Source organism: Natator depressus, chromosome 6, assembly GCF_965152275.1.
Source record: "Natator depressus isolate rNatDep1 chromosome 6, rNatDep2.hap1, whole genome shotgun sequence".
Taxonomy (NCBI): domain Eukaryota; kingdom Metazoa; phylum Chordata; order Testudines; family Cheloniidae; genus Natator; species Natator depressus.
Window position 1 is genome coordinate 12,312,957 of NC_134239.1, and position 234,559 is coordinate 12,547,515.

Sequence of the window (234,559 nt, forward strand, 5' to 3'; positions counted from 1 at the left end):
GACGGGATTATCACTTGGAAGAAAATGATCTCAACTGCTCATGGCCCAGTGCCCTACCCGGTAGAGCAAAGAGGGGTATTGGCGAGTGTCTGCTGCAGCCACCAAACCACACTAGCGAATGGGATGGCTGCTCCTTACGCACTTGTCTACTGTGTGCGTGGGGGGGGGCGGGGAGCTGTGATCGTGGGGGGGACTTCAGTTTGAATGTCATGTGCTGTGGGTAGGGTTGCCAACTTTCTGATTGCAGAAAACTGAACATCCTGGCCCTGCCCCCTAGGCCCCGCCCCCTTCCCTGAGGCCCTGCCCCTGCTCACTCCAGCCCCAGTCCCTCTGTCACTTGCTGTCCCCCACCCCCACTCACTTGCTCATTTTCACCAGGCAGGGGGAGGGGGTGAGGACTCCAGCTGGGGGGTCCGGGCTCTGGGGTGGCACTGAGAATGAGGGGTTTGGAGTGTGGAAGGGCTGGGGCTCTGGGCTGAGGCCAAGGGGTTTGGAGGGTGGGATGGGGCTCAGGGTTGAGGCAGGGGGTTGAGGTGCGAGCTCTGGGAGGGAGTTAGGGTGTGGGAGGGGGCTCAGGGCCAGAGGTTGGGGTGCAGGAGGGGATGCAGGGTGCAGGCTCCAGGCAGTGCTTACCTCCGGCAGCTCCCAGAAGCAGCGGCATGTCCCTGCAGCCCCTAGGTGGAGGCACAGGCAGGGGGCTCTGCGTGCTGCCCATGCCCACAGGCTCCACCCCCGCAGCTCCCATTGGCCACGGTTCTCAGTAAATTGGTCCAATGGTTAATTACTCTCATTTTTAAAATGTGCATCTTATTTCCTGTTGGCCTTTAGCTGTCTGCAACTTCCACCCAGTGGCTTGTGTTAGCCCTTTCTCCACTAGACTGACAAGCCCATTGGTACAGGTCTGGTCCCATGCAGAGAATGTAATCAAGTCACCACCTAACCTTGAGGCTAGGGCCACCGAAGCTACTCGTCAGAGACCCAGCCCTGCGCTCTGGGTGTCCCTAAGCCTCTGGCTGCAGAAGCTGGGACTGGCTGATAGGGGCTGGCTCGCTCGACAACTGCCCTGTTCTGGTCAGTCCCGCTGACGCATCTGCAGGGCGCGAGGCGGGCACTGAACCCACCTTGCAGCCAGCCCCAGGGGCTGCGCCGGGTCCTGGCTCATGCTGTGCAAGGCTGTTGGGCCGCTCCCAGGGTGGGCTGCAGTTCAGGCGTGAGTACAGCACAACTCCAGCCAGGCTGTACCCTTCGGGGCACCTCAGACCCACAGCGGCTCAGGATGCCCCAGACGGGACCGGGAGGGTCACCATTCAACCATGCCTGTCCCAGTCCTTCCATTGGGCCATGCACTGAGCCCCACACCCCAATCCCAGCGCTGTGTGCCTGGGCCCTGCCCTGAGCCTCCCCCACGCCCACCCATCCCAGCCGTTCCCGGGGAATGGGAGCTGTGGAGCTGGCACTCAGGGTGGGGGCAGCATGCAGAGCCTCCCTGATCGTATCTGCGCCTCGGGGCTGCAGGGACACGCCAGCCACTTCAGGGAGCCACACGGATCCAGGGCAGGCAGGGAACCTGCCTCAGCCCCACTGCACCGCCCACCAGGAGGCGCCCGAGGTAAGTGCCGCCTGGCTGGAGCCCACACACCAAACCCCCTCCCGCACCCAAACACCCTCCCAGAGCCTGCATCCCGCACCCCAACCCCCTGCCCCAGCCCTGCTCCCCTCCGGGAGCCTGCACCCCTTCCACTTTCCCAGTCCTGAGCCTGTTCCCGCACTCCAAACCCCTTGGCCCCAGCCCAAAGACCCCTCCTACACCCCAAACCCCTCATCCCAAGCCCCATCCCAGCGCCCTCACACACACACCCTGCCCCAGCTCGGACACCGCTTCCACACCCTGAACCCCTCATTTCTGGCCCCATCCCAGTGAGCCCAGAGTGAGGGTGGGAGAGAGCAAGCGAGGGGGACGGGGGATGGAGTGAGTGGCCTCAGAGAAAGGGAGTGGCAGGGGCAGGGCTAGGGGGTTCGGTTTTGTACGATTAGGAAGTTGGCAATGCTAACCATGCACTGAGCCTGCCTGCCCGCCCTTGCCATCCCACCGCTGTGCGCCTGCGCTGAGCCTGCCCCTGCTGCACTGCTACGGTTGCCAACTTTCTATTCACACACAATCAAACACCCTTGCCCCTCCCCGCCTCGTCTCCAAAGCCCCCTCCCCCGCTCACTTCATCCACCCCCCTCCCCCCCCCGGCTTGCTCTCCCCAACCTCACTCACTTGCTCATTTTCACCAGGCTGACCCAGGGGGCTGGGGTGCAGGAGGGGGTGAAGGCTCTGGCTGGGGGTGCAGGCTCCAGGGTGGGGCCATAACTAAGTGCCTGGCTGGTAGGGCATGTTTGGGGTCAGGAAGGAATTCTCCCCCTGGTCAGATTGGCAGAGTCCCTGGGGTTTTTTGTCTTTCTCTGCCACATCGGGGCATGGGTCACTTGCTGGTTTGAACCAGACAGAGTCAGTGGTGGATTCTCTTGACTGGAGGACTTTGGTAACTCAGCCAGAGGCCCTGGGTCTATTGCAGGAGCGGGTGGGGGAGGTCATGTGGCCTGCAACGTGCAGGTCAGACTAGATCGTCTCAATGGTCCCTTCTGGCCTTAAAATCTAGGAGGCATCTGGCCAGGATACAAGCCGCTCAGTGGGGAGGGCTGGATTCACACCCTGCACCTGCCCGGTCCCTGCTGGGGGGCAGCACTTTGGCAGCCCAGCTCACTGCACACAGGGGTTTGATGGCACTTGGAGAATCAGCCCTTAAGCAGAAAGGCCCACTTAGCCGTCACTGGGGGAGCCACGGCTCTTGCTGAGCTCCCTGGCCCTGGGCACACCGGGCCTGACTAACCCCGCTCAGGCCTTGAATGCACAGCCCTTGGCAGTCAACTTCAGGGCCTCTTGCCTGCTCCCCCAGCCCCCTCGTGGCCAGACTGGGCACCCCCCAGCACCAGCGCTCCCAAGCGGAGTGAAGCAGCCCTGCTGAGAGTGAGGGCACGACGCCCCCCAGGGCAGCAGATGCCAGCCCCCAGCTCAGGCTGGCACCTTGGGGGAGGTCAGCCTGGTGGAACAGTGCCAGGGCCTGAGCCTGCAGCACCCACCGGTCCCCACCGCCCTGTCGACACAGCAATTCCAGACGCTCGCAGGTTGCAGGGGACTTTAGAGACTTGGGACACATCGGCTGGTAACAGGCAGCCCTGCTCCCCCCCCCCGCCCCCCTCAACCCTCTCTGCAGCCCACCTGGGGGTAGCTGCCTCCACCCCCAGGCCCTGCCTTGGGAGCTTCCCCCACCTCACACAGGTAGCAGGAGACTTCTCCGGTCACTTGTCCCCAGCCAGGGCAGCCTGGGGCCAGAGCTTAGGGCCAGCCCCTTCCCCTTAAGTCAGCACAATTAGAGGGTGTGGGGCCCAGGGCCCCTTTCTTGTGCTGTGAAGGGCTCAACTCGGCACCAAGTGCCCAGGCAGGCGACAGCACTGCAGCCAGCATGGGCCCTGAGCCCAGGCACCAATCTCGCCCCTTGCCCCCCCGGGCAGCCACGGTCCGGGGGCAGTGCCAGGCTGAGAACTGCTTGCTGGGCATTAGGAGAGCGGGGGTAACCCTGGGGTGGATCAGCAGCAAGCTGCGGATAAACCAGCTACAAGGCACCAAACCCAGCTCACAAACCCATGTAACAGGGGCTGTAGGGTGCCCAGGGCAGTGGGGTACCGGGGCCACACTGATGTGGAAGCGGTGGAGGGGGGCATGGCAGTGGTTCTGGGCTCCTTGGCCTGGCTCAGGCAGGGAGGGCAGAGCCCATGGATAAATATCAGTTTATTGGCTACAGAGCATGGGGAGCGAGGAATAGGAGCACAGGGGGACCAAGCACAGACGGACAGACAGACGGGAGCTGCCAGCTCACTCCAGCCCGGGCCTTGCGGGGCTGGCACAGCCCCTCACCCTGCACAGCCCCTGCTGCTCTCCGGGCCGCGGGGCTGGCACAGCCGCTACTGGGAGAAGATGCCCTTGAAGCGGATCTTGTCCTCATTGTCCTTCTGGCGCAGGCGCGTCTCCATGCTGCGCAGCTCCTTGGCCACCACGGGGGCCAGCGACGGGTCCAGCGCCAGCACCTTGGCGAAGTCGGCCTGGGCCTCGGCCGTATTCCAGACGGCAGCATGCGCCTTCCCCCGCTTGAAATAGGCCTTGACGTTGTCTGTGGGGAGAGAGCACGGGGCAGTGCCCCTCAGACCCGACTCACAACCCCTGCTAGCCCAACCCTGGGCTCCCCCGCCCCACAGTCCTGCCAATGCCCCTCAGACCTGCCTCACAACTCCTGCTAGCCCAGCCCTGGGCTTCCCCACACAGAACCCTGCCAGTGCCCTTCAGACCTGACCCACAACCCCCTGCTATCCCACCCCTGGGCTTCCCCCACACAGCCCTGCCAGTGCCCCTCAGACCTGACCCACAACCCCACAACCCCCTGCTAGCCCAGCCCGGGCTCCCCCCCACAACCCTGCCAGTGCCCCTCAGACCCGACTCACAACCCCCTGTAGCCCGCCCCTGGGCTCCCCCCACAGCTCTGCCAGTGCCCCTCAGTCCCTGCTGTCCCAGCTGTCCCCCACACAGCTCCTCACCTTCATACTTATTGAGGATGGAGGAGCAGTGGTCCAGCACCTCGTAGTACTCACAGCACAGCAGCTTGCACTGGCAGTAGTTCAGCAGCAAGGGGGTGATCTTCAGGTCCAGCTGCATCCAGTCTGGGGAGCCCAGCTGCTCCTGCGAGGGGGGAGGGGAATGAGGCGTAGGCACTGGGGGGAGGGGGGAAGGAAGGGGAGACCTGGGGCTGGATCCTGGCAAGACAGTCGGCTTGGTGCTGGCACTAAGGCAGAGGCGCCCGCGGTTGGGGATTGTGGAAATATTGTCATGAATCATGTGCATGACTCAGTTTCCCCACCCACTCCACAATGGGAGTGAAGGAGTTAATTCCTCCATTGGGACAAGGATGGCTGGGAGTCACGTGGCCAGCGGTAGGCCTCAGCCAGAGCCCCTGCATTACCAACTGCAGAGCCGAGGGCCAGCCCAGAGGGGACAGACCCAGCAGGAGGCTGGGCTAGGAACCAGGGCAGAGAGCACCCGACGGACACCAGGCAGGCCCTTGACAGAGGGGCAGCAGTTTCTGCCCATCTGGATGTGATATAGCCTGGCTGCCCCGAGCCGTCCCCACGTGGATGCTGCCGTGTTCTGACCGGGGGGCCCCAGCTGCAGATGCGCCCTGGGGCGTGGCTCCCTGGAGGCAGAGCAGGCTGATTTCAGCAGGACTCGCTGTCGGAGCTCACGGGGAAATGGGAAGCTGGAGCCGAAAGCCCCATCCCTGAGCTGCGGAGCTGCAGAGGGCTCAGAGCTAATGGGGGCTCTCCCAGGAGAGCGTGTGGACGGAGGCACGCCAGGCCCCTCGGGGACAGCAGGTGGGTGGGAGTGGCCTGGAGCAGCCACCGAGCCAGCTCCCTGCCCCACCCTGTGGTCAGGGTCAGTGTCTAGGGACGTAGTGCCCAGGTGGGGCATTGCTCACCTTCATCTGCAGGTTCTTCAGGCAGGCGATGGCATCGTAGTACTTGGCGGCCGCCTCAGTCACCTTGCCCTGGCGATAGAGCTCGTTGCCCTCCTCGTGGATCAGCGGAACAGCCTGCATCTTCTCCTCGTCCGTCATGGCCCACGGGTCCTGCCGGTACGAGCCGGGCGCCTCCACCTGCAGTACTATGTCAGTGGGGGAGAGCCCGGACCGCACCCCACCCCAGTCCATCCGGAGAGAGCCCAGCCCCGCCCCAGCCACGGGGCACCACGCCCATCCGGAGAGAGCCCAGCCCCGCCCCAGCCACGGGGCACCACGCCCATCCGGAGAGAGCCCAGCCCCGCCCCAGCCACGGGGCACCACGCCCATCCGGAGAGAGCCCAGCCCCGGAGTACCACACCCATCCAGAGAGAACCCATCCCCGCCCCAGCCCTGGGGTACCACGCCCATCCCGAGAGGGCCCGGGCACCTTATCCATCACCCCACCTCCATCCCGTGGACCCATCCCCAGGCACCACACCTGGCAAGGGGAGAGCCCCAGCCCAGTCCAGCCCCTGGCACCACTCCCCAGTCCCACTACCCCCTCTCCACAGCTTCCCCACCCCTCGGGGACCCCCTTTCCAGCTGGGGTCCCCCCCCTCAGAGCCTCCCCATCCTCAGGTCAAGGTCCCCAGGTCCTCGTCACCTTCAGCATGTCGATGGCGAAGATCAGGGGCTGGGGGTTCTGCTGCAGGTCGTCCAGGTCAGGGTAGCCGAGAGAGTGGTGCTCATGCATCTGGGCGATGCCGCAGCAGTGCCTCTGCCCCTCCAGGGGGTCCTTCCCCGCAGCAATGTTCCGCAGGCTCTTGGCCACCAGCGGGTACAGCACCACGTGCTGGGGGGACAGGGTGTCAGCACCGGGCAGCGGGGGAAAGGGGTGTCACACAGGATCCTGGGGCGCAGGCTGAATGCAGGAATTGGTGGTACTGACCCTGGGCACCTGCCCACTCTGCGTGGCCCCCTGGGGTGTGGGGGGAGGGAGGGATCACTGCGCCAGTTGGGTTGGAACCAGACCCCTTAATAAGGATGGGCTGGAATCAAACACCCACAAATGGAGAAGACCCGGCAGAGACATGGGAGCGCTGTAACTCCTAACCACCAGCCCAGGAAGGCGTCTGGCTAGGGCTGGGCACAGACGGGAGGAGTGGGAGCTGCGGGGAGGCAGGCCTGGTCTGCATTGCAAGGCTCTGCCAGCTATGAGAGCGAGAAAATCAGCCCCCCAACCAGCAGAGCTGCGCTGGCAGAACCCCCGGCGCAGACGCAGCTGCTGTCAGCAGAGCATGTGGTGTTTGGGAAGGTGGGGTCGGTGTGGTGGCAGATCTTCTCCTGCTGCCTTTCATCTGGAGTAGCGGCTCTGCCGACACTGCTAGACGTGTGCTCTACGCAGTACAGTACAGAGCCCTGGCCGGTCCAGCTAGAATCGCTGAGTGCTTGGCTCCTCACAGGGCTAAAAGCCTCCAGCAGATCTCAGCTGGACTAGCTCCTGGTGAGTCTGAAGGCTCAGAACCATTGTGGCCGTATGGCCTGCCCTTGTGGATGGCTCTGCCCAGAGCCTGGTGAAATCGAAGGCTGCTCCCCAGATAGACTGTCTCAAGGCTCAGGTTACAGCACAGAAATACCTGATGTTGGGGTCCTGGTGTCACACAGGAACTTTGCCTGCATCCCACCCCCCAGGGACAGTGCTTGGAGGGGGGATGCAGGGAGCTGTGGGGCCGGCAGGAGTGGGAGGATACCTTGGTGTCACACAGGAACTCAGCCTGCTCCCCGTCCCGCATGGTGCTCAGGATGGTCTCCCACACTGGCAGCTTGAATTTCTTGCCAATAATGAGCTCCATGGGCTTCCCACGGGCACGGCTGTCATCCAGCACATGGTGCTCCCCGTCGGACAGCATGGTGCGGTAGTGGAAAGTGGCCTGGGTAGGAGATCAAACACGGCTGAGGCTGTTCCACACCCCACCCCACCCAGCACAACAGGGCTCCACGGGCCAGTGACTGCTCGCCAGGACCCAGTGGCCGTGACAGGGCAGGGAGGCTTGCGTTGGAAGGTGTGGGCACTAGTACTGGGATTCTCAGCTCTTGCTGACAAGCCCCAGTGACAGAGCCATGCCCCTACTAGCCCATTAGATAGGAAATGGGCCCTACCAGGAACAGGGTCACCCAGAGCACCCCTGTGTGCCCAGCTTGGGGATGTGTGCTCCTGGCAGGCCCCTGCTACATACCATGCCCACCCTCATAAGCGCTGACTCTGTGGGTGCTCCGGGGCTGGAGCACCCATGGGGAAAAATTAGTGGGTGCTCCACCCCCCCCGGCCCCACCTCCTCCTCTCCTGAGCGCGCCACGTCCCTGCTCCTCCACCTACCTCCCAGTGCACGGGGGTGGCCGGGCGGGAACGTGGTGTGCTCAGGGGAGGAGGCGGAGCCGGGGCGGGGCCTTTGGGGAAGGGGTTGGAATGGGGGCAGGGCCTCATGGAAGGGGTGGAGTGGGGGTGGGGCAGAGGGGAGCTTGAGCACCCAGGGGAAAGAGGGGAAGTCGGCGCCTATGCCCAGCCCACCCACTGGACTGGGGCGCGCTGCGCGGCCCTGGCCTCCTGGACTAGCAGGACACGGGGGCGTCGGCCTGAGCTCTGCCAGCCCTAACGGGCTCCCCTTCCCTGGGCTACTGTGTCTCCACGGGCCCTGGGCACCGTGCCAGCCCTGCCAGGCCCATGCTGCCCCCAGGGCTCCAGCTACCGTCCACCCTCCCGCTGCCAGGCCCCGGAGACTGTCAAGACGGAGCGACCCTACCAAAATATCCCACCCCCCCCGGCCCCGCGCGTCACTGCCCCACCCCCAACCATAGAAGGCGGGGCCTGTCACTGCGGGCGGCTCGGGCCACGCCCCCTCTCTGGGACAGAGCGTCACAGCCCCATCACGTTCTGCGTGCTCCGCCTACATTAGCGTGGCTGGCCAATCAGCAAGCAGGAGCGGTTGTACGTCGCTGAACACAGTACCAATAGAAACACGGCGCTGGAAAGCGGGGCAAGCCACCATAGTACCGGCTCATTGCCGCATGCGCAGTCATCACCCCCGCCCCTGTCAGCGCCGACGGACTCCGGCAGGCAGGCGCCGCTAGGCCCCTTCTAACGGTCTGTCCCTGCCGCGCATGCGCGCCAGAACCCGGCCCCGCTCTGTCCCGAGGCGTGGGGCGGCTGGTTACCTTGGTGCCGTCGCGGTAGTCGGGCATCGGGCCCCGGCCCTCCTGCACCAGCCGCTTCGCGATCCCGTCGGCCTGCAGCTGCGCGACCTGGTCCACCATGATGGCTCCTGCACAGCGGCTTCTGCCTACGCCGCCGACTCGGACCGCTCCGGGGCTTTCCGGAAGGGCTCGGGTACTTCCGGACCTGATCGGCCGTTTCCGGAACCGCTCGGCTATAGCCGGCTGGCGCTCGGTTATTTCCGGAATGGCTCTCTGGGCGTCTGGCAGTGGGAGGTCCGCGCTACAGCGAATGGAAGAACGGGCTGGAAGCGCTTAGCGTTGTTCACTCTGAATCCTACTGACGGAGGGACTCTGCCTAGTGCCCCTGATCTCTGCCAGCCCTCCCCACCCAGCTCACCCTACCGAGCCTGCTGTCTTGCACCCGGCCCACCCTGGGTCTGTGGGGTTAGGAGTCCCACCTGGGGCATTTTGCAAGATAGAAGCTTGCTCCTCGTGCTCCCAGCTAGAGGAGCTGGTAGTTTGGGAGCGAGGCCATGGGTTTGCTCCCTGGGCAGGGCTCTGTTGTGCATAGTGGGAGGGGAGATTGTGCCCACGGCTTTGTGCAGGATGGCAGAAGTCACTACAGAACCACCTCTAAACTGTGACAAACAGCCCACAGGGTGTCCATGGGCTCCCCAGCACTGAGGCAACGCTGCTGCTTTGCTTTGTCTCTGCAAACCACAATTGGAGGATGTGACTGGGGTCTCAGGGGGGCCAGGCTGAGATTGCTCAATCAGGCCAAACTGCCAAGAATGGGGCAGACGAGCCCCCAAACTGCTGGTTATTCTAATAATTAGATTCACCAATCCAGCAACAAAACAGCTTCTACAATGCCTTATTGGTTACCCAGAAGCCAAAAACACAGTTCCCTTAAAGCAACCCAGCCTTGAGCACCCACCCAGACAGACAAGTCAAATATGCTGAGGATTACTAATAATCTTGTTCGTCATATAAAAAGTTATATCAATCCCAAAGCATCGGACACATCACCCACCAGGTCAACAAATATTCCAGATCTTTCCCAAATACGTGCATACAGCCAAATCTTATTAAATAAACTAAGATTTATTAAAAAAGAAAAGAGAGAACTGGTTAAAAGCTCATTATACATACAGGTATGAATAGAGTTCTTATATCAGTTTCATAGTAGAGATGGAGAGCTTTAGAGCTGTAAAAAGTTCTTTCAGAATTAGTCCGTAGATTACAGTCCAATAACAGGGCAATCCAGGTGTTAGGGGGCTTATTCCTTCATTCACTTACTTCCCTGGTCCTTCTCGCCTGAACAGAGAGCAACAATACCCAAAGTCCAAAGGTGCAAACAATTCAATGTTTATTGGGGTGAACTTCCAGCAAGCATGATTCCAGTTTCCTTCCTCAGTGTCCCCCTTCCCAGCTCTGACACCACAGAGCCTTACACCTGTGACCCTGTTCCCATTCCTGCCCTTAGCCAAACATGATTCCAATTTCCCCAGCCCCATTCCCTGTTCCCCCTTTAGCAAAACATGATTCCAATTTCCACACCCCCATTCCCTGTTCCTATTCCCACCCACACCTACACACCCACCCACTCACTTCCTGATTGACTGCAGACTATATAGTAAAACTTGAGTTCTGCTTAGCTATACCTTAACCAATCATTTTCCTGAAATTTAACTAACCAATCCTAACATATTGTAACATGATTATGTAACGAATTATATCCCACCACCTTAATTAGTTTACACCCAGCAAAATTAATTATACAGCAGACAGAAACAATCATAGAACCAGACAGAGATTATACAGACAAACAATAGGAAAATGGGGACTACAGTGATAGAACAAACACAGAAATGAGGATTTCACATCCCAGCTATTGATAAGTGAGTTCTTGCCAGACAGGATGCTACCAAACTAAGTTTCCTTTTACATCTTCTAGGCACTTCCCTTTCTCTGGAGGTGACAGGCACTATCAGGACAGGATTGTATTCCTAACAGCCCAATAGCACCTTCTTTCAATGTGACTAGTTTGGAATGGGGGGATGTGACTGGTCGCTTCCCAGCTTATGGCTGCCTCTGTTGCTTAGCCAAAGGCCTTAGCCTAAGAACAGGGCCTCAGACTGTCACAGTAAGAGAAGGCCCTTACGCTGGCAGACAGTGATTTTGATTCTTTCTTTTATACCTCTAACTAGCCAAGTGATAAGAATACACCTAAATTCTTAAAGTACAGGCCTTTGCAGACAGGCCTGAATATCTATATCCTAATACCAGGTAGGACTGGAGACCTCAGTCTTGTGACTCCAAATTCCACTGATGAAACTTAAGCAGATCTGAGATAACAGGATCAGGGTCCTAGGTGTTCTTTTATAGTTGCCTGGCAGCCTCCTGACAGCGTGCAGTCCTTGGGTGAAGAATAGTGTCTTTGAACTAACCTATTTTCTAGTACCGCCAATAATTAGCTACATGGATTAGTATAAGGCAACTTTCAGAGTAGCATCCGTGTTAGTCTGTATTCGCAAAAAGAAAAGGAGGACTTGTGGCACCTTAGAGACTAACAAATTTATTTGAGCATAAGCTTTCGTGAGCTACAGCTCACCTCATCGGATGCAACTGTCCATCTCCTACTATTTACAGGTAGCTTACTGCATACTTCAAAGAGAAATGAAGGCAGTGATCTAAATGTTAACATCTCCTTTTGATCTCTCAATTAACAGAATACCGTGATAGGAACCGTTTGGTTACATTGTCAACCTCTAACAATATATATGTAAACACACAAAAAACACAAATCGTTATCTACTAATATGTCTCTAAAGGTTGAATCTGGGTCATTGAGCCTGCTATGGCCCTGTGTCAGAGGACTTTTGAAATCTTAATAAGCAGTTGTGTGAGGGGCAGGGGCTGCATCTCAGGAGCAGAGCCAGGTTCTGGGCACCCCAACAAGCACAGCTGGCCGGGAGCAGGCTGCCTGAGTGGCTACACGCCTCGTTGGTGGGAAGAGTCAGCTGACCGTCTCTTAACCCCAGCAGCAGCTGCAGTCTGGCTGGGGTAGCTCCTGCACCTGCTTGTTTCCAGCGGTGCACTGCCCCCCACCCCCACCCCTTGCCCCACTCCAGGTAACCCAGCCCTGACTCTGGCTCTGCCCCTGAGCATCAATTCCTGGCAACCAATTCCTGCTCTGACCACCTGGCACAACTAACTACCCACATCCCAGGCTCTGACACGCCCTGCTCAAATATGCTCCAGTTTGCCCCTCAGACCATTGTCACAATTTAGGGTGCAATCCAGACCGGGGTGCCTTGGATGCTCTGCTGCTGTGCCTCCGGGCCTGGACACCAACGGCCAGCAGACAATCACACAGTCCCCTGAGTGTCTGTCTGCTGTGCAGCCCTAGGTCAGCTCTCTGACCCCAGCAGCCTGCCTACCACACAGCAGCCCCCGGCCCCATCTCAGCCAGCCTTAGTCTCTACTAGTGGGGTGACCCCTCCCAGTCATGTGACTACAGACATTTCACAATGACACTCATCACCAGTGTGTCCCAGGCTTTCATGAAAGGCCTCGCTCTTTCTGCTTTTCTAATACACTAATATTGTAGACAAGCCCTTGAGTAAATTGCCTATCGCTTGAAGCTCAGCTGCCTGCGAAAGGCCATCTCCCCCCTCTCCCCCGCCTGCAGTTTGATGGCTTTGTTTCACTCTTGTGGAATTGTACCTTCATTGTCTCTGCATGACGAGCAGGCTGGTGAGACAAACAAATACACTTCTTTGTCTAGGGTATAGCGGGCTTAATCATTGCTTACCAAACACATTTGAAGAACATAATTCTAGCACGTGTCCATAACTTGGAACACTCCTTGTACATACCTCACACAAGGATGCTAATGGTCAGTGCGGTATTTGCTTTCCAACAGTCTCTCATGTGACACCTTTTAGATGCAGATTATGCCAGCAATGTGTTAGGTGCAGTCAGTATGTCGGGTCTGACAAGAGCTGCTGACACTCATGAACCACCCAGGGGTCCCATGAGTCAAACCCAACCCCTCTACTCTGAAGTGCCCTCCAAGCAGATCTGACCTTGTTTGTACAATTCAGAGAGGCAGCAGAATCTTGCCTCCTGCCTGGTGACAGCTCCTGCATGATGCCCGTCCCTGCCTGGTGACAGCTCCTCTATGGCCCAAGGTTGGGAGGGGTGGTACAAGCCCAGCCCCTACTAAGCAAACCCACATCCCAGTTCCCTGAGCAGCCAAATGCTGCAGAACCCATGGACCCGGGTCCCCCACTCCTTGGTCATGTATCGAGGGGCTGACAAGTGGAAACTGTAATAAATAGTTTAATGAACTCAGTATGACTCAGTACTTACCAGTTTGGTGCCCCTCCCCAGTGGGTGCAGAAGGGTTCAAATGCTGCTCCTGGGGCAGAGCAGGAGACATGAGCTGTGTGTGTCATGGACCTGTCTGGGGTAGTGCGCGTGGGCGTTACCGGACTGGTGGAAACCAACCCACGTCAATGGAGGAGCCGAGAGGACAATGGGAAGCCCCAGGACTGACCAATTAAGGCATAGTGGAAGCACCAGCTGGCTGACCGTGTGAACCCAGCGTGCTTTGCTTGGGGAGGACGACGGACCGAGAGGAGACAGGAGGGGTGATAAAACCTCGGCTCACAGAGACGCAGAAGCTCTGCCCTGGGACTGACAGATGGAGACAGCAGCTTGGCTGGGTAGACCCCTCACACTGAGTGGACTGAATGCTGGCTGAGACCCTGTATCTCTGCACTGACCTAAGGACGCTCACCTCCTGCCACCAGGTGACTCATCCTCGTTTTGCACAGGCTGCCTGCTGTCGCTGCAAATCCTCACTGGGAGCATCACGTCCTGAAGGTGCCCAGTACAAGTCTCCTGCAGGAGTCTGGCTTTGGCTGGATTTGCTGCAGGGAGACAGGGATCACTGGTGCCGAAGGCCCACTTTCAGAGTTGTGGAGGCCATAGACCTGCCCCTGTGGAACTGTGTGCGTCCCTGAGGCTCAGCACACACACTAAAGGGGTTGCTCCCAGAAGACTGGTTACAGGCTGGAGCATAGACCAAACCCTGTAGGTCCGTGACAAGGAGTACCCTTGCCAGAGACCCTGAATCATAGTGCAGGAGGAGGTGGGTTCTGACAGAGACCCGAGCATCCTGGATTTAGCAAAGAGATACTGGCACATCACCTTAGAACAGTGATACGCAGAAAAAAAAATATCTACCTAACCAATTTGGGACTTTCTGAGCTTAAAGTGTTACCATTTGGGTTAATGAATGCAGGAGCCACCTTTCAAAGGCTTGCGAATCAAGTGCCTGGGTGACAGGACTTTGCTCATGCCTACATCGAGGATATTGCAATCTTCAGCAATTCCTTGCCAGAGCATAAGGATCGCATGGGAATGGTGCTGAAGAGACTCAAAGGTGCAGGTCTAAGTGTAAAGGTGTCAAAGTGCAAGATGGGGCATTGAAGATGTAAAACAAATTCTGTCAGGAAAGGTGAAGCCAGACTCTGGCCAGGTGTTTGAATTGTGCACTGACGCATCCAACACAGGCTTGGGAGCACGGCTGATGCAAGCAGGGGAGGGTACCGAGCAGCATCCCATTGCCTTTCTGAGCAGAAAACGGACTCCATGATGCCGTTATAGAACATGAATGCTCGGCAACTGTAGGATGTCCGACAGCTAAGACCCTACCTGTTCAACCGGAGGTGCTGGCTACTGACTGCCTGCCCCCCTTTAGCATGGCTACACAGAACCAAAGGCACCAACTCTTGGTTGGTACACTGGAGTATTGCCCTCCAAGGGTATGAGATGGAGACTCAGCATGTCATGGGGGCAGACACGCTATCCAGACAAGAGGGCCCAGAGCAGATGTGTTCGGCATAGCCAGTGGCTAGGCCTAGGGCATCAATGTCAGGGGGCAACGAGACACAGATGTGCCCAAACACACCCAGACAGGTATGTTACATGTCCAACAACCATTTTCTCACTATTACACTGATGGAGTCGTGTGCGATTGTGACATTCCTCAGGGTACAATCTGGACCGATGGACAGCTGTGTGTCCTCAGCTCTCCAATCTAGAGAGCCTTTTACACTACTTTACTCTGAGAACAACCACTCCTGGTCTGTTCACATATGACCTCTAGCATGCAAAATCAATCCCAGCTGATACATGAGGGCTTTGAACCAGCCACTCCTGAATTATGTTGCAGAGCGACACTAGCAAACTCCCAGTCCTAGACTTGTCTCCAGAAATATGCATCTTGTACTGCCCAGCTCTCTCCTTCTGGACAATACAAGCTCATAGAAATCCATCATTTAATTAATAGAAAATGATATGCACAGATCTTGTTATCTCAAGTGGAGGGTCCCAAACACTTCAATCCAAACACACTGGCTTAGATAAAACAACAAAACAAGTTTATTAAATACAGAGAGAGAGAGAGAGATTTTAAGTGATTACAAGTAATGAGGCATAAAAGTCAGAATCGGTTACAAAGAAATAAAAGGTAAAATGCAAACTAATACTTAACTTTACAAGCTAAGTGAACTTAAAGCAAATGGATTTCTCTCACCATGTATTCACAACTGTCTAGCTGGATTCTTTCAGCCAGGACCATTCCCCCAGTTCAATGATGCTTCCTTTGTCTTTCGAACGTTGTTGATGCCGTGAGTAGAGATGAGGAGAGAGAGAGGTGATTTGGGGCCTCTGTTCCTCATTTTTATGCCTTTAGCTCCTCTTTGAGGAATCACCTCCAGCTGGGGTTCAGGCAACAATGAGTCTGTTTGCCAAGATGTAAATTTCTCGCTCACATCCTTCTTCCGGTCAAAGAATGGCCACTTAACTAAGTGATAGTCCAGCTGATTTTGTTGACACCTGACTGACATGTCAGTTTCCCTGTTTTCTCTGAGGAACTGGTTTGGGCTGCTTCCCCAGATTTGAAATATTCCTTAAGAACATTGTAACCATGCCTTCATGGCACACAACTGAGAATACCAAACTCAGGACTAACTGCTGAGAAATAGGGCATACACGCCCCAAAGCTGGCGGCTATTCTCTCATGAGATATAGCAAACCAGCGACAAAAGTAAATTTCTGTTTCACCACACTGGCTAACAAGAAGTCAGAACAGCATTTTCCTTAAGCATTCCAGTCCTTGTATCGTCACCAAAAACACTAGAGACTTATAGATGAGTGGTTCTTTAAAACCAATTTAATCAAATAACAGGTTCTTCTGATCCAAAGGACCGGCCAGATGCCCAGGTCAATATATAACTCAGATCTTACCCAAATAATCACGCTGTTGCCAATCCTTTAGTATCTAAAATCTAAATGTTTATTCATAGAAAGAAAGAAGGAAGTTAAAATTGGTTAAAGGAATCAAATACATACAATAATTGCAAAGTTCTTGTTTCAGGCTTGTAGCAGTGATGGAATAAACTGCTGGCTTGATACGTCTCTGGTTGCTTCCAAATCATTGGAAGGCCCTCAGTTAGAATGCTCCCATTAGTATAAATCCATAATCCAGAGGTCTGAGCTGGAAAGAGGCAAAATGGAGGTGTTTCCGGGGCCTTTTCTAGCTTCTGCCATGTGGAGGGAAACCCATTGTTTCAAACAAAGCCCCCAGCACAGCTAGTAGAAAATTACAGGTAAAAGATGGGGTTTGGAATCACATGGGCAAGTCACATGTCCATGCATAATTGTGCTTAGTCACAGCAGGAAATCATTACTTATCTCAGACAATGTGTTTGCAGGACAGTCCATTCAGTGTAGATGGTCTCCCATGGTCCATTGTCAGTTAAGTGTTTTTTGATGAACGACTTAATTTGAATAGTCCCTCCAAGATGTGCAGGCTAAATATCTTGTGGGTGTTACCCCAGGAGCAAACAGTTGAAATCCAGGTATAGAGCCAATACTCATAACTTCAAATACAAAAATGATACGTGCATACAGATAGCATAATTCAATTCAGCAAATCTTAACCTTTTCATAGACATCTTACATGACACATTTTGTACAAGATTTGTTGCAAATATATAACAGTGGTTGCAACAATGATCATATTTTAATCAAATAACATCACAAACATGATACATGAGAATCTTATAACTTTACCTACAATGTTGCCACACATATTTTACTATGGCAATAATTATCAGCAAATTATGAGTTTTCATATGATACCTCACAAGGCACACTTTGTACAAAATTTATTATAGACTTGTAAAAGTGGTGAACATGGCGGTACAGTGTGTCACAATGGTCTGCCAAGAGCCAAGAACTAGCTGTCAAGCGAGCTGACCATCGTGGTTATTGCAAGATGTTTGTACGGGAAACAGTTTACAAGCTATGTAGAATACTGGGTTGCACAACTGTTGAAGGGAGACGTGTCACTTGAGGCGGGCTGGGTCTCAGAGCTCACTCAATCAACACTGAAAATCCTGAACATCCCTGGAGTCAGCACTTTGTTTACTGTCTGGGCCAAGAGGAGACTTGAGTTTTCACAAAGAGAAATGAACTCCTGAAGAGGGGAGCGCCCTGAGCTAAGACAATAGCTTGAAACTGTGTCAGAGCAGAAGAAATGGGCCAAGTTGTGATCCATTACAGAAGAAACTCTGTCTGGCAGCATGCACATCTCATGAAAAGTGGATCCCAGTTCTTTGTCGTGAACAAGCACTGCAAGGAATGAGCTTTGGGTGCGCAATACAAGAAACCCATTAATAAGTACAGGCTATCGATAGCATCTTATGTTTTTCTTTTGCCCATAATCTTATGTTTCCAAACCCTTCTACTTGCTTTTATTTGAATCTTTATCTCAACCTTTGTTAAATAAACTTCAGCTTGGTTTCCCGGTAAACCTGCCCAAATGCCTGGTGCGAAGGCTGGTGCAGAACAGCGGTAAGGCCAGTGAACGGGCATGCACTGCTTCCACAGAGGCAGCAGACGGGTGCACACTGTGGGTGACCAGAAGATAAAGGACGGGCACCTGCACGTACCACAGCGGGTGTGTAAATTGCCAGCGACAGTGGAGCATTTGTGTTGCCAACAGCTGGCAGCAGTGGAGAGTTTCCCCTGGAAGGCAGAGGCAAGGCTCCTCCCTGCTGCAAACAGTTGGCAGCTATTCACCCCAGACCCCTTGCTCGGGTAACCCCAGAAAGGGTCACAGGGGCCGAGAGGGGCTCTGTCCTGGGGGTGAGGGCAACAGGTTAGCCCCGAGAAGGAAAATGGGTTCCTGGCACATGCATAGCCCTGGGGCGGAGACACAACTTCAGAGGGGAGCTGCCAGTTTGGGGGAGCCCCCTGCATCCCTGCCTCACCAGACCCTGGCACACCAGTGCCCCAGAGATATGGCTGGGTGAAGACCTGCCTTGCAGGGGGACAAATCTACACTGATCCCCCAAATGCTCAAGGGGTCACTCCTTACCCCAGGGGAGGGGGTCAGGGCACCCCAGGGTGTAGCCAAGATGGTGATACATGGAGGAAGGTGAGGGGGTCACTGCCCTCCTCACTGCCTGGCGGACGAGGGGAGGGGGGATGCAGGGGCTGGATCTCATCCCACTTTCAAACCCAAAGGTTTTGGGGTGGCAAAAGGGCACTGAGGCTGCCTGAAAACTCCCTGTGTGCCCCCTGCCAGTGTCGGCGAACAGACCTGCCCTGAGGGCAGATGTGAGACTGCTCTGAGCTGTGTATTGGAAAGAGCGAGGCTGACTCGAAATTGTGTTGCAAGCATCATCTCTACTGGCCTTTGGCACCCCTATCCCCTGCTTAGCGAGTACAGTTCAGTTAAGGGCGAACCCCTCAATCAGGGCATGCCAAGCACAGTTCTGCTGTCCTTGATTCACATGAGGATAACAACCCTTTATTACCCCTGCACCCAATACCAAAGAGAGTTGCAATCCAACACCAGCCAAAAGTGATGTTTGGCAAAGTAGCTCCATCATTCTGCGCACCTAGGCAGAGTGGGTGTGTCCATGCACACAAGGTTGGCTCCTGAAGTCCTCTTCCCCAGCTCATCACTAGATGTCAGGGGAGAGCTCATTCAGACCCAGTTTACATTAGGTTGGGCTGGGGCCCAGGCCCCCTTGGAGGTGGAGGGCTCAAGGCCGAGCCCCGTGGGGGGGTTGGGCCCAAACTCCACTGTTTTAAGTGTGGATGCAGATTAAGCCTCCCCCGACCCACCGACTCAGGTCCTGAAAATGCACCAGTGCTATCCCACAATCCAGTGAGACAGCGTCCTTTGTTCTTGCTATCCCAAGACTGGCCAAGCGACTCCCAGAAAATGGAAGTAACGCCCCAGTGCAAGTGCAGCTGCTCAGCGTTTAACCCTTCCATGTTGTTCTGAACCACTGAGCTGCAAGCGGAACAAACTGGCTCCTGCATTAGTGATGGCCCCCCGAGATGGAGGCGTTCTTTGCCAAGCATGCTGTGAGCTGGTCACGAGAGCACACAGAGTCTGGTTAATCTCCAGGGCCAGGTGAGCAAACACTTCGAGGTCAGCCAGAGTCCCAGAAATGCCCACACATACCCGCTGATAGCAAAGCAGCTGGCAGCGCTGGGGATTCACTGGACCGGTGATCAGCGCAGAGAGCAGATACCAGAAAGCCAGGGATGGGAACCGCCCCTCTGGGAACTTGCCCCTTTTTACGAGGAGTTTGACCAGCTGCTGGGTGCTGCACTGCACCCCCAGCGCTTCACAACAGCCGCAGCAGCCTGGATAGTGATCTTCTCACCCCTGAACCCAGCACGGGGCCAGCGGGGAGCCAGCAAGCACGGGATGAGGTGGCCAAAGTGATTCTCGGGCTCACTGTGGTCTCCAAGGCAGCTTTGCTGCCAGAGCAGCTGCAGCACATCCTGGGTCCCTACTTGGAGGGGCTTTCTGATGCCCCCCAAGAGGGGCTGCCCACTGCAGAACCAGCATCAGAAACACAAGAGGCAGAGGTAGCCCCTGAGCCTGGTCAGTTTCTGGCTGCATGTCTGTTATTAATCTAGGAATGGGAGGGATTTCCAATTTATTACCCAAAGCAGAATGTATTGTAAGCCGCAGGCAGCCGCATGTAGCCAGTAATGGCAAATTGCTGGCACGAACCGGAGTTCAAAATGGAGATTGGGAGCGCAAACAAAACTGAAGCAAGCATTTAACATTAAACTTGGACTGGAAACTCGCACATTATTACAGAGCTGTGCCTAGGGTTGCCAGTTTTGGTTGGATGTATTCCTGAAAGTTTCATCACATGACATAAAAGATTAACCTTTAATTCCTAGAGGGTTGGCAACCCTAAATGAACAGTGACGGGTTCGGTCACAGAGACCCCATTGAGACTGTCACCTGATGTGCTGAGACAACTCTGAACCCATTTGCCCTGCCAGCTTGGGAACTCCAAAACCCTGTCTTGTTGAGTCAGACACGCCAGTCTGCTCCAACACAGACCCAGGGTCTGAACCGCATGTCCCAAAGCTGCAGACTTAACTGAAAACAGCTTAAGAAATGTTCCTGTCTCTAGCACCCAGACATCCAGTTCCCAATGGGTTCCAAACCCCAAATGAATCTGTTTTACTCTGTATAAAGCGTACACGGGGTAAACTCATAAAATTGTCCACCCTCTATAACACTGATAGAGAGATATGCACAGCTGTTTGCTCCCCCAGGTATTAATATTGCTACCTAAGTTAATTAATAAGCAAAAAGTGATTTTATTAAGTATAAAAAGTAGGATTGAACTGGTTCCAAGTAATAACAGACAGAACAAAGTAAGTTACCAAGCAAAATAAAACAAAAACACGCAAGTCTAAGCCTAACACATTAAGAAACTGATTACAGATAAAATCTCACCCTCAGAGATGTTCCAATAAGCTTCTTTCACAGACTGAACTCCTTCCTAGTCTGGGCCTAATCCTTTTCCCTGGTACAGTCCTTGTTCCAGCTCAGGTGGTAGCTAGGAGATTTTTCATGACTGACCACTTTGTTCTGTTCCACCCCTTATCTAGCTTTGGCACAAGGCAGGAATCTTTTGTCTCTCTGGGTGCCCACCCCTCTTTCTAATGGAAAAGCACCAGGTTTAAGATGGATTCCAGTACCAGGTGACATGGTCACATGTCCTGGGAGACCCCAAGCTTTCATTCTTCCTGGCCTGACTCACAGGAAGGCTTGCAAGTAAACAGAGCCATTTACAACCAATTGTCCTAGTTGATGGGAGCCATCAAGATTCCAAACCACCATTAATGGCCCACACTTTGCATAATTACAATAGGACCTCAGAGTTATATTTCATATTTCTAGTGTCAGATACAAGAATGATACATTTATACAAATTCGAGACCACACTCAGTAGATTATAAGCTTTGTAATGATACCTTACAAGAGACCTTTTGCATGAAGCATATTCCAGTTACATTATATTCACACTCATAAGCATATTTTCATAAAATAATATGGAGTGCAACATCACAAACTGGGGTGTTTGAAGTAAGAACCTTACCTTACCTTCCCTTTTAGCATGCTGTGTCATACAAATTGGTCACGCCACAGCAGAACCAGCCACCTGTAAATGAAAACGATCAATGGAGAGGTTAAATGTAGTCCATAGGTGACAAAATCAATGTCCAGAGCACAGCCAAGCAGTTGCGTGCAGTCCAGAAATGTGCCGGAGGGAGGTAGTTCTTTGGGAGTCCATATTATCATGTCTGTTTGCTTGTAGTCCCTGGATAGATGCGTTCAAAGCAGCCTATGTCGGGTGTCATACGGCTCTGTAGGGAGGCAGTCATCCATGTCAATGCTAATGCAACCATCCAGTAGGTTTCTCCCATGAATTCTGACCCAGTCCCAGGCACAGATAGAGGCCAACTTCTCCCATAGCAGGAACTCCAGACAGGCAGTCACATTTCAGGGAAGGGCAAATTTCCCAGGCCCTGCTCTGTAGGTCACCAGCCCATGTGGCCGCTCATAGACGTGAAAACCTCTGAGTCGGCTTGGCACCAGCATCTTGGAATAAAATCTGCCATTGCCATTCTGGAACCTCTAGGATTGTTATGTCGCCAAGAATATGGAATGCCTGAAAGTATGGAGAAGGCTTATGTAGTAAGCCACAGCTAGCCCCCCAGAGACAGACCAAGGAGCGCTGCAATTTTTATGCCAAAAAATTGTGAATTGTAACTCACCATGGTCTATGTACATTTCACTGTAGCTTTTGGAAGCCGAGGTGTTCCTCTCCTGAGATACTGACGCTCAGCTTTACAAAGTATCAGTGTCGGTCTTGAGATCCCACAAGGCACGCTGGCCTGGGGATGCACTGACCCCGCTGTGAAGCACCAAAACAACAACGCACTGCTTGGTGTCTGCTTTCTTCTGCGGTGACCCGGCTGGGCTAACTGGGAGGAGAGGCAGAGGCAAACCAAGACAAAAGGGAGCCTTTTACATTTTTAGAACTTTATAAGGGAAAATATCAAATTGTACCAGGAGCTTAAATACTCTAGAACATTACCAAAGACTTACTACCTATACTAATAAACCATAGGTTACCAACTCATTAACCTTTGTGAGCTTGTACGTGCTGGGCAGTTAGTACCAAATGCATTGTTATGAACAAGAACAAGAGTTGACTCTCCGATATACTGTGTCACTTCGGAGAAGAATCAACTTTTCCTCTCCTTGGCGGCAGGTCCAGCTCCACTCTTGCTGTCCTGTTCTTTGCTTCTCTTCAGCCTGAAGTGCTCCGTGGAGTCGATGTTCCTGTGGCTGTACGTCTCTGCACCGAGTTTATCCACAAGCGGGGTTTCTTCACCTAGTGGGCCCTCACTTCTCCATTAGGCACCTCTGAACTGTATTCCGTCAATAGATGTTCACACCGCCATTCTCTCTGCTCGTGTAAGGCTTCTCGTTTACCCTTTTCAGGATCTGTTTGCATTAAACACAGCTTTGTGGTCAATTCCCTTTTCCCCCAGTTCTATTTCCCTCCAGTTTTTTCTGCCCCCTTGATATTCTCTCTCTGGTAAGTCTGTAGATTTTATTTCTCTCCACTTTGCTTCTCCAATAGCTTTTTGATCAATTCCCTTTTTCCCCAGTTGTATTTTCTTCCAGTTTTTCCCTTGATCCTCTCTTTCTGAGAAAGTCTGTAGAGTTTATTTCCCTCCACTTCCCTTCTCGCATAGTGCCTGCTTGTGTACCCAGCTCTGTTTTTTTTCTGCTTCTCCTGACCCCAAACCTTTCCTATTTTTCTACTTTCTTCCTTCTAATTTCCCAGTCCCCTGCTTTTATTCTCCTCTTCTTCTTTTATTTTATCACCTTCCTTCCTACCCCAGCTCCAGTTCCTCCACTCGCTCCGCATCTCGATTCTTTTCCTTCTTCTCTAAGAGCTCTTTCCAGCTGCCCCTTTGGGCGGATTCCCAGCCCCCTCCCCAGCTAGAGCTGCCCCCGCCCTCACTGGCCGGCTCTCTCCCCAGGACAGTGGTGTCACAGCTGCAGCAGGTGCAAGTCCAGGGCCAGGGTTACTAGAGTGGGATAGTATTTCCATTTATGACACTGTCGTGTGGTGGGAACAGTGTCCCAGCCTGTCCACTCCTGATCGGCAGGAAACCCCAGTGTCTTGTTCCCGTACCAGCTATGGACTGGCTACAGAGCTTGCACAGACACACACAACATGTTCATCATTAGACCCTCTGCTACTCCACCAGGTCTGGCTGAGGTTCCTTTAAATAAGGTAGGTTTCAGAGTGGTAGCCATGTTAATCTGTATCAGCAAAAACAACGAGGGGACCTTGTGGCACCTTAGAGACTAACAAATTTATTTGGGCATAAGAACCCACTTCATAAGATGCATGGAGTGGAAAATACAGTAGCAAGTATAAATATATAGCACATGAAAAGATGGGAGTTGCCTTAGCCAGTGGGAGGTCAGTCTAATGAGACAATTCAATTAACAGTAGGATACCAAGGGAGGAAAAATCACTTTTGTAGTGGTAATGAGAGTTGCTCATTTCAAACAGTTGGCAAGAAGGTGAGAATAACAGTAGGGGGAAATTAGTATGGGGGAAAATTAGGTTTTGTAGTGACCCAACCACTCCCAGTCTTTATTCAGGCCTAATTTGATGCTGTCCAGTTTGCAAATTAATTCCAGTTCTTCAGTTTCATGTTGGAGTCTGTTTTTGAAGTTTTTTTTGTTGAAGAATTGCCACTTTTAGGTCTGTTATTGAGTGACCAGGGAGATTGAAGTGTTCTCCTACTGGTTTTTGAATGTTATAATTCCTGATGTCAGATTTGTGTCCACTTATTCTTTTGCATAGAGACTGCCTGGTTTGGCCAATGTACATGGCACATGATGGCATATATCACATTGGTAGATGTGCAGGTGGTTGAGCCCCTGATGGTGTGGCTGATGTGGTTAGGTCCTATGTTGGTGTCCCTTGAATAAATATTCTGACAGAGTTGGCACTGGGGTTTGTTGCAGGATTTGGTTCCTGGGTTGGTGTTTTTGTTGTGTGGTGTGTAGTTGCTGGTGAGTATTTGCTTCAGGTTGGGGGGGCTGTCTGTAAGCGAGGACACAGGAGTGATGCCTAACTTGTTTGTATTGGTGTATAAAGATGTATCTCAGAGGGAGCGTCTTTATCTGGCCTAGGGGATAGTGGAAAGTCCCACCACTAACTGAGCTGGTCCATTGTCACAGGCATACATGTGCTATCATAACTGTAGACATTGATCCAGGGAGCTAGGACCATGCTGTGATGTTGCACTCCATAATGCTTTATAGAAATATGCTTATGAGTGTAAATATGACATAACTGGAATATGTTTTATGCTAGATACGCCATGTAACATATCTTTGCAAACGTTATGATCTACTGAATATATTCATCCTGTTTGTATGCATGGATCATTTTTACACCTGAAGTTATGAGCATTGGCTCTATGCATGTATTTAAAGTGTTTGCTGTAGGAAGCACATAAGGCAGATTTGGTCAACACATGTGAAGGGGGTAGTGAAATAATTGGGAGTACTTAACTAACAATGGACTTTGAGAGACGCCAATCCACAGCTGAGCTTTCCTGGGAACGTTCAAACTAACATGTAAACAATGGCGTTGGCCTGCAAAAAGCTGAATCATTCATAGACATGTGACTTGCCCAGGTGGCTAGAGACCCCATCTTGTGGCTGTGATGTGGCACAAGAGAAACACTATATAAGGCCCTGGAAGCCCCTCCATTTTGTCTTCAGTTGGCTCAAGAGATAGCCTCTCCACCCCAAAGAGATACCTGAAAGAAACTGGAACAAAGGACAGTAACTACGGGGGTGTGAATGTTTGCTGGACCCAGACTAGGAAGGAGTCTAGTCTGTCAAAGAAGCTTATTAGAACATCTCTGAGGGTGAGATTTATCTGCATTTAGTTTCCTACTGTATTAGGCTTAGACTTGCGTGTTTTATTTTATTTTGCTTGGTAACTTACTTTGTTCTGTCTGTTATTGCTTGGAACCACTTAAATCCTACTTTTTATATTTAATAAAATCACTTTTTACTTATTAATTAACCCAGAGCAAGTAATTAATTCCTGGGGGAGCAAGCAGCTGTGCATATTTCTCTATCAGTGTTATAGAGGGCGAACAATTCATGAGTTTACCCTGTATAAGTTTTATACAGAGTAAAATGGATTTATTTGGGGCTTGGATCCCATTGGGAACTGGGTATCTGGGTGCTGGAGACAGGAGCACTTCTTAAGCTGTTTTCAGTTAAGCCTGCAGCTTTTGCAGGATGTAGTTCAGACCTGGGTCTGTGTTTGTAGCAGGCTACAACAAGGCAGGATACTGAAGTCTCAAGCTGCCAGGGAAAATGGACTTCGAAGTAGTCTCAGCACATCAGGTGGCAGTCCCAAGGGGGTTTCTGTGACCCAACATGCTTTGCTGACAATAAACCTGACCAAGTGCCTTCGTATCTTGACGGATCTTGTGGTCATTGGGCAGTTCACTTGAGGTCCGCTGTGCCAGCTGTCTGCTCAGAGCTGGGATGGCACACGGGGAGAACACTCACACCCAGCCAAACATCCATCAACATCTAACGACACTGACAACATCTGGGGTGTTTGTCCCTCCTTTTTATAGTGTCAGTCCCCAACTTAGAATCATAGAATATCAGGGTTGGAAGGGACCTCGGGAGGTCCAACCCCCTGCTCAAAGCAGGACCAATCCCCAACTAAATCATCCCAGCCAGGGCTTTGTCAAGCTGAACTTAAAAACCTCTAAGGAAGGAGATTCCACCACCTCCCTAGGTAACCCATTCCAGTGCTTCACCACCCTCCTAGTGAAATAGTTTTTCCTAATATCCAATCTAAACCTCCCCCACTGCAACTTGAGACCATTACTCCTTGTTCTGTCATCTGCTACCACTGAGAAGAGTCTAGATCCATCCTCTTTGGAACCCCCTTTCAGGTAGTTGAAAGCAGCTATCAAATCCCCCCTCATTCTTCTCTTCTGCAGACTAAATAATCCCAGTTCCCTCAGCCTCTCCTCATAAGTCATGTGCTCCAGCCGCCTAATCATTTTTGTTGCGCTCCGCTGGACTCTTTCCAATTTTTCCACATCCTTCTTGTAGTGTGGGGCCCAAAACTGGACACAGTACTCCAGATGGGGCCTCACCAATGCCGCATAGCGGGGAATGATCACATCCCTCGATCTGCTGGCAATGCTCCTACTTATACAGCCCAAAATGCCATTGGCCTTCTTGGCAACAAGGGCACACTGTTGACTCATATCCAGCTTCTCGTCCACTGTAATCCCTAGGTCCTTTTCTGCAGAACTGCTCCCTAGCCACTTGGTCCCTATTCTGTAGCAGCGCATGGGATTCTTCCATCCTAAGTGCAGGACTCTGCACTTGTCCTTGTTGAACCTCATCAGATTTCTTTTGGCCCAATCCTCCAATTTGTATAGGGTCCTCTGTATCCTATCCCTACCCTCCAGCGTATCTACCTCTCCTCCCAGTTTAGTGTCATCTGCAAAATTGCTGAGGGTGCAATCCACACCATCCCCCAGATCATTAATGAAGATATTGAACAAAAACGGCCCGAGGACCGACCCTTGGGGCACTCCACTTGATACCGCCTGCCAACTAGACATGGAGCCATTGATCACTACCCGTTGAGCCCCATGATCTCGCCAGATTTCTATCCTCCTTATAGTCCATTCATCCAACCTATACTTCTTTATCTTGCTGGCAAGAATACTGTGGGAGACCGTATCAAAAGCTTTGCTAAAGTCAAGGAACAACACGTCCACCACTGTCCCCACAGAGCCAGTTAGCTCGTCATAGAAGGCCATTAGATTAGTCAGGCATGACTTGCCCTTGGTGAATCCATGCTGACTGTTCCTGATCACTTTCCTCTCCTCTAAGTGCATCAGAATTGATTTCCTGAGGACCTGCTCCATGATTTTTCCAGGGGCTGAGATGAGGCTGACTGGCCTGTAATTCCCCAGATCCTCCTTCTTCTCTTTTTTAAAGATGGGCACTACATTAGCCTTTTTCCAGTCATCCGGGACCTCCCCCGAGCGCCATGAGTTTTCAAAGATAATGGCCAATGGCTCTGCAATCACATCCGCCAACTCCTTTAGCACCCTCGGATGCAGTGTAATGGACTTGTGCTTGTCCAGCCTTTCTAAATAGTCCTGAACCACTTCTTTCTCCACAGAGGGCTGGAAACACTTGGAAAACATTTGCAGCTGAGATTCAGGAGAGAAAGTCTGTAGGGAAGGATGCTCCCTGCTGCTTTTTCCTCCCCAGTTGGAGTTTCTTTTGTTTCCCTTCCTGCTTGATGACTCTGTTTGTTGCTTAAATGCAAATTAAGCAGAGCACCCATTCCTTTGTTGAGACAGGCCTGTTTGCCAATCTCAGGTTCGAGCATGTGTTAACACCATAAAGAGGAATCTTATCACTTCACGTACAATGTTGCCACACACATATTTTATCAGGGCAATACTGACCGGCAAATTATATGTTTACAAATGATACCTTGCAAGGTTGTACAAAGATTATTACAACAGTAGGTAGGGTGTGGCCATTCTGTCACAATCCCCTACCTTCCCCCTCTCAGTCCTTTGTTCTCGAGGTGGGGGTCTTTGCTCAGCTTCCCTGCTGAGAGATGGGGAAATCCATAAACCATGGGGGCTTGCGTTGTCTCTCTGGCCAGTTTGTTGATGTGGGTCAATTTCAACTAGTTCCTTAATGACTCCCTCCTCCACCCAGACAGGGAGGTGACACCCACCTATGTATCGTAGCCTGCCCTGAGAGCAAACTTGCTCCCTTTTCTCCCCACAGGGTAACAATGCAACACATAGGGGAAACTGAGGCACATATAGGGGTCATAAAATACTACACTTTGTCACAGGGACCAGTCCCCTGGTTTTGTTGTTTTTTTCCCCCCACCTGGCTGATCTGACCCAAAGTGGCTCTATTCTCCATGGCACTGTCTTCCAAGAGGCTGGGGCTTTCCAATTTGATGAGAAGGCCCAAGCTGAATCCTGGCATGTTATAGGAAATGCATTTCCTGATGTGGGGCGCTCACACTCAGGGTCATTGGGTCCCCTTGTGCTGGGTGCGGCGCGGACACACAGTGACCAAGACCAGGCTAGGATAGCAGGGGGCTGCAGATCAAGATTGAGGGGTATTGGTGAACAAGGAGGGCAGGCAGCCCCTGCTCTCATTGTGCCCCTGGCCCTGGTGCATTGTGGGTACATTTGCATTTCCCTGGAGGCCCCTCCGCCTCTGCCCAGAGCAAAATCCCAATCAACTGTGCCATGCGGCTGCAGGGATGTCACTGGCTCTGGGCTCCAGGACTGGCACAGACTCTGTTAATGGTTCATTCGCTCGGGGATAAGAGGCTGGAGCAGCCCCTGAAGGAGAGACAGGCAGGGACCTCGCAGCTCCACAGACATCCAGGAACTGCTCCTTCCCCTAGCAGGGAGTCACCCCAGGTGAGTGGGAGCACTAGGGCCACCTTAACCCTGAACGGACAGTCCTGGCAGCACATGGCCTTACAGCAGCCTTCTTTTTGTGGGGTCTCTGGGGAGCACAGGGGCTGCGCACAGACTGGTGAGTTATTGTAGGGTCTCTGATGAGCACGGGGGGCTGCACACAGACTGGTGAGTTATTGTAGGGTCTCTGATGAGCACGGGGGGCTGCACACAGACTGGTGAGTTATTGTAGGGTCTCTGATGAGCACGGGGGGCTGGGCACAGACCGGTGAGTTATTGTAGGGTCTCTGATGAGCACAGGGGGCTGCACACAGACTGGTGAGTTATTGTAGGGTCTCTGATGAGCACGGGGGGCTGGGCACAGACCGGTGAGTTATTGTAAGGTCTCTGGTGAACACACAGGAGGCCGCGCACAGACGGGTGAGCTATTGTGGGGTCTACACATAGTGTTTGCTATTTTGGCAAGGCTGGGAGCTGGCAGCTTGTCTCTGGGGTTGAGAGACAGTCACAGGGAACTGATGGGTCTCCTGCCCTGCAGGTGCCCCTCGCACTGTCCTGCTGGAAGCTCCGAAGATCCATCCCGGCCAGTGATGCTGATCTTGAGCTGTTCCTCCAAGCTGCGGCTGCTGGAGGGGATGCTACGGCAGGGCCTGCCTGACACGCTACCGGTGACCAGGACTCGCCCACCCCCACAGGGCCGAACTCTCCCACTCTCGGGCTGGGCAGAGAGCAGGGGAAAGTCCTTCAGAGTCCCCTGGGTGATGGGGCACATATTGGGCTGGGGTGCAATCCCCTGGGTCAGGGGGTATATGGAGGGCTAATCCCTCCACCTGGTCAGGGGGTAGCAGTATGTGGGGAAGACCCTTTCTCCAGGTCAGGGGGCAGCATTCAGGCACCAGGCACGCTCTCATGGATCCACAGGGGCTGTGCCATACCCCAGCCTGTCATCAGTTCCCTGGGAGCGACCCCTGTAGTGGGCCGGGGCCCGAGGCTGCACACAGCTCCACAGGGGCAGGCCCGTGACCTCCACCACTGGGCCTTTGACACCAGGCCTCCCGTCGCTCTCCGTGGCTCCCTGCAGCGAATGCAGCCGAGCCAGAAGCCCGCGGGAGGCTTGGGCCGGGTCCCTACCAGCGCAATGCCCCTAGTGTGTGTTGGCAGAGACCCCCCGCAGCCTTTGCAAAACACGGGAGCAGTTCATTAGTCACCTGGCTACAGACTCCTCAGGTTAGCACAGGGAATCAAAGGTTAAGCCACAGCCCAGCCTGGCCAAGCCAGGGCAATGAGCCAGCCAAGCTGTCATGGGCCCCATGGCTGGCTCTGGCTCTGTCCCTTTGTTCTTAGGCCAAGGCCAAGACCCTCCAAAAGCCGGCTGTTAGCCCCGTATCCTGACCCCTCGCGGCCGCTGTTCTTCAGCTGGGGGCCTCTCCGCTGCAGAGCCATGAGGGGGGAATCTCACTCGCTCGCTGTGAACGTCCACCCCAGCCATTGGCATTTCCATGGTCTCTCCAGACCCTCCTTGCATGTATGGAGACTTTATTCCCTTGGTTAATGATGCTGGTCTCCAGCTGGGCTGCTACGTGACTCGCAACCCCGTCCCTTCCCTTCACATGTTGTGCAGAGCAGTACAGGACGCAGAGGGAAACTGAGGCACACATCGGCATCAGAAAGATACTATGGAAAGTTTCTACTTCATTACTCAGGCCCCCCACCCTGGGTTAGGGGTAGCAGCAGGAGGGCACACCCCTCCCACAGGTTAGAGGTAGCGGGGTGGGGAGGGCAGGCCCATCCCACAGGTTAGCGGTAGCGGCGGGGGCAGGCCCGTCCCCCAGGTTAAAGGTAGCAGTGGGGGGGGGGGAAAGCCCCTCCCCTAGGTTAGAGGTAGTGGGGGGGGGGCCTCCCCCTGGGCCTCCTCCTCACTCGCCCCCCTGCCTCCCAAAGTCCAAACCCAGCACCAATGCCTGCTGCTCACCCAGCGTAGCCGCCAGGACCTGCCCATCCAATCAGAGCACAAGCGAGCTCTGTGCCAGCCAACCTCAGTATGGGCAGGCTTTGCGTAAGCCAATGAACATGTGGGCGGCTCCATGGCAGCCAATCACAGTGTGGGACAGCTGGGTGCCAGCCAAGTATGGCTCTGACTACCCCCACCCCCCACCCCTGAATTGCCTCCTGGTCCTCACCATGGCTCTGACCACCCGCCACCCCCCCCGCCCCCGTCCAGCTACACCCTTGACAAAATGGGCTTTTATAATATTTTTATGAACCCTATGTGTGCCTCAGTTTCCCCTGGCTACCCAGTGGGGGAAGCGACTTAAGTTTGCTCTCCGTGCTAAGTGACACAGGCAGTTTGCTTTCAGTTCGTGGCAGGGGTGAGACACTGGATGCGCCCGTAGCAAAACACACTCCGTCGAAGGAAACAGCGAGAACCCGGGGTATAACCACCACCCTCGGAAGCACATCGCAAACCTGTGCAAGGAGAGAGAGGGAAGTGTTGGGAAGTTCAACAAGGCGCAGCTGACTGCGGGCTGGAGAAGGGTGACGGGACTCAGCAGCAGGTTCCAGACCCCGGCGGGGTTTGATGCGGGGCCGAGCGTGACAGACGCAGCAGCAGGGCGTCCTCACGGCCCGGTTCCCCGCCAATAGATTTGAAGCGGTGGGAGTTAGCGTGGAAAGCAAAGGTGCTGGCAGATGATGAGGGGGAACCAGATGGCTGTGAGAAGCAGCAAAAACGTGAAGAAACGCAAAAAAGCATGATCTGGAGATGTGGAGGGGCAAGAGAACCCACCAAGGGGTAAGTGGGCAAAGGCTCCAGGGATGCCCATTCTGCAGGGAGCTGGATACCAAACTGTCCCAGTTTGAGGAGGAGGAGGAGGGGCTGTAGACACCAACCTCACTGCCTTTGAGAAGGGTTGCGGTTTGAACCTGGCTGGCCCTGCGGACTGGTGCTGCTGTCTCACCCCCATACGCGGTCCCCCAAAGCCGTACAGCCGGATGGACGGCCTTAATACTGGGGGCTGGGAACTGTTTGAAAAGGATCCACTGCTTATGTTTGACCTGACACCTGAGGCTTACAGGAAAGGGTTTGGAGGTGTGCAGAAGACCCAGGGTGTGACCTAAATGGAAGCCACCCGCCTGCTGGGAGAAGCCCTACCGACAGCTCGGATCCCAGCACAGACACAGGACTTGGAGGGGCCTGGCAGTCAGGGTTGTCCTGGACATCGGCTTTGACCTCCTTTTGAGACTTTCTGTATCACCTGAGGACAAAATCCAGTCCCTGATCCTGCCCCAGCCAAGAGTTTGAACCCCAGGAGGCAGAGGCTCACACTGGAGGTGTCAGTGAAAAGGCAAATAGCTCGACCCGGGGGGAGCAGCAGTTTCCCCCCTTGCCTGTAACACTAAGGAAAGGCTGTTAAGCCCAGGACACCTGTCTGTCTGTCAGCAGACCCCTGTATTTGAGTGGGGCAGAGGAACATCCCCCCCGCCCCAATTTCCACAAGGACGTGAGTCACACGGGCTCCAGCAGAACTTCCCTGAGACTGTGGCCAAGGGAGCCAGCTCACAGCCTGCTCTCCCTGGGGAAACCGAGTCAGAGCTGAACCTGGGGGGAACTGAAGCCCCAGCTGAGCATGGGCAGACATGGGCAGGGCATGGCCAAGGTTAAGACCTGGAATCGCAGCCCGCCAACAGGGGGGCTCTGGCCTGGGGTGAGGGCAACAGGTTAGCCCCAGAAGGGGAAATTGATTCCTGGCATACACACAGCCCTGGGGTTGGGACACAACCAGCATAGAGGAGCCCGCTCCATCACCAGACCCTCAGACACCAGTGCCCCAGAGACATGGGGAACAAACCTACACCCATCTCCCAAATGCTCAATGGGTCCCTACCTACCTCAGCCTAGGGGTCATGGCACCCCAGGATGCAGCCAAGATAGCCGACACATGGAGGAAGGGGGGGTCACGACCCTCCTCACTCCCTAGCAGATGTGGGGGGGGGGGGGAATGTAGTGGCTGGAGCCCATCCCAGTTTCAAACCCAAAGGTTTTGGGCTGGCAAAAGGGTGCTGAGGCTGCATAAAAACTCCCCACTGCCCCCTGCTAGTGTCGGCGAACAGACCCGCTCTGAGCTGTGTATTGGAAAGGGGGAGTTTGATTAGAGCCAGCTGTCAGCATGCTGACAGGGCCTGGTAGGACAGGGGTGGGGAAGATGCTGTGGCTTCTATGGATAGCATTTGTGTGTTCAAACTTCACCAGGACAGTCACTGGTTAAAGTGACCCTGCCCAGTTTGGCTTCAAAGAGGGAAGAGATGTAATAAAGTAGGATTTTTCTGTAATATTTTTACAACACTATGTGTGCCCCAGTTTCCCCCATGTGTTGCATGGCTACCTAGTTGCAGAAGTGATGGGGAAGATTTAGTTTACTCTCAGGGCAGGCTAAGAGACATAGGGGTGGGTGTCACCTCCCTGTGTGGGTGGAATGAAGAGTCCTTAAGGAACTCGTTAAAATCAACCCAGATCATCAAGGGGGCCAGAGAAACAAGGCAAGTGCCGCTGACTCCTGGATTTTCCTGCCTCTCAGCTGGGAGGCTGAGCAGAGACCCCAGCTCGAGAGCACAGGACTGGGAGGTGGGGGGGTGCTGGACAAAGATGGAGGCTCTCACCTGGAGCTGGCCAAGGAGGTCAGACAGAGACAGAGACAGCCTAGAAAGGGTCTTTCACCCCAGCTTGGCTGGGCGCTGGCTGACCGCAATGGACACTGCTTTACCCTCAGTTCTCTCTGCTGACCTCAGGCTGCTCCGTGACTCATAAACCTGCCTGGCTTGACAATGCTGCCGCGTGTCACAGCAAACACAGGCTGGGGTGTCGGAGCCCCCGAAGAGCGGCCAGGTCTCTCCAGGGGTCTGGCTCAGTGGGTGGCACCGGGAGGGCTGGAGTCCAGAGGCTCCATCTGAGAGGCGGTGACCAGCTCTGCAGGAAGAGTGGGGCCCCCTGGGGGGCTGGCACTTTGAGGGCTCCTCCAAGGGGCAGAGTAAAAGCTGGGGCCTAGCACCGATCCTGGGGATCCAGGACATCCCCGGACTCTGACCCTGTGTCTTGGCAGGTCTACGGCACTGTGATGCATGTGAACCGTGGGAACCCGGCCGGCCAGGAGGTGCTGGTGGATTCATGGCCAGAGTTCAAAATCGTCCTCACCCGGCCAAACAGAGAAGTGCGGCCTTTGCTGGGCCCCTCCCATCTGCCCCGCTTCCCTCCCCTGCCTGACGCCATCCCTGCCCCACTCCCCTCCCCCCCAACGCCATCCCTGCCCCGCTCCCCTCCCCCGCCTGATGCCATCACTGCCCCGCTCCCCTCCCCAACTTCCTTGCCCCTTTCCCTGCTTGGTGTAACCTCCCCCTTCTGTCTGCCCCACCTCCCCACAGCCTGTCTCCCCTTCCTGCTGCCCAGACCCCCCCAGGCCCATTCTGCCCTAAGCCCCCTGGCTCTGTTCACAGGGCTCCTTCCCCCCTCCTCAATCTCTGCCTTGGGGCTTGCTGTGCCCTGCTCCCCCATTGCCATCCCTGAGGGTCATGGGGGGGGGGCAGAGGCTGCGCTCACACCCAGGCAGTGTCCCCCTGCAGGTGGCATGGGACCCAAGTGATTTCAGCACCAACTTGTACACGGCCTTCTACCGGGACGAGGGTGCCTGCCGGGCCCTGCTGGGGAACAGCCGTGCCGTGGACTGGGGCCAGGCCTTCCAGATACAGGGTGAGCCCCTCCAGCCCTGCTCCATCCAGCACCTGCCACACGGGGGGCAGGAACACTACCCCCCCATGGGCCAATAGCCCTGAGGAGCCAGCCCAGGCCCCTCTCCCCACACAGGCCAATAGCCCTGAGGGGTCCACCTGAGTCCCCCCCCCCATGTGCTAATAGCCCCAAGGAATTCACCTAGACCCCTCCCCCCCACAGGCCAACAACTCAGAGGAGCTGGCCTGGACCCCTCCCCCCACATGGGCCAATAGCCACGAGGAGCTCGCCTGCTCCCCCTCCCCCCCAAGCCAGTAGCCCCAAGGAGCTCATCTGGACCCCTCCCCACATACGGGCCAATAGCCCCAAGGCACCTGACTGGGCCTCTTCTCCATCCAGACCCGGAATCCTGAATGAGCCAAGTCTGGGAACCCCCAATTGGGTCATACCGGCTCACAGTGGCCCTTGGCCCCTCCCTGCTGCTCTCTCCCACCGGGCTTGGCCCCCCACGTCCATGGGCACCTTTCAGGGGGACCCTGCTGACAGTGCACGGGTGTCCCTGCAGGGCTGCAGGATGGGGTATACGAGACCATCAGGGACATTGCCAGGGCCAGGGGGCTTGAAATGGAGATGTATCCGTACCTGCCGCTGCTGCACCCAGACCCACCTGCCATGCCCCAGTACCGGTAGGTGCCCCCCAAGATATGGGGTGTGTGTGAGAGAATGGGGCAACGTACACAACCAGCCTGGGCTAGATGGAGGGGGGAGCGGGGCTGGGGGAAGGGAAGGACCCTGGGGTGCCAGGCCAGAGGCCTCCATTGCACCCTAGAGATGGTGGCAACGAGTTCCCCAGGCTAACAGCGCACCAAGCACAGACCCCCTGGTCCCCCCTTCCCTGTCAGTGGGCAGGTCCCCAGGCAGGGGGTTCGCTGCCCGCTGAGCCCTGGTGCTTTCATCTCAGGGAACTGAGCTTAGCCGAGGCCCATCAGCAGTGATGACTCTGCTGGGGCTGGACTGGGCCTTGTCAGACAGCCCCTGTGCGAGGCCTCCGGTGTGCGTTGATCCCCTCCCGCCATGTGCCAGGGCCTGGCTCAATCCCCTCCCCCCAGGGCTCCTCTTCAGAGCTGGGTGGCACACCCCTCCCCCACAGAATACATTCCATGCCCCCCCAGTTTGACATTCGGCAACACCCCCACCCCCAATTTTCTGTCCAGCCCATCTCAGCCCCAAAACTGGGAAGATGGTGCCGCTGGACCCTGCTTCCCTCCTGTGCCATGTCATACCAGCTCAATTTCTGCTCCCTGGGCTCACTCACCCTTGTACCAGGTCAACCCCCCAGCCCCCTGCACTCCACCCCCCAAACTGGGTCAATCTCCCCCTATGCTCACACCTCCCATGTTCAGTTGCGCCCCACTCCCCACCCCTAGATTTACCCCTTCCCCTGCCCAGGCTGGTTCTATTCTGCCCCCTCCCCTTGCCAGGTCAATCTCCTTTGTGCTCACCCCACCCCGTGTCTCTCTCCCCCCTGCCCTGTGTTGCAGGCCTAACAAGGAGCTCAGGCTGGCCCCCGTGTCCCCCGCCCACGCCATGCTACTCAGCGACACCTGGATGTTTGGGTGGAACAGCTGGAGCCTGCGCTATTTGTGTCTCCTGATCCGCCACTTCCCCAACGCCTGCCTGCTGGCCCCTGAGGGGCCCCCCATCGCCTGGACCCTCGTCGACCCGCTGGCTGCCCTGATGCACGGTTACACGCTCCCGGAGCGGCGCGGCCAGCGCTACATGGCGCCCGTGGTGGGGACGCTGGCGGCTCAGTTGCACGCCCGCGGCTTCCCTGTGTACACCCGGGTGCTGCCCCACAACGAGCCTTCCCTGCGCCACCTGCAACACCTCGGCTTCCGCATCCTGCCGGGGGTGTTCCACCAGCTGGTGGTGAGGCCTGGGTTCGCCCAGTCCCAGCCAGCCCGTGCCCTGGACTCGGCCCAGGACGCCGCGCCCAGCGCTGGGGAACGGCCGTGCGCCCAGTAGCACATAGCACAGGGAGAGGCGGAGAAGGGGACACAGCCCAGGGCCCTGCACCCAGCTCTGGGGGACGGCCATGCTCTGACCGCCCGTAGCGCTGGGGGAGCGGACGGGGACACGGCCCAGCCACTTATAGAATCATAGAATATCAGGGTTGGAAGGGACCTCAGGAGGTCATCTAGTCCAACCCCCTGCTCAGAGCAGGACCAATCCCCAATCAAATCATCCCAGCCAGGGCTTTGTCAAGCCCTTCCAGGGACCTTCAAGCACTTCCAGGGACCTACTGCTCTGCCGCCCCCACGAAGGGGACACACTGACCAGCCACCAGGGGAGTCAGCTGGCAGCCCTTGGGAAGCCAGGGCCTGGCAGAGGAGACTAGCTCATGGGCCATTATCCCCTGGAGCAGGGCAGAGGCTCAGTAGGGGGCGGTCTCCCCCAGCAGTCAGTGCTGGCTCCAAAGAGAGCAGGGTGAGGGCTCAGCAGGGGGCGCTCTCCGCTCACAGGCCTGCACCAATGCCCTGTGCTGTGGGCTCAGCAGGGGGTGCTCTCCTGCTCCCTTCCCCAGGAAGTTTGTTGCTTGGCTAGGGCTGGGGGTCCCCTTTCCAGGAGCTGTGCCTGGTCTTGCCAAAGCTTTGGTGCAAGCTCCCTTGGGCTGCGACCACATGTCCCAGCTGTGGGCTACCCCTTACCTCCCCCGTGGTGATAGGGTGCAGTTGCTGGCCTCGGACGGTTGATCCGGGGCCAGCAGGAAAGCCAGGCCAGGGCTTGTGTTTATGATGGCGCACTACACGTGGGAGGGGAGCGGCTGTAGGACCCCATCAAAGAGCCCTGCTGGGCCCGAACACAGGGAGGAGCATCCGCTCTTCTCCCTTTCCCCCAGAATAGATGCCCTTGGCAGGCGACGTGGGACTGACCTGCCCTCTGCTAGTCCCAGTGCACAGGCTGCTCCTCCCTGTGTGGCTGGGCCCAGCTCCAGCCCCAGCCCCAGTGAGCTGTGGGGTCAGGGGGAGGGGACCACCCCCACCCCAGCAGACATGGTAGGCTCTCCTCTCCCTTGCTGGTAGGTCAGTAGCAGTGTGGAGAGGGGGTGGGGCACTCCAGCTCCTTGCAGACCCCAGGGACATACATCCCCTTCCTCTCAGGGGGTGGGACAAAGAATTTTCTGTAATAGTTTTGATGTCTGTATGCCTCAGTTTCCCTCTGTACTTTGCAGCTCAGGGACAGGAAGGGGTGTGTCGCATGGCTGGGGGGCAAGAAGTGGGCATTCAGGATCAAAACCAACCCAGATCAACGGAGGCTCCACAAAGAAGAAGAGTTGGCTTTTGCTGGGACGCAGGAGCTCCCAGCTAGGACTAAAAGAGATAGAAACAGGATCCATTTTTGGGTCTTCAGCAGCTTGGCTGGATGGGGCCCTGGTCTTCACCTTTACTTCTCTGTGCTGCCCTAGGGACCTCCCAGGCCAGGATCCAGGGGACCAATAAAACTTGTGCTGTGTGGAAAAGGCTTTGGGATGTCACTGCAAACACTGGCTGGGGGACACTGGTCCCCAAAGAGCAGCCAGGCCTTTCCAGGGGTCTTGCTCAGTGGGACGTACTGGGCAGAGGTTGTGGGGTGAAGCAGGAGGGCTGGAGCCATGTGGTCGGCCCTGGAGGAAGAGAGAATCCCCTTGGGGGGATGGCACGTCACAGGGTTCCTCCAAGAAGTGGTTTAAAAGCTGGGGCGTAGTACTGATCCTGGGGAGCCATGACAGGGAGCAGCGCTGTGGGTCCCAGCCGGGGGCACCAGGCCAGTGTGGGGTGTGTCCTTCACAGCCAGAACCGACAGCAGAGGGTGGGCGGGCACATCTGCAGGCAGACCCAGGGGTAGAGCCAGCCTCGCCCCCGTCCTACCAGGGCACAGCGCCCCCACCAGGGAGCTATCCCACCAGAGCAGTGCCCCCACCCCCAGCCAGGCAAACGACCCCCCCAGCCAGCCTGCACTGCCCCATGACTGACTCTCAGACTTGCGCACAGTCTCCATTTCCCAAGATTGAATCATTATTTAAAAAACTGTATAGAAATCACCACTCTCCCATCATTCAGTGCATCCGGCCCAGCCCCGGGCCCCTCGCCCAGCTCCGGCCTCAGCGGAACCGCTTCTCCTCCCACACGTACAGCTTCCCCGCAGGCACCTTCCGGAAAAACAGGCTGTTGCCTCGGCTCATGTTCCCCTGCACGGAGAGGAGAGGAGAGGGCTGTCAGGGTGGCCTGCCCTGCTTCCCTCTGCCTGCCACCCAGGCAGGGCACCCAGGCCCCAGTCTGCCAGCCCTCCTACCCACGCCGCAGGGCCAGCACGCCCCAGCCCTTTTATAACCCCCACCCCATGATGAGTGCCAGGCACGGCTTCCCCACACATGCCGTCCCCACGCTAGGGGGCTGGGGTGAGGCTGGGACGTACCTCCTTGAGCAGCTGGCTCCAGCAGTCTAACCAGGAGGAGTAGTTGGGTGCGTAGGGGGGGAGGCCACCAGCCAGCCTGCAAGAGAGGAGAGGGGGGAGGGAGTGGCAGTGAGAGACAGCCCTGCTCCGAGCCTGCAAACGGCCCCGCCAAGGCCTCTGCAGCAGCCAGTCGCCCCGGGGGCAGCAGCTGGGTCGCCCCCTGCCGGCCACCCCACCGCAGCCTGTTCCCAGAGCCCTCCCTGGCCTCCCCAGCACCACTTCCTGTCTGAGCCCTTCTGAGCTACGTAGCTTTAACAGGGCCCCGAGCCAGGCAGCTCAGCCAGGCCCTAAGACCCCCAGTTGCCCCCCATCCATTCCCCCATGGCCAGAGCTTCCTGCCCCCAACACTACAGAGGGGCAGACGGGCACCAGGAGAGCAGCCTTTCTCCTGGGGCCAGAGCCGATGCTCCCTAGTGAGATGGCCAAGGGCCGCAGCAGCAACGCTCCCCGGGGTGGGGGGTTGGGGGGGGGTGGCAGCTGATTCAGGAGTGCAGACCTCCCCCACCCCACCAAGTCCCAGCTGCTCCTGCAGGGCGGACAGGGACAGGTTGTCGCACCCGAACAGGCCCAGGTCTATTCTGGGAGGCTGCAACCTGCGATTTCGCTCCTGGCAAGCAGCCGAGGGTGACACGGGAGGGGAGGCGCTGCAGGGCCATGGCCAGGGAGCCCAAGAGCCTGCCAAGCATCTGGGGAAGAGGGGAGCCACAGGAGCCTGTGTGACAGACAGGGAGTGAGCTGTGAGCGCAGCCAGAACTAGCTCCACGTCAGGCTGGGGTGGGGGGAGGGACAGACGGATGACACACACCACAGATGGGGCCGGAGCCCAGGATTGCGGCTCTGCCAGCTGCAGCAGGGAGGGGATGATCTGTCCCCCCGTCCCACTCTGCCGTCGAGTCGCTAGGCCCAGAGGTGTTTCGCGGGGGGGTGACTCTGCAGGTGGGGGGTGATCTGTTCCCAGCACCAGCCCCAGCAGGGCTGCAGGCTACCCTGGGAGAAGGTGCCTCTTCCTGGCACGGCTCCTTTCCCTTCCCAGACCCGTGGATGCGCCGTTACCCCGGTCTGACAGTGGACACACAGGGGCTTTTGCCACTTTCACTCACTGCTCCAGCTCAGCTTCCCTGGGGGATGAGCTCCAGCTCAAAGCAGGAGGTTCAGCACCCTTCAACTCTGGCTAGCTGTGTTCTCCCTCAAACGGTCCAGTCCCTCTTTGAACCTCCCTCAGCTCCCTCCAGTGGCAGTGAGTTCCACAGGCCCCTCACACATTGGAGGAAAAGCCAACTCCTTGTATCTGAACGTCGCAGCCTTCAGCGTCCCCAGCCACCCACCCGGTGCCATGTCTGGGCTGGGCAGAGCCCTCTCGCCTGCCGGTGCCAGCTGTTCACATTCCACACCAGCAGCCACTGACAGCGACTCCGCTCCCCCCGAAGGGTTTCTCCCCAGCCCCCGAGGGGCTGGAACATCGTCATGGGAGCTCAGTTGGGAAGCCTGGTTCCGGATTCCCAGAGCAAACCCTATAGGATGTGTGGGGGGAGATGCTGCGTTTCCCTGCCTCCTGTACAGGAGCCACTGCGTCCCCTGCTCCTCAGGGCTGGAGCAGGCGCCCTCGCGTTGCAGGGGGAGGGTGCAGCTGGCTCAGGACGGTGTGCAGGGCACTCACCCACAGTTGTTAATGGCCATCAGGTTGGAGACGAGCACGAAGGGGTACGTCAGCATACTGGCGAAGAACTGCAGGCACGAGAGATGGACCGCAATTAGCAGGGCAGGGTGCTGGCTTCGCAGCCCCGCCTGGAGCCCCCCAGCCCCAGGAGCACAAGGAATGGAGAGGGAGGGTATCTCAGCAGGGCCCTGGCCCAGAGAGGGAGCTCGCTGGCACTCACTGACTCACTCCTGGGAGAGGAGGTCTTTGTCCTTCCCTTCCCAGGTCACCAGAGAGCACATGGTCTGAGCCAGGCAGCAGTGCCTGCTCGGGACAGACATGGGCTGGACGGGTAGGGCAGTGGGCACAACATGCCCAAGGGGAGGGGGCCGGCTGGGCAGAGCCCCGGGGGCGGGGCCAGGCCAAGATGCACTAGCGGGTGGAGAGTTCACCCACCATGAAGCACCAGCTAGTGATTTAGACTCACATGAGGGCACCAACCTCACCCCCCCATGGTTCCCTCCCACCCCAGGGCAGCTCTGTGGGGCTACCCTTGCCCCCCACCCCCAAGAGGAGAGTAGGGGTTACACACGCACTCCAGTGACAGCCTGTGAGTAGCTCTTCATCTCGCTCATGGTGGAGACCTAGAGAGGGAAGGAACTGCATTGAACAAGGAGACCCTGCGCCCTGCCACAGCCCGGCCCCTCCATCCCCAGACACAGGGGACTGCCTCTGCCCCGATTCCCCGCACCGAGTCTGCACGCTGGGCTCAGTCAGGGCCTGAAACCCAAACCAACCCCATGTGGGTCGCGGCCACTGCTAGGACAGGCTCCCCGGCCCGGTGCTGGGAGGGCCGCACACAAAGGGGAGCGCAGGCCAGGCCCAGCAGAGATGGGACCTTCCCATGCTGAGCGGGTCACCTCCCAGTGCCCCCCGAACTCCGTTTGCCTCCAGGCCCCACACCCTGGGCAGCCACCAGGGCGATGCTGCAGGGGCCTACCCCGTTCTCCAGTGCATAGGTATTGATGAGGTAGGCCAGCATGTTACAGAGCCACAGCGACAGCACGTCGCCCAGCAGCCGGGGAACGAGCCCCCTGAAAGAAACACAGCAGGTGAGTGAGCAGAGGGTGCCCCCCGGGCCGAGGCTGGCAGGAGCCTCCTCCAGCACAAGGGGCAGCCCCTCTCTTGCAGGGATAAGCTGGGCCCCACCCGACAATCCTGGGCGAGTCTCCCCACGGACAGCATGTGGGGCCTGCGGCACAGCGAGATTCAGGGACTTGCCCTAACTTCCTCGCCAGCAGGGGGAGACTGGGAGACCCCTGGGCTGTGACGCAGGGCCCAGAAACAGCAGTGGCCAGAGGAGGAGCTGGGATGAGAATTCATGGCCCCTTCCTCTGAGCCACAGGGTGGAGCCTGGCCAGCAGAGTCCCTGCTGCTTTCCCTGACAAGCTGGATGGGCCCCCGCCTCCCAAGGGCGCCCTCCCCCCGTTCCCACCCCCGCAGGGCGCACACCCCCGCCTCCCAAGGGCGCCCTCCCCCCGTTCTCACCCCCGCAGGGCACACACACCCGCCTCCCAAGGGCGCCCTCCCCCCGTTCCCGCCCCCGCAGGGCACACACACCCGCCTCCCAGGGGCTCCCACTGCCTCCTGGCTGCAGGACTCACGCAAAGAAGCCCAGGATGCCCTCTTCCCGGTAGATGGTGACGAAGGGGCTGAAGATGCCGCTGGGCCGACGGGAGACAGAGGAGAGAGATGCTGTCACATGTGGCTCCCGAGGGAAGGGACTGCGGGTTACCATGTCCTCAACTGCCCCTTGCCAGCCACCCATGTGCCAACCCCTCCTCCCCCCCCCAGACCACACCAGCTACCCACTCCCCTGGCAGCGCCTGCAGGACCCCTGGTCCCAACCCCTCTCACCGGGCCCTTACCTGTACTTGGTCTCCCTGCCAATGAACTGCACCATGCATCTCAGCGTGATCACTGCAGGCAGAGCCAGACACAGCAGGGTCAGCATGGGGGAGCCGGGCTGCACCCCCGCCACCCCAGTCCTGTGGGGTCCGACACGGCACACCGGGAACCTTGGCCCTCTGAACTCAGGGCATCAGCACGGGGTCACAGGCCCCAGCACCAAGGGTTCACAGGCTCACTCAGCCGGGAGCTCTGCTGAGGATCGGCTGGGTCCTGAATTGTACCCAGCCCATTACCCCAGCACTGGTCTCCATGGGTGGATACCACGGAGCAGGGCTGGGCGTGAGCCCCACCCAACCACCCCCACAGCGCTGGGTACCTACCGTGGAAGGGATGGGTGACTAGCGTTGCAGCAGAACGGGCAACCATCTCTCGGGAAGTCTGCAACAGACACAGGCCATTAGGGCTCAGCCAGGACACGTGCGCAGCGGAGAGCAACCAAGGAGGGGAAGGGCCGCGGCAGAGGTGGCCCTGGGGTGGTGGGAGAGGGGCGGCGGCAGAAGGCAGGGCAGTGGGGGGCTGGTGGAAATGCTGCGGGGGAGCCGCTTGGGGGCAGCTGAGTCTCAGCACTCCCAGGCTGCCTGCTATGGGAGGTGCCAGGAGCCAACTCTCCACAGCACACATGCCACTGGCACATGGCCAAATCCAACACAGCCCATCGGCGACTGGACGCCCAGCTCTAGGAGCAAGCCTGGGTCTCTGCCCCACACAGCCAGATGCGCCTGGAGTGCAGCAGGAGGCAGTACATTTTTTCATGGTTTGTGTGTATAAAAACATCTTCTGTATTTTCCACTGAATGCATCCGATGAAGTGAGCTGTAGCTCACGAAAGCTTATGCTCAAATTGGTTAGTCTCTAAGGTGCCACAAGTCCTCCTGTTCTTTTTGTCTGGTAGTTGTGCTCAAGATAGGGATTAGCCTTATAAAAAGGCTTATGTAGAATCTTAGGACTGGAAGAGACCTCGAGAGGTCATCTAGTCCAGTCCCCTGCACTCAAGGCAGGACTAAGTATTATCTAGACCGTCCCTGACAGGTGTTTGTCTAACCTGCTCTTAAAAATCTCCAATGATGGAGATTCCACAGCCTCCCTAGGCAATTTATTCCAGTGCTTAACCAGTTAGGAAGTTTTTCCTAATGTCCAACCTAAGCCTCCCTTGCTGCAATTTAAGCCCATTGCTTTGTGTCCTGTCTTCAGCGGTTAAGAACAATTTTCTCCCTCCTCCTTGTAACAACCTTTTATGTACTTGAAAACAGTTATGTCCTCCCTCAGTCTTCTCTTTTCCAGAATGAAAAAGTTGGATTTGTTTAATCTTCCCTCATAGGTCATGTTTTCTAGACCTTTCATCATTTTCATCTGGACTTTCTCCAATTTGTCCACATCCTTCCTGAAATGTGGTGCCCAGAATTAGACAATACTCCAGTTGAGGCCTAATCAGCACAGAGTAGAGTGTAAGAATTGCTTCTCATGTCTTGCTTACAACACTCCTGTTAATACATCCCAGACTGATGCCTGCTTTTTTTGCAACAGTGTTACCACAGTTGACCTATATTTAGTTTGTGATCCACTATGACCCCCAGATCCATTTCTGCAGTACTCCTTCCTAGGCCATCATTTCCTATTCTGTATGTGTGCAACTGATTGTTCCTTCCTAAGTGGAGTACTTTGCATTTGTCCTTATTGAATTTCATCCTGTTTACCTCAGACCATTTCTCCAGTTTGTCCAGATCATTTTGAATTATAATCCTATCCTCCAAAGCATTTGGAACCCCTCCCAGCTTGGTATCATCTGCAAACTTTATAAGTGTCCTCTCTATGCCATTATCTAAATCATTGATGAAGATACTGAATAGAACCAGACCTAGAACTGATCCCTGAAAAACCCCACTTGTTATGCCTTTCCAGCATGACTGTGACTGATAACTACTCTCTGGGAACGGTTTTCCAACCAGTTATTCACCCACCTTATAGTAAGTAGCTCCATCTAGGTTGCATTTCCCTAGTTTGTTTATGAGAAGGTCATGGGAGACAGTATCAAAAACTTTACTAACAGTGAGATAGACCATTTTGACCACTTCCCGCCATCCACAAGGTTTGTTACGCTGTCAAAGAAAGCTATCAGGTTGGTTTGACATGATTTGCTCTTGACAAATCCATGCTGACTGTTACTTATCACCTTATTTTCTTCTAGATGTTTGCAAACTGATTACTTAATTATTTGCTCCATTATCTTTCCAGGTACAAAAGTTAAACTGACTGGTCTGTAATTCCCTGGGTTTTCCTTATTTCTCTTTTTATAGATGGGCACTATAATTGCCCTTTTCCAGTCTTCCATGACTTTTCAAAGATAATCGCTAACGGCTCAGATAGCTCCTCAGTCAGCTCCTTGAGTATTCTAAGATGCATTTCATCAGGTCCTGGTGACTTGAAGACATCTAACTTGTCTAAGTAAGTTTTAACTAGTTCTTTCCCGATTTTAGCTTCTGATCCTACCTCATTTTCACTGGCATTCACTACGTTAGACGTCCAATCACCACCAGCCTTCTTGGTGAAACCCAAAACAAAGAAGTCATTAAGCACCTCTGCCATTTCTACATTTTCTGTTATTGTTCCCCCCCGCCCCAACTGAGTAATGGGCCTACTCTGTCCTTGGTCTTCCTCTTGCTTCTAATGTATTTGTAGAAGGTTTTCTTGTTACCCTTTATGTCTCTAGCTAGTTTGATTTCGTTTTATGCCTTGGCCTTTCTAATAGTGCCCCAACTTTCTTGTGTTATTTGTTTATTTTCATCCTTTGTATTTGACCTAGTTTCCACTTTTTGTAGGACTCTTTTTGAGTTTCAGATCATTGAAGATCTCCTGGTTAAGCCAGGGTGGTCTCTTGCCATACTTCCTGTCTTTCCTACGCAGTGGGATAGTTTGCTCTTGTGCCCTTAATAACATCTCTTTGAAAAACTGCCAACTGTTTTCAGTTGTTTTTCCTCTTAGACTTGCTTCCCATAGGTTTGCTAAAGTCTGCCTTCGTGAAATCCATTGTCTTTATTTTGCTGTTCTCCCTCCTACCATTCCTTATCATTTCATGACCACTTTCACAAAAGCTGCCTTCCACTTTCAATTTGTCAACCAGTTTCTCCCTATTTGTCAAAATCAAATCTAGAACAGCCTCCCCCAGTAGCTTTCTCCATCTTCTGAGATAAAAAATTATCTCCAATACATTCCAAGAACTTGTTGGATAATCTGTGTCATTTTCCCAACAGATGTCGGAGTAGTTGAGGTCCCCTATCACCACCAAGTCCTGGGCTTTGGATGATTTTGTTAAGTTTTAAAAAAGCCTCAACCATCTCTTCTTCCTCGTTAGGTGGTCTGCAGTAGACCCCTACCATGACATCACCCTTGTTTTTCACCCCTTTTATCCTTACCCAGAGACTTTCAACAAGTCTGTCTATTTCCATCTCAACCTCAGTCCAAATGTATACTTTTTAATATATAAGGCAACTCCTCCTCCCTTTTTTCCCTGCCTGTCCTTCCTGAGCAAGCTGTATCCTTCTATACCAATATTCCAGCCATGCGTATTATCCCACCAAGTCTCTGTGATACCAACTATGTCACAGTTGTGTTTATTTACTAGCATTTCAAGTTCTTCCTGATTATTCCCCATACTTCTCGCATTAATATACAGACCTCTAAGATACTGATTTGACACTTCCCCCCAGTTCTGTCTTGCCTCTCTCTTATCCCTGCTATAACACTTGCTCCTCCCAAATTCCAAAATGTAGTGTTTAGACTCTATGAAACGCTTATACAATGCTGCCTATGTTCGTCTCACTTGTAGTGTCTGTATTCCAGGTGGCAAGAAAATAGGTACGTTTTGCTTTAGAACTCTGAAAACGTTCACCCTGAACTTGTGAACTCAAGCCCGGGAATTGTCCCCTGCCCAACCACAAGGACTAGCAAAATCAGATGGGCCATCAAGGATTCATAGGACTGGTTAATGGCCCTATTGCACCTGGGAAACGCCAGGTGCAAGGAAGCTCGTCCTGTGGGCTTGGGAGCTGAATGAAGGAAATAAGACAAAGCCACAGGAAAATTTCCCCCCTTTTTTGGCTGTTTGAACTCTAAAGGGCCAGGGACTCTAAACTAAAGCCAGAGATCCCCAGGGGCTGACCGGAAAGACACTTTGAATTGTTGCTCATTTCAGCTCTGTCATTCTTGGGATTCAGATGGTAACTCAATGGTGTGTACGTTTGCTTGCTTTAACCTGTACAAAACTCTCATTCCTTTTTCCTAGTTAATAAACCTTTAGATAGATTATTACAGGACTGGCTACAGGCATTGTCTTTGACGTAAGACCCAGGGTGCCAACTGATCTAGGATAAGTGACTGGTCCCTTGGGACTGGAAGCAACGTGAATGTGGTGTGATTTTTGGAGTAAGTGACCATGTATCACTAAGTCCAGTTTGCCTGCATGGCAAGACAGGCTGGAGAGTCTAATGGGACTGTCTGTGACTCCACAGTCAGACAGTTACAGGGATCCAGGAGCTCAGATGTGATGAAATCTAATTCTAGCACACACTCCCAGCCTGGGGTGGCTGCCCCACTTCTGACAGTCTGCCTTGAGGTAGGCACTCATGGACGTGAACCCTCCAGACAGCGCGACACACACTTCACCCCAGAGGGATCCAGCTCCAGCAACGGAGGATCCGCGAGCCCCACATGCTGCCCTGGCCACTAAGTTCCCTTGGGCATGGGCCTTCGCTCACCTCCTTGATGACCTGCTCCCACGAGGACACGGGCTCCTTAAGGCTGGCCCCAGGTTCCTGCGGAGAGGGCATGAGAGAGGTTGAGGTAGGAGAGCTCCCCCCGACCCACCCCCCAAATGACATTGCCCCCTCCCACAGAGCCAGCATGGAGAGCAGCAGGCCCTGCCTTGGTCCCCTTTGTTATTCGATATTCCCAGTGCAGTAGCATCTAAAAGCCATTCAGTCCAGGCCCACCCTGCAGCTCGCTGGGCCCATCCACCCAGCCCCCCACCTCCCTGACCACACCAGGCTTTGTATGAGTGGACATCTCCCAACCCCCTGTGCTCCTGACAGGACACATTCCTACCATCTCCCCTTTCCCCAGGGCAGGGCAGAGCTTGGAGAGGTGCCTACAAGGGAAAGGACCCAGAAACCAGCTCCAACATACCTCCTCCTGGTCAGCTTCCTGGTACCGCTAGGGAGCAAGGGGACAGAGTTAGCACAGCAACGGCCACTGGGATATGGAGGTGTTGTTGGGCCCAGGCAGCCAGGGAGGGGCGCACAAGCACCAGGGCTTCACTGCCCCTCGGCTGCCTGGGTAGGCCGGGCTGAGTCAGAATGTTATGGGGACTGACAGCAAGTGGCCTCCAACACTCCCATAGGGGAAGACAGCCCCGGGACCCACTAGAAACCACAGCGAGCCCTGAGAGAGGAGCCGACACCCTGCTGGGCCAGAACTCAGCCCCCCGGACGCCTCGTCTGTGTGGAGCAAGAACACAAGGGACCCCCTTTGGACCTGGACAATTACCCAACCCCCTCATGGTGGGGCCAGTTGCAGCCGTGCAGACAGCCTGGGGCAGCAGCCACTCGCAAGGGGCTTGCTACGGCCTTCCAGCCCCGCCCGGCGTACCTGTAACACCTGGCCGTGCACGATGGTGCCGATGGCGCCTGAGCAGAGTCTGGGAGTCAACCCTTTGAAGAGTCCGGCTCTTCCGTCTATCTTCATAATGTGCTTAGCTGTGAAACACCACAAGTATGAGGGGCGCCGACCCCACTGCCCCAGCCGATTTTAAAGGACATTTCCTTGCTGTGCGATTAAAGGAACAGGAGTTGTTCCTTCACATGTAACTACCAGGCCCTGGCCCTCCCCGTGAGCCCTCAGAGAGGCAGGCTTCCAGCACGGGGGCTACAGGGGTCATGGGGACATCCTCTGTGGGCCAGCCACAAAGGGGACTTGACACATGCTTTGCCAGCAGGGCACACAGCAGCAGAACGTGGTGGGGAGGCGGGTGGCATATGACTTCGCGATAGGCTAACCAAGGCACATATGTTTGGGACATTCATTCTGATAGGCAGTGGGTCTGCAATGTTAGAGACCAGGACTCTAGTCCCAGCCCTTCATGAAATGACTTTGTGCAGCTTTGTGACCAATGCCTTTGTTAGAGAGAGGGCTAATGCTTGTCTGCCTGCTAGGGACAGGGTACGAGATCATGGTCAGTGAGATAAGGGCTGTGAAGTGCATAGAAATACAGACAGCTGTGAGTAGAAGTGAGATTTGAACTCCTGTCCCCTGGTTCCCGGCTCAGTGCACTCTCTGCAGGGCAACAGGGTATCTGGAGGTGAAATCAGACTCCTTCTCTCAGAACACATTAGCCTTGGTGGCACAGCCCAAGGGTGGCATCCCCCCAGGAAATCCAGAACAGAGAGGTCTGCCTCACTCCCCAGGCACAGAGGGCTCCCCCATATTTACACCAGTAACTACAACCCTCACCCTTTGGGGCTTCCTTTCCTGCCCTATCCCCAAATCCACATACATGCCAGAGACAGGGACTCACCATATGCAAAGAGTCCCGGTAGCTGGTAAACCTGTCGCCCAAATATATTTCTGCCCAGGGTCGGAGGAAGCGGCTCATATCCCACCTTCAAAACAAACAGACAGTCTGCGGCAATCTGCCCATGGGCCGTATCAAAGCCTGGTGATTTTCTGGTGCCTCCTTCCGGCCCGGGACTGTCAGTGCCCTGCAGCTAATTGAAGGGTTCAGAAGCCAAAGACGCTATATTTAGTGGTGGACCCAAATGCCTCCACAGTCTGCCAGTGGGAGGGATTCAGCTCGGCCTCGGAGTTAACCCCTTGGCAGCGACACACTGGGAGACCGCGAGCCCCGGTGTCTGCCCTTTAGAATTGTACAGGAGAGTCACAAATACATTCAATTATTTTCCCCCAAAGAAAATTAAGGACCAAACCAGAATTAAATCATCTCCCATCTCTGGGCAATACCCTTCCCCAACACCCCCACTCCCTGGCCCGCTTCCTCCAGCGCACAGCATACCACCCTCGTTCATTCCATCTTCCCAGAGTAGGTGGCAAGTCCCTCTGGCCAGGGACCCGGTATCTGTGAAGGGCCCTGCACACTTCTGGAGCTCTCACTTATCATCCTTGGTACCCAGACACTGGATTAGATACAACGCTGCTGAGGGTGGGGCGCCTGCCAGACACAGAACGAGCTGGTGCATGACCCTGACAAGCGTGGGTCATGCCCAGCAATCTGGCTTGCAGGCAGCTCTGCTGACCTCCCAGCTGCTCCTTGGGTTACAAATGGGTTTCGCTCTACAACGATTTCAAGGGGTTTCTCCACTGGCACTCACATGCCCTGCAGACCTAGAGTAAGATACTTCCATCAGGCCACTGTCTGGGAATACAGGGGACCGCCCTGGGGGCTCAAGGGTTAAATGCTCTCCTGCCGCTGGAATGTCGCCTCTTTCCAGCCAATGGTGGCCCAAGACGGCTCCTACCCTGGGCTGAGACCTGACAGCCAGCCAGTGTCACCAGGTAAAGCAGAAGGGAGCTGGGCAGCTCTACGGAGCACAGGACCAGAGGAGAGAGCGGCAGAAAGTGACCCAGCCACTCTGGGCAGCCGACCGTTCAGGATCCCCCAAGGCAGATGCCCACGGACCCAATGAAATTCGCTATGTGGCTAGTGCTGGTGACCTTGTTGTCACAGTCTGCCCATGAGGCTCAACGCAGCAGGCGAGGGAGACGCAGCCTTCTGGAGCTGGGTCTCACTCTGTGGTGTTACCGGCAGAGACTGCGGACCCCGCTGTTCGCTCTCAACCTGTATGGGTGCTACTGTGGAACCGGGGGCTCCGGGACACCCCGAGACGCAGTGGACCAGTGTTGCTTCCTCCATGACTGCTGCTACCGCCACGCCAGGGTCTCCTTAGAGTGCTGGGGGAGAGTGAAGTGGCAGCCCTATGAGTTTGCGTGTAGCCCATCGGGAACGGAGTGCCGCTCTCAGAGCGTCTGCGGCAGGATGGCCTGCGAGTGCGACAGGCAGTTTGCTGAGTGTCTGACGGCAGCAAAGCCCAGAAAGAGGCATTTCTTCTACAATAGGAGAGAGCTATGTACCGGTCCCAAGGGCTCCTGCCCGGCCACCTTCCCCAGCAACGCCAATATCCTGCACTGGAGAAAGACGCCTTCCCCGCCCCCTCCTGGCAGTGGCTCCCCAAGCAAGGACTCTGCCTTGGGAGCCAGGGACAGAAACCCCTCCCTGTGACTGAGTGGATTCTGCTTCATGGGGCTGTGCGGAGCTCTCCTGGTCCCTGGGTTTCTGTGCCGCGGTTTCCCCCTCTCTAGGAGTAAATGGTTTCAGCAACTGCTGGATGCTCTCACTGTGACCTGAGCAAACCGGGGATCATGGACGGGTGGAGGTGGGGGGCAGGAGAGAGTCGTGGTAGCTTCAAAGGGGGGGCAGTTATGGACTCTGCCTGGGTACTCTGGGATCAGTGGCTCTGGCATTCTCAAGGCTCCGTATGGGAGGCAGCTGCGGGGAGCTGAGTCCTGGGTCTGGATAATTTCTGTCGCAGCCCGCGCCCCCCGGCCGTGCTAGGCGCTGCACAGACATGCGGGCTGGCAGGGAGAGCAGAGAACGCGGCTCCTCCCCGGGCTGTGAGTGGGCACCGGGGCCTGCACAGCCGGCAGGGAGCTGCCGCACGGATCGGCCCGGGGCTGCTCGGCAGGGCAGCGTCCCTCCCGGCCCCGACTGGCTGCTCGGACTTTGAACCCCCGGGGCTGGGCGGAGGCTTCGCGGCGCCGCTGGTGGCCGGCCACGGACCGTGCAGCCCCGGGGGCTGGGGCGCCGGCCCGGGGAGCGGCGGAGCAGAGGCTGGGGCGGGCCAAGCGCCCCGCGGAGTCACCGCCCGGCGCGGACCGGGGGAGGGGGGCCTGCGCGCGGCGGGGGGAGGGGGGAGAGGGGGCTGCGCGCGGCGGCGGCGGCGGGGGGAGGGGGGCTGCGCGCGGCGGGGGGAGGGGGGAGAGGGGGCTGCGCGCGGCGGCGGCGGCGGGGGGAGGGGGGCTGCGCGCGGCGGGGGGAGGGGGGGAGTCGCTGCGCGCGGGGGGGCGGGGGGCAGCCCGGGGGGCGGGGTCCCGGCCCGCTCTCACCTGCACCAGCACCTTGACGTACATGAGCGGCTGGGAGAGCGCGGTGAGGCCGGAGCCCAGCAGCACCTGCGAGGCCGTGTCCGCCATGCCGAGCCGAGCCGGGTACGTCACCGCGCCGTTCCCACGTGACCGGCACCGAAAAGGGCAAAAGGGTGGACGGCCACTTCCGGGTACCGTTTCTTCTACTTCCGGTCCCCCCGCCCCATCGGCTATCGTCATTTCCTGCTTTCTTAAATGCTCCAATCGGGGCTTTCGGAGGCGGGGCGGACACCTCAGAATGACGTGCGGGGGGGCGGGGCTCCTAGCGCGGTCGACCGGCGGAAGAGGGGCCTGGCGGCTCCGGTCTGCCGCGCAGCGGGGCTAAGCCGGGCTCCTTGCCCGCCCTGGCTCCGCGCGGCTCCCGGGAGCAGCGGCACGTCCCCGCTCCGGCTCCCAGGTGTAGGGGCGGCCAGGGGGCTCCGCGCGCTGCCCCCGCCCAAGCGCCGGCGCTGCAGCTCCCATTGGTCGGGAACCGCGGCCAATGGGAGCTGCGGGGGCGGCGCCTGCAGGCGGGGCAGCGCACAGAGCCGCCTGGACCTACCTCCACATTATAGAGCGGGAGGCTAAGCGCTGACCAGAGCCTACCCCCCCGACCCCCTCCCGTGCCGTAACCCCTGCCCCAGCCTTGATCCCTCTCCCGTCCTCTGAACCCCTTGCCCCAGCCTGGAGCACCGCCCTGCACCCCAAATTCCTCATCCCCAGCCCCACACCAGAGCCAGCACCCCAAGCTGGAGCCTTTACCCCCCCCCCGCACTCCAATCCCCAGCCTGGAGCCCTCTCCTGCACCCCAAACCCCTCATTCCCGGCCCCACCCGGGAGCCAGCACCCCCAGTCAGAGCCTTCATCCCCTCAGAGAAGGGGTGGGGCAGGGCAGGGGGTGGGGCAAGGGTGTTCGTTTTGTGCAAGTAGAAAGTTGGCAGTCCTACTCGCTGTGTTAGAACAATGGACGGGCGCCACCCAATGACACCAGGAGTCCTGTCTCCCAGGCCCCTGCTCTAGCCACTAGTCCCCACTCCCCTCCCAGAGCTAAGGATAGAGCCAAAACTTCCTGATCCCCAACTTTCTACTGCCCTCTTGGTAACACTTATATGAACAAAGCCTGTGTCACATCCCTCTCTGGTGGCCTGGCCACATAACCACTAACAGTGTCTCCTTCAGCGGGGGGGAGGGTCCCTGCGGGGGCATTAGAAGGTCCCTGCTTCCTTCTTGACTGGTGACCCATTGGGAGCATGGGATGGAATTTCTCTTGCTCCAATTTTCTTTTGAATCTAGCTGATTTAATTCACACACTGAGAAAAGATCCTTGTAACCAGGCATTTTCGTGCAAAGCCGTCCTCACCATTCAGCTATGGCATAAGGGGCAGCAAACCCAGGCGTTCCCCATCATGCCTTCTCCTCCCACAGTGCCACGGTTCGTGTAACATGTGGGCAGGTTTGTAGGCTGAGAGAGAAGGCTGCAGAGTCAAACCCTCTGGAATCAGCAATTGTCACAGTTCTAGTTTCCTGAACAACCTTAACTCTGCGCACTTGGCCAAGTGCATTACAACACCATCCTTTAATTGCATGATCATGTGCTAATTTTACCTACATGAGTCACCAGCCGGGTTTGAACTCAGAATGTAAGTGAAGAAGGGAGGGGGACTCTGCATGGAAATAGCAGTCAGTTGAAGATTGAAGACCAGACGCCGTGGTGGCTCCCACCCCAGTGCACCTTCCCCAATGCTGCAGGGTATACTGACAGTGACCTGTCCCCTCCCCACAAAGACATGGACAAGTTGGGAGTTGCATGTGTGATGAGGTGGGTTTTTCCCCTTGTTACGTTGTACATGAGCCTCTCTAAATCACCAATGTCTAAGTGGTGGGAATAAGGGTGTGAGACTTTTGCTGAGACCCTTGGGGCGGGTGAAGCTGCTCCAGCTGCCTGCAGGAAAGCAATGGCCAATGCCCTTCCTAACCTGAGAACTAGGGTGACCAGATGTCCCAATTTTATAGGGACAGTCCCAATTTTTGGGTCTTTTTCTTACATAGGATCCTATTACCCTCCACCCCCGTCCCAATTTTTCACACTTGTTGTCTGGTCACCCTACTGAGAACCAGGAGGGAGATGCAACCAGTTGTCACAGAGTCACAGCCCCGATGCTCTGGAACTGCCCTGTATGAAGTCAGTCAGGACTAGTGTGACTCCCCTCAGGGCAGGCAGTCCAGGGCCAGAAACCTCCTCGGCTACGGCCTTCCTGGGTCTGACCTCGGAGCATTCAGCCTCCCGGTCCATGCACTTCCTGCAGCGGGTCCAGCTGGACTGGACCCCTGGGCTGGACCCCCACTTCGCACTCTCAGCCAGCTGGTAAAACAGAAGGCTTATTAGTTGACAGGAACACAGTGTGGAACAGAACTTGTTAGCACGGAAATCAGTGACTTTCAGCCAAGTCCATCTTGGGGCAGTCCTGGGCCTGGGGCCGCCAAGTCGCAAAACATAACAAAGCTGCTCTGCTTTTCACAGCAAGCCTGGAATGCGCCAATCGCATTTCACAGGCACCGCCCCTCCGCCAACAGCCGAGCCCGGAACGCGCCAATCCCATTTCACAGCACCACGCCCCGCCAACAGCCGAGCCCGGAACGCGCCAATCCCATTTCACAGCACCGCCCCTCCGCCAACAGCCTAGCCCGGATCATGCCAATCCCATTTCACAGCACCGCGCCCCGCCAACAGCCGAGCCTGGAACGCGCCAATCGCATTTCACAGGCACCGCCCCCCGCCAACAGCCGAGCCCGGAACACGCCAATCCCATTTCACAGCACCGCGCCCCGCCAACAGCCTAGCCCGGAACGCGCCAATCCCATTTCACAGCACCACCCCTCCGCCAACAGCCAAGCCCGGAACGCGCCAATCCCATTTCAGAGTCACTGCCCCCCGCCAACAGCTGAGCCTGGAACGCGCCAATCCCATTTCAGAGTCACCGCCCCCCGCCAACAGCCGAGCCTGGAACGCGCCAATCGCATTTCACAGGCACCGCACCTCCACCAACACCGAGCCCGGAACGCGCCAATCCCATTTCACAGCACCGCCCCCCGCCAACAGCCGAACCTGGAACGCGCCAATCCCATTTCACAGCACCGCCCCTCCGCCAACAGCCGAGCCCGGAACGCGCCAATCCCATTTCAGAGTCACCGCCCCCCGCCAACAGCCAAGCCCGGAACATGCCAATCCCATTTCACAGCACCGCCCCCTGCCAACAGCTGAGCCTGGAACACGCCAATCCCATTACACAGGCACCGCCCCCCGCCAACAGCCGAGCCCGGAACACGCCAATCCCATTTCACAGGCACTGCCCCCCACCAACAGCCAAGCCCGGATCATGCCAATCCCGTTTCACAGGCACTGCCCCTCCGCCAACAGCTGAGCTCGGAACACGCCAATCCCGTTTCACAGGCACCGCCCCCCGCCAACAGCCGAGCTCGGAACGCGCCAATCCCATTTCACAGGCACCGCCCCCCGCCAACAGCCGAGCCTGGAACGCGCCAATCCCATTTCAGAGGCACCGTCCCCCCGCCGACAGCCGAGCCCGGAACGCACCAATCCCATTTCACAGGCACCGCCCCCCGCCGACAGCCAAGCTCGGAACACGCCAATCCCGTTTCACAGGCACCGCCCCCCACCAACAGCCAAGCCCGGAACGCGCCAATCCCATTTCACAGGCACCGCGCCCCGCCAACAGCCGAGCCCAGAATGCACCAATCCCATTTCACAGGCACCGCCCCCCACCAACAGCCGAGCCCGGAACGCGCCAATCCCATTTCACAGGCACCGCCCCCCGCCAACAGCCGAGCTCGGAACACGCCAATCCCGTTTCACAGGCACTGCCCCCCCGCCAACAGCCGAGCCCGGAACACGCCAATCCCATTTCACAGCACCGCCCCCCACCAACAGCCGAGCCCGGAACGCGCCAATCCCATTTCACAGCACCGCCCCCCACCAACAGCCGAGCCCGGAACGCGCCAATCCCATTTCACAGGCACCGCCCCCCGCCAACAGCCGAGCCCGGAACATGCCAATCCCATTTCACAGGCACCGCCCCCCGCCAACAGCCGAGCCCGGAACGCGCCAATCCCGTTTCACAGGCTCCGCCCCCCGCCTACAGCCGAGCCCGGAACGCGCCAATCCCATTTCACAGGCACAGCCCCCTGCCAACAGCCGAGCCCGGAACACGCCAATCCCATTTCAGAGGCACTGCCCCCCCACCGACAGCCGAGCCCGGAACGCACCAATTCCATTTCACAGGCACTGCCCCTCCGCCAACAGCCAAGCCCGGAACGCGCCAATCCCATTACACAGGCACCGCCCCCCGCCAACAGCCGAGCTCGGAACACGCCAATCCCGTTTCACAGGCACCGCCCCCCGCCAACAGCCGAGCCCGGAACACGCCAATCCCATTACACAGGCACCGCCCCCCGCCAACAGCCGAGCTCGGAACGCGCCAATCCCGTTTCACAGGCACCACGCCCCGCCAACAGCCGAGCTCGGAACACGCCAATCCCGTTTCACAGGCTCCGCCCCTCCGCCAACAGCCGAGCCCGGAACACGCCAATCCCGTTTCACAGGCACCGCCCCCCGCCAACAGCCGAGCCTGGAACACGCCAATCCCATTTCACAGGCACCGCCCCCCGCCAACAGCCGAGCCCGGAACGCGCCAATCCCATTTCACAGCACCGCGCCCCGCCAACAGCCTAGCCCGGAACGCGCCAATCCCATTTCACAGGCACCGCCCCCCGCCAACAGCCGAGCCTGGAACACGCCAATCCCGTTTCACAGGCACTGCCCCCCGCCAACAGCCGAGCCCGGAACGCGCCAATCCCATTTCACAGGCACCACCCCCCGCCAACAGCCAAGCCCGGAACACACCAATCCCATTTCAGAGGGGGTTTTGTATAAAAATTCCATTATTTAGTAGTAACCTAAGTACACCTCTACCCCGATATAACGCGACCCGATATAACGCGGGTTTGCAGACAAAGCGGTAAAGCTCCGACACGCTGCTCTAAGCAGCCTGTTAAGGGGGCCGGGTCGTGGCATTGGAGAAGGGTCAGAGGGTCTCGGGGGCGGTCAGGGGCACCCCCCCCCAGGGTTTGTGAGGCAGGAGCTGGGGGGGCACCTTTGGGGACCTTGCAGTCCCAGAGTGGCTGGGAGATTAGCAGGGGGCCGGGAGCAGCCAGCTCCGTTTCCCTTGGCCCGGCCCCAGCCGTGTCGCTCGGGGCTGGGGCAAGGAAAGTGGAGCGGGCTGGGGCCACGTCACTCTGCTTCCCGCCACCGGTGAGTGCGGAGGGCGTCCTTTCCCCAACCTCCCTGCACTCACCGGCGGTGGGAAGCGGAGCGCCGCAGCTGGGAGGTGGCGGAGTGGAGCGGGCTGGGGCCACGTTGCTCCGCTTCCCGCCGCTGCTGGTGAGGGCCTGTCAGGGGGCGGGCGGTGTGGATAGGGGTCGGAGCAGTCAGGGGACAGGGAGCAGGGGGGTGGGGTTGGGTAGGGGGAGGGGTCCTGGAGGTGATTAGGGACGAGGGTCTCTGGAGGGGGTGGTCAGGGAACAAGGAACGGAGGGGCCAAAGCAAGTTCGATATAACACGGTCTCACTATATAACACTGCTCCCCCCCCCCCGCCCCGGTAACCTGTTTTCTGCAATTCTTCTGTTACATGGAACATTGATTTTTTTTCCCCTCCCATCTCTTTTAGTTTATTTTTTTCCCCAGTTCCTGTATAGATTTTCAGTGGATTTGAAGTATTTAAGAGAGACAGAGAGAAACCCAACTCTGTTAAGAGTCTGGCGTATGTTACAGATTACTGTGGCTTTTTCACAACCCCCCCCTCCCACACACACACACACCCCTTTCCTCCCCTATAATGTAACTGTATCCCTGTGATTTCAGGCTGCTTGTGTTTGCTGCCTGGACTGGGATCCCGTGTTCATCATGGTTTGCAGAGGACATGCTTGGTTTTTAGCCAGGGCGGGGAACCTTCCTCGCGTCCCGCATGTTCAGGACCAAACGACGGCGAGCGGAGGAGCCAGGCATCCAGCTGGGAAGAGGAGGAGGCTGAAGGAGAAGCAGCTGGAGGTGCTCTTGCAAGCGGTGAAGAGTCCAAAGGGGGCACCTGCTTCCTCCTGCCCGGCAAGGTGGACTCCAGGCTGGGTCAGCACTGGTAGGTCTGCAAAAAGGGAACCGTGGAACCGCTCAGGTGCCTTGCGCCCTTCGGTAAACGGTATTCAGAAGATAATTTTGCCTTGTGCAGGGCTGATAGTTTGCAGAGAGGTCCCGGTGAACAGTCCTACCTGCCATTCGAGAGCTGCCTTGCTTCGGAAAATAGGCCACCCCCCCCGCCTGCCATCGCCGTGCCTCTGGCCCCCCACCAGCCATCACTACCCCTCTGGCCGCCCCTCCAGCCATCACCCCCCCTCTGGCCCCCCACCAGCCATCGCTGCGCCTCTGGCCCCCCCACCAGCCATCACTATCCCTCTGGCCACCTCTCCAGCCATCACCGCCCCTCTGGACACTCACCAGCCATCACCATCACCGCCCCTCTGGCCCCTCCGCCAGCCATCACCGCCCCTCTGGCCCCTCCGCCAGCCATCACCGCTCCTCTGGCCCCCCACCAGCCATCGCTGCCCCTCTGGCCCCCCACCAGCCATCACCATCGCCACCCCTCTGGCCCCCCCGCCAGCCATCACCATCACCCCCCCTCTGGCCGCCCCACCAGCCATCACCCCCCCTCTGGCCGCCCCACCAGCCATCACCCCCCCTCTGGCCCCCCACCAGCCATCGCTGCGCCTCTGGCCCCCCCACCAGCCATCACTATCCCTCTGGCCACCTCTCCAGCCATCACCGCCCCTCTGGACACTCACCAGCCATCACCATCACCGCCCCTCTGGCCCCCCACCAGCCATCACCGCCCCTCTGGCCCCTCCGCCAGCCATCGCTGCCCCTCTAGCCCCCCACCAGCCATCACCATCGCCACCCCTCTGGCCCCCCCGCCAGCCATCACCATCACCACCCCTTTGGCCCCCCCACCAGCCATCACCGCCCCTCTGGCCCCCCACCAGCCATCGCTATTGCCACCCCTCTGGCCCCCTGCCAGCCATCGCCGTGCCTCTGGCCCCCCACCAGCCATCACTACCCCTCTGGCCGCCCCTCCAGCCATCACTACCCCTCTGGCCCCCCCGCCAGCCATCACCGCTCCTCTGGCCCCCCACCAGCCATCGTCGCTCCTCTGGCCCCCCACCAGCCATCGCTGCCCCTCTGGCCCCCCACCAGCCATCACCATTGCCATCCCTATGGCCCCCCCGCCAGCCATCGCCATCGCCACGCCTCTGGCCCCCCCACCAGCCATCACCATCACCACCCCTTTGGCCCCCCCACCAGCCATCACCGACCCTCTGGCCCCCCACCAGCCATCGCCATCCCTCTGGCCACCCCACCAGCTGTTGCTGCCCCTCTGGCCACCCCCCCCAGCCTCTGTCACCACCCCTCTGGCCCCCCACCAGCTGTCACCCCTCTGGCCGCCTTGCCAGTGGCAGGACCTTAATGTCCAAGTCATGCACCTCTCCAGCGCCTCGGCTATGGAGCACCTGGCCGCCTGCAGGACTTGTTCCCCACACTGGGATCTGCAGGAACTGCTTTGGCCTGGTGGATCACAAAGAGCTGAGCCAGGAACTGAAGAGCAAACTGCAGGAGATCAACGAGGATGAGCAGAGGTGGGGGACCTCCGACATGCCCATTGCCACTCCTCCGGTGTTTGTCTTGCTTCCCGAGCAAAGTGTTGCATCTCACTCCTGATTCTCAGGTTAGGAAGGGCATTGGCCATCACTTACGTGCAGGTGCAGGCAGCTGGAGCAGCCTCACCTGCCCCTGAGGGTCTCAGCAAAAGTCACATGCCCTTATTCCCACCACCTGGGCATTGGTGAACTGAGGGTAAACACAGTGTTCCTGCAAAACAGTAACACTCACATAGGCTCACGTACAACGTAACAAGGGGAAACACCCAGATCATCACAGCATGACATTTGGCCAGGGTCCCAGGTCCCAGAGTTTTCTGCATGTTGCAGGGACCTCTGCATACTTTGGCCATGCTAGATTGGCCCTGCATATTAGAGACAATATGTGAGAGACGCAGGAAGAAATGAGGTATCATCGGCTTCCTGTAGGTGCAGACCCTGGCTCAGGGCTTTATTCGGGGCTGGGTGGAGCTGGGCAATGGGGTGTTGGTGGCAGTGCTGTGGGGCCCCTTGCTGCCGCATCATGGCATCTGCTCTCACCGTCCTCTTCCTCACTGAGTATTGGAGACAGCCAGGGCGTGTGTCCGGAGGGGTGGGGAGTGGATCTGAGACTGGGGAATGTGCCCATGGAGGGAATCTGATGCCAGGGCTTGTGTCCAAGGGGGTGTGACGTTGCACTCCATCTGTTTATGGAAATATGCTTGTGAGTGTGAATATGATGTAACTGGAATATGCTTCATGCAAGAGGTCTCTTGTAAGGTATCATTATTATTATTAACTATAACTCTGAGGCCCTATTGTAATTATTCAAAGTGTGGGCCATTAATGGTGGCTTAGAATCTTGATGGCTCCCATTGACTAGGACAACTGGTTGTAAATGGTTTATTTACCTGCAAGCCTTCCTGTGTACCTGTGGGCCAACCCGTGGGTAATGAAGAATGAGATCTCACAGGACAAAGCCCTGGCTGGGATGATTTAATTGGGGATTGGTCCTGCTTTGAGCAGAGGGTTGGACTAGATGACCTCCTGAGGTCCCTTCCAACCCTGATATTCTATGAGACAATGTAATATGATACTGGAATCTACCTTAAAGCTGGTACTTTTCCATTTAGAAGGAGGGGTGGGGACCCAGAGAGACAAAAGATTCCCGCCTTGTGCCAAAGCTATAAAAGGGGGGTGAAGCAGGACAGAGAGGGCAGCCTGTCATGTGAAAACCCCTAGTTAACACCTAAGATGTCTGCTGGAACTAACAAAGGACTGTATCAGGGGAAAGGATTGGGCTCAGACTAGGAAGGAGTCTAGTCTGTGAAAGAAGCTTATTGGAACATCTCTGAGAGTGAGATTTTACCTGTAATCAGTTTCATTTCATTGCAGTCAGAGGTGACTCCGGATTGATCCCAGGGGGTGGGATCAGAACCCAGCCCACAGGTTCCCTGGACATGCAGTGATGTGTCTGTTAGCCCTGGGGCTGGGCACTAACGGCAGGTTATAGACACACGGGGTGGGGTTTGTGGCTCCCCATCTCATTCCTGTTTGTGTGTGAACACAGCTCCCTGCACCCAGACGCTTAAGGATTTCTCCATTAAAATGAGTTTTAGTCGGAGATCCTGATCTCTCTTTGCCCTGTCCTTCAGATTGCTGCAGTTAGCGCACTTCTGTGGTATGTGCGACTCTCCCAGCATCGGACACAAAGGGAGTGCCCGTCAGATACTGGCATTGCAGACTTGCAAGATGCACACCTTTTAAAACCTGGGGATCCAGGCATATTTAAGGCGTCCCTATTGGGAAATTCAGGACGCAAAAGGGTTTTGTTTTTTTTTTAAACGTAACTAACGCTAACTAAACTAAGAACTGTGAATGAAGAGGGTTAAAGTAGCCATCTAACAACTCGATATTAATGTTCATAGTGACACCGCTAATGGACTCCATCTCAAGCTGGGGCCGTTGAGAAGGAACTGCAGGGGTTGGGGTGTGTGCGTGCTAGAAGAGGCACTGGCGGTGCCGCGAGACTGCTATTGTGCTAGCAAAAATCTCCGCTTGATGGCGCCGGAAGTGGAGTACCCACAGGGACAGCGCTCGAAGAGGAATCTAGGGTTCCTACTGAATTGGCATCTTAGGGTCCTTCCCCACTTACCCCACAGCAGGTCCTCTTGGCCTGCCTCTCTTCTAACTGCAGCTCATGTTTTCACTGCTCCAAGCGGTCAGCTAGCCTCCACTCCTCCGGCTCCAGCTCCTTCACTCTACACATCCACTGGGGGGAACCCAGGTGGGAAGCCCCCTCCTGGCTGGGGAGCTGGGTCCAGTGGACCCCTGCCACTACCCCAAGCGTCCCCTGCTACTCCCAGACTCTCCGGGCATCCCGGGAGCCCCGCTGGGATCTGGAACCTGCTCCTAGGACTGGTCATTCTCTACCATCCAGGCAATCAGCAGGTCCTGGGTGAGCCTCCCAATGCTCAGCCCTCTCTCCCTGGACAGACGTGCAAGACCCCTTGTAGGGAGCTGGTTGTAGGCCCTTTCCTTGCTGGTTCCTTCAATTCCCTTGTTCTATCGCTGGCAGACACTCACTGCAAAGCGCCTGCGCTGGCAGCCAGATGTCTACAGGGTGCGACCACCAACCATCTGCTGCTACCAGGTTGTCACGGACTCACAGGACTCGTGCTTTCTCCCAGCGCCGTACGGTGCCTGGGGGGAACCCCCTTCAGTGCGACAGCCCTTCTCAGGCGTCCACTCTTTCTCGGGGGTTAAGCCGTAGGCCCCACCACCTCCTAGAACCGCACCTCTCTGAGCCTGTCTCTGCCGTGGGCCCCCTCAGGGAGTCCACTCACTCTGGACCCTCGTGACCTCCACTCCCAGAGGCAATAATGCCCCCTGTTCTCTAGTCTGGAGCGACTCTCAGCCAGTGTAAAACAGGAGGGCTTATTGAGCCTGCTCCTGCACCCTGAACCCCTCATTTCTGGCCCCACACCGGAGTCTGCACTCCCTCCTGCACCCCAACCTCCTGTCCCAGTCCAGTGAATTTGAGTGAGGGTGGGATAGAATGAGCGAGGGGCGGGGCCTCAGAGAAGGGGTGGGGCGGGACCTCAGGCAAGGGAGTTTGGTTTTGTGTAATTAGAAAGTTGGCAAACCCAGTGGGGGGCAGAGTCATGTGGGGGGGCCTGGCTCCCCTGTAGCCCTGGCTGGGGAGGGGCAGAGTGACAGGGCGGGGCTGGCTCCCTGATAGCACTAGCTGGGGTTGGCTGAGTGGTAGGGTGGGGCTGGCTCCCCTGTAGCCCTGGCTGGGTGTGGGGGGGCAGAGTGATATGGGGTGGGGGGCTGGCTCCCCTGTAGCCCTGGTTGGATACGTGGGGGAGGGGAGGCCTTTCCCTGCAGCCAGTCCCCCTGCCCCTGAAGCTTTGTGCACATCAGCCCCTGTTGCGGTTCAGAGCAGGAGGATCCATCACACCTGGCCAGATCCCCTGGCTGCTCTGCCCTGAGGTGGCTGCTTCCACTTCAGCGTCCCAGTTCCCTGCCCTCCCTGCCCCCAGCGTCTGGGGTGATGGCATTGCCTGGCTCCCATATGTCTCCAGCCGCTCGAGGGGAGGGGCAGGGCCTGGAAGCCCTCGCCTTCCTTGGGGGCACAGACAGCCCTACCCCAGGCACTGACAGCACAGGAGCACGTGCGGTCCCTTTGCTGCCCCTGCAGATTGCCCCAGCCTGAGCCCCGCCACACCGCCCAGCTCTGCCCTGGCCACGCCCAGCAACAGGGGCCCGAGCTGCCAGAGGCCGGCTCTGTTCATTTCCGTCGCGCCGTGTCAGCGGCGCCTCTGCTGGGAGACGCCTCCCAGCTACTGCCCTGCCTGCACCTCGCACGTTTGTCTAGGACGTTCCTTGCTTTTTGAAGAGCTCGAACTTGGACGCTCCTGCTCCTCAAGGTCTGTGGGAGGGGAGAGCCCAGTTCCTGGGCATTTGCCACCACTGCAGGTGGGCAGCCCCTCACGGACCTTAGGGGTATCTTCCTGGGCCACCTCCCTTTCCTCCACCCGAGGGGGGCACAGTCCCACACCTTGTGAGCCCTGCAATGCCTCCCATGCAGCCAGCAGGGGAGTGCAGAGCCCCCATCTCGGCACCTCAGAGAGGCTTTGGAGGCCAATCGCCCCTTCTCCCCCCAGCCCTGAGAAGAGCCCAGCTTGCGGCCGTCTGCAAGAAATGACCAGCCTGCAGTGACCTCCGGACTCTTTAATGAAGGTACGTGACCAGGTTACTGCTGGCAACCAGGCATGCCCTGGCCCTGCTGAAATAACACCCCGCGCCCGGTTTCTCCGGGGAGGTTTTCTCTTTGACCCGGGCTGCCCCTGGCTTCATCATCGCTTTGAGAAAGCATAGGAGATATTTTCACAATCAGGACGGCCCGATGGCACCATGCCACGTGCCCCCCGGCCGCCTGGAGCTGTTCGGGAGCGGAGAGGGAGAACTGTGCTTCGGAAGCCTGGCCCTGGTGGACCCAGGATACGGGCAGAACAGGGAAGGGCGGGCCCAAGGCCATAGTGCTGATGGGCTGGGCCAGATGGAGCCAACACCCCGCAGAAGACGGGGACAGTGCAACGAGAGACGAACACAGCCAGTTGGCGCTGGGGCCGTGGGCTGACAGCTGCTCTCCCAGCCTGTGGGCTGTTAACAGCCATGTGTGCATGGTACCTGCCGCAAGCCGGCCGGCCGGGGTTCTGTGCCAGCACAAGGAAAGGCCACGGTGCAACGCTCATGGCGCAGTCGGCTGGCACTCTGAACAGCCAGGCCCGCACTGGAGCCCTGAGCAGCCTGTGGGGCTCCTCTGCCCACCGCCGGCAGCTCTCAGAGCCAGTCATCGGGGGGGTCCTGCCCCACGCCGATCCTCACAGCCCCTTGCAGGGAGGGAGCCCGGATGACTGTTCCAAAGCCCTTTAATGAGCCTGCCAATGCAGGCGGGAGGGGGCTCTGGCAGGGAGAGGCCCAGCCCTGCAGCCCCTTACTGGGGCCAGGAGGGGCTCTTGCGTCTCTCTGGCTCCGTGCAGGGGGGCTGGAGCTCCAGCAGGCTCCATGTGACTCGTCTGGGAGGCAGAAGGTGCTGCGATTGGCTCCGCTTCAGCTTGTGGGATCCAACGGGCACACTCTGGCCAGGGACCTGGGGTGTCGGTAAGAGGTTTCTGCTCAGCAGTAGAGTGACAGTGGGCTGCTCGGGGCCCCACCACACAGACCTAAGGGACAGACACAGCCGGGCTCACTCAGGCCTTGGGGCTGCTGGGTCTGAGCCCTTCCTCTCTGCCATATCCCCCACCTCTGTCCCAACCCATCAACCTCTTACCTTCAAGCTCCTTTCTCCTCCCATCGTAAGCTGCTCTCTCTCCAGTCCCTTGTGCCCCCTCCCCTCTGGGCCTTTCCCCAGCTCCATCATGGCCCTACTTCGTTCCCCCAAGAAGTGCTGTCCCCATTCCCTCGGGCCTCCCACAAGCTCCCTTGCCACCCCATCCCCTGCCCCCATTTCCCAGACCACTCCAGGGGCTCTGCCCATCCCTGCCCCATTCCCTTGACACCCTGGGTTGCCATCTCTCCATCATGTCCCCTCCCCTGTGTGCCCGCTCTTCCCACAGACCCCATGGCCAATGCCCCCCCAACACTCCCCCTGCTTCCAGGAAGACTCTGAGGTGTCAGCGTCACTGTTACATGCCCCAGCTCAGCAGGGATCCAGTCCTTGGCCTCAGGTCAGGCTCTGGCCCTTCCCAGCCCTGTCCAGCTGTTAACCTGGCAATGCCGCTGAGCTGGAGGGAAGGGGCTCCTGTGGGGAGAGCCCCATCCCTCTCGAGATAGAGGGGGGGGGAGCGGGCAGAGAGTGAGCACCCCCTGGAGCAGGAAGCTGAGGCTCAGAGTGGAAGTGTAATAAGCTGTTCTGTGCTCATACCACTGAACGCTGCCTCTCTGCTCCCCCCTTACACTGGTGCATCAGGGGGCATCTCTGATCCCAGGAACAAGGCCCCCCCATTCCCACTGTGCACTGCAGAGGGAGGAGGCAGATTAGAGCCAAAAGTCACAGCGGCAGGGCTCAGCACCCCCTTCCCAGAAAACTCCCCAGGGAGAAGGCTCCCTAGCCTAACCCAGGGCGGCCTCAGGCAGGGCTCCCCCAGATTTCACCCATTAGAGCGCAGCTCAGTAGGTGGTGCTGCAAGCTCACCCTCACCACCATGACAGCCTGGACTAGGAGTCGCTGGGACCCCTACAGCTACAGCTGGTCAGTTAAAAGCCCTGGTCCATTTATTCTACAATCCACACACATGCTCAGATTGTCTTGAAAGCTGCCATGCCCACTGAGGAGCTGGGGTAGAGTTTGTGCTGCAAATTTGGTGTCATTTGGCTAAGCAGCTCCCAGGATCCAGCTGCTGCAAATGACCTCATTTTCTAGTCAGTTGGTTCTTAGGGTTTTGCAAGTGGCCAGGGGAAACCGAAGCCCAGTATCCACGGCACTCGATCCATCTCCCGGCTCCCGCTGGCTTCTGACTGGCTTACAGGGAAAACCGTTCCTTACCTGCACTCCGACCATGGTTCTGCGAGGGGTGGGGGCAGACACGCATTCCACTCAGGTGGGCACGCCCAGTGCCCCAAAGCCAGAGAACTCTGTGTAGCAAAGCCCCTTGGGGTACCGCACGCACCCCCAGGACCCCAGCCCAGCCCCCGTCAGTTCCTTCACACTGGCAGCCATTTGTCTGGAGACTCCGATGCAGAGGGACCCGAGAGCAGGCCGGGGAGTGCACCCACCTCTCAAAGAACAACAGTTACTGTAACCATGAGTAACCATTTCTTCTCCCAGTGGTTGCAGATGTGTAGACCACTTGGGTGACTTGCAAGCAGTAGTGGCTCGGCGTCTATTTAAATAGTGACTGCAGAACTGCTCTTCCACAGCTCACTTCCGCCCTAGAAGCCGTCCTGACCCCATGTAGTTTGGTAAAGTTGGATACGGAAGACTCAGTAGCAGCCCTGAATATATCTAATATGGGAACAACCCTGAGAAATGCCACTAAGGCGGTCTGGTGTTTGCTACACCCTATTGTAATGCAGGAAGTAATCTGTCTGGAAACTGTCTGCGCCGAAACCACTTGACCGCTCATCTGGTCTGCACAGGAAACATCACGCCGCGGTGATAATAAAACTGGCTTGGTCCCATCCAGACAGAAAGCCAGGTTCATCTTACATCCAACATAGGAAGGTGCTGGTCATCTGCACTGGAGTGCAGCTTAGGAAAAATACAGGCAACTGTATAGTTTGGTTAAGGTGACGTGGTGAAACTTTAGACAAACATTTTGGATGTGGCCTTAAGGCTCCTCTGTCTTTCACTAGCTGAATGTCTGGAGGTCCTGTCATTAGGGCCTGAGTTCACTTGCCCTCCTTGCTGACGTTATAGCAATAAGAAAGGCTATCTTTTGGCAAAGGAAGGACAGAGTACAGGTTGCTAGAGGCTCAAATAGAGGCCCTGTAAGGGCAGCAAGCACAATGTTAAGTTCCAACAGGGGAACCCCTTCTTTATAGGTGGGAAGAGGCAAACAACACCTTGCAGACATCTAACAACCATGGGGCTGGAAAATACCGACTTCCCGTGGATCAGGGAATGAAACAATGAGATTGGTGCCAAGTAGACCCTCAATGGCTGAGAGCAGGCCCCATGGTTTACGATGTAACCGGTAATCTAAAATGTCCTGAATCCGGACTAGTACCAATCGAATTCCCCAAGTCAATGACAAGCCCAAAAAGCATTTCCACTTGGCCGAAGAGGTTGATCTAGTAGATAGCTTCGTACTATTAGCAGAACCTGTTGGACTGCCTCTGAACAGTTCTTTTCCACTTAATCTGAGCACGCAGCATTCATACCATGAGATGCAAACTGCCGCCATGGTGCGGAGACAGTAGGTCCAGGAAGAGCGCAAGAGGCACAGGACATTGGACCAACTGGCTGTGAAGGCTGGAGAACCAACATTGTCTTGGCCAGGCTAGTTCAATGAGTATCTGTTTGGCCTGATCCAGCTTCATTTTGAGAATGACCTGAGGGACAAGCAGAATTGGAGGAAGGCTGATCCCCAATTCAGTTGAGGGCATTGGTCAGAGAGCCTGGACTGTGACCTGCTCTAGAGCAAAACTGACAGCACTTCTTGTCTTTTGTTGCAAATAGGTTGACGGATGGAAAGCCCCAGTCCCTGAAGATGAACCTTCACAGAGCATTCATGATTCTTGGAGAAATTCCTGCTGAGCTGATTGGACAATTGATTCTGGGCACCTGGAATGTAGGCAGCTGTGGTAAAGTCTTTCTTGACGCAAAAGTGCCAAAAAGTTATCACTTCCCAACAGAACTGATTGAAGTCATTTGTTGAACTGGTTTGTTCACACACTACATTGCAGTGGTATTGTCAGGATTTATATAAACAGACGTGCCCCTGATGTGAGAGAGAAAAAACTTGGCACATTGTAAATCACTCAAAGTTTACTTGTTGAGACCTTGGAGGTCGAGTATAGGTGTCAGCCCTCCCTTGGACGTGGGGATCAGAAGTAATCTGAGTAGAACCCCTTTCCCCCAGTGTTGGAGGGGAACTTCTTCTATGGCCCTTGAAGCGCATAGAGTCTGAAGCTCTTGAAGAAAGGCTGTAGTCATCCTCCTTAAGGAGTGTTGGTGAGACTTAAAGTCTTCTGGTGGAATCGTCTGGTGAGGAGGATGACAGGAAGTGGAACAGATGGGCTCCCCTATGGTAAGGCTTGTGCCTGTGATAAGGGGTCACTCTGCTGTAGTAGACTCAGTGGGAGCTGTATCAGTTTGTGTCTCCAGTCTCGGTGGTCCAGGAAGTGAGACAACAGAAGGACAACAGCTCCAGAGTGAGCTGATGATTGAGATCTTGAAGAGCGGTGGGCACTCCAAGGAGGCCAGAGAGGAAATTAATGTGGAACAGGAAGCCAGTATGTACCGGCCCAAGAACTCATGTCCCTGCTGAGGGAACGCTGTTGTCTTGGTAATGATCTTCTGGAGGAAGGGGATGGAAGAAAGAGAGAAGGATTCTGAGCCTGATTGCAAGGAACACCCCAAATAGTGAACAGATGAGCTAAACCTGCCAAGCCCATTAAGTACCCCCATCTGTTTGAGGTCCGGTGAGGAGACTGGACTGGTACCAAGGATGGTACAGTAGTCAGTGCCATGAGTACTGCTTGGGAAGTTGAGGCTGCACTAAAATGCAGTACGGGAAAGGCTGTCAGTCCTGTGCAGAGATCGGTACCCTAGCCGAAGAATGGCTTGGTACTGAAGGTTTGGAGACTGGGACTAGTGCTATCATCAGAGCCGAAAACGGTATTGGTACCCAAGCAGAATGTGGTGCTGATGATGGGACCAGATCCACCTCTTTGGTGGGCTTCTTAACCGGTAACAAGGGAAAGCCAGTAACTGTCCATAGTCGAAAGCAACTGACCCACACTGGCCCAGGACTGCAGGGGGCTTCCCCACAGATGAGGACTCCTGTGTCAGAGGTGAATCTGGGAGAGAGAGGCAGAGTAAATCAGCTGCTGCCTGAAAAGCCTGTGGTCAGTACTGTCAGTGCCAATGTGCTGGCACCGGACTCAACAGATGTCCTGCAGATATTGCCAGAATTGACGGTACGGTACTGGTCAGTTTGCTTCTCAGTACTGGGGAGCGGGTAGATGGTCCTCGTCCTGCTCTATTTTGGACACTCAAGGAGACTTGCTAATGCCCCCCACACTCCTCCTAGAAGAGAAGGAAGAGTCTCTGAGCCCCAGAATGGCTCTGATTAGTTTTGTGAGCCCTCTTCCTTGGGGGACTACAGGAAGGAGAATGGTCCTTTCTCCATGGAGAAGAACCTGAGTCTGGCTGTCTATCAGAAATTGGCACTAGCTCCAACACAGTTTGTGAGGCCGGGTGAGCTATGCAAGCTCCCAGATCCTCCTGGGGTTGCTCCTGGAGGTGTTACTTCAGGCGTAGGTGTCCAGCAACAAACATTTTCCTTTCCTGTGCCCCTCTCCCAGGCACAACGAGCATCAAATGTGGTGGTCACTAGACGGGACAGCCACATGAAGGACAGTGCTTAAAATTTGGTGAAGGCATAGCGCCAGGCTTACTAACTAACCAACCACTCATGGAACTACTAACCCTCACTAACTAGCTAGCTAATGGGGCTAAAACTATTTACAAGGCACACAGAGTGATCTTGCTGTGGTGCAATAACCGTGAGAAACTGCAAATCAGGCTGTGGGTGGTGAGAAGGAACTGAGTGCGGGGGGTGGGCACTGCCCTTATATTGCCTCAGGAGGGGCCCTGAGGAGGGACAGGGCGCATGTGCTGCCCCAGCGGGTACTGCTACACAAAGTTCTCCAGCTTCGGTGTGCTGGGCACTCACGCGCCTGAGTGGAAACACGTCTGTAGCCACTCAAAGGAGGACTGCCTCTTGGGAGCTTTTATGCCCTCAGCTATCTACTGCTCAGCCCCCCAAGAGCTAAGTTCCCCTTTGCATGTTGCTGGCTGAGGTTCGCTGGCTTTGCTCGGCCTGGATTTCCGGTTCCTGAAGGATCTCTGGCTGGACCGACCCCTCGACCCTGCCACTTATCTGCCCCTCCCACATTTGCGCTCAAAGGGATGTATGCCCACAGAAACCCCTGGGCTGTTTCTTTATGGAGCCCCCATGCCAGTCGAAGGCTCAGAGTGCCCCATTCCCTGATCAATGACTGCTCTGGTCCTGCCTCCTCAGCTGCGGAGCCAAAGGAGCCCCGCTGGCGCTGGGTCCCTGCAGAGTGAAGCAGGCAGGGGTGCTCCCTAGGGCTGGGAAAGCTGGGGGCAGGAGTGCGGCCACTGCGTGTGCTGAGCGGTCAGACCCCCTCAGGCCCACAGCTGGTCTCCGCCTCGGGTACCCCCTCCCCTCCATTCTGCACACCTACCCTGCCAGGGTAGAGAGCCCTGGCTGGGGCAGGGGGCGTGGGCCCCAGCACGGTACCTGCATGGGCTGGCTCCAACCGTGGATGCAGAGTGCGCCAACGTTGAGCGGCCTAGAGACAGAGGAGAGGCAAAGGTCAGAGCATTAAGAAGCCACAGGATCCAGCAACACCTGCTCTGGCTCTAGGTGCGGCTCCACGGGAGCAGGGCCTGAGGGGCCATGATGTGGGGGAGGTGAGCGAGAGGAGACCCCAGTGCCCCTCCAGGGTACAGCCATGACTGGAGAGATTCCTCTCCCTTCCCCAGCAGCGTATTAACGCCTAGGTCGACAAGGCCTAGGCCTAGGGCGGCAAATTTATAATAGCAGCCAGAAGCTGCTTCCCCCGGTGCCAGTTTGTGCCCTCCGCCCCCGCCCCAACTCCACCCCTTCCCCGCCCCCTCCCTGCCCCTGTTGGCCCCCTTCCCCAAATCCCCGCCCCGGCCCCGCCTCCTCTCCTGGGCGCGCCGCGTTCCCCCCCTTCGCGAAGCTGTTTTGCACACAAGCACTGGCAGGGAGCAGGGAGAAGCAGGACCCGTCGACGCGCTCAGGGGAGGAGTCGGAGTTGGAGCGGAGGTGAGCTGCGATGGGGGGGCCGGGAGCTGCTCGGGCGGGCGGCAATTATTTCAGGGCCTGGGGCGGCAAAATCATTAATCCGCCACTGCCCTTCCCCCACCACAGATCGTCAGCTCCCTCTCTGACAGGGGAGAGAGAGTCCTCTCGCACACTTTGCACCCACTGGCTACCCCTAGTGGGACCCACGCGGATCCCATGGGGGTGAGGTCACCGTGTTTACCTTGCAGTAGGGATGGGGCCAGGGGTGCTGAGAGCCATTGAACCAAACTGTAAACTCTGTGCGTGATGGAAACCACTTCAAGCCAGGGGTGCGGTCACCCCCCACATACACACACACCCCTTGTTTCAGCACCTATGAATAGGACCCAAATACCACCATCCTCATGGGGGGGGGGGAAGGAATTTCCCCGGAACAGCCCAGCTCTGCCAGGCTCTGGTGGGGTGGGGGGGAGGAATTTTCCAGGAACAGCCCAGCTCTGCCAGGCATTGGTGGCTCGGGGGGTGGGGGGAGAAATTTCCCAGGAACAGCCCAGATCTGCCAGGCTCTGGAATGTGGGACTGGGGGGGCCACTCTGGACCATGGCAGGTGCCTGGCCTGTCTCTTTGACCTGAGTGCGCATTCCCCCTGCAGGAGGGCACTCCCCCACTGTGGCGCCAGCTCGCTCCCCGCCCTCACCTGCATGCTGGCTGCCGTGTGGCTCTCCGTCCAGCTGGGCATGGAAGGGCGGGGGGTGCTCTCTGATGGGTGACACGCCGGCGGGTCTCTGGGGCTGCGGCAGGGTCAGCATGGTGATAAGCAGGGGCTGGGGCTGCCGGGCCTTCCATAAGCGCTCAGGCCCAGGGCTGTGCTGGTGACACAGCTTACTCTCCCATAGACGCTCTTCTGGGAGCAGACAAACTGTGGGGGCAGAGGGTTTGAGCCTAGGGACACAGCCCAGTGCCTTGGAGCTGTGGCAGGTCTGCTCTGACAGGGGGATCCACCCATTCCTTCACACACACACACCCCACCCATGCCCTTAGCAAGCCACAACTGGGAACTGGCCTACAGAGAGCTTCATCGGGATCTGCCCGGTTCCAAGGGGTGGGTTCATGAGGGACACTGTAGACCCTATGCAAGCGGGCGATGGGGGGCACATGCCTTGCACCAGTGTGGGAGTGGGGGACAGGGCAAGTGTCCTGACGATGGGGGCCATCTTGGGTGGCCTGCAGGGGGCTCAGAGAGTCTCAGAGAGTCTGCTGCTCCCCCCTCACCAGTCTCTCCCCCCCCCCCCCGCTGCCTCCCAGCTCCCCTTCTGCACTGCCCTCCTAAGAACTCCTGGGAGCAGGGAGGGGAGGTCTGAGACTAGCAAGAGACTCCAAGGCAGCAGAGCAGAGGCATGCCCCCTCTCCCCCAGTTCTCCAGCCAGGGCCTGGCCACGCCACACTAGACACGCCAGACATCCCCTCTTAGTACACAGGCTCTCTCTCGAGATGGGGCCATCTGACGGACTTGGGTGGGCCCTGTTCCTTCATGCAGGGAGGGCCTCGCAGCGAGTGGCTGTATGGAGCGCTGCTGGCAAAGAGACAGGCTTAGCTCTTACCCTTGTCAAAGGGAAGCATGTTCTCTTCATCTCAGGTTCATCCATGCCGCCACCCCCACCCCTTGGTGTTTGGGGCTGGCTTGATCTCCACTGAAAAGTTGGATCAAGACAGCAACGCTGGTCAGGGGAGTGAAGAAACCACAGCCCTGACCAGTGTAGCGCTCCTGACAAAACCTCCAGTGCAAACACAGCTATGGCAAGGCAGCTTCCATGGACATAGCTACCATCATTCGGGGGGAAAAACGGTTACTCACCTTCTTGTAACTGTTGTTTTTTGAGATGTGTTGTTCACGTCCATTCCAATCAGGTGTGCGCGCACTGCGTGCACAGTTGTCGGAAAGTTTTTCCTTAGCAGCTCCCGTCGGGTTGGCTGTGGAGCCCCCCTGGAGTGGCACCTTCATGGCGCTCAATATATGACCCTGCCGACCCGGCGCCCCCTCAGTGCCTTCTTGCTGACTACTCCAACAGCGGAAGGAGGGTGGGTATTGGAATGGATGTGAACAACACATCTTGAAGAACAGTTACGAGAAGGTGAGTAACCGTTTTTTCTACTTCGAGTGCTTGTTCACATCGATTCCAATCAGGTGACTCCCAAGTTCGCCCCTGGAGGTGGGGTCAGAGTTAAGGAATTGCTGATTGGAGCACCACTCTGCCGAATGCTGCATCATCTCTGGCATGTTGGGTGATAGCACAGTGAGAGGTAAATATGCACCGAGGACCATGTTGCTGCCCTGCAAATTTCTTGTATTGGGACCTGGGCCAGGAACGCCGCTGACAAGGCCTGTGCCCTCGTGTGCCGTAAGAGCTGGGGCTGGGGCCTTGGCCAGCTCGTAGCACGTGCGGATGCAGGACATGATCCAGGAAGATATTCTTTGAGATGAGAGCAGGAGTGCTTTCATCCGGTCTGCTACCACCATGTACAGCTGGTTCGACTTCCTGAACAGCTAAGACCACCGGACCAGGGGGATGAGGTGGATGAGGCTTTCTTCCGGCAACTCGCAGAAGCTACTAGATCGCACGCCCTGGGTCTCATGGGTGACTTTAATTTTCCTGATATCTGCTGGGAGAGCAATACAGCGGTGCATAGACAATCCAGGAAGTTTTTGGAACGCGTAGGGGACAATTTCCTGGTGCAAGTGCTAGAGGAGCCAACTAGGCGGGGAGCTTTTCTTGACCTGCTGCTCACAAACCGGGAAGAATTAGTGGGGGAAGCAAAAGTGGATGGGAATCTGGGGGGCAGTGACCATGAGTTGGTTGAGTTCAGGATCCTGACGCAGGGAAGAAAGGTAAGCAGCAGGATACAGACCCTGGACTTCAGGAAAGCAGACTTCGACTCCCTCAGGGAACGGATGGGTAGGATCCTCTGGGGGACTAACATGAAGGGGAAAGGAGTCCAGGAGAGCTGGCTGTATTTCAAGGAATCCCTGTTGAGGTTACAGGGACAAACCATCCCGATGAGTCGAAAGAATAGTAAATATGGCAGGCGACCAGCTTGGCTTAACGGTGAAATCCTAGCGGATCTTAAACATAAAAAAGAAGCTTACAAGAAGTGGAAGGTTGGACATATGACCAGGGATGAGTATAAAAATATTGCTCGGGCATGTAGGAATGAAATCAGGAGGGCCAAATCGCACCTGGAGCTGCAGCTAGCAAGAGATGTCAAGAGTAACAAGAAGGGTTTCTTCAGGTATGTTGGCAACAAGAAGAAAGCCAAGGAAAGTGTGGGCCCCTTACTGAATGAGGGAGGCAACCTAGTGACAGAGGATGTGGAAAAAGCTAATGTACTCAATGCTTTTTTTGCCTCTGTCTTCACGAACAAGGTCAGCTCCCAGACTGCTGCGCTGGGCATCACAGCATGGGGAGTAGATGGCCAGCCCTCAGTGGAGAAAGAGGTGGTTAGGGACTATTTAGAAAAGTTGGAAGTGCACAAGTCCATGGGGCCGGACGAGTTGCATCCGAAAGTGCTAAAGGAATTGGCGGCTGTGATTGCAGAGCCACTGGCCATTATCTTTGAAAACTCGTGGCGAACGGGGGAAGTCCCGGATGACTGGAAAAAGGCTAATGTAGTGCCAATCTTTAAAAAAGGGAAGAAGGAGGATCCTGGGAACTACAGGCCAGTCAGTCTCACCTCAGTCCCCGGAAAAATCATGGAGCAGGTCCTCAAAGAATCAATCCTGAAGCACTTACATGAGAGGAAAGTGATCAGGAACAGTCAGCATGGATTCACCAAGGGAAGGTCATGCCTGACTAATCTAATCGCCTTCTATGATGAGATTACTGGTTCTGTGGATGAAGGGAAAGCAGTGGATGTATTGTTTCTTGACTTTAGCAAAGCTTTTGACACGGTCTCCCACAGTATTCTTGTCAGCAAGTTAAAGAAGTATGGGCTGGATGAATGCACTATAAGGTGGGTAGAAAGTTGGCTAGATTGTCAGGCTCAGCGGGTAGTGATCAATGGCTCCATGTCTAGTTGGCAGCCGGTGTCAAGTGGAGTGCCCCAGGGGTCGGTCCTGGGGCCGGTTTTGTTCAATATCTTCATAAATGATCTGGAGGATGGTGTGGATTGCACCCTCAGCAAATTTGCAGATGATACTAAACTAGGAGGAGTGGTAGATACGCTGGAGGGCAGGGATAGGATACAGAGGGACCTAGACAAATTGGAGGATTGGGCCAAAAGAAACCTGATGAGGTTCAATAAGGATAAGTGCAGGGTCCTGCACTTAGGACGGAAGAACCCAATGCACCGCTACAGACTAGGGACCGAATGGCTAGGCAGCAGTTCTGCGGAAAAGGACCTAGGGGTGACAGTGGACGAGAAGCTGGATATGAGTCAGCAGTGTGCCCTTGTTGCCAAGAAGGCCAATGGCATTTTGGGATGTATAAGTAGGGGCATAGCGAGCAGATCGAGGGACGTGATCGTTCCCCTCTATTCGACATTGGTGAGGCCTCATCTGGAGTACTGTGTCCAGTTTTGGGCCCCACACTACAAGAGGGATGTGGATAAATTGGAGAGAGTCCAGCGAAGGGCAACAAAAATGATTAGGGGTCTGGAACACATGACTTATGAGGAGAGGCTGAGGGAACTGGGATTGTTTAGTCTGCAGAAGAGAAGAATGAGGGGGGATTTGATAGCTACTTTCAACTACCTGAGAGGTGGTTCCAGAGAGGATGGTTCTAGACTATTCTCAGTGGTAGAAGAGGACAGGACAAGGAGTAATGGTCTCAAGTTGCAGTGGGGGAGGTTTAGGTTGGATATTAGGAAAAACTTTTTCACCAAGAGGGTGGTGAAACACTGGAATGTGTTACCTAGGGAGGTGGTAGAATCTCCTTCCTTAGAGGTTTTTAAGGTCAGGCTTGACAAAGCCCTGGCTGGGATGATTTAATTGGGGATTGGTCCTGCTTTGAGCAGGGGGTTGGACTAGATGACCTCCTGAGGTCCCTTCCAACCCTGATATTCTATGATTCTATGATTCTATGATAAGTGTGCTCAATGTAGAATGTTAGCACTCGCTGAACATCCAATGAGTGTAGCCTCTGCTCTCGACTACTGGCATAAGGCTTAGGCTAGAAGATAGGTAGAAAAATGTCTTAGCTAGTATGAAAGAGTGACACTACCTTGGGAAGAAAGGCTGGGTGAGGCCTGAGTTGCATCTTATGCTTGTGGAAGACCGTGTAGGGTGGATCGGAGATAAGGGCCGTTAGCTCTGACACCCTCCTAGCTGATGTGATGGCCACCAGGAAGGCTACCTTCCATGATAGAGAAGGCAACAAGTTGCTATTGACTCAAAAGGGGCCCCATTAATTTGGAGAGGACAAGATTGAGGTCCCATGCTGGGACAGGCTGTCTGGTCTGAAGATGTAGGTATTCCAAACCCTTGAGGAAACAGCTTACCATGGGGTTAGCAAATACGGATTGGCCAGATGCTCCTGAGTGGAAGGCTGAGATAACAGCAAGATGTACTTTGATGAATGACACTGCCAGGCCTTGTTGTTTCAGGTACAGAAGGTGCTCTAGAATGAGTGGTACTGATGCCTGGAGTGGAGGTGTACGCTGCTGGGCACACCAGCAAGTGGACCTTTTCCACTGAGCTAGATATGTGGTCCTAGTAGATGGTTTCCTACTGCCAAGTAGGACCTCCCTTCCTGGTTCTGAGCACAGAAGCTCCATGGGGTTTAACCATGAAGCTTCCAGGCTGTGAGATGGAGGGACAGACTTTGACTCCCTCAGGGAACTGATGGGCAGGATCCCCTGGGAGAATAACATGAGGGGGAAAGGAGTCCAGGAGAGCTGGCTGTATTTTAAAGAATCCTTATTGAGGTTACAGGGACAAACCATGCCGATGTGTAGAAAGAATAGTAAATATGGCAGGCGACCAGCTTGGCTTAACAGTGAAATCCTTGCTGATCTTAAACACAAAAAAGAAGCTTACAAGAAGTGGAAGACTGGACAAATGACCAGGGAGGAGTATATAAATATTGCTCAGGCATGCAGGAGTGAAATCAGGAAGGCCAATCACACTTGGAGTTGCAGCTGGCAAGGGATGTTAAGAGTAACAAGAAGGGTTTCTACGGGTATGTTAGCAACAAGAAGGTCAAGGAAAGTGTGGGAGGCAATCTAGTGGCAGAGGCATAGGCGCCGACTCTGTGGGTGCTCCGGGGCTGGAGCACCCACGGGGAAAAATTGGTGGGTGCTCTGCACCCACCGGCAGCTACTCGCCCAGCTCACCTCCGCCTCCGCTTCCTCCCCTGATCATGCCTTCCCCGCTTCTCCCCCTAGCTCCCAGTGCTTGGCACCGCAAAACAGCTGTTTAGCGGCAGTAAGTGCTGGGAGGGAGGGGGGAGGAGGAGGAATGCAGTGCGCTCGGGGAAGAGGCGGGGCCAGGGCGAGGATTTGGGAAAGAAGTCCAATAGGGGCAGGGAGGGAGCGGAGTTGGGCTGGGAGAAGGCAGGGCAGGGGTGGAGTCGAGGTGGGACCAGGGGCGGAGGGGGGGGTCGAGCACCCACTGGCGCCAGGAAAAGTTGGCGCCTATGGACAGAGGATGTGGAAAAAGCTAATGTATTCAATGATTTTTTTGCCTCTGTCTTCACAAACAAGGTCAGCTCCCAGACTACTGCACTGGGCAGCACAGCATGGGGAGGAGGTGACCAGCCCTCTGTGGAGAAAGAAGTGGTTAGGGACTATTTAGAAAAGATGGACGAGCACAAGTCCATGGGGCCAGATGCGCTGCATCCGAGAGTGCTAAAGGAGCTGGCGGATGTGATTGCAGAGCCATTGGCCATTATCTTTGAAAACTCATGGCGAATGGGGGAAGTCCCGGATGACTGGAAAAAGGCTAATGTAGTGCCCATCTTTAAAAAAGGGAAGGAGGATGATCCGGGGAACTACAGGCGACTGAGCCTCACCTCAGTCCCCGGAAAAATCATGGAGCAGGTCCTCAAGGAATCAATTCTGAAGCACTTAGAGGAGAGGAAATTGATCAGGAACAGTCAGCATGGATTCACCAAGGGCAAGTCATGCCTGACTAACCTAATTGTCTTCTGTGCTGAGATAACTGGCTCTCTGGATGATGGGAAAGCAGTGGACGTGTTATTCCTTAACTTTAGCAAAGCTTTTGATACCGTCTCCCACAGTATTCTTGCCAGCAAGTTAAAGAAGTATGGGCTGGATGAATGGACTATAAGGTGGATAGAAAGCTGGCTAGATCGTTGGGCTCAACGGCCAGTGATCAAATGGCTCCATGTCCAGTTGGCAGCCGGTATCAAGCAGAGTGCCCCAAGGGTCAGTCCTGGGGCCAGTTTTGTTCAATATCTTCATTAATGATCTGGAGGATGACGTGGACTGCACTCTCAGCAAGTTTGCAGATGACACTAAACTGGGAAAAAGAAAAGGAGTACTTGTGGCACCTTAGAGACTAACCAATTTATTTGAGCATAAGCTTTCGTGAGCTACAGCTCACTTCATCGGATGCAGTTGATAGATTTCCACTCCATACGGCTAAATGCAGTGCCTTGCATAATGACAGGTTTCAGAGTAACAGCCGTGTTAGTCTGTATTCGCAAAAAGAAAAGGAGTACTTGTGGCACCTTAGAGACTAACAAATTTATTTGAGCATGAGCTTTCATGAGCTACAGCATCTGATGAAGTGAGCTGTAGCTCACGAAAGCTCATGCTCAAATAAATTGGTTAGTCTCTAAGGTGCCACAAGTACTCCTTTTCTTTTTGCGAATACAGACTAACATGGCTGTTACTCTGAAACTAAACTGGGAGAGGTGGTAGGTACGCTAGAGGATACGGATAGGATACAAAGGGACTTAGACAAATTAGAGGATTGGGCCAAAAGAAATCCGATGAGGTTCAACAAAGACAAGTGCAGAGTCCTGCACTTAGGGCGGAAGAATCCCATTCACTGCTACAGACTACGGACCGAGTGGCTAGGCAGCAGTTCTGCAGAAAAGGACCTAGGGGTTACAGTGGACAAGAAGCTGGATATGAGTCAACAGTGTGCCCTTGTTGCCAAGAAGGCTAACCGCATTTTGGGCTGTATAAGTAAGAGCATTGCCAGCAGATCGAGGGAAGTAATCATTCCCCTCTATTCGGCATTGCTGAGGCCTGATCTGGAGTACTGTGTCCAATTTTGGGCCCCACACTACAAGAAGGATGTGGAAAAATTGGAAAGAGTCCAGCGGAGGGCAACAAAAATTATTAGAAGGCTGGAGCACATGCCTTATGAGGAGAGGCTGAGGGAACTGGGATTATTTAGTCTGCAGAAGAGAAGAATGAGGGGGGATTTGATAGCTGCTTTCAACTACCTGAAAGGGGGTTCCAAAGAGGATGGATCTAGACTGTTCTCAGTGGTAGCAGATGACAGAACAAGGAGTAATGGTCTCAAGTTGCAGTGGGGAAGATTTAAGTTGGATATTAGGAAAAACTTTTTCACTAGGAGGGTGATGAAGCACTGGAATGGGTTACCTAGGGAGGTGGTGCAATCTCCTTCCTTAGAGGTTTTTAAGTTCAGCTTGACAAAGCCCTGGCTGGGATGATTTAGTTGGGGATTGGTCCTGCTTTGAGCAGGGGGTTGGACTAGATGACTTCCTGAGATCCCTTCCAACCCTGATATTCTATGATTCTATGACTGGAGGTCCAGGTGGTGAAGGTGACCATGGTCCTGAGTAATCAGATCAGAATGCAGTGGTAACTCGATTGGAGTGTCCACTGACAGCTCCAGGAGCATGGTGTACCACTGTTGTCGGGGCTATGCTCGGGCCACCAGAATTACCTCCATTCTGCCTCTGCAGATCTTGAGAAGTGGCTTGTGCACAAGAGGAATCGGGAGAAAGGCATCCAACAGGGTTGCCAGGGTATGCATACCTAATGACTTCATAGTCACCCGGGAGTCTTTTAAACTGTGCAGCTTGGAGTCTGTTTGCTCCAAAAATAACCCTGTGCCCTCAAATGGTAGGTCCTGCAGAGTTTGCTGCAGCTCTGGGGCAACCCGGATGCCTGTAGCCATGAGCTTCTCCTCATGGCTACTCCTGAGGAAAGGGTGCGGGAAGCTGAGTCCGCCAAGTCCAATGAAGCCTGGAGGGAGGTTCGCACCACTGCCTTCCCTTCATCAATGATAGCCGAGAACTTGGCTCTGGAGTCTGGCGGAATCAGCTACTTAAACTTCAACATGGAGGCCCACGAGTTGCGTATATTTTCCTGCCAAAAAGGTCCATCCTTTTAGACTCCTTGGATTTAGGGGCCAGCCCTTGCTGCCCCCGTCTCTCTTTCTCATTCACTGCCGATATTATGAGGGAGCATGGCTGTGAGTGAGAGAACAGGTACTCGTACCTCTTGGAGGGAACGAAGTACTTGCGCTCTAGGGCCCTGGCGGTGGGCGGGATTGAGGCAGGAGTCTGCCATAGAGTCTTAATATTGCTCTGGATAGTTTTTATCAGTGGCAGAGCTACCCTGGACGTCCTTTGGCGCAAGGATGTCAACCATGGGGTCTTCAGGTTCCATCACCTCCTCCACCTGTAACCCCATATTACGGGCAATCCTTCGTAGAAGGTCCTGGTGGCCCTGTGGTCAATTGTGGGGGGCCCCGAGGTTGAAGCTCCTACCACTGCTTCGTCCGGGGACAAAGATGAGGAGGCCAAAGGTTGTACGAGGTCCTTCTGACCCTCCAGCTCCCTGACCTCCTCCTGTTCAGCATCTGGGACCTCTATGGTGACCATAGCTGAGGTGACAGTAGCCTGGCCTTGCAATGAGTCATGCCTCGGAGTTGCCTCGGTGGCGACCTGAGCCGGCTGTGGGGCTTGCGCCACGGTCGCCTCAGAACCATGGGGCATAGGCCGGTCCTGGGCTGTCTGGGTGGTCAGTGCTCCGAGGCCACCAAACGGGAGCCCAAAAAGGCCATTGCGCCAGAGGCTGCCACTGGGATTGCCATGCCATTGGTGCCTTCCTCCATGGCTTGTCGGATCTATGCCTGCTGTGACGGGAATAGTACGAGTCACCATCCGAGTCCAAAGACACGGATCTCGACCGAGATGATCACAGTGGCGCCGCATGGTGCTGCGCCGGGGACCTGTGCCAAGTTGATGATGCAGGGGACCAGTGTGGAGACACCTGGGTCGGGGACTGAAATCGGGAATCCAATATCGTGGATCCGATGCCAGGAACTGGTTCTGAGAGTATGATACTGAGGGTCAGTGCCAATCTTCTCTCAGAGCTGGGGATCACTGCCGCTCCCTCATTGGTGCTGGGGAGCATCGTGCCACTGGTGCCAGGGAACCCCTTGCAGAGTCCGGTGCCAGACAGCAGTGCCTTGAGGGTGGCGATCTGGAGAGGTGTCAAGGCGAATGGTGCCAGGCAGGAGAGGGTGACCGCTGCATCATGGCCAGCTTGCCTCTAGATGGTGCAGGTCGTGGCAGCACCAGGGGGCTTATCTCTGATCACGGGGGGCTGAGGAGCTGTCATCGCTATTAAGTCCTGGGGTGGAGGGTAACTCCAACTCCTCCACGTGGCACTGCCCATCCTGGGAGTCGTGCACCAGACTTGACAGTCCCCCGTGGGAACCGAAGTTGACGGCGCTGACTCTTGCTGCCTGGACGCTGAGGGCTCCTTCACGGAACGCCCCAGTACTGCGCCTGCAGGTGCCACTGTTTTCTGCACCAGGGAGCGCCCCCTGTCGGCTTTTCTATGCCGCTTGTACGGCACCAGTGAGTGCGAGTGGTGCCGGGTTGTCTGTGCACGCTGCGGTGCCAGAGAGCGCCAGTGCCGGGTCTCTTAGACTAGCGTGCTTCCTCAGCACCGTGTCACCGTGGGCGACGAGTTCCATGGGCCTGCGGTGCCCAGGCACCACGGGCCCGGCTCCTGCACTGTCTGAGGCCGGGTCTCTCCCTCGGCCCCACCTTCTGCCATGGGCGCCCCCCCCACGCATCCCCAGAGCCATTTAAAACAGCCCAGGGCCCCCACTCACCACCAGCAGCGCTGCAGAGATGAGCGGCTTCCTGCCTGCTCGCTCCACCTGCCTGCCGGCCCCTCCCTGCAGCCCCTGGGCAGGGTGGGTCTGTGTCCCACCCCAAGCGCCCCTGAGGCCAATGGGAAGCTGTGGGGGCAGTGTCTGGGGGTAGCAGCACATGGAGACTCCCGGCCTACCCTAGAAGCCCCAGGTAAGCACCGCACACCGCCACCCCCTCCCAGGGCCTGCACCCCCAGCCCGGAGCCTGCACACAGAACCCAAACTCCATCCCAGAGCCTGCACCCCTACCCCCTTCCCACACCTGGCCCCAAACTCCCTCCCAGAGCTTGCACCCCTCACCTCCTCCTACACTCCCACCTCTTGCCCCAGCCCAGAGCCTACACCCAAACTCTGTTCCAGAGCCTGCACCCCCTCCCTCTGCACCCCCTCCTGTCCCCAAACTCCCTCCCTGAGCCTGCATCCCCACTCCCAGCCCAGAACCAGCACCCAAACTCTGTCCCAGAACCTGCACCCTCACCCCCACCTGCACATCCACCCCCTGCCCTAGCCCGGAGCCTGCACCCAGCACCCAAACTCCGTCCCAGAGCCTGCACCCCCACCCCCTTCCCACACACCCTCTCCTGCCCCCAAACTCCCTCTCAGAGCCTGAACCCCAACCCTCTGCACTCCCTCCCAGAGCCTGCACCCAAACTCCATCCCAGAGCCTGCACCCCAGATTCCCTCCCCCACCCAAACTCCCTCCCAGAGCGCAACCTCTCACCCCTTCTGCACCCCAATCCCCTGCCCCAGCCCAACCTACACCCCAGACCTCCTCCCCCCCCCCAAACTCCCTCCCAGAGCCTTAGGCAGGTGGGGGGCGGGTTCTGGGCACCACCAACATTTCTACAAACCTGCCGCCCCTGCGTGTCACCTACCGATGCCAGGGCACTCCCTACAGACGCGCTCGGTGTGGGGTCTTGGCGGTCCGCAGCAGACTGGGGATGAAGGGCAGATTCCATGAGCAACTGCTTCAATCAGAAATCTCGCTCCTTTTTAGTTCTGGGGCGGAAAGCCCTGAAGTTCTTTTACCTTTCTGTCTGGTGCATCTCCCCCAGACACGAGTTGTGGGGGTCACTCGCTGGCATAGGCTTGCTGCAGGTTCCACAGGGTTTAAAGCCTTGGGCTCGCGGCATGTCCCGGAGGCTAGAGGAAACCCCGCTCCCAAAACTCACTATAGACAATATAAACACTAACAACTAAGACTAACTACAACTAAACTAGGCTAAGCTAACTATATGAAAGAATGCTAAGGGAAGCACTTGCAAACCAAGAGAGCGCAGTTCCAACGATTGTCACTGGCGGTAAAAAGGAACTGAGGAAGGGCTGGTCATCAGGATCATAGAATCATAGACTATCAGGGTTGGAAGAGACCTCAGGAGGTCATCTAGTCCAACCCGCTACTCAAAGCAGGACCAACCCCAACGAAGTCATCCCAGCCAGGGCTTTGTAAAGCCGAGCCTTAAAAACCTCTAAGAAGGCAGGTCCGATGGTAGTGGGTTATGGCTGGTCCGATGGTAGTGGGTTATCAGAAATTATTACTGTTAGTTTAACTAACCTTTCGGGGGGGGAGGGATAGCTCAGTGGTTTGAGCATTGGCCTGCTAAGCCCAGGGTTGGGAGTTCAATCCTTGAGGGGGCCATTTAGGGGCCATTTAGGGATCTTGGGCAAAAATTGGGATTGGTCCTGCTTTGAGCAGGGGGTTGGACTAGATGACCTCCTGAGTTCCCTTCTAATCCTGATATTCTATGATTCTATGAGGGAGATTCCGCCACCTACCTAGGTAACCCATTCCAGTGCTTCACCACCCTCCTAGTGAAATAGTGTTTCCTAATATCCAACCCAGATCTCCCCCACTGCAACTTGAGACCATTGCGCCTTGTTCTATCATCTGCCACCGCTGAGAACAGCCGAGCTCCATCCTCTTTGGAACCCCCTTCAGGTAGTTGAAGGCTGCTATCAAAACCCCCCTCACTCTTCTCTTCTGCAGACTAAATAACCCCAGTTCCCTCAGCCTCTCCTCATAAGTCATGTGCCGCAGCCCCCTAATCATTTTTGTTGCCCACTGCTGGACTCTCTCCAACTTGTCCACAAATATATTTGTGAGTCATTGAACGCCATGAAGGTGCCACTCCTGGGGCTCCACAGCCGACCCGATGGGAGCTGCTAAGGGAAAACTTTCTGACAACTGTGCATGTGGCACGCACACACCTGATTGGAATTGACATGAACAAGCGCTCGAAGAACAACTGGAGTTCCTACAGTGACTGGAAAACCCCTTCCATTGGCATAGGCTGCATCTACAAGAGGGGGCTATGCCAATATAGTCTGCATAGTGTAGACATACCCTGGGATCTTAAGGTCTCCAGCAGGCATCTGGTGCCCTCCAAGACAATGGGAGTTGGATCAGGGGACTGGACGGAATGACCCTGGAGCTGGGCACTGCATCTCAGCCCGGGCAAGGTAGCTACATTTTATCTTACTCCTGCTCTCAGGGCTTGGTTGCTATGGAGGGCAAACCAGCGTTTGAAGCTTTTTGGGGCTGTGAAGAACACTATTTTGGAGCATCTATAGCTAAGGAGCAGGTTGGGCAATTCATTTCCAGTGTGGCAGAGAAATTCGACCTCTGCCCCAGAACTAGTCTCCCAATTCTGAGCCTGCAATTCCTTTGGTTTGTGAGTTTTAGGTGGAGTGACAAAACTGAGTTTATAATGGAAACTTGGTAGCAGCTTTAATTATGGACCAGCTCATGTTACTCCCTAATTACACACACCCATGTACACACACACCCTTTCTAGCACACGACGTGTGCCAAGACCACTTTGCACCCAGACCTGGTAGCTTCTCCTGGCGGGCATTAGGTTTTCTCCTCTGCAGATCTGAAATGAGACCAGCTTCTGGAGTCCTGCCCTGTGTGGGGAAACATGGACACCGTAAGCCTGTCTCCACGCCTCCTGCCACGGCTCCGGCTCGGGAAACGAGGCATGGGCCTGTGCACACGGCAGCCATGTCACTGCTTGTAGTGAAGCTGCTTGGGCCACACCTGGAAGGGCTCTGCCTCTCCCACGTGACGCAGATGGCCAGGTTTCCAGAGAGCTCAGGGCCGGCACACACCAGAGTATGCAGCTCTTCTGAAAGTCCAGCCCCATTTTCTAGCAAGAATGGGGTGCTCTGACAGCTGCTTTCTGGCCAGTGTAAAATCCCCATCTGCCATGAGAATCTAGCGGGTAAGTTGGCTCTTGCCCTGGGCCTCCCACCTGATCCCTGTGGACTTTACTGTATGAGCTGGAACACACCGATTCTGTAGGAGCGATTCTCCTTCAGTAGCGCCCTGATCTGCAGTGCCGCAGGTCTGCTCCAGCCCTTTAGCTACGCACAGGAGACCTGTCGTGCTCAGGGGGGGCACATACTCCTCCCTCTGCCCACCCTATCAGAATGGAAATAGGGACCCTGCAGTGACGGGAGCTGGGAAGGAGCTGCTCTACCTCTGCGCCCCCCTCATTCACCATGGCCCCTGGCACTGGGGTCAAACCTTGCTACCTCAGCCGCGGCTGGAGGTCTCAGCCCTCACCGTGCTGGGAGCTGTACGAACATGGGGTCCCAGAGCAGACCTAACAGGTTATTGAGACAAACAAGCAGGTTGCATGGGGGAGTCGGGGTTATGGCAGCGGATGCCCGGCTCTCAGACAGGCAGGGCACAGGCAGTTGGCGAAGGGACGTTAAAGGAAGAAGGAGTAAAAATTGAACCACCCTGCACCAGATCTGGGTGCGTGGGGTGGCGGGCAGCGGAGAATAATTAAGAGAGTGTCAGTGTTTTTTCAGTGTGTGTGTGTGTGTGTGTGTGTCTGCTTCCTCCTGCTGGCATGGATGAGCCTTCTGCTGCCCCGCCCCTGCTGCCAGGGAAGAGCCCTACGTGTGTATGTCCATCCCCGCTGCAAGAGTGGGTTACAGTGTCTCGAACCCAGAGCCCTTTCAGACTCCATCCTCTGCCAGGGGTCAGGGAGACAGACGATCTCCAACGCCCCCAACTTGGTGTCGCAGGCGCAGACCCCATTGCAGTCCCTGGGAGCCCAGCACCAGCAGCACCCTCTGGCCCTAGCTATGCAGTGGGGCCAAGCAGATGGTACTGTGGCTGTGAGCGGAGGGAGAGGGGAACTGCACTGCACCTGTTTGCCAGAGTTGTCCTCCACCGCGCTGACAGGCTGGTGGGTCCGGCAGGTGGGGCTCCCCAACCTTCTCTCCCCAGCCACCTGCAAGAAGACCCAGAGGGGCATTTCCGAAAGAAAGCAAAGCAACCCTCTCCTCCCACACACCCTCTGCCAGCTGCTGGCAGAGCGAGCACTAGCCAGGGCGCTCCCCCAGGGGAGGAACTACACGCACTGGGAAGGGCCCCAGGTCACGGAGCCCACCAATGTGGCCAGGGCGTGAGTCGCTCTGCGACGTGTGTATGTGGCCAAGGCCTCAGTCTCCCTGCAGGCTGCTCCTCCCTCCCCGCAGGGCAGGAAGCTGAACAAGGGCACATGCAGAACTGCACCCACAATACCCTTCAACCAGCCAGAGAGCTACCCAAGGCCGGCCCGTCATGGAGGACTCGTCCATTGGGAGGCCTTTGCAGGCCCCTGCCACACTGTCCCAGGGAGGAGGCAGCTCCGTGGTGTGCCCCATCTGGCGTGCTCCTTACCGGGGTCTTGTCTTGGCACGTCTGCCCCTGGCTCAAGGCGTACTTCTGACGCAGCTCGTTCCTCTCCTTCCTCGTCCGCAGCCGCTTCTTCTTCTTCTGATGGAACTGGTGGGGTGAGCAAGGACCCCGCGCTCAGCACAGCTCCACCAGGGGACAGCCCTGCTCCCCAGGAAACACACCATTCCCGACCACCCACAGCCGTCAATCGAGCCAAAGAAACCCATGCCGAGGCCAAGGGATGGTAACACGTCACCTGCAAAACTGGCCTCCATCCGGCCCATCCCGCTACCCTCGTCCGCAGGAGGCCTGGCCCTGGGGTGCTCAGCTCGCCTACGGTGCTTCAGCAACACACACCCCTCCAGCATTGGCCAACAGCAGCAGACCCCAGCCCTGACGGACCCAGCCCCAGCCCTCCCTGGGCTGCTCCCACTGCGGCAATCGCTGGGACCAGCTCAGCCCCGGGCGCTGCAGCTGGTTTCCTAACACCCAAAGCTCTTACTGCGGAGGGTGAAGGGTGAGTCGGGCAGCCCGGATCGCCAGTGAATCAGGGAGCCCAGCCAGACTGTGCTGCCCCGCCATTTCCAGCGTGCTGCAAACATTTGTATTCACACCCCACGTGCTCCTGGCCCCCTCCCATGAGAGAGCGTCACCCTGTCTGCCTCCAGGCGCCACGCAGCCCCTAAGCAGCCCCTTCCTAGAATGGCAGGTGGGCAGCCGAGGAGCCGGGAGCTAGCAGGAGAATGGCCACCCCATGTGGAGTGTAACGGCCTCACTTCCGGGGGCTGGGCATGGGGCATCGCACAGGGGTCTATTAGCCCTCATTCACATTGCCCCCTGGGCACTGCCCATAGTTACATCCCTCCGCAGCCGCGTGGCTCTCACCTTCTCTGCCATGCTGAGTAAATGAGCAGGTAGGCCGTCGGACTGCGAGCTGTTGGAGCCGCTGGTGCTGCGCCAGGCAAAGAGAGCCCCTTAGCTGTTTGCACAGATTCCTGGCTTCCAAGGCCACAAGGGCCCATTCGGACCACCCTGCAGAAAAGACAGGCCCCCCCCAGCCATCCCTGCAGCCAGCCCAGAACCCCCAGCTGAGCCCCCAGCCACCCCGATCCAGTCTGGATTTACGGATGTCAAGTGGCGGAGACTCGCCCAGGCCAGCTGTTCCGATGGTCATTCCCCTCCTTGCTGAACCCAGCCCCTTCTCTCTCCTCTGGACTTGTCACTTCAGCTCCCAGCCGCTGGATCTCGCTCTGCCGGTATCTGTGGCGTTCAGAGCCCCCTGCTAGCAGAAATCTCCTCCCTGCCGTGAGCCAGGAGGCTCCTGCTGAACTCACACTGCCTGGCAGGTCCCGAGTGCTGGGCGCAGCCAAGGCCTGGGGCTTTAGGGACAGAATGAGCTGGGGGCAGCTGTCGCTTGGGGGTTCCCCAACGCGGGCCAGGAGCACAGCCCCGCAGCTCTGGGGTCTCTAGGATCAGAGAAGTGGGTTTTATGGGGCCAGCCAGCCTTCCCCCAGTCAGGCACAGCACACCCTCTGCCAGGAGTGCAAAGGGCTCAGCCCACCCTCCTCCCTCCAAGGCTCCTCCGGAGATGGGCCTGGCCAGCCATGGACCAGGGGTCCCTGGGGCAGCAGAGCTCAGGAGGGTTCTCCTTGGAGGGTGACAGGGCGGCGGTACCTGGACTCAATGTCTGACAGGGAGATGTCGCTCCAGGCACCGTCTGAGTCCTGCCCACGGCCCAGATCCTTGAGCTTTTGATGGATTTGATGCTGAAGCAGCTCCTGGAGCTCGGACAGACACTGCAGGAACTGAGAGTAGAGAGGCAAGAGCTCACACACACCTCCAATGGAAGGAGTTTCACTTTTGGGAGCACTCCATGAGTCTCTGCTTGGCCAAACCCATCCCCTGCAGCACACACAGTCTAAAGGGAAGGAGCAATTAAGCCCCTTTATGGAGAGAGACAAATACAATAGAAGCTACTGCCCAAGGCACTCAGCCACATGGCAGAGTTAAACTGTGTGGTCTGAGGGCAACCCAGGGCTGGCTGCGAACACATGGGCTAGGGGATGGCATGGCAAGCTGTGTGTAAGAGAAAGAAAAGCCACAGACAGCAAGACAAGCAGTCGAGAGCATGGCTCTGGTAGGAAGCAGAGACACAGCTCTTTGGGCACAGACCTGGGGGATTTCTGAGCAAGAACACTGCCTGCTGCTGTTTGTTCCTTCTGTGCTCAGTGGAACAGAACTCTGCTTGCATACTTTTCAGCTGAACGGGATTATACCTAGAATATCCCCAACTCGAAGTATCTGTTTCTCCTCCTAACAGAAACAAACCTGCAAGGCCCTGAGTACTGACAAACTGCTTGGGCCAGAGGGGCAACCTGGCTCCCACGTGCAGTGACTCTGGAACATGGCAGCCAGGGCTCAGACACTTGGATGAGCTGACAAAGATTCCATGACTGGGATGTCCAGTACAGAGAGTCATAGAATCATAGAATAACAGAGTTGGAAGGGACCTCTGGAGGCCATCTAGTCCAACCCCCTGCCCAGAGCAGGACCAATCCCAACTAAATCATCCCAGCCAGGGCTTTGTCAAGCCTGACCTTAAAAACTTCTAAGGAAGGGGATTCCACCACCTCCCTAGGTAACGCATTCCAGTGTTTCACCACCCTCCTAGTGAAAAAGTTTTTCCTAATATCCAACCTAAACCTCCCCCACTGCAACTTGAGACCATTACTCCTTGTCCTGTCATCTGCTATCACTGAGAATAGTCTAGATCCATCCTCTTTGGATCCACCTTTCAGGTAGTTAAAAGCAGCTATCAAATCCCCCCTCATTCTTCTCTTCCGTAGACTAAACAATCCCAGTTCCCTCAGCCGTTCCTCATAAGTCATGTGTTCCAGTCCCCTAATCATTTTTGTTGCCCTCCGCTGGACGGACATCCTTCTTGTAGTGTGGGGCCCAAAACTGGACACAGTACTCCAGATGAGGCCTCACCAATGTCGAATAGAGGGGAACGATCACGTCCCTCGATCTGCTGGCAATGCCCCTACTTATACACCCCAAAATGCCATTGGCCTTCTTGGCAACAAGGGCACACTGTTGAGTCAACAACACAGAGATCCTTGGCAGGGGCTGGCAAATGGCCAGGGCACTGCAGGAAGAGCGCTAGCATCCCTGGAATGCAGAGTAATTCCAGAGTGCACAAAGGAACACAGTGATTGCAAACACATATGTTAAGGTGCCATCTCTCCTGAGTCCCTACGCCCCTGGTGTGCCCACGGCTAGTATAATACTGCTCCTCTGCCTGCCTCCCTACACCCTGGTGTGCCCATGGCTGGTATAACACAGCTCCTCCACCTCTATCCCTACACCCCTGGTGTGCCCACGGCTGGTATAACACTGCTCCTACCCCTGCGTCCCTACCCCCCCGGTGTGCCCATGGCTGGTATAACACTGCTCCTCCCTCTGCGTCCCTACGCCCCTGGTGTGCCCACAGCTGGTATAACCCTGCTCCTCTGCCTGGGTCCCTATCCCCCAGTGTGGCCACGCATGGTATAACACTGTTCCTCCCCTGCGTCCCACACCCCTGGTGTGGCCACGGCTGGTGTAGGTCCTGGTATCTCCATGTGTCCCTCAGTCTGCACTGTGCCTGGACCTAATGTCTGACACTCCCTCTGCCCCGCTTGCCTTTTCTCAGTGTGTTTCCACCCCGGTCTGTGTTCTCCCATGCCCTGAGCACATCCCCAGGCTTGCAGCAAGCCCAGACCTGGGCAACTGTGGAGCCTAGCACTCATCACTATAGTCACAAGATGCCCAGGGTGGACCCCTCCATGTATGTTTGTGTGGCTCAGCCTGCAGGCACAAGGCAGGGAAGAGGCTGGCAGCTCTGGAAAGCTGAGGAGGGGTTGGGGCTTCAGCAGGCTCCTAGGCTGGGTGACCGAGATGCCAAAGAGGTGGCTGAGATGAGGGACGGAGCCCAGGGAGGAGCAGCAGGACCGGTGGGTGTAAATTCCCTGGGCGCAGCACTCGGGCCTTTCGACACCATTTCCCACTGATGGGAAACTTGGAATCCAGCGAGTGCTCGGACCCACAGACAGCAGCCCAGGGCTTAATTTGTAATGAAAGAGGTGCTGGGGCTATGAACTGCTAGGCCCAGGGGTGCTGGGGCTATGAACTGCCAGGCCCGGAGGTGCCAGGCCCGGAGGTGCCAGGGCTCAGCCCTGGCACAAATTAAGCCCCGAGCAGCCCCTGTTCACTCCCACCCCTGTCCCACCCCTAGCCCCTGCAGCAGGGCTGCGTGGAGCCAGCTCTCACCTTGGTGCGGTCAGGGTCACAGAAATCCAGCAGCGTGTCGCAAATGTGATAGCCCAGAGATTTGAGATCCTCTGAGGTGAAGTGGGAGTCGCTCTTCCTGCCTGAAAGAGGGGCAGAGACACAGGGTGAGGGCCCTGGATTCACAGTACACCAGTCTGGTCCTGGCGCCCGCCTTTCCACCCCACCACATTCTTGGGGTTTGCCCAGCAGAGAGCACACACAGCAGCACAACCCACCTTCCCCAGGCTGCTCTCCCTGCTATTGGGGCCCTTTGGCTCCATGGCACTTTAGATCTCAATGCAGCTGTGTGACAAAGTGGGGATTTTCTGTGTTTTGTATGAATACCGTGTGTGCCTCAGTTTCCCCTCTATGCTGCATGGTTAACTAGGGGTGGGAAAAGGCTGTTGACTCTCGGGCAGGCTATGAGAAAGGTGTGGCTGGTGCTTGCTGTCTCAGGTTTGGGGCCCAGGCCATTGGAGAGTCCATGGAGGCAATGTCAAATGGCAGGACATTTGGTACCTAGCAACGACAATGGATGGCCCAGTCCTCCACAGGCAGCCAGCCGTGTGAGACCAGCTGGTTAACAAAGGACTGAGGAGGGGCCAGGTTGGGAATTGGGACACAGGGGCACATAGGGACAGAAGGGGAGCCAAGGGGGTCATGCCATGTGGCTGAGGCTCTGGGGATCCAGAATGGACCAAGCCATAACTTTCTTTTCTCTGTGCTAACCAAGGACTTGCCACGCCTTGGTCCATACGCTACTGACCCTGCTGCTTTTACAGCCCTGGCTGAATCTCTGCACATGCTAAGCTGGGGGGTGCCCTGCTCCCTCAGGTGCCCAGCTCAGGCGAACTCGCTGAAGGGAGCTTGCGGCGTGAAACGAGTGTTTGAGGCTTAGAGCTTCAGTCCTGGGAGGCGGTAACAGAGTAAGACCTGAAGGGGGTCTGGCGCCCTGAAGGGGTCCTCCCAAACTGTCCCAGAGCTGCTCCAGAGCACTGGACCTGTGGCTCCATGCCATGCAGCAAGGCCGACGGGGCACTGAAAGGGTAGGGCTGTCCTGAGCAATGTGCCTAGCTGGCACCATGCAGCACTGGGATTTAGCTCTGCCTTCAGGCCACAGTTTGCTGCCGGACCTCTCCCCTGCTGTCTGCATGCAAGTCAGCCCCCGCACTCACCTCCTGCTCCCACTTCTTGGGAGGAATTGGGGCCACACAGCCCTAGAGCCTCAGGGCTTGTCTGTGCATGCAGCAATGTGCACTGTGGGCTGTGGATGCCGAGGTGCCCTGAGGTGTTGGGCACAAGTAGGGTCCACACCAGTCAGTGAGTGCATGAGTGGGGTTGGGAATTCACACCACATGCGCCCTGCTGCACCATGTAGACAAGCCCCTAGACTCCAAGGCCAGAAGGGACCATTGTGATCATCTCATCTGAACTCCTGTATAGCACAGGCCAGAGAACCGCCCTGGAATAACTCCTGGTTGAACCAGAGCAGAGCTTTTAGAAACACATCCAGTCTGGATCTGAAAATTGCCTGGGGTGGAGAATCCACCAGGACCCTTGGGAAGTTGTCTCATTGGTTAATTACACTGTTGAAAATGTGCCCCTTATTTCAGTCGGAATTGGTCTCGCTTCAACTTCCAGCCATTGGAACGTCCAGCCTCCTCCTCTCCACATCCCTTCTCTCCCTCCTCGGTGCTGTCACCTTCCTCACCGCCTGCACCCCCTCCCCACAACCCCACCGCTGACCTACACCCTTCGGCTCTCCCCACCTGCCCCCCACTCTGGGCAGGATCTCGCCAGCTTTCCGAGTGAAGATGGACACACCCCGCTGAGGCCTGCCCCTGCCCCTTCTCCATCTCCTTGCTCATTGGCACAGAGGCTTCTCACGGGCTCTCCATCCCTAGCCCCACCGCCCCCTCGACCCCATCCCCTCCCCTGCTAACCTCCCTGTGCCCCACTTTCATCCCTCCCCGCATCCTCCCCTCCCAGCTCAAGCACACTGCTCCCCCAGGCTCAGAAAGCCAGCCCTCACCTCTCAGCCCTGCAACCCTCTTCTCCCACTCCCCCCTGGACCCCCCACTAGCCCTCTCCACTCCGCTCCCACCAGTCTCTGGGCTGCTACGGCCCCATCCCCCTTCGTCTCCAAGGCATTTCCTCTGGTGCCTCCCCACCTTGCCCCGCCAGGTGTTCCAGGCTCTGCCCTCCCCAGTTCTCCTCCCACCTCTCTGGCAGCCTCACCTGGAGCGAGCAGAGGGGCCGGGCCTCCCTCCAGTGCCAAGGGGGTTAATTCCCTGGGGAGGCGCAGCTGAGCCCGCCCCGCCCCCTTGAAGGAAGTGTAGGGGGGCGGAAGAATAAGAGCAGCAGGGCCCTGCCTGCAGCGTTGCAGCGGATGGGAAGGAGGCAGACAGCGATGCAGGGAGCCCAGCCCAGCCCAGCCCAGCCCTGCCCTGCCCTGCCCTGCCCTGCCCTGCCCTGCATTGCCCGAGGAGGCTGGAGGAAGGGTCGCCCGGTTGCAAGCCACAGAGTGACACATTGCTCCGGTCGTGCACAAGGTAGCAACTGCTTGTTTCCCCACTGACCCCGTGGGCCCCGGGGTAGGACCCGGTGCAGCAGCGTGGACCTGGGGTCCCCAGTCTCGGGGGCTGGCCAGGCGCAAAACCTTAGGCCGGGACGCCTAGCCAGTGACTGGCTTGTTGCTCAGCCCGCATCCCTGCCCCAGCCAGGAGAGTGAGGCCATAGCCCGTTTCAGTGCTCAGCCCCCACACCCCAAGAGGCCAGAGTCCTAGCGTGTTTGGGGTGCCCCCAACCAGGGACCGGGGATTCCCGCTGACTGGCAGTGTATGTTGGGTCCTCTAGTGGAGACCAGACCAGAAGAAGAGCTCAATGGGCTGATGCGTGGCCACAGGTCAGGCCGCCTGATGAATTTCTGGCTAGCCTGCTGACTCCTTTTTGACCCCAGAAGGGGGCGCCCTTACCCCAAGAGGGAGGAACCCTACAACTTGGTGGAGAACACAGACCTTACACACATCCCCCCGCCCCCCCGAGTCGAGGGGACGAGCTAAGGGTGAACTACAATGCTCCCCATGGAAATGGGATTGAAGGAAGGAGTACTCAACCATGACATGGTGGATATGGAGATGCTGATAAAGTGGCTCACAGAGAGCCGGCAGCAGCAGCTTCTTCAGCAGCTGGGCAGTCAGCAACAACAATTAATCCGAGAGCTGGGGGCCCAGCACCAAAAGCAGCAGCAGCAGTGTTTGCAGCAGCTTGCTGCTCTGCTCCCGATCCTTGCAGGCCCCAGTTCTGATGGAGAAGCGACCCCCCAACCAGCTCTGTGGTACCCTTTCACCTAGCTAAGATGGGGCCCGATGATGATCCAGAGGCCTTTCTGGTCACATTCGAGCGGGTTGCCTCAGCAGCTAAGTGGCCCCCCGAGCAATGGGCCACCCTTTTGGCTCCATACCTAACGGGTCCAGCTCAGGCCGTGTACTGCAGGCTCTCGGTGGCTGACGCCCAAGACTATGGGTGCCTGAAAAGCGCCATCCTCGATGCCCTCGACATCACGCCTGAGACCTTCTGGCAACGACTGAGGGGAAGGACATATCCACCAGGGGCCAGACCTAGGATGGTGGCTTAGCAGCTAAAGGATGCATGCTGGAGGTGGCTACAGCCCAAGCAGCGTAAAGGAGCTGAGGTTGCTGAGCAGGTGGTTCTCGAGCAATTTGTACACATCCTTCCATCCCAAGGAAGGTCATGGGCAGGTCTGGATCGACAAAGCTCGAGCCCAAAAACAACCCTCTGGTATGCTGATGATCCCAGTGAAAGTTGATGGGGTACGGGTTTCCGCACTCGTAGACTCAGGGTGTGGGCAGACACTCATCTGCCAGGACCTCATTAAGACTCCAGGCCTGCCAGAGGGGATGATTCATGTTCAGTGCATTCATGGTGATGTGAAGCCCTATCACAGTAACTTGGGCACTGTGATGGTGAATGGTGAGACTAGAACCCTGAATGTAGGCCTGGCTTCAAAACTAGCATACCCCATTATCCTGGGCCATGACAGGAGGGGATTTGCGAAGGTCCTACACACTGCAAGTCCTGAGTCCAACTGTCCGGAGTCAGCCATTGAACGAGACCTCCTTGAAGGGGAAGGGAAGACACCCACTGACCCTGGCACCAGCAGTGGGGAACACCAAGATAGAGACACCCTGGATGAGGAGGCCACCCCAAGGCAACCCAGCAGTGAAGAGATGTGGAATTTGGGGGCCAGCTTTGCCCAAGATCAATGGGAAGACCCCACACTCAGTCAAACCTACAAACAGGTAACCAGCATCAACGGGGAAAGTCATGGAACCTCACCGGGCAGGAAAGTACCCCCAGTTCGAGTTGATGGGTGACCACCTGTACATATTGACCATGACCCACAGACCCAAGAAATCTGGGCTCAGTTGGTGGTGTCATCCTGTGACTCACCCGTGATGTCCCTGCCACAGGACATCTGGGCCATGAGAAAACAATGGCCCAAGTTCTGGCCCAGTTTTTCTGGCTGGGGGTGCACCAAGAAGTTAGAGACTTCTGTAATTCCTGTCCAGAGTGCCAGCTCGGCACCCCGCAAGGAGTACCAAAGGCCTGCCTCGTCCCACTCCCATTAATGGGGAACCCCCTTTGAGAGGGTTGCCATGACTTGGTGGGCACCCCTCACAAAAAGCATCACTAAGTTCAAGTACATCTTGGTGGTCCTGCACTACGCCACCTGATTCCCAGAGACAGTTTCCCCTCAAGAACACTAAAATGCAAACCATCGCCTTGGAGTTGCTCAAGATCGTTGTCTGAGTAGGCCTTCCTGGGGAAATCTTGACAGACCACGCAAAGAACTTTACATTATAGCTGCTCCACCAGGTCTGCGATTTACTAAGGAGTTAAAAAACTTGGGCCCTCTGGCTATCCTCTGCAGACTGATGGCTTAGCGGAGTGCTTCACAGGACCCTCAAGGCTATGTTGTGTAAATTTTCCCCAAAGGAGCTCTGCTTTTGGGACCAACTCATCCCGCCACTACTACTTGCTATCTGGGAGGATCCCCGGTCATCAACACAGTTCTCCCCCTTTGAACTATTGTAGCAGCTGCGGGGACTCCTGGACCTCATGCAGGAGAGTGGGGAACAGGTACTATCCCCATAGCAGGGCCTCCTACAATATGTCTTGGAGTAAGAAGGGGCCCTAGTGAGGGAAAATCCATGCAGCGTGCAGAAGGCCCAGGAGCAGACATACAACAAGGGAGCCCATAGAGAACTTTCTAACCCAGCGAGAGGGTCCTGCTCTTGCTTGCCTCAGTGGAATCAAATCTACTGGCGCAGCAGCAGGGGCCCTCTGAGATTATCTGCTGGGTAGGGCCAGTCACCTATAAAGTCTAGCAGCCCAACAGCAAAAGAAACAGCAAGTCTACCATGTAAATCTCCTCAAGCTGTGGAGGGAGCAAGAGGGGCTGCAGGCTGGTACCACCCCAGAGGCGCTGGTGGTGCCCGCCCAACTGAGCTCTGTCCCAGCTTGATGAGGGGAATCAGGCAGAACTCCTGAAGGGCAGGGGACAGCCTTGTTCCAACAAAACTCTTATTTCCCAGCGCCCAAGCTCCCTCCCAGCCCAGCTACATGTTAGGTTAGTGTTGCCCTTACCCAGAGTTGAGCCGCTGAAGGTGGACTCCATGGTGTAGCTGTTGGGGATTCCCATCCTCCACATCACAATCCGTCCCGTCCCTTCTTTACTCTTCTGGACCTTAAACTTACAGCTGTGGAAAGAAAACTACAATGCCCCGGGTAGGTCAGTGCGGGGGTGGGGCAGAAAGAGATCCTGGCTCTACCCCAAGGTGGGATTGCTCCTGACAGACAACCCCTTTTCCAGGGGTCCCCGTGTCCCAGCTGGGGGGCTTTCCTCATTTCCCTTGGGGACACTATTCCACAGTCAACAGCCCCCTCAGCATTAGGAAGCTTTTCCTGATACTCAGCCCACTCATTCCTTACACAGCCCCATCCTGTTTCTCCTAATTCCCGTGCCTTTTGGCCACCCAACACTAGCAAGCTGGCGTAGCGACACGGCATTAAGATTTACTGTAACTTCCCTGCCAGCACTAGCCTCTTAGCACAACTTTGTCCCTAACCTCATTCTTGGAAACTGCTGAATAATTTTTGCTGAAACAATCCAAAAAATTCCACCCAAGACAGAAAGCTGCTAGGACAAGTTCCTGCCCCAATGGCTAAAACCCAGAAAAATTATACCCAGCTGAAAACCAGGGCTTGGAATGGGACGGGTTTGGGAACCTCCCCTTAGCGTATGTTGCAAACACGCTTCCTACAGAAACACTAGGGAGAGGATCCTACCCCTGCAAAGCCAAGGGGAGCTTTGCCACTGATGTCAGTGGGGCCAGGGCATTCTGTGTTGCAAAGAGAACAAGTCTAAAGGTAGGAGATGCCAGATTGAAGGTTGCCTGTGCACCCTTCACCCCGCTGCCAGTGCAGATTCAGTCCCTGGCTGTACATACATGGTACCTGGGGGATTGCACACTGCTTTCTCCACAGGGGCCCTGGCCCTAGGTCCCTTCAGCCCTGAATCACCCTTGTGCTCTTGGGGAGCCTGCGCTCTGCACTACAGGGGCAGCTCTGTTGTGCCCCTGAACAGCACCGAAGCCTTCCTGGCTCCGTGATGTGATTTTTTTTTTAAATTCCCCCCCGCGCACCCCCCACCCCCCAACAGTTGGCACATGAGCAGCTGGCTCCAAGAGACTCCAGGCAAAACTGGGACTCCTATGCGGAGATGCCCAGGCCTCGCAGCCAGGCCCCCACCCAGCCCATGGTGGCCAGTGAGGGGGCTCCAAGAGCAGAGATGATCCTTCTCCTCCGGGCTGGATGCATGTAGAGAAGGGCTGTGGGGAACTCCTTCCCTTCCTGTGGGCTGCTCCCACACCCACCTTGTCAGGGGCGTTCTTGCTGAGCATGAGTGGGAAGATGCGCTCATGGAGCCACTGGGAAGGAGCGCTCTTGTTGTTGCAGCCGTACATGAAGACATTGTTCTTGCGGCTGTGCCCATGGAAGTCACAGTACAGCAGAACCTCCCGCTCCTCCAGGACTCTGCACAAAGGAAGAAATCCCGAGCCAATTACACACATGTACGGATGCATGTATGTAACCACCTGTGGGCCACAGATGGTATCACACACTCCTCAATTCAGGAGGAAATTAACACTCCATCCCCAATGCCGCAGAGAGCCACATAAAATCTGTCCCAGAGGGATGATGCTTCTCAGGCCTGGGCTCTGCCCAGAGACAGATTATTCTGGCAAAATTTGTACAGAGCCAGTTTTGAGCTGCAAAAATGTGCAGATGGGAGAGTTCTGCTTGAGAAGTCATTCAGGGTATGTCTACACTGCACTTAGACACCCGTGACTGGCCTGTTCCAGCTCACTCAGGCTCACAGGGCTTGGGCTAAGGGGCTGCTTAATTGCAGCATAGACGTTATATAGTGCATGCTAATGACTCTCCAGTAGAGACTCGCATTGATAGACAGTTGCAAACTACTTGCCCCAACTACTGCAGGAGCGGCTACCTCATTGTATGAAGCTGGTCTAGTGGCCCCTTGCTATGATTTATCCTGCATAAGAAACATTAATCCTGTTCTTCAGATTAGAAATAACAGATGTTAAAAGCCAATATACTGAAAATCAAAGCCTGCTTTATATCTGTTCAATCCTGCTTGTTTTAGAGAACCCTAGTTGATTCAGGAAACACCCGCTAAATTCCATCGTTCGGGGCTGTGGTTACAAAGACGTATTTCATTTTTTGAAGTAAATTAGTGAAGGTGATACTTGTACCGGGATCTGTTAATAAAACCAAATGAATGGTTGCAAAAGGGAACATAACACCTGACTGTGAATTCAGGGCTAAAGGGAAATTTTAGCAGTTATCACATTTGATGCAAAAGTGAAGTGGTATCATTTGAGAATCATCACAGAATAACTGGGGAGTGGAAGAGAGAAGCTTCTGGGTTAGAGGGGACCCTGGGACACACGATAATTAATAATAAAACCTAGCTTTTATCCAGCACTTTTCATCAGTAAATTTCAAATGCTTTGCAGAGCAGGTCAGTCTCATTATCCCCATTGTCCCAGGTGGGGAAACTGAGGCACAGAGAGGGGACGTGCCGTGCCGAAGGTCACCCGTCAGGCCAGTGGCAGAGCCAGGAATAGACCCCCCCAGATCTCCTGAATCTCAGACGAGTGCTCTAGCTGCGAGGCAGCACTGCCTCTGTAAAAGTAGAATTCAGTTGAAAATTGGCAGACCTGCCTAGCAGCACTACTGACATCCGTGACAGTTTACACCAGCAGACCACCTGGCCCCGAGCTCTCACACAGCTGAGCAGCCATGGGTAGGTTTTCTACAGTTGCACATTATAAAATTTCTATTATTCTTTTTTTTTTTTTAAATGAGGGAACCCAAAAAATTTTAAATTCAAAGAACATTACTAAGGCTTCAAAGTCAAGTGGAGAACAGTTAGGAAATGCCAGAATTAAACCTGCCTGTGCAACCTTAACTCTGCCCCCCTTGTGCATCTATAATTACCTGATCGCATGCTGTTTTTTCCACAGGACTCCTGCCTCATTCAGTGCACAGGACAGACTGCATTCAGGTCTGTGCAGCGAATGAGGCTGTTGTCTGTAGCACCTTACCCCATTTGCTGCAGATGTAGGAGTGTGTGTCCGGAACGAGGCAGGGGACTGCATGAAGAAAATGGAGAATCCAGCTCCTTTGCAAGATTCTCCCTGGCTGGGCAAGCCACTTTCACCAACATGTCTGCCGGTGATCATTAATTGCGTGTTCTCCATTTTATGGTTGTCCGGACAGGGACACCTCAGGGCTAGTTTTTGAGAGAGCTGAGCACTTGCACTGCAACAGTTTGTCATAGGGAGCTGTGGGGGCTCAGCACTTCTGACAAATCAGCCTCAAGAGAGCTCAAGTTTGGCACCCAAACCTAACCACCAGTTTTGCCCATATTGGCCGACATCTCTGTGTGCCTCCATTTCCCCATTTGTAGAATGAGGATCACAGTACCACTCACCAGAGAGATGTGAAGGTAAATACATTACAGTTTGCAACGCCCAGTGATGAGCATCACAGAACACGGATATGCAAGGGCAACCTTAGTAGTGTGCCCCTTTGTGAGTTTGCATTTTTGATCACCTTAATTGAGGCATTTCCTTGTTTGAGACTGAATGACTTTGCAGCATTAATAATTGTCTCTTAACTTGGTTGGTTATGTATGCGCTCTCTCTCTCTCTCTCTCTGTATATATATTTATAGTAATCTCTCTTGCACTTTCCATCTGTAAATCTCAAAGCATTTTCAAAGGGGGTCATTCTCCCCATTTTACAGAGGGGAGAACTGAGGCACAGAGCGAGGAAATGACTTTGCCCAAGGATATTCAGCAGGCTAGCAACAGAACCAGGAATAGAGCCCCGCTCTCAAGTTCCAATCCAGTGCTCTACCACTAGGCCACACTGCCTCTAATCAACAGTGTTCTCTTTACCGTGCTAAGTTATGGTGCCCTAGCTGCTCTGTGCTACACACCGAGGTCAATGAGCCCTGCTCCTCACCTCTGGATCATGCTCCGGGTGTGCCAGATGCAGGGGAAGGACTCCTTCAGGATGGTCTGATAGTTGCGGTTGAGATCTCTCCCGGCCAGCGAGCAGCGGTAGTTCCCCACAATCACCCCGTCTGGATTGAGCATGGGCACCACCTTAAATATGAAGAGCTCGCGGAGGAGCTGGGCGTCGGGGGAGTCGCTCAGGATGAAGTCCAGGAAACCCCTCATCACCCATGAGCCGTTGGTCTCCCCAGGGTGCACCCTGGCGCTCAGCACCACGGCCTTCTTGGCGGCAGTGGCAGCGGGGTTTTGGGATGGGCTGGTGATGGTGAGAAGGTAGACGGTGTTGCCAGCCAGACTGCTGCACAGGACCCGCAGCTTGCAGTACTGGGAGCGGACCGGGTCGCTGACCACTGCCAGCAGGTAGCGCTGCAGGTCCGAGAAGGTGTAGGGGTAAAAGTGGGCAAAGTAGCAGGTGTCATGGTCATGGGGGAAGCATGCCGTCCACGTGAGACAATACATCGCCTGTCCCTCCTCGGAGCTGCACTGATAGTACCGGATGTTGCCCCCCTCTCTCCGCCAGCCCACGCCGTGTGTCTGCGCATCCCTCTGAGAGTACAGGAGTGGCTTCATCCCCATGCTGTACAGGCTCTTGGGCTTCATAAGGTTGACAATGGAGAAGCGATAGGTGATGCCTTTCCTGGTGTTCCTGACCTGGAAGTAGAACCACTGGGTGTGCTTGTTGGTGTACAGGTCCATGCGCAGCGTCAACTCGTACTCGTAAGGGCCTCTGCAAGGAGGAAAGAGAAAATGACACCTGGAGCAGCTTCTCCCTGTACACACATCTGTGTGAAGGACAGGAAAGGCCACAGGCAGACCTGCTCTGTGCACATCAGCAGCCGGGCTATTGGGCTCTGCTGGAGGGGTGTTAGATACTTTGATTCAAACAGCATTCCCTAGTTACACCTGTGGCATTGTGAAAACTGAGTTAAAATTATAAGCTACCACTCTAAATTTCAGGGAGTTTCCTGGCCCTGCTTGCAAGCTAGGGGATGACTATAGGGAAGTCTGCTGAAATACCAGATTGCACAGATCCAGCCTAGAGTAAGGAGGGAGGAGTTGGACCTCTCTGCCTTAGAGAGCAGCCTGCTTTGTCTCACTCTGCTTTTGTGTGGTACCTTTCTGGATTCTAAGCAATAAAGTCATGTTACGTTGCAACTGTCCAGCAAGAGGATTGAGGTTTCTAACTTCTCTTTGTGTAGGCTATGAACAAAGACTGAGATTCCCCCTATCTCTCAACAGCGTGCTGCTCTGTGCTTTGTTAGGGAGCTTTGTTCCTAGCATTCATTACATGCAATGATATGCAAAAAGCTTAGTTAAAAGGATATTCTTTAAATGGCAACTCCAGCTCTAGATCATTAGGAAATACCAGCTTCACACGTGTCCGAGCAATCTGACCTCTGCCCCCTTGTGTGTCCGTATTATGGTACAGCCTGTAAAGACACGAGCACCTCCTATTTTCCCCACAGGATGACCCATCTCAGTCAGTGCATAGGATGGCTCCTAAGCTTCCCTTCCCATAGACCCTGGTGCACAGGACACGGGGGCAGAGGTATTGGGACCGTTGCTGGCTGGCACAAAGTAGAGCAACTCCCAGGCTGCTCTAACCTGGGCCGGGACAGAGAATCCTCCTTCCCTGCTCATGGGGGCTGTGGGGAAGGGGAGCCTCTAGGCTCAGACCTGGCCCGTCAAGCCCAGTTCCTGTTCCCCCAGCCTGGCAGAGGGGCTGGTGATGGGGCAGCCAAATCTCCTCCCCTGTGATGCAGCAGGCAACCATTGGGGGAGCTGCAGCAGAGAAGGGACAGCTACAGCTCAGTGTGCTTCCTAAAGCTGGGGGAGACAACGCCCGCTCCCTGGGATGGGGCTGATCCAAACACTTTGGAGACACCGTCCCAGTGAGGCACATCTTCAGTTCCTCTCCTAATGCCCCTGTCCTAATTAATACAGCCACCCCCCAGGGCCATCCCAGCTTTCCCTTCGCCTGCCATCCACAGAGAGCCTGGACCGGGCACCCTGGCTTAGCTGGAAAGCTCCCTCTCCCCTGCCTGTCATGGACAGTCCCACGTCCTCTGCCCTCTCACTCACACTCGGACGGCCTTCTGGAGGTTCCCGCTCTCGAATCTGGATTCAAAGAGCAGGGTGGTGTCCTCTGGACCTTCCAAGCTGATGGCGGGTGACGTGATGGGCCCTCGCGCGCCTCCAACGCGGGAGCAGGTAAAATAGGAGCCTTTGGCCACTGCCGGGAGAGGAGATGCCCTTGTCACACCTGCAGCCTGTGCTAGACCCAGCTCCCTGCGGCATGGCCCTTGTTCAGAATCCCACTCCCCTCCGATGCAGGGCGGGGAATTTGCTCACACTGCGACTCAGGCTCTGCCCCAGTACAAGGCAGGGAACCTCTGTGCTGCAAGTGCCCAAAGCACCCCCCACTACTGAGCAAACACCCCACTGCAGCTAAACCCCTCGCTTCCCCTGCTTCATGTCCCTAGCCCTCAGGCATTTTTCCCCTGACACACACGAGACAGCCCCCTCACTGCCTTCTCTGGGCTCCATAGAGGGCAGCCTGGAATCCCCAAGCCATGATTAGGGAGTGCCAATAATAATGACCCCTAGCTTTCCATCCATAGATCTCAGAGCTCCTCACAAAGCAGGTCAGTATCACTGTCCCCATTTCACGGAGTGGGAAACCGTCACAGGGAGGTGACGTGACTTGCCCAAGGTCACTCAGCAGGCTAGGGAACAGAACCCAGGTCTCCTGAGTCCCAGCCCAGTGCTCTATCTGCTATGAGACACTGCCTCTCCTGCTGATGCTTGCTGCCAGGATGAGAGTGGATGGTGGTGTGCCAGTATCACATTGGCCCCCCGCTCTCAGGATTGGAGAGAGCGCAGAGGGATGGAGACAGAGCATGGACCTGCTCCTGCGCCCACCTCCACGGCTTGGCCTGCAAGAGTAGTAGGGCCGGATCGCGATCCTGGTCTGAGCATCTGCCCCATGGGCTGCAGGAAATGGGACTTACGTACCAGGCACAGACACATCCTTGTTACGATGCATCTGCATCTACACAGCAAAAATACCCATGGCGGCGAATCTCAGAGCCCGGGTCAAGTGATTTGGGTTTGTGCCATGGAGCAGTGTAGATGTTCCCACGTGGGCTGGAGACGAGCTCCAAGACCTTCCCACCTCGCCAGGTTTCACAGTCCAGCTCCAGCCCAAGTGGGAACATCTACACTGCTGTTTTTAGTCCTGAAGTGTGAGCCCCACAAGCCCAAGTCAGGTGACCCAGGTTCTGAGATTCACTGCTGTGGGGCTTCTTCTTGCTGTGTCAACACAGTAAGAGCCCCAGAGGCAGCACTGCTCCAGGATGGGCTATGTGTGGACACGAGTCACTGGAGCCAGCCCCCAAAGATGGCCACACTTAGGCTTGGTCCACATTTTAAAGTTACATGGGCGTAGTTACAGCCATCAGCAATATGAGAAAACCACAGCCCTGCCCGACATAGCTGTGCCGACAACACCCCTGTGTGGACGCAACAACGCCGAGGGAAGACGGCTTCTGCTGACGCAGCTAACATTGTTTGTGGAGTGGGTATTCCTGCACCGACAGAAAAAATCCTTTGTTGGGAGAGGTTACACCTCCGCTCGGGGGCTACACTGGCATAGCTGCGCCGGCATAGGCGCCAGTGTAGATATAGCCAAAGGGTATGTCCATACTGGAACTGGAGATGTAATTTCAACCCCGGATCACACCTCCAGCTCCAGGGTAGATGTACCCCAAGTTTCCACTGTTAGAGCAGGCATGTCACGCAAGGCAGCTCTAAGCTGGGCACAAAAGGGTTAAGGAGAGTTCACTGGGAGGGCAGGGCTGGTTCACTGGAACTGGATGTCAAGAGTTGTGCTTGCTGAAGGAGCAGAGGGGGTAAAGAACACCCTACATGCCCTTGGGAGCTATTGTGAGTACCCTCGGGGACACCTGGCTGCTGCCCAATCTCAGCCTCTCTCCTAGGGGATGGTTAGAAAACCAGTAAGAGACTTGGGCCCTGCTAACTGGAGGCTGCTGAGCAGTGACTGGTGGCCATTTCCCATCTCACAGAGCCAGCAAGCCGCTTATGAGCTGAGATCTCCAGAATCTGCCTCCTGCTGCAGGACAACAGATCAGACAGGATTCAACTCCTCAACAGAGAGACACATCAGGCTGTGGGATTGCTCCTGTAGGGAAGGGGTGGGAGCCACATTGCCAGGAACATTTGCCACTAGAAAACATAGCACAGGGAACAGTCCTGTATTGGGACCTCTGGGTCTTTCCCACCCCAGCGGTGATCTGGGGATGAGGCGAGCTCTAGAAAAGCCAGCATTCAGTCATTTATAGAGGCCTCAGCCACTGAGATCCAGCCCATTCAAGTTTTATGGTTTGACCAATGATTTCCCAATTAATGCCTGAGCAGGTCAACATTGGCTTCATTGGGGTTTGGATCTGGCCCTGGGTTAGTTTCATGTCTCATGCGCTGGAGATGAGAATTGTGTAGATCTGTCACCCGAAGTGTAGAGCAAGACTTCCTGTGTGCAGCCAGAACCCCCGAGTGTTTCACATGAAAACAGGGAGCTCTCGTCCCACGCTGTGTCGGAACCGGAGAGGAAACGACACCTTACAGCCAGTGTTCTCAGAGACCAGCCAGGCGCGGCTCAGCCCTGCCCCAGAGCAGGTCTGAAAGGGGCTTTACAGACTCCTGGATTCCACGCCCAGGTTATCAGTGTTGTTAGTGTATGAGCCCATACCTGGCTTTATGTGATAGACCACGGTTCCTTTCTCCTTCCCCACAATTAGTGGGGCTGGCTCATTTCCTGTGGGCTGATAGAATGGCTCTGGTTCAGATGGCACCCACTCTGAGGAGACAGGGGGAATGGTTCCAGTTATTATTGCAGGGGTTTCAGATGGTAACCTACCCCACAGGGTAAAGAAACGTGCTCTCCTGAAAAGAGCACTGAAGCCCCTGTGCCATGTAGTAATAGAGTGAAAGGCATGACCCTCCCCACATGTTCATTCTCAGCTAGTGTCCTCTCTTCCACACCGACAAACCTGTGATTGTGACGACCCTGTGATTTTTAATAGTCCAGCGGGGGTCTGTGTTGGGAAGGAGGCCAACTGGGTAGAGTAAATCTGCTCTGAAGGGGAAGCACCTGGGCAGTGACAGAACAGCTTGGTTTCAGACCCAGCTAGTCCCCTTTTGAAGATGTGACAGTCAATCGTCCTCCACAGAGTTTTAATGCAAATGCATGGAGTTAAGGGGGCAGACGCACGGCCCTGTCTGCTCGCACCTTTCCTGGGTTTCATCCCCCAGACTCACCTGTGGGAAAAGCAGGAAATGCCCATTTCAGGTCCCCCACAAGAACGGGAGACCCCAAGGGCCAACAAATACTGGCTGGAAAGTTCTGCGCAAAGAGCACCAATTTGACTGCTGCGGAGGCAGAGAATTCTGGGTAATGCTGGGCCTTAGCCACGTCTTTCCCAAGGGCTGACCAGCCTCCCCGTGCCACAGAGCCCAGCTTAACCCAACACTAAACGATTCATCACACAGAGGGAGAAGTAGTCTGGTTTCTAGTGCTACGATTACTCCGCTAGGCCCCACTGGCTGGCTGGGAGGCAGACACAGCACTCTGACCTCTGGGCACCACATTCCCTGGCAGGGACTGAAAAACAAAGTGGAGCCAGAGGAGAGAAGCAAGAAAAAGATGAGCCGGCAAGGGGAGCTAAGCAATGCCAAAGTCAGGGGAGCGTTCGCTGGGTGGATCCATCCCGGAAAGAGGGGGATTCCGGAGAACAGGGAAGATTGAGGAGCCAGGGGGCAAATGGCAGGAAGGGACGTGCTAGACTGAATGTTGGGGTGATGACAGTGCTATGCACTAGGCCATGGAACAGTCTGTCCAGAGAACTGGGGGAGTCTCAGTGCTGGGGACTCTAACTAGACCCAGCAACAAGAGAGAGAAATGAATGGCTCTCTTGGCCAAAGCGCACCTGAACAGGTACAGGGTTTCAGCGAGGCTCTAGGGGGTGGAATTTTATTCTTCCCAAAGGAATTGAAGGCTTGTGTGGGTGCCTTGTGAAATGAAGCCTGACAGGTCTGTGCAATTTGCTGGGCAGGGTTTCATGGGTTAATGTTACCTGGTTAGCCATTAACAATTGACCAGGCTCCTGTGGGCTCACCATTCAAGTGTGAAACCTCACTGCAGCCTTTACCCTATTGGGGACCTTATAATTGCCCCAGGAGCTCCCAGACCTCCCTGAGAGCCCCGATCCACACGCTTATGCAACAGGTGCAATACCACTTGCTCATCCCAAGTCAGACCCCCAAAATCATGAGATTGGCTTAAAAATCATGACATTTGACAACCTCCTCCACTTGGGGCTCTTGTTCTCTAACATCTGGTGTCAGCGCTGTCCAGGGTCACAGTCTAAAGCTTTTCTCTGCGGCCATGAGGGCTATAAGCATCCTTTATTAAAATGGATGCTGAGCTTCTCATGCAATCATGTGATTCCAGGATCTGGAGCTTTAGGAAACACACCATCCATTGCAGGAGCTGGCAACATTGCTAGCGCCAGAGACCTGACGGGCTGGGGAGCTCCCGGTAGCCCCACATGGGACGGGGCAGTGACACACATAGGGCTCCGGTTACTGAAGTCCTGACAGGCTGGGGAGCTCCCGGCACCCCACACAGGACAGGGGCAGTGACACACATAGGGCTCCGGTTACTGAAGTCCTGACGGGCTGGGGAGCTCCCGGCAGCCCCACATGGGATGGGGCAGTGACACACATAGGGCTCCGGTTACTGAAGTCCTGATGGGCTGGGGAGCTCCCGGCACCCCACACGGGACAGGGGCAGTGACACACATAGGGCTCCGGTTACCGAAGTCCTGACGGGCTGGGGAGCTCCTGGCACCCCACACGGGACGGGGCAGTGACACACACAGGGCTCTAGTTACCGATGCCCTGACGAGCTGGGGAGCTCCCAGCAGCCCCACACGGGACAGGGGCAGTGACACACATAGGGTTCCGGTTACCGATGTGTTGGATTTGCTCCTTGATGACTTCGCACTCCACTGGCCAGCGTGGTGCCTGCAGGGGGCCTCTCGAGGTAGGCACAGCAAAGAGACCCCGAGGCTCCCGCAGGCGTGGGACCCCAGGGCCCTCAAGGTGATTGAACAGAAGCTGTTTGCTCTTGAGAAGTGCAGCCTCCAGCATGAGAGAACCTGCAAAGAGAAGAGGAGCAGGCACTAGGGACTCCGCAGCGCAGTGCATGGCCGGACGCCCCGATTTCATGGTGCACACACACAGCAGAGCCTCGGCTTTGGCACTGCTAGGAAAAGGCTTGTGCAGCAGGACACAAACACACCTGGCACCCGTGTCTCAGCAGCAGCAGACTCTGCCAACCAGGTGGAGGTACAGTACCTGCCATGGCCAGCGGGCTATAGGAATAAGCACTGCTCAGCAGTCCTGGTGACTCACTGCCTAGGGCAACGTAACCAGTGGACTAGGAGAACTGGTATCAGCTGCTCTTCAGTGGACACAGTGGAGAGGGCCTGCCTGTGGCTCTGTGATTCAGGGCCACCCAGCCACAGCACACACCAGAGTTGCATGGGGGCAGCCCTAGCTTGGCTACTTGCGGAAGGTCCCTCAGGGAGTGTATCCCAATGGAGGATCAAGCCCACTGGAGCATCCCTCTGCCTGCCCAGGGGACGCCCTTCTCCCTTCCTAGGGCTTGTGAGAGGCGGCTGGCCTGAGTCTGCAGAGCTGCCTGCACCCGCGGAGCGCCCCGGCATACACTCAAGGCGGCAGGATTTGGCTTGCTCAGGAAACCTTAATTCTGACTCTCCTAGATGGGAAGGGCTGCACTTTGCCACTGGACATTGTGTGTTCATTGATAAATGTATTATCTTCAACTGGCTCACAAAGGGTTCCCCCCCCGTAAAGCCATTGTGCTTTCTGCTTTGGGTGGCAGTAGCTCCCAGGGGCCCAGCCACGGCCCAGCACCCCATTGTGCTGGATGCTGTGCAGACACAGAACAGTCCCATGCCACAGAGCTGCGTCGGCACAGTACCACACTGCAGGCCTGTGGCCGACTCCCAAGCCCAGCGCTGGGCATATTAGTAGTGTCGCCACCCAGTATCAGCTTTACTCTATTGTATTTTTAATGAAATTTCTATTAACAGGATCTTCAAAGCAGCTTTGCCTTTGGGGCATTAAGCCAGACGGCCCTCCCTGCCCCCAGTCCAGCCAAAAGGTGACAGCCCGGCCAGTTCCCACTGTGGTTGCGAGGCCCTCACTGACAGGGAGGGAGTGTGAGCACGAGATGTGGGAATGATCAGGGGACAAGGACACTGTTATCAGCCCAAAGGCAATGGGCTCAAGGCATGCCAGGGGGAGTGGCGAGGCCTTCCTGGCCAGAGAGCCATCTGCAACCCACTGGCCGTTGCCCTAGGGTAGGGCTGGAGGGAGGCTGCTTTTGTGGGAGCAAGTGGACTTGCAGTTTAAGACAGAGATGGTGATAAACTTGCCCGCTGGAAGGAGGCTCCCAGAAGTGAACCCAAGGCTAAGCCTGGCCACACTCACCCAGGACCAGAACATGCAGCTGGGGTGGATACTGCTACGTGCAAACCATCTCTGGGAGGGACAGCGGGGCATTGCTGGCTCCAATGGCAACCCGAACAAGCCAGGTGAGTGAGGAAGTGGGCTCCTGGCTGGGTCATCCTGACAACAACTAAACCGCTGATTCCCCCCTTTCCCTGGGCCAGTCCTGGAGAGGGCAGACAGGCAGCACAGAGCAGCCAGCTGAGCAGGGGACGACACCCACTAGCACAAGCTACAGAACCCAAGAACAGTGTCTGTCTGCTCAGACTGCACTTCCTGGCGGACTGCGAAGCTCCACAGGGCAAACCGGCCGCAGAACAGAGCCTTTTTCCAAGGGGGTTTCTTTTTACTTTTGGAGTCTTTTCTAGGAGGATGCCTGCAACTAACTGTTTTTACCTAACCTTCCCGCATGTGTGTATCTGTGTGTGAAGTAATCGCACCGTGCTGCTAAGTCCATATTAGAAACTCATCACACCTGGATTTACCTAACTCCTAAGTAAGCTGCCCCAGATTGCTCTATGCCGCCCTGGCTCTGTGCAGGTGTTAGCGAAAACCACTCTGCCTGAGAGGGGAACTTGGGGGCTGGCCCCATTGCACTGACAGGAAGTGGAGAGATTAGCTGGGGGGGAGAAAGTTGAGCAAACCATTGCATTGTTAGTGCTTCAAAGAGAGGCAGCAGAATTTCTAGGGCTAAGAAGAAGGCTGCTCTACCTCGGAGAGTCAGTCTGTGTATAAGGGTTTGTGGATAAGGCTGTGTTCGGCTGGTTGCATGATGTTACTGACGGTGATCATGCAAGGATTTGATCGATTGTTGATCTCAATCTATTTTCGTGTCACAGTTATTCATTCCCACTTATGCTATTGGTAGTTCCTTGATGAAGTGTTGTAGTAGCCAGGCAAGGTACTAACAAACTTCAACAGGACTTTATTTTTTAAAGTGGAAACCTCTTTTCCAAGCTCCTGCTACACCCTCAGTAGCTCTCCATCCGCCTCTTTTAACTCCTCCCCCTCCTTCCTGTTTCCTGTCCTTTCAGACTCCCAACAGCCACTGCTCCTAATAATATTCTAATAATTAGAAGCAACATCTAAACACCACATGAAGCCATCAGATCTCCACTGGAACCCCCATTCGATTGCTGCATTGATGAGCGTTGCAGGGAAGTACAGCAAATTTGTTAGCTTTATGTTTGCTAGTTTGTGTTCTCAGTAAAATTCATAAAAAGGACAGCGGATTGGTTTTCTCTCACTGAATGACTCAAAGGCCCAAACAACCTATAAAAGTATCTGAGAGTCACTAACCTGCACCAGAATTAAACCCCATTACCACTACACAAGTGCTCTGGGATATACAGTAGTCATTCCTTGCCAAACCTCCTCAATAGGGTAGACAAGATTTCACAGCCTTGATCAATCTACAGGGAAAAGACAGGCAGAAAACACTGGGTCTTCTTTATGCCCTGCCCAAGGAAGGGTCCCTGCCACTGCCCCCACCTTTGCAGATCCCCTTTATAAAGAAACCCTCACTAGAAAAGGGGACAGTGCAATACTGGGGTGAGATCTTGACCTCCCCAACTCTGGATTTTATACAATTTATTCTCCACTCTCCTGGGGCAACCATTCACCTCCCCAGCAGCCCACTAACAGGCCATTCCCCCTTAGCTCGGATAGACTCTGTGTTGCAACAACTTCCGTATCTGGGGAGGTTTCTCCCTGCTCTTCAGGGGTCACCAATTGCTCTTCCCCAGATGCATGGTCTTGCAAAGCTTTCAAACAGTGCTAGCTCACTTGGATGTCATCTGTTCCTTTACTTAGCCAAGATGCAATCCCCAGCCAGCAGTGTGTTCTATGAAGTGATGTTCATACCTCTGGGTGAGGGTTGCCCCATGGTTCCCCAGCTAGCCCACTAACGTGGGTGTTTATGGACCCGTTTGCTATGGACCCAATCCTTCCCCTACGCCCCGCCCCTGCTGTCTGTTTCCAATCTAACGCAGCCCCTGAGTTGCAGACAGCGGCTGAACTGAGCCACTGGCTGTCATGGCCAGAGGAAACCCAGCTCCTCACGCTGAGTAGCTCACTCACAGATCAGCTTCTTCCTGTTATCCTGAAGGGAATTGCGGTCTGATCCTCCGCTCTCCTGCTCCAGCAGAGAGTATGAGCTCTTTGGCCTGCGCTCTCGTGACGGGAGGGAGCTGCTTTCAGCAGTTTTCTCCTCATCTAGGAAGGGATGTTGCTGTTAGTGCTGGGGAACCTCCATTTCTTGGGACATTTAAAGCTAGCCTGGCCACCGTGCTGTAGGGAACGATCCAGCACTGCTCCTGGGGGGTGGGCCAGATTGCACCCAGCAGGTCTTCCAGCCTACAGCTACTCTGCTTCTGAGCACTAGGGAGAGAAGGGCTAGTGGCTGTAGGATCCTCTCAGGGGATCTCAGTCATTTAACATGAAAAGACTAGCCAGCCACCAGGTGCCGGAGGAGGTACTCTGCCCCGTGGCTCCCTATAGGCACAGAAAGAGCCTGCAGTTACTAGATGCTTGAATACTAGCCAAGGCTTCTTCTGGCAATACGGGAAGCTATGTGATCAGAGACTCAGTCTTGTCTCAGGAGCAGAGGACCGGGTTCGGATCCTGCCAGGGTGCAGACTTCGCTCCAGGGCTGCCAGCCTTCAAGCAAGACACAGTAGGGACACAGCCCACTCCACAATCACACAGGTCTGCCTGCTCCAGCACCAGCCTACCAGAGACATTAAAGGCAAAAAGGACATGCTGCACTGATCCCCTTCTAACAGCACTCTGCCTAGCCAGTATCACGCACTGCGGCCCTGGGCACTCAGTGAGCGGCCTGTTCTCCTTTGGGGGGGTCTCCATACAGCAATGGGGGAGGGAAAACATTTTAAAATACAGGGAAATATCACTGTAAAGGCACCTTTGTAAACTGCCTAGCTCTTCAGTTGACAGTGTCCCCTTCCCACAGCTGTCCCAGCATGCGGTGCCCAGTGCAGGATGGCAGTTCTAGAGGGGAGGGGGGTGAAACCCAGGGGCATCCAGTGGGCTCTGAGTCACTGTTTGCTGACCAGTGAAACGTCCTGGGCTAGTGAACAGCAAGCTACCCAACTGCTCTTACCTCTGAAGTAGCCATAGTACTGGAGATGGTGATGCATGAAGCTCTCATAGGGGTCTGCGAGCAGCTGGGGAAGGAAAGGGAAGGGTAAGTGAGAGCCAGGCCCCCACACCCACAGATGCCAGCACACAGGAATTTAATGAACAAACAGGTCAGAGTCCACGTGGCCAATCCCTTGTAGGCACAGCCCCCCAGTGCCCGCCCCTTTCACGTGTGCCCACCCACCCTGATGCCCCTTTTGCCCTGGGGCCCCCACTGCTCCCCTCTCCTTGCTGCAGTCCCCAATGGCATGGCCCCATAGGCTGAAAGGATCCCACTCTCCCCCCTAGGCCCAGTTCAGCAGGGCTGGGCTCTGCACTAACCTCAGGGGTTGGCTCCTGGACCGGACTCATGACAGGCAGTGGTGACAGCTCTGACAGACACTAGGGGGAAGCACGGAAACTAGTGACCAAGGGGCCTGGAAGGGACCTGAAAGCCCCCAGTCCCTGACCAGATACACACCAGGCCTCCCATTCTACCCCTCTCTCCCTCACTCTATGAGGTGAAACCCAGCTCTGCATCCTCCCCTGCCTCTCACCAGCTCTCTAGACCCTGAGACACCATCCCAAACCAGGATCCAGGGCAGAATCCTCAGAGTGGATGGCTGGTTCCCAGAGATGGGGCGCATCTGTCAGGTTATCAAGAAACTCTCCAACCACATCACACCCCCCACACTGCTCATCACAGCCATCGCCTGCCCCACGAGGCTCTGTGCTCCAGGGGCCCCAGCCCCTCTGCTCTGCACCCCCAGCACCACTCATCATGGCCATCACCAGCCCTGTAGGGCTGTGTGAACCCAGTGCCCGCTCTGTACAGGGCTGCTCCCCCAGGCAGCTGACGGCCTGGAGCCAGGGCTGCACTGGAATCACAGGCCAGGGGTCCTGAGGCAGCCAGATGCATATGGAAAACAGCACAAACGGCTGTAGGGACACCCCCCTCATGCCTTGCAGCCCAGACTGCCCCCGAGCTCCCCCCGCTGTAGAGCCGAGACTGCCCAGAGCTCCCACTGCTCTAGAGCCCAGCCTGACCCCCAAACGCCCCCCGCTCTAGAGCCCAGCCTGACCCCCAAACGCCCCCTGCTCTCAAGCCGAGACTGCCCCAGAGCTCACCCCGCTCTAGAGCCCAGCCTGACCCCCAAACGCCCCCTGCTCTCGAGCCGAGACTGCCCCAGAGCTCCCCCTGCTCTAGAGCCCAGCCTGACCCCCAAACGCCCCCCGCTCTAGAGCCCAGCCTGACCCCCAAACGCCCCCTGCTCTCGAGCCGAGACTGCCCCAGAGCTCACCCCGCTCTAGAGCCCAGCCTGACCCCCAAACGCCCCCCGCTCTAGAGCCGACACCACCCCAGAGCTCCCCCTGCTCTCGAGCCGAGACCGCCCCAGAGCTCCCCCTGTTCTAGAGCCCAGACCCCCCGAGCTCCTGCTGCTCTAGAGCCAGTACCCCCCCCCCCGATCTAGAACACGGACTCCCCAGAGTTTCCCCGGCTCTAGAGCCCAACCCCCTCCGCGCCCCTCACCGCAGCCTCCCGCCCTGCTCCGGGCCCCTCCTCATGCCGGGACGCGGTAACCCAGCAACAGGCAGTGGGCGTGGCGCCAAGGAAAAGCTCTCTGCTTATTGGTCCATCCGTGTGGCCCGGTAGGAGCCAATGGTGGAGCCGGGTGAAATCGAAGCCTCCCCTCCGCGCTCCTGGGCTCGCTCAGCGCCAGCGCCGGCCCCGCCCCCGGCCTGGGGAGACCTCGCCCCCGCCCCCTCCCGCTCCATACCCGCTGGGCGGGGCCTGCGCCGCGGCTGCGTCTGTATGGACCGAGTCCCACAGCCCCGCACCTGTGCGCGTGTAGAGACTGGGCCCCTCCGCCCCCAGCGCCCTGGGGACCTGCCCATTTGTATACAGACCCGGTCCCATAGCCCCATAGCCCCGCACCTGTGTGCGTGTAGAGACTGGGCCCCACCGCCCCCGGCGCCCTGGGGACCTGCCCATTTGTATACAGACCTGGTCCCATAGCCCCGCACCTGTGTGCGTGTAGAGACTGGGCCCCACCGCCCCCGGCGCCCTGGGGACCTGCCCATTTGTATACAGACCTGGTCCCACAGCCCCGCACCTGTGTGCGTGTAGAGACTGGGCCCCACCGCCCCCAGCGCCCTGGGGACCTGCCCATTTGTATACAGACCTGGTCCCACAGCCCCGCACCTGTGTGCGTGTAGAGACTGGGCCCCTCCGCCCCCAGCGCCCTGGGGACCTGCCCATTTGTATACAGACCTGGTCCCACAGCCCCGCAGCCCTCCACCTGTGTGCGTGTAGAGACTGGGCCCCACCACCCCCATCACCCTGGGGACCTGCCCATTTGTATACAGACCTGGTCCCACAGCCCCATAGCCCCGCACCTGTGCGCGTGTAGAGACTGGGCCCCACCACCCCCATCGCCCTGGGGACCTGCCCATTTGTATACAGACCTGGTCCCACAGCCCCGCACCTGTGTGCGTGTAGAGACTGGGCCCCACCACCCCCATCGCCCTGGGGACCTGCCCATTTGTATACAGACCTGGTCCCACAGCCCCGCAGCCCTGCACCTGTGTGCGTGTAGAGACTGGACCCCACCACCCCCATCGCCCTGGGGACCTGCCCATTTGTATACAGACCTGGTCCCACAGCCCCATAGCCCCGCACCTGTGCGCGTGTAGAGACTGGGCCCCACCACCCCCATCGCCCTGGGGACCTGCCCATTTGTATACAGACCTGGTCCCACAGCCCCACACCTGTGTGCGTGTAGAGACTGGGCCCCACCACCCCCATCGCCCTGGGGACCTGCCCATTTGTATACAGACCTGGTCCCATAGCCCCGCACCTGTGTGCGTGTAGGGACTGGGCTCCACCGCCCCCATCGCCCTGGGGACCTGCCCATTTGTATACAGACCTGGTCCCACAGCCCCGCACCTGTGTGCGTGTAGAGACTGGGCCCCACTGCCCCCATCGCCCTGGGGACCTGCCCATTTGTATACAGACCTGGTCCCATAGCCCCGCACCTGTGTGCGTGTAGAGACTGGGCTCCACCGCCCCCATCGCCCTGGGGACCTGCCCATTTGTATACAGACCTGGTCCCACAGCCCCACAGCCCTGCACCTGTGTGCGTGTAGAGACTGGGCCCCACCGCCCCCATCGCCCTGGGGACCTGCCCATTTGTATACAGACCTGGTCCCACAGCCCCGCACCTGTGTGCGTGTAGAGACTGGGCCCCACCGCCCCCATCGCCCTGGGGACCTGCCCATTTGTATACAGACCTGGTCCCACAGCCCCACACCTGTGTGCGTGTAGAGACTGGGCCCCACCGCCCCCATCGCCCTGGGGACCTGCCCATTTGTATACAGACCTGGTCCTACAGCCCCATAACCCTGCATGTGTAGAGACTGGGCCCTACTGCTCCCGTCACCTCAGGGACCTGCAGGTGTGATTCTGTGTGGCCTGGGCTGCTGGTATTAATTTAGATGGAATATAGGGGCTAAAGGTGTTAACATAATTGAGTCCACGATCATCGTTAAACAACACGCAAAGCTTGGGATACGGCGACTTCAGCCTGCTTAGCACCGTGGTTGATTGTATTAAAAATCCTTTAAACTTCAATAAAAACGACAGAAAAGGAAATTCACTTAAAGCCTTTACAATGTGAAGTGTTAAATAAGACTTTTATTTTCACCAGCCTTGCCCCCTTCCCCTTGAGCTGCAGAGTTTTTCAGAAGGAAAAAGCCCTTGTTCGATGTATTAAAGACAGCCATACCTGTCATTTTGGGGAAAAGGGAAGAAGTTTGTTGAGGGGCTAGAGCTGCGAGCACTGCTGGTGCTAAAGTCCAGCTTCAGAAGGCAAAGCCCCCTCACTTGACAGTCTCTTAGATTGAAACAAAGGTGGTAAAAAACTGTCATGCCAGGTGGTGTTTGGGATTCAGCTGGAGCTGGTACAGATGGCGATAGCATCTGGGCCCCTCTCTCTGGCTGGGTCTGGTCAGGGCATCTCTCCGCTTTAGGGTGATAAAGGTCCATGCTGCGGGCAGGGGGAGCCATGATGGTGAAGCTCACTCCAGGAGACTTTTTTTTTTTGGTTCATTTCCCACAAAATCTTTCAGGACCCAACAAGGCAGTGATGGGTTGACTACCCCATCCCCTCATTATTTTGTCCACCAATTAAGCTTAATATCCAACATACCAATTTGGGTTCATTAACTTCCGGCTCCCTTCTGCCCTGCCCACATTATACAATGGGTGTTAGACACCATACCCCACCGCCTAGAGAGGATTTGCCAGGTCAATTTAGTCTTTAGGATTCACTAGAACAGTGGTGCTCCCCTTTTCCTCACTGATTGGCATGGAAGTGGGGGCATTCCTCTGCACCCCCTGCCCCGTGGCTGAGAACGCCTGCACTAGGATTACATAGGTGTGACTCAGTAAAAACCTACAATCCTTTCACCCTGCCGAGAACCTTTTGGCACATAAGGACATGGCTTTATGAGCAGCAAGTGGCTGGCAGAACAGGGGACAAGGCCAGGACTGAAAGGCAAATGCAATGAATGATGCTGAAAAAAATCTCATGACATGGATTTTTACCACAATCAGCACCCAGGGTGTTATGGGTAAGGCTACCTTTTAGTCACGGGTATTTTTAGTAAAAGTCATGGACACGTCACAGGCAGTAAACAAACAGTCACAGCCCATGACTTGTACCAGATACCCCTGACTAAAATGGGGCCAGGGGTGCTCTGGGGGGGTGGCCTGGAACCCTCACTGGTGCTGGAGGGTGCGGGCAGAGGCATGCAGCCCAGGGCGGGGGGTAGGGGTGTGTGTGTGTGTGTGGGTGTGTGTGAGAGAGAGAGAGAGAGAGAGAGAGAGCTGACAGGCTCCCTATCCTCCAACTCTGCGCAGCTCCCTGGAAGCGGACTGCATGTCCCTGAAGCTCCTAGGGGGAGGGAAGGCGGGGGGGGGGGGGGGGGCTCCGAACACTGCCCCCACCACGAGCTCCAGCTCCACAGCTCCCATTGGCTAGAAACCCCCCTGGCCTCTCTGCCTAGGAGCTGCAGGGACCTGCCATCTGCTTCCTAGGAGTCCCTCCAAGGTAAGCACTGCCCGGCACCCCAAACCCCTGCCCCTGGCCCTCCTCCCACACCTAAACTGCTGCTGCTGATGGCTCAGGGGCTGCCCGAACACTCGGGCAGCCCCTGAGCCAGCTGCACCATCCGCTGCAAAAGTCACGAAGGCACGAAATCCGTGACAGACACACTGCCTTAGTTATGGGCCCTACTGTACAGGCAGGAGGGTGTCCGAGGTGGCATCCAGCCTCCCTGATGAGATTCCCTGGCATAGCTGAGCCTGCATCAACAACTGCTTTAGTGCACCCGTGGACCAAGAGCGCCTGCCTGTTCAAGTCAGACAGATCCTCCTTTGCTGGTGAGTTGGCAGGGGCAGTGTCTGGAGAAGCCTGAGTCACCCAGAACGTAGCTTCACCATATCCCCCCAGCCTGATTTGCAGGCGCTGCCCTATGCCCAAGTGCACTGTCCATCCCGCACCGCAGTACAAGAACACGCAGGTTCTGAAGTATAAAAAGGGATTTTATTCATATCTATGTACAAATTTACAAAGCCAAAAACTGGAGAAATACAAACGGCTGGAAACCCGAGTGGCCTTCCCTTCTGTGGGAAGAAAGTGACTTTTACCTGATTCTAAGCCAAACAAAGAGAGGGAGGGAGGCTTAACATGGACAAAAGCTACTTTCACTGAAATCAGGGGACTGATGGGGAGCGAAAGGAGGTGGGGCCTAGAACAGGGGAGAACTAGCGAGCAAACAGCAATGCTTTTCCGTGAGTGGCTCCTGACACATGGCCTCCTACCACCTCCCAGGTAGCCCGCAAACGTGTCCAAGGGCTGACCAAAGGTTTTATGGCCCAGGCAAAGTGGACTTGTCTAGTCTCTGCACTAGGCCCTGCAGACAACCCTGGATTCAAGTGAAGGGCTCGTCGAGCTCTCAGGGACATTCAGGCCACTGGCTGGCTCTGACGGAGGAAGTGCACGCACGAGTTCCTACTCGGCGCGGGACAGAGCTGCAGCACCTTCGGGCCAGAGATGCTGGGAATGGCAAAGCCAGGAGGCGTCCGAGAGAGCTAGGTCTGAAAGCCAAGGAAGAGCCGCTTTCTCCTTAAACTCCAAGGGGAAGGGAGAGGGTTCTGAGCTCGACTCGGCTCTACCAGCTGGGCCAAGCGTTGTGCGGGAGGCAGGCCCACCCGGTGCAGTCGCTGCCAGAGCCCAACCCCAAAATGGACTATTCATGCCCAGCACCCCCGCTGTGCCAGGAGGAGCTGAACAGTGAGCAGAAGGCTGGTCAAGATCACCCCATTACCTAACAGGCCTTTCACATCCCAGCTCCCACCCTGGAGAGGTCCCAGTCTAGGGGATGGCTGCATCAGCCCATTCAACTGAAACGGGATGCCCCAAACAGTTACAATTTATTGTCAACAGTCGTATCGGTAAGAGGCTCTAAACTGTACATGTGTAAAAAAAAAAAAAAAAAAAAAAAACCAAAAAACAAAAAACCAGTGCTGATGCCTCATGTGCTCGAAGTGGTTTTCCTCCGCTTGAGCCGCGCTCGCCAGTCCTCCGGCAGGGCCTCGAAATTGGCGTTCCTCTCCGCCATGCCACTGTGGGGACAAAGAGCCACTCAGGTGCTGCAAAGGAGTCCGGGCAGAGCTCGTGCAGCCCACCCTCAGGGGCCTTATCTGCCCTTGGCAGGGGAGTGGGAGTAGGGGGGGCACAGAGGGGACATGCACACGATGCAAAGTTCACAGAGTTGCCTCTGATGCAGAATGGCCAAATCAACCCTCCGGAGAGCATCAGGAGCATGTCAGCGGGAAACTGGCCCTTTGCCTAAGATCTCCTGGGGCGCTAGAAGGTGCTGTGTCAGGGAGCAGTTCTGGGGGCTGGGAAGGATTCAGTCAAGTGTTGTCCCCTTGTTGCTGGGAATCCCCACCCAATGCACGACAGCTCAGTGGTCAGGCTTCCCCAGCTGCAGAGCTGATGGGAGGGTCCAGCTATCCCCCCCACACCAACCCACACACACCTGCTCCCCTCACCGGAATGGGCAGAGGGGAGAAGTTTCTTATACACATCTGCAGAGTGGGGCGTTCAGGCTCAGGCAGCCACTGGAAGGACCCCAGGGGAGAAGCTGGAGTGGCCACGAAACTCGATCATGGGAGTTTTGTAAATACAGCGGCGGGAAGGACCTAGCCCGTGCCACCCAGCTCACTGCAGGGGGGTAGCAAGCTGAACATCCAGCAGGGGTCTTCTCCCTCCCCATGCCCTCTCGCCTTGCCTTCGCACTCCCCAGGCCCCATTGCTTTGTGCTGCGAGCCCAAAGATGCTGGCCAAGGACCCTGCCCAGCTCGGAGCTATGGGACAGCTGGCCCTACACACACTGGAAGGGGAGCTAAGGGCTGTAGTTAAGCAGGTGACGTACTGAGTCAGCCGCCGCGCTGTGACTGGCGGAGAACTCCAGTTCGGCACAACGAGGGGTAAGTGGCCCAGCAAGGCAGTGCTGCCCCCGAGAGGAGGCACCCAGGGCAGTGGGCTCTCTGCTGGCCTGGCCTGGGAAAGGGGGATCTGCTAGAGGAGCCGGATTTCCAACAAACGGGGAAACCACCCAGGCTGAGAGCACTGCTCGCATGGGCAGGCTGGAGAGGGCTGATCCGAGGGGGAGTGCTCTAGGGTGCCCTGGAGATAGGTGAAGGGCGCCAGGAAGTGCCTCGCTAAAGCACGAGCAATAACCGGTCACAGATGTGGTGATATCCACAGGAAAAGAACTGCCCCCCCAATAACAGCAACGGATACAGCCAGCATCTGAGGGGCCAGGCCAGCGAGAGGGTCTCCTGGGGACTGTGGCACAGAGAAAGGGGGTGAGGACCCCAGCAGCAGCACAGCCCAGCCACGCTGCCCTGTCAGAGGGAAGCTGGCTCTGAGGGGAGGAACGCTCCCTCCTGGGACCCCTCTGCTGACACTGCCACCTGGGGGGGCTGGCTGGTGCCCTGGCTGGGGGTGTAGCAGGAACTGGATTACAAGCAGGTGCAGAGGACTCCCGAGGAGCAGGCTCCAGGCCCACCGGGCCCCTCTCGATCCCCCACCAGTCCCCCCGCCCATACCTCACTAGCTGCTGCTGCTTCCACTCCTCGATGCGCTTCTGAGAGGTGAGCTCCCGGTCCTCCTCGCTGGAGCTGGAGTTCTCTTCCTCGTCCAGCTCCCGCTGGATACTCTGCCACTTCTTCACCAGCGACGGCATCTTCGCTTTCCCCTTCTTGCCCTGCACACAAAGAAGGGGAAGGGTTGGGATCATGCAGGTGGCACCATGGGCACGGAGGAGCGCCCCTCCCACACAGGGCCAGGACAGGAGGGAGAGGAAGGCAACACAGACCCAGCCAAAGGAACGGAGGCAGAGTGTGTGTGTGGGAAAAACGGCCGATGCTTCCAGGCGGGCACTACGTTCTGCTCCAGTGGCTGGCTGGGAGAGACCGGCGGGGGATGAGATGGGCTGATCGTTGAGAGTCGGGGCGGGCACAAGCCCTGCCACACACTGCTATATTACCATAGTGGCTGCAAGCCACAGGTCAGGGCCCCGCTGTGCTAGGGGCTGTACATTATTTATTAGATGTATTACGGTAGCGCCTACATGCCCAGTCAGGGACGGGGACACAGCCCCCCTCTTAATGCTGGAGGAGCCCCAAGAACTCCAGGGAAGCGGTGTGTCTAGCTACTGCCAGGAAGAGAACAGGCTTTCCTCCCAGCCACTTCAATGCTGACTAGCAGCAAGCCCTGCTAGCCCAGCGCTGGCCCCACGCACCCCTGGGGGCTGACCTGCCCCACACTAGGGGAGCCACTGCCCACGAGCGGAAGCAAGCTGCCTGAAGCATCAGCCCTTCTCTCAGGGACCCCAAGGTGCTCCACACATCAGCCAGCCTCCCCTTTACAGACAATCAGAAGGAAGCGACTTGTCTCCCAAGGCCACAAAGTCCTGACTCTTCTCTCACTGCTCGTGCCCACCCTGCAGGCACAGCCGGGATCTGCCAGTGACTCCCCCACAGGCCTGGGCAGTGGTGAGCCCGCCCCTACCTTGTCCCTTCTCCCCTTGCGAGGTTTCTCGGGAGGCGGTGCTTTGGTGGTTGGGGGAGGCGGCGGCGGCGGCTGCGGTGGAGGCGGGGGAGGCGGCTGCTCCATGGCCCCCTTGGCAGGGAGGGCTCCTCGTATGGGGGCTGGCTGCGCCATGGTGGCCGCGAGACCAGTGGGCACGGCACATTCCGAATAGCTCATGATGGCTGGTGCGGTCACGCCCAGGTAACTCGGCTGGAGACTCAGCCCCATGGGCTGAGGGCCTGGGGATACAGCAGAGAGATGGAGGTTGGTAAGTCCCTGGCAGCCCCCGCTGCAGATGCCGCTCTGGCCTCAGGTAGGCCACTCCGGGGCTGGTACTCACTGGCTGCCATGACGGGCTGGCTGTAGAGAACGGGACAGCTGCCGATGGTTGCTGCTCGCTGAACCAGCCCCGTGCTCATCTCACCGGCTTTCCTCTTCTGTGGTTTAGCGGTGAGGGCAGTGGAGGTGCTGCCTTCGGAGTTACTCTGCAGGAAGAGGGGGTGGGCAGTCAGGGGGCTGGACTGAGTCATAGATTCATAGATATTAAGGTCAGAAGGGACCACTATGATCATCTAGTCTGACCTCCTGCACAACGCAGGCCACAGAATCTCACCCACCCACTCCTGCAATAAACCTCTCACCTATGTCTGAGCTATCGAAGTCCTCAAATCGTGGTTTAAAGACTTCAAGGAGCAGAGAATCCTCCAGCAAGTGACCCGTGCCCCATGCTACAGAGGAAGGCGAAAAACCTCCAGGGCCTCTTCCAATCTGCCCTGGAGGAAAATTCCTTCCCGACCCCAAATATGGCCATCAGCTAAACCCTGAGTATATGGGCAAGATTCACCAGCCAGATACCCAGGAAAGAGTTCTCTGTAGTAACTCAGATCCCACCCCATCTAACATCCCATCACAGGCCATTGGGCCTATTTACCATGAATAGTTAAAGATCAATTAATTACCAAAATCATGTTATCCCACCATACCATCTCCTCCATAAACTTATCAAGTTTAAGCTTAAAGCCAGATAGGTCTTTTGCCCCCACTGCTTCCCTTGGAAGGCTATTCCAGAACTTCACTCCTCTGATGGTTAGAAACCTTCATCTAATTTCAAGTCTAAACTTCCTGATGACCAGTTTATATCCATTTGTTCTTGTGTCCACATTGGTACTGAGCTTAAATAATTCCTCTCCCTCTCTGGTATTTATCCCTCTGATATATTTACAGAGAGCAATCATATCTCCCCTCAACCTTCTTTTAGTTAGGCTAAACAAGCCAAGCTCCTTGAGTCTCCTTTCATAAGACAGGTTTTCCATTCCTCGGATCATCCTAGTAGCCCTTCTCTGTACCTGTTCCAGTTTGAGTTCATCCTGCTTAAACATGGGAGACCAGAACTGCACACAGTATTCCAGGTGAGTTCTCACCAGTGCCTTGTATAACGGTACTTAAAACCTCCTTATCCCTACTGAAAATACCTCGCCTGATGCATCCCAAGACCGCATTAGCTTTTTTCACAGCCATATCACATTGGCAGCTCAGTCATCCTATGATCAACCAATACTCCAAGGTCCTTCTCCTCCGTTACTTCTAATTGATGCATTCCCAGCTTATAACTAAAATTCTTGTTATTAATCCCTTTAAATGCATGACCTTACACTTCTCACTATTAAATTTCATCCTATTGCTATTACTCCAGTTTACAAGGTCATCCAAATCTTCCTGTATGATTTCCCGGTCTCTCTCTAAATTGGCAATACCTCCCAGCTTTGTATCATCCGCAAACTTTATTAGCACACTCCCACTTTTTGTGCCGAGGTCAGTAACAAAAAGATTAAATAAGATTGGTCCCAAAACTGATCCCTGAGGAACTCCACTGGTAACCTCCCTCCAGCCTGACAGTTCACCTTTCAGTAGGACCCGCTGTAGTCTCCCTGTTAACCAATTCCTTATCCACCTTTCAATTTTCATATTGATCCCCATCTTTTCCAATTTAACTAATAATTCCCCATGTGGCACGGTATCGAACGCCTTACTGAAATCTACGTAAATTAGATCCACTGCGTTTCCTTTGTCTAAATAATCTGTTACTTTCTCAAAGAAGGAGATCAGGTTGGTTTGGCACGATCTACCTTTTGTAAAACCATGTTGTATTTTGTCCCATTTACCATTGACCTCAATGTCCTTAACTACTTTCTCCTTCAAAATTTTTTCCAAGACCTTGCATACTACAGATGTCACACTAACAGGCCTGTAGTTACCCAGATCACGTTTTTTTCCTCTCTTAAAAATAGGAACTCTGTTAGCAATTCTCCAATCATACGGTAAGACATCTCCAAGGCCCCTCTGCTGAGCCAGCTAAACCCAGTGCCCCTCGGACGGGGGCTCTCTCTGGCAAGGGGCTGTGCTTACTCAAGACAGCCCCAGGCAGCGCTGAACCTAGGCCTGGGTGACCCAGTGATGGAGGGAGCCCATCACTGTGTTGGCCTGCCGCACTGCCCGTCCTCTCCTACAGCTCTGGCCTGGCTCGGGGACCGCACTGCCCCCTGTGGCTCACCCTCCCAATCACCCTGGTGCAGCTGGCACCCACTGCCCCCACCAAATTCCTAGCCGTCGGCAGCTCCTGCACAGCCAGGTCTTGCTCTGGCTGCTGCCCCTACCTGTCCCTTGCACAGCCGCTCCTGAGCACAGCCAAGCGAACTGCTAGCACAGCGGGGCCTTGGGTCTTGTGCGCCTTTGGTCTGCCGTTTAACATGACCCCGCCCCAGGAGACAAATGGATTCTCCGCCTCTTGTGGGGGAAACACTTTGCACTCCTGGCAGAGGAACCCTTTCACGAGGGTGAAATCCTCCCGCAGAGGATAAGCGGTTTAAGGCTGTTCCAGAGCAGCACGGCCTCAGGCGGGAGCCGGGCAGCTCACTAAGGAACGCTTTGCCCCTTATCCATTGCGCCTCCACTGATCCCCCAGGCTCCTCTTCGCCGGTTCACAGCGCAGAACCATGGCACGCCCAATGACCTCTCTGCCCATTAAAACTCACCTTTGCTCCCCCCAAGAGCCAGGGCTGAGCAACGTCCCAGGACCACCTCCTTTCCACCGCCTCTTGGGAGGGGCCCTGGCAATGGCTTTTGGAGAGGGTATATCATTCATGAAAACCTTCTCTCCCAGGACTGGGAGTGGGGGGAAGACAGAGCTGCTAGGCAGCCAGCCCTCACCTATGAGGTGACAGGGGTTTGCCGCAGGAGGATACAAAGCAGAGCCACTGGGAAACACGCCCAGCCAAGTGATGCCGAGCTGCCTGTTTCACACAGCACACCTGATCCGGGGCCCGCCCCGGGCAGCGGTCACTCCCCGCCCTCACCTGGCTGCTGGTGACGGCTGGGCGGAGAAGCGGTTTCAGAGGAGCATCTTCCTCTGTTCCTGGGGCTGGTGGTTCCTCGCTTTCCTCATCCTCCATCTCTACCTCCTGGATCTCTCCGTCCTCCCCAGGAGGCGGTGGTGGTGGCGGCGGTGGCGGGGGTGACTCTGGCGGAGGGGGAGGAGGTGGGGGCACCTCCAAGGGCAGAGGGGGCTGGAGCACGGGGACAGAAGACTGAAGCATAGTCCAAAACGGAGTGAGCGGCACAAGGGACGTGGCAGGAACTTGGCCGGAGAAGGGCTCTTTGCTGAGAGGACCTGAGGAGACATGTTGGTGCATGCCTGACAACCCGCCCTGGAACTGTTCGTGCCACAACCCATCCATTCCTCCGCACAGCTGTGTTGATCCCCTCCCCCAAGCAGTGGCAGGGGTGCGCAGTGCCCATGTACGGTGCACCACAGGCTCACTGCCCGAGCTGTAGGGCGAGGAGCTGCGTGCCCATTGCGCACGAGGGCTCTTGGGGAAGCGTGTGGCAGTGCGACTCCAGCTGCCCGGAGCACAGAGCCTCCCTTCTGGGTTAACCCCGTCCACGGCTCAGCCGCTGTCCATGGCTAACCAAAACCTGATGGCGTGTTAAGCCACGGCTCACTGGTGGCAGAGGGACCCTCTTCTCTTTCTCTGGCTCAGAGGAGCTTGTTCTGGCCCTATCTCCCATCATCGGGGCCCCGCACCAGCTCCCAGATTGGCCCTGTTACAGATGGGAACTCTGACAACAAGGGACCGGCCCATGGTCAGACAGCGAATCCACGGCAGAGCAGGGAACTGAAGCCAGATCTTGCTAGTGGTAGTGCTCTAACCATTGCACCATCCTTGGTACCAGCAGCTCTCCAGCATCTGTAGCCACACACAGCCTCCCTGTAGCCAGACCACACTGCCTCCTGCTCCCCCATCTCACAGCCTGGGCCCCCCAGTACCTGTGGAGTTCTCCACCGTGGATTCACCACCGGACTCAGCTTTCTCCTTCGGAGCTGGTTTGGGAACAGCCTCAGCTTTACTGTCCGGGGCCTGCCCGTCCTCTTCCTCCTCACCATCCGGGAACTCCCACTGGGACTCTCCTGTCTGCTCGTTAACATAGAAATAGCGCCTATGGTCCCTAGATCACAAGAAAGAACAGGCGGCTTTACATTCCCTCCCCTGCAGCGACACGCAGACATGGGCCTTTCCCGCGACAGCGCTGGGCTCTCACCGGGAAGCCCCTCTTCTACCAGGGCTGCCATTCACAAAGGCAACAAACAACTTTGAGGAGGGAGGCGGGAGGTCAGAGCTAGCTCGCTCAAAGCTGTTTGCATTGCTGGCTTTGTGAATCCAGCCCCGAGCCCTCCCCTCCAAGAGAGAAGGGCTGGGAAAGCAGGCTAATGTTCACCGGGAGGAAGGAGAGGGGGGCGAGCTCTCTCTAGGAACAGGACTGTTAGGAACTGCCTCCGGAGTACAAACAGGGAGCAGCCCAATTTAAGCAAGGTGGCTGCTCCCCCCATGGGCTGTCGAGGTCCCATGCATGATACTCTTGGTGTCAAACATACAGTGAACGCTAGAGAGAGGGAGAGGCTCTGGGAGCTGAAAAACAAAAGAGCAAACATTTCAAACAATGAACAAACAATCCAGAAAAGCCAAATAGAAAAAGAAATGTTTGGGTCTGACCTGCCGGTAGGAGACAGTAATCTTGCGCTTGGTTCCCATCCGCAGCCAGGGGGGCTCTCCTGAGGGTCAGTGCTGTTAGCCGGAGTAGAGATCCAGAGGTCCTGCAAAGTGCACAGAGCTCTCGCATGCGCGACCCCCCGAGCCCGCCCTCCTCAGCGCAGCTACACTCGGGAGAGTAAAAACCAGCTCTGTCCAATCACCGACCCAAAGCCATTCCAAACACTTTTTTAACAGGGATTTTTTAGGTCTCCAATTTGGTGGCTGGCCCAAACTCTGTGAGTGCCGGAGGTTCTCTGCCTGCCCAGCACCGCTAACTGCAGCTGCTCTCAGTCTCCGTACAGATGTCGCCAACGTCGTCAGGTGGTGATGGTCACAAATCATGTCTGAGAGGTCAAAGGTCAAAGGTGAAAAGGGGAGAAGAGTGCGTACCTGTCCCAGTGGCAGGACCAGCCTTTAGGGGTGGCGTTTATTTCATACTGTTTTAGCTGTTCGGCTGCATCTTGCAGTTTGCGTTTGAGGTAGTTTCCATTGAGAGCTCCTTCGCGCCAGTCTGCAATCCGGGTCTAGGGCCAGCAAGCAGAGAAGCTGTCACACTTCGGCATTAAAGAGAGGGTGCAGCAATAGTAAAACCAGCAGGAGGGCAGCATGGGGATATGGGGGGGGGGGGGTTTGCGGGGAGAGGAGAAGACATGAGCTGCTGCACTCTGCTGGCAAAGGGGCAGTTCATGGTCCATTTTGGTCAATTTCAGAGTCACAGGATTTTAAAAATAGTAAATTTCATGATTTAAGATATTTAAATCTGAAATTTCACAGCGTTGCAACTGTAGGAGTCTTGACCCAGCTCTGAAGGCAGCAGCGCAGAAGTGAGGGTGGCCTGGTATGGCATTACCACCCTTACTTCTGCATTGCTGCTGGCGGCAGTGCTGCCCTCAGAGCTGGGCGCCTGGCCAGCAGCCTCCGCTCTCTGGCCACACAGCTCTGAAAGCAGCGCAGACAATACCACGACCCCCCTACAATAACCTTACGATCCCCCCCCCCCCAAAACCCTCTTTTGGTTCGGGACCCCCCAGTTTGAGAAACGCTGGCCTCCCCCATGAAATCTGTATAGTATAGGGTAAAAGTACACAAAAGTCCATATTTCACAGGGGGAGACTAGATTTCATGGTCCATGATGCGTTTTTCATGGCCGAGAATTTGGTAGGACCCTACCTATGGGTGGTGTTGCACAAGGACATGGACCTGTCCTGTCTGGGGGAAGGACTCAGACGATGAAGGGGGACAGTGGTTAGCTGCCTAGAGCTAGAGCAGTGGGCCCAGCTTGGCTTCCAGCACTCAGGAAATAGAAGGATGTTTGATTCCCGGGGACACACACAGGCCACCAAGAGGGTCGAAGGCTTCCGTTACCTCAGTCTGCAACAGCAGCATGTGGAAGTTGGACATGGATTGTCTGTTGATGCCCAGGAACTCCAGCTTACTAGTCAGGGTATTTGCCAGCTCTCCGATCTGAAACTGCCAAGAGACAAGGCACGCAAGGGGTGAGGATCGGCTTGCAGACGGCCCGCAGGCCCTGGGGGAGGACTGCCAGTGCTCACGCAGCTATGCCCCAGCTCCCCCGGGTAGCTAAGAGCAGGTGGGGGAGGCAGTGAGACAGTGCCCATGGGCTGTGTGGAGTGCCTGACTCAGAACCCGCCTCCCCTGATCCCAGCACTCCGCAAGCAGAGCCATTTCATGCTACCCAGCAGGGAACAAGCCTGCCCTGTGATGAGCTAAGAAGCCTCCTCCATCTCTGACTTGGAGGAGTTACACTTGAGTGGTAGGCACCCCTCCCCTCCCCCCCCCCCCCCGCACCACACAGCCACTGCCTTTTCCACGCGCTACACTGCTTCTCAGGAGCAGAGAGACGAGAAACACTCACATACCCCAAACCCAGCTCCACTGCTGTCCCCAACCCTCCAAATTCCCACCTTCACTTGGGGCTGAGGCCAGAGGGCCACCCAACGGAGCGCTCCAGGGCTCCAAGGCCATGCTCCAACCCCCACATGGCTCCCTCAAGAGAGGATGGGAGGGAATCCGGGGACACCCCCCGGACAGAGACGCAGTTGAGACCCAAACACTAGTCAATACCAAATTCTTCCTTTCCCTGCCGCTCACCCACCTTCAGGTCCTGCTCCTCATCATCTGCTTTGGGCGCTCCCTGCGCTTTCACTTTGTCCTGGACCGCCTCTGGCTCCAGCTCTTTGTCTGACGTCTCCTCAACTGCTTCTGCACTCGCTGCTGGGGGAGAGAAAACACATGAGACTTTCCTAACTGTTCCCACAGGGCAGCGCAATCACCACCCACTGCACGGCCCCCCATTGGCAGGCAGCTGTGGGAGGGAGTCAATTCAAAAAGCTTGGCCCTATTCTGTCCTATTTTAAAAAGTTCAGGTTTGGCCTGGGCCTCCCGGGCAGACTCTGTGGCCTCAGAAGGGAATGGGAGCAGGCAGAAATTTAAACAGGGCATCTGAAGAGGAGCAGTAGACAGCATCTTCTTCTGTTCCTTTATTGTTTGCAAATTAGGGCTTTTTGCCCATTAAGAATCCAGGCCCTGGTTAGGCCAGAAGACTAAGGCCATGTCTACACTACAAACTACATCGACCTAACTTACACTGGCACGTAGCCACGGCTGTTAAATTGCTCGTGAGTGCACACTTGGCTCCTTCTGTTGGCGGTGCCCATCCTCACCAGGAGTGCTTGTATCGATGGTGGTGCTGGTGTGGGGCATCGTGGGACAGCTCCTGAAGGCCAGTTACAGTCAACGTAAGCAACGCAGCATCTACACTGACGCTGCGTCGACCTAATCACATTGACCATGACTCTACGCCGCTTGGGGAGGTGGTGTTACTAAATCGGCATAGAGAGGCACTGATGTCGGTGGGAGACAAATTTAAGTGAAGACACTCCCACAACTAGGTCGATACAAGGCAGGTTACATCGACCTAACCCTGTAGTGTAGGCCTGGCCTAAGACAGCCAGCAAGCTAGTTCACACCTATTTCACTGCAGTCACTGATTAATGTCAGGAATAAAGGACGGCTTTACAGGAGTCATACAGAGCTGAGCTCCCGATACACATCCCACCTACAGCAGCCAGGCAGACAAAGCTCCCAAAATCCCTAAGGGTGCGTCAACCCAACAAGCAAACCCCTGGCAGCAGCGAGCCTCAGACTCTGGGCCGATGACTTGGGCTCAGGCTACCGGGCTAAGAACAGCTGTGTAGATGTTCCCACAGAGGCTGAAGGCCAGCCTCCGGGACCCTCCCCTGTGGCCGGGTTTCAGCCTGAGCAGGAACGTCTACACAGCTGTTTTTAGCCACATAGTGAGAGCCTGAGTCATTGACTCGGGATGAGACTCGCAGAGCGTGGTTTTTTGTTGGACAGACATACCATGTTCACTAAGCCACAAGGCAAACCTCACGCAGCCCTTCCAGTTCGCCAACAGGTATTTAACTCCAGTGACTAATGAATGGGGAAAGGACATTGCCGTTAAAGATTCAACCCCAAGCTCCTTCCTTCAGAGCATGAGACCTGCCCCCGAGCAGCCCTCCAGCCCAGCCAGCGAAGACCTGCGAGAGTGCAGGACACATACCCAAAGGAAGAATGAAATCTCAGGCAAATCACCTCTAATCTGTCTCTTACTCTGTGCAGCAGCGGTCACGAGGCCGGATACTGGCTGGAGCTTTTGGGTGTTAGTGCAATAGACACCAGACACCTTTTAGGATGGCACGGCTGGCACCTGCTGTTCTCACCCAAGGACGGCTCTACAGCACCGCACACAGACCCAGCCCTCCCCACCAGCAGGGCCAGGCAGCTAGGGGAGAGGCCACTCCCCTTAGGGAGGGAGGAGGGCTGTTACTGGGGCTGGACAATCAGCTATTGCACAATCTCAGTTCGCACTATGACCCCTCCCCCGGCCTGAGCTGTTCATCAACTCTCAGGCCTCTGCAGGGCTGTTTCCATTTAGAGGAGAAATCGAGAACACCAACCAGGTCTGTGCTTTGGTGCAATCCTGTTTACCTACAAAGAATGGGCAGGGAGTCCTGTCCGCTGAACACACCAGGAACAAACAGCTTGCAGCTTCCTTGCTGCCCAAGGAGCCGTCTCTGCTCCTGCCCAGGGCCTTAGTCTCTAGGCTACTAGGTGGGTTTTTCCAGCTATGACCACCACGACCACTGTAAGAGTTGAGGGTCTGGGTGCTGGGATCCGGGCATCCTCTGGGTGCTCTCAAGCCAAGGCAAAGAGCAGAGGCCTGGCAAGGACTGCTCTAGTGCACGCATGCACAGTCAGCCACAAACTCGCCTCTTTCCGCCCATCTCATTCCACCATGAGCCTGAGACCCTCCTACCCCAATCCCCTCCCGCCCCACTCCATGTGAAGGCCCTACACCAGCCAATGGCTCTGCTTTCCTCCACTGGCTCATGTACCTAGACCCAGCCAATAGGACATTTATCTGCATGGTTTTCTCTATTCTAGAAGAAGGTCCCCAGACCCTTCAGAACAGCTCCCCACCCTTCCATGGCTCGGGAGGCAGAGTCAACTTTTGGGGTGGGGGGAGGGGGGGGAGAAGAGGCCCAGCCAGTCAGTGAGAGAATGCACAGGGGTCCTTCATTTAGCTCTGGAGCTGCTGAGGCCTTCAGATCCTCTAGTACCATGAGTTACTGCAGAGCAGCCTGCCAGGAGGCAGCCACCAAGATATAGCTCAACATAGGAATGTTTTCCTGGGGTGAGGGTGTGGGGAGGTGTGTGTGTCTGGCACCTGCTGACTCCTCCTGGCTTCCTCCTTTCAGGAGGCCTCCCTGTGACCTTTGAAAGAGGCACTCACAGACCAAGGGAACCACACATGCTGCTCTGCCACAGGATAGAAGGACAACCCTGGAAAGGGCTTGTACTTTCATTAGTCATTATGGTAGGGCCTAGGAACCAGCTGAGATCATGAGACCCCTGCACTAGGCACTGTACATTCAGGGTAACAGACTGTCCCTGTCACAAAGACCTTGTCAGCTACATTGAGAGAATCTGTAAAGGCGCTCTGGACCTGAAGCAAGAAGTCCTTAGGGGCATGGCAGGGAATTGGTGGCCCAGTCAGTGGGGCATAGAAACCAGAGGCTTGATCCATGGGGCACAGCTGCCCATGACAGGCGCCGGAGGGGCCGATCCATGGGGCACAGCTGCCTATGGTAGGGACCCAGGCGGGGAGCGATCCATGGGGTGTAGCTGTCCGTGGCAGTGGCCAATCCGTGGGGCACAGCTGCCCAGGATGCTGGGAGCTGTGAAGCCAGCCGTCTTTGTGGCAGAAGAGGGGCTCTGGAGAACTCAAGGCCAAACTGCCCAAGAAGAAGTTGGAATCCAGAAAGCCAAGCAGCAGCGGCAGAGACAGCCTGGCTTGGTTTATACAATACCCTGTAACACAGAATGCAGAAGCCGGGACAAACCTCCAGCCCTCTTGAGGTGTGCTGGGTTAATGGGGGCCTGGCAGGTCTGGCTTGGCCTCTTGTGCCATGGAGGGCTCAAGACTCTGTCACAGATCCATGCATCAGCCCATGCAGACAAGCGCCCCTAACAAGTCAGACCGTTATACCAGCCTAACGAGTCAGCCCTCGCTAGTCCTCACGCTATATTAGAGGAAGGCAGGACTTCTACTCCACCCCAGGTCTGGAATGCCCACCAGTCCAGATGGGTGTATCCATAATCCACACCCCAACTAACCACTGGGCAAGAAACTGAGCCTCATCTGGCAGTCCCTGGGCACATGCACAAAGTACCACATACAGGGCACTGTGAGGACCAGGGATTCAAATACAGCAGTGGACTGGACCAATATAACACCTGCCCAGCCAGCCCTGCCCCCTGCAACCACAAGTCTACAACGGATTCTGCCTCCAGCCCTAGCAGTCAATATGTGTGGGCTGGGTCAGTGGTCTCTGAGCATTTGATGCTGACCAGGAGGTCCCAGGGAAAGTGGAGTCTCGGACTGCCAGGCCATTTAGAGCAGGGGTTCTCAAGCTAGGGGGTCGGGACACCTTAGGGGGTCACGAGCTGCCAGCCTCCACCCCACTTTGCATCCAGCACTTATAATGGTGTTAAATATATAAAAGAGTGTTTGTAATGTATGGGGGGGGGGTGTCACACTCAGAGGCTTGCTGTGTGAAAGGGGTCACCAGTAGAAAAGTTTGAGAACTACTGATTTAGAGCCTCGCAGACGGGCTCCCGTGCTGCAAGCCAACAGGAAGCAGGGACAGCAGAGCAAGGACTGGTGTGACCTGCTCCCTGCTGCCGACCCCACCGACTAGGTGGGCAGGCCCATGCAGAGCTCCCCAGGCACTGCTCAGTGTGCACTTCTGCTTTGCAGGAGAGGCTGGCCTAGCTCGTGGCAGCAAAGGCCAGACCAGAAAGGAGTGGCACCCCCTGACCCACAGAAATGGGGGCATTTGGCCAATACACCCAAGACCCCAGCAGCAAGCGCAGTCTATGAGCACCCCCAAACATCCACACCGCAGCTTCAAGTCCAGCGGTGGGCAACCTGCGGCCCATTACGGTAATCCGCTGGTGGGCCTGAGACAGGTTGTTTACACTGACCGTCCGTAGGCACGGCTCCCAGCAGCTCCCTGTGCACGGTTAGCCATTCCCGGTCAATGGGAGCAGTGGCCAGCACTTCCCTGCAGCCCGTGCTGCTTCCTGCAGCTCGCATTGACCGGGAATGGTGAACAGTGGCCACTGCCCGCCACTGCTCAAGTCCCTTCCCCACAAGCATCACCTCTGCCTCACCCACCCACCGTGCTCTCAACCCAAACCCTATCCCAGCCAGACAACAGGAAAGCAGCCTGCCCCATTCAGAGGTGAGACAGACAGCAGGTTTGATACATACGCTGATGACCCCATAGCCCCCAGATCTTCTCCAGGGCCCTTGGACCTGTCACACAGGACAGAGCCTTGAACCACCCCACAGGACTGCTGGAGGAAGATGGTACGTACCCCCAAGCACCCTGTCAGGAACGGAGCCGCTCGGTGGCAATGCTGTCCACAGCTGCAAGGCTCTGCAGTGCAGTGCAAACCCTGTATGGCTAGTGCTGATCAGAGACTCAGCGCAGACCCTCCACAACCACCCAGCTCTACGAACTGATACAGTGAAGCCAACCTCTGTCCCACAAGCCAGCTCGGAACTGCTCCCATCGCTCTGCGTGCTCCCCGAGAGCAGAGCCCTGGGCAGATACAAAATTTGTATCCGCACCTGATCCGCAGGCCGCAAAAATGGTCCACGAATATCCGCATCTATAGATATAAAACAGTTCTCTGCAGATTTGCAGGGCTCTGGGCTCCAAGTGCCAGGGGTGCTCCTCCCTGTAGAGGGCATACATAGAGCCCCGCAAGAAGACATTCATTGCTAATAATCCAGGCATTACCACTGCTAGGCTGCAGAGAGAGGAAAGAGATCAGCATGGCAGTAACATGGCCGGTGCCCTGCCCCTCCAGACAAACCCTCAAGCTGCCAACCCCTGCGATGTAAAGGAAGAGACCTTGCTGAAAACTGCGATTTGGTGCATGAGGGTGCGGCTCTCCCTGCAGTCACTGGCTGGGAAGCGAAGGCCTTGGCTCAGGAGGCGTGTCTCAAATTACCTGCTTCCTTGATTTCTGGAGTCTCTCGGCCAGTCTTGCTAGAGCCACGGCTGGTGGACTCTGGGCTGGCAACCCCGACAAAAAGCTTCCACTTTCCTTGCATGGAGGGCAGCTTGGGTGCTGTGTCAAGAGATGCTGACTGGCTCCCATCGGAGAGCGGGCTTGAACCCGAGACACTGCCATCTCCCTCCTCCAAGGCTCGCAGCTCCGCCTGCCACGAGACCAGAGGGTGAGTGCCGCCTTGGGGAGTAGCCCCCAGCACTCACAGAAGGGGAGGGGAGGAGGGCAAAGCCTCAGGAGGAGCTGCACCCCTGCTGATATGCAAGGAGGTGACCTCACAACAGAGGGTGGCTAGGCCAAACCTGAGTGGGGCTGCGACCCCCTGCGCCAGGTCGCCATGCCCAGCCCTGTGGAGTGAGTGCAGAGGTGCATACATGTAACGGTGGGTCACAAAAAAAACCAGACAAGGTATAGTCAGTGGGTTGCCCTGGCGAAAAGTCTAGGAACCACTAGCCTAGGTTGTCACGAGCCCCTCTGGCCTAGAAATCTGGGAATCCACTGGCGGATGTCACATCAGCCTGGCACAAGTGTGCCTGTGGTGAAGGGGGGTGGTAATAATGGGAACCCTGATATTGGCCCCCGGGGCTGGGGAGCAGTCCCTTTTCCCAGAGGAGAGAGACTCTTTTCAGAGCTTTCCATCCACTGGCAATTCTCTCCAACTGGGGAACTGAAACAGTGTCAGCTACAGGGGGCTCAGAAAACACCTCCCCCCGCCCGGATTTCTACATGTAATGCTCCAGCCAATGCTGCTCTCCTGCTCCAGCCCTGCTTCCTACCGCAGGGGAGCACAGTGCTGCTTCAGCCTGGTCTACACTTCAAATTGAGATCGACCTAGCTACGGCGGCCAGGGGTGTGAAAAGCACCTGCCTCCTAAGGGCTGTGGGTATGCTGACCTACTCCCGGTGTAGATGCGACAAGGGCAGCAGAAGAACACTTCTGATGACCTAGCTACCACCGCTCAGGGGTGTAGGTGGGGGAGGGATGTTCCTCCAGCAATGGAAAAACCCCTTCCATTGCCGTACAATGCGTCCACTCTACAGTGGCACAGCTGCAGCACCACAGCGCCTGTAGTGTAGACACGGCCATGGGGTCATTCTGCCGGAGGAAGGAGCGTGCTGTGTGGTGTCTCCCTGGGCACTCTGCCCCATAGGTGATGGGGGCAGCCCCTGAACCCCCACTTAGTCCCTGGCACAGACCACACAGGGGCTGGGTGGCAATTGTGACTAGGTTTTCTCTTGGCCCACCAGGACTGTTAATGCACAGGGGTTCCCTCCAACAGGAGCCCGGCAGCACCCGCCCCCTTTTCCCCCAGCTGCCACTTACCTTCTTCCTCTCCAACACCATCTCCAACTCCAGCGTGTCCTGCTCCTCCTCCTCCTCGCTGCTCTCCCCTGACTGCACTACACTGCACAGACCCTCCTGGGAAGGGTCTTCCAGAGCATCCCTGCAAGGGTCCTGCTTGTCAGCAGCCACCGCCACTTCCCCCGCAGCCATCTCCTCCGCTAGCACTGGCTCCACCTCCTCCTTACAGATCACTTTCCTCCTCCAGCGCTCCTCTTCCTCCTTCACCACCTCAGGGACCAGCGGAGCCAGCAGGGATGCCGCCACCCCCTTCTTCTCCTCTTCACTGCTCGAGAGGGCCTGGACGCCTTCATTCACCTCCTGTGGGAGAGACAAGAGTCACGGGCTCTCTCCCACTCCAGAATCGCCACTGCCCGACAGCCCAAGGGCTTCTCAGACAGCAGCAGAGGGAGGAACAAGAGATCCCTGCAATGAGGGCCTTTTCCCAGCCAGTGATTTGCAGCAATCCAGGAACAGCCATCCTCCAGCCTCCGATACCAACCAGGCTTAGGAGGAAGGTGCAAGAACCCTGTAGTGGACAATTCTGGAGTAATGAGCCTCTAGGGAAAGTACCTTCCTAGCCCTGTCCGTGAGAGGTTCAGTACTTAACCTGCTGCATCCCACCCAGCAAACACCCAGAGTTATGGCCGATCCCTTCTGGGACCCTCGGGGCTGCTGGGGTCTGGGGTGTGTTGAAGGCCTGCAAGACTCAAACATCAATGGGGCATGGTGTACGGGGACGACTTCTTAGCAAGGGACTCCTGAGTGCGGCCTGGGAGAAGTGGCTACTGGGAGCGTCTGGCCCTCCTCCCCTCCCTCACCCCCACAATGTCCTCTCTAAGCTGGACAGCTGCAGCCTTTGCAGACCCTTCCCATGGATATTTTTCCAGCCTCTGACCCGTCTCCTTCACGAGGTGGGGGATCCAGAACTGAACACAGGTCTGCTGGGGAACATATCTGTTTGCTTCGGGGGGGGTGGGCCACTAGAAGATGGCCAGTAGTTTTTATTCTGTTACCATGCAGCTGGATACTCCATGTGGCCCCCTATGCACGGCATGCCCTCTCTGAACTCCTCCACAAGCCTGTCCTCCTTCAAACTCCACCTCACCCCCCCGCTCCCACCAGGGATGTTACACACGGGGACAGTGCAGACGGAACACTTCCCAGCCACAAGGTCAGCGAGTCCCTCGGGCAGCGCATTCAGAAAGAGAATACATGCTTCTCTACATGATCAGCCTGGGAAACTCAGTGCCACAAACTGTCAGTCAGGCCAAGAGTCTGGAAGGGCTGGAAAGAGGAGCAGGAGTTTCTATGGAGGGCAACAGCCAGCCTCCAGTTATTGGAGGGCGCGGTCTCTGGGGGCAGATTGGCCCATCACTGCCTTGTGAAGGGCTCCTTACACCTTCATCAAAACAGAGGCTCCTGGCCTTTGTCCTTCTGATCCGGCACAGCAAACCCTGAGCTCCTCCCCTCAATGTGATGCCTTGGCCTGGCATCGTCTTCGTCACCGGGGCAGCTCTCAGGGTGTGTGCAGAGCAAAGGCCGCCCACATCGCTCCTGTTAGCCTCGCTGAGTCGACGCAGCTCCAGCAGAGGAAGCAGGAGTCTCTCTGCGCTGCTAGCCAGGTGCCACGTACTGCCGACTGCTGCACTGTGCCAGCCCCACAGAGGGAATCAGATGCCCAGGAGTAGCAAAAGCTCCCAGTGCTGGCAACGTGCTCAGTACTGCAGGATCCACCCAGCAAGGCAGCCCTTGCTTCGGAGCCTGCACAGCCCCTCCACGCAATCCAATTTTCATTCCTACACCCCCAGACTCCTCCTGCAGGTGACCAGACCAGACCAGAGAACGCCCAGCTGCCGTGCTGAGCTGCCCTTCTACAGGGGTAAGAAGAGCGCCAAGTGAACACAGGACCCATTGGAGCCATTTCTCGAGCAGAATGGCACTTGGAGCATGCATCCCACCACTAGGGCAGGATTTTCCACCTGGGGAGCTGGGGATGGGGAGCCTGGCCTCAGAGACGCCCAGCTGTCCAAACTCAATGGCTAGCTTAGGCTCCTCTGAGCTCTCTAGCTCCTTCCTGGCCCCTCTGTTCCCTGGGAGCCCAGGAGTGAGGCTGGCCTGCAGCGTGATAGAGCGTCTCATTGAGATATTCTGCAGGAACGAGGAAAGGGGTGACTCCCACTGACCTTCTTCACCTCTCGCTTGGGTAGGACAGTCCCACGGCTAATGCTGGCAACAGTGACCCCTTTCTCCTGAGGGTACAGGTCTGCAGCCACCAGGAAACTCCCATCGACACCTGCCACAGAACTGGGGAGGGAAAGCAGAGGCTGTGACGGGCACATACCAACAGGCAGTGCCACCACCCCCTCTGTGCCCCAAGGATGGCCCGGCCCCGCCCTGCTGGCCTCACCTGGGCCGATAGCGCTGCAGCCCCTGGACCTGGGTGGCGAGGTACTGCGGCAGCTCCCAGGTCACCTCGTTGGTCCGCGTGTTCCAGTAATAGTAGCAGCCAGTGTTCTCATCCCAGACCTCCTGCCAGTCTCCCATCTCCACGCCCACTGAGGGAAGAAAACCAAAGGCCGTGAGTGAGCAGGATGCTCCTAAGCCCGCAGCCCGGCGCTAGGCACCATGGTCCTCTCCACGTGCCTCAGGAGACAGGGACCCCACCATCTGTCCCTGCACTCACCCCACGCGCCAGCCACTCACCAATAGCCCTTGGAAGACACAAACCTGTGTGTGTCGGCCACTAAGTGTTTCATTCTTGGGGCTACAGCACAACATTCATCTTCTGACATCACAGCTAGAGAGAACGCGGCTGTTTCCAGGCAATGAAAGGGACACGGGGGCTGGCGTGCTGCCAGGGACGGAGGCCCCCCCAGCGCCCCGGCTGGAATGGCTGCCTGCACGCCCTGGGGCAGATGAACCCGGCAACAGAGCTCACCTCCTGCCAACGAGCACTGCGTGTCATACTGCCACTCCGCCGGCTGGGCAGAGCCCGTCCCGTTCGCCGTAGCCGAGGGATGGCTCGAGGCAGACTCCTTCGGCTCTGGGCGCGGCGGAGTCGGCGGGGGCGCAGAGGAGGCACCCGTCGATTCAGCAGGCTGGGGCGGAGCTGTAATGGCATCAATCTCCTTTGAAAACACAAAATGTTTACAAATGAATTGAAGCCCCAGATTTGGGGCAATCAGCATATTCCCCTACACGGAGAGAGCAGCTGCTACCCCAGGTGAGTCCTCCAAACTCAGCAGCCCTGGAACCCTGCCCACCAGCTTCATCCTCCACCCCGTCTTCCACCCCAGCAAAAGCCCGTTCGCCCACTTTTCTCCATAAGCACGCTCAGGTCGGCCAGAAGGTGGTGACCCTGGAGCCCTGCCTGTCGTCCCTTGACTGAGACCCAGGGCAGGATTTCTACTCACCGCCAGAAAGTTTGCCAGCGTGCTGTCAATGTCTGTCGAATTGCTGCCGTTTGCATCTGTGGACGGCACTGATTTCTCAGGTGCCTCTCCCTCCTCATCATCACTGTCTGCGTAAGCACCGAGCAAACGTAAGCCACCTAGGCAGAGGAGAGTTACCAGTGAGAGTTTCCCTCCACCCTCGGCTGCCTGGGTTTAGAGGCAGCTCCTCTGAGATGATCATTACTCATATTGTGGTACAGACTTGGGGTCTCGTGGCACTGAACTGACACACCGAAGACATGGTCCCTGCCTCAAAGGGCTTACAATCTCATTTAAAACAAGATGCAACTTTGTAACCATGGAGGCTAGAAGCTTGCTATGCTGAATGTGCCATGTGGGCCCCACACATCCCTACCAGACATCTGCTTTGGAGATGGCAAGGTCACAGGGTACTCCCTCCTAAGTACTTATTCAGGGCAGTCCGGAATGTGCCAACGCTGTGTGATTTAAAGCTTATCGAGGTAATTGTTGTGGGCAGCACTACAAATCAGGAAAGCCAGTTGCCTATCCCAGAGTTGTAGGCATTTCAATTGTTTAACTACTGACTAAATCTGAACAAGTAACAAAACAGATTTAATCATCCACAGGTTGCTGGAGCTCAGTGAGCTAAATCAGGCCATGAGCATGGAACTGCTGTAAATGAAAAAAGCCCTCTGCCAGCAACCTTTCCACTGAGATGGAGCCATTCCCTCCAGGGGCCAACAGAGCACTCAGCTCCGGATTCTAGCCTGGGGTGGTTAGCTCAGTGGTACGCACAAATTCCAAAAGACGGCTCCCTGATGGGCCCTAAAGGTGAGGACAGAGGGGAAAAAACAATCGTATCTGCTCCTTGTTTTATTTCATAATGGTCACTAACAAGGGGCCTGAAGAGTTTCTTCCACTCACTCTTCATGTTACAAATCCAGGTACCTGGAAAAAACAGCTAGACAGAAGAGTCTGTGGAGGACTAGAGGGTTTGACACTTGAACCTGAGGCTTGGTCTGCACTCGGATTCTATATCAATATAGCTTGCATCTCAGGGGTGTGAAAAATTCACACTCAAGAGACTTATCGATACTGACCTAATTCCTGGTGTACACAGAGCTAAGTCGATGGAAGAATTCTTCCATTGACCTAGCTACCACTTCTCGGGGAGGTGGATTAACTATGGAGATGCCATTTTAAGCACAGACATACCCTGACTGAGGTGGGAAGGGATTTTTTTTCAAACTGCATGAGACTGAGCGACCAAAACAAAGCCAAAGGGTTGGAATAAATAGCTAACTAAAGACTCAACACCACCTCATCATCAATTAGAGGAAGATCGCAATCCGCGGAGTCATCTGTGAAATCCTTCAGTGAAACAGGAAAACAAGACCGACATCCCTGAGCCTTCCAAGGCAAAGCACAAGCAAGAGGAGCTTGCTTTGAAGGATCCGTTAAAGCCTCCTTCACACACACACAGACCAGGGCCCAAACACCATGTCTGCCTTTGCTAGCTGCCTTCCAACGACAGCACTTTGTGCCTAGAGCGTCCAGCACCAGACAGACACAGACTTGGCTGCTTGCCCTTAGTAACTGCAGACTGCGCTAAAGCCTAGGGAGAGCAAAGGAGGAGAAATGCCCCACCTACCTGTTGGCTTGACAGCTGCCGGTCCAGCAGGTGCAGTCATTTGGGGCGGATTTGGAGCTGTTCTGGGAACCTCCCCAGTCACCTCGGGTTCATCTGGGTGAAGGAAGGAAAAGTGACAGGCACTTCAGTGGCCCACATCCAGGGAAGAGCCTCTGCCACCAAAGGAAGCCGGGGAGGGGAACTCCCTGCTCCCGTTTCCCAGTAAGCACCGTGTGGGGTAACATCTTCCGCTCCACACGCTCCCCTGGGATGGTCACTGCAACTTGTCCTGGGGAGGCACTCACAGGCTCTGCTCCCAGCCCTGGGGCACCATCCAGACAGCATAGCCCCAGCCCCCAAACGGTTACAACCGAACCTCAAACATGACTCAAGTGACTGTACCAAGCAGAGGAGAGGGAGGAGGAGGGTAATGAAAAAAACCAGCGGCTACGCATGGCAGCAACGGGCCGTGTGCACAACTGGGCAGCTCGGACTCACTGCCAAGTTTTCTCTTTCATAAATAAATAAAATCAGCTCTCGCCAAGAGTCGTGGGCTGGCTGATTGCTTGTAGGCAGCATGTCTTAAGGAGGGAAGTGGAAGCAGAGAAGTGCATGACGTGATCAGCTGCAGGCTTGACCCAAAGCAGGAAAAGGGACAGCTGTGCCCCTGCTGTTGCCCAGGTGGAGCCAAGCAGCTGCAGGCCATTCTGGGGGCAGACAGCACAGCAACCTCCCTATCCTGTGCCCCTGAGTGGCTCCAGCACTACCACTGCCCAGCTGCTAATCTCTCCAAGGAAATTCCCCAGAGACCATACTGCTTAGTCACCTACTGTACAGGTTTAGCTGAGGTGCAGATCCCTGCTGTGCAGGAGCCCTGAGCACCACCCCCACCATGGAAACTCCCAGAATGCTATGCCACTGATTCCTGGCTCCTGCCCAGAACAGGCAGGAAGCCCAGGCCTCAAGCTCTGCACTCGGTCCCTTATTGTCACTGCGCTGAACGTGTGGAGACCACTGGCACAGAATGTGTTTTAACAACTGTATTTTGAGATCTTTATTTTCCGCTCAAAGCTTCTTTTAGAACAGGGGTGGGCAAACTATGGCCCATGAGCCACATCCAGCCCATCAGACCATTTACTGTGGCCCTCAGCTCCCGCGAGGGCTGGGGGTTTGCCCCGCTCCAGCTGGGGAGAAGGGTCAGGGACCCCGCTCCGGCTCCTACATAGTACAAGGAGGCATGGCCAGGCAGCTCTGAGTGCTGCCCCGTCCAAAGGCACCACCCCCGCAGCTCCACTGGCCGTGAACCGGGGCAGCACATAGAGCCACCTAGCCACGCCTCAGAGCCAGAGGGGGGACATGCTTCTGGGAGCTGCTTGTGGTAAACACCACCCGAAGCCTGAACCCCTGAGCCCCCGCCCCAATCCCCTGCCACAGCCCTGATCCCCCTCCCGCCCCTTGATCCCAGCCCAGAGACTGTACCCCAAGCCCCTCATCCCCAGCCCCACCCCAGAGCCTGCACCCCCAGCCAGAGCCCTCACCCCGGCATGCCCCAACTCCCTCTCCCAGCCCTGATCCCCCTCCCTCCATCAAAACCCCTCAGTCCCAGCCTGGAGCCCGCTCCTGCACCCTGAACTCTTCATTTCTGGCCCCACTCCAGAGCCCGCACCCCCAGCCAGAGCCCTTACTCCCTCCTGCACCCCTACCCCCAATTTTGTGAGCATTCATGGCCTGCCATACAATTTTCATACCCTGATGTGGCCCTCAGGCCAAAAAGTTTGCCCACCCATGTTTTAGAACCTGAAATTCAGGCAACTGGCAGGGTGGCCCACTGCACAGCTGGACAAGGATCTATGCCTCCCTTCTGCCAGATACTGATTGGCATTCCAGCGAGGCACTAACTTGGCACTGACGTGACTAGGAGCTGGGGGCTGCCACTGGTGAAATTATCACATCATTAAGGCAAACAGGGCAAAGGGCTTTTCATTGGGCTAGGTCAGGGAAGCCATAGGTTCTGTGGGGAGGGAGGCCGGGAAGTGCAAGAGAAGACATTAACTTCCACCATGGGAATGGCAGAATGGTCTTTTGGGAGCAGTGGATGGGACGAGATACTGTTTTGCCAGTGATTGGGGGGGTTTGGTCCAGCTGTTCACGTGTGTCCAATTCTCCAAGACCTGCTACATCCACTGAGAGCAACTGAGTCAATCTGTTACCCAAGACTGAGCCTTCTGCTCCAAAGTAGAACATGCTGTAATTAAGTCTGTGCAGGGCTGCATCCAAGGTCAGATGCCAGTAACGCACCAAGCAAAAAAAGGGAATAAACCCCAGAGTATAACATCAGTGCTACCCTTTCCAGCACCTACCTCCACAATCTACAGACCCTTTGCTCCCGAACTATGACTGCCACTACACAACTCCGCGATGCCATGTCTGCGATAGGTAGAGAATCCAGCCACTCACAGCAGGAGCAAAGGACACAGGGGCTGAGCAGACAACTCTGGAGAGATGAACAGAACCAACCACCACAACAGCTTCCACTCCTACTTTGGAAAGGCAGACACACCCCATACTGACCAGGCAGCCACAGGCCAGACAATAAACAAAAGCATCAGAGAGCTGTGAGGACCTAAGGAAAAGCCCTGCAGGCCTGCAATCCAATAAAGAAACCCCTAAATAAATGTGATGCACCAACATGCTACCAGAGATAACCTGACCCATTAGACCAGTGGTTCTCAAACTTTTGTACTGGTGACCCCTTTCACATAGCAAGCCCCTGAGTGCAACCCCCCCCGACCATATAAATTAAAAAAACATATATATATATATATATATGACACCATTATAAACGCTGGAGGCAAAGTGGACTTTGGGGTGGAGGCTGACAGCTCACGACCCCCCATGTAATAACCTCATGACCCCGAGGGGTCCCGACCTCCAGTTTGAGAACCCCTCCATTAGACTGTACGGCAGCACCCAGCTATTCAGGCTGAGATCAGCAGCCCTGTGTTCATCACCTTGCCAGTGAGGGTTACAATACACATGTAGACACCCACCTAGTAACCCCATACCTACCGCCCTGCCAGTGACAGTTACAACACACAGAAAGGCACCACACAACCCCGCACTCTGCCAGTGAGGGCTACAACACACACTTAGAAAACCGCTGACTGGCCCTGTACCCACCACTGTGCCAGCTAGGGCTACAACATACACATAGCAAACTGCTCAGAGACACTGCATCCCTGCCAGCAAGGGATACAATACACATGTAGAAATCCAGCCAGCAGCTCTGTGTCCACTGCCCTGCCAGCGAGAGCTAGAATGCAATATAGAAACTTGCCCGACCATGGAGCAGGGGCGATTAACAATCATCTTCTGGGGCCATTCCTACCAGCAGTGTAACAGACAGCAAACCTTATTAGCTCACTGCTCTTTGGGGGAGAATGGACTTCAGTTTCAGTTAGTTTCCCCAAACCTTTTTTTTACCATTACAGCATTGACTTAACCAAACACCCATTGCGCCCCCCCCCCCCCCCCCGCAATGCCACGAAGCACTCAGGACTAAACCACACACTCCTCATGTAACCCCTGGTGCTGGCTAGACAGATCGAGCTTCCAGCATGTAAGGCCAAACTGACAGTCTGAGGCAACTTGGGGTTATCTCTGCCAATTCCCACACCCTGAGCCCTGCTGGCAGGGCGGGTGCTGCCCCTCCATTGCCAGCCATCCCCGAGTAGTCAGGACAGATATGGCATCAGGTAGGGCCCGGGCCCAGCCTACACTGCACAGCGCTGGCACCAGGGATGGACAGGCCCTGCCGGGGAGGGGACAACAGGCTGGAAGGGACAAACACACCACCCAGGGCATCACCCCCCCGCCTCTCTGGGACCCCCATTCCTCTCAGACACCCCATCACAGCCCTGCCTCCCTTCCCCGGGCACCCACATCTGCCCCTATCTCCCTATATGCCTCCTAGCCCTCACCCCCCCAGGAGACCCCCTCCCAGCCCTAGCCCGCTCGGATACCGCCCCGCCCCCCCCCCAGATCCTGCCTCCCTATACAGCCCCGGCCCTCCCCCCCGCCCCTGCCTCCCTTCCCCGGGCACCCACCTCTACCCCTACCTCCCGATACACCTCCTGGCCCTCGCCTCCCCCAGGACACCCCCCCCCCCGGCCCTAGCCCGCTCGGATACACCCCCCCCCCCGATCCTGCCTCCCTATACAGCCCCGGCCCTCGCCCCCGCCCCTGCCTCCCTTCCCCGGGCACCCACCTCTACCCCTACCTCCCTATACACCTCCTAGCCCTCACCCCCCCAGGAGACCCCCTCCCAGCCCTAGCCCGCTCGGATACCCTCCCCCCCAGATCCTGCCTCCCTATACAGCCCCGGCCCTCGCCCCCGCCCCTGCCTCCCTTCCCCGGGCACCCACCTCTACCCCTACCTCCCGATACACCTCCTGGCCCTCGCCCCCCCCCCAGGACACCCCCCCGGCCCTAGCCCGCTCGGATACACCCCCCCCCGATCCTGCCTCCCTATACAGCCCCGGCCCCCGGCCCTCGCCCCTGCCTCCCTTCCCCGGGCACCCACCTCTACCCCTACCTCCCGATACACCTCCTGGCCCTCGCCTCCCCCAGGACACCCCCCCCCCCCCGGCCCTAGCCCGCTCGGATACACCCCCCCCCCCGATCCTGCCTCCCTATACAGCCCCGGCCCTCGCCCCCGCCCCTGCCTCCCTTCCCCGGGCACCCACCTCTACCCCTACCTCCCTATACACCTCCTAGCCCTCACCCCCCCAGGAGACCCCCTCCCAGCCCTAGCCCGCTCGGATACCGCCCCGCCCCCCCCCAGATCCTGCCTCCCTATACAGCCCCGGCCCTCCCCCCCGCCCCTGCCTCCCTTCCCCGGGCACCCACCTCTACCCCTACCTCCCGATACACCTCCTGGCCCTCGCCTCCCCCAGGACACCCCCCCCCCGGCCCTAGCCCGCTCGGATACACCCCCCCCCGATCCTGCCTCCCTATACAGCCCCGGCCCCCGGCCCTCGCCCCTGCCTCCCTTCCCCGGGCACCCACCTCTACCCCTACCTCCCGATACACCTCCTAGCCCTCACCCCCCCCGGACACCCCCCCCCGGCCCAGCCCTACACGCCCCGCGCCCGGCCCGCGCCCCGCGCCGGCCAGGCCGCAGGCCCCAGGCTCCCGTCGCAGGCGCCGCCCCCGTGGCCCGCCCGGTCCCTACCCGCTTCCGAGCCCGAGCTGACGTCGGGCGGGGCCGGCCCGTCGCGGGCGGCGCGGGGCCCGGGCGGGGAGAGCTGCAGGATGGGCCGGCGGCCCGGCGCCGCGCGACCCTTCTTCCCCATGGAGCGCGGTGCGGCCTGGGCCGGGGGCGGGGCGCGAGATGGCGCGCGGGGCGTGTGACGACACACCGGGGCGGGGCCGCGCCAGGGGGCTGTGACGTCACAGCAGGGCGGGGCTTGGCCAGAGCCGGGTGGCCATTTGCCGGGGCCGGGGAGCTTCTGCCTCCGCCTGAGCCCCTCGTTGGGGGGGGCGGGGCTGGCCCGGGGGCGACCGACTGCCTGACCCCTCGCTGGGGGACTGGTCCGGGGGCGACCGAGCGCCTGAGCCCCTCGCTGGGGGCGGCTGGCCCGGGGGTGATGGACTGCCTGAGTCTGCAGGGAGCCTGAGCCCCATGGCTCAGAGCAGGGAGCTGCTGAGCAATGCAGGCTGAGACAGTGGCTTTGGGGGCAGGCTTCTAGGACCATGCAATACAGCCCAGGGCATTCACCAGGTTGCTGCCGGCAAGCCCCAGGCAGATTGTTCGGTCTCATGCCTCTCCCTGTGGCAGGTTAACAGGATTCCAGTTTACGCTGTCCAGCCCTGTTGCAAGGACCCAGGTAGCAGCAGGACTGGAAGCCAGAGCTGGAATCTGGCTTGGAACCAGGGAGTAGGGGAAGCCAGAAGCCTAGGCAGGTAAGCTGGGCTGCCTAAAGAAAAGCCCAGGGACATGAAATGATGAAGCTAGGTACAAGCTGTCACACATCCACAGGTCCGGTGCTCTGGTACAGCTCTGTAACGGTTCCTAGGAGGAGCCCTTCAGTGCATCAGCCCCCATAAGGTCACACACTCAATAGGATAAGCCCCTGGGCTTCACTGCCTCCTGGGACCAAACCTCTAAGCCTGCAGCACCCCTGCTTCACACCCTGAGTTCCCTTCAGTGAGTCCACCTGAGATGGGCCTTTGGGGGAAGACTTGCACACCCAAAGGGAGCAAATGCACCCCCACCTTCCTTAAATTAGAGTGACTCTCAGCCAGTGCTGTAAAAGCAGAAGGGTTTATTAGATGTCTGGAATACAGCATAGAAATATAGAATATTTAACAGAACGGAAAGTTACAGCAAAGTCCATCTGGGTCAGTCTAGAGACCTCCGACCCTGAACTGGCCTGAAGGAAGCTTCCCTCTGCCTCTAGCAGCCCACACTTAACCTCACTTGGCCCCTCCTCAGTCATTTGTCCTCCAGCAGGTCACACCTGGCTAGCTTCCTAAGGAGAGTGGGCTGTCCATGGTCATTTGTTGCTAGGTGCCAAATATCCAATTGAAGTGACCATTGTCTTCTGGGACTCTCCTTGGGCATGGGGGGCACAGGCAGTTAAGCATCAGTCACACCTGTATCTCTGGGCTTCTGCAACAAGCATACAACCCTTTCCCACCCCCTAACCATGTATCACCATAGGGGAAACTGAGGCACAATATTAATCCAAAATATTATAAAAAATTCTCACTCTGGCTTGTAACAAAGTTTCATTTTATTAAAGATCATTCAAAAACGCCACAATAAATAAAGATGACAAACCCTTTCATTCCCATTTATAATACAGGCTAAGAACGACAGGACATCCCGGCCAAAGGCATTCAGTAAAAACAGAAATGGAGGGAACTTGGGGTTTATGGAGTGTGGGAATTACAGCTTAATAAACTAACCCACCGTCTTCTTGATTGAAAGTGGTTACATCAAAGCAATACAGAATGGGTCTCCAACACATTAAAAATAGAAGCTCTCCAATCCCCTGACTTGGGCAGGGAATACTGTTTTTGGACCATTATGGAAAAATAGACTTTGTATTATAGCACCACCAGCCGCACATGGGGCAGGCATGTGACCCTGACCTTCCCACTCATGGTGACAGCCCGATGCAGAGATTGAGTCTCATGCATGAGGCCTGGTCACTGCAGAACATTGCAAGCTCTCCCTGCGGCTGGGTCTCCAGCCCCGTCAGGCCACCCAGACTGCTAGTTCCGGCGATATAAGAGATCTCGGGTTGCCGTGTCAACCTTTTGTTGGTAGTCCTCCAGTTTGTCCTGCACCTTCTGGTACAGCTAGGAGAGAAGAGTGAGGGCAGCCATCAGAGGAGACAGAGCGGCTCCGGGGACAGAATAGGACAATTGCTTCTCCCCCCTCAAGTCCCCACTTAGACCATCATTATCGCACTGTCCCTTCACAGGACCTGACTCCTGCTGGTGCGAGAGCTGCTCTTCTGCTGCACCTGCTGTCAGCTCTGCTTTAGCCACCTCCACCCCTTTTCCTCCATTTCCCCTCCCCCTGGCCCCCATCACTGGAAGCGTTTTAGGACACATATTACACAAGACACACCATGCAGGGTGGAATGACTGTACCCGTGGCTTGTGAGAAGCTGGGTGGGTTAGCGAATGGGGCAGTCTGGCTGTAGCCTCTGCGGAGAGGTCCTCTCAGCCCTGGAGGATGCAGAGAGCCTGTAGCAGGGTGGTAGGGCACAGCGCTCCCTCATCTCTGCCCGGCCATATCCACCTTGCTCCTGCAGCCCGCTTCCTGGGAGCCCCCTTTGGGCAAGGAGGTGCCCAGAACTGAATACTGGCATGCCAGAGTGCAGGACCTTCACCTCCCTGCTCCTCACACGTTGCCTCTGCAAATGCAGCCCAGAACTGCAGGCTCCTTTGGCTGTCACCCCAGCTAACTGCTGCTCTGCTGGCCGCTATCACCCGGTCTCGCAGCACTGCTGGTTTCCAGATTTCTCCCTGCTCTGGATTCCATAGCCACTAGCTGTGCTTCGCCAAGCTAGAGCCTCTTTGCTGCCCAGGTCTCTCTGCCTTTACTGGGGGAAACAACCTCATCTGGCTAGCGGGGACCCTGCCCCCTCACATACTGTTTACTCCCCTTTTCAGCTCAGTCAGGAAGACTTCTAATCACTCCACTCCCTGCATTAGCCCTCTGGGTATCCGCCCTCAGCCCACTGCCTCGCCATTCAGAATCACACTATTGGCAGCCCTCCGCCCTCTTGGCCAAAAGGATTTATAGACTAGAAATTCATTCAAGTAGATGTGTAAGGTTCTGCGAGGCACAGATGCTTGACAGCACAGACCTACAGGGTCTGGCCACAGCCCTTCCTGCACCCGCTGAGCTCCCAAAACCAATCCCCTTTCCTCCCAAGACACATTCTTTGCCAAGTTCCAGTCTGGTGAGTTGCTCCTCATTTCATTATCCTCTAAGACCACATACACCGTCTGTGGAGTTTCCCCACTCGCAAGGGATTGTTTTCCGTTCCCCGTCCTGCTCACTGCGTGGGACAGAAGTAGGGTTGCTAACTGTCCAATCGCTCCGGCAGTGCCTACCTCAGGCAGCTCCTGAAAGCAACTGGCACATCCCTCTGGCAGCGGCTCCTAGGCGGGAGGGGTGGGGGCAGGGCAGGGCAGGGGGTCTCCGCAGCTGCCCCTGCCCACAGGCACCAGCACCGCAGCTTCTACTGACCACAGTTTCCAGCCAATGGGAGCTGCAGAGTCGGCACTCGGGCAGCACGCGGAGGCCCCCTGCCCCCCTTAGGGGCCGCAGGGACATGCCAGCTGCTTCCAGGAGCAGCACGGAGCCAGGGAGCCTGACTGTACCCTGCTGGACTTTTAGTGACTAAAATCTCCCGGTTTGGCTTCAGTAGCCTCCGGGAGACTCTGGCAAAACCGGGAGGGTTTGCAACCCTAGCCAGGAGGAAGCTCATGGCACAATGCTGCACCAGGCAGGATGCCACTGGTTTGTGCAAACTGGCTTTTTTCCACACAGCTAAAGAGTTGTGGAGGAAGGGGGAGGTCTTTGCAGCAAGTCGCAGTGGCCTGGGGATTGTCTCTCACTCCCCTGCTAGAAGGCACAGATGAGCAGTTCAGGCAAGATTTCCAGATGCTCATCCCTACTCTGCCAATGATTTTAAGCGCCTTCTATTCCTCTTAGTGGCTCTTTTTCTGTTAAAGGCAGATCAGACTGAGCCTTGGCAGCCATTCATTTCAGAACCTATTTATCAGCGGGCTCCCACCTGTTCCCTTCCTCCCCAGTGCACCTTGGTATTACTCCCATCCCCTCAGGCAGAGCCACCTGGCTCGGGACTTTGGGTGGCAGCACCATGGAGATGTACTCACCGCAAAGCTGTGATGGTTTGTCGTGTTCTCCCCCAAGGCCTGAAGCAGCTGGTCAATAGCAGAGTATGGCAGCCACACCATTGGTGCTATAGCAGACAACGGACGCTAAAGGGAAGAGTAGCCTTAGTACTAACTACAGCACTAAGCACTTATCTACCATTTTTAATCGATAGACCTCAATTATCCCCATTGTACAAACAGGGAAGCTGAGACACAGGGGAGAAGTGACTTGCCCATGGTCACCCAACAGGCCAGTAGCAGAGCCAGAAGCAGAACCCACATCTGCAGAGTCCCCGTCCAGTGCTCTAGCCACTGGGACACATTGCCTCTCCTTTAAACTGGTTTATGGTCATTGCAGAAATGCTTAGCACTGTTACGGGCAAGGAGGAAGTCACATGGCAGCCAGATCTTGGATTCGGAGGAGCTAGGAATCCGGTTATGTTCCCCAGGAGGCACACTGTGTCACATTAACCCAGTCAGGAAGGTGCCATGGGTTAGTTCTTTGAAAAGCCTCACCCTTCTTCCAGGAGTGTTACACAGACCCAGGATCAGTAACAGCCCAGACAAACTGCCCCACCAACACACGCTTGAGCAGCAAAGCAGAATGGGCTGGGCAGGGCTTCTCCGCATAGGCCTCACTCATGCTTCAGCCGGCAGCTGCACACCTCCCATGGGCACCTGCTGGGGTGGGCAATGGGGCCACCACTTGCCCTTCCGCCACCCTTCATCTGAGTGGGAGAGGGGAGGCGATGCCCTAGAGGCCCAGCCAGAAGAGCTCTGCAGTGTGTAGCTGAGAGTCCCTCTTCACAGGCAGGGAACTCTGGAGGAGCTGTCCTGAACCTTGGCTCAGAGCTGGCTGCCACCAGTCGCTAAGGCAATGGGGAATGGTCGCAGGAGTGGGACCGGAGGGCGTGTTTCAACCCTCACCTACCTCAATCCCAAAGTGCTCATGGCCCTTCCCCAGTAAGGCGTCCACGTACTCCAACACCAAGTCCACAGCTTCCTCCAGGAGGGCATAATTCAAGTAGAGGCGAAGGAGCTCAGCAGCATCCACCTTCTGCGAGAAACAGTTAGTGACAGCCTGGGCCTAGGCTGTGAGGGGCGTAGAGATCACTCATGCCCTAGCAGCCACTGCCCAGAGCCTGGGTCCAGAGCCTCTGGATCAGCCACACAAAGTCCCTGGGTCCAAGTCCCTTTCCATCCCTGATCCGGATGGGCCTCTGGTCCTGGCATAGCTGTTCCAAGCTATGTGGTCCCCCAGTGGCCAGGGGTTCTGGGCATGCTAAGTGGTCTGACCACACGCCTGCAACCAGGGCCAGGCTCTGCTGCCTGAGCCACTCAAAGCCACCAGACAGGCTGGGGATCTGCCCTCAGGACGGGGCAGGGTTTCACCTAAACCAGAGTAATCACACTCACGGTTACATTTCCCACGGCGCCAGCCCCTCACAGGTATGCACAGGGCCACACAATAGCCTAGGATTTGTTCTGGCCAAAGAACAAAAGCTACCCTCCTCGCTGCTGTTGGCTCCTGCCCCTGCGTTCTTCGCCCAGGCTCACCCCAAAAGCACATGATTCTATTGTTACTCTCCTTTTTAACAGCCCTTGGGATCTTGCACAAGCACCTGCTGGCTCTTGCCTCTCCAGGCTTCTGAATCTTCCAGCAATCACCCCCCAAAAGCAGCCCCCTTTGCAGCTCACTTGCCCCCAGTGAAACCGTCCCAATACACTCACCCCACAAGCACCCTGCTCTAGTACAGCCGCACCCTCTAGTGCTCCCTAATACCTCTTAGCCCTTAGAATACACCCAATTTACAGGCACAGATAGTGGCTCATTCTCAGTTACACAACTTGCCTTACAATCTCACTGGATGAGCCAGTACAGAAAGCAGCACTGTTCCTCTCCATTATACCGTGCTGGGCAAGGAACAACTACGTGCCCAGCACTTTACAGATGGGTCTGTGACTCAGACTGTATATGGCACACACGAGAATAACGTTACGTCTGCATTGGAAAGGTTTTCTGGTTCCTGAGTGTAGTTTCAGAAGTTTCTTTGCATTTCCTTTCCAAAGGACCAAAAATTTAGATGACACTACAGTGGCTTCACTAGAGACGGACTAGTACAAGATTTCTGCGGAGAATACGGCTGCTTTTTGAAAATGGGGTTAGCCACACTTCAAAGCTGACTAGAGTCATCTCCCCAGGAGCCAGAGAAATCCAAGTTTCAGACTTCCTGGTTTCAGACAGTGACACTGCAACTGCTACAGAAGGTTAAAGCCAGTCAGTCCATTGTCAACCCTTTTCACTACCTCAAATATCTTCCTTTTGGGCTGAAATTCAAACCAAAGACACAAACAAGTCTCCTCAGCGGAGACTTTTTTGCCCCATGATAAAAAATTTCTCCAACTCTTTTACAGACAAGTTCTAGCGCCTCTGTACTTTGGACCAGGAGCTTGAAATTTGCCAGAGTGGGGGGGGCCACCATGGTGTCATGGATGTGCCTTTTGCTCTCCCACAAACATCTGCCCAAATCCTCAGAAAGTCTCCGTTTCCACCTGCTCAGTAGAAGCTTATTAAAAGTTTAACAGCTAAACTATTCAAAGATTCCATTTGCACTGAGCATGCTCCATCCCTGGGCAGTTTGACATTCCCTGCAATTGCTAGTCCAGGCAACCAGGCGCTGCAGCACTGTCTCTGCTGTCACAGTGCTCCCCCTGCTGGTGCCTAGGCCCCCAGTGAAGGGGAGAAGGAGGAAGCTACCCATCTAGAATGTAGAGGTGTGAAGATCTGGAGAGAAGAGGCATGAGATTGGGACAAGGACAGCTGTGAAACTCACTGGCAAAATGTGGACCTCATCCCCCTTTAGTGTCTGGCCCACACAAAGGATGACAACCTACTACTGCTACCAGGTCAGCATGATCCAACATGATGGAATAGCTGAATTTTCAGTTTGCTTTTACAAAACTTAGAAAGCTACATAAAAATTATGTTAAAAGAATAGTAAAACTGCAAAACAGAGCATGTGAGAGTTTCCAGAGGCCTGAGCAAACTTAATTCGGCCTCCTTGTAATTACGGGATCACATACTATTTTCCTGACAGCCCCTGCCTCATTCAGTGCACCCTCCACCCCTGAAGAGCCCTATCCTCTCCAGGAGACCCCTGGCCCCCCAACATGCTCTCCCCCCTCAAAAGAATCCTCAAGAGCCATTGACAATCCACCCTCCTACAACCCTCTGCACTTCAACCCCATACAAGAGTCCTGGTATCCACGCCCACCCCGCCCCAGCAACCATCTAAGTTCCTTATTCAGAAGCTCCATCCCCACCCAGCAGCCTCCCCTCCCCATGCTGACCTCCTGCCCTTCCACACCCCCAAACACAGAAGCCTTCTCAACAAGGAAAGTTACTCCTCCTTGATCCTAACTTCTGATGCCCCCCCCCCCACCCTCTGCAGCCTGACCAAACCCAGGATGTAGCCAAGCTGCCGTGTTCACCTGGCTTTGTAGCAGCTAAGAAAGTTGCCTGTTTCCAAGGCTGGGGAAGGGGAAGTCTAGTTTGGAGATCAGACTCTTTGGCCCTTGAAGTTGTTTTAGCTTTGGTTTGGCTTCTGAACTACAATGGGTGCACAATAAGCTGCATGAGCACTAAATTCCTGACCAGCAGATGTACAGGAAGCAATCACGCGGCCATGCAGTTGTCTCTCCCCCTTCTCCTTCCTTCGCTGTAGACACAGAAACATTTACCTTGTAACTGTTGATAAGCCAGTTGGGCAGTGGCACTCCATGAGAGAGGAGCTTGTTGATTACACAGTGATGATACAGATGGTTCTGGGATTTGTATCTGTCCAGGTAGGAAGATAACAGCCGCCAGGCTTCATCTGTTGCACTAGAAGACAATAGAGAATGTAATTTGCTATTCCTGTGCTTAGACTGCAATGGGGTAGCTTGTGTGTTACCAGCTGTGCGTTAGTCCGTAATAGATACGTAGATGGGTGGGATCCACATGGAAAACAGTAATCACAGAGACCTGCAGCGGAGAGGGGGCGGCCAATTGGAGAAGAGCGTGTAGCAAGATTTAGAAGAAAGGCAATGCAATGTTGTCAAGTACCAGCGGTCCTGGTGCTGGTTTTACCTGGGAGGTGACCGGGCTAACAGCATGTCCTTAATGCCTGCATTTAAAACACTGCATTTACAAGTACACCTAAGCGAGGTATAGAGGAAAGGCGAACACACGCTTTGCTGCTGCTTGTGTGTGGCTGGAGCCTTGGGGAAACAGGGTGGCCGTGTTTGTATTACACTGCCAGAGTGCCATCTTCTTCCCCATAAGCTCCGATGCTACAGCGTCCCCTCCAAAGCAGCTGCAATCCTGGGATTTTTATGAACCCGAGAATCTTGGTTTTGGTAAGAGATTTTTACCACAAGAAGCTGCAGCAACGCCTGCCTTTGAAGAGCAGCTCTGAACAGTCTCCTCCAGGAGGAACAAGCACCCTTACCTGGACTCCTTGGTGGTAATGACAGAGGAGAGCTGGTTTGCTGCTAGCCAATCCCAGGCTTCTGCCTGAGCTGCTTCCCCACCGAACTGGAGTTTGATGCATCTGGAAAATACAACATCCAGCATTGTACACTGCATGCTGCACACAAAGCTGGGGTCCCCATGCCCTCCCCTCCCACACTATGGGACTACACTATGAACTGTTCAGTCAGGTTGGTCCTCCCCGATGCAGTTATATTCCCAGCAGTTCCTGGCTTAGCTGGTTTAAACAGGAGATGCAGCGGGTACCACTTGGTTGGTGGTTTTCAGATAGGTCAATTTAAAAACAATCACACCCTAGCTCCTAAGTCACAAGAGCCCCTCAAAAATCAACCTGACCCAAACAAATGTGACCCTTTGTGTGGGCACTAGGAAAAGCCAGGACACTAAGCATGGGAGTGTAGTCTGCATGTGCCAACAAGCAGAAATGGCCTCTCAAGCACTCCTAGCACGGCCCCCTTGTGATTCCAATACACCCCTGTGGAGTCACAGCATTTGCTGGTGTGAAAAGAAACGCTGCAGAAGTACTCCAGGTGTATTCCAGTAGCTCTCTCTAATGTGAGGCAGCATCTGAAAAAGGGAAGCCAGCCCACATGTGCTCCAGCAGGCACAGTTTGAGAACAGCTGAGCTACACAGTGAGGAAAGTCTCTTTGCACTCAGTGAACATCAATGCTGTCAGCCCCAGAGCCCAGATACCCCGTGTCAGAGCCAAGATGCCAGGAAGGATTTAAAACACTCCTGTTTTGATGTTTTCTGATTTTTAGATCTTAGGGGGCAGCCAATCACTCCTGATGTGTGTCGAAGATCATTTTAGGTTGAAAATTCAAGTTTAGATGCACACACAAGTGTGGGACTCCCCCACAGAGGCTTGAGGGGGTGGCTCTTAGCTCTCCCCACCCCAGGAGCGAGGAGAGGGTATCACTAACCATCTCATTCCCTTTTGCTGATCCCTGTCCTCCTCAGTTAAACCCAGCTGTTTCCAACAGCACAACTAACTTTAACACCTACATTTGCAGGCTTCTGAGACAGCCGAGAGCGTTGACAGGCCAGGAATGGTCCTAATTCCACAGAGCTTATGCAATACAAGTTCTTCAGCATTTGTGTTATATAACCTTAAAAGCATGATAATGTATCACATACTTGAAAGCCAGTCCCTCAAAGACAGGTGTCAGGGGGAGTTTGAAGGTCTGGCAGAGCGAGACAGCTGTGTCAAAGAGGCCAGCCTGAACCAAGAGAGTGACCATTTCCTCTGGCGAAGAGCTTCCTGTGCAAACAGAATACCCAGTCAGCGCATGCCGCAAACTGACCATTCACACCTACCTTCTTAAAATGCAACACTGCAGCATGGGACAATGCCCTACTGAGGGATTCACTGAAAGCTACACTGGGGTAATACCTTAGAAGTCAGGAAATTCTCCACAAGGCAACAGACTGTGCAAAGTGGCAGAGTTATAAACAGTGTAAATAAAGAAGTGTTAGGAGACTCGCAAGCATGGAAAGCCTCAGCCTAAAATGGTTAAAGTTTGGCAAAATTATAACTGCTCGAAACAGATCACCAAAAAGTATTTGGCAAATTTAGCCATAGGCGTCATTCGGCTGTAAACCAAAACCCTGCTTGCCTCTTGGTAGCAGGGAAGAAGATCGATGGGGATATTCTTACTCGCAGGCTGACAGCCATCAATATTACAAGCTAAAGAGTGATCCTGCCTCTGGGGTGGATCACAGCAGTGTTTAACAACACATACCCTTTGAACGTCTCACTATAAAGCAAATTTTCTAATCCTATAACCATTCTCCTGACTCTTCTCTGAATCGTCTCCCATTTAGAAACACCCCTTGTAGGCTTCCCATTCCAGTATAGCCAGGTCCATCCCTGGTTGGCTTGTGAGATCTGACGAGGTGCAAAACAGTTTCACATCACCACTCCATGCATATGAACTACACCCCATCTCTCTAAAAGCAGCTCTGAGCTGCTGCTCTGAGCCCTGTGGGCCACTATCCCATCCCTACCTGCAACAGCAGCTGTCGACGGCTCATGCTGCGCAAGAGTTAGTCGGAGGCGAGCCAACAGGCATTCCTTCTCCAAATCCTCCAGCTCCAGGATTTCTATCTGGCGTGCTGCTATACGGAACAGATGTTTGTTTAGAGAGTGCCCAGTGCGGGCCAGATGCTTTACAGACAAAGGGGATGGGAAAGGCCGTGCTTTACAGAGCTTATGGTCTAAACAGTCAATAGATAGAGGAAGACTGGGATGCAATGACAAGTGATTGGAGAGAGCACATATGTGGTCATTTAGGATATACGTCTACACTGTAATCTGGTGGGGTGATTACAGCACGAGACTCGATTATCTAGTTAAATCAAAACTATCTTGGGATAGTTGGTCTCCTCAGGACTGCAGCATAGGCCTACCCTAAGTTAACACTTCCACAAGAGGATGACTAGCCTTTAGGGGACTCGGGGAAACCCATTTTTTACGGAAGGACTTGCAGGAGAGAGTGTGGAGGCATGGCAGATGAGGCCAGAAAGGGAGCTCCAACCACAGAGCACACTAGGAAAGAAGCTGCAGCATCTGCAATTACATATAAAACAAACCAAGTTTAAAACACCCTCAGCCATGGTGACTAATGGAACCCTCTATCCCATCAAGATGTGCACATTAGGTACTTGAGTAGTCACCTGACCTTTGACTGTAGCCCTTGCCCCTACCTCCCCCAGTGCTCACATCACGGCTGAAGTACATTGCAGGATATTCACAGCCGGGGCCACGTCTTCTACGGCTGGATGGCACCCAGTACACACCGCAGCACTCAATGAACATGCAAGTTACACACATGCTCAGTCGGTGAAGCTAAGGGTGAAGAAGCCCTGGGGAATGGCCCCTCCCGGCTTTATGAAGATTGCAGAAAAACTGATCTTCTGGAGATGCCATGTGCAGTGCTCTCCCTTAGTCAAGGATGTATCTGGGGCACACAATAAAGCAGATGTGGACTCACCTATGACTCCAGAACACTCACGCTCTCATTTTAGCTGGCAACAGCTAGAATTTGCTCTCAATGTTTTAAACAAGTGAAGGACTTTTAGATTATAGGTCTTCAAAATGGCTCCTCTGGATATTATGCAGAGGGGCTAGCATGCCTATGTGTGTCTCTTATCAACCTATGGAGTCATATTACAACACACAATTGAACAGAATTCACCTTGACTGACCTCTCCTTGCTAGTTTTTAACTCCTATGCGGCATTTAGACAGATCCAGTTAAGAATATTATAAATGCCAGGCTCTGGTTAACGCAACAGGTAGGTTTTTTTATTATTATTCCTGTCTTTTGAAATGTTAAAAAAAACTAGACACGGTGCCCCAGGCAGACCCTCTGTGGTGCCCATTTCCCACTAAATGACATGCTTTCGGAAAATATGTAGATACTGAAATGAAGATAAATACACATGCAAAACAAGGCAGGGGTCAGAGCTAAGTTTGTTGTGCTGGAACATGCCCTTCCCTGAACTGGATAGGAATATGTTTGTTATGCAGACAGTGCAATACAAGAGGAAAGGCCATTGTTGTCATAACTCTGATATTTTTGTATTTTTTACAAATCAGTCTGCTGGAATTTTAAGAATGTGAACACGAAGGCCATGAGGGGGATTAGAGAAAGGCAGCACACTTTTCAAGTGCTACTTCAAGTGGTACAGAGGCTGTGGAAGGAGGGGAGCCCCCTCCCAGGTTACTAGCAAGCAGCACAACTTCTGAGTCAAAAGCAAAGAGTGCTGGATACAAGAATTATGGGAGGCGCCAGTGACTTACTTGGGACAGCTGTGCACTCCCCATCATGGCTTCTCTTTGGGGACGCTCCCGGGCGTTCATACTGCCAGGAAGAAAAAGGTTTAGTTGAAGTTGGATTTCAAAGTGTAGGCCGCTTCCCAGTCCCCATCTAATGCTCCATTTCAGACGCTGTCACACTGGGAGAACTGTAAGGCTATATAGCAATGCCAAAGGCTACATCTGTATGGGTCTGGCTGCAGAAAGCAGCGCAAGTCTCACATAGTCTCTGCCACCCCGAACCAAACTTCTGCAGTAAGATCTCAGAAGCTGGATGCAAAACGAAGCATTCGCAGTTATGTAAGAAACAAAACCTACCAAAGTTCAGGAGAACCAAGGAAACAAGGCACCGAATTTGTAGCTTGGTCCTTGATTATAGCTATCTCCCCTGCTTTGTGAAATGAAGTGGATGGACAGCCTTTTGGAGGACTACACCCAATAAGAACAGCGCACAGCTGAAACAAGCACAGCACACCCTGAATGGGAGGTGAACTTCAAGGCAGTTACCATGGCTACAGGGTTCTGACAATTACAGCATTTGCAGGTTACACGATGGCTTCTGTTCTAAACCAGATTTACACATGTGCTCAGAAAGTTCTCCTTTGGGGCTACAATGCTGCCTCTCTGGTCTCAGCCAAAAATGGTTCTCTCTTTTTTCCCCACCCTCACGTACAAAGAAAATCCATCCATCTGTATGTGTTATAAGGCCGGGGGGAAAAGGATGCGTAAATATATTTTTCACTTTTTGCTTCCCAAACAGCTGACTAAAAAAAGCAACTGGGTCGTGTCTAGGCCTCAGCCAAGATGGAGAAAACTGGGAAAGTTTAGAGTTTTGAAGTTTTCGGCTGAACGTGGTTAGCAAGTATCTGAACATTTTAACCAGCTGGAAGTAGTTCTCCTTGCCCCTTGCGCAACATGGACCTTGTCTAGACAAATGGCTTTGCTGGCATAGACATTTGTTAGACCTATACCAGCCAAAGAGCTCTTTTGCCCGTACAGCTTAGCCCAGTTCCCCGAATGGTATCAGTACTGGTGTAAGGACTCTTTGGCTGCAGAACTGTCTCCACACTGGGGCTTTGGCAGCAGGGCTAGGTTGGTCAGCTTGCAATTCTTTCAGCCTGCCCACACTGACAAAGCTATATGCCGATCAATTTTTCTAGTGTAGACCACATCCTAGTGATGTTATGAAACACAAAAGTTGCCAGCTTAATCCCAGCTGAGTATGATCAAAAGGGGCTGAGAGCAGCCGGCTAGACCGCCCCCTCAGTTGGAGCCCTGGTGCTAGCTCCTTCCTCCAGTCTCCAAATACACAGGGTCAGTCCTGTTTGGGGAGAGCAGCAATAGTAGGCATTTGAGATTAGAGGCTGGTGGCTGCCAATGACTATGCTAAGGCCCTACCAAATTCACCATTCATTTTGGTCAATTTCATGGCCAGAGGGTTTTTTAATTGGTCAATTTCACATTTTCAGATATTTACATCTAAAATTTCAGGGTGTTGTAACCATGGGGTCCCAACACAAAAAGGTACCTGGAGGTGGGTCTGATCTCTTCCCCCACCCTCCCAAAGGAGCTGTGCAGGTGAAGAGGAAGTCCTGTTCCTCCCCAGCCCAGCTGGGACACACAGCTAGGAGCCTCCACCTGGGGCACCCCAGCAGCACAAGGGAGATCAAACCCACCTCCACAAGCCTCCTCCAGCTGCAGAAACCTCCGGGGCTGCTGCCCAGCCACAGAGCTTCCTACAGCAGGGGGAGGCACATGGAGGTGGATCTGATCTCCCCCCGAGAGTGGCTGTGCAGGGGAAAGACAAGTCCTGTCTCTCTCCCCAGCCCAGCCAGGACTCACAACTAGGAGCCCCCAGCTGGGGTGCTCCCAGCAGAACAGGAGATATCAGATTTCATGGGGAAGGGCTTATTTCACAGTTCATGACATGTTTTTCACGGCCACGAAATTGGTAAGGCCCTACCTATGGCCGACCTCATGTACTCTATGGTAGCAGGAATGGTAGGTGAACCCCATTGGTGACATCAGAACGGCCTTACAGCCGAAGCACCTTCACAACAAGAGGGGTCGCTGCTACAAAACCAGGCCCATAGCCAACACTTTGACGGACAGCTTTAAAGCAAGCCGAAGGTTCAAGATATCATACCACTGCTCCGGAAGCCGGCTGCACTATCCATGCGTATTCTGGGCGGATGAGCCGTAAGCAGTTAATGGCAGCAAGATAGCAGTTCCCTTGTTTCTGAAGTCCACGGAGCGTCCGCACCTCCCTGCCCAGGCGCATGCCATATTCAAACATCACCGTCCCAGCTGGGGAAGAAGACGTGAACGTTTCAGCACACAGCAGAATTCTCTTTCCATTGAACTGACTCCTCTGGGAATTTGGCACTGGCTAGGCCAGAGAGACGGGCAACAGTGCTATACCTAGGAGAGCCCATGGCATCTGGACAGATAAACAGCATACATCATGGGGAGAACCACATAACAGACTGTGCGTGGACACGATCTACTAGTACAGCTATTCCAGGCAAGGAGAGCACAGTGCCACGATACAAGGGACTAGCGATGTCTGGCAGCCTTACCCTTGCGATAGTTGTGACGGTAGATATGGAAAGCGTAGAGCAGCTCATAGTAATTATGAGTTATCAGGTCTACGGCGCGAGCTCGAGACTCAATTATCCCCACAACCTAAGACACAGGAGACACAGGAGCTTTTCAGCCAGCTTCCACTACACCAGTACTCCCCCCTGGTCCGCGGTCGGTGAATTACCTCATTATGGAGGTTCACATAGGGGAACTCCACCAGGTCCTGCAGCTGGGAGCGCTCACAGAGAACCACCACCAGCTGGCGCAAACAGTCCAGCTGCCTAGGAAGAGACAAAGGCAAAGCTATTCTAATGAACTTGGATAGGCAGGCAGGCAAGATGCACATCTGCCAGCAGAGAGTTCACAAGCCACGAGAGGTTCAGACTCGTGATGGGGGGGTGAGGACTCCCCATCCCATTTGGGCCCCAGGAGGAAGGCTTGTGTTTGGTTTCAGGCCAAGCTTTTGGGAGGCAAAAGGGGGTGGTGGAGGAGATATTTGCAGGAGGCTTGGCTGGAAGCAGGGAGCCTGGACAGGGGAGCTGTTCTCTTCAAGCATCCTAGGGAACAGAGCTCCTCCTTCCTTCCTCGCCAGAAGGTGAGTGATTCAGGCAGAACCCCCACACTACTGAGTCCCGTACATATACTCCCCCCTCAGGCTTATGAATCTGAATGGGGTGGGAAAGCCTCCCACTGACTGGCTGTCCAGTCTCTGTCCCTCTTGGTCCTGTGTTCTTCTCCTGCCAGGAAGGGGCTTCTCGGACAATGGACAGCCTGTTCGGACCTATTTAGTGTGGGCTTATTGGGAGTGTGGGGGGGGTGTTCTCAAACTATTTTTCCTGGGAACCCCTTTGAAAATATTTCAGATTGTGATGACCAGCCCCACGCCCCCCCCCCCCCCAATCCCATGCCACCCAGCTCTGAAGGCAGCACCACCGTCAGCAACAGCACAGATGTAAGGGTGGTCATACCATGCCATGCCCACCCTTACTTCTGCACAGCTGCTGGTGGTGGCTCTGCCTTCAGAGCTGGGTGCCTGGCCAGCAGCTGCTGCTCTCCAGCCACCCAGCTCTGAAGACAACGCAGATGTAAGGGTGGCAATACCACAATCCCTCTATAATAGGCTTGCAACCCTCTTTTGGGCTGGGACCCCCAGTCTGAGAAACACTGGCTTATAGCATACCCAGGAATAAACCAGGTTTTGGCTTTCAGGGTGAGAAGGGGGTGTGGCAGCCAGACAGACCCTCGGGTTAACCACAGCCAGGGCACACATTTTTAAACACAACAGTGTCTACATTAAGTGCTAGGTGGGGTTTAACTGTGTTAGGCAACCTGTTCACATGATTTAACTAACACTTTACTCACTCAGTGCAGGCAGTGACTTTGCTTGGGAACCCTGGGGATGTGATGGCCTGCAGCTGGGCAACGAGCCCCAGAGCAGGGGCATTTCCCACTGCAGGGGCTCTCCAAGGGCTCTATAAAAGCTGCTAGCTCCTGCATACGCTTGCCACAGGTCTAGTGCTCGCTCCATGACACTCGTTGCTGCATACCTGGACATCATCTTACTGGGTACAAGCAGTACCTAAAAAGCAGCTGGATGGATGGATGGATGAACAGGGGCTATGGTTTCATTGGGGTATACAGACAAGCCTGGCTCCATAAAGCCCGTATTCAGGGTTCACAGTCTAGTTCCCATCTAGCACAGTGCCATGGTGAAAGGATCCAGATTTGAATCCGACAGGCATGAAGCATCCCAATCAGTTTCTTACACTGCACTGAACTAAGCACAAATATCACATCAGAGGGATGGTAATGTTCTGTACTAACAGCTTTCCAAATGGGTGAGAGGTTGCAAGACAGACGCTAAGTGCAGCCCACAGCTCAAACAGCAGAGCAGCAGAGTTGAAGGGGACAAGGATGTTACCTGCTGGAATCTGGATTCTGGGTTAAGGCCTCATACGCTTGGCTATTGTGCCCTAAATCCAAGTGATGTTTGAAAATGCACGTCCTCAAAGTAGCCTAAAACACCAGAGAGCGTAACTCAGTTCAGTCAATATTATTTGTACCAATGAAGATAAATTCTTGGTGCCAGCAATAGCTGCTGCATGGAAAAAACCCAATGTCTCAGCACAAAACAATTAATGCCTACCTGGCTTCTCCAGTCATCAGCTGCTTCTGTGATTGCTAGCGTTGCTAACTGGATGACCAGTTCAGGTAAACCAATAATGTCCAGCAATCGCAGGACCTAGAGAGAAGACACACTCTGGTTTGGGATGTAGCGGTGTCTAAGAATGTGGAAAATTTTGTTTTCTTTACCATGAGAAAGTTCTTTCCACACTCACTGAATTCAGAAACAGCCAAAAAGATTTTACTGATGTTTTCAGAAAACACGTTCGTTTTCCAGCAGATGCCAAGAACGAAAGATTTCAAACCCAAAGAGGGATGCTTTGGTATGTTATAAACAGGGGGATTGAATCAAGGCACCGGTGTGTTTCACAGATAGGGACTTTTCTGCAGAATCCAATCCACTAACTGATCTACAACTAAAACTTCTCTCTCTCTCTCTGTTTACAAGCCCTTATGGTTTCAAAAATTCCCGAAGAACAAACCTGTAAATGCTCTCATTAAGGTGTGCAAACTGGAACAGCAGCAACGAAAGACGCAGATTCCTCTATTCATCTCTATGGGCATTTGATAATTCAAATGTTAGCACAGCTAACCATTTGATGGCTGATGATTCTAAAAGAGATGTAGCTAACACACTCACCAATCAATCCTGAGCTCCTGCTTACACCTCTCCAGATGCCAAAAGCACCAACTGTCCCCTACTCAGCTGCCACAACCTCCAACCTCCCTCCCACCCCATGGATAACTTATTTGTTCTGTGGTAGCACCCAGGAGCCTGAATCATGGAACAGGCCCCGCAAGGCACTGAAAAGACAAAACAAAGTCTCTGACCCACAACCACAATTTAAGTAGCTACCACAATGCAGTTAGGCACTCTCAACAGAATTCACAGATTAAGGCCACAGACTCTCACCTAGCGATTTCTGCATCAAGTCCACAACTGTTTGAGCTAGAGTATATCATTCAGAAAGATACACCGAGTCTTGACAAAAGACAACAAGTGATAGAGAATCTATCACATCCCTAGGTCAGTTACTCCAAGAGTTAATCACCATCATTGTTAAACACTGGCATCTTACCCCTAGCCTGCATTTGTCTGGGTTCAGTTTCCACCCAATGGCTCCCATCCTGCTTCCGTCGGATGGACTAGAGCCCTCTGCCAGCAGAAGTCTCTTCCCCACGCAGATCAGCCTCCAAGAACCAAATCACCTCTCAGCCTTTCCTTGGATAATCTAAGCAGGCTGAGCTTCTGAAGTCTTCCTATAAGGCAGTTTCTCCAGGCCTCAAACCATTCTTGCAGTTTACTGAAAGTTGAGGGCAGACTAATAAATTGCATTTAACATGAGACACACTACAAGAGAAACTGTGCTGACTTCTTCACTTCCAGGTTTTAGCCAATAAAATCCCCATTTTGTATTTACCTAGCAGCAGTCAGAGATTGCCAGGTGGCACAAACCTGAGGGCCTTGCGGCAAAACCGACGTCTACCCTGTTGAGAGGCGAAACATGGCTCCAGTTCTAATGTTGTAGCCTTAATCGGAGAAGTTAGCTTAAATCCAAGTCTTTAGCATGGCTAAGAAAAGGTCTGCCACAAGACGACAGGTTGCCTTGGCAGCGTCCGCAACCAAACTTTCACAGCAAGTGCCAAGCTGTTGTACTGTCATGGCAGCAATACCTTGTCATAATACTGCAGGCGAGGGGTGGAAGCCATCTCGCCATCCTCAGCTCGGATCAGCCTGTCCAAAAACTCCTCTTTTCCAACTTCGGATGCAGCCTGACAGAAACAGTCCAGAGCCTGGAAGAAAAATTAAACTGCTAAGTACGCCCTTTCTCAGGCAACTGACTCAATCCAGAATACAGGTGAACACGACAGCTTGGTTGTGTGCCAGGCTACGCAGGGTCACCACAGGCCAGTCCATTAAGCCCTAGCTAGCTATGTGTTTCCATAGGTGTCTCAAAGCCTCCCAGGTATTTAAAAACAATTTTCCCCTGCCCCTTCCCAGTCTGAAGGAGGAATAGCTCAACCCGGTTTGTATACACTTGCTTGCTCATTTACACTTGTGTATATGAGTGAGTGGGTGTGAGAAAATCAGAGGGAAAGCTACGCTAAAGAAAAGAGTTTTGCATTTCTTTCTGAGCAACACATCATCTAGCCCTAGGAACAGCATGTAACCGGAGGTCAGGTAAGCGTGACAGTGCAGATCCACACAGCCACCACTGAACCCCGTACGTGAAGCAATGCTCCACTCTGGGAAGCAGTGAAGCTGTTGTGTACCTTGTGTCCCTCGCCCATAACAAGGTAACATCTTCCCATCAAGAAGCGACAGGAGCCCACGTTCACATGACACCAGGGCTGCAGCAGGCGAATGTATTCCTAAGAGACAAAGGGCATCCTTTGATCAGACACACAAAAGATTTAACATTCCCTTAACAGTGATTACGAACAAACACACCCCTGTATTCCGGCAAGGGAGTCCCTGTTTTACCAGAGAAAAACTGAGGATTTCAGCTTTGGATTCCTGCAATGCTACTTTAGTGGCATGCTGTAACTATAGTACTAAGGGCACCAGGGTGACTCCATGTTCTGCTGATCCTACTTCCAGATGTCATTTGCAAACAAGGAATCTTAATGGCAAGTGTGAGGTGTGTTACAAACAGAGTGTGTAGCGAGAACTCTAGTTAACGGCACCTAAGTGTTTCTGTTCCGAAGGGCCTTTTTCAGGTGCTTGTAACAGTCACACACCTTTTGGACAGATCTTCCGGGTTGGGAATCTCCACAGGAAAAATCCACGGGAACAAAAGTGGTTCCGTGACTTTCAGCACAAAGGTGATGGGGGAAACACACACACTTGCCATCAGTAAATGACCTAATCTGAACAGCTCCAGCTTCTCAGTGGGAAGTGACAGGAATTGGAAATTTAGCATTTGAACATGCCCCACATCAGATGGGTGCCTCTGGAGTGCGGGATGAAAAGCCATTTTGATTTGGCTGAGTTAAAAGGGGTCAACAAATATTTGATGCAAGCTCACTCCTAATAAGGGTTTAACAATCTCCCTCTGCCCCACCAGCACCATGTATGTCTATAGAACAACCCCTTGTCACACTCACTGTGCAGAAGGGCTTAGAATGAGGTATCTGGCACACAGCACACAGGTGGGTCAGAAGGAGCCCTACTTCAATGCACCCAGCACATGGCCAGCTGTCTAGCACAGTATTCCCTACCCTTTTCAGGCTGGCGAGCCTTTCAGTCACAAATTTTCGCGTTACATTTATTATAAAAGAGTAAAAAAACACATCAGCGATAGCGACAGGTCTATGTAATGTAATGTATTGGCGTGCATGTTTCAAGAGGTCGGCAGAGGACATTTGACCTTGAGGGGTCAGGGTGTGCAGCAAGTGAGGGAACCAGATTGTATAACAATCTAAAGCAAAGACTAAGTCTCATGGCCTTCCCCCCACAACTTGCTTTGTGGGTCCCCTGGGGCTCACGATCCACAAGTTGAGAAACACTCTTTTAGCAAACAGTGCTAAGTCTCTCTCTCTTTCCTATTTCTCCTTTTCACAAGACAAGATTACATTTTAAAACTGTGCTGAAAGAACGTACATTTGAGGCAAAGGTAAGGTGGTGCTGGGAAACTTCTCTCTGAACCCTTGTGCATAAGCATCGAAAGAATGTAGCTACATTGTCACCTATGTTCTACCTACCTATGGTACTTACCCGGCCCCCACTATTCTAGTATCAGACTGTCCCACATCTAATGTTCCAGATGGGAACAGAGGCAAAGACACACTAAGGGTCCCACAGCACCCATCCCTCATTCAGTGGAGCCAGGGAATCTGTCTCTTATTTTGGGTAACATTCTATTTGTGATCACCAGGATGTAAATCTGGAGTAAATTCATTGAGATTGTTCCAAATTTACATCCATATAAACCAAGATTACATGTAGGCCTTCGGTGGATGGAGCAGAAGGTTGCAGGGTGGGAGGGACAGTCCACTTAAACAGTGGACAAAAATAAAAGTTGAACATCTTCCTGCTGCCCTTCCTGGGACATGAATAAGGTAGCAGCCCTGCAGGAAAAGAGTGTGTGTGATCATGCAATCAAAGACCGTACCATAACACAAATACAAGGAGGCAGAAATCAGGTGGCACAAAGAACCTTGCCATTTCCTGAACTGAATGCTTTGGAATTCTGACATTCTTTTAGAAAGGTTGAATATATGGGTTTTTGTACATAAACTGCAGCAGACCAATCCCTGCCCCAGGTGCAATCCATTTTGTAAACACACTGCAACACGCTGATCCCCGTCCCCAGAAATAATCCATTCGGGGACAAAGAGCCTGTTTATGTCCTACTAAAATGTACAAGAGAAAATGTGTGGCATGAATAATTCAGTAGCAATTGGCCTTCAAACTCACTACACTAACATTTTCCATCAGTGTGCAGTGAAAGAAACATGCTGTTTTTCAGCGTAGAAGAGTAAAAAAATTCAGAGTTATAGCACCAAAAACTGAAAAGAAAAAAAATCCCTTTGGCTAAAGAGCATGAAGTTATAGTTCAGAAGATAAATCTGAGAACTGAGTAATGCACAGAAACACGCCTGGAAATAGTAGCTCATATTGAAATGGGTGTGCTCAGTACATCGCTCCCTGACTGAAATTGCAGTTCTCCAAATGGGCTCACAGAAGTAGTCTATGTCTGCTCTTGAAGTTAACCTGTTTACATTGTTGCATTACAGACAATAGTGAGCCTCATGATGTAATACCTAACAGGTGCCTGGAGATTCAGATTCCTGAGTTTTAGTCACACCGCTGCACAGTCACTTGATCAGGCTCCAGAAAAGGGAAAATGCTACACACCTACAGCACCTCACCTTAGAATGGGACCTGAGACGCAGAACTCCCCACCAACAAACTCTACAAATACAGCCTAAGGCCTCTTTTCTGGGCTTTGCTGAAAATAACTAAAGTATTAAACTTTTGTGCACATCAACTTCAAATACTTCCTGCACAGTCTGTGCTGTATAATACAATTTATTGACATTTATCAAGGAACTACTCCCAAATGTCACTAAATTCTTAACCTCTGGCTGTCTCTTTTATGAGTGGTGGAAGAATGTGGAAGATGTTTAATTTTTTTTAATATTATATGTGCTATCTGTTTGATTGTTACTGTGTTTCCCCCATGGTTACCAGGTGTTAATTCCAGCAGGAGCGGACAAACATTTTTCAGAGCCCTCAAAAAAGAACAATGCGGGTATCAACCCCTTTGACTTACTTCTGTGGTTGGTCCTAGAGGGGACATCCCAGCCAGGATTTCATCCCAGGGCAGGTGAAGGCAAGAAGCCTGTAAGCTGAAAGGGGTGAAAGGTGCTAGCCCTGAACTGTGACACCTTGGTCTTCAGATGCAAGAGGGGCTGAGAGAACATCCATGTGAAACCATCCTTAATATACTTTCATATTAGGTTTTCTCAACCCCCATTAAGCCTGTCAGGTTTTCTTACCCTATCTGGTTACAAAGAGGCTCTGTGATATGCAAGCCAGTTTCTGGTATCCAGTTGTTCTCTTCCCCCACAGGATCTTTGCTGGTTGCAAGAATAAGCGGATCAGACACCTTGTTAGAGAGAGAAAACCATTCGCCATGTGTTGAGAACGCTTACCTGTAGCTGGGTGTACTGACAACTGCCCATCAAACATTCTGGGAAGAGGAAGCCAGGATTACTGGGCCATCTGAATATTAGATAAGGAACGGGGCAATTCGTCCATTGTCGGGGAAGAACTTCAAGAACAGGCTTGAAATGTGAAAGCCTCTGGTGCTCAGAGTTCACACAAGTCATTGTTCTGTAACAGGGTTTTCCCATCTTAGACAAAACGGGTAGTCCAGCTAAGTCCATCATCTCAGAGAACACCCCCACACCTCCATCATGCATCTAAGCCAAATGTTTCAAACCTGGGGGCCTAAGGCTAAGGGTTTAGAACCCATGTGTGAGCACCGAAAAGGTGGCCTGATTTTGAGAAGTTCTGAACACTCACAAATCCTACTGAAGAGGACTGGAATCAGGTCACTCTTACTAAGGGGTCTAAATATGGATTCAAGAGCCCAAAATTGACAGCTTTGGCCTCATTAATTGTGAGACACTAGACAGGCTCTCCAAGGAGACGTGTGCCTATTTCCAGCTTCAGGGTACTGAGCAACATTTAGTTACAGACACACCTTCACTCTGGCTTAATAATTCAAGGATACAAGAGTGGCAGGAGATCAGCAGCAACTGCAGTAATCAGATGAGGCCAGTTCAAACTAGTTTCACTCAGAGAGGTATTAGGCTGGGAGAAGAGGTGAGATATTATGTGTTTTCTGGCCACTTCCTGAAAAAATAATTCCACAATCGTCTGAGGGCTGGACACTAAAAAGACAAATGAAAAAAGGGTTGACAAACTACATACACACAGCTTAGTAGACATAACCTCTTCCTAGCCAAATCTGTATACTGTGCTCATCACAAGGGGTCCACAGGCTACTTATACACCCAGCGTTTAATACTCTAACACAGTGGTTCTCAACCAGTGGTACGTGTAACTCTGTGGGTACACAGAGGTCTTCCAGGGAGTACATCAACTTATCTTGATATCTGCCTAGTTTTAGCACAGGCTACATAAAAGCACTAGCAAAATCAGTGCAAACTAAAATTTCACACAGACAATGACTTGTTTATACTGCTCTATATGCTATACACTGAAATATAAGTACAATATTTATATTCCAATCAGTTTATTTTATAATTATATGGTAAAAATGAGAAAGTGGGCAATTTGTCAGTAATAGTGTGGCTAAGACACTTTTGTATTTTTATGTCAGATTTTGTAAGCAAGTATTTAGATGAAACCTGGGGATACACAAGACAAACCAGACTCCTGAAAGGGGTACAATAGTCTGGAAAGGCTGAGAACCACTGCTCTAACACACTGAACCAATGTTTCTGGATTACTCTTTAATATCTCATGGATTCAGACTTCAAGGTGAGATGGGACCATCATGATCATCTAGTCTGACCTACTACACATCACAGGCCACAGAACCTCCTTACCCTCTCCCGTAATAGTCCCATAACCTCTGGCTGAGCTGTTGAAGTCCTCAAATCATGATTTAAAGACTTCAAGTTACGGAAAATCCACCATTTACTCTAGTTCAAACCAAACAAGAGAGCTCCTCCTCCTGTTGCTGGGATCCAGGAGTCCATAAGCTCAAGTTTCATTTCTACTGTCTGGCAATTCTGTGCCCTCCAACTGAGCAAGGCTTCCCTTTCTACTTAAAGGTTATACCAGCTGGAAATAGAACCCAGGTTTCCAATATGGCAGACCCAAAGCTTAGCCATTTGTGTGTTAGGCTCCTTCTGATGGACAGTGTGGCTAATACAGAGCTATGCTGTATGCAAAATGGGGTTATTCAAGCACAGTGTTATGCATCTTCCTCTAGACAAGAGGCTAGACCACATGTATGATGGGATAACATGATTTTGGCAATTAATTGATCTTTAACCATTCATGTTAAATAGGCCCAATGGCCTGTGATGGGATGTTAGATGGGGTGGGAACTGAGTTACTACAGAGAATTCTTTCCTGGGTATCTGGCTGGTGAATCTTGCCCACATGCTCAGGGTTTAGCTGATGGCCATATTTGGGGTCGGGAAGGAATTTTTCCTCCCGGGCAGATTGGAAGAGGCCCTGGGGGTTTTTTGCCTTCCTCTGTAGCATTGGGCACGGGTCACTTGCTGGCGGATTCTGTGCACCTTGACGTCTTTAAACCATGATTTGAGGACTTCAATAGCTCAGACATAGGTGAGAGGTTTTTAGCAGGAGTGGGTGGGTGAGATTCTGTGGCCTGCGTTGTGCAGAAGGTCAGACTAGATGATCATAATGGTCCCTTCTGACTTTAATATCTATGAATCTACTCCTGCTGCTAGTTATTGTAGTTAACCATGTGGCTTGAGTGGCAGAGGTAGAATGGTTGAACCCTCCCGATATGGAAGGGGCTTTACAAACACACAAACCATTTCTCATTTTCTAAAAATGTAGGAAATTACATACAAAAAATACATTAAAAGAGCCTTATCTAGGTCACAAAGTCACAGGAAATGCTTGAGTGGAGGCTGGCTTTACTTTAGCCACACAATTTTTGTGGACCACAAGAGAGTGGGTGATGAACATATCGAAAGATGGGTCCCAAGAACTTGGCCCCCCCAAAAATCACTAGTCATGTCTGAAAGTATGGGCTTAAAGTCAGAATTAAGAGCTGAAGACCTTGTAGCACATCTCTTACCTAGTTTATGTGGTGTTAAGGCTGAGGTGTCTGTTAACTCCAGTACAGATAAGTGCTGCAGGTTGGATTCCCTAGAGGAGAAAAATCTAGCTATAAAGAGAGACAAGCACATCCTGTGTTACACATTCCAACACTGTCCACATGGAACCCAACTGGTCACTGAAATGTCCGGGGTGTGAAACCCTGCCACTGCACAGCAAAGACAGGCTCAGTACACCCAAGGGAAAGTCAGAAATCCAAAATGCTTTGGATATTTTCAGTGTCCATTCACAATGCAGCTGGAAAGAGAAACGATCATTTACAGTTGTCAAAGCTACTCTGCGTCAGTCCAGATTCTCAAATATGACTGCTCCAGACCAACAGATGGAAAGAGCAACTCACTTTTCAATGAGTTTTTACTGAACAGTAAAAACCCAGTCACTGACCATTATACCAAAATTACAGTACAAAAATATAACAAGTTGGGAATCGGGACAGGAAGAGAACAAATCAAAGGTGGGAGGGAAAAATCAAACTGTATTTTGTCCGTGTTTCATATGTATCTAGACACTTGGTATTTCACAAAGTTTTACTGAGCAAACCTAATATAGCTGCCTAAAAGCAGCTTCCAATAAGTCTCACAGGACTTGTCTGTACAGTGTCGGGAGGGGATGGGAGGAGGGAAGCTTTTGTTTGTGTCTTTGTAGAATTCCTAAAAAAGCTTCCAGTCCATCCACCCAGGAAGAACCATCTCTGACATAACATGGAAGCACTTCAGCTGCGGGGCACGAATCTTTCAGGGAGAACAGAATAACGGAACATTAACAATGAAGTGACCCTCCTCCTCCCCGCAAGAAGAAAGTTAGACCAAGGATCTGAGTTGACCATAGTCTTACAAGCACTTACAACGTGTCGACTGGAACATCCGATGCCAAGCACTGACTCGCCCATCTGATCAGGTAATAAGACAACAGCAAAGGAGAGGTGCGATGCAGCAGGTCCTGCTGAGACTGGAACAGCTGGCCCCCTCCCAGAATCATCTGTAAGGAGACCAAAGCAGCTAGCATTGTAACTGAGGCCAGGGACAGCCAACTGCTTCAGCTGAGACAAGACAAAAGTGACATTACAAAGAGTGTCAAAGGTCAGCATGGGTCCCAGCCTTGCTAGCCATTAGTGGTCACAGAGTGTATGCTAAACGGAAACAGGACATTTGCATTCCAAAGCATTAAACAGACCGGCACCAAAACAACAAAAGCTGCATATTCATTTTGTTTCACTACTTCGGTGCAAGCTGGTATGCAGCTCAGTCCTTACCCAGGGCCTGGGCCACACAGTGAAAGCTTAACACAGAGGTAAGGCTACAAAGATCTGAAGGGCATGAAGTGCAAAGAGGGGAGAGGAGCTGTTCCAAGTTCCACAAGGGGACAGATAATAAAATTTTCTGTTAATTATGAAAGGGAAATTTGAGGCTGAAATTGGTCTTGTTACAGAGGCAGCACCTCTCAGGCTCTCAATAAAACTACATGCAAGTTTTTATTGGTATATTTCAGTGGGGGGGGGGGGTTAAAATAGTTACATCTGTAAGAGCCCTAGAGTAGGCAGTGTGAAGGTGCCTTATATGGATATAGTTATTCCCATTCCTATATGTGCATAGCTATACCAGTGTAATGCTCCTTTATACTGACATGAGATAGACAGTTTTCTTCATCAAATCGTCACTGAACCAATTTTAGACTTGGTTTTAATAAGTCTGGTAAGCTGGTCACAGGAATCAATCTTGGACTAAGCGTTCACAAGTTCATTCAGGTTAAATTAAATGGAATGATGATCAAAACCAGGTTGTCAACCCTGGCTTTTGATTTCAAAAGGGCAGACTTTGGGAAATTAAGGGAATTAGTTAAAGAAGTCAGCTGGACTGGATAGATCAAAGACTTACATGTGGAGGAGGTTTGGAATTTCTTTAAATGAACTATACAAAAATTATCTGCAATTTGCATCACAAGCAAGGGGCAAAAACTTGTAGTGAAAGCCTCCAGACCCAGCTGGATGAATAACCACCTTAAAGGTTTTTAAGAGTAGGCCAACAGCCTACAGGGAATGGAAAACGAGACTGATCAGCAAAGAAAGCTACATCGTAGAGGTTAGAAAATGTAGAAATAAAGGTACGAATTGCTACCAATCAAGCTAAATTAGCTCTTGCAAGGAAATTAAGATACATAAGATGTCTTTTAATTATATAAAAAGAATAAGGAAGGATAAATTTTGGCCACTGTGCAGTGTGGATGAGGAGATTAAAGGTAATCTAGGTATGGCCCAAAATCTACAATGAATACTTTGCCTTGGTTTTTAGTAAGGGGGATAATGTGAAACATGGGCATGAAGGCAGGGTGGCTGATAGAGATGGCCACAGTTGAGGTGGAAGAAAAATGTAAAGACCTTAATGTGCTCAAATAAGGGCAACTGGATAATTTCCATCCCAGAATACTAGAAGAACGGCACAAAAAAGAAGCTTACAAGAAGTGGAAGATTGGACAAATGACCAGGGAAGAGTATAAAAATGTTGCTCGGGCATGTAGGAATGAAATCAGGAGGGCCAAATCGCACCTGGAGCTGCAGCTAGCAAGAGATGTTAAGAGTAACAAGAAGGGTTTCTTCAGGTATGTTGGCAACAAGAAGAAAGTCAAGGAAAGTGTGGGCCCCTTACTGAATGAGGGAGGCAATCTACTGACAGAGGATGTGGAAAAAGCTAATGTACTCAATGCTTTTTTTGCCTCTGTCTTCACAAACAAGGTCAGCTCCCAGACTGCTGCGCTGGGCAACACAGCATGGGGAATAGGTGGCCAGCCCTCTGTGGAGAAAGAAGTGGTTAGGGACTATTTAGAAAAGATGGACGTGCACAAGTCCATGGGGCCGGATGCGTTGCATCCGAGAGCGCTAAAGGAGTTGGCTGCTGTGATTGCAGAGCCATTGGCCATTATCTTTGAAAACTCATGGCGATCGGGGGAAGTCCCGGACGACTGGAAAAAGGCTAATGTAGTGCCCATCTTTAAAAAAGGGAAGGAGGAGGATCCTGGGAACTACAGGCCAGTCAGCCTCATCTCAGTCCCTGGAAAAATCATGGAGCAGGTCCTCAAGGAATCAATCCTGAAGCACTTAGACGAGAGGAAAGTGATCAGGAACAGTCAGCATGGATTCACCAACGGAAGGTCATGTCTGACTAATCTAATCGCCTTCTATGATGAGATTACTGGTTCTGTGGATGAAGGGAAAAGCAGTGGATGTATTGTTTCTTGACTTTAGCAAAGCTTTTGACACGGTCTCCCACAGTATTCTTGTCAGCAAGTTAAAGAAGTATGGGCTGGATGAATGCACTATAAGGTGGGTAGAAAGTTGGCTAGATTGTCGGGCTCAACAGGTAGTGATCAATGGCTCCATGTCTAGATGGCAGCCGGTATCAAGTGGAGTGCCCCAAGGGTTGGTCCTGGGGCAGGTTTTGTTCAATATCTTCATAAATGATCTGGAGGATAGTGTGGATTGCATTCTCAGCAAATTTGCGGATGATACTAAACTAGGAGGAGTGGTAGATACAGTGGCAGGTAGGGATAGGATACAGAGGGACCTAGACAAATTGGAGGATTGGGCCAAAAGAAATCTGATGAGGTTCAACAAGGATAAGTGCAGGGTCCTGCACTTAGGACGGAAGAATCCAATGCACCGCTACAGACTAGGGACCGAATGGCTAGGCAGCAGTTCTGCGGAAAAGGACCTAGGGGTGACAGTGGACGAGAAGCTGGATATGAGTCAACAGTGTGCCCTAGTTGCCAAGAAGGCCAATGGCATTTTGGGATGAATAAGTAGGGGCATAGCCAGCAGATCGAGGGATGTGATCGTTCCCCTCTATTCGACATTGGTGAGGCCTCATCTGGAGTACTGTGTCCAGTTTTGGGCCCCACACTACAAGAAGGATGTGGAAAAATTGAAGAGAGTCCAGCGAAGGGCAACAAAAATGATTAGGGGTCTGGAACACATGACTTATGAAGAGAGGCTGAGGGAACTGGGATTGTTTAGTCTGCAGAAGAGAAGAATGAGGGGGGATTTGATAGCTGCTTTCAACTACCTGAGAGGTGGTTCCAAAGAGGATGGTTCTACACTATTCTCAGTGGTAGAAGATGACAGGACAAGGAGTAATGGTCTCAAGTTGCAGTGGGGGAGGTTTAGGTTGGATATTAGGAAAAACTTTTTCACTAGGAGGGTTGTGAAACACTGGAATGCATTACCTAGGGAGGTGGTAGAATCTCCTTCCTTAGAGGTTTTTAAGGTCAGGCTTGACAAAGCCCTGGCTGGGATGATTTAATTGGGGATTGGTCCTGCTTTGAGCAGGGGGTTGGACTAGATGACCTCCTGAGGTCCCTTCCAACCCTGATATTCTATGATTCTATGACATGATACTGCTAGTCTGGTAGCAAGGATTTGTAATACATCCATCTAGTTGGGGGTGGTACCATATGACTGGACGATATGTAACACTGTACCTCTATTATGAAAGGGAAAAATTGATCCAGGCAATTACAGCCTGTTAGTCTGACCGTAGAATACAAAACTTTAGAACAAATTGCAAAGGAATGAATAATGAAAAATGAAATTTATGGAGGTAAACCGAAAAGGAGACGTACTGCAACACAGGTAGATTGTGCCACACTAACCTGATTTCTTTCTTTGAGAAAATAACTGATGTTTTAGAGAAGAGAAAAGCAGAAGATCTAATGTACTTACACTTCAGTAAGGCATTTGAGTCAGCATCATATAGGAAATTATTAGCTAATTTAGAGAAGACCGGAATTAGTACAAGAACTGTAAGAAGGATAAGGAACTAGGTAATGCAGTGGTTTTCAAACTGGGGAATGCGTATCTCTAAGGGTACACGAGTTCTCATCATGGGGTACATGTGAAAAATCGTGTGATGGCAGACAACTTGGCAATCTAACCATAAATATATTATGAACCTATTTCAGATAGGGGTACACTGTAGATTACATTATTTGGAAAGGGTTACGCAGTCTAAAAAGTCTGAAAACCACCGAGCTAAAGGGAGAAAGGCAACAGGTTGTGTTGAAAGATGAACTATCGGACTGAAGGGAGGTTACTAGCGGAGTTCCTCAAGGATCCATCATGGGACTTTATTGAATATTTTTATTAATGACTTTGGCACAAAAAGTTGATGTGTGCTAATGAAATTTGCTGATGATACAAAGCTGGGAAGCATCATCAATCGGGGGGAGGACTAGAATATTATACAGGAAGATCTGGATGACCTTGAAGATTGAAGCAAGAGAGATGGGATGAAATGCAATAGTATAAAGTGCAAGGTCATGCACTTAGGATCTAATAATAATTTCTGCTACAAGCTGGGGGCTCATCAGTTGGAAGTGACAAAGGAGGAGAGACCCCTAGGTGCATTGGTCAATCACAGGATGACTATGAGTAGGGCCCTACAAATTCCTGGTCCATTTTGGTCAATTTCACGGTCATGCAATTTTAAAAATAGTTAATTTCACAGTTTCAGATGTTTACTTTTGAAATTTCATGGTGTTGTAACAGTGGGGGTCCTGATCCAAAAGGGGACCAGGCGGGGACACAACCCCCCCACGGGATTTCCACCCTCACTTCGGCGCTGATGCTGGCAGGGATGCTGCCTTCAGAGCTGGATGAGCGGAGAGCAGCAGCTGCTAGCCTGGTGCACAGCTCTAAAGCTAGAGATGACGGTTGAGGTTTTTTCCACCTTCCTCTGCAGTGTGGGGGTGCGGGTCACTTGCCAAGATTATCTGGGTGTATCTCAATCATTTCCCTGCCATTGTGCGGGCCTCTGGGTGCACCTCGGTCCCTCCAATTCTTTGCCTGTGTCAACTAATAGCCTAGTCTCCTGCGGGCTGCAATATTTGGGTCTGATGTCAGTTGTTGGGTTTAGTGCCCAGGCGCTCGGTGGTTGTTGGTGATTTGTGATACAGAGGAAGTCAGACTAGATGATTTTGCGGAACCTTCTGGCCTTAAACACTATGATATAACTACATCCACATGTACTGCTTTAGCTATCCCGGCCTGGCTGAAGTGGTACAGCTTTCCAGTGCAGAAAAGGCCTTACTCTTCAGCCTGCTCAGTTCAGTCTCTTCCACTGTGATGGAGAGCTGGGGAATAAATGCAAAGAGAGGGGAACCTGCAGGTGGTGCTGTTCGGGAACAAAGCACTGAAAATGCTGCTCCCCTACACAAAGAAAGGGATTTACTTGCTGCTGCCCTAGCGCACAGCACCATAAGACAGGAGCACTGGATTGCTGCTTTGTTTTGTGATACAGGAGGGCCAGGGAGCAGTGGGAGTGCTAGAGGGGAAATATATAAACTCAAGGCTAATTAAGGCATGGTTCCCTGTAGACTAGGGAAGGTGGCTGCAGGTTAATTGGAGCACCTGCAGTCAATTAAGGCCCTGTTAGGAACCTAATAAAACCCCCTGCTTCAGGCAGACAGAGGAAGAGGAGGAAGGAGAGAGGACTGGAGCTTGGAGGTGTGCTGTGAGACTTGGAAAATCAGAGAACTGAAGTAAGGGGGACCCTGCCCACTAGGGGAGGGAGACTCCCTTCCCCAGCATCTAAGGACTGCAGGTACCCCACTGAAGAGGGTAAGAACCCGCAGGGGTTGAGAGGGGCTGGGGCTCAGAGTGAGGAGCAAACCCAGACCCCTCCCCCACTTCCCTCCTTTACCACCTTCGACGCCCCAAGAACAGGGGCAAGGGGTGGCATCTTAGCTCCCCACCAAGAAAAGTGCAGGACCCACCAGACTAACATTGGCCATCTTGTCACAGTTTGCACCAATGAAGGCAAAGCATGAGGGGTGAGGGCAACAAAGGCCTGCCTGGCCACATCTCAACAGCCTCCAGCATCTGCAGGAAGAGAGCCAAAGCTCCAGCTTAAGGCACCGGGGCAGATCAAGATCCTGAAAGCCTAATGGCTCAAGGATCCATCAATATCTGATGAGGTTCAACAAGGACAAGAGCAGAGTTCTGCACTTCGGAAGGAAGAATCCCATGCACTGCTAGAGGCTGGGGACCGACTGGCTAAGCAGCAGTTCTGCAGAAAAGGACCTGGGAATTAGCTGGATATGAGTCAGCAGTGTGCCCTTGTTGCCAAGAAAGCCAATGGCATATTTGGCTGTATTAGTAGGAGCATTGCCAGCAGATCGAGGGAAGGGATTATTCCCCTCTATTCGGCACAGGTGAGGCCACACATGGAGTACTGCGTCCAGTTTTCGTCCCCCCACTATGGAAGGGATGTGGACAAATTGGAGAGAGTCCAGCAGAGGACAACAAAAATGACTGGGGGCTGGGGCACATGACTTACAATGAGAGGCTGAGGGAACTGAGATTATTTAGTCTTGAGAAGAGAAGAGTGAGGGGGAATTTGACAGCAGCCTTCAATTACCTGAAGGGGGGTTCCCAAAGAGGATGGAGCTCGGCTGTTCTCAATGGTGGCAGATGACAGAACAAGAAGCAATGGTATCATGTTGCAGTGGGGGAGGTCTAGGTTAGATATTCGGAAACACTATTTCACTAGGAGGGTGGTGAAGCACTGGAATGGGTTATCCATAGAGGTGGTGGAAAATCCATCCGTAGAGGTTTTTAAGGTCAGGCTTGACAAAGCCCTGGCTGGGATGATTTAGAGGGTGTTGGTCCTGCTTTGAGCAGGGGATTGGACTAGATGACCTCCTGAGGTCGCTTCCCACCCTAATATTCTAGGATTCTGTGATAATAGGTTTCTGGGCCATACTCACCGCATCACCTAGCCTCAGCAACAGCTGCTGTAAAATCAACAAGTCCCGGCAGATTAGGAACCGGGTGGCGGCCATCTTGCACACACCCCGGCATACCACAGTCACTGCTGTGCCACTACCATAGAGCTGAGAGAGGTTCATTCGCACATTGAGGGGCTGAGCTGAAAGACAGGATAAGAGTGGAAGCCAAGTCAACTGCAACCCTGAAACCACTACCATCTTACTAGCCAAACTGCAAAGGTTGTGTCGTATCACCTCTTTCTATTTCCACCTCTGTCTCATAGTCCATTTCCCGGATCAGCACACCAATGGCATGGATAGGGTTTCTGATCTCCTGCAGCTTACTGTGAATATCTTCCATCACATTCTCTCTGTAAGGGCAAACAAAATTCACTGGTACCAATGTATGTAATGTCAACAGACCCCCTCCATCAGTGACCCCCCATAGTAAGAGACCCAGAAGTGAAATTGGTCTGACCACATATTGTGGAGGGGGAATTCCCCTCCACTGTAATAAAAAACATCTTTTTGACCCATGAAGGCACCATACTCAGGGTGAATCCACTTGCTCCTCTCCTACCCACTCTGGAGAGAAATAACTTATACTTGGCTCAGGATACTGATGCTCCATGAGTTGGTGTGCAAGGATCATTCTAAAACCAGCTAGCTGAACCTCCCTAGCTATCTAGAGATACACTTGCTTCCATGTTGTGAAGAAGACTATCCAACTCAAAATTGAAGCTCCTGTTTCTGGACACCATGGCTCAGAATTCCTCGCCACTTTAATCGTCACTGGAGAGAGTTTCAAGAAGCTACAGGATTTAGGAGCACAAACCCCACTGAAAGCCAATTATGAAGCGTGCTCCAAAATCCTTTAGGTGCTTGGAAAATCTCCCACTACGGAGCTAGAATTCACACATCCTGAATCACACTTAGAAGACTCAGGTAAAGGGCTGTCTAAGGCTAACCCTGCACCCTCAATTCGTGCATTCATCTTTTCACAAAGGATGTACGTTACACAAAGAGTTCCCTTACATGTCATTAGCTATCAAGTCTTCCAGGATCTGCTCTGCAGCCTTCTCTGGAGGCTGAAGGCGGGAGCAAGCCATTTCCATGATGAATGCCATTTCCATTGAAATAGATTCTCCAATCAGCCGAAGGCACTGGACAAGGCACACAACATCGCGAGACATCTCCAGATCTGCAGTGAAAGAACCTGACTGTACTCTCATGCAAATTGTTTCAAGGCAAAACCAAGTTAGTTCAGCTCATTTCGTAGGAAAGCTTTAGCAGCAAATTTGCCCCAGCAACACAAGACTCCATCTGACTCCATAACTAACGAATTATAGGCTGACTACACGGAGGAGCTGAAGGTGGTAAGATCTCTGTGCAGTTTTGTTTGAAAACCGGTAACAGGAAATTTCCCTTCAGCCTTCTCCAGTTACAGGAGCTGGATGAAAATAAACTGAACAAATGGGGAAAACATGCCTAGAAAATAAAAATCACAGCCAGACTTGGCCTCTCATACCTTGGCTCCATCCATTCAGAACAAGGATTCTGCATCCTTAAGCAATTTCCCAGCATCTTGTAAGGACCAGAGATAGGACATCCACAGACCTGTTTTGTCTAGAATACCAAGAACAACCCTGCAGTCTCTAATCTAATGTATTTTTAAAAACTCTTAACTAAGGAACAGGTATCTCTAATCCAGGCCCATGACACCTCCACTGGCCCAGCTGTCGGCACTGGGAAGAGTCCTATTGTACCTTCCATTAGGAAACATTTATGTTATTGCCATCACTTGCTAACAACTGCTATACATAGAACTGCAAGAGGGTTTCAGTCTAAGTTCCCTGTGAGCTGCGCAGCCACGCAACAGCCTATTTAGCGCCGGCCCCAACCTAGACCCCCCAACCCAGCCTGGACCTGTTGCGGCCGGAGCCCCACTCCCTGAACCCAGCCCCAGCCAGACCAGCGGGGACTGGGAGAGAGGGGCCTATCCTGCAGCCCCAGCCTGGGTGCGTGGACAAGGTAGCAGAGGTGACTGATGAGATCAGACCCATAGCAGAAGATAGCCATGTGGGCTGGGGGTTTCCTGCTGAGCTTTCTGCGGCTCAGGACCAGCAGTGGGAGAAATGAATACTAGGTGTGAGCCAAGCTGGGCTTGGTGGAGTGGGCGGCGTGTGGTGCGGGGAGCGTTAACCCCAGAGCTGAGGGAGGAGGGGAAAGGTTTGGGCAGCAGCGGGCGCTGGCGAGCTCGTGGACTGGAGGGTGCAGGAGGAGGAAGGGCCAGGGGTTGAAGCGAATGCCATGTTGCTGCTGCTCCGTAATTCTCTGATGGAGACACTGGTGGGCAGCGCTGGGCTCGGAGTCTCCGTCTCCCCAGTTTTATGCTGGTGTGACTGCATTTAAGTCACTGGTGTGACAGTGGAGAATCAGGCCCCCGGTGTGCACCTTATTGCCTCCGAGGACACCACCCTGGTTCTGCCTTCGGGCAGGACCTGGTGAGCTGCCCGCTGGGCTTGCTCTTGACTCAGTGTAGCTTCTGTGATGGAGCTCATGGGCCGAGCTCAGCAAAGCCCTGTGCTCACTTCCCTGGAGATGCGCTGTCTGTAACGAAATCGGCATCGGATCAATTCCAGGTCTGGGAACGTTCCAGGTGTCAGTGGGTTTGGTGAACGTTGGAAAAGCCTGATTCCACTAACTCATACAATGAGTCTGTAGGCTGTGGATCCAGGGGGAGGCAGTGACTGCAGGAAAGCAGGGTCGCTGTGGATCTGAGGGAGGCAGTGACCTCCGGGGGACCTGTGGCAGCAGGACAGGGTCACTGTGGATCCAGGGGAGGCAGTGACCTCGGGGTCAGAGCACCAGAAAGCCTGCTGTGCCTGCAGCACCCAATGGGCATTGTATGGGCCTGATTTTAATGCAGGGCAGGCTGCTGGAAGCCCCTTTCCTCCACTCTGGCCCGCCCCTCTCGTGGGCCTCTGGATCCCCGCTACGGCCAGTCCCTCCCTCCAATTGGGGGCAAAGGGTCGGGATGAGCGTACAGCCTGGCATCCGTAAACAGCAAAGTGCATAAACCTCTCGTAATGCCAACTATCCCTTTGCTCTGGTGTATCTTGGCGGCCTCTGCCTAGCTACAGTTCTCTGCAGTGAGTGATGTTACTCCTCTGTTCTACATCTTCACGTCGTACTGTCGCTTAGACAGGTTTGTGGCTAGTGCTTCAAAATGGAAGTTTCCTGTAATGTTTTTGTAGATCTTTTCCCGAGGAGGAGAGAGAGAATCATGGATCTGACCTGGGATGAGCTGAAAAAAGAGGTGACCATAGCTGTGGAAAACGAGGTGAGGTTTCCACTGAGTGTTTTATGACGACAGTCATCACTGTGGTATCTTAGCACCTCAGGTAGAATTAAAGACTAAATCCACAGATGACCCATGGCCTAAGTTTCTTCCCTGCTTCCCCCAAAGCAGTTGCATGGTTTAAAAAAAAAATTCCTTCTCACTACCCACCGTAGCCTTGAAGCATCCTCCTGCATTCCAAACCCCTCATCCCCGGCCCCATCCCATAGCCCACACCCCCAGCCAGAGCCCTCACCCCTAACCCCCACCCCAAACCTCTGTCCAAGCCCTGAGCCCCGTCTTATACTCCGAACCCCTTGGCTCCACCCCACCTCATGAATTTTATTATGTGCACCGATATGAAGGTGATGTGTCTCACACAGCCTCCATACTGGGGCATGTAACAAAATTCATTCTGCACACGGGTGGGAAAAATTAGAGGGAACACTGGTTTCAGTTATAAACCACTGTTGCACTTAAAAACTTTCAGAAAAACATCACTATTGATAAAACTTTCATCCCTGATTTGTGTCCTAAAGGTGACTTTAAATATTTGAGCAAAAAAATCGAACGTTAGCAATTTGAAACAAGCAAGGGGTAAGACTGCTAGGCTGGTGGGAATTCCTTGGATTTCCTGAGCGTCCAGCTTTGCTTCTCTGAATGCACTGAAGCTTTAGTGTCTGGGAAATCTGAATTTGGGCAGCAGACAAAATAATTTAAATTCAAGGCAAATGAATATGGATGTGTGGTAACACAATGTTACGGTTTCCCAGTTCATCACCAGCACATGCATAAGTGGACAGTGAGCTGGAACTTTGGCTCGGCCAGGTTGCACATCATGGAATATTTTCTATTCCTGTTTTTCTGGTTAAATATGTAGCTCAACATGTATTCCAAGACACACACAGGGCAAGCTGTTGCATAGATAATATTACAATTAGAACAGCAGCTTTTACATCCCAGAACTTTCAGGGGTTGTAAAGGAGAAACCTGAACATCACATAGGCACCGTTTCAATGTAAATACGCAGAATACCAAAAAAACCACGTTAAAAGAATTTAAGCCTACATCAGACAATGTCAGAATGAAAGTTGCCAAAAGTAGGTAAGGAACAAACATTCATTCTGACCTGTGAACCCAGCCTATCAATGACAGCTCATAAAAGAAGGTAAAGTGAAGAGCCCAGCAGAGTGGTACAAACCAGACGTTTTAAAGTTGATTTTTGGGGAGAAGGGGTCTTCAAGGCCCTTGGTGGTCAAAAATGGCTAAGGCACAAGGCCAAGATGATGATGATGATGATGATACGGGAATGCTTCCTTCTATTACGTCACCACATGTTTTGACTGGGTATTTTTAACAGGACAAGACTGCCACCTTTTCCTGGACATGGATCTCCTGGGCATTACTTGGCAACTTGCAGGAAAAGGAGCAGCTTAGAGGACAGGGCATGATCTTCGTAATCATGGCTGCCACCACACCATTAGGACTTCCTTACCCTAATCCTAGGGGGCACAACCCAAGCAGACCAGGCTACAGAGAGGGACCCAGATGACATCTCTATCAGGTTAAGCTGAACCCCGACCACACCTGGGATGTGAATCCAACGTTCGGGCACTGGAAGCCAGTAAGAGGTGTTCATTCAAAGCGGCTGCATCCCCAGAGATAGCAAAGCATACGCCCAGCGCTGGGGGCTATGTTATGCACTGAAGGTTAGAATTCCACTCTTTGATTTTCTTGAACTAAGTCACAGCAACATTTTATCCTTAACGCACGCACAAGTGGTTTTCAAGTCTCCAGGCTTTCCAAAAGGGAATCTACCACTAGGTTGAGGCTAAGCAGGGGAAGTTTCAACCCAGACAGCTTCAGAAAGATCTGAGCATGTAAAAAAAGAGGATTAGCATGGAAACGTCTATGTCCTTAACTAAAGACCTTGTGACACGCATGCTGGAATTTGCTCTACAGTGGAACAGCTTCCCCAACTTCCCTCCCCTTTACCATCAAAGATAGTGCTGTCATCCTCAGTCAACAGATGCTCATCAGGCAACAGATACAGATGATCCACCAGGGAACAGGGCACAAGGAAAGACAGGAATCCCTGGGAAAGTGAAAGATACAACCATCGTTCAAGTCTCAGTTAGGAAAATGCCCTGGAATCACTTAAGGAACTCCAATGGTAATTCAGACTAGACCGGGGTGGGCAAACTTTTTGGCCCGAGGGCCACATCTGGATGGGGAAATTGTATGCAGGACCATGAATATAAGCCTGGGGCAGGGGGTTGGGATGCAGGAGGGGTGCAGGGTGCGGCAGGTGGCTCAGGACAGGGGGTTGGGGTGCAGGAGGGGGTGCAGGGTGTGGGCTCCGGCCCGGCGCAGCTTACTTGAAGTGGCTCCGGGGTGGCAACAGTATGTAGCGGGGCTAAGGCAGGCTCCCTCGTGGGCTGGATCCGGCCCACAGGCCGTAGTTTGCCCTCCCCTGGACTAGACCAATGCAAAGTGTCTACAGCATAAAGCAGCTCCTGCTCTGTGCCTCACCTTTTTTAGCAGGCACACCATGTTAGTATATGGATTCAGGTGGAGAGCAAGAGGGCGTGAAAGTGCTTCTTGGTATTGAAGGCAGCAGGCATAGAACTTGGACCAGAACTCAACCTGTAACTGTCGAAACTCTTCCTGGGAGAATTCGTATTCAGTTACGCTGCCCTGGAGCTGGGAGGAACACAGCAGGATATCAGGTCAGCAACTGACTCCCCAAAGATGGCAATTCATTTTTTATATATATATATATATATATATATATATAAAAATCCATCAAAGAGCCTGTGTCACAGAAAGGTTAGCATTGCATAGCTAGGCATTCAAACTTCAGGGAACGCCAGTTATAGCTACACACGTAACTCTGGTTCTGTCCTCTAGAGAGTACGTATAACCTACACCAGCTAATTACGTGGCAACATATTTTGAAAACACCAACACCGTTTTTCCCACACTTTTAGATACAGATATGCTGCACCCTCTACTACCGAATACTTTGGAGCGTGAGCCAGACAAGAGTCCAAGAGGGCCACTTCTATCATCCTAGATACAAAGCTATGAGGTGGTGTTAACACTCAGGGTATACAGCAATTACTTAAGGATAAAAATCCTTACAAGTACGTGGTGGCTTAATAGACCACCATTAGACCGAGACCAGGAAAAAGGACAGCAACTACTTGATTTTTCCTTTAACTAGACTATTTTTGAAGGTTCCAATAAGCACCTTTCCAGCCAGGTGCGCTTTCTATAAAAAGCAGAGCTATTTTATAAGGGTTTTAGTTGTTTCCCCGATGATGCTTAAGGGTCTTTCACCAAGGGAAAAAACAGGCCGCAGAAGAGCAGCAAATGGACTTGCCTTCCCCCCACTCCCTCCCGCCTGCCTGCTGGTCTCTCCTCAGCAGCAGCACTGAAGTGAGGCCTCCCTGAAGTGCTCAGAGGAGCCGCGGTGGGTGAAGACCCATGCCCACTCCTACTGCACCCCGCCACCCACCCACCAGGCTCTCACTGCTGCAGCACAGAGAAAACGAGCATGTGAGTGATGTGCACAAGACAGGAATTGCAACAGAGAAAAACCTGGCACCATTGTCACTATACAAAGTGCTCTCTGACTTACAATGTAAACAGACTAAAGGAAAAAGGAAGTGCAGCTCACTTTGGCACACCTAAAACCAGTGGGAAGAGCAGGGAGAATGGTGAACCCCTGGAGAAAGAGGAATAGTTAAGAGATGGGGAAGTAGTGAGAAGGAATTTTTGTTTAAAATGATGCAACTGCTTTGGGGCTAGCAGGGAGGAAAGTTAGGCCAGGGGTCATCTGTGGATTTAGTTTTTAATTCTACCTGAGGTGTTAAGATACCACAGTGATGACTGTCATCATAAAACACTCAGTGGAAACCTCACCTCGTTTTCCACAGCTATGGTCACCTCTTTTTTCAGCTCATCCCAGGTCAGATCCATGATTCTCTCTCCTCCTCGGGAAAAGATCTACAAAAACATTACAGGAAACTTCCATTTTGAAGCACTAGACTTGCCACAAACCTGTCTAAGCGACAGTACAACGTGAAGATGTAGAACAGAGGAGTAACATCACTCACTGCAGAGAACTGTAGCTAGGCAGAGGCCGCCAAGATACACCAGAGCAAAGGGATAGTTGGCATTACGAGAGGTTTATGCACTTTGCTGTTTACGGATGCCAGGCTGTACGCTCATCCCGACCCTTTGCCCCCAATTGGAGGGAGGGACTGGCCGTAGCGGGGATCCAGAGGCCCACGAGAGGGGCGGGCCAGAGTGGAGGAAAGGGGCTTCCAGCAGCCTGCCCTGCATTAAAATCAGGCCCATACAATGCCCATTGGGTGCTGCAGGCACAGCAGGCTTTCTGGTGCTCTGACCCCGAGGTCACTGCCTCCCCTGGATCCACAGTGACCCTGTCCTGCTGCCACAGGTCCCCCGGAGGTCACTGCCTCCCTCAGATCCACAGCGACCCTGCTTTCCTGCAGTCACTGCCTCCCCCTGGATCCACAGCCTACAGACTCATTGTATGAGTTAGTGGAATCAGGCTTTTCCAACGTTCACCAAACCCACTGACACCTGGAACGTTCCCAGACCTGGAATTGATCCGATGCCGATTTCGTTACAGACAGCGCATCTCCAGGGAAGTGAGCACAGGGCTTTGCTGAGCTCGGCCCATGAGCTCCATCACAGAAGCTACACTGAGTCAAGAGCAAGCCCAGCGGGCAGCTCACCAGGTCCTGCCCGAAGGAAATAAGGTGCACACCGGGGGCCTGATTCTCCACTGTCACACCAGTGACTTAAATGCAGTCACACCAGCATAAAACTGGGGAGACGGAGACTCCGAGCCCAGCGCTGCCCACCAGTGTCTCCATCAGAGAATTACGGAGCAGCAGCAACATGGCATTCGCTTCAACCCCTGGCCCTTCCTCCTCCTGCACCCTCCAGTCCACGAGCTCGCCAGCGCCCGCTGCTGCCCAAACCTTTCCCCTCCTCCCTCAGCTCTGGGGTTAACGCTCCCCGCACCACACGCCGCCCACTCCACCAAGCCCAGCTTGGCTCACACCTAGTATTCATTTCTCCCACTGCTGGTCCTGAGCCGCAGAAAGTTCAGCAGGAAACCCCCAGCCCACATGGCTATCTTCTGCTATGGGTCTGATCTCATCAGTCACCTCTGCTACCTTGTCCACGCACCCAGCCCTCCCTGACCGAGGCCAGCGAGCCGTCACTATCATTTCACACCTCTGGCTCCTTCCTAAACCGTCCCTGCACTAGCTTCTTGGTAGCGAAGACTAGATCCGGCATGACCTTCCACTCCCCCCGTTCTATCTCAGCATCCTTTGCTGCACCCCAGACCCTGCCCTTGAAACCTCCTGCCTGCTCTTTTTCCCGCTCCTCCATCGTCCTCTGGCCCTATCGACTGCCACCCTCGCTCTCACCCTTGCCTTCCCCTCGGGCTCTTTTTTCTTCACATACCTACATGTTCTTGTATGCCCCCATCCACAGGACCCTAGCCCGGGCCCTCTTTGCCCTCTCCTTGAAACACACTGGGCAGGCTGCATACAGCCACTGTATAAACGTCCTCATCTCAGACTGTTCTTCAGTCACCATGCCCAGCCTCCACCCTTTCCAGTCCATAGAAACGGCTCTTGCCACTCTTCCTGGCTCAGCACCCTTGGGACCTTTCACTATTATAGCCTTCTTCCTCCTGCCACTGCCTGTACCTTGTCGTGTTATGTGCACGGGGAGAACGAAAGCGCCTCAGGGCAGGGAGCTTTCATTTGTCTGTAGCACATCAAGTACACCTATGACACTGTATAAACACAAACGCAGCTTTTGCAGGCCCAGATGTTCTCTTCTACTGATATCTGGTCAGTTCAGGTGAAGGGAGGCTGTCAAGTAGCAAGTTATGCCTCCCTTTCCAGCCCATAAGCAAACATTAGACTTGCTTAAGGGCTGCTCTAATTTATGGTGACTGGTCTCTGTGGGGCCTTACACCAACGGATGGCACGCAGGCCAGCTGAGAGTTCTCCTCCTCTACTGGCCCACATTCACTTTGTGCAGCCAGAAGTGGCACAAAGTGGCTGGAACTGAGGAAGCACAAACTGATTGTTTGCTAACCTGTAGAGCTTTGAGTAGAGCAGCATTTGTGAACCGACCAGGCATGAAGAGAGACTCCAAATAAGTTTCCTGTGAAAGAACAAAATGGTAATTCAGAGAAGCACATTTATGCAAAATGATGCAGGCTTCTAATTACAGTTCATCATTCTAGGCATCTCTTCTGCAGGAGCCTGCTAACAGGCGGCACTGTAAATTGCAGGATACTCGCCTTTCAATGGTTTATTGCAAAAGGACTGACAATCTGAAACCCAGCATAGATGGTCTAGTCTCTCAGAATGAGGTAAGTCACTCCCAGAATGAAAAGCAGCCAGACACACTCTGCAGGGATGAACGCCGCAGCTAACAGCCTGAAAGGAGACTACAAAGAAGTGGCTATCTTTCCTGTTCATGGGGGCAGAAGGCAGCACAGCTCCTTAGTGCTGGTAAAACTGAGGGTTTGGTTTCATAGCACCCCTTAGAATTCAGCATCCTCTAGAATTCAACACCCCCTCTTTCCATCCCACCTGTATCGTGTGCAATGAGGAGAAAGGAGCACCTTCAGGCTGCCATGTCTAATTCCTACTCCCCTTCCCATGGCACTGGCAATTCCTGTGCTCCCTTCAGTCCCATTAATGCCTCTCCTCCCAGATCACCTTTCCAGACCTGAGGAATTCACGTCCTTCCTTTCAATCTCCAACTGCCCTAATTCATAGTAAAATCCCTTCCTGTATCAAATTCCAACTCATCCTCCCCTCTTCAGAGTTTTATACAACTCTGCCCTCAGCCCTCTTTTCCACCTCCTCAGGCCTCATCACATCCACTAAGTAGCTTAATGCTTCTGCTCTCTCACCCCATCCTTAGACCACTCCATTGGATCCTCATTCCTACTCAAGCTGGAAATCCATGTTTGCTCTAGTCTCTCAATCTGCCTTCTTCACAGTTCCTGCCATCAGAAGCAGCCATCCTGTATCCCTCTGCTCACGGACGTCAAGCTGTTTACAAATCTCATCTTGAAAGACTTTCTCCCTTGCTTATAACAATTTCTGTTCCTCCTCAGCTACTGGTCTTGTGGCCAGTTTAAGTGTTTTACACCACTGTAATGTATGCTATGTGTCTGTTGTCTCATTTAATTCTGTGAAGCTTTAAAGATACCGTTTCTATAAAGGACAACATACAAAATAAAGTTATATTGCATTCACTGATCTGTCCCAACGGTCTTTCTAGTTCGGTCTCCTGCAGCAAAAGACAGAAAGGAAGCTAGGGACACAGCCCAAGTTACTTCTGGTTGGTATTGTATTGTCCACTCACCCTAGGGTCTTGGTCATCTCTAATATTCACTTCCTCTTCTGGCAGAGACTGCACAAACACTTGGTTCCACTGGCCTGCGATATTTCTGAGGAAAAAAGAATTTCCATCAGTCATGTATGCTCAGTCTCAGTGAACACTAAACTCTCTGGTAATCCTAGTCTGAAGTGAGTTCAACTATAGTATTTTCACCAATAATCACAGATATTAATTCAGTGCTGGTCCAGATGGGGCATATGGTAGGATAATCTAAAGAAAGATGTCTAATGACTTATGTACAAATGCTACAGCCTGTGACAAAGTGAGTCCAGACAGCTGCAGGAGGGTCTGGGGAAACAGGTATGTTAGCCCTAGAATGCTAAAGGCCCTTTTTCCTACAAGCTGGGAAGGGGTTACTTCAGGTCAATTAGGGACACCTGAGTCCAATTAAGGGCTGCCTGAAATCTGTTAAAATCTCTCAGGGTGGTGGTGGGGAAGGGAGAGGAGAGGAGAGGAGAGAAACGAAACTGCTGCAAGGCTGGAGGCAGCTGGGAGATAGGCTTCTCCAGTGTGAGAGACTGCACTCCTCCCCTAGGGGAGACACCCAAAACCCAGTGCCTGTTTAGGGGAAGGACTGACACCCTGGGGCCAGTGACAGGACAACACCTGCCCCAATGAGGGGGTCAGGGAAAGGTATTCCCTTTTTCTTTTGCTGCTTTATAGACCTGTTCCCCTTTGTTTGGCAGAGGAGCACTCCTCAGACCTGCCCCGAGGTCTACCGGGAAGGCTCTGAGAAACAAACCCCGAAGAGGGAAGACAGACACACTCCAGAGTGGGGGCTAATTTACCCCAGGCCCTGTCCCTGACAGAGGAGGGAGCACTAAGCCCAGCGAGGCAGAAGGGGTGCCTTGCCACAATCCTTATTTCTGTTTACTCTGCTGTCCAGTTAACCCATGGATTTATCTAGCCGGCTATCTAGAGTCTTATCCCAAGCCCATCATTGTGATATCATGCTGAGATCTCCCTTTGTTTTACTGACATGTATGTAGAGATGGGCTGATTCTGAAACTCTGCCCAGTTAGAATTAATGGCAGATTCATGTGCCTAAAGGGAAGCAGGGCACTTGTAAATCATTTTACCCAAGTATTTCAGTCAGTCCAGGGGCCCAGATACAGTGTCTACTTGTCCACCTACTTATCGGGGGGAGGAATAGCTCAGTGGTTTGAGCATTGGCCTGCTAAACCCAGGATTGTCAGTTCAATCCTTGAGGGGGCCATTTAGGGATCTGGGCCAAAAATTGGCGATTGGTCCTGCTTTGAGCAGGGGGTTGGACTAGATGACCTCCTGAGGTCCCTTCCAACCCTGATATTCTATGATTCTACTTGCCCACCAGCCAATGAATAAAACTAAGATATTTACTCGCTGGTCCTCCAAACAACTCCTACTTGCCCCAGATGAATATGTAAAAGTTGGCAAAAAAAAGTGTGAGGAGGAAGCTGGGAGTGGCACAGATGTTCCCTGTGATCTTCTAATCATGCCCAGACCTCTGAGTTCTTAACCCTGCTTTCTTGCTATCACAGCTCTAGCTGCTATAATCAAGCAGGGTTAAAAATCTAAATAACCTATGTTACAAGGAGAAAGGAGTGGACAGACGCCACACACCCTGGGATATTAAGGAAATTAGCTAACAATGAACTGAGCACAAGTGGAGAGGAAAGGAAGCAAGTGGAGGGAAGCAAATGTAAGAATGATTTTAACAAACAATAATAGTGACCATTGTAATTACTATCCCACGAGGTTAACCAGTAAAACAGGAGGGAGACTCACTGCTCAAAGTTGATGTATTTCACAATAGTCTGATTCTCATCATCGTGCCACAGTGCCCAAATCTCAGCTGGTGTTAAGGCAAAATCAACAAGCGTCTCCTAGTTGAAAAAGACAGCATGGAGACTTGATTAACACACCGAAAATGCAAGTGATGTTTAAAGTTAGCTCTCAGTGGGTACAAGTGCATAAGCCAAAGAAACATGTAACATTATTTTGTTACATTCACAGGAGCAAATCCAGATCGTGTTTATTCTTACTAAAAGTCTGCAAGCTTATATCTGATTTATGGATCTGTACTCTTCTTCCAGTGAGACTCTGCCCACTACTAGTTTTGTGCCCCACCCTCCCTCCCCAAGGAGTGTAGCATTGGCACTCACCTGAGAGGTGAATAGGGAGGATATGTGATCAAGACTATAGCGGTTACTCTCAGTGCTCACCAGCTGGAAGACACAGAACTGAACACACACAAGGTAAGTCAATGGCTGGAAAAGAGCCACCCTAATTAAAATAAAGATGCTATCAAAGTGACACAGTGAAACTGTTCTACTCAGGTTCCTATCCCATGCCCATCACAGCGTCATCCAAGCACCTGATACTGAGGTACTCCGTTTTGAATCTTATGACTGAAAGAACTAGTGTCAAGTAGTGCAAGGCAGTGTATACTATACTAAAATGCAACTGCCTCACTCAGAGATGCTGCACGCGCATGCTGACAGCTGTGCCACTCCACTCTGAAACCCCAAGCACTCGGATTGGCTAAGAGATTCCAATCTGCACAATGACTATTTGTTCTAAACTGTGTAGTGAAGGTGTAAACTCTGAGGCAGGAATCACCTGTTTGTTCCATGTCTGCACAGCGCCTAGCACAATGGGCCCAGGTCCAGGAGTGGAACTCCTCCATGCCAGCACAATGGATATTAATGCAAAATATAGCACTCAACCCAGGAGCTGCCGAAGTTAAAGTGACACATTCAACTAAAGACATTTGGTGCAGGCGATAAGGGACCTGCCAATCCATACTCCCCGAGGGCCACATTCTGCTTGCAATTACAACCATGAATGAGTGTGCTATGTAAACAGCGAGCACAGAAATAATTTAAAATATACTCATGCTGGGTTCTAGGGTGTTCACAAAAGGAAACTGGTTGACACTGTATATATCTGTTCTCTTCATTTCTGTTCTAGCAAGATGTTTAAAAATAAATGCTGCATCCCTGCCTCATTCACCATGAACTGAATAAGGCAGGGCTCCTACAGAGATTATTGTATAGGAACGTAAGTAAAGACTATCAAGATGCATACACCCCCAGGGCCCAGAGTTAATGCTGTTGGATCAGTTACACACTTTTGGTGGCTTTACTTTACAGCCTTAAGGTTTAACTCCTGGGTACTTGGTTGCTGGGAATCACCTAGATGCCTTTTTATCACAAAGTACCGCCCCAGCCCCACCAGAACATCAAATGTGTGTGTGTGTATGGGGTGGGGGGGTGAGAGAACCTGGATTTGTGCTGGAAATGGCCCACCTTGATTATCATGCACATTGTAGGGAGAGTGGTCACTTTGGATGGGCTATTACCAGCAGGAGAGTGAGTTTGTGTGTGGGGGGGCGGAGGGTGAGAAAACCTGGATTTGTGCTGGAAATGGCCCAACTTGATGATCACTTTAGATAAGCTATTACCAGCAGGAGAGTGGGGTGGGAGGAGGTATTGTTTCATGGTCTTTGTGTATATGTCTTCTGCAGTTTCCACAGTATGCATCCGATGAAGTGAGCTGTAGCTCATGAAAGCTCATGCTCAAATAAATTGGTTAGTCTCTAAGGTGCCACAAGTCCTCCTTTTCTTTTTGCGAATACAGACTAACATGGCTGTTACTCTGAAATGTGAAACCAGTTTGTGCATCGTTTTATGCACCCTGAGCATGCCGTTTGCGATGGTGCTTGGCTCTAAGCACTTAGTATGCAAATTCTGCACACTTTCAATAGTTAAACACGGAGTGAACGAAGTAGGGCTTCCTGCTCACCTTAGTTACGCATGTCTGCGCAGCCCTGATTTACACAGCTGGAAAGTAGCTTCCCCACACACAACAGTAGCTCATTGAAACTCCCATCTTGAATTATTTGAAAACCTCCACAACTGGGCTAAATCAAAACCAGCCTCTGAGACCCTTTGCCCCAAGATTTATCACTACATCAAACCTCAAATTTCCGCTCCCAACTCACTTCAGATTTTAAAAAGCAGTGCGAGAATTTGTTATAAGGGTAACAAATTGCTCCACTCTACCCATTCTCAAAAGCAAATCCCTTTTCCTCTTCCTCCATTTCCCAAACAGCAGACCCACTGGTAGACACCAAACATGGAAAGTTCTACTCCCAAAGCAAAGACGCGTGAGCATCTTGCAAAGTGTTTTGGAATGAGAAACACTATTCAGCAGATATTATTCCGTGCAGTGCATGTTGGCAAATGCTCTCTTTACTATTATGTGCAACCCTATACAAAACTGGGAGCATCCCAATAATTCACTGTCTTTGCCTATAAGAAGTCTTGACGGTTCCGGTCATTTTGTACCTGTCCTCGCTTGGGTGCGTGCATATAAACACCAAGGTAGAGCCCCAGTGACTGCGAATAGGCCAGCCGCAATCGATGTCCCATTCCAGCAGCGAGCCTCAGGTCCTTATTCACAGGCACGAACTCCAGCAGATCAGCTACCATCAGACACATTTGGTCCTGTCCAGAACAAAGACAGCAGACAAGCAGCACAAAGAAAGGTTAGGGGCTTCAGCTTTTCCACCTCCTGTCCTTTAATATACAAGTCCAGCAGCAGTTCCCCACCTTCTCTCGGACCACATCTTGACCTGGGGCTAGCCCCAGGTCCATTTTTCCCCTTTATTCTCTTCCCCCCCCATACCTGTTTTCCTTTTCATTGCTTTCCCCTGGGTGTGTCATTTCTGCTCCCCTAGTTGCTCCTCCTGCCTTCTTCCCTTCGCTTACACGAAGGCTACAGCTTGCCCTTGTGGGGACAGCCATGTGACACTTTGGGAGGGAGACACACGCTCTGGCAGCTGAACTGCCTGTTGTGAATGCAAACACACAAAGCTTGTGCTGCTTGTTGGGCCTGCAGCCCTATGTTTGAGCATTGCTGTAGCTAGGGACTGCCAGGAAGGAATGTGGGTTTCAAGAAACTACCCACTGCTGAACTGACAGAAGCATATTTACAGTGGAGAATCAGAGCGGATCCAGTGTCACGCAGCTTTCCCCACTCTCCATATGGCTGCTCTTCTCTATCTGGTTCCCCCTTCCCCAGACTAGGCTGGTATCTCCTCAAGGTGGGGAACCCTGCTTTAATAGCTATGTTACATCCTCAAATGCTATTAAGAGATTTCTAGTCTTTTAGACTTGTCTCCCTCGCAGCCTTCTGAGGAGCCATGCATTTAAACACCAGTCTGCACCGATCCATTCTCCAGGTAAGCTGAAGCAATACGCATGGCCTGTACAACTATCTGAAACACAGTTCATTTGTTTTCCTCTCCTGATCTTGCCTCTGACTGAGCGTGTGCTCTGAAAGACCAGGAGGGGGCCTGCGCAGTAAAACTACAATCCCATCCCCCCTGAACCATTCAAACTAGCTGAGAGTATGTGGGCTCAGGGAATTGGTGCTCGGATATGATGCTCAGAGTGAGTTGTGTTCAGCAAGCTGGTGCACTCAGTCAAGTTCTCTGGTGGACAGGTAGCCCCGTTACAAGACACACTCCTGTTAGTTGTCTCAGGAAAGGGCAAGGACTGAGTTAGCATAGAGATCCAAGTACCTTCCCCCACTAGAAGTGGTCCTAGACACCACGGTAAGGCAGTGCAGTAAGCTTGCTAACTTGTTGCCTGCACTGTTACCTATGTTTGAAGACTTCACTATGTCTAGAAATCATACAATTTCCAAGTAAAATATTAATAGGAGTCAAGACTTGACCATTTCGTTGTGTTCCCTGAAATCCTGCTACTCAACAAACTCACGGCCAGTCCATGGAGCACCAGTTTAGCCAAGTCTCAGAATCAACAGCCCATCCTCTGTCTCACAGCACCTCGATATCATCTACGTGATGTGACAACCCCATCTGCAGAGCAAATTACAACCCAAAACACTCACTCACTTTGTAAGACCACATCCTGAGTTTGTGATCCTGGCAGAGTGCGAACAGGAAGGCATCATGCTCAAGGCAGTGAACAGAGAGGCTGACAGGAAGGTCTGAAGGGCCTTGGTCACCTCTGAAAACACAAGTAGTCATTCAGAAGGATTTCATTAAGTACTCACTGCACTGAGGGGAGCGAATCTCTGTGCACACAAGACAGACAATGAGCTCCCTGTCACAAGGGGCTTAAAGCGTAACAGGTGAATAATTACTCAGATTCAAAGGTCAGAGGGGACTGTTGTGATCATCTAATCTGACCTCTTGGATAACACAGGACAGAGAACGTCCCTGAAATAATGCCTGGAGCAGAGCTTTCAGAAATGCATCCAATCTTGATTTAAAAAAATGTCAGCGATGGAGAATCCACCACAACTTTGGTAAATTGTTCCAATGGTTACTCTCATTGTTCAAAATTTACATCTTATTTCCAGTCTGAATTTATCTAGCTTCAGCTTCCAGTCTCTGGATGGTGTTAGGCCTTTCTCTGCTAGATTGAATAACCCACTATTAAATATTTATTCCTTACGTAGGTTCTTAGTCTGATCAACGCACCCCTTAAACTTCTCTTTGCTAAGTTAATAGAATGAGCTCCTTGGATCTATCGCTATAAGGTAGGTTTTCCAATCACTTAATCGTTCTCGTGGCTCTTCTCTGCCCTTCTCCAATGTATCAACATCCTTGAAGTGTTGGACACAGGATTCTAGCAGCAGTCACACCCGTGTCAAATACAGAGGTAAAATAACCTCTCTGCTCCTACGCGAGATCCCCCTAATTATGCATCCAAGGAGCACATTCAGCCTTTTGGCCACAGAGTTGCACTGAGAGCTCATGTTCAGCTGATTATCAATCCCTCCAAGAAAAAAAGATAAAAAATAAAATAAAATCTATCCTGGGAAGTAATGACTCTGAAAAAGAGTCCCCCATCCTAAGTGTGGCCTACATTCTTTGTTCCTAGACATATACATTTAGCCATATTAAAACACGCATTATTTGCTTGTACCAAGTTTACCAAGAGATCCAGTTTGCTCTGCATCAGTGACCTGGCCTCTTCAAATTTTTGTGTCACTTGAAAACTTTCAGTGATGATTTTATATTTTCTTCCATTGTTATAAAGTGTAATAGGGTAAAGCCAAGAAGTGATCCCTGAAGGACCCCATTAGAAACACACCTCTTCGATGATTCCCTGTTTACAGTTACATTTTGATGCCTATCAGTTAGCTAGCTTTTAATCCATTTAATTGTGCCATGTTAATTTTATATCACTGTAGCTTTTTAATCAAAATGTCATGTTATGCGGTCAGACCACGGGGGGGGGGGGGAGCGAGCGAGCGAGCGAGCGAGCGAGAGAGAGAGAGAGTGTGCAAACTGAGGACAGTAACAAGTTACTTAGAACATTTAACTCCTCTCTCCTCAAAAAGTCACCTGAACTTGCTGATTACCACCCAGTCTCTAACTGTCCCCCTTTGGTGAAGATCACAAGGATACATGCAGGCAGCATTTTAGTACAACATACGTTTCAGGAGTCCTTGACATGGGAAAGTGTTACTAGTTGTACTGACAATCTCCCCATGTGGGGAAACATTTATTCTGACAGCAGGCTGGCTAACCTAGTGAGGAGGGCTTTAAACTAGGTTCACCGGAGGAAGGAGACCAAAGCCCTGAGGTAAGTGGGGATGTGGGATACCAGGAGGAAGCACGAGCAGGAGAGTGCGAGAGGGGAGGGCTCCTGCCTCATACTAAGAAAGCAGGACAAACAGCAAATTATCCCAAGTGCCTATACACAAATGCAAGAAGCCTGGGAAACAAGCAGAAAGAACTGGAAGTCCTGGCACAGCCGAGGAATTATGATGTGATTGGAATAACAGAGATTTGGTGGGATAACTCACATGACTGGAGTACTGTCATAGATGGATAGAAACTGTTCAGGAAGGACAGGCAGGGCAGAAGAGGTGGGGGAGTTGCATTGTATGTAAGAGCAGTATGACTGCTCAGAGCTCCAGTATGAAACTGCAGAAAAACCTGAGAGTCTCTGGATTGAGTTTAGAAGTGTGAGCACAAGGGTGATGTCATGGTGGGAGTCTGCTATAGACCACCGGACCAGGGGGATGAGGTGGACGAGGCTTTCTTCCAGCAACTAACGGAAGTTACTAGATCACAGGCCCTCGTTCTCATGGGAGACTTCAATCACCCTGATATCTGCTGGGAGAGCAACACAGCAGTGCACACTCAATCCAGGAAGTTTTTGGAAAGTGTAAGGGACAATTTCCTGGTGCAAGTGCTGGAGGAACCATCTAGGGGCAGAGCTCTTCTTGACCTGCTGCTCACAAACCAGGAAGAATTAGTAGGGAAAGCAAAAGTGGATGGGAACCTGGGAGACAGTGACCATGAGATGGTCGAGTTCAGGGTCCTGACACAAGGAAGAAAGGAGAGCAGCAGAATACGGACCCTGGACTTCAGAAAAGCAGACTTTGACTCCCTCCAGGAACGGATGGGCAGGATCCCCTGGGAGAATAACATGAGGGAGAAAGGAGTCCAGGAGAGCTGGCTGTATTTTCAAGAATCCTTATTGAGGTTACAGGGACAAACCATCCCCATATGTAGAAAGAATAGTAAATGTGGCAGGCAACCAGCTTGGCTTAACAGTGAAATCCTTGCTGATCTTCAACACAAAAAGAAGCTTAAAAGAAGTGGAAGATTGGACAAATGACCAGCGAAGAGTATAAAAATATTGCTCGGGCATGCAGGAGTGAAATCAGAAGGGCCAAATCACACCTGGAGTTGCAGCTAGCAAGAGATGTTAAGAGTAACAAGAAGGGTTTCTTCAGGTATGTTAGCAACAAGAAGAAAGTCAAGGAAAGTGTGGGCCCCTTACTGAACGAGGGAGGCAACCTAGTGACAGAGGATGTGGAAAAAGCTAATGTACTCAATGCTTTTTTTGCCTCTGTCTTCACGAACAAGGTCAGCTCCCAGACTACTACACTGGGCAGCACAGCATGGCGAGGTGGTGACCAGCCCTCTGTGGAGAAAGAAGTGGTTTGGGACTATTTCGAAAAGCTGGACAAGCACAAGTCCATGGGGCCGGATGCACTGCATCCGAGAGTGCTAAAGGAGTTGGCAGATGTGATTGCAGAGTCATTGGCCATTATCTTTGAAAACTCAAGGTGATTGGGGGAGGTCCTGGACGACTGGAAAAAGGCTAATGTAGTGCCCATCTTAAAAAAAGGCAAGGAGGAGGATCCTGGGAACTACAGGCCAGTCAGCCTCACCTCAGTCCCTGGAAAAATCGTGCAGCAGGTCCTCAAGGAATCAATTTTGAAGCACTTAGAGGAGAGGAAAGTGATCAGGAACAGTCAGCATGGATTCACCAAGGGCAAGTCATGCCTGACTAACCTAATTGCCTGCTAGGCTGAGATAACTGGCTCTGTGTATGAGGGAAAAGCAGTGAACGTGTTATTCCTTGACTTTAGCAAAGTTTTTGATACCGTCTCCCACAGTATTCTTGCCAGCAAGTTAAAGAAGGATGGGCTGGATGAATGGACTATAAGGTGGATAGAAAGCTGGCTAGATCATCAGGCTCAACGGGTAGTGATCAATGGCTCCATGTCTAGTTGGCAGCCAGTATCAAGTGGAGTGCCCCAAGGGTTGGTCCTCGGGCCGGTTTTGTTCAATATCTTCATTAATGATCTGGAGGATGGCGTGGACTGCACCCTCAGCAAGTTTGCAGAGGACACTAAACTGGGAGGAGAGGTAGATACCCTGGAGGGTAGGGATAGGATACAGAGGGACCTAGACAAATTAGAGGGATGGGCCAAAAGAAATCTGATGAGGTTCAACAAGGACAAGTGCAGAGTCCTGCACTTAGGATGGAAGAATCCCATGCACCTCTACAGACTGGGGACCAAGTGGCTAGGCAGCAGTTCTGCAGAAAAGGACCTAGGGGTTACAGTGGACAAGAAGCTGGATACAAGTCAACAGTGTGCCCTTGTTGCCAAGAAGGCTAACCGCATTTTGGGCTGTATAAGCAGGCGCATTGCCAGCAGATCGAGGGATGTGATCATTCCCCTCTATTCGTCATTGGTGAGGCCTCATCTGGAGTACTGTGTCCAGTTTTGGGCCCCACACTACAAGAAGGATGTGGAAAAATTGGAAAGAGTCCAGCGGAGGGCAACAAAAATGATTAGGCGGCTAGAGCACATGACTTATGAGGAGAGGCTGAGGGAACTGGGATTATTTAGTCTGCAGAAGAGAAGAGTGAGGGGGGGATTTGATAGCTGCTTTCAACTACCTGAAAGAGGGTTCCAAAGAGGATGGATCTAGACTGTTCAGTGGTACCAGGTGACAGAACAAGAAGCAATGGTCTCAAGTTGCAGTGGGGGAGGTTTAGGTTGGATATTAGGAAAAACTTTTCCACTAGGAGGGTGGTGAAGCACTGGAATGGGTTACCTAGTGCGGTGATGGATTCTCCTTCCATCCCTAGCTGAGATGATTTAGTGGGGATTGGTCCTGCTTTGATCACGGGGTTGGACTAGATGACCTCCTGAGGTCCCTTCCAACCCTGATATTCTATGAAAGTGTTATTTACTCCTTCATATAAACACAAGAACTAGGGGTCACCCAGTGAAATTAATAGGCAGCAGATTTAAAACAATCATAAGGAAGTATTTCTTCACACAGCACTGTGGAACTCGTTGCCTGGGGATGTTGTGAAGGCCAACTGGTTCAAAAAAGAATGAGAAGTTCATGGAGAATAGGTCCATCAGTAGCTAATGCATGTCCCTAAGCCTCTGACTGCCAGAAGCTGGGACTGGATAACAGGGGATGGACCACTTGATAATTGCCCTGTTCTGTTCATTCCCTTTGAAGCATCTGGCAGTAGCCACTGTCGGAAGGCAGACTACTGGGCTAGATGGACCATTGGTCTGACCCAGTATGGAGAGTCTTATGTTCTTATGAAAGTCAAGGCAGGAGGAAGCATTTTGAACTGGTCAGATCCATATTGGCTCCCTAAATTATGGGGAGCTTCCCAATGGTTGTCAAAGTAATCTGAGGTCTTACTGGACTCGTCCCCGCTTTCAGATGCCCACAGAGTTGCAGTGGCTAGGAACACCTTGTCTTGTCTTCAGCTACCCAATAGATTTCACCTATTATGCACAGATATGGACCACGGTGATCCATGTATCTGTCACCATTAGATTTCCGGGAAGAGAGCATACTCGGAATTTTTAATCTGCACTGGCTGCCAAACCCACTCCTGGGTAAAAGTCCAGGGGCCAGTTACTAAATGTAACATATTCATGGAGATCTCAGCCACACAGATCCAGAGGCAGCAAGGTAAAATGGACAAAGCCAGCTCCTCACTCCTGATCCCAATTTTGTCACTGTGCCTTGCTGTGTGGCCTACAACAAGTTCCTAACCTCTTTTTAAAAGTGCTATTTACATGCTGAGCATTACTCCTGAAGTGTGTTTGTCTACCTTTGAATTTATATGAATACAATCCATGTGCTTCCATACGGAGGGTTAAGAGAGACAATCCTATGTGTCACATGACAACACTAACCTGATAGCAGTTGGCATCCAACCTGTAAGCAAACGTTGCATCACAGAGCTCTGCTTCAGCTCCACAAGTGAAACTATCCCTGAAAAAAAATGAAAATGAAACTGCTGAGCAATGTGCAGAATATCATTTGCTGCTTCAATGGGCCTGAATTATCATGCATTTTGGGAGTAAGATTACAATAAGCACCCGAGACAAAATCAAGATCAATGGAAGCCCAAAACTGAAATAGGGAGGGATGCTGCAGGTCAGGACCGAGAGGCACTGACAAAGCCAAGAGGGGGAGCGTGAAGCCTGTACACTATATCTGGATCCAGACCAGTATTAATCTAATCATGGTCATCCTTCACTATGTATCACCTTCTATACCAGCATGAAATGGCTGTTTTTGCATAGGCAGGACAATTGGTGAAGGTGTGAGAAACACTAGCGCGTGCTTTATAAATACATACTCATGGTTACATACTCTACTCCCAACTCTTACCATGCACATCATGAGGAGGTAGCTTGAGGACAAATATTCCTCCTGAAACAGACGGCAGAGCAAAGAGAGCCTCCCCATCACTGCTAAGCCAAGCCGCTGAAGCAGTGGAATTAGAGGCCAGTCCAGGAATGGAGGGGATCATGTGGTAGTTTGAAGGGTCCCTAAAATTAACTTTTCCAATATCTGTAAATACAGACTGCATCTGGCCCTCTGTTATCAGCTCCTGTTAGAGAAAGAAAAAAAAAAAAAAAAAAAGAGTCCAGGTCCCAAGAACACACAGAACTGTTAAGACTAGATACACAAAAATGGAACTGCCAAAGGAATGACAAACGCATGATCTCCACTACTCCTGGCTTTTACTTACTGAGAAAAGATCTTTTGATGCAAATTCTCTGGTCACCTAAACTTCACTCTTTCCCTTATTTTCAGCTGGGAAGGGCTGACCATTTAAGAGTGGATCTCAAAGTGTAAGTGGATTAGATAACTGATTTATTGGTGGACCTACTCTCTCTCCCAGATACGTGCCAAGATCTTGATAACACTACCACATTCCTGCACAAGTGCTTTGCATCCCACAAAATAATTAGAGGGTTGCACACTTCATGGCTTATGTAGGCCCAGCTATACACCCAGCTGGGCCCCTCACCCCAACTCTGGCCATGCCCAGCTGGGAGGGCCTGTTCATGGCCAGAGTTGGAAGGCAAGAGACTCACTAACCCTAACCCAAATGTCACCCTTAACTCTGAAGTCACTGCCTCACACCACTGTATCCAGAGTACTCTGCTCCCCTGCCACAGGCCTCTGTGAAGTGACTATCTCACCTCTACATCATGAGTGATCAACTGTGGATTTTATTGAAAATTGGGCTTTTCCAGTTTTCCGTTTTCACCAACATTAATAGGGTTCTGCCCTTTGATGTCTAGAACACCTCCAGAATTTTTGGAATTGATCATATGCAGTTTTCAAAAATCATCAAATTTCAGACTGAAATAAGGCAGACATTTTTATCAGTGAGCGTAACTAACCATTGGAACAATTTACCAAGCTTGTGGTGGATTCTCCATCACTGGCAATTTTTAAATCAAGATTGGATGTTTTTCTAAAAGCTCTGCTCTAAGAATTATTTGGGGGAAGTTCTCTGGCCTGTTACCCAGGTCAGACAAGATGACCATAATAGGCCCTTCTGGTCTCTGAGTATAGCATAGGGCCTCACTTTACTTGGCCAGTGATCTGGGATCGTTTGGTCTGGGAACTAAGAATGTGTGTCATATCTGTAAAGGCATCTCAACCAGAAAAATTTGGGAATCATAGTTGCACAAGTGACTATACACATGGAGTCTTTGGGATCTAAAGAGAGATACCCTGAGCTTGCACTCCTGCTCTGCATCTCTTGAAATGGTAATGGTCACAGATTTCAAGCAACTTAGGCCCCAGTGTTCAAGTTCCCATGGATCTGGGTGCCTAGCTCCCTAGGAGCCGCTGAAAATCCTAATCTTGGTATTCAAAAAGCAAATTAGCAGAGACATATATTTCATATGTACATGCAATATCCAGTGTAGTATCCGCACCACTATTTCAGCAGGTTTGTATCCTAAAAGATGCTCTAAACTAGTTTTTAAAAATACAAAAAATGCTAGGTGGAGAAACTACAGGTTTCAGATCACTTTCCATCAAACCTTGTTCCAATGATCCATGCCACAGCTATGTTTATGCCAAGACCAATCTTTGATTCTAAAAGATAATTCTAATAAACTAGCTATAAACTATTTTCTTGAAACAAGTACACAATTATTTCCACCCAGACTACTTACACTCCTGTACATGCGAGCAGGGTGTGGCAGGACCAGACGGTGCACAGTCTGATTGGTTACAATCAAGATGACGACAAGATTCTGTGTCTCACACACATGTACTCCTCCGGGTAAGAGGCTACAATTCTGGATTTTGAGCCGAATGGCATTATTCAGGAGGTTTATATCCAGAGACTCCTCCACCAGCTCCAAAGTGTCTCCAGAAGTGGTCCTGAAAAAATAAAAAAAACTTTTTATGTTGACGATTGTGAGGCCTCTCAGGTCGGCAGTGATCAACACAACACAGGTTTAGACTCACAGGGCAGGTCTACACTGGAGTGGCACCACTGCAGCGCTGCAGTGAAGACGCTACCTACCCAACAGGAGGGCTTCTCCAATCCACATAGATATTCCACCTCCCAGGGAAGCGGTAGGGAGGTTGATGGGACCTAGTGCTGTCTGTCTACACCAGGAGTAGTGTCAGTTTAACTGCATTGCTCAGGGGTATGGATCTGTCACACCCCGAGCAACATAGTTATACTGACCTGATTTCCTAGTATCAACCTGGCCATAGACTCTGCTACAGGCAAAGGTATCCTGCTACAGGGAGCCATGGGCTTGCTCCCACTAACTGTTACTCAGGACCCCCATGCAGCAGTCCATCCCATTCAGAAAAGCACTTGGGCACATGCTCAAATCTAATCCACTGACTTTAAAGGGACACCTTGCACTGAACTGGCATCTCACCACCCGTGCACACACCCTCCCGGCAGGGGAAGAGCAGCCCGAGACCCCGGCCTCCCCCTAGCCCAGGGGGCGATACCTGCCCAGCGGCAATACTCGCCATGGGGCAGGCAATTCACACCCCAGGGCAGGGGCAACACGGGGTGTGCCTGGCAGAGTCCCCGATACCCAGGCGCTCCCCCCACACCTACCAGTGGATGAAGCGGTTCCTGGTGACCGACACCAGCTGGGCGCTCTCCTGGTAGCAGAACCCGCCAGCGCTGTCGGCGTAGCGCCCGGCCCCGGGGCCCACGCTGGCACCTGCGGGGGAGGGGAGGGGTGCGGTGAGCGCGGGCAAGGCGGGGATCCGGGAGGGGGGACGGGGCAGCCCTCAGGGCCGGGGGCCTCAAGGGCGGGCTGGCGACAGGGGCAGCCCGAGGGGGCGTGCCGCGGGGGACAGGCGGGGTGTCCCGGGGCGAGGGGGGGTCCCTGGGGCGGGGCCGGGAAGGCCAGGCGGGGAGAGGAGTCCCGGGGGCGGGGCCAGGCGGGGGAGGGGAGGGGAGGGGCGGGGTCCCGGTACCTGGCGGGCTCAGCGCGAGCTCCCGGACCCGGCGGCGCGGGCCGCGCTCGGCCCCACACAGCTCTAGGCAGCTCCGCTCGGCCAGCGCCGCCGCCATTTTCCCTTCCCGCGCGCCGCGCCGCGCGGCCCCACGGGAAGCCGGGGACGGGACCGAGGCGCGAGGGGGCGGGGTCACGTCCCCCCAGCGCGGCCGCCGCCCGAGAACGCTGCGGGTCCCGCCGGCGCGTTCGGCCAATGGCGCGCGGCGTCCCCTGGCCGGAGCCGCGCCCCGCGCCCCCCACGTGCCTGCCCCGCAGGCGTCGCCCCAGCCCCGCCCGCCGCACAGGCCGCGGGCCAGCGCGCGCACGTGGCCCGCCCCCGCCCCCGGGCGAGTCAGCTGCAGAGGGGTCAGGGTCCCGCGCTCTGGGTGGGTGTTCGATCGATCAAGGGCCGGGGGAACATTTTTCACACCCCGTAGCAATAACGGGGCTGATACGGGAATAAAAAGCTGGTCACGGTCCGTTCAAAACGGAGCTGGTGGCCTGCGGTCGCCTATTGACTAACCCCTGACTTACCGCCGGGGGGCGACGTGCAGAGGCACGAAGGGTGAAGTGCCCCCCCCCCCCCCCGCCAGCAGCCAGGCTGCAGGCTCTTGCACAGCGGGGCGGGCCAGGGACAGGGGGCTCCGACTTGCCCAGCCGCTCTCCTGGAAGCCAAGCGCCGGGGGGGAGGCCGCCCACTGCTGCCACAGCTCGGCACTCCCCCAGGCCGCGTCCTGCTGCGGCCCTGTCCCGCTCCCTGCCCGGCTCCGGCTGCCAGAGACCCCCACATGCACACACACAGCTAAGGCGGGGAGAGCACGGTCCAGGCCGGGGGTGGGGAGGAGACACGCGTCCTACCCATCACCTTAGAATGTGGGGCTGGGGGCACCAGTCATTTATTGTGCAAAATAGCTGGCTGAAGCACAATTAGGATGGCCAACTTTCTAATTACAGGTTTCAGAGTAACAGCCGTGTTAGTCTGTATTCGCAAAAAGAAAAGGAGGACTTGTGGTACCTTGGAGACGAACCAATTTATTTGAGCATAAGCTTTCGTGAGCTACAGCATCCGATGAAGTGAGCTGTAGCTCACGAAAGCTTATGCTCAAATAAATTGGTTAGTCTCTAAGGTGCCACAAGTCCTCCTTTTCTTTTTTCTAATTACACAAATCCGAACACCCTTGCCCCGCCCCTTCTCTGAGGCCCCACCCCCCAGTCACAACATCTCCCCCTCTCTCCATCACTTGCTCTCCCCCACCCTCACTCACTTTCACTGGGCAGGGGTTGGGGTGTGGGAGGAGGTGTGAGCTCCAGGGTGGGGTTGAGGATGAGGGGTTTGGGGTGCGGGAGGGGGCTCTGAGCTGGAGCCGAGGGGTTCGGAGTGTGGGAGCAGGCTCCGGGCTGGGGCTGGGGGTTGGGGCGTGGGGTCCAGGCTCCAGGAGGGAGTTTGGGTGCGGGAAGGGGCTCAGGGCTTGGGTTGGGGTGCAGGAGGGGGTGCGGGCTCCAAGAGGGAGGTTCGATGCGGGAGGGGGCTCAGCGCTGGGGCAGGGCATTGGGGTGCGGGATCTGGAAGGGAGTTAGGGTGTGGGATGGGATTCCAACTTGGGGCTGGGTTTTGGGGTGCGAGCTCCAACCAGAGCTTACCTCAGGCAGCTCCTGATTAGCGGCACAGTGGGGCTAAGGCAGGCTTCCTGCCTACCTTGGCTCTGCGCGGCTCCCGGAAGCGGCCGTCATGTCCAGCCCAGCTCCTAGGTGCAGGGGTGGCAGGTGGCTCCATGCCAACGGGAGCTGCGGAACCGGCACTCAGGTCAGGGGCAGCACACAGAGTTTTCCTGATCGCCCCTGCACCTAGGGGCCGCAGGTACATGCCAGCAGCTTCTGGGAACCGCGCGGAGCCAAGGCAGGCAGGAAGCCTGCCTTAGCCCTGCTGCACCGCTGACCGGACTTTTAATGGTCTGGTCAGCAGTGCTGACCAGAGCCGCCAGGGTCCCTTTTCGATCGGGCGTTCCCCAAGCGCAACTGAGTGAGCTCTCCTGGGCAGCCAAGGCTCTAACGGAGGTAATGCAGGGTTTTCCCCAGACACCTCAGTACTATGTGGTTAAGCCCCTTTGTTTTCAGTTTAAACTGATTTTTACCAAAAAATTCTCAGATTTACAACAAATATTAATCATTTTTTTTATTTTCACCCTACTTTTGTATCATTCAAATATATATAAAAAAAAAACTTGTTTGATTAGGAAAATACAATATATGGCATGAGGTATATGTATTACACCAGGGGTCTCAAACACACAGCCCACGGGGTTATTTTCTGCGGCCCACCAGCTCCCCGCGGCACCCCTGCCCCCCTAGCATTTACCTAGAGTGGCTCTGGCCCGGGGCACACCGGGGGCAGGGCAGGATCCCTCCCTGCCCTGCCCTGTCCCTGCACCACTCGGAGGCCAGGACCTGGGGGGGGGGGGGGGGGGGCAGGGGTCTGTGTATTGCCCTGGCCAATGGGAGCTTCGGGGGAGGTACCTGGAGGAGAGGCCAGGGCAACACACAGACCTCTATGCCCCCCCCAAGGCCCCAGCTGCTTCCCGGAGCGGCACGGGGCAGGGCAGGCGGGCAAGCAGGGATCCTGCCCTGCCCCCAGTGCACGCCAGGCCAGACCTGCCCCCTGAACTCCTCCTGCAGCCAAACCCCGTGCCCTGAGCCCCCTGCTGCATCCCACACCCCTCCTGCACCCTGACCCCCTGCCACGCCCCTCCTGCACCCCAACCCCCTGCCCTGAGCCCCCTGCCGCACCCTGCACCCCTCCTGCACCCCCTGGGGGCAGGGAGGGGGTGGAGTTGGAGTGGGGATTTCAGGGAAGGGATTGGAAGAGGCGGGGCCTCACAGAAGGGGTGGAGTGGGAGCAGGGCCAGGGCAGCGGGGGGGTGGTCAGTGGTGTAGCCCTCCGGCTAATGTACTAGTCCTCATGTGGCCCTCGTGGTCATTTGAGTTTGAGCCCCATGTCGTACACTAATACATTAGTCTGTGTGTATATGCAAAGCTGCCTGTTGAAGTAAGGCTATGTATTAGTCCGGAAACTACAATAACCAAAGAGGCACACATGCAAGCTCTGAAGTGCATGCACATCTGAACGTACTAATGAATCTCACGTCCACCACGTACACATTTCAAGCTGTTAGCAGATAACGGTTTAAAGAATTGACACACACTAAAACGGGAAGAAAACGAAGAGCTGTATCAGAACATGTTTCAGAACGCAAGCAATTATTCAAAAATCTTAAAAAAACAAAAACAGGAGAAAAGGATGAAGTTGAGTGTATGCACTGCAAATAGTGTGGCCCAATTATTAAATGTATTTATAGGCTAATAGTTCTAAATCTCCAGCAGTAAACTGTTTATTCAAATTGTCATAAATATAAAGGGAAGGGTAAACCCCTTTAAAATCTCTCCTGGCCAGAGGAAAAATCCTCTCACCTGTAAAGGGTTAAGAAGCTAAAGGTAACCTCGCTGGCACCTGACCAAAATGACCAATGAGGAGACAAGATACTTTCAAAAGCTGGGAGGAGGGAGAGAAAAAAAGAGGGGCTGTGTCTGTCTGTATGCTGCTTTTGCTGGGGATAGAACAGGAATGGAGTCTTAGAACTTTTAGTAAGTAATCTAGCTAGGTATGTGTTAGATCATGATTTCTTTAAATGGCTGAGAAAAGAACTGTGCTGAATAGAATGACTATTCCTGTCTGTGTGTCTTTTTTATAACTTAAGGTTTTGCCTAGAGGGGTTCTCTATGTTTTGAATCTAATTACCCTGTAAGGTATCTACCATCCTGATTTTACAGAGGTGATTCCTTTACTTCTATTAAAAGTTGTCTTGTAAGAAAACTGAATGCTTTTTTCATTGCCCTAAGATCCAAGGGTTTGGGTCTGTGGTCACCTATGCAAATTGGTGAGGATTTTTACCAAACCTTCCCCAGGAAGTGGGGTGCAAGGGTTGGGAGGATTTTGGGGGGGAAAGACGTGTCCAAATGATGTTTCCCAGTAAACCCAGTTAAAGTTTGGTGGTGGCAGTGGAAATTCCAAGGACAAAGGGTAAAATTAATTTGTACCTTGGGGAAGTTTTAACCTAAGCTGGTGAAAGTAAGCTTAGGAGGTTTTCATGCAGGTCCCCACATCTGTACCCTAGAGTTCAGAGTGGGGAAGGAACCTTGACACAAATAAAAAGTTTTATTTGGGGATTAGAGAGAGATTGTTTTCTTAAACTCAGAGGTGGCCTTGGGTTTTGAGTTCTGTTTTAATTCTGCAGCAAATTGCATTGATTAACAGAATTCAGAGCATGAAGCTACTGAATACTTTTTTACTCTGTCTTTCCATCCACCAATATAAACCCTGATATTTACCCAGGAAAATTATAAATAGTTTTTTGCACTGATTTTCACCTGTTTTTGTTGTTGTGGTAATAAAGATCAATAAATTCCTGCGGAAAATTAAATAAAATAAATAGGGCTGGTCAAGCAGTTAAAAAAATGAATCGTGATTAATTGCACAATTAATCGTGTGATTAGTCACACTGTTAAACAAAAATAGAATACTATTTAAATATTTTTGGATGTTTTCTACATTTTCAAATATATTGATTTCAATTACAGCACAGAATACAAAGTGTACAGTGCTCACTTTCTATTTATTTTTGATTACAAGTATTTGTGTAACGCCAGCAGGCAGGATTGAACCTGGGACTTCTGGAGCTTAGTGCATGAGCCTCTACCGCAGGGGTCGGCAACCTTTCAGAAGTGGTGTGCCGAGTCTTCATTTATTCACTCTAATTTAAGGTTTCGCGTGCCAGTAATTCATTTTAACATTTTTAGAAGGTCTCTCTCTATAAGTCTTTATTATATAACTAAACTATTGTATGTAAAGTAAACAAGGTTTTTAAAATGTTTAAGAAGCTTCATTTAAAATTAAATTAAAATGCAGATCTTATCAGTTTAGTGCAGTGGTTCTTAACCTGGGGTGCACGCACCCCCTGGGGGTGAGAGATGCCCTTTCGGGAGGTGCGAGACCTGCAAGATTTTTTTAGAAGGTAAATCATCAAAAACGCAAATTAAGCACAGGCACATGGGTACAACTACTTTGTTTCATCAAGCCTATGTAATTATTAACATTATACATTTTTAACAATTACTGTAATATACAAAGTTTTTAAGCTAATAGTAGTGTAATTTTTGATAAGGGCTGCAGAGCTCTGGGCCTAGGCCAGGAGCAGAGTCCTGGGCTGGCTGCCGGTACCCCAAGCCAGCGGGAGGGCTGAGCAGGGCTAGAGACCCAGACCCCAGCTGGCAGGGGGCCAGGGGCCTGGCAGCTGGAACCCCAGACCAGCAGCGAGGTGAGCAAGGCCGGCGGCTGGTATCCCAGGCCAGCAGCAGGCTGAGCGGGGCAGATGGCTGGGACCCTGGCTGGCAAGGGGCTGGCGGCTGGAACCCAAGACTGTCAGCGGGCTGAGCTGGGTGGCGGACAGAACCCCAGACTGGCAGCAGCTCACCCGCTGCTGGTTTGGGGTTCCGCCGGCTCCTGCCAGCCGGGGTCCCAGCCGCCAGTCCTGCTCAGCCTGCTGCCGGCCAGGGGTTCACTCAGGCCAGCAGCGGCTGAGCGGGACTGGCGGCCGAGACCCTCTCTGGCAAGGGGCCGGCGGCCGGAGCTCCAGACCATCAGTGGGCTGTGCCAGGCCGGCGGACAGAACCCCAGACTGGGAGCGGGCTGAGCGTCTCAGCCTGCTGCAGGTCTGGGGTTCCGGCCGCCGGCTCCTGCCAGCCGGGATCCCGGCTGCCGGCCCGCTCAGCCTGCTGCCAGCTTGGGGTTCCGTTCACCCAGGCAGGCAGCGGGCTGAGCGGGGCCGGCGGCCGGGACCCCAGCTGGCAGCAGCGTGTCAGTAAAAATCAGCTCACGTGCTGCAGGTTGCCGACCCCTGTTCTACTGCATGAGCTAAAAGGCAACTGGCTGGTAGCTAAGGCTGTAGAGCAAACTCTTTGATCTCTCTCTGTAAGTGTCTAGATGGGACACAACACCCACCCCGAAGGTGTGTGGGTTACATTCGCACTGTAAAAAAACAAAACAAATAGTATCTTTCAATTCACTTAATACAAGTACTGTAGTGCAATTTCTTTATCATGAAAGATGAACTTACAAATGTAGAATTATGTACAAAAAACCTGCATTCAAAAATAAAACATAAAATTTTAGAGCCTGCAAGTCCACTCAGTCCTACTTCTTGTTCAGCCAATCACTCAAACAATTTTGTTTACATTTGTAGAAGATAATGCTGCCCACTTCTTGTTTACAGTGTCACCAGAAAGTGAGAACAGGCATTGGCATGGCACTGTTGTAGCTGGCATCGCAAGATATTTGTGTGCCGGGTGCTCTAAAGATTCATATGTCCCTTCATGCTTCAACCACCATTCCAGAGGACATGCATCCATGCTCATGACAGGTTCTGCTCGATAACAATCCAAAGCAGTGCAGATTGATGCATGTTCATTTTCATTATCTGAGTCAGATGCCACCAGCAGAAGGTTTATTTTTATTTATTTATTTTATTTATTTTGGTGGTTTGGGTTCTGTCTTTTCCGCATTGGAGTGTTGCTCTTTTAAGACTTCTGAAAGCATGCTCCACGCTTCGTCCCTCTCAGATTTTGGAAGGCACTTCAGATTCTTAAACCTTGGGTCGAGTGCTGTAGCTATGTTTAGAAATCTCACATTGGTACCTTCTTTGCGTTTTGTGAAATCTGCAGTGAAAGTGTTCTTAAAATGAACAACATGCGCTGGGTCATCATCCGAGACTGCTATAACATGAAATATATGGCAGAATGCAGGTAAAACAGAGCAGGGGACGCAATTCTCCTCCAGAGAATTCAGTCACAAACTGAATTAACGCATTATTTTTTTAACGAGCATCATCAGCATGGAAGCATGTCCTCTGGAATGGTAGCCGAAGCATGAAGGGGCATACGAATGTTTGCATAAATACTTTGCAATGCCAGCTACAAAAGTGCCATGTAAATGCCTGTTCTCACTTTCTGGTGACATTGTAAATAAGAAGCGGGCAGCATTATCTCCTGTAAATGTAAACACGCTTGTTGGTCTTAGCAATTGGCTGAACAAGAAGTAGGACTGAGTGGACTTTGTTTTGTTTTTATGTAATAAAAAAATCTACATTTGTGAGTTGCACTTTCATGGCAAAGAGATTGCACTACAGTACTAGCATGAGGTGAAGTGAAAAATACTATTTATTTTGTTTATAATTTTTACAGTGCAAATGTTGGTAATAAAAAATAATATACACTTTGATTTCAATTACAACACAGAATACAATTATCTATGAAGATGCAGAAAAACATCCAAAAATATGTAATAAATATCAATTGGTATTCTATTGTTTAACAGTGCGATTAAAACTGCAATGAATCGCGATTAATTGTTTTAATCGCAATTAATTTTTTGAGTTAATCGTGTGAGTTAACTGTGATTAATCGACAGCCCTAAAAATAAACATTGAAAACAAAGGGCCCTATCTATGGCCTACAGAGAAGGGACAGCTGTAGCTGCCGCTGCATCACTACCCCAATTCTGAGAGCCTCTCAACTCTTGCATGGAGCTCTGACACTTCAGTTCCACTCGTGAAGCTGTGACTCTCCTGAAATAGAAAAGGGGACAAGAGAAACTCTAGCTTGTAATGCTGAGACAGTAGTACAGATCATGGGAATAAAGTGAGAGAAGTGTCTGGATCCCCTTTCTAAAGATAGCTGAAGAGCAGCGAATGGGCTGGATGTGGAGGGAAAGCTAATGATTTGAGTTGGGTTGGACGAAAACAGTGCAAGCGAAGCCTTCAGCCAACCAAGGGCTGTGATCTTCACAAGCTCTGCAAGGTTGGGTGGGCATGCTCAGTGGAAGGGCAAGCCCCCTGTAGAGCAAACAGTGTGCTGCCAGACTTACTAGGTAGCACTTATGCTGGAGCATTAATACTAAAGAGTCCAGAGGTGACATACTAAAATAATAATGGCTTTATTCAGAAGCTTATTTCCATTAGCTGTGGAAGTGGTGTGCCCTGTATACTGGCTGTCATGAAACTCTGCCAATGAATAAGGAAAGAGGAACATGACCTTATCAGAATGACACTTGTTGGGTAATCAGTCTTACCAAGGGGAGGACAATTATCTATTAGTAGGGCTTCCTGCAGCCTGCAACTTCCATGACTTCCTGCAACTGCCGTGACTCCTGCAGCAGCCGGTGTGGCTGACCCAGGGCTGCCCGAGCAGGGCCATAGAGGCTAGAGAGGCAATGGGCCCCCCGCCCCCGTGGCAGCTACACATTAGCCTTTCTGGAGGCTTCTTGTTTGTTTACTCTTTAGGCCTAAAATCAGGCTCTGAGCCCAGTATAAAAGCTCACGCTCTCCTTGTTTGTTTTTGATTCAATAGCATTTGCATTCATGTCACCACTGGCCTGGGCTGTAATTTCCCAAGCATATCCAGTCCCATTAGACTCTGCAGATGCCTTCAATTGTGTCCCACAGATAGTTAGTATCTGGCTGACATTGGACGCATCTCCCATTACTTCCACTAAGTACTTTACTAGACCAAAACATGTTTTTCCTTCCCTTGTAAAGGATTTCCTCTGTTTTAAGGAGAACAGTTTGCCAGGATTGAACCCACAACCTGTGAAACTGAAAGCCTCGGCTCTGTTAGCTCACAAGGAGCAGACTCATAAATCTCTTTGTGGTGAAGCGACTAGAAGGGGCCAGACAGCCACACTGTACAATATGGGTTACATGTTCATTACCACACAGCTGTTCTGACAATATCAAAGGGCCACGGCCAGCTGGCATCAATCAGCAGAGCATCAGGATCCTTTGCTCCATAGCTACATCTGGCAGCTACCAGATACAGTCACCATTCTCAGAGTTTAAAATCTTAACTCCGGGTCGATGGTCAATTATCAATGTATATCTTCCCCCATACAAGTATTTGTGAAATGTTAATAACCCAGATGTTATATCTAAGGCTAAAACTGGGCAGAATTCCTCTCTTTGTCAGGGCATGTGAAGCATAGACTTTACAGGGAGGCACACTGAGGCGCAGATCCACAAAAGCCCTGCAATGGAAGTTAGGAGCCTAAATACCTCTGTGGATCTGGGCCTGAAACAGGGATGGATAGAGGTATAAAACCCAAAGGTAGACAGACTGGACTTCTCCCTGCCACCTGGAATCAATGCCACAAGGCAGGTGTCACCAGCCAAAATTACAAATACAGCAGGGTCAAAATGCACCTCTCATTCTTGTTAGCTGCATCCAGTGTTGGGTTTGTTTTGTTTTGTTTTTTTGGTGTTCCTGTTTCCATTAGCATTTTATGGCAGTTCACTCAGGGGTTAGAGCAGACAAGCGTGACATGAATTTTCCATTGTTGTTTACTGCTGCCAGGCAAGGTCACAGATCGGTGACTCTGAATGTGTTAATAGTGCTTGTTTTACCTGTTTAACTGGGTAAATTCCTCTAGCAATATTGCAATGAATGTCCTGGAAAAAAGAAGAACATTCACACTGATGCTTGATTCTCTTGTGGGGAGCCTTCCAAGCTGTCACTGAACCTATTGCTCCAGCACGGTGCTCGCAGGAGCTGTGACCCCAGAGGTGTTGCCCCTGTGCAGGGGAGACAGTGCTGAGGGGGGCCTTAATTTGTAGTAGTCATTAAAGATCCAGCCACATGCCAAATTTAGAGTTTTACAGGTCACATTTTTTAACTAGCGTAGGAGCATTAAGCCAGATGTTTTAGACAGACCCTAAACGTGGGTCATCCTTTATATTCTGCCTCCCTAGGTTCCCTATGCAATTTCAGTTTGATAGCGTTCACATCCCGTCCTAAACTGCTGTACATTGTCAGCACTGTTCTGCTCCAGAGATGGCTGCATTCTTGGGCAAGTCCTTTCCCATTTGTGTGTGTGTCTCTTTCCCCTCCCACCCGGTCTTGTCTATTTAGTTTGTAAGGTGGCTGGAGCAGGGGCTGTCACTCACTGTGTCTATGCAGCGCCTAGCACAATTGAGGCCTCTAGGAGAAATAAGAATAGTTCAGAGCTGGCATTTCCATTCTAACCCCCTTCTCAATCACTGATTACTCTCCGCATTTTTTTTCTTTTTCCTCTGAAACCAGCCATGTCTGTTCTCAGCCCAGGAGCACTTTCCATTGACTCCTAGAGGCCACGGCCAGCAGGTAGGCTGTGGCGGTTCCAGCTGGGACGAGCGGGGTTGTACTATGGGCTGGGACTCTCCTAGCAGAGGGACAGAAGAGGAGCAACAGGAGCTGAGGAAGAAGGCACTGGCCTGTGGGGCATCACATCATGGGATTTTAAGGGCTGCATATGCTGGGGTGATCAGTGGACTGTGTATGGACAGTGTAACAAGGCAGGCCTTCTCTCCCCGCCCATAGGCAGTTTTATCATCCAGACTTAAACAAAAAGTTCCTTGGCTCCCCCTGGGCAGCAGTCACTGGGGGATTTTTCCCATTTACCTCTCAGGCTCTCACTTCCTCCCCTCCCAGGAGAGTCTGACAGAATTTCCTGACAGAATCCAACAACTTCCTAACCCCGGCACCAACTCTCTCCCATCCCCAGGCCCAGCTAGGTGACTGCTTTCTGAGTCTAATTGGGGTCAGCTGACTCCCTGTTAAAGGACCAGTGTCTCCCTATAAGAGACTGATTTGTGCTTTTGATAATAAAGCTGACCCAAGGAAGGGAGTTATTGAAGAAAGAGAGCCTGAAATGGAGTTCTTGGGTTACCTGGGAGAGGAAACTGAGGCAGGTGTGCCGGATGTGTCACAGCCTGCTGCAGGAAGGCACGCCAGTGGGGGCTGCTTATGACCGTGAAGCCCGGGGTGGTGGCCAATGATCTGTTACGGTTGGCAGCCTTAGGTTTTGCAGTTACTGGCTTTACAATGAGCTGACCCTGCCCACTGCAGAAGGAAAGCTTGTCTTGGCTGCAGAGTGGATGCGGGGAAAGGGCCAGGGCTTTGCCCCTTGAGTGTTTTGCACAACTCCCCCCTCCTCTTCTCCTGTCCCCACCTTGTTCCCCGCCCCCACACCATTCCCTGCCCTTGGACCTTCCCCAGAAGTGAAAGGTACTTGGCCCTGGTTTCACCCTGCTAGTCTTTGGGAGGAGCCGCCAGTGCCTGCGAGTTCCTGTCTGGAGGAGACGCAGCAGCCGCCAGCACAGCGCTCCCGAGCTTGGGCTATGCCCTGCATGCAGAGGAGTGCCTGGAGTCTCTGCCGGAGGGGCGTGACAGTGCTGCGCCGCAGAGCCCAGGAGGGGGCATGTTCCTTGGTGCTGAGAATCCCCCTGCCGAGCCCTCACTGGCTCTTCAGAAGGGCACTTCCACTGGACAGCTCTGCCACATGCGGCCCACTGGATGGGCCCAATGCAAGGGGGCCCTGATCTCAGGACCGAGAGCGCTGCTGTAGGGACGGGGTCAGGGTCCTGGGTGCAGGGCCGTGACCCCCTCCTGGCTGGTCTAGGGCAGCTGATCTCGGGACCAAGGTCACAGCTGTAGGGATGGGGTCAGCTCGGGTGCAGGGTGTGACCCCCTCCTGGCTGGTCCAGGAGCCTGGTTCCTCTCTGCACTCCCCCAGCTTGTCAGGCCAGTAAAGTCCCACCTAGTAAAGATGAGATGTGCTGTCCTGGCCCCCCTCTAGAGGGCAGCAAGGCCCTGGGCATCCATGGTCCCTGCCTGTGCCCAGAGCTGGTGCCTCCGTGCAGAGCTGGTGCTGGCCGTGCCAGGACTCCCTCAGGCCCGCACTGGCCTCAGGTAGCCAGCAGCACAAGCAGCACTGACCCTGCGTCCAGCCATGTCCCCCCCAGTCTCATCCCTGCAGCCAGCACTGCCCCCCCCAGCACCCCTTGCCCCTGCCGCTAGGGCTCTGGGTGCTCCCCCCACCGCACTCTCCTCACTGTAAAGACACAATGGCGTGATTTATTGCTGCACAGAGCCCACGCCTGCTAGCACACAAGGCTGCGCACAGTGCCACTGCACGTAACCCCCACAGCTTGGGGGCAGAGACCCCTTGGGAAAAGGTCACTGCTGGTCACTGCAGCTACAAACAGCCTACAGCCCCCTGCCACCACACCCCTACCTACCGCTCAGCCAGTGCCCCTCAGCCCCTGCCCCCTGCTATCCCGGCGTGCCACCCCCCCTCAGCTCAGCCGGTGCCCCTCATCCTCTGACCCCTGCCATCCCAGCCCTGCCACCCGCCTCAGCTCAGCCAGTGCCCCTCAGCCCCTGCCATCCCAGCCCTGCCACTCCCCCTCAGCTCAGCCAGTGCCCCTCAACCCCTGCCCCTGCTATCGCAGCCCTACCACCCCTGCCACAGCTCAGCCAGTGTCTCTCAATCCCCACCCACTGCCCCGTTATCCCAGTCCTGAGCTCCCCCCTCAGCTGTCTCATTGCCCATCAATCCCAAGGCCCAGCCCCCTGCCACAACAACCCCTCCCCCAGCTCAGCCATGCCCCTCAGTCCTGACACACGGCCCCCAGTTATCCTAACCTGGGATTCCCCCTGCCACAGCCCCCAGCCTGCCCAGCTCAGTGCTGTCCTGCAGCCACCCTTGCTCTGTAATAATGTCGGGGGGGGGGGGAATCCCTGTGCCTACCAGACGGGCCTATGCTAGTGGCCCTTTCCCTCTGCAATGCCTTGCCCTTCAGCTCTCTAACCCTCCCATCCCTGTGATGCTCCAGGGCCTTCAGCTTGGCTAGAGTACTTCCTGGGGGTGGTACCTGGCTGTCCGGCCCGGGTGGACCCAGCCTGTGGCTTGCCCCCCTCCCACCCACCACATGCCATGGCTGGGCTGCAGAGCTTGGGTGCATTCCTCCCAGCAGCAGCAGGGGAGTGGGAGGGTGGGGTTCATGTCCTTGGGACACGGTGGATTTCCCCAGGGGGCAAGGTGGAGAGATCACGGCATATACAGCCCTGTGCAGGGATCAGGGACTGTGCCAGCTCTCTTGCCCCCCCCCATGCCTGCTCCCCCAGCCAGGAGCTGGGCAGTGCCAGCTGGACCAGCAGGGGGCCAAGCTTCATGCAGCTCCAGGTAGGAGGGGGATGTTAATTTGAACTAATTTGCATAATATTTTCCAAACCGGTACCAGTAACAGGTTGTTATCCCTGGTGGGGGGACAGTGTCTAGAGATGACACCAGACAGTGATCTACAAGTTGTGACTGCATTGGAAGGCTGGGAGTTAGGACACCTGGGTTCTATCCCTGGCTCTGAGAGGGCAGTAGGGTCTAGTGGTTAGAGCAGGGCAGCTGGAAGCCAGGACTCCTGAGTTCTATCCCTGGCTCTGGGAGGACAGTGGGGTCGAGTGGTTAGAGCAGAGCAGCTGGAAGCCAGGACTCCTGAGTTCTATCCCTGGCTCTGGGAGGACAGTGGGGTCGAGTAGTTAGAGCAGAGCAGCTGGAAGCCAGGACTCCTGGGTTCTATCCCTGGCTCTGGGAGGGCAGTGGGATCTAGTGACCTGCTTCTTGACCTGCTGCTCACAAACCAGGAAGAATTAGTAGGGGAAGCAAAAGTGGATGGGAATCTGGGAGGCAGTGACCATGAGTTGGTCGAGTTCAGGATCCTGACACAGGGAAGAAAGGTAAGCAGCAGAATACAGACCCTGGACTTCAGGAAAGCAGACTTCGACTCCCTCAGGGAACTGATGGGTAGGATCCCCTGGGGGAATAACATGAGGGGGAAAGGAGTCCAGGAGAGCTGGCTGTATTTCAAGGAATCCCTATTGAGGTTACAGGGACAAACCATCCCGATGTGTCGAAAGAATAGTAAATATGGCAGGCGACCAGCTTGGCTTAACGGTGAAATCCTTGCGGATCTTAAACATAAAAAAGAAGCTTACAAGAAGTGGAAGATTGGACAGATGACCAGGGAAGAGTATAAAAAGTAGGGGCATAGCCAGCAGATCGAGGGATGTGATCGTTCCCCTCTATTCGACATTGGTGAGGCCTCATCTGGAGTACTGTGTCCAGTTTTGGGCCCCACACTACAAGAAGGATGTGGAGAAATTGGAGAGAGTCCAGCGAAGGGCAACAAAAATGATTAGGGGTCTGGAACACATGACTTATGAGGAGAGGCTGAGGGAACTGGGATTGTTTAGTCTGCAGAAGAGAAGAATGAGGGGGGATTTGATAGCTACTTTCAACTACCTGAGAGGTGGTTCCAAAGAGGATGGTTCTAGACTATTCTCAGTGGTAGAAGAGGACAGGACAAGGAGTAATGGTCTCAAGTTTCAGTGGGGGAGGTTTAGGTTGGATATTAGGAAAAACTTTTTCACTAGGAGGGTGGTGAAACACTGGAATGCGTTACCTAGGGAGGTGGTAGAATCTCCTTCCTTAGAAGTTTTTAAGGTCAGGCTTGACAAAGCCCTGGCTGGGATGATTTAATTGGGGATTGGTCCTGCTTTGAGCAGGGGGTTGGACTAGATGACCTCCTGAGGTCCCTTCCAACCCTGATATTCTATGATTCTATGAGTGGGTTAGAGCAGAGGTGACAAATGGAATAACCAAACACATAGCTTTAGCACAGTCGTTCGGAGAGGCAGGGGGGATGAAGCTTGATACTGTCATGTTAGAGACCTGGGCTGTCAGCTCTCTGGACCTCTGCTATAATGTGGGGCTGGGGACTAAGCCCTCGGCACTTGGGGAAAAGGTGTGAGCAGAACCCTGGTCTCCTGCCCCCCACTCCAGGGCACTCTCTGCTGCGGTGACTCTCCCCACATATGGCTGGATACACCAGAGGGGGCCCTATCTGTGCGATGGGGGGACCAGTCTCTCCAGGTGTTTGTAACACCCTAGGCACTGTACTGGTCATGGGTGGGTAGGGGGCACAACTGGGGGCCCTAACGCTTCTCTATGCTCTGTGCTGCCCCCATCCTGGATCCCACACCAATGATCCCCATTGTCAGCCTGCCTCCAGCACACTCTCTCCCCTGGCCTGGGCCACCGTCCAGCTGCTGCCGAGTACTGGAGCAACAGGTGCCATTCTAAGCACTGCTCCCCTGTGTCCCAGTTCCCTCAGCCTCTCCTCATAAGTCATGTGCTCCAGCCACCTAATCATTTTTGCTGCCCTCCGCTGGACACTTTCCAATTTTTGCACATCCTTCTTGTAGTGAGGGGCCCAAAACTGGACACAGTACTCCAGATGAGGCCTCACCAATGCCGAATAGCGGGGAATGATCACATCCCTCGATCTGCTGGCAATGCTCCTACTTATACAACCCAAAATGCCATTGGCCTTCTTGGCAACAAGGGCACACTGTTGACTCATATCCAGCTTCTCGTCCACTGTAACCCCTAGGTCCTTCTCTGCAGAACTGCTGCCTAGCCATTCGGTCCCTAGTCTGTAGCAGCGCATGGGATTCTTCCGTCCTAAGTGCAGGACTCTGCACTTGTCCTTGTTGAACCTCATCAGATTTCTTTTGGCCCAATCCTCTAATTTGTCTAGGGCCCTCTGTATCCTATCCCTACCCTCCAGCGTATCTACCACTCCTCCCAGTTTCGTGTCATCTGCAAACTTGCTGAGGGTGCAATCCACACCATCCTCCAGATCATTAATGAAGATATTGAACAAAACCAGCCCCAGGACCGACCCTTGGGGGACTCCGCTTGATACCGGCTGCCAACTAGACATGGAGCCATTGATCACTACCCGTTGAGCCTGACAATCTAGCCAGCTTTCTATCCACCTTATAGTCCATTCACCCATCCCGTACTTCTTTATCTTGCTGGCAAGAATACTGTGGGAGACCATATCAAAAGCTGTGCTAAAGTCAAGGAACAACATGTCCACTGCTTTCCCCTCATCCCCAGAGCCAGTTATCTCATCATAGAAGGTAACACTTAAGGGACACTGGTTAGGTTTAATATTTTAATATATATTCTTACTTTGTTACTAACTCTGGAGAGAAAGACCCCATCAGGACTCCTGGGTTCTATCCCAGCTCTGAGAGGGAGTGGGGTCTAGTGGGTTACAGTGTGGAGGGTGGGGGGAAGATACCTTTGGGTTCTATATAAGAACATCAGAATGGCCATACTGAGTCAGACCCAGTATCCTGTCCTCTGACAGGGGCCAGTGCCAGGTATGTCAGAGGGAATGAACAGAACAAGTAATCACCAAGTGATCCATCCCCTGTCACCCATTCCCAGCTTCTGGCAAACAGAGGCTAGGGACACACAGAACATGATGCTGGATCCCTGTCCACCCTGGCTAATAGCCATTGATTGACCTATCCTCCATTAACTTATCTAGTCCTTATTGGAACCCTGTTATAGTTTTAGCCTTCACAATATCCCCTGGCAAAGAGTTCCACAGGTTGACTGTGAAGAAATTATTTCTTTTGTTCGTTTTAAATCAGCTGCCTATTAATTTCATTGGGTGACCCCTAGTTCTTCTGTTATGTGAAGGAGAACATAACTTTTCCTTATTCAGTTTCTCCACACCATTCATGATTTTATAGACCTCTATCATATCCCCCTTTAGTGGTCTCTTTTCCAGGCTGAAAAGCCCCAGTGTCTTTAATCTCTCCTCATACGGAAGCCATTCCATGCGCCTAATCATTTCTGTTGCCCTTCTCTGTACCTTTCCCAAATGCGATTATTTTTTTCTGAGATGGGGTGACCAAATCTGCAGGCAGTATTCAACGTGTGGGCGTACTATGGATTTATATAGAGGCACTATGATATTTTCTGTTTTATTATCTACCCCTTTTCTAATGATTCCCAATATTCTGTTCGCTTTTTTGACTGCTGCTGCACATTGAGCAGATGTTTTCAGAGAACTATCCACAATGACTCCAACATCTTTTTTGATGGGAAACAGTTAATTTAGACCCCATCATTTTGTATGTATAGTTGGGATTATATTTTGCCATGTGCATTACTTTGCATTTATCGACATTGAATTTAATTTGCCATTGTGTAGCCAAGTCACCGAGATTTGTGAGATCCCTTTGTAGGTCTTCACAGTCTGTTCTGGACTTATCTTGAGTAGTTTTGTATCATCTGCAAATTTTGCCTCCTCACCTTTGTCCAGATCATTTATGAATATGTTGAACAGCATTGGTCCCAATACAGACCCCTGGGGGACACCACTATTTACCTCTCTCCATTCTTACCACTTATTCCTATCTTTTAACTGGAGTGCCTGGCAATGCTTTCAGGATCATGTAAGGATCCTTAATTTAATTTAAGGACAAGCCTTTTGTTATCTTAATCACCCTGCCTCTGTTTATAAACAAACTCCCTGCCCCAAGGGTAGAAGCTGGGAGCAGCACAGAACTCATCACGTATCACATTCAAGCTGGGTTGCAGTTAAGAGCTCCATCCGGGGCTAAGGCTTGTGCGGTGTGCAGACCTCAGGTATGAAACTCGGGGGAGGGGGAATAGAGCCCCCCTGACCTTCTAAGTGGTGCCTCTGCCCCCAGGAGTCTGTGCCACAGTGGCTGGATGTGCTGGAATCCACCGTCCGCGGGTGGGGTGGGTGGCAGGCTGCAGGCCCTGAACAATGGTCCCTTTGAGCCTGGAGCCCGAGGGCCAGCCCTGCAGCACAAAGCGCTCTGTGCCTGCAGAATAGGCCATTCTAGTGGTCCCAGGTGCCAGCCAGCTGGGCACGGAGCGCCAGGGCACAGTGGGCCAGCACATGGTGTGGGGGGCTCTGGATGCTGACCCCCATTCCCATCTTCCCTCCCCACCCCACCCCCTAGTCCGTCCGTCCCCATTACCACCCCGTGGGCACCCAATTCCCATCCTTAGGCCCCCTCCCCCTCCTCCACTCCCATCCCATGGGTCCCCCACCCCTTCCCTTCTACCTCCCCACTGCATCCCTTGGACCAACCCCTCTCCCCTAGATCCTGTCAAACTAACTTGATATCGTTTTTTGATGAGATTGCAAGTTTGGCTGATCAAGGTAATGATGTTGACATAATCTATCTAGACTTCTGTCAGGTGCATGGCGTGGTGCCTCACGCCATTTTGATTAAAAGAACTAGAGCGATAGAAAATGAACAGCGTCCACATTAAATGGATTAAAACCGGCTAACTGATGGGTCTCAAAATGTCAGTGTAAATGGGGGATCACATTGAAAGGGTGCGTTTCCCCAGGGGGTTCTGCAGGGGTCAGTGCTTGACTCTCCTCTATTTACCATTTTTATTGCTGACCTGGACGAAAACGTGAAATCATCACGGATAAAGTTTCTAGACAACACAACAATGGGGGAGGGGTAAATAACGAAGAGGACAGGTTACGGATACACATCAGGCTTGGTAAACTGGGCGTAAGCAACCAATGTGGCGAAATGTAAATGAAATGTAAATGTGTACACCTAGGAACAGAGAATGCCGGATGCACTTAGGATGAGGGACTCTACCCTGGGAAGCAGCAACTCTGAAAAGGATTTGCGGGTTGGGGTGGATAATCAGCTGAATGTGAATGCCCAGTGTGACATTGTGGCCAAAAAGGCTAATGCGATCCTGGAATGCATAAACACAGGAATCTCGAGCAGGCAGCACTGGGTTAATGGCACCAGGCCCACACCCAGAAGGGGCCTCAGCGCCTGCCCCCACTCAGGAGTTGCCTCTTCCCCTCGAGGTCCCACCCACTGCCTGCTCCTCTCTACCCCACTCCCCTCCATGCAAGCAGTGGACAGGGCCCTGGGGGGAAGAGGCAGAGCAGGGGTGGGGCCTTGTGGCAGAGCATGGGCGGCACCACAATCCAGAGGCCAGGTAGGGGCCACAAAAGGTTAATCTGGCCCTGTGAGTAGGGAGGTAATTTTACCTCTATATTTGGCACTGGTGCAACTGCAGCTGGAATCCTGTGTCCAGCTTTGGTGCACACAATTCAAGAAGGATGTTGATACATTGGAGAGGGGTCAGAGAAGAGCCACAAGAATGATTAAAGGATTAGAAACCTGCCTTAAAGTGAGAGACCCATGGAGCTCAATTTATTTAGCTTAACAAACAGAAGGTTAAGGGGTGACTTGATCACAGTCTGTAAGTAGCTACATGGGAAACAAATATTTCATAAGGAGCTCATTAGACTAGCAGAGAAAGGTCTAACATGAACCAATGACTAGAAATTGAAACTAGACAAATTCAGACTGGAAATAAGGCATATTTTTTAGCAATGAGAGTAATTAACCATCGTACCAATTTACCAAGGGTTGTGGTGGATTCTCCATCACTGGCTATTTTTAAACCAAGATGGGATGTTTTTCTCACAGCTCTGCTGCAGGAATGATTTGGGGGCAGTTCTCTGGCCTGTGTTATGCAGGAGGTCAGACTAGATGATCACAATCGGCCCTTCTGACCCTGGTACTTATATTACGGCTCCGTGTTTGTCACGGAGGTCGCGGAAGTCACGGATTCCTTGACTTTCCGCAGCCTCCGTGACTTCTGAGGCGGCCAGTGTGGCTGACCACAGGCTCTGGGGTCAGCTGTTCAGGGGGCCCCGGAGTCAGCCACACCGGCCACTGTTGCAGCGGTCCCGGGGGCGGACAGAGCAGCCGCTGTTCGCGGCCCCCCGGCAGCAGTCCCAGGGCAGCTGGAACAGCCGCTGTCAGTGGCTCCTGGAGCAGCCGCTGTCAACTGGCCCCAGCCCTGGCCCCCCCTCAGCAGCAGGCCCCCAGGGCACCTCCCCCAGCAGCAGCCCCCCCAGATGTCACCCCAAGCAGCAGCCCCCTGAGGCACCCCCCCCGCAAGATTTAGTCAGGAGTATTTATAGTATAAGTCCCAGATAGGTCACGGGCTGTGAATTTTTGTTTATTGCCTGTGACCTGTCCATGACTTGTACCCCTGACTAAATCGTAGCCTTATTTATAATGCATATGCTTGAGGGGCAAAGTGAAATTCCAGGGGGCTATTCACCCCCGCCCCCTCTTTAAGCAGTCGGAGGTGTGGGGGGCAAAGGGGCCATTGTGTGGCTGAGTATGAATATGAGTCCCACAGCTGGGGGGAAGCAGGAGCTGGGAACATCTGCCCCATGATGCTAGGAGGAAATGACTGATGCAGACCCCATTGAGGCAGGGGGTAGAGCTGAGTTTGGGGACCATTGCTGTGCCATGGAAGGACGTCTCTTACTATCCTGCCCTCACTCCTTTCCTGATCCTGCTCTTTCTCCTCGGGAAGGAGCCTTGTACTTGCTGTGAGGAAGACAGGGAGCAGGGTGTGTGACTGGGGAGATGTCAGAAGTGTCTGTATCACACGGAGTGGGCCACACTCTGTTGGGAAGGTTGGAAGTGACTGCCCTGGGGGGAATAGCTCAACCCATGAGCTTCAGCCCTGCTGCTGGGAGCAGCTCATGATGCAGAAAGGCAGCAGGGTCTAGTGGCTGGAGCATGGACCTTGAAAGCCCGTCTCATCTGTCCCCTCTCGGTTAGCGAGCAGGGTGCTGCTAGGGCCCCTAGGGCAGGCTTTCAGAAGTGCTGTCCCACCGTGTTCCTTGGAGCGGGTTTCTCCACTGGGCTCAGCAGTAGATAAGGGTGAAGACCCCATCTGTAAGTCTGTTCCCCCCCAACTTCTAGCAATGCGGAGTCACTGGGTGACCTTGGGCAGTCACTTAAAGGTGACTTGCAAAGGGAAAACAGCTGTTTGCCTTATTTTGCAATGCATAGGGAAAGCCTGGACCTTTGTTTGTTTGTTAAACAGAAGGGTGTGTTTCTACCTTTTTCACACTAGAAATTCAGGTCTTGGCTAGTGTGATTTTCTGGGATGACTGGAGAGCTGGGCAGGCTGGGACAGCACAGACACAAGGTGAGCGAAAGCTGGTTAATGGAGGGGGAAGGTGTACATTAATTGCTTCAAACTGTGTGTGGTGAGGTGCTACCACTTACATAACTCAAATACCAGAGACACATTGGGAGAAAACAGTTCTTGTAACATATTCAACTGCCCTCACTCTTCAAATGCTGAACTGTCCAGAGTCCTCAGAGGAGATCAGACCTGCCATGCCTGGTATTTCTGAGATAAAAAACAAGCAGGGAAAAGCCCATATAAAACCCATCAGGCCCCTTCATCCATCACAGAAGAGCAAAAGCCAGAGCACAACCCCCTTCCTCGAGATTCCTAGATTCACAATGTGCCCTTCTGGCCTTGGATCAGATAGTCTGACCTCCTGGATGTCACAGGCCAGAGAACTGCCCCCAAATAATTCCTAGAGCAGAGCTTTGGGAAAAACATCCAGTCTTGATTTAAACAACAAGGAGTCCAGTGGCACCTTAAAGACTAACAGATTTATTTGGTTTTTTTACCCACAAAAGCTTATGCCCACTTCTTCAGATGCATGGCTGAGTCTTGATTTAAACATGGTCAGTGATGGAGAATCCACCACAACCCTTGGTAAATTGTTCCAATGGTTAATTATTCTCATTATTAAAAATGTACGCCTTATTTCCAGTCCAAATTTGTCTAGTTTCAACTTCTATTCACTGGATCATGTTATGCCTTTCTCTGCTAGATTGAAAAGCCCATTATTAAATATTTGTTCCCCATGTAGGTATTTATCAACTATAATCAAGTCTCCCCTTAAACTTATCTTTGTTAAGCTAAATAGACTGAGTTTTTTGAATCTATGATGAAAGGGTTAGACAACCTGCCATTCTTGTGGCCCTTCTCTGAGCTGCCTCCAATTTAACAACACCCTTCCTGAACTGTGTACATGAAAACTGGACACAGGATTCCTCCAGTGGTCACCCCAGTGCCAAATAAAATAACCTCTCTACTCCTACCTGAGATTCCCATGTATGCATCCCAGGATCGGATCAACTCTTTTGGCCGCAGCATCGCACTGACAGCTCACACTGAGCTGATTATGCACCACGACCCGCAAATCTTTTTCACTTCTTAGATTCGTAGTTGTCAACAGCTCCAGCCTGTGCTATGCTGGGCTCAGGCTAGGCTCTCTCCCAGCCATGCCTGTAGCCAGCCCATATCTTGTAGGTCAGCCAGGACGGGCAGATCTTTTAGAAAAGAGACTGGTTGTGGATGTAGACTCCAGGTGATGACAAATCCCCCATGCAAAGGGAATCTACCATGGGGGTGGGTAATCCATCTCGCTGTTAAAATATGCATTTCCAGTTTGATTTCTTCTAAGATGGGTCTCCAGTCTCTGGTGCAAGAGCCTTCTCCACTGCAACCCCTGCCTCCTCATTGCTGTACCTCTCCTCCTCACCTGGGGCACAGACAAGAGGCCCTGATGGTTGTGGTGATGAGGTGACTGGGGAGATATTCCAGGACAAGCTGGCGCAGTGGCTGTGACTCTTCCCCCTCCTGCTATTCTGTTCCACCCTGCTGCATTGGCCAGGCTCTTCCTGGGCTCCCCCCGCCCTTGGCTAGGAACCAACCCTACCCTAGCCCAAGCAGCAGGGTGAGAGGCAGCTGGTCTAGTGGGCAGGGACTCAGGATACCTGGATTCTAGTTGCTGTCCTGCTTGGTAACTGTGGCAGACCCCCCTCCCGCCTCAGTTTCCCCGCCTTCCCTGCGTGGATTGTGGCAGGCCAGGGAGGGTCTCCCTCTGGCACAGCGGTACTCTGTTCCCTACTTCCCAGGCCAAAGGGCCCCAGCAGCCCGGCGGAGGAGCGAGCTCCAGGCCTGGCTTTCCGCGGGCGCGGTGGCGCAGCTGCGCGTCAACCATGAGCCTCCGGCGGCGGGCGGGCAGACGGGCGGCCGCTCCGGGCTGGGGTGGGGCCGAGGCTGCTCCCCGCCTCCGCCGCCCTCCCTGCCTCCTGCCTGCGAGAGTCCGCGCCGCACTTCCTGCGCTGCTGGGGCTGGCCGCGGCGGGGCGCGGGGACCTCCGAGCGCGGCGCCGGGTTGTAACGGGGTCCTGGTGAGTGGCGGGGCCGGGCCCGCTCCGGAGCGCGGGGGGGATCGGGGCCGCCCGGGGGCGCAGGGGCTGGGGGGTCTCAGCTGTGCCCAGCCGGGCTCCGCGCCCTTGGGGAGGAGCCATGGGGCAGGGGCAGGTGGACGCGGTGCAGCGGGACCCCGTCCTCCCGCCCGCTGCCTTTCGAGCCAGGGACTCGAGAGGAGCCGGGCGCCGCCGCTCCCGGGGCCTCCGGCAGGTGCTGGGGAGCGACAGGGCGGCCACTCCGCTGCCCAGGGCATGTGGGATGCTGCCTGCCTGCCCGCCCGCCTTCCCCGCCTGCGGGTATAAGAGGCTTTCTCCGCCCACGCAGGATTGGCCTGTGCGCTTATGTATCGCCTTGTGCTGCCCGGGTGGCACAGCCGGCTTCCCTCCTGCGCCCACCGGGGAGCCGGCTGGGGGCCCTTTTCTCGGGCCGGCTGCGCCCGCCAAGGAGCGGGCCCCACCTACAAGCCTCTCTCCTTGCCCCCACTCAGATCTCTGAAATGCTGCAGCCAGCGGTTAGCTCCCCGCTCCCGGTAGGGGTGACCGGGCAATCGGGGACTTTTGTCTTGGGGGAGAAGTCCAGGATCCTCCCAGGAAGGGCTGTGGGTGCTGTGTCCTAGCCCTGCCCCATGGATAATGCAGAGGGTGGGGTTGGGCTGCAGCTCTGGGGACTTCAGGGTTGCAGCGCAGGGGGCTAGGCATGGACAGCAGCCTCCCTGTGGGCATAGGGGTGCAGGGCGTGGGGGGACTGGGGCTGTTGACCGTTCCGGGGTGGATGGGGGGATTTGCAGTGCCTCCATCCCCTGCTGCTCAGGAATGTGGTGGTGCCAGGAGAGCGGAGCCTCCCTCCCCCACCCCTTTGTGACAGGCAGGGGGATTCTGGGAAACCCAGAGGGTGAACTTCAGAAACAGACCAAGCCCAGAAACATGCCTCCATCCAGCCCCCTGGCTCACCTGGCGCTGGTCCGGTTCCAGGCTGTGTGTCGGCTGGGGGCTGGCAGCTCCGGCCGGCTACCGTGCTGCTCAGCAGTGAGATCAGAGGTGCTGGCGCTCTGGGCCCTGTTGCTGCCTGGGGGTTCTGGAAGCGTGGAAGGAGGTGGGCTAGGGCTGTGCTCCCAGGAACGATCCTGGGACCCAGGAAGAGAGATGCTCCCCACTTACCTTGCAGGAGGCCTGTGAGAGCCCAAGTCCTGAGGAATAGCCAGCCAGCTCTCTTGGTCTGATGGGGAACCACTGAGATCCCCGCTGTACCTGTGACTGGAGGTCTGCTTCCCTGCCATCCCCCCATGGCCCGTGGGGTGCAGCTAGCAGGCTCCACACCCAGCCTTAGGGCCAGGCCCTTGCTTTGAGGTGGACCCAGGGCAGCCTGGACGCATGGCGCACTGCTGAGATGGCAGCGGTGTGATTGGCATGCACTGTCGCGGTTGGCTGTGGGTTCTGGGCCCTGCTGGATTGGAGTGGCCAGGGCTTGGCTCTCAGTGCTGTGAATCCAGGAGAGGGTGCAGGGCTTGTCCCCGCTGCACCACTCCTGGCACAGGCTGGCTCTGGCCGCAGAGCCCTGGTAGGAGCCCGCCTGGCAGCACCTGTGTTTTGACTGTGTCTATAAGGCCAGGAAATCGGGGGTGGGGGTCTTCTCCTCCGATCAGCTCCAGGTGCGTATTCCGCTTGCCTCCTGACCTCTGACTGAACTAACTGCCCTGACTTTGCCCTGTTGGCCCCACAGAGCGTCTGGGGCTGTGGGAGTGGCGGTTGGACAGGACGGCCCATCCCGGTCTGGCCTGCGGTGATACCTGTCGGCAGAGCTTGGGCGCAGAGCGGTCACCGCAGCTGGTATTTCCAGAAGGGCTCACTGTGCACTGATGGGCCAGACCTGAAGATAGGTTTGGTGCCCGGGCTCTGAGCCCACCTGGGAACCTGGCCATCTGTGTGCCAGCAGGCACTGCTGGCGCAGGGCTGGTGTGTGAATCTGGCTCAGTCTGGCACAGCCTGTGTTGGTGGGGCTGATGGGCGAGGGGCCAGCAGGACTTTCCAAGCCCTGGTGCATGAGCAGGGCTGGTGGCTAGGAAAAGCTCCGTTGTTTTTCTTGTGAACGGAACTCATTGGACCCGGGGTTGCTGGGAGACGCTAGCCCAGAGCCCCCTCCTGGAGCAGAGCTGGCTGGGCGTATCACTGGTGTAGACGGGCCCCCTCCCCGGCCCTCCTGGCTCAGGTCTGGCCTTGGCGCAGGGCCCTCTGGCATCTCGAAGCAGTGGAGGATGGAGCGCCTTCCCTTATATGGCTTCCAGCCCTTGCATTTTCTTCCCCCGGCGCTGGGTTTGTGCCTGTAATTGCCAGACCCACGCGGGCTCCAGCTTTCATGCCGCTCGCTCACTCGTAGGCCGGCAGGGCTGGAAACCCAGGCGCAGGGGAATTGCCACTGCAGCTGTGGGGATGGCTCCCCCTCCGGTCCAAGACCCCCTGCTCCCTGGCTGGGCTCCGGGAGACAGCTGCTTTCCCAAGTGCCGGCTTCCCCTCCCCCACGGCAGGCCAGCCATGGGAAAACACCTGGGGCGGGCAGCGCCTTGCTCAGAGTTTCCTGTGCAGAATGTGTGATGGGCTGGTGAGAGAGGCTCCTTCCTGCAGGCCAGAGAACTGAGAGCTGGGCCTGCTCCCGCTTGGCTCTGCTCCCTGCCTGCCCTGGGCCCCCTTCCGCTCCCAACACCCAGCCCGGCTACTCCCAGGTGTTTGTGCCTACAACCTGGGAATGGATCCCAGGGCCGATCCCACCACCGCTAGCCGACAGGCAGCTGCTGTCCCCGCCAGCACGCCCTCCCCTGGGCAGGTTGCTGTGCTGGAGAAGCACCACTCCTGGTGAAGGCCAGATTGGGCCCTGGCTCTGAAGCCCGTGGGGCTGACAGGGGCTAGGGCTCCCTGGCCCCATGGTGCTTGGGCACATCGTCTCATTCCCCAGCTGCGGGCCTCTCCTCTGCCTCCGGCCGAGCAGTGACAAATCAGCCCCCGGCCACCTCCGCAGCTGGGAGACGTGCACGCAGGCCCCCAGCTGCCGGAGCCAGCCCCTCGCAGAGACTGCAGGCTCCCCATGAGCTCATCCCGCTGCATGAAAAATACCAGCTGTTCCCTCTATGAGAGCAGCCCCCCCACCGCAGCGCCAATCACTGGGAGTTAACTCACTGCAGTCCCCCTACACACTCCCCCTCGGGTCATGCTGAGCCCCAGAGCTGTGGGCTCCCCCCGGCCACCTTGCCTGGCCTTAGCACCCCTCCCCCTTTAGCTGAGCCGGCTTGCTGCTGTGTGCTGAATGGGGCACGCGCGGGCTAGGCTGGCTCAGAGCTGTAGTGTTGATGGGATTCTTACCAAGTCCAGGACGTCTCTGTGTTCAGGGTGCTTGTGTCTGGGTCGTTCAGGGGTTCTGGTGCCGCCAGCAGCAGCCCCTCCCTGGCCAGCGCCTGGTAGGGTTTATTTATTGGAGAAATGCATTGGAGCCTGCAGGGCTCTGAGCTGGGTTCTGTTCCTGGCCCTTCTGCTGGCCTGCGGGGTGACCTTGGCCAGCCATTTCCCCTCCCACCCTCTGCCTGTCTAGCTGTTCAGGGCAGGGACTGTCACCGTGTGTCTGTGCAGCACCCGGCACAACGGGGTCCTGATCTCAGCTGGGGCAGGGCCTGTCTCTTCCTGCGTGCCTGGGTAGCACCTGGCACAGCGGGGTCCTGATCTCAGCTGGGGTCAGAGAATTTCTCACTGCAGTGCCTGGCACAACAGGGCCCTGATCTCAGCTGAGGTTTCTAAGCATTCACACATGTAACTACTACTAATTATGACTGTAAGATTATTGGCTGAAATTTCGCAGGGCCATGGGGAGTCGGGTGCCCAGCTCAATGGGTGATGAAAAGGAGCTGGATCTGGGTGCTTGACTCTCTGAGGCCCCTGTGCCCAGCTTGGCTGTGGCTCCCCCATTAGCCCCAAGGTGGCAGAAGGCAGGGGCCAGGTGCTGTGAAGGGACTAGTGTTGCTGAGCTGACGCCAGGGTGCTGCGTGTTGGGGCTTGGAGCCCGGTATTGAGAGAGGGGCAAGTGCTGCCTTTAACTGGGCTGAGCTCAAAGGGCAGGGAGTTTTGGTGTGTGGCTGTATAATATCAGAGCACGTCCCTTTAAGTCCTTCAGCCGGTGCCAGGTTTCTCCGGTAATGTTTTCCCACGGCGAGCACGGGAAGTGGGGGGAAGTGGGAGAGGCAGGGCTGAGGTTGTGCCTTTGGTGCTGCCAGGCGGAGGGCTGCAGACCCAGGGCTGGCTTCCCTCTTGCACCGCTGGCTCTTGCAGCCTTGCTGTGCCAGGCCTGGCACCATGGCTTTGCTTCCCTGTTGCTGGTTCTCGGCTTCCCGCTCCAGCCACGTGCCCAGCGCCAGGGCGAGAGCTGGCAGCTGTGCTCCGCCTCCTGTATCTTAGCCTGGTCTCTGAGGCTACCCCATCTTCTGAGGGTCTGGGCTGCCAGGGCAGGAGCTGGGCGGGGGGGAACGCACATCCCGGGGTTAATGTGAGCCCTGAACCGGGCCCGGCTGTGATCGGAAAGCCGACGTGAGCGGCAGGGTGCTGTCTGGGACGGCTGGGCTCCAGAGGGGCCACAGGGAGCTGGGCGGCACATCCCTCCCCCCTGACTCCAGCCCTAGGATGGGCTCAGGCTGCCCAGTTCCAACAGGGCTCTCCTGCCCCTGCAGAGGGACACAGCAGCGATGGGCCCCCAGGGCTGTTCCCAGGGTGGCTGTGGGTCTTGCAGCGGAGAGCTGGCGGAGTCTCCTTGCTACCTTGGGGTTCCCCTGGCCCTGCAGCATCCGACCACCTCACAGTGGCCTGGCCCTCTGTGGTGAGGGAGGGGCTCGCCTCAGCTTGCAGAGCCGAGGCACCAGGCAGGTGAAGGAATTTGCCCCACGTTGGTAGCAGAGCTGGGAATTGAACTCAGGCATCCTGCATGCCAGTCCGCTACTCCAGTCTCCCTGCTTGATAGACCCCCTGGGCTGGTGGGGTGGCTTCTGCCCTCTGCCCCACGGTGACAGCCTCAAGGAGACACGTGTGTTCACTGAACACTGGCTGCATCTGCGCACTGCTGGGTTCTACAACACAGAGCCCAGTGAGCGCTGCTAGTGGGCTCCCAAAGTATTTAAAGGGGTACTGCCCAATTCCTCTTCCCTCCCAGCAGTCTGGGAGCGTAACATAGTGAAATCTCATTCCATGGGCGAGTTAGTGCTAGAAAGGTGAGGGAGGGGTCAACTGATTCTTAAAAATCTACAGAACCGTGGTTTCAATGGTATCACCATCTGTGACATGGGGCGGGGCTTGCTTCTCCCCCGGCTCCCAGCTCCAGGTTCTCTGGTTCGTGGAAATGTTGATGACCCAGTGTTGTCGGAAATGAGTTGAGCTGGGGATCGTTCGAAAGCCCTTTCTCCCATGGACATGTGGTACCAAACCTGACAAACCTAGGACAATGATGTAGATCTACAGTCGAGAGAATGGTTAATGATCAATGTTGTTTTTAGTTGTACTTGAACTCAGGGGTGTCTTGATGGTACATAAAAAAGACATTGATCTTTGGTCATTCTAGGGGAGTTGGCCTTGACATAAACTCGTAGGACTGGAAGGGACCTCAAGAGGTCATCTAGTCCAGTCTCTTGCACTCAAAGCAGGACTAAGTATAGACACGTAGGACTGCAAACGTTTATTCCCCGAAGTCCTCATCAGTGTCGTCTCCTTCCAGCACGCTGCTAGTATACACTTTGTTATGCTGATCCTTGTCCGTGATGCACTCGCACGGCTCCAGACAGGGCAGGCTGCTGGCCAAACATCTGCCGGGCAGTGTGCATCTGGTCTTTGCATCTGAGTATTTGGTTGGCTGAAGGATTGATTTGGCGGCACACATAAGTGGTGTGATCAATCCATCCATGCCGGATAGGGGAGGGTAGTTTTGAATGTGCTTGGCCATCCTGGAGTCATTCCACTGCTTGGTCATTTGCCCTCTTGATAAACAAATACATTGTTGGTGGTGATTTTTCCCTGCTTCTTGATAAACATCCATCTGCAAGCTCCGTAACGTTGGTCTTCAAATGATAATCTTGGCATACAAACCACTCCCATGCACTTATGGTCTCATCGGTGTTTCTCAGCCATTCTGAACACCTCCAGAGCGAGGAGAGAGTCTTCGGAGGCTGAATCAAATGCCTTCCAGGAAGATAATTT

General features: G+C 54.0%; 6 protein-coding genes across 10 annotated transcripts; 1 reads left to right on the plus strand and 5 right to left on the minus strand.

Annotated features, from left to right (window-relative positions):
• Positions 1 to 3,803: 3,803 nt before the first annotated feature.
• On the minus strand, positions 3,804 to 8,970 carry AIP (AHR interacting HSP90 co-chaperone). 2 transcript variants are annotated; one of them, XM_074956824.1, is made up of 6 exons: positions 8,805 to 8,970; positions 7,343 to 7,522; positions 6,256 to 6,444; positions 5,571 to 5,747; positions 4,644 to 4,777; positions 3,804 to 4,214 (listed from the first exon to the last, which is right to left on the minus strand). In XM_074956824.1, exons 1-6 carry the CDS (start codon positions 8,901 to 8,903, stop codon positions 4,046 to 4,048), a joined length of 948 nt encoding a protein of 315 aa, XP_074812925.1. In that variant the 5' UTR covers positions 8,904 to 8,970; the 3' UTR covers positions 3,804 to 4,045. The 2 variants fall into 2 exon arrangements, with proteins under 2 accessions (XP_074812925.1, XP_074812924.1); XM_074956823.1 differs by having other exon boundaries at positions 3,826 to 4,214; positions 4,636 to 4,777; positions 8,805 to 8,963.
• A 19,747-nt stretch (positions 8,971 to 28,717) lies between these two features.
• On the plus strand, positions 28,718 to 38,017 carry LOC141988638 (glycine N-acyltransferase-like protein 3). The gene is made up of 6 exons (XM_074954477.1): positions 28,718 to 28,784; positions 29,323 to 29,452; positions 33,881 to 33,988; positions 34,398 to 34,524; positions 35,069 to 35,189; positions 36,045 to 38,017. Exons 2-6 carry the CDS (start codon positions 29,375 to 29,377, stop codon positions 36,526 to 36,528), a joined length of 918 nt encoding a protein of 305 aa, XP_074810578.1. The 5' UTR covers positions 28,718 to 28,784; positions 29,323 to 29,374; the 3' UTR covers positions 36,529 to 38,017.
• Positions 38,018 to 38,516: 499 nt separating this feature from the next.
• On the minus strand, positions 38,517 to 51,956 carry MTCH2 (mitochondrial carrier 2). Its single transcript, XM_074954476.1, has 13 exons — positions 51,772 to 51,956; positions 49,169 to 49,253; positions 48,244 to 48,350; positions 47,782 to 47,808; positions 47,355 to 47,411; positions 42,925 to 42,982; positions 42,562 to 42,613; positions 42,298 to 42,357; positions 41,634 to 41,727; positions 41,230 to 41,277; positions 40,655 to 40,722; positions 38,959 to 39,034; positions 38,517 to 38,731 (listed from the first exon to the last, which is right to left on the minus strand). The coding sequence occupies exons 1-13, from the start codon at positions 51,856 to 51,858 to the stop codon at positions 38,645 to 38,647; spliced, it is 906 nt and encodes a 301-aa protein (XP_074810577.1). The 5' UTR covers positions 51,859 to 51,956; the 3' UTR covers positions 38,517 to 38,644.
• Positions 51,957 to 63,776: 11,820 nt separating this feature from the next.
• On the minus strand, positions 63,777 to 114,205 carry AGBL2 (AGBL carboxypeptidase 2). The gene is made up of 19 exons (XM_074954478.1): positions 114,146 to 114,205; positions 112,957 to 113,016; positions 112,598 to 112,661; positions 111,559 to 111,693; positions 107,913 to 108,101; positions 105,632 to 105,739; positions 102,946 to 103,096; positions 100,811 to 101,590; positions 98,132 to 98,291; positions 96,843 to 96,969; positions 91,173 to 91,273; positions 88,536 to 88,666; positions 87,747 to 87,813; positions 86,865 to 86,969; positions 86,350 to 86,433; positions 85,018 to 85,093; positions 71,777 to 71,998; positions 70,549 to 70,600; positions 63,777 to 64,779 (listed from the first exon to the last, which is right to left on the minus strand). The coding sequence occupies exons 2-19, from the start codon at positions 112,984 to 112,986 to the stop codon at positions 64,551 to 64,553; spliced, it is 2,811 nt and encodes a 936-aa protein (XP_074810579.1). The 5' UTR covers positions 112,987 to 113,016; positions 114,146 to 114,205; the 3' UTR covers positions 63,777 to 64,550.
• Positions 114,206 to 119,161: 4,956 nt separating this feature from the next.
• FNBP4 (formin binding protein 4) lies at positions 119,162 to 146,280 on the minus strand. Of its 4 annotated transcripts, none has more exons than XM_074954480.1 (17): positions 146,160 to 146,280; positions 140,948 to 141,040; positions 139,297 to 139,433; positions 138,822 to 139,011; positions 138,291 to 138,438; positions 138,067 to 138,187; positions 135,863 to 136,201; positions 134,480 to 134,690; positions 128,985 to 129,100; positions 128,234 to 128,338; positions 127,259 to 127,392; positions 126,106 to 126,284; positions 125,135 to 125,448; positions 122,122 to 122,266; positions 121,761 to 122,029; positions 120,797 to 120,954; positions 119,162 to 119,302 (listed from the first exon to the last, which is right to left on the minus strand). In XM_074954480.1, the coding sequence occupies exons 1-17, from the start codon at positions 146,278 to 146,280 to the stop codon at positions 119,212 to 119,214; spliced, it is 2,871 nt and encodes a 956-aa protein (XP_074810581.1). In that variant the 3' UTR covers positions 119,162 to 119,211. The 4 variants fall into 4 exon arrangements, with proteins under 4 accessions (XP_074810581.1, XP_074810582.1, XP_074810580.1 ...); XM_074954481.1 differs by having other exon boundaries at positions 121,761 to 122,020; positions 128,985 to 129,103; XM_074954479.1 differs by having other exon boundaries at positions 128,985 to 129,103.
• Positions 146,281 to 147,712: 1,432 nt separating this feature from the next.
• Positions 147,713 to 205,516, minus strand: NUP160 (nucleoporin 160). The gene is made up of 36 exons (XM_074954483.1): positions 205,420 to 205,516; positions 205,052 to 205,160; positions 204,138 to 204,348; positions 202,327 to 202,549; positions 201,846 to 201,924; positions 196,249 to 196,363; positions 194,675 to 194,833; positions 192,488 to 192,565; positions 192,111 to 192,208; positions 190,308 to 190,392; positions 189,021 to 189,089; positions 186,792 to 186,875; positions 185,397 to 185,567; positions 184,860 to 184,959; positions 180,560 to 180,725; positions 179,780 to 179,895; positions 179,525 to 179,685; positions 172,614 to 172,747; positions 171,729 to 171,799; positions 169,656 to 169,815; positions 169,072 to 169,141; positions 165,685 to 165,783; positions 165,085 to 165,204; positions 163,433 to 163,528; positions 163,208 to 163,302; positions 161,471 to 161,567; positions 161,283 to 161,388; positions 160,850 to 161,010; positions 158,689 to 158,749; positions 156,892 to 157,002; positions 156,022 to 156,145; positions 154,843 to 154,944; positions 154,094 to 154,235; positions 151,284 to 151,409; positions 150,353 to 150,457; positions 147,713 to 148,294 (listed from the first exon to the last, which is right to left on the minus strand). The coding sequence occupies exons 1-36, from the start codon at positions 205,514 to 205,516 to the stop codon at positions 148,208 to 148,210; spliced, it is 4,188 nt and encodes a 1,395-aa protein (XP_074810584.1). The 3' UTR covers positions 147,713 to 148,207.
• Between the last annotated feature and the right edge of the window lie 29,043 nt (positions 205,517 to 234,559).

Excerpts from the sequence above, each read along its gene's own strand:
- AIP (XM_074956823.1), bottom strand. The coding sequence starts at position 8,903 with ATGGTGGACCAGGTCGCGCAGCTGCAGGCCGACGGGATCGCGAAGCGG. Across the intron at positions 6,445-7,342 it reads AGTTCCTGTGTGACACCAAG|CACGTGGTGCTGTACCCGCT; the intron begins GTATCCTCCCAC and ends CTGTCCCCCCAG. Across the intron at positions 5,748-6,255 it reads TCGCCATCGACATGCTGAAG|GTGGAGGCGCCCGGCTCGTA; the intron begins GTGACGAGGACC and ends ATAGTACTGCAG.
- LOC141988638 (XM_074954477.1), top strand. The coding sequence starts at position 29,375 with ATGCTGATCTTGAGCTGTTCCTCCAAGCTGCGGCTGCTGGAGGGGATG. Across the intron at positions 29,453-33,880 it reads GCCTGCCTGACACGCTACCG|GTCTACGGCACTGTGATGCA; the intron begins GTGACCAGGACT and ends GTGTCTTGGCAG. Across the intron at positions 34,525-35,068 it reads CCAGGCCTTCCAGATACAGG|GGCTGCAGGATGGGGTATAC; the intron begins GTGAGCCCCTCC and ends GTGTCCCTGCAG.
- MTCH2 (XM_074954476.1), bottom strand. The coding sequence starts at position 51,858 with ATGGCGGACACGGCCTCGCAGGTGCTGCTGGGCTCCGGCCTCACCGCG. Across the intron at positions 48,351-49,168 it reads ACCGGGACTCTTTGCATATG|CTAAGCACATTATGAAGATA; the intron begins GTGAGTCCCTGT and ends GGTGTTTCACAG. Across the intron at positions 47,412-47,781 it reads AGGAAGCTGACCAGGAGGAG|GAACCTGGGGCCAGCCTTAA; the intron begins GTATGTTGGAGC and ends CCCTCTCCGCAG.
- AGBL2 (XM_074954478.1), bottom strand. The coding sequence starts at position 112,986 with ATGAGTCCGGTCCAGGAGCCAACCCCTGAG. Across the intron at positions 91,274-96,842 it reads CTTCAGCGGCTCAACTCTGG|GCAGGAAGAGCGACTCCCAC; the intron begins GTAAGGGCAACA and ends CCCCTCTTTCAG. Across the intron at positions 87,814-88,535 it reads CTGTCAGACATTGAGTCCAG|CACCAGCGGCTCCAACAGCT; the intron begins GTACCGCCGCCC and ends TGCCTGGCGCAG.
- FNBP4 (XM_074954479.1), bottom strand. The coding sequence starts at position 146,280 with ATGGGGAAGAAGGGTCGCGCGGCGCCGGGCCGCCGGCCCATCCTGCAG. Across the intron at positions 141,041-146,159 it reads CAGCTCGGGCTCGGAAGCGG|ATGAACCCGAGGTGACTGGG; the intron begins GTAGGGACCGGG and ends TCCTTCACCCAG. Across the intron at positions 129,104-134,479 it reads TCCAGAAATCAAGGAAGCAG|CAGCGAGTGCAGAAGCAGTT; the intron begins GTAATTTGAGAC and ends TCTCTCCCCCAG.
- NUP160 (XM_074954483.1), bottom strand. The coding sequence starts at position 205,516 with ATGGCGGCGGCGCTGGCCGAGCGGAGCTGCCTAGAGCTGTGTGGGGCC. Across the intron at positions 192,209-192,487 it reads CCTCCCTATTCACCTCTCAG|GAGACGCTTGTTGATTTTGC; the intron begins GTGAGTGCCAAT and ends TTTTTCAACTAG. Across the intron at positions 154,236-154,842 it reads ATTACCACCAAGGAGTCCAG|TGCAACAGATGAAGCCTGGC; the intron begins GTAAGGGTGCTT and ends ATTGTCTTCTAG.